This window comes from Chiloscyllium punctatum, chromosome 15 (assembly GCF_047496795.1).
Source record: "Chiloscyllium punctatum isolate Juve2018m chromosome 15, sChiPun1.3, whole genome shotgun sequence".
Lineage (NCBI taxonomy): Eukaryota > Metazoa > Chordata > Chondrichthyes > Orectolobiformes > Hemiscylliidae > Chiloscyllium > Chiloscyllium punctatum.
Genome location: NC_092753.1, coordinates 69,197,368 through 69,480,894, shown reverse-complemented (window position 1 = coordinate 69,480,894; position 283,527 = coordinate 69,197,368). Strand labels below are relative to the sequence as shown.

Genomic DNA, 283,527 nt, shown 5'->3' with positions numbered 1-283,527 from the left:
GCAATGTCAGATTTTGCAGAAGGATCCAGTCCTGACAAAACTGAAACAGCTGGTGGTGATGGGGGAGACCAAAGGGTCACCACAACCAGAATTGAAACGTTTTTGGACCTGGCAAGACCAGATTACCATAAAGGATGGCATATTACAATGGAGAGCAAGTGTGACTGACCTGAACAAAGGTGGTCACCAGAAACTGGCTGAACTCTACCAGGTTCTGAATTAGAGGTGCTGGAAAAGCACAGCAGTTCAGGCAGCATGTGAGGAGCAGTAAAATCGACGTTTCGGGCAAAAGCCTGGGGTCGACAAAGTGAAAAATCACGCAACACTAGGTTATAGTCCAACAGGTTTATTTGGAAGCTCTGGCTTTTGGAGCACTGCTCCTTCAGCTACCTGATGAAGGAGCAGCGCTCTGAAAGCTAGTGTTACCAAATAAACCTGTTGGTCGATAACCTGGTGTTATGATTTTTAACTATAAATCTTGGTGGGAGGTGTGTGCAATGAGTGAGTAATGGTGGATCTGTGAGTATGAGGTAGCATAAAGAATATAGTGGCACCTTCCATGCAGAGTGTAGAATGTCATTATCCTTTTTCTGGGTGTTGCATTTAAACCCAGAAATTGCTTGCTATTTCATCTGGCTTGGCTGGAACTGAAGGCATGGCCTCCTTTGGTGGTCCATCAGTGAAGAACAGATCTTCTTTCAACCATCCTGTCCACAAACACCACCAGGTACCTATCAGCAAAGTGAGAAGATACCTTCGCTTTTGTACTCACTCCTTAATGATGAAAGTCAAACAGTACCTGGCTTGCAACATCAGAAGTGCTGTGGAGCTGGGTTTTAAAATATGGTGTCAGAGATGGGAATGTTTCAACAAATACTTTCACTTTCCTGCTGCATGATTCCTTCAACTGAACACTGTAAAGGTCAGTTACATAATCAACGGACTGAAAAGACATTAGTTTTGTGAGAAAAGGTTACATGAACCATGATAGACTACCTAACAAGAATTTTACTGAGGAAAATATAGAACAAAATAGTGGGAAAATTCTGCATCATACATGATTTAATCACATTAAACTTGGAATCTACTGAAACCCTCATTCATTTCAAGTCCAGAAAATGTCCTGCAGTCAGCATCGCAGTGATGAATTTTGGGAAGAGTGTCCTGCAGTCAGGTGACTTTTCCCTGATTGGTTGACCTAGTAATTGAATTGATGGATACTTTAGCAGCTTTTGGGGAATAGCTTCACACATTGATCCCATGATCTTCAGGACCTCCAACTTGTTTTGTTTAGTGATGACAAAGGTGTCATCCACGTAGCGGACCCAGAGTTTGGGTTGGATAGTTGGCAGAGCTGTTTGCTCAAGTCTTTGCATTACTGCCTCTGCATAGTTCCTCCACAGAGAAGGCTATAGTTTGCAAAAACAAATAAGACAAAGTTAAAGGCCCTTTATCTGAATGTACATTGCTTGCTCAAGAAGGCAGATGAATTGGCCTCACAAATAGAGGGAAGCAGGTATGATCAAATTGCCATGATCAAGACATGGCTTCAGGTGCCAAGGCAAAGAGTATTCAACGTTTTGGAAGGAGATGTCAAAAAGAAAGGAGCAGCGATAAAGCTACTGAAAAATGATGAGATCAGTACATGGTGAGAGGCAATCTTGAATAAAAAAATGAAGGTGTACAATTGGTTAAGGTGGGGGTGAAGAAACAGCAAGAGACAGCAAACATTGAGAGGAGTTGCTTCTTGGCCACCAAACAGTAATTGTGATGTTGGGAAGTAAGGAATGTGTGGAACAAATGCAATGCAGAAATCTGCGGGATCTTGATTGACATAGAATCTGGGGAAACCTATACTCACCTGTGTTGGCCAAGAAAACCATTTAGCCTTCCTCCCACTGCAAGTTACATGCTAGCCCACAGCACACGTTCCAAACCTTGGTGCTGGGAAAGTAACAAAACACTTTGGATTCCTGTTTTTGGCTGATGAGAAATGTGTCTATCCCCTGTCTACACTCTCTCCTAATACCACTGTTGTCCTATTAATTTCCCTGCTTGAATGGCATCCTGCTCTAATGTCATGAATGACAAATACGTGGAATGTACACATGAAGGCTTTCTCAAACAGGGTATTAAGGAATCAAACAGACAACAGGTTATTTTGATGTAGCATTATGCAATGACAAAAGCCTAATTCACACTCCACTGGAAACAAAGTCACCTCCTGACTACCTGTATTAGTTGCAATATTATTTATTTTAAATTAATAAGGCACAAGGTAGAGGACTGAAGGCACAAATGACATTTGAACTTTCAAATGGGATGTCTCCATCCAGCTCAGTAATCCTGGAAGTATCTGCTGTCCTCTGGGGCTCTTCAGTCCATTGACCTTTGGTCTCCTCCTTGATGTTTCTCCTGGGCCACAACAGATTCCTCACCCTCATCACTTTCCTCAGGTATTACCTGTCTTTTTCTGCAATTCTTCCTGTCATTTTGGTGACTCAGAATGTGGAGGGCACAGCACAGCACTATGATGCTGGCCTGTACTCACTTGAGAATGCAACTTGTGAAAAAAGTTTTTGTGATTTACACGATTCAAGCAGATGAAAGACTCAACAGACAATCAATTTTTCAATGTATAATTTCAGTTACATCACACTGTAAATTTTTTGTTATAAATTCTTTGTGTTAGGATTGAGCCCTCCACTATCACCTGATGAAAGAGCGTCGCTCGGAAAGCTCGTGTGCTTCCAATTAAACCTGTTGGATTGTAACCTGGTGTTGCGTGATTTTTAACTTTATATAAATTGGGGAAGCTTTGGTGTTCTGGAATCTATTCAGATCCAGGAGACTGTTGGTAAAGGCTGATTAATATGATAATGTTTCGTGGAGACATGACGGCGGGGATAATGTTGCTCTGAACGCTACACTTATTCAGAGATAGCAAGGGCTGATAAGGTGTGAAAATGCAGTGATAAATTTGAAAGATTAGATTAGATTGCTTACTGTGTGGAAACAGGCCTTTCGGCCCAACAAGTCCACACTGACCCTCTGAAGAGCAACCCACCCAGATCCATTCCCCTGCATTTACCCCAAACTAATGCACCAAATTTATTCATCCCTGAACAATACGAGCAATTTAGCACGGCCAATTCACCTAACCTGCACATTTTGTGGACTGTCACTGTAAGGCAGCAGTGCTAACCGCTGTGCGAGCAGATTTAGAAGGAGCTTCTTTACCCAGAGGGTTGTAAATCTATGGAATTCCTTGCTCAGTGAAGTCATTAACACGAGATTAGATTCCCTTCAGTGTGGAAACAGGCCACTCGGCCCAACAAGTCCACACTGACCCTTTGAAGAGTAACCCACCCATACCCATTTCCCTCTGACTAATGCACCAAACACTATGGGCAATTTAGATTACTTATAACATGGAAACAGGCCCTTCAGCCCAACAAGTCCACACTGACCTGCCGAAGGGCAACCCACCCAGACCCATTCCCCTACAATTACCTCTTCACCTAACACTACGGGCTATTTAGCATGGCCAATTCACCTAACCTGCACATTTTTGGATTGTGGGAGGAAACCAGAGCACCCGGAGGAAACCTGCGCAGACACGGGAAAAATGTGCAAACGCCACACAGAGAATCACCTGAGGCAGGAATTGAACCCAGGTCTCTGGGGCTGTGAGGCAGTAGTGCTAACCACTGTGCCACCATGTCACCCACACATGGCCAATTCACCTGACCTGGATTGTTCTGATTTAAAAAGAGTTGTTTTAAATTTTATTTGCTATCTTATATTTATTTTAGTATATTTTACTATACTACAGAACCATGGTTTTGTGAATGAATGAATTAAACCATGTTATAGTAGGGAGTTTTGAATTAAAGAAACGGGAATGCAGTGTTTGTTTGTGAGTGGGTTAAGAAGAGTGTTATGAATGAATAGACATAAAGCACTTGTGAGTGGGTTAGTGAAGGGACATAGAATACAATATCTCACAACAGTCACATTGACGTGAGTCATCTCTCAGGGGAAGGTGGTTCTCAGAAGACCATCTCTTCATCTCAGGAACATTTTCTAGTGGGGTCTCCCAGGCATCTAGAGGTTCTTGGTGTTCTACAGATACATCTCTCTCTGACTGTTGTTGCCCTTGATGTTGCTGTTGTCTCCTCTCTGAGCGTGGCCAACTCTGGCTTGGAGACACGTGGCTAAATGGACACTCCTGGCTCTGAGGGACACCCCTTATTGAATAAGGTGCAGTGACCAGCTGGTCCACATGTCTCCTCCAGCCCAGTTCATCCCTAATCTGTACCATCTGTGACCAATGGTCCTGTTTGAACCACCACCATCACTCAGATCTGTTTTTCCCGAGAAGTATAATCTGAGCCGATACGGTCTCTCCTCTTTGGGATACTCTCACCCTTGAGCTTCCTGCCTTCCTGGCCATCCTTCCTTCTTGATTTTGCTCTACAACCTCACTGTTCTCTTCTGTCTACAGTAAATCAAACAGAGTTTTCAGCGAGTAGCTGCATTGTTGAAGAACAATTGATGGAAGTCTCATGACCACCATTACTCAAAGTAGCTTTGTGTTCCAGGTTTGATTGATTAAATTTAAAGTCCTCCAGTCTTTGTTGAGGGCTTGGCTACGAGAACATTAACCGGACACCGTGAATTAAGAAAAAGAAGGAAGCATATGTCAGATATAGACAGAATAGATCGAGGGAATCCTTAGAAGAGTAGAAAGAAAGTAGGAGTATACTTAAGAGGGAAATCATGAGGGCAAAATGGGGTCATGAGATAGCTTTGGCAAATAGAATTAAGGAGAATCCAAAGGAATTTTACAAATATATTAAGGACAAAAGGATAACTAGGGAGAGAATATGGCCCCTCAAAGATCAGCAAGGCAGCCTTTGTGTGGAGCCACAGAAAATGGGGGAGATACTAAATGAGTATTTTGCATCAGTATTTACTGTGGAAAAGGATATGGAAGATACAGACTGTGGGGAAATAGATGGTGACATCATGCAGAGTGTCCATATTACAGAGGGGGAAATGCTGGATGTCTTGAAACGGTTAAAGGTGGATAAATGTGGCTGTATGAGAAGTTTTAAACAAGCTTTATTTTAAACTTAGGGACTTTTAATGACTTTATGTTCTCAGGTTTGGAACATTATTGATGGGAATTTTGCCTGAAATGGTGTTGGCAGCTGCTTTGTCCCATTTTCCATTCAATAACATGAATGGATAGAGTGCAGGGCAGGCTCATTGTTTCCCTGATTTAATGCCCATGGAGTTAATGGGAGTAAAATATGGTTTTTTGGATCTTTAAATGTCTATTCACACTTAAAAAATTGTGAATTGGGCAAGTTACGGCTTTTTTTAAGAAAGATTGAAATGAGCTCCAAAATCATTAAATCATATCAGATGATTTCAGTCCCAGGGGTAAAAAAAAGGTGCGACCCTCTATCAAGTAACAATTTTTTAACAAGCATATTTCAAAGTTCAAAAATACAGACAGTCAGAAAGTAAGTTTTCAGCTCTAGTATAAATATATGTGAATAGCTGTTGGTTGTGAGAACAGGACGAACCAGTCATATCACCAAGCCTGTTCAATTGAAATATTTTAGATTTGTATCTGTACCAGGAGCTACAAAAATCATTCAACACCATTAGAAAAACATGGTTGAGCATTTCCTGTTGAAAAGGTAAGGATTTTAATACCTTTCATGTGTGCACCCAAAATGTAGCTGGTGTGGGGACTGAACGTCCTGATTTAGCCAAAGACGTCAGTGTGACCCCTGGAAAGTCAATCGATGGATGAAAGAACACTTAATCTGGGTAATATTCAGTTCAGTTTATTTAAGACAGTGTTAGTTTCTTAAGACAATCTTTAAATCAGTGAACAAATTGTGCATTGGCTTCTGAGCATTGCAATCACTCACTGTTGAAATTTAAAGAGAAAGCCAGAACTTGACTTACCTGGATTTGAAATCAACCTCAAATTCTTTGTACGGAGGGCATTTCATTTATCAAAGTCTGGGTGTGTGTAGTTGAAGTCTAATAAAGCAGTGTTTTCAAACATTTCTTTCTGGGATTTTCCTCCAGATATTAACAATTGCTGGGATCCCTTCGTAGGTTAGTGAAAGGAAGATGGTACAATTTCTGTGGAGATATATTTTACTATCGCTGTTCTGCTTGTTGCACCTTCCACTGGGAAATCTTTTATCACAATATGTCAGGCGTGTCTGCATTGTGCTATCCCCCCAAACCATCGTCTCTCATCTGAAACTGCTCTGACGTCTCCATCATCCAACTCCACCAAGCTCCTTCCCACTTTCTGCTGCCTACTTTACCATGTGGAAACAAGTTTTTTTGTAGCTTTACAATTTTGATCAATTGGCCAGGATCCTGACATTTTCTTTCCTAGATGCTACTTCTTAAATTACTTTTTTACCTTATCCTTTCACCCACCCCCTCACTTATCTTACGGTTCACATGTGGAATTTCAAACACATATTTCACCAACCACATTTCGATGCCCTTTTTTTAATGCACAGATTCCTAATCATTGTCCATGTTTCTGAGACATACTGGACGCTAACATCTAATTATTTTTTTTCCTTATTTCAAGCTTCAGTTTTCTTGTCATTTTCACATCCTTCATTTTCACAAAATTATGTTGGTCTTTCTCCTTCTTCTGCCTTTAGTAGGTTTTACAGGGATGCATATACAGTTAAATATGGAACTTGTCAGTCAACAAATGAGCTATTCACCCAAATCTAAGAATATCCTCTGGGTTCAGACCATATATTCAAATGTACATGAATTCAAATTCAGGAGAAGAGGAAAAGGCCAAGCAGAATTGTCATAACTCAGCATTTTATTGTGGTTTTAAATAAAAATTCCAGCACATTATAATTGAAAATATCAATTCAAGGATGTATGTGAATCAGGTAAGATACTGGTTACCAGTAATTTAAAAAAAAACATAAAATACGATACTATAATGTTGTGCTTCTGCACTTGTTTCCACAAATTGACAAATTTCACAGCAAACTTATTAAACTGGGTTTAGGCCTTGTTTTCTTTTGAAGATTAGTTACAGTATCGCTCATCGAAATGATTAGTTACAGTACAAGGTCTGGGGTTTCCAATTCAGCTTTAATTGTGACACTTAAATCACGTAGAATTATGGACTGAGATTGACAGCAGCCATCAAAAAGCTCTTCTGGTCCCCATTTCACTACAATACCAGTCTAGTTATTGTGACAAAAGTAGAAATTGCTGGAAAAGCTCAGTAAGTCTGGCAGCATCTCTGGAGAGAAATCAGAGTTAATGTTTTGGCTCCCTACCTCAGAACACTGGACCTGAAATGTGAACTCTGATTTCTCTCCACAACTGCTGCTAGACCTACTGAGTATTTACAGCAATTTTTATTTTTGTCTCTGATTTACACGTCTGCAGTTTGTTCATTTACTTACAGCATTTATTAACTTCATTACAATAAGTACAAAAGGATAATATTTAATGAAGGCAATGAATTCGTCCATCTTGGGACACCAGCTTGTGAATTCTAGCTGATTGGGTCTGTGTTTAATGTTCTGTTAACTGAAGTTCTGCTTCTTCTGTTTTCTCTCCTTTCTGTGTATCAAACTGCTGATTAATTCCAAATTCCCTTGTGCTGAGCCAGTGATCTCCCTGAGCTCTGATTTGCTTGACAATGCACGAATGACAATGTATCAGTAATGGATTGGTATGTGCCCAAGTTCCGATTGGGTTCCTTAAGTTGATAGCCATCTCACTGACATAACTTGCTGCTATTTCCAGACTGGTTTCCGAAGATATGCTTCATTTGTGTAATCATATTTTTTGTCATTACATTGCAGCTGAATCAAATTTTGAATGACCAACATTGGCACAATGCCATATGAACATAAACTGCAAACAAGTGGTTGGCTAGATTGCTGCTACCATCTGCTGTTATGACTGTGTTTACAGGCCGAGATTTTTTATTCATTCATTCATGGGACACAGGTATCAGGGGCTGGGCCAGCATTTATTTCTCATTCCCAGTTGCCCTTGAGAAGGTGGAGGTGGTGAGCTGCCTTCTTGAACCACTGCAGTCCATTTGCTCTATGTCGACCCTTAATACTATTAGGGAGGGAGTTCCAGCAATTTAACCCAGAGACACTGAACAATGGCAAAAAGTTTCCAAGTCAGGATGGTGAATGGCTTCCTCACAGCAGTGCTTAACTACTGGTTGTAGTTAAAGATACAATTTGATCCAAAGTATTATCCTTTTGCAGCTCCTTTGTTCAGACTCAGTCTTTTAAATCCGAACAAGTCCCCTTAGGCTCCTTTGCAACATTTAGCAGCAAGAGCAAGGCGTACCACTCTATTATAGAGCATATACAGTTCCTACCCACTGGGGTAGCAAGCTCATGAATTGTACCCTGCTATTTCTGGAGTTGTACCAAATATTAAAGTTTTGTTTCATAGTACATATTGTATCCCAATTAACTGATTTTCAGATTAAGCTGATAGAAAACACAGATAATTGTTTTATACTAAACAAGAGTTCTTATTCATTGCAAGTAATTAGACAATTGCTGGAGGTAAACAGATTAAAAAATGGGAATATAATACTGCAAATTAAAATTCTGATCCCCTTATAAACTTGGGAGTTGATTCCAGCACCAAGCTGGTCAGCTCGCAGAAAACCAATCACATTGTTGTTGGCAAGGAAAAGATCTTTCATTGATAACTGTATTTAGTGAACAGGCTAATCAACTTGTTGTTACCAACAGGCAGTGTATTAATATATACCCTCCATTCCACATTTGTTGGTAATCTGAATTCAATTCCTGTTTGTTTATACAGTTCTTTATAATGCCGACCGTGGGTAAGGGGTTATCTATTTTCAATACTGCAGTTACTCTTTTTCATACACTTTTTAAAAACAGTTCTCTTCATTCAAGTTTCCAGTTTTTAAAAGCCTAATAATAATAAAGACACAGCCCTTACAGATTTAGGCATTTGATTTTCACCTCCATCCTCAGTACCTTCCTTTCTGATCTGAGGACCTTGGAGCTGTCCCAGCTATCTTTCTTTTTAATGGTGGCTCCTCACCTTTGTTACACTCTCTCACACTCTATCGTTCTTGAGTTAATGGGGGTGACAGAAACATAGTGTTCGAGAGGGATTTTAAAGAGGATTCTGAGTCCCGTGTTCAGCAGCAAAAATCAATTTTTGTTTGGAGCTCCTTAACAGCGCAGCACGAGAGAGGTCTCTAGGACACTCTCCCTTTCCCAATAAAGTACAGGATATTTGTACATACTGCATCACAATGGTTACGTGCAACACTGACATCAGTACTTGCCACATCCCCTCTGACCTACAAATCCAATCCTATGAATCCACATTCAATGATGCACAGCTTCATGGTCAACTCTAGGTCCTCCCAACATCTCATGTGTTTGCCAGACTCCCATCACCTGTTTGTGGCCTCTACAATCTATTTTATTGACCATATTCTAATACTGACTGTTATGTCCCTTCCCAGACATTTTTCAGCTGTAATGTTCATTTGCCTATTACTAATGCTTTTTTCAAATTCTGTTTGGCAAAGTATGTTCCTTGCTAACCTTCGTGCAGAAGATTAGAAAGGATATTAATTTCTACCAATTGTTATAAAATTTGTAATAATATCAGCTCTAATATAAAATTATTTATGAAGTTATACGTAGTTGTTCACTTCTGTGACAAAGCTGACAATTTTGGGGGTTGGAAGAACACAGCAAGCCAGGCAGCATCAGAAGATGGAAAAGTGAATGTTTCAGTGTAATCCTGCTTCAAGACATTGGGAGCAGCCTCCCTGTTATTCAACTCTGAAAGGTCAAACAAACAGTCTCTCTGTCTTGCAGCTGCCATTGACAACTTCTATTTGCGTGCTGTAAGACCGTTTAAACCAGAAGTTTGATTCTCGGATGGACCTTACTTGTCATTGCTTTAAATATTTTCCATATTAGTTTTCTCTCTCAAATACGGTAGCAGCACCTAATCAAATTCCATTGATAGGATTGAATTCAATCACTTTTACTGCTATATCAAGTCAATAAAATAAGTTGATTTGAATTCTTTAATGTTCTACTGGACCTGACCTCTTGCTCATCCTTGTCTTATAATTTTGCCCTGTCATTCTTCACTTATTCTTTAGGCTGTTCTTTAGATTGTGAGCCAGCAATTGTTTATCTTCTTAAGATGATAATGACTCTGTTTTGCGATTGTTCTGTCCCCTTTTCTATGTTATCTGGCTTTTGCTACTCTTTTGCAGGATTATGTTGATTATACTTTTCTCATCGTTCCAATCTCCTTACTGATGGAGTGAAAGTTTTTCTCAATGGCCAACAACTATTTATTTAAAGGAAATTCAGTTGAATCCCTTAATGTTATTTCATCGAATACATTTATAATTTTAACATACCCATGCAGGTGTATTTAATGTGTAATAACAACGACCTATTGTGGGGTCAGGCTTTTCTTCTAACTGTGTTAAATAATCAACTTCAAACTAACTGGAGCCAAGGTCTTTATTAAGATTTACCAAGTGTGCTTATCAAAAGCCAGTTTCTGCATCCAGCTGGCTGCCTGGAGAAATCTAAGTAAATTTCCCAATGTGTAATACATTAAAACTACTATCATTGTACAACTATATGTGCCGACTCTATTAAGCAATTATAATTGTTTAAAAGACGTCATCGAAGGTGGATTAGTGGTGCTGGAACAGCACAGCAGTTCAGGCAGCATCCAACGAACCGTGAAATCGACGTTTCGGACAAAAGCCCTTCATCAGGAATAAAGGCAGTGAGCCTGAAGCGTGGAGAGATAAGGTAGAGGAGGGTGGGGGTGGGGAGAGAGTAGCATAGAGTACAATGGGTGAGTGGGGGAGGAGAGGAAGGTGATAGGCCAAGGAGGAGAGGGTGGAGTGGATAGGTGGAAAAGAAGATAGGCAGGTCGGACAAGTCCGGACAAGTCAAGGAGACAGTGCTGAGCTGGAAGGTTGAAACTAGGATGAGGTGGGGGAAGGGGAAATGAGGAAGCTGTTGAAGTCCACATTGATGGCCTGGGGTTGAAGTGTTCCGAGGCGGAAGATGAGGCGTTCTTCCTCCAGGCGTCTGGTGGTGAGGGAGCGGCGGTGAAGGAGGCCCAGGACCTCCATGTCCTCGGCAGAGTGGGAGGGGGAGTTGAAATGTTGGACCACGGGGCGGTTTGGTTGATTGGTGCGGGTATCTCGGAGATGTTCCCTAAAGCGCTCTGCTAGGAGACGCCCAGTCTCCCCAATGTAGAGGAGACCACATCGGGAGCAACGGATACAATAAATGATATTAGTGGATGTGCAGGTAAAACTTTGATGGATGTGGAAGGCTCCTTTAGGGCCTTGGATCGAGGTGAGGGAGGAGGTGTGGGCACAGGTTTTACAGTTCCTGCGGTGGCAGGGGAAAGTGCTAGAATGGGAGGGTGGGCCATCGGGGGGTGTGGACCTGACCAGGTAGTCACGGAGGGAATGGTATTTGCGGAAGGCGGAAAGGGGTGGGGAGGGATATATATCCCTGGTTGTGGGGTCTTTTTGGAGGTGGCAGAAATGTCGGTGGATGATTTGGTTTATGCGAAGGTTTGTAGGGTGGAAGGTGAGCACCAGGGGCGTTCTGTCCTTGTTATGGTTTTAGGGGTGGGGTCTGAGGGCGGAGGTGCGGAATGTGGGTGAGATGCATTGGAGGGCATCTTTAACCACGTGGGAAGGGAAATTGCGGTCTCTAAAGAAAGAGGCCATCTGGTGTGTTCTATGGTGGAACTGGTCCTCCTGGGAGCAGATACGGTGGAGGCGGAGAAATTGGGAATACGGGATGGCATTTTTACAAGATATAGGGTGGGAAGAGGTGTAATCCAGGTAGCTATGGGAGTAGGTGGGTTTGTAAAAAATGTCAGTGTCAAGTCGATCGTCACTAATGGAGATGGAGAGGTCCAGGAAGGGGAGCGAGGTGTCAGAGATGGTCCAGGTAAATTTAAGGTCAGGGTGGAATGTGTTGGTGAAGTTGATGAATTGCTCAACTCCTCGCGGGAGCATGAGGTGGCGCCAATGCAGTCATCAATGTAGCGGTGAGGACCAGTTCGGCCAAACGAATGAGAGTGTCAGTGGAAGGGTACTGTTGGGGATGTCTGGAGAGGAAAAAAATGGAGTGCTTGGAGGCCCTGGTCATGGCGGATGGAGGTGTAGGGGGATTAGATATCCATGGTGAAGATGAGGCGTTGGGGGCCGGGGAAACGGAATTCTTGGAGGAGGTGGAGAGTGTGGGTGGTGTCTCGTCTGGCCACCCTTCCACTGACACTCTCATTCGTTTGACCGAACTGGTCCTCACCCTTAACAATTTCTCCTTTGAATCCTCCCACTTCCCCCAGACCAAAGTGGTTGCCATGGGCACACGTATGGGCCCCAGCTATGCCTGTTCTTTGTTGGCTATGTAGAACAGTTGATCTTCCGTAATGACACCAGCACCACTCCCCACCTCTTCCTCCACTACATTGATGACTGCATTGGCGCCAGCTCGTGCTCCCGCGAGGAGGTTGAGCAATTCATCAACTTCACCAACACATTCCACCCTGACCTTAAATTTACCTGGACCATCTCTGACACCTCGCTCCCCTTCCTGGACCTCTCCATCTCCATTAGTGACGACCGACTTGACACTGACATTTTTAAAAAACCCACCTACTCCCATAGCTACCTGGATTACACCTCTTCCCACCCTATCTCTTGCAAAAATGTCATCCCGTATTCCCAATTTCTCCGCCTCCGCCGTATCTGCTCCCAGGAGGACCAGTTCCACCACAGAGCACACCAGATGGCCTCCTTCTTTAGTGACCGCAATTTCCCTTCCCACGTGGTTAGAGATGCCCTCCAACACATCTCGTCCACATCCCGCACCTCCGCCCTCAGACCCCACCCCTCCAACCATAACAAGGACAGAACGCCCCTGGTGCTCACCTTCCACCCCACAAACCTTCGCATAAACCAAATCATCCACCGTCATTTCCGCCACCTCCAAAAAGACCCCACCACCAGGGATATATTTCCCTCCCCACCCCTTTCCGCCTTCCGTAAAGACCGTTCCCACCGTGACTACCTGGTCAGGTCCACATTCCCCTATGACCCACCCTCCCATTCTGGCACTTTCCCCTGCCACCGCAGGAACTGTAAAACCTGTGTCCACACCTCCTCCCTCACCTCTATCCAAGGCCCTAAAGGAGCCTTCCACATCCATCAAAGTTTTACCTGCACATCCACTAATATCATTTATTATATCCGTTGCTCCCGATGTGGTCTCCTCTACATTGGGGAGACTGGGCGCCTCCTAGTAGAGCGCTTTAGGGAACATCTCCGAGATACCCGCACCAATCAACCAAACCGCCCCGTGGCCCAACATTTCAACTCCCCCTCCCACTCTGCCGAGGACATGGAGTTCCTGGGCCTCGTTCACCGCCGCTCCCTCACCACCAGACGCCTGGAGGAAGAACGCCTCACCTTCCGCCTCGGAACACTTCAACCCAGGGCATCAATGTGGACTTCAACAGCTTCCTTATTTCCCATCCCCCACCTCATCCTAGTTTCAAACTTCCAGCTCAGCACTGTCTCCTTGACTTGTCCGGATTTGTCCGACCTGCCTATCTTCTTTTCCACCTATCCACTCCACCCTCTCCTCCTTGGCCTATCACCTTCCTCTCCTCCCCCACTCACCCATTGTACTCTATGCTACTCTCTCCCCACCCCCACCCTCCTCTAGCTTGTCTCTCCACGCTTCAGGCTCACTGCCTTTATTCCTGATGAAGGGCTTTTGTCCGAAACGTCGATTTCGCTGCTCGTTGGATGCTGCCTGAACTGCTGTGCTCTTCCAGCACCACTAATCCAGTCCTTGGTTTTCAGCATCTGCATTCATTGTTTTTACCGTCATCGAAGGTGGGCCAAGCTTACCCTTTCTATTTCACATTAAAATAGGAAATTTCAAATCAGAAGGTTTCCATCTGAACTACCCCTATCAGAAAAGAGAAGGCTTACTCTCTGCATTCTAACCTCATCTTGCTCAAACTCTTTTAAGAATCTCAGAGGCATTTTGTGATCTGTCTGTGAAGGCTATGACTTGAGCTACATAAAATACTGCATCAGATACAATTCTCTTCAACCGTTTTATGTCAGATATGAAAAAAACTACAAGCAGCCATTTTATGTCACATTCAGCCATGGACAGCATTAACACATGGTTTTGTTGTATAGATCAGATATTTCTGTCAGTCATTTCTACTGCTTGACTAGCAGTTCCAACCTTCTGGAAACTAACCAATACAATTGAAAATAGTTTTTCCACTTCAATAAATACTCCTTAGATGCCGCCTCTGACAGTGCATTGTGTGCTGGAGAAAAAATGCTGTCTCAGAGACTTCAAGGAAAAATCAATTTGGCTGAGCAACAAACCAGTATTATTACATTGCTAGATGTAGCCTATAGACCATAAATTAGTGGAAAGGATGCAGAGGAATAAATCTGCTGGGGAATTACAGAGGGAGGCCAGCATTATTGAATATGATAGTAGGGGATTTTAGTTAGCCAAATATAGACTGGTAGTGTAGGGAACAATGAGGAGCAAGTGCTCCGAGATTGTCTTTAAGAGAGTTTCCAACAGCAGTGTGTGAATGATTGAATGATTTAGTGTCACATGTATTATACAGTGAGAACAGCAATAAAGTACACTGAAAAGTTATTTTCAATTTGGTGTACCCCAGAACTCTGTGGGAAGCTAGGGAAGTAATCGCTGGGCCCCTTGCTGGGATATTTGTATCATGGATAGTGACAGGTGAGGTGCTGGAAGACTGGAGGTTGGCTAACGTGGTGCCACTGTTTAAGAAAAGGTGGTAAGGACAAGCCAGGGAACTATAGACCAGTGAGCCTGACCTCGGTGGTGGGCAGGTTGTTGGAGGGAATCCTGAGAGACAGGATATACATATATTTGGAAAGACAACGACTGATTAGGGATAGTCAACATGGCTTTATGTATGGGAAATCATGTCTCACAAACCTGATTGAGTTTTTTGAAGAAATAACAAAGAGGATTGATGAGGGCAGAGTGGTGGACGTGATCTATCTGGATTTCAGTCAGGCGTTCGACAAGGTTCCCCATGGGAGACTCGTTAGCAAAGTTAGATCTCATGGAGTACAGAGTGAACTAGCCATTTGGATACAGAACTGGCTCAAAGGTAGAAGACAGAGTGTGGTGGTGGAGGATTGTTTTTCAGACTGGAGGCCTGTGATCAAGGGAGTGGCACAAGGATCGGTGCTGGTTTCAATACTTTTTGTCATTCATACAAATGATTTGGGTATGAGCATAAGAGGTATCGTTAGTAAGTTTGCAGATGACACCAAAATTGGAGATGTAGTGGACAGCGAAAAAGGTTACCTCAGAATGTGGTGCACGTCCAGAATGTACTGCCAGAGGAAGTGGTGGAGGTCGGTACAACTGCAACGTTTAAAGTCACCTGGGTAGGTTTATGAATAGGCAGGGTTTGGAGGGATGTGGGGAAGGTGTTGACAAATGGGACTAGGTTAGTTGGGATATCTGGTCGGCATGCATGAGTTGGATCGAAGGGTCTGTCTCCTGTACATCTCTATGACTCTAATTTTGCCAAATTCCAGTGCCATTTTGAATCATTTAGGAGTAAGGAATAGAAAGATAATGTTTAAAGCTTTGGTAGTATTTTAGTATTTTAGCTTAAAGTATGTATCCATTGCCACAACAAAGAACGCACTGTTGGGAGCTGTTTCTCAGAAATCCAGTGAGCCAAATGGTGTGTTAGTTCGGGAACATTTAGGACACAGTGAACATCGAATCATCAGGTTCCACCTGGTGACGGAGAATAACAAGCATGAATCCAGAGGAAGAAGATTCAATTGGCAGAGAGTGGCCTTCAATATAGCAAGGTCAGAGCTGGGCAGGCTTTATTGGAATGAGAAATTGGCGTGAACAATTGTAACTGAAGAGTGGGATTGCTTCAAAGTGGAAATGGTTTGGGTATAGTTCAGATATATCCCCTCAAGTGAGAAATGTATTATAAACAATTCCAGAGCTCCCTGGATGATGAAGGAGATAGAAATTAAGTAAAGAAGAAAAGTTATGCAGTGATAAGTGACAAGTAGAAAATATAATACATTTGCTGATTCCCCTTTATCTTGCCTGTGTGGTACCTCCTCAAAGAATTCCAATAAATTAATCAGGAATACTTTCCGCTCCATGGAGCCATGCTGACTCTGCTTGATTTTATGATGTACTTCTAAATGTTCTGTTATATTCCTCCTTTATAATAGACTCTTAATGTTTTCCCAATGACAGATGTTTATATTAAATTCAGGTTTTCTTCGCTTACACAGTACGAGTGCACATTGACCTTTCATTTATGGATGAACAAGACACAAAAAATACCATTCTTTCTTTCTCAACACGTCGGTGCCATTTGACAATGATAATGTTGATAGCTCTGTTGCTGCTGATTCTGAATTTATATTTTCTCAAGGTATGTAGAATGGAGTAATCAACATTTTGAAAGTACAGTTAATCCTCTGTGTCTGCAAGATAACTACTTGCAAATTCTCCTATTTGTGGGAAAGAGTGAGTAACAACAAAATTCAACATCTGCAAACAAAACTCACATATCCATGATTTTTAACCCATTTTTAACCCGTATTTTTAATGGGTTCTGCACTTATGAATTTCATCATTCGTGGGGCTTCTCAGCAATGGACCTCTCACTCGTGCCAGGGAATGACTATAAATGAATTGTGTTCACTGAGTTTCAAAGTCATATTGTCTGATTCTTGAGTTGCAAATCTTTGGGCTGATGGGCAGGGCATCCAATGAGGTATTGAGATCCAGAGTTCAGGGTTTATTTACTTTCCTATCCTTTTCTTTTGCTGCCTCTGACTCTTAGGGACACAAACCATATGCAACTTGTTGGAAAAGTAGTCACCATAATGAATAAGTAGTGGAACGCTTCTCACAGACATTATTGTCAATGCGTCAGTAGAACTTCAGAGTGCATTGTGTTTCCTGCATTCTTCTTACAATGTCGGTCATGTGTAAGTTGCCAAATCAGGACCAGGCCGAGAAGCGAGTTTTTGACAGTTGGGAGAGATGACCTGAGAAAAAAGGAGGAGACTTCTAGGTTCCAAAATGTGCTTGTCTCCAGCACTTTGTTCAAACATTACAAGAAAATAATTAAATATAAAATAATCCTCCAGCCCTTGCCCTTCCATCCCTCGCATCCTCACACACGTCCTGAATCCCATTCATGCTCTCTACACATCATTCATTGCCCCTTATACATCCTGTGATGGCCTATGCCCTTCTATCAATTGCTTTGGCCACTCATTCCCTCTGTGTCAGCCTCTGTCCCAACCGATTCCCAGGCGCTCTCATGTTCCTTATGCCACCATGTGCCCCTTTACTCATCTCTGGCCCTTCATACTAGGTGGTGGCAAACCATAATTCCACACTTTCCATCTTAACCTCCAAAGCCAACTCTCCTCATCGTTACTGAAGCACATAGGAGAAAAGTGCTATATTGCAGGCTGTAGTTTATTAAGAAAAGCACTCTCATTGATCAAGAAACACACTTTGACAGCTGTGAACAGAAGTAAAGTGCTTGGAAAACTCTTGACAACTCTCAACAAGTTTCTTGACAGATCTTCTCACATCTTGATGGAGCCAAGAGATAGGCCTCTAGATATTGGCCCAGTGACATTACCACTGTGCCATCCATCAACTGCATCAGGTCGGGAAGATGGATTGTTGTGGATCTTACATCAGCACCCACATCCTGTCATTGAATTAAAGAGATTTGGTTGATTTGTCTCCACAGCAACCAGTAACATTAAATTCAGTTAATAAAACTAGATTTTTAAAAAAATTGTTAATGGGATGTGGGTGTTGTTGACTAGGTCAGAATTTATTGCCCACCCAGATTTACCCAGAAGGCAGTTAAGCATTCATCATGTTGTTGTGGACCAAGTAAGTCTGGCAGATTTCCTTCCCTCAGCGACACAACTGAACCATTTGGGCTTTTACAACAATCAACTGTGGTCACTAGCTTTCCATTCCAGATTTTTATTTTCACCATCTGCCACAGTGGGATTTGATTCCATGTCTTCCGAACATTAGCTTGGTGTACTGGATAACTAGATTCACCTTAGCACGACATCATCACCTCGCCATTATGTGCTCCTGACACATCCTCGTTGTGACCTTGTCCTGTGCCGGAGTCTCTCAGCCTCCATAGCATCTTGTTGCAGCTCCTGAGCTTGCTGATGCTCTGCTGTGCTTCCATCTACAAGGTCGCGTGTGGCTGGATCCATCATTCTTGTGAGCATTTAACTGTGTTGTGTTGTGAAGTAAAGGAAGTGAACATATCCTGTGTGGGCATATCCTGCAGATAATGACTACACAGACTCTCCCACACAATGAGAAATGCAACGCTCCTATACAGAGGACCTTTAGACCGTATTATCATGGCTCTTTGTGATCGATACTTACTTGGCAGAGGAGCTGTACTGACTAAGTGACAAACACACCGTTCTATATTGGGAGGGCTCCATGCATTCTTCATCCCTTCCATTTCATCCCCATACCAACCATGAAAGATATCATTCCATACAGTAATGTACATCATAATGCTTACAGTGTATGTAGAGAGGGATCCAGTTCTGTATCCTACAGTACCCTTGCAGGTCACATAAATACTGTGTTTGTTGTGGCCAGCAATAACTTCTGCTTCATTGAGATGTCTGTGCAATTTTGCAGATGAACCATATGGTGGAAATTGTTGTGACCAGCACTTGCAGCCCAAATATTTGTACCCCAACCCTAACCCACATCGAAATGGGTAGCACTGGAAAAACAGAGCAGGTCAGGTTGTAACCCAGGAGCAGGAGGATTGACATTTTGGGCATAAGTCGTTCATATTCCTGATGAAGGGCTTATACCCGGAATGTTGACTCTCCTGCTCCTTGGATGCCGAATGACCTGCTGTGTTTTTCCAGTGCCACCCTTTTCAACTCTGACTCTCCAGTATCTGCAGTCCTCACTTTCTCTGAACACTAACCCTATCGCATTTCAAAGCACACCAATATGTCTGATAGGGTTGGTGACGATTCGCCACGGCACATTCGCCGCCGCTGATTAGCCACTGCCGGTTCGCCACCAGCGTTTCTCCACTGGGGTCATATGACCTCTGGGGACTATTCACCACCGGAAATATATACATGTACTGATTGTTTTCCCTCCTGCCTGTGCTTTCATACTTCTCAGTCCCCTTTATTTATACAACAACATAGTACATATTGATAAAAAGAGGTGAAATAAATATCATTTTATTAGCTTATACATAAAAATGAGTTCCAAACACTTGTGGTGGTGAATTGTCCTCAGCGGCCAATGGGTGGTGGCGAAGCGTCCTCGGCGGTGAAAGGCAGTGGCTAATCGGCGGCGCCGAATGGTCCCATCCCAGTCTGATACGATGCACATTTTATGAGGCTGCAATCTACCGATGTGATTGCTCCCTTCAATGTCTACCCAATCAGTGTAAGTCAAGCTCACTCCTGTGCCTGTCAAAGTGACTCTGACTCTGCCCACCCTGGGTGCTAACTTAGGCGTTTTCGAATTGCAGGTCTCTTCTCACAAACAGCAAGTGATTGTGGGGAATACAGATCATTGTGGACATCCCCATCATTGAACTCAGTCTTATCATCAGGCAGCCTGCCCAGATCTTCCATTTGTCCTTTTACCTTGCCCTTCCTGAACAGTCCATTTCCACTCATGTCCCTAAGTGCACACTCCCCACCTTGAACTCTATCTCCAACTTCCTACCTTCCCCCTGAGTTTGATGAGGCCCACTGTGAGACTGTACGCTCCCTTTTTCAGAAGAAGTATCATACTGGACACGAAGTGTTAAATCTCTTTATGTTTTCATTGATGCTGCTTGACCTGCTGAGTATCTCCAGCATTCTGTGTTTGTTTCAGATTTCCAGCATCTGCTGTATTTTTCTTTTAGTCTCCCAGCTCCTTGCTTGTAACTGTTAATGGACGAGATGGGCTACAACACCTTGCCTGAAGCCTCACTCAGGGAGGTCGTGGCTGATTTTCAAACGTACTTTGGGGAAGGGAACAGTGACTTTGTCCTGGATGATGGTAAACACCTTAATTGTCGGAGTTGCACTCATCCAACAAGCGGAGATCATTCCAGCACATCCCAGGCTAATGCCTGATGAATGGCAGAAAGACTTTCAGGAGACTGAAAGTGAGTTACTCGCTGCAGAATTCCCAACCTCTGATTTGTTCCTGTAGCCCCTGATATTGAAGTTATTTGATCCACTGAGTCCATGCCGGCTCCCGATACAACAATCCAATCCATCCTGTTCTCTGTTCAATCTCTGGAAAAGGATTTCCCCAAAGTCTCCACCAAATTGCATTTTAAAATTATTGATTGTCTCTGTTTCCACCATCCTCTGAGACAGCAAGTTGAAAGTCATTTCCACCTGCTGAGTAAAACAGTTCATGCATTTCTTGCCCAAATCCTAAATCCACTTCCATAAATCTTTGTGCCGTCAGTGAATGAAAAAAGCTGTTCTTTGTCTACTTTCTCTAAATTAGTCAGTAATTTGCTTGATCTCTATCAAATTTCGTCTCAATCTGCTTTGCTCCAAGAAAATCAACTTCGGCTTCTCCAACTTGATCTTAAAACTGAATTTTCTCATCGCTATAGGTATCCCGGCCAATCTTCCCGGCACCCTCTCAAGGACACGCACCCACGTAGCCTGTCCCATCCATTCATGAATGGTGGTAAACAGTTAAATATCTAACACACTCCAGAATTATTCCTCAATAGGAGCATCCCGCACGTTGATACAAAAAACAACTCTGAAGCATTGGCATTCATCTTCAGCTGGAAGAGTCGAGTGAATGATGCATCTCAGCCTCCTCTGTAGGTCCTGAGTATCACAAATACCAGTACAAATGACTGAAGGCATTGAATATTGCACATAATCCAACAATGGTACTGAAGAATTGTGCTCCAAACCAAGGTGCTGCAATATATCTACAACAGTGACATCTAGTCAACAATGTGGAAATTGTCTGGAGTGTCCTGTCCACTCAAAGCAGGAAAACTCCAATCTGATTAATCACCACCCCATTAGTGGACTCTCAATCATCAGTAAATTAGAAAGTATCTTTAATAGTGTTATACCCAGCAAAACCTGCTCACTGGCACTGAGCTTGGATTCCATCAGGGCCACTTAACTCCTCATCTAATTATAAACTTAGCCCAAACATAGTGTTGTGCAGCACAGAAACAGACTCTTTTGTCCATCTCATCCATGCTGATCAGATATCCTAAGTTAATCTTGTTCCATTTGCCAGCACGTGGCCCATATCCCTCGAAACACTTCCTATTCATTTACCTGTCCAGATGTCTTTTAAATGTTCTTATTGTACCAGCTTCCAACAATCCCTCTAGCAGCTCATTCCACTCTTGCACCACTCTCTGCATGAAAAAATTACCCCTTAGGTCCCCTTTAAATTTTTCTCCTTGCACCTTAAGCCAATGTCCTCTAGTTTTGGACTCTCCAAACTCGGGAAAAGACCTTGGCTTTTCACCTTATACATGCTCCTCATGAGTTTATTCATCTCGATAAGGGCACCCCTCAGCTTTCCACGCTCCAAGGAAATAGCCCCACCTATTCAGTCTCTCCCTATAGCTCAAACCCTCCAACCCTGGCAACATCCTTGTAAATCCTTTCTGAATCCTTTCAAGTCTCACAACATCCATCTTATAGCAGAGAGACCAATCTTGCATGCAATATTCCAAAAGTGGCCTAACCAATATCCTATTGGTACAGCTACAACATGTCCTCTCGATTCCTATACTCAACATTGCCCGAAACATCGATTTCGAAGCTCCTTGGATGCTGCCTGAACTGCTGTGCTCTTCCAGCACCACTAATCCAGAATCTGGTTTCCAGCATCTGCAGTCATTGTTTTTACCATACTGAACTATAAAGCTGAAAATGTGTTGCTGGAAAAACGCAGCAGGTCAGGCAGCATCCAAGGAGCAGGAGAATCGATGCTTCGGGCATGAGCCCTTCTTCAGGATGCTGCCTGACCTGCTGCGCTTTTCCAGCAACACATTTTCAGCTCTGATCTCCAGCATCTGCAGTCCTCACTTTCTCCATACTGAACAATAAAGGCAAGCATACCCAATGCCTTCTTCATTATTCTATCAACCTGCGACTCCACTTTCAAGGAGCTATGAACTTTTACACCTGAACATGCTTAAATGAAATGAATTACAGAGGTGAGGTGAGAGTGCCTCCCTTTGACAATAAGGGAGTATTCAAATATGGCATCAGAGGCCCCCAAAACTGAGTCACTGGCAAGTAGGTGTAATTTCTCAGTTGTTTGGAATCATTTCTAGAACAAAGGAGGATGGTTTGCGGGTCAATCAATCAGCATAGCCAAAGAACATGTTTGCAAGGATTCTTCAAGATATTGTTCAAGGCCAAACCATCCTCAGTTACCTTATCAGTGACCTTCCATTCAACGTAAGATCTGAAATGGAGATGTTCACTGATGGTTGCACAATGTTTAGCATCATCACTGACTTGTCATATATTGAAGCAGTTTGTGTGTCTACATAACAAAACACAGATAATACCCAGGCTTGGGCTGATGAGTTGTATGTAACATTCTCACCACACAAATGCTGGACCATGATCATTTCCAGCTAATAAAATCTGTTTTCCCTGGATGTTCAATGGGTTTACTCTTGCTGAATCTTGCACTTTCAGTCTCCTAGGTATTACCATTGACCAGAAGCTGAATTGGAATTCTCTGAATTCCCACTGAGGTTGTCTAAAACTTTACCCACACCTGATGTTAAACTGACTGGCTTGTTGTTTTTGGGAATGTCCTGAGACCCTTTTTTAAATTGTGGTGTCACATTTGCCACTTTCCAATCCTCTGCTACCTTCCCCATATCTAGGAGGTTTGCAGGGAGCCTTTCCTATATATCTACCCGAACATTCTGTAACAATCTGAAGTACGCGGCTTCTGGACCTTATAACCTAATTACTAGCAGCATTTCAATATTTGCCGTCCATCCACCCTTTCAATTTTCACCCCATCCATTGGCTTCACCTCAACTTCAACTGATATGTTGCAAGTTTTGTCTTCCTTGGAAAATGTAATAACATTGTAGTTTTATCCAAATGTAACACAAATGAGGCACAAATGGCTTCCACTTGCTTGAAAACATCTGGTGCGTGTATTTAAAGCTAAACTAATATATATATATTATTATTTATAACATTATTATAATGACTTAACCTTATAAATATCTACAGCGGTGTCAACATCAAGAAGCCCATATTGCCTGGATCATCAATGTACATAATGGTCGAGCCTTTGCCCCAGACAGGGAAGACAATTAAAAACCATTGGATTAGTGGTGCTGGAAGAGCACAGCAGTTCAGGCAGCATCCAACGAGCAGCGAAATCGACGTTTCAGGCAAAAGCCCTTCATCATTGACAATTACCCTGAAGATTTGGTAAATCAGAGAAAACATGAATAAGGAGGATTGTAGAATAATCTATTACTGTAAATCAGCGGAAGTTTGTAGATTTTTCAAAATAAAATGTAATTTAATTCCTTTGCAATTCTTCAACAAAGTGAAACATTTTAGACTTTTTGCTTATATACAGCAAGTAGGACAGGACATATTCAGCACAAATGCGTTCTTTGTGAATTCAGGTCTGACTACTCCTGATCCAGTCAATTAAACATTAAACACGTCTTACTGTAAATGAGATTTTGCATTATGTAGAAAACTGAAGTCTTGATTATTTTGGTGGATTTTATATCTTTCAATTTGTGGCTTGCAAATTTGATCTAACAGAGAATCCCATGAGTACTCAGCATATTCTGAAATATAGCATTTCAATATTTTCTAATGAACCTCTTCAGAGATGTTATTCCATTCAGGTGGGACTTGAACCGAGGCCTCCTGGGTCAGAAGTAGGGACACTACCACTGCACCATGAGAGACCCTAAATTGATATTTGCTGATCAGCCTGCTTAGGTATGTTATTACACATTCTGCAGCACGTGGGACTTGAACCTGAGCCTCCTGGGTTAGAGGTAGGGACACTACCACTGAACCCCAGGAACTCCCTAAGCTGCATCATTTGACTTCTTTTCTGTATCCAGAAGTGTTGTTATGCACAACCAAATGTTTCTTTTCTTATCCCCAAACTATTCCAGTTTTTCCCCTCATCTATCCTTAAATAAATCTAAACAAATCTATTAACCATCATCTGTATATCACTCATATTTGCTAATTGAATAATTTAGGAGTAAACTCTGTTAAGGCTAATACAAAACATCAAAGGTGAGGGAGAAGGATGGAGAATGGGAGGAGACTAAATTAAAATGGAGTTTGAAACCACAACATTTGATTCTATGTTGTCAGATTTGGAACAGCTGAACTCTCATTCCGACTTCAGAGGGAGCGTAATAAAGGAGCCAAAGCTAACCAGTCATTCATTATAATTTCAGCTCAAGCTTACCTTCCAATGAATTTATCAAATCAGATTTCTGTGATGAGAGATAAGTGTCTGACATTTATGTCTGTATTTTTATAAGCAGTTCCATTTTAAGGTGGAGAATGCAGTTTGTATTTGTGAAAGGATAGTTTTACCAGCCTGAATCAAATAAAAACTAAAATGTCTGTTGTGCTGAAAAAATCATTTTAATCAGTAAACAAGTAACCAGACAGCAACAAGTGATTACATTGACTTTTAACCTTTCTGTAAATCCAGGAAACCATATCAACAATTATAATCAGTATGTAAATTTCTTTGCAACTTGGTGCTCTGGAGACAGTTAAAAGTCTGGTCTGTATACAGATGCAGTGCAACATTGTCTGATAATTAGTCAGCCTTTGTATTCGGGGCTTCACCTCCTCATAAATTTACAATATACTTACAATTGTTTCTTCGTTTTCTGGATCTGGATCTTACAACCAGTTGAAAATTTAATGTTACACTGACATGACAGCCTGAATGTGATTGCATGTGCACAGACAGATCATTACGGCCATATTGCATTGGGAACAGACACTCCATATACTAATATAGCCCTTTTCATAATCACTGAATACCTCAAAATACCTTATAGACAATGATATGCTTTTATAGAAACAACAGCACTTAAATCCAAGTGCTGTGTTCAATTGGAAATGAAATGAAATGAAGAGCACTATAGAATTGTAGAATCCCTGCAGTGGAATCAGGCCCTTTGGCCCAACAAGTCAATACTGACGCTCTGAAGATCAACCTACCCAGACCCATTTCCCCACCATATTTTTCCTATATTTACCCCTGACAAATGCACCTAACCTACACATCCCTGAACACTATGGGCGATTAGCATGGCTAATTCACCTATCTTACACATCCTTGGATTGTGGGAGGAAACCTACCCAGACACAGGAGAATGTGCAAACTCCACACAGACAGTCGTCCGAGGCTGGAATTGAACCCAGGTCACTGGCGGGTATAACTGGTTGTCTACCCATCACCTCAGATTTTACACTCTCACTGAAGATGAATGTTCAGGTGAAAATCCAGCAGGCATGAGGTAATCCGACAGCACAGACATTTACACCTGAGTTTTTATTCATCCTGACAGATTTCACAAACATAACGCTGTTTCTCATGTTGTGGAGCATTGTCTATAGCATTTGATATTGAAATTATGGTGCTGACAATAGAGGGTGGGTGTTCGTTGATTGATAAATATGGGATCAATCTTTGCATAAAAAGCACTCCAAAATTCAGCATTTGTTTCAATTCTGGGTTTATCTGTACATTTGCTTCCAGTGTGTGTTCTTTGATACCAAATAAAGAATCTGATACAATAAGAGAAAATGCTGGAAAAACTCATCATTTCTGACAGCATCTGTGTAGAGTGACAAGCAGAGTTAACTTTTCATGTCCAACGTGACCCTTCTTTTGAGTGAGATCAAGATGTAAAAAAAATCCAGTGAATAAAAATAGTGTACAATGGGCAGGTCACCCACGAGCATTGTTCCTGCACCTGTGCTGTAAATGAAAATATCCAGAAGGAATCTGTGCTGGTGGAAAGGAATACAGGATATCAGCAGAACAACAACAAAGTCACTGCCAAGGACAGAGCTACAGTAAAAATTAGACTGCCATTTCAGTTCATTTTATTTTACTAATATTTGGAATCTGTTTCTACTCTTCTCATTCAATATATTTACATCACGAGAATGCTGAATGCAGCTTTAGTTGTCAAAGACACTGAGGTTACTCAAAACAGTCACAAAGTGTCCATTCTGAAATTTTGGTTTAAAAATATAATCTTAAAGTAAATAATATTTTGTGCAACAAAGACTTACAGATGCTGGACATCTGAAGCAAAAACAGGAATTGCTGGTGAAACTCAGCAGGTTTGGTACCATCAATGGAAGAAAGCAGAGTTAATGTTTTGTGTCTGGTGACACTTCATCAGAACTCAGAACCAGCTCTGATGAAAAGTCATCAAAAACTATTAACACTTTGTTCTTCCCTCGCATGCTGCCAGAACAAGCTGAGTTTCACCAGCAGTTTGTATGAGAACATTAAATATTTTCTTTAGTCTATATCACTTGGGTAGTCCAAGATGCTTGGACTCAGAACTAATTCAAAAGAGCCAATAATTAGGCATTGGCAGTGAGTTCTCCGTTTCACATGTAATTTGTTTTTTCTGTCAAATTTTCCGCTGGTAGTTCAATCATCTAGTTGATAGCCATGCATACTAAACACAATATTTAATGGAAGATGGTTGTGTTCTTTAAATGTATCCTATTTAGTGGTTCCGCTATAATGATTACAGACCCAATTTTAAAGGTGGAGTCTGTGATCATGATAGCTCAGTGACACCCCAGCTGGTGCATTGACCCATTGACACAGACTTATTCACAATATAATTTTGATTATTTTTCTTCTTGTACTTATGTACTTCCTGTGGCAACAGCTCATGTCCCTGGGGGAATTGTCATCGCCTTGCAAACAGGTGTGAAATGTGTTGATAATTGAAGATATAGCACATCACCATACCTGCACCTTCCTCTTTCTTTACTTTCAGCTCCTGCATTTTGAGAATGTGTCCAGGGACAGTCCCTGGTATCACCATCTGGCTTTTATTATAAAGACAGGTGGATGTCAATGACCTGCAATATTCACCCCTTTGACATTCCTGCAAAGATTAAAGAATGCCTCTGCAGAAACATTGTCTATCTGCTTGGAGATTCCACCATGCGACTGTGGTGTGAATATTTGATTCAGTTTGTGCAAGGTTAGGCCATGTGTCTCTTCTGTTTTCTGTGTAAAGATAGTATCCAAAATCTAGCATTATTGGGATTGAAACTATGCTGCTTTTCACATTCTCCCAGATTTTGATCAGATAATCAGTAAAATCAGACCAGTAATTAGGAATTAGGAGTTTGCTATTACTGTCATGTTTTATTCCTTTTTTCTTCATTTTTTCTGGAGAAAGTTAAATTACAGAGTTGACAGCCATGCTTAGTAACCCGTGTGACCATTTGTGAGGTATTTGATGTTATCTCTTCTCATTATTTCAATTGTTTGACAGTTAGACTAGTTGATTCGCAATGCTTTGTGCCGAATTAATGCATTTCTGTTCCTTTTGAATGTGTCCATTGGAATCTGAATGATGTGAAATAATGTAAACTGTTTTGATTTTCTGAGGACTGTACCTTCTGTTTTCCTATCTCTGATCCAAACTTCAGACTTGGAACCAAAGCTGATAAATTCTATGCTCTATGCGTGGAATTATATCAACTCTTTTGATTCCACTTGTCTCTTGGTCTTGACTTGTGGTGTTTGGTCTGAGGTCTTGCTGTAATACTGGGAATTCTGCGTTCACCCTTCTACTCATAAGGAACTCTGATGAACATCCATTCATTTAAAACGTTGACCTATGATTCAATAAAAGATGTGTGGGGTAGGCTAGAAGTTATTAAGGTGTACAAATCCCCAGGACTGGATGGGATCTATCCCAGGTTGCTGAGGGAGATGAGAGAGGAAATAGCTGGGGACCTGACAGATATCTTTGTGGCATTCTTAAACACAGGTGGGTGCCAGAGGACTGGAGGGTTGCTCATGTTGTCCCCCTGTACAAGAAGGGTAACAGGGATATTCCAGGTGACTACAGAGCAGTGAGACTAACGTCAGTGGTGGGAGAAAGTACTGAGGGATAGGATCTATTTATATTTCAAAAAGACTGGGCTTATCAGTGATAGGCAACATGGTTTTGTGCCGGAGAGATCGTGCCTTACCAAGTTAATAGAGTTCTTTGAGGAAGTGACCAAGTTGATAGATGAAGGAAGGGCTGTAGATGTCATATACATGGACTTTAGTAAAGCGTTTGATAAGGTTCCTCATGGTAAACTAACAGTGAAGTCACATGGTGTGCAGGGTGTTCTAGCTAGATGGATAAAGAACTGGTTGAACAACAGAAGGCACAGAATAGTTAAAGGGCGTTTTTCAAAATGGAGAATGGTGACCAGTGTTGTTCCACAGGGATCAGTGCTGGGTCCACTATTGTTTGTGATATACATAAATGATCTGGAAGAGGGCACTATTGGTATGATCAGCAAGTTTGCAGATAACACAAAAATTGGTGGAGTAGCAGAAAGCATTAGGGACTGTCAAAGAGTACAGGAGAATATGGATAAACTGGAGAGTTGGGTGGAGAAGTGGCAGATCGAGTTCAATCCAGGCAAATGTGAGGTGATACATTTTGGGAAGTCTAATTCTAGAGCGAATTATACAGTAAACAGAAGAGCTTTGGGAAAAGTTGATGAACAGAGAGATCTGAGAGTTCGGGTATTGTATCCTGAAGGTGGCTGCACAGGTGGATAGCATGGTAAAGAAGGCATATGGTATGCTTGCCTTCATTGGACGGGGTATTGAGTATAAGAGCTGGCAGGTCATGTTAAAATTGTACAAGACTTTGCTTCAGCCACATTTAGAATACAGTGTACAGTTCTGATTGTCACATTGCCAAAAGGATGTGGATGCTTTGGAGAGGGTGCAGAGAAAGTTTACAAGGATGTTGCCTGGTATGGAAGGTGCTAGCTATAAAGAGACGTTGAGTAGGTTAGGTTTGTTTTCAAAAGAAAAAAGGAGATGGGGGGGGGACCTGATTTAGGTCTACAAAATCATGAAAGGTATTGACAGGGTGGATAGAGATAAGCTTTTTCCCAGGGTGAAGGATTTAATAACGAGAGGTCACACTTTCAAGATGAGAAGTGAAATGTTTAAGGAGGATGCACGCGGCAAGCACTTTACTCAGAGGTTGGTGGGTGTCTGGAACACGTTTCCAGCAGAGGTAGTAGAGGCAGGCATGTTGGATTCAATCAAAATGCGTCTGGACAGACGCATGAGTAGGTGGGGAGCAGAGGGATACAGATGCTTAGGAACTGGGCGACAGGTTTAGACAGTAGATTTCAATCGGCTCAGGCTTGGACGGCTGAAGGGCCTGTTCCTGGGCTATAAATTTTCTTTGTTCTTTGTTCTTTGTAAAATTAAATTTGAATCACTGTCTTTAATCAGGAACAACATTCACTACTCTCTCTATTTGTCCATTGCCCTGTGTATGAAGACGTGAACCCTTTAGTGACATGATTGGTTCCTAATTTTGCTGTGAACCTCTTAAACCCTGTATTCACAAATTGCACACTCTTGTCTGATACAATCTCATTTGGAAAAGATTGTCTTCAGTGCTTTGATCACAGTCTCCATTGTGGTGGAGTTAAGTGTAAAAACGTCTACCCACATGGAATAGTGACCTAACCTGGTCAAACCTGTACCTCCTGAAAGTCAAATATGTCTAGTCCCAATCTTCACCATGGCTTGACTGGGAGACTAGTAGATACTAGGCACCGTTGGTGTCTGTCTATTGATTGCACATGTATTGCAGAATGATATAGAATTCTCATATTTTAGCAAAAAGCCAGGTCACCATGCAGACAGTTGTGCATAAGCCTGACACTTGGATATTCCTAAGAGCCCTTTGTTCAATTGACAAAGAAATCCTTCCCTCATGCACTCTTGTATTACCAGCATGTGATTGAAAACAAGGCCAAAATCTTACTCTGTTATTGATATTGGTGAACATCAAAGGAAGCACTAGAGATAAGTTTGCCCCTTATCTCTTTTTTTTAAATTTACTCCTGTATGTAGTATTTTTCATCTGTTAACTACCACCTGTATGATTTGATTTTGTTTTCTCATTCAGCATTTCTATAGCAATTTGATATATGTGAATGTTTGTTAAATCATTATAATGGGCATTTAAAAGTCAATATTACAGTAGATATGGTGTCACAAATAGACCAGAGCAGGCAATGAACTTTTCCTCCTCTTCCTTCCTGACATTGACATAGTTGACCATACCATCCTTCTCCAATGCCTCTCCGCTGTTATTTAGTGGGTGATTGCTCCCACCTGATTCCATTCTTATCTCTCTAGTTGTAGGTAAAGGATAATTTGCAATGGCTTCTGTTTCTGCTCTCAAACTGTTACCTTTTGTGGTACCTTGGGATCAATCCTTAGCTCCCTCCTATTTGTCATTGACCTGCTGGCCCTCTACATCTAAGTGCATGTCATGTGTGTCCACATATATACTGATTATGCCCATGTCCGGTTCACCACCATTCTCAAATCCTTCACCAGTTTTGAATTGGTGCCTATTTAACATACACTGCACAAGAAGCAAAACTTTCCTTCAGTTAAATATTAGGAACATGGAAGATATTTCTTTTCCAGTTCCAAACTCCTCTTTTCCCCCTGCAACTACCTGCAATTAAACCTATCCATTCACAACCTTTGAGTCTTACTAAATCCTTTTACATATCCATGGTGTCATTAACATGAAATAAAAACCAAACAAATTGCAGATTCTGTAAATTTGAAACAAAAGCAGAAATTGCTGGAAAAGCTCAGCAACTCTGGCAGCATCTATGAAGAGAAATCAGGGTTAATGTTTTGGCTCAAGTGACCCTTCCTCAAAACTGCTGGAGTTTGATAGATTCTGAAGAGATACAAAAGGTAACAGTTTGGGATCAGAAACAGAAGCCATTGCAAATGATTCTCTGGCTACAATTTGAGAGATATGCATGGAACCAAGTGACAGCAATCACGCACTAGAAAATAGTTGAGGAAGGGTCACTTGGCCTGAAATGTTAACTATGATTTCTTTCTACAGAATCTGCCAGACCTACTGAGCCTTCCCAGCAATTTTTGTTTTTGTTTGTCATTAACATGGTCTATTTTCACCCCCACATTTTAATTGCTCCACTATGAGTGGCTGTGCCTTTAGTTATCTGGGCACGAAGCCCAGGACTACACTCTTAGTTACAATATGTCACATTCTGTCACTATGTGTCACTTTCTGCCTTTAAGATGTACTAAAGACCTTCATCTTTATCAAGGTCTTGACCGTATGTACTGAAACAGTCTTATCAGCACATTGACAAATTTTACTTAAACTGTTACTTGGGATGTTTCACTACTTTGAAGGTTCTATATAACTTGTTCGTTGCTACTTTAGTTTGACGGTAGACAGGCAGGAGGCTGGAAGAACACAGCAAGCCAGGCAGCATCAGGAGGTGGATAAGTCAATGTTTCAGTTGTAACCGAACATCCTGAAGAAGGGTTATGTCGAAGGGTTTGTCTCAAATGTAGACAAATGGCAAGTAGTGTGGATGGTCAGCCACAAGATGGAAAGAAATTGGAACCTCGCACATTGTTATCTGTCACTCTAAGTTGTAACATTCATGTTAAAAAGAACATCGCCACAGCAATTCCTGGAACCACTTGGGGCATCATTTGCTAAATTAGCTGGATGGCCCATGTGGGTCAAATTGATGCCAACAACCCAAGATTTCAGTCCCCATTCAGGTTGAAGTGGATTCAGGATTTGCTACCCTGTCCGAGCCATAGTGGTGAGGCACTGTGGATCAGGTGTAACTTCAGGCAGAGAATTCAAGGAGGAGGAGAAAGCTAGGCAGTGGCAATATTTGGTGCAGAGGACAGGAAGATGGGTCAGTATTTGTTTTGGTCAAATTGGGCATTTTAATTGCTTTGGGATTTCTGAGCTTCCCAGCTGAGCGGTATTAGCCCTGTCACTGCAGTAATTCACAACTTCAGTGCATCTGCTAATGAAATAGGAGAGAAAATTCCAGACTCTCCTTCAATATCCTGGAGAAATATTCAGTGGACATCCACGAAACATGGAGCTATGTTCTGTTCCCTGGCCCTGACAACTGGAAAGTGAGCTGTTGTCAATAGGATAGAGGTCAAATACACTCAGCTAAGTTCATTTTCTTCAGGTTTGAATACCCCTTGATGTTATGGGGATTTGACAGTGAGAAAGCCAGGGACATGAGGTGCTGCTGCAAGCCTGAGTTATGGGATTGTCTGGGGATCATATTAATGCCACAGGACGGTAAATATATGCCAGTCCTCAACACCGAATGACTTTTCAGAAGTTACAATATTTGCTGAATGACAAACAGAGTTGTGGAGTTCATTCCAAGACCATTAGCCACATAATAAAAATACAGTTTGACTTTCCAAGTTTCTATCAAGGGACAGGTGTGATGATATATTGTGTTGAAGAAACGACTATTCATGACCTTTTAATGTTGGCATCAACGTACAAACTGCATCTTCTGAGCTTGTGAATTTCCACAAGTTGCTGAATGGTTTGCTCTCCTGCATTGTTAGACTATAAGACCAGATCCAAAAAGAACAGAAACAGGCTATTCAGCCCCTCAAGCCTGCTCTGCTGTTCAATAGTATCATGGTTATAGAACATGGAACATAGAAAAATACAGCGCAGTACAGGCCCTTTGGCCCTCGATGTTGCGCCGATCCAAGCCCACCTAACCTACACTATCCTCCATATGCCTATCCAATGCCTGTTTAAATGCCCATAAAGAGAGAGAGCCCACCACTGCTACTGGCAGGGCATTCCATGAACTCACGACTCGCTGAGTAAAGAATCTACCCCTAACATCTGTCCTATACCTACCACCCCTTAATTTAAAGCTGTGCCCCCTCGTAATAGCTGATCCCATACGTGGAAAAAGGTTCTCAAGGTAAACCCCTAATCATCTTGTACACCTCTATCAAGTCACCCCTAAACCTTCTTTTCTCCAATGAAAACAGCCCCAAGTGCCTCAGCCTTTCCTCATACGATCTTCCTACCATGCCAGGCAACATCCTGGTAAACTTCCTCTGCACCCGTTCCAGTGCCTCCACATCCTTCCTATAGTATGGTGACCAAAACTGCACACAATACTCCAGATGCGGCCGCACCAGAGTCTTATACAACTGCAACATGACCTCAGGACTCCGGAACTCAATTCCTCTACCAATAAAAGCCAGTACGCCATATGCCTTCTTCACTGCACTATTTACCTGGGTGGCAACTTTCAGGGATCTGTGTACATGGACACCAAGATCCCTCTTCTCATCCACACGACCAAGTATCCGACCATTAGCTCAGTACCCCATCTTTTTGTTACTCATACCAAAGTGAATCACCTCACACTTACCCACATTGAACTCCATTTGCCACCTTTCTGCCCAGCTCTGCAGCTTATCTATATCCCGCTGTAACCTGACACATCCTTCCTCACTGTCAACAACTCCACCGCCTTTTGTATCATCCGCAAACTTGCTCACCCAACCTTCTAGCCCTTTCTCCAGGTCATTTATAAAAATGACAAACAGCAATGGTCCCAAAACAGATCCTTGCGGAATACCGTTAGTAACTGCACTCCAAGATGAACTGACATTCCTCATATCCACTTTACTGTTTTTCCTGTAACCCTCGATTCCTCTCTATGGAATCAAGAATCTATCTATCATATCCATACATATACACAAGGACTATTCCCCGACAACTCTTTGGGACAAGGAGATCCAAAGACTCTCAGAGGAAATGCCGCCTCATCTCTTAAATTGGCTCCTGTTTTTTCTGGGATGATGCCCTCAGGTCCTAGAATCTGTCATGAGCGAGACATCCTCTCAGCAATTACCTTGACAAGCCCCTTAAGAATCCTATATGTTTCAATGGGATCACTTCTCATTTTTCTCAACTCCAGTGAGGAGAGCCCCAGCTTGCTTGGCCTTTAATAGCTCCATACCAGGGAGTCACCATCCTAGTGAACCTTTTGCTGGTTCAGTGGTTAACACTGCTGCCTGCCAGCCCCAGGGACCTGGATTCAATTGTACCCTCAGGCAAATGGTGATGTGCAGTTTGCACATTCTATGCATCTCTGTGTGGGTTTACTCCAGGTGCTCTGGTTTCCTCCAACAGTCCAACGATGTGCAGATTAAGTGGATTGGCCGTGCTAAATTGCCCTTAGTGTCCAAGGATGTGCAGGCTAGGTGGATTAGCCATGGGAAATGCATTCGTGATAAGTTGCTCTTCAGAGGGTTAGAGTGGACTTGATGGGCTGTATGGCCTGCTTCCACACTATAGGGATTCTTAATGCAGTTTTTCTCCATTTCTTTTCTCCATCAAAAGAGACAGCAAGACAAATAGATCAACAGAACGAGAGAACAAAGGGATCATGTCATGGAAGAGAAACAGAGTGATATTTGCAGAGGAAATTTGTTTCTGTCCAAAGCAATTGGGTAGAATTGGTAAACAAAAAATTGCCTGGAGATCAATATTTCGTTGACTCTGAATAAATTATTTTGAATATCAGACAATGAACATTGATGTTCACCGGGACGTACTTCCTCTGCATTGCCACAGAGTGATTTTCAGTCTATGTTCACTCAGTCAGACTGAAGTATTCCTCACAGGGGGGACTGCAAAATCTGTCACAGTTCATTCTCCCCAGTCTCACCTGTTACTTTGAGATCAGACAGACCAGCATTGGCAGAGCACCAGGAACAGGTCAACAGTCTGGCTGCCTCTTTATTGGAGAATTGTCCATAAATTTAAGGTGGTGATAGGTCAAAGAAAAGAAATTGTTGACAGAATAAGTGAACGTATATTAATGGGACATAATTAATGTGTTTACTGCAAGGTGCCTATGTATGATTTATGTCCTACTCAACAATCACAAAAATCTGTGGCTTTGTCTTGAACGTTGCTGATGAAAATGATGTTTTCTCCAAGTTTCATATCTTTTAACATTAGAAATATTATAGTTGAGCAGCTTGTATCTTTTGTTTTCTATTTTAGACATCAAAAGATTGGACCTTGGCAATCCTATCAATGTGGGTCCTCTTCTTGCTGTGAACTTGGAGAACAACATCGTGGTAGAATATCGCCCTCATGGCCCTCCGATCCAGTTCAGTACCATTACAAGTCAGCACCTACAACTCATTTCAAATAAACTGGATGAGATTACAGGAGGGAGAAACATAGTTATAGCCATTACCTTAGTGGCCCATTTCACCCTTTTTCCTGTTGAAGTCTATATTCGAAGAATACAGAATATCAGGAGATCAATTCTCCAGTTACTCGACAGGAGTCCGGATACACTGGTTGTAATAAAGACGGCCAATGTCCGGGAAAACCCCCCACAGATCGTTACCTATTACAGTGACTGGTACGCTTATCAGATTGATTCAGTGATGAGGAAGATATTCACAGGTGTCAACGTGGTATTTGTAGATGCCTGTGAGATGACCATAGCACATTACCTTCCTCACAATATACATCCTGGGAGAATTATTATAAAGAATGAAATAGATGTGTTTCTTTCATATGTGTGCCTTTCTACACAAAGATAAACACTGTCTTCTTCCACTTCTGGCAGTCCTTTGAAGTGAGGAGGACACTTGCCCATGACAAAGATCTGTGTATGGAATTTTAAAATGGGAATACTGGATTAGTGGTGCTGGAAGATCACAGCAGTTCAGGCAGCATCCAACGAGCAGCGAAATCGACGTTTCGGGCAAAAGCCCTTCATCAGGAATAAAGGCAGTGAGCCTGAAGCGTGGAGAGATAAGCTAGAGGAGGGTGGGGGTGGGGAGAAAGTAGCATAGAGTACAATGGGTGAGTGGGGGAGGAGATGAAGGTGATAGGTCAAGGAGGAGAGGGTGGTGTGGATCGGTGGAAAAGAAGGTAGGCAGGTCGGATAAATCCGGACAAGTCAAGGAGACAGTTACTGAGCTGGAAGGTTGAAACTAGGATGAGGTGGCGGAAGGGGAAATTAGGAAGCTGTTGAAGTCCACATTGATGCCCTGGGGTTGAAGTATTCCGAGGCGGAAGATGAGGCGTTCTTCCTCCAGGCGTCTGGTGGTGAGGGTGCAGCGGTGAAGGAGGCCCAGGACCTCCATGTCCTCGGCAGAGTGGGAGGGGGAGTTGAAATGTTGGGCCACGAGGCGATTTGGTTGATTGGTGCGGGTGTCTCGGAGATGTTCCCTAAAGTGCTCTGCGAGGAGGCGCCCAGTCTCCCCAATGTAGAGGAGACCACATCGGGAGCAACGGATACAATAAATGATATTAGTGGATGTGCAGGTGAAACTTTGATGGATGTGGAAGGCTCCTTTAGGGCCTTGGATAGAGGTGAGGGAAGAGGTGTGGGCACAGGTTTTACAGTTCCTGCGGTGGCAGGGGAAAGTGCCAGAATGGGAGGGTGGGTCGTAGGGGGGTGTGGACCTGACCAGGTAGTCACAGAGGGAACGGTCTTTGCGGAAGGCGGAAAGGGGTGGGGAGGGAAATATATCCCTGGTGGTGGGGTCTTTTTGGAGGTGGCGGAAATATCGGCGGATGATCTGGTTGATGCGAAGGTTGGTAGGGTGGAAGGTGAGCACCAGGGGCGTTCTGTCCTTATTACGGTTGGAAGGGTGGGGTCTGAGGGCGGAGGTGCGCGATATGGACGAGATGCGTAGGAGGGCATCTTTAACCACGTGGGAAGGGAAATTGCGATCTCTAAAGAAGGAGGCCATCTGGTGTGTTCTATGGTGGAACTGGTCCTCCTGGAAGCAGATACGGCGGAGGCGGAGAAATTGGGAATACGGGATGGCATTTTTACAAGAGATAGGGTGGGAAGAGGTGTAATCCAGGTAGCTATGGGAGTAGGTGGGTTTGTAAAAAATGTCAGTGTCAAGTCGATCGTCACTAATGGAGATGGAGATGTCCAGGAAGGGGAGCGAGGTGTCAGAGATAGTCCAGGTAAATTTAAGGTCAGGGTGGAATGTGTTGGTGAAGTTAATGAATTGCTCAACCTCCTCGCGGGAGCACGAGGTGGCGCCAATGCAGTCATCAATGTAGCAGAGGAAGAGGTGGGGAGTGGTGCCGCTGTAATTACGGAAGATCAACTGTTCTACATAGCCAACAAAGAGACAGGCATAGCTGGGGCCCATACATGTGCCCATGGCTACCACTTTGGTCTGGAGGAAGTGGAGGATTCAAAGGAGAAATTGTTAAGGGTGAGGACCAGTTCGGCCAAACGAATGAGAGTGTCGGTGGAAGGGTACTGTTGGGGACGTCTGGAGAGGAAAAAGCAGAGGGCTTGGAGGCCCTGGTCATGGCGAATGGAGGTGTAGAGGGATTAGATATCCATGGTGAAGATAAGGCGTTTGGGGGCCGGGGAAACGGAAGTCTTACAGGAGGTGGATGGCGTGGATGGTGTCTCGAACGTATGTGGGGTGTTCCTGGAGTAGGGGGGATAGGACAGTGTCAAGGTAGGTAGAGATGAGTTCAGTGGGGCAAGAGCATGCTGAGACAATGGGTCGGTCAGGGTGGTCAGGCTTGTGGATCTTGGGAAGGAGGTAAAACCGGGCGGTGCGGGGTTCCCGGACTATGAGGTTGGAAGCTGTGGGTGGGAGATCTCCTGAGGTGATGAGGTTCTGTATGGTATGGGAGATGATGGTTTGGTGATGGGGGGTCGGGTCATGGTCGAGGGAACAGTAGGAAGAGGTGTCCTCGAGTTGGCGTTTGGCTTCAGCGGTGTAGAGGTCTGTATGCCAGACTACCACTGCGCCCCCTTTATCCGCTGGCTTAATGGTAAGGTTGGGATTGGAGCAGAGGGATTGGAGGGCTGCGCGTTGTGAGGGTGAGAGTTTGGAGTGGGGGAGGGGGGACGACAGGTTGAGGCGGTTAATGTCCCGGCGGCAGTTGGAAATGAAGAGGTGGAGGGCAGGTAATAGGCGAGCGCGGGATGTCCAGGTGGATGCAGTGTGTTGGAGGTGGGCGAAGGGGTCCTCGGAAGGTGGGCGGGAGTCCTGATTGTGAAAGTAAGCTCGGAGGCGGAGGCGACGGAAGAATTGTTCGATGTCACGTCGTGTATTAAATTTATTGATGCGTGGACGGAGTGGGATGAAGGTGAGTCCTTTGCTGAGGACTGATCGTTCGCCCTCAGTGAGTGGGAAGTTCTGGAGGGATAGTGTTAACTCAGCAGGGCCGGGACCTGGGATCTGGTGGGAAGGCTGTTGAAATCTTGTGTTAGATTTCTTCCAACCAGGTTTGGATTATCATAAGATGCAAAACTTAAAAACACCATTAGTTGACTTTGACCACACTTTTGGTGTCCATGGAGTTGCTGCTCCTGCTGACACGATGAAGCCTGAATGACATGCAGTGGCATGACAACTTTATGTGCTGTGAAGCATGTTGGGAAGGCCGCATGTGCTTGGTCTGCACTGGAAGTCTTGGGAGTTGCCATGGTGATGACAGTCAATCAGATTGGATGCTGAAGGCATATAGTATGCTTGCCTTCATTGGACGGGGTGTTGAGTATAAGAGATGGCAAATCATGTTAAAATTGTTCAAGACATTGGTTTGGCCGCATTTAGAATATTGTGTACTGTTCTGGTCGCAACATTACCAAAAGGATGTGGACGCTTTGGAGAGGATGCAGAGAAGGTTGACGAGGATGTTGCCTGGTATGGAAGGTGCTAGCTGTGAAGAGAGGTTGAGTAGGTTAGGTTTATTTTCACTAGAAAAAAGGAGATTATGGGGGGGACCTGATTGAGGTTTACAAAATCATGAAGGGTATAGACAGGGTGGATAGAGACAAGTTTTTTACCAGGGTGACGGATTTAATAATGAGAGGTCATGCCTTCAAGGTGAGAGACGGAAAGTTTAAGGGGGATACACGCAGCAAGTACTTCACACAGAGGGTGCTGGGCATTTGGAACACGGTGCCAGCAGAGGTGGTAGAGGCAGGCATGGTAGGTTCACTTAAATTGCGTCTGGACAGATGCATGAGTAGGTGGGGAGCAGAGGGACACAAATGCTTAGGAATTGACCGACAGGTTTAGACAGTACATTTGGATTGGCTCAGGTTTGGAGGGCCAAAGGGCCTGTTCCTGGGCTGTAAATTCTCTTTGTTCTTTGTTCTGATTGGATTCTTGTTTCAGAAACCTACTCCACAGTTTCAGAGGCATTCAGCAACAATGGGAGAAGACAGAGAGGCAACAGTGTTCTCCAAAGGTCATTTCATCAGCATTTCTCCTGCCTTCATTTCAACCAGAAACAATGTCTGAAGTGGCTTCAGGTCAACAAGGAACGAGTTACAGGACAGTGCCAACCTGGACCCTGGGATCAGTGGGAAGATGGTACTGTCAGTGACTGTAAAAATCACAGTGGCATTTCTGGATGAGAATGGATGCTATTTTCAATACTTGCTGTTAAGCTCCAAGTTGTGTCTGTGCAGCCAGCTATTCATCAAATGTGGGGGCAGCCCACTGCTTCCCTGCACTGAAAAAAACACATCCCTACAAATTATTGATTTTAACAAAACTGATCAGAAATTGGGGGTACACTACCTGCCAGTCACAATTGGTTTTGATCTGTTGATGCACAATGTAGCCAAACATGATAGTGCATGAGATCACAGATAATCAGGCCAATCAAAATTGAGTTTGATCTATTCTTGCACTACTTACCAATCATGTTTGATAATGGTCTGTTCTTGCAATACCTAGCCAATCATGTATTGACCATGATCTCCTCATCATGTAAACATTTGGTCGTGCCATGCGTGGAAATATCAGGGTTCAGAGGCATGTCTGTTCACACTAGGTGCAGTGACTTGGAAAGGCTTATTCAGGTTTTCTTTTCAAGTATTGGTGTACAGGAAGGAGGATGAAGAAGAGACAGCAGTCCAGCCGACTGCGGATCAGTATACAAATATGGAGCAGCTGAGTCCACTGCCTAGTTAGTTGTCATTTCTGTTACACTTTGTTTGATAGATTAATAAATTGGTGAACTTTGTCTCAATATACTTGTACATGGAATGGTCACATGCTCATTCAGATCCTGAGTCTTGTGATGAAAGTTACATTTGATTTTGAAATCTATCACTATCATGTTTTTCAAAAAACCCCAAATTAAATGCAAGCAGTAAGACCAACTCCAAACATTCTTTCATCAGCTGGCCAGGCCAGGATGAATCATCTGGATTCATCAGAATCCTTCAACAAGGTGTTTTTTTTCTTCTCACATTTCTGCTTGGTTTGGGTACGTTCCTTTTCAGGAAGAACCTGTACTGGGGGAAAATTTAAAATCATGGCGGGGTTTCTCAGGCCTAGTTTCAGTTTGAGCACATTCCTTTCAGGAACCAACAGCCACCCACTCTGGGGAAGCATCCTTATGATGTCATAGGGGACAAGGTTTTGATTGGTCAGTGTCAGTCAGGTGCTAGTTTGTATTAACTGGTGCATTCCCTTGGTGCTCCAGATAAAGGAATCTCACAGCAGTACAGGGCAAATGTGCCTCAGTGTTTGTAAAGTGTTAGTACAGTCAGCTCATCTTCTGGGTAGTACAGGGAATTCAGATAGTGAGTAAGTTCTTGGTGCTATTTGTTAGAAAGTAAGAGCTGTAATTTTTACGAAGCTAATTAAAATTTAAATTGAAAACTAACAGCCAATAGTGTGTTAGTCATATCAATGGGTGGGGTGATCTAACTCCAAGTAGCTCTTCATTTGCATGTGCACTGTACACGGACTCTGACTAGCTTGCTCAGTGACAGTGCCTAGAATGAGGAGACTCTCTGAATCTCCTGTTTATTTTTAGTGACAGGATGTCTGACCTTCCTGTTTCTTTTTTTCCCCCACACTACTGCCTGACAGCGGTAATGCTTATTTTTCCCCAGCATCCATGTGATCTCCTGTTTATGTCTGTCAGCCGGGGCTCCCTGATTGGAGCTGTTAATCAGGGACCTCATACTTGATGAGATCCACCTAACCTCGTTCCAATTACTACAGCAGGGTTTTGTGTTGCACCTGTGAGATGTGGTCAGTGACAGATGTTGAGAGCATCCCAGATAGTTACATCTGCAGGAAATGTACCCAGCTTCAGCTGCACACTGAACAAATAGATCAGCTTGAGCAGTACTTGATGACACTAAGGAGCAGACAAATAGTGGAGAGCATCATAGACAGAAGTTATAGAAATCCAAGATAGAGGAAGATAGATGGGTAACCGTGAGACGGAGCAGGCAATCAGTGCAGGAGTCCCATGTAGTTGTCTCCCTGTCAAACAAGCATTCTGTTTTGGATACTGATGAGGGTGATGGCCCTTCAGGTGAAAGCAGCAACATCAGTAGCAGCTACAACAATGGCACCAAAGCTGGTCCTGCTGTACAGAAGGAAGGGACAAAGTGTAGCAGAGAAGATTTATTATTTCAATTAGGGGCACAGCTGGGCACATCTGTGGTCACGTGAGAGACTCCAGGATGGTATGTTTCCACCCTGTGCCAGGGTGATGGGTGGGTACAGCTCATCCTGAAATGGAGGGTAAACAGTCAGAAGTCATTATCCATATTGGCAAAACTGACATTGGTCGGAAGAGTGACTAGCTTCTGCAACAGCGAATCAGGGAGTGAGGTAGTAAATTCAAAAGTAAGACTTCTAAGATCGTATTGTAAGGATTACTCCCCATTGCACGTGCTTCTGTGTCTAGGAACAGAGACAGAGTACAGCTGAACATGTGGCTGAAGAGTTGCTGTAAGAAGGGAGAGCTCCAGATATGTGGATTATTGAGATGTCTTCCAGGGAAGATGAGACCTGAACAAGATAGATGGGTTGTATCTAAACCAGACGGATACCAATATCCTGGCAGGGAGGTTAGATAGTGTAACTCGGGAGGGGTTAAACTAGTGCAGGATGGAGGTGGGAACCGGAGTAGAAGCTCATTAAGTATAATGACTGGAGAAGAGTTTGCGACTAAAGCAAATATAGCGAAGAGGAAGCGAGTCAGAGCAAGGTTGCTGAGCTCAGCAGAACTGGAAGCTTGGACTATATTTGCTTCAATGCAAGAAGTGTAACAGGTAAGACAGATGAACTTAGAGCTTAGATTAATGCATGCAGTTATGATGTTGTACCACAGAGACCTGTTTGAAAGATGGACATGATTGCCAATTTAATGTCTAGATTAGAGTGGTGCTGGAAAAGCACAGCAGGTCAGGCAGCATCTGAGGAGCAGGAAAATTGACGCTTTGGGCAAGAGCCCTTCATCAGGAATGGCTTTTGCCTGAAATGTCGATTTTCCTGCTCCTCGGATGCTGCCTGACCTGCTGTGCTTTTCCAGCGCCACTCTCAGCTAGACTCTGATTTCCAGCATCTTCAGTACCCACTTCTGCCTTGCCAGTTTAATGTCTGGGATATCCATGGTTTAGACAAGACCAAAGATGAAGCAAAAGAGGTGGGGGAGTCGCGTTACTGATTAGGGAGCTTATTGCAGCTGTGTTGAGGGAGGACACCCTGGAGGGATCTTGCAGCAAGGCATTATGGGTAGAGCTCAGGAATAGGAAGGGTGCAATCACAATGCTGGGATTGAACAATAGATCTCTCAGCTGCCAGTGGGAGATAAAAGAAGAGAGATGTACTGAGATTCTGGAAAGATGTGAAATTAATAGAGTTATTATGGTGAGTGATTTTAACTTCCCCCATATTGACTGTCACTCCTTTAAGTACTAAAGGTTTGGATGAGGAGCAATTTTATAGATGGGTCTAGGAGGTTTTTATGATACAGTATGTGGATAGTCCAGCAGAATGGGGGTGGGTGGGGGGTGGGGTTTCAGGGTCCAGGGGGTATGGCTTCCACACTGGACCTGGTATGAGGAAATGAGCCAGACCGAGTGATGGAAGTGTCAGTGGGGGAGCATTCTGGCAATGGTAACCATAATTCCATAAGTTTTCAGATCCTTATGGATAAGGACAACAGTAAACTTTGGCTGAATATGTTAAACTGGGGAAATGGCCAAACTATCACACAACAGAGAGGACACCACAACACACACCTCGGTTAGAAACCTTTCCCACAGACAGCTCACAGACATGGAAAGAACAATACTGGCCAAGGGACTCAACTACAACCACAGGGACGCCAAGACAGCAGACTTCCTAGCAGCACTAGAATGCACACTCAGGCACGATAGACTGACAGAAGAGACACAACAAACAGTGAGACAAAGTATCATACCCCCGATAACAAGGAAAAGACAAACACATAACCTCAACACCAAGGAGAGGGAAGCACTAAAATCACTAAGAAACGATAAGAACATAATCATACTACCAGCAGACAAAGGCAGAATGACGGTCATCCTGGACAAAGCAGACTACATCCAAAAAGCGCAACAACTACTTGCAGATACCAACACCTTCCAAAAGAGGGAGTTTGACCCCACCCCACAGCTCACCAATAGGATAAACAACACACCGAGGAACCTACAAAAAAGACAGGTAACTAGGTTTGACCTACAAAGAATGAAACCTGAAAGCAACAACACCCCCAGATTCTATGGACTACCTAAAGTGCACAGACCAGACATCCCACTCAGACCCATAGTATCACTACCAGGGACACCATCACACAAACTGGCCAAAGAACTACAGCAGAAACTGAAACATCTGATCAGCGGATCCAGACACTCTATACAGTCAACACAGGAATTCTTGGACATCATCAGAAATATACACATGGACAAGAGAGAAACTATGGTCTCATTCGATGTAACGGCACTGTTCACCTCTATCGACAACACCCTAGCCAGAGAAACAATAGCCAACCTGCTGGCCATATAGAACAGACAACAGGACGTTGAACCTATCAACAAAGATGGCATACTCAAACTACTGGACCTGTGCCTCACAACATACTTCACATTCAACAACCAAATATGTGAACAAATCAACGGCACACCCATGGGCTCACCCATCTCTGGAATCATAGCAGAAGCGGTAATGCAAAGGTTAGAACAAACAGTCTTACTGCAAATTCAACCCAAACTCTGGGTCAGATATGTGGATGATACCTTTGTAATCATTAAAAACACAGAAATAGAGAACACACACCGGATCATCAACGCCACACTCACAGGAATCCGATGCACTAGAGAGGAAGAAAAGTTCAACCAACTCCCATTCCTAGACGTGATGGTACAGAGAACACCGAATGGAGAATTCACCACAAAGGTATACCAGAAAAGCCACTCACATAGACCAAGTCCTGAACTATGAAAGCAACGACCCCAACACACACAAAGGAAGTTGCATCAAGACACTGTTCAAAAGAACCACAACACACTGCAGTACACCAGAACTGCAAAAAGAGGAAGAAGAACACCTATACAATGTATTCGTCAAAAATGGATACCCCCGCAATTTCATCAACAGATGCCTAAGGGAAAGACAACGGAATGAGGACATGCCACAACCCAAAGGACTAGCCACGTTACCATACATCAAGAGCATTTCCGAACTGACAGCCAGACTACTGCGACCACTAGGACTCATAACAGCACACAAACCAACAGCCACGCTCAGACAACAACTCACCAGAACGAAGGACCCAAAACCCAGCATGAGCAAAACCAACGTAGTGGACAAAATCCCATACAAGGACTGCACAAAACACTACATAGGACAAACAGGAAGACAGCTAACGATCCGCATCTATGAACACCAACTAGCCACGAAACGATACAACTAGCTATCCTTAGTAGCCACACATGCAGATGACAAGCAACATGAATTCGACTGGGACAACACTACTATTATAGGACAAGCCAAACAGAGAACAGCCAGGGAATTCCTAGAGGCATGGCACTCATCCACAGATTCAATCAATAAGCACATCGATCTGGACCCAATATACCGGCCACTGCAGCGGACAGCTGGAACTGACAACCAGAAGCGACAGATTCAAACCACTACAAATGCCGGAGGAAAGATCACAGAAGCGCTTCACAGGAGGCTCCCAAGCACTGAGGATGTCACCTAGACAGGGGATGAAACATCTGCAACACAAATTCCCAGCTCGGCGAACAGAACCACAACAATGTAGCATTTCTAAATACGGATTAGGTATTGGCACAGGCTTGGTTGGCCAATAGGCCAATAGACCACAATTTCCCCCCAGACGTGATCGAAGATGTCCTCCACCGCATCTCCTCCACTTCCCGCTCCTCCGCCCTTGAGCCCCGCCCCTCCAACCGCCACCAGGACAGAACCCCACTGGTCCTCACCTACCACCCCACCAACCTCCATGTCCAACGTATCATCCGCCGTCATTTCCGCCACCTCCAAACGACCCCACCACCAGAGATATATTTCCCTCCCGTTCACTATCAGTGTTCTGAAAAGACCACTCCCTCTGTGACTCCCTCGTCAGGTCCACACCCCCACCAACCCAATCTCCACTCCCGGCACCTTCCCCTGCAACCGCAAGAAATGCAAAATTTGCGCCCACACCTCCCCCCTTACTTCCCTCCAAGGCCCCAAGGGATCCTTCCATATCCGCCACAAATTCACCTGCACCTCCACACAGATCATTTATTGCATCCACTGCACCCGATGTGGCCTCCTCTATATTGGGGAGACAGGCCGCCTACTTGCGGAACGTTTCAGAGAACACCTCTGGGACACCCGGACCAACCAACCCAACCACCCCGTGGCTCAACACTTCAACTCCTCCTCCTACTCCACCAAGGACATGCAGGTCCTTGGAGTCCTCCACGCCATACCATAGCAACACGATGGTTGGAGGAAGAACACCTCATCTTCCGCCTGGGAACCCTCCAACCACAAGGTATGAACTCAGATTTCTCCAGTTTCCTCATTTCCCCTCCCCCCACCTTGTCTCAGTCAAGTCCCTCGAACTCAACACCGCCTTCCTAACCTGCAATCTTCTTTCTGACCTCTCCGCCCCCACCCCCACTCCGGCCTATCACCCTCACCTTGACCTCCTTCCACCTATCGCATTTCCAACGCCCCTCCCCCAAGTCCCTCCTCCCTACCTTTTATCTTAGCCTGCTGGACACACTTCCCTCATTCCTGAAGAAGGCTCATGCCCGAAACATCGATTCTCCTTCTCCTTGGATGCTGCCTGACCTGCTGCGCTTTTCCAGCAACACATTTTCAGCTCTGATCTCCAGCATCTGCAGTCCTCACTTTCTCCTAGAAAACTCTAGTGAGGCCTTGTTTGGAACACAGACCATTCTGTTATAACATGCTTTTTGTCAACACAAATTCACCGTAATGCAATTGACGAATAGGGAACCCTGTTTCGACAGCACAAACTTTTAAAACGTATTGGCTGTAATACAACTACATTGTCAAAACTTTAATCACTGTTTCTAAAGCATGATTTTTCTACAATGTAGGGTTAGACAAGAACGCAACCATCGTGTTGAAGAAGATCTGGTTATATTGTGTACAACTGTAGTCACCACACCACCAGAAGGATGTGGAGTCTTTGGAGAGGGTACAGAAATAGCTTCCCAGGATGTTGCCTGGTTTGGAGGGATTGGCTGCAAGGAGACATTGGAACAACTTGATTTGTTTTCTCTTGAACATCAAAGGATGAGGGGCATCTTGATAGAAGTTTACAAAATACAAGAGAGGCATGGATAAAATGGATAGTCAGAGTCTTTTCCCCAGGGTAGAAATGTCAATTATTGTGGGATATCAGTTTAAAGGAAAAGGGGGTAAGTTTGAAGGAGATGTGAGAGGCACATTTTTTACACAGAGGATGGTAAGTGCCAGAGGAGGTGATGGTGGTGGAAATAATAGTAATACGTAAGAGATATATTGACAAATATATACACAGGCAGGGAATGCAGGGATTCATAGTGCACAGAGACAAAACTTCGAAAGGGATCATGTGTCAGCACAGTCTTGGTGGGCTGAAGGGCCTCTTCCTGTGCTGTACTTTGTTCCTGACAGGAGCTTACTCTGAGGAATTTAACATCTGATTTCAATCATGTAGCAATGGGACAGGGCATTGCCATAACCTATCATTTCCTGGTATAATCAAGAAATTGATCACCTAACACAACAGTATAGGAACCTGACCCTTGTTACTGGGATGGGTTCCCACACAGGAAGGATAATTCAAACATTTGTCCACTCTGGGCCCCACTAAGATTGCTATGTCACTCCAAACAAAAAAACAACTCCAAACAGAGATCATTGGAACTGTTGTGAAATGAGCATATTTTCTGTGGAATATTTACTGCATAGATATTATTTTACTCATCCTATCACATGAAAGAAGGGTGTGAGAGTGGTGTAACCAGTTTGTGTGAAGTGGTGATGGGTTTGAATAACCAGTGACCGAGGCAGTCCATGTGTGGGTGCACATTATAGCATGTGCTGAAGCAATTAATATAGAAGCCAGACAAGTTTGACAATGATAGCTGCTGGGTGTGTAATGATGACGAGCTGAATTGATCGAGGTGGGTGGTGTAATTAGAGTGATATGACACTTGAGAAAGCATTTACTGACCTTGATCTTTCGATGTGATTATTAAACTTATGGCATTACATCCAGCTATTTGAGGATAAGTTCCATGTATTTCTCTTCTTTATTTGATCACTCTCTATGGCTGACTGTTTCCATTACCCTTGTTTTTACATGCCTTGTTATCCTGCTGTTCTGCTGTGAACAATGTGCACCTTTCCTCAGCTCGAGCTCTCGTACAGCATTGAAAAGCTGGGAGTTTGTTCTTTATCGTGGTCAATCTTGCTCCTCTCTTTCTTGGGTCAGATCCAATTGTGGAATGACAGCCCCCACACTCACTTCCTCCACAAGCACAGTCATTATAGAGGAGGTGGGAGAGCCTGTCTTTCAGCAATGGTTTAGATTAGATTACTTACAGAGTGGAAACAGGCCCTTCGGCCCAACAAGTCCACACCGCCCCGCCGAAGCGCAACCCACCCATACCCCTACATTTACCCCTTACCTAACACTACGGGCAATTTAGATTGGCCAATTCACCTGACCTGCACATCTTTGGACTGTGGGAGGAAACCGGAGCACCCGGAGGAAACCCACGCAGACACGGGGAGAATGTGCAAACTCCACACAGTCAGTCGCCTGAGGTGGGAATTGAACCCAGGTCTCTGGCGCTGTGAGGCAGCAGTGCTAACCACTGTGCCACCGTGCCGCCCAGGACGGGCAGATTGAATGACGGGCTAATTACTGCACAGAATGACAACACTCCCAAAGTTTAGACTACCAGCTAAACCATTCTGAATTTAGGAAAGTGATATCAGGAATACAACCTGATTTACAATTTCCAAATCAATCCTGCCTGTTAACTCTACTCTCAACACAGATGCTTCCAGATCTCCTGAGTATTTCTAGCTTTTTCTGTTTTTATTGGATCTTACTCAATGCACTTCAGTCATACCTGTGTTCATTCACAAAGGGTGTGTCAGATCAAACCTGGTAATGTGGGACTCATTTCATATCGCTCATGCGTTTACAGATTCTAAATATTCTACAGAAGTATTTGAATTGACTGCATTACTAAGCTGTAAATTTCCCTAGGCCTCAGGCAAGGTTCTAGAGGCCTGCAGAATGGCCAGTACTCCTTTTGTTAAGAAGGGAAACAGAGTTAAGCAAGGTAATTACAGGCCAGTAAGTTTGACGTCAATAGTGGGGAGGCTGTTGGAGAACATATTGAGAGACAGAATCTCTTCACATTTGGTGGCGAATGGACTTGTTAGTGATAGGCAGCATGCATTTGTGCAGCGAAGGTCACGTCTCACCAATTTGATTGAGTTTTTTGAGGAGGTGACAAGGATAATTAATGTGGGAAGGGCAGTGGATGTTATCTACATGGACTTCAATATGGCATTTGATAAGGCACTCATGTCAAGCTGATGCAAAATGTAACATTTCATGGGATCCACAGAGAGCTGGCTGGATGAACACAAAACTGCCTTGGCCATAAGAGATAGAGACTAGCAGTGGAACGGTGCTTTTTTGAATACGGATAATTCACTGGTGCTTCTTTGTAATAAATATAAATGATCTGGAGGAAAATGTAGATGGTCTGATTTGTAAGTTTGCAAATAGCACCAAAATTGGACAGTTGCAGGTAGTGAGGAGGATTGTCAAAGGATACTGCAGGATATCGATGGATTACAGATTTGCCTTGAAACATGACTGAAACTACTGGTTTCTGAATAGTATTTGAAGTATGCATCTTTGAACTGATTCCTCACAATGCTTTTTTAAACCAGAACAGACAATAAATCGCTCCAGGCTCAGCTAAATTCCTGCTACCAGTCTCAACTTCTCTCAAAACCTTGGTTTGTAGAAAAAATTCGATACTCCGCCTGTAAATTGAACAAGAATTTTATAGTATCTTCTTCAATCGCATCCATCTACAATGGAAAATATCGTATACAGAACAACCTCGGTTATCCAAACATCAATTATCCAAATTTCAAATTATCTAAACAAGATGGCATGGTCCCTGTGCATGAATTTCAAGTAAAGTAGGAAGATTCTATTCCTCATCCATTTAATGCAACATATTGTAAATTTGAACAGGAATATTGATGCAAGCATGCTTTAATAAATACTTAACTTGAAATATATACTCGAGACATGACATTAGAGTTAAGTCTTACACTTTTTATAAAAAGGCTCTTCCCGAATTCAATGGTTTGTGATTGTGAACACACAAGAACAACATATATGCAAACACAATCTGTGCGCTCTAACAGCAAGATTTTTTGATGGGAGAGAGCAAATCGTAGAGAATTAGCACACGTGAATATAAACAGGACGAAACATATGGGTGGCACAGTGGTTAGCACTGCTGCCTCACAGCACGAGAGACCCGGGTTCAATTCCTGCCTCAGGTGACTAACTGTGTGGAGTTTGCACGTTCTCCCCATGTCTGTGTGGGTTTCCTCCTACAGTCCAAAAACGTGCAGGTTAGGTGAATTGGCCATGCTAAATTGCCCGCATGTTAGATGTAGGGGAATGGGTCGGTGTGGACTTGTTGGGCCGAAGGGCCTGTTTCCACACTGTAAGCAATCTTATTAAGAAGATAGTATTACCCCGCTAAAATGAAAGGATGGAAACTGAAGTCAGCAAAAATATCTTCTCTCTCTCTCATGTTCCCCCAACATTTTGCACCTCTCTCTCTCTAAGGGCTCAGCGGTCGCTGAGTAAGGAGCAACAACATTTCGTTAGTCTGGATGGCAGGACAAAACCAAACAGAAAGATGCCAGCTGCTGTCGTGGGCCAGGATAAAATGGAGGAATGTGCCAACAAAAAGTTCGCAGACTTCTGTCAAACTGTAGCCAAAAAGTGATATTATTTGTAAATTACCATGAATCTTTAAGCAATATCCAGTGTTTGTACACATTTTATCGATTGAATGAAATAGAAATTCTGGAAACTTTTTTCACGTAATTATGTTCAGCATGGCTTCCTTTGTTTCCGATCAGATCAGTTATCTGAACAATTAGTTATCCAAACAAAATACTCCCTGTCCGTCTTGCTTAGATAATAGAGGTTGTTCTGTAAATGGAAAATGAAAAATGGACAGATCAGATTCTGACACAACATCTGTGCAAAACATAAGGCTGAAACATTTGTCACAATCTTCAACTCGAAGTGCCAAGTAAATGAGCTATCAGTGGTCCCCAGCATCACAGAAACCAGTCTTCAACCAATTTGATTCACTCCATGTGATATAAAGAAATGGTTGGATGCACTGGATACTATAAAGGTTATGGCTCCTGACAATATTATAGCAATTGTCACCTCCCTAGCCAAGCTCTTCCAGCACATTTACAACACTGGCATTACCTGAAAATGTAGAAAATTGCCCAGGTGTGTCCTGGACACAAAACAGGACAATCCAACCTGAACAATTTCTAGATTAGAGTGGTGCTGGAAAAGCACAGCAGTTCAGGCAGACATCCAAGGACCAGTAAAATTGACGTTTCGGGCAAAAGCCTTTCATCAGGAATACAGGCAAAGAGCCTGAAGGGTGGAGAGATAAGTAAGAGGAGGGTGGGGTTGGGGAGAAAGTAGCATAGAGTACAATAGGTGAGTGGGGGAGTGGACTCAGTGACTTCTGCTCCCCCCCCCCCCCACTGCCATGTTTGCCACAACTTCAACCCCCACCAACGCCACTCACCTGCATTCTGCTGACACGCTCCCCACAGATCCCACTGTCACTATCCCCACCCTCCCAGAACCCTGAGGGGAACACCACCCCTGCTCATGACTCCACCCCCATTCCTCCACCACCACACGCACTCCAATTACAGGCTCCTCCCCCACTCCCAGCTCCACACCCACACCAGATCTCAGCTCCCAGCTCTGCCGAGTTTTCATCATCCCTCCAGACCTCCCCCTCACTGAGGACAAATGATCAGTCCTCAGCAAAGGACTCACCTTCATCCCCTTCCATCCACGCATCAATGAATTTAATACATACCGTCACGTCGAACGCTTCTTCTGCCGCCTCCGCCTCCGAGTTTACTTTCACAATCAGGACTTCTGCCAACCTTTCGAGGACCCCTTCACCCACCTCCAACACACTGCATCCACCTGGACACCCCGTGCTGGCCTATTACCCACCCTCGACCTCTTCATTTCCAGCTGCCGCCGGGACATTAACTGCCTCAACCTGTCAACCCCCCTCCCCCACTCCAACCTCTCACCCTCACAACGCGCAGCCCTCCAATCCCTCTGTTCCAATCCTGACCTCACCATCAAGCCAGTAGATAAAGGGTGCGCAGTGGTAGTCTGGTACACTGACCTCTACACCGCTGAAGCCAAACGCCAACTCGAGGACACCTCTTCCTACCGTCCCCTCGACCATGACCCCACCCCCCCATCACAAACTTCCAGACAATACAGAACCTCATGACCTCAGGAGATCTCCCACCCACAACTTCCAACCTCATAGTCCGGGAACATCGCACTGCCCGGTTCTACCTCCTTCCCAAGAGCCACAAGCCTGACCACCCTGGCCGACCCATTGTCTCAGTATGCTCCTGCCCCACTGAACTTATTTCTACCTACCTTGACACTGTCCTATCTCCCCTAGTCCAGGAACACCCCACTACGTTCGAGACACCACCTACGCCCTCCACCTCCTCCAAGACCTCCGTTTCCCTGGCCCCCCAATGCCTCATCTTCACCATGGATATCCAATCCCTCTGCACCTCCATCTGCCATGACCAGGGCCTTCAAGCCCTCTGTTTCTTCCTCTCCCGATGTCCCCAGCAGTATTCTTCCACTGACAATCTCATTCGTTTGGTCGAACTGGTCCTCAACCTTAACAACTTCTCCTTCGAATCTTCCCACTTCCTCCAGACCAAAAGGGTAGCCATGGGCACCCATATGGGCCCCAGCTATGCCTGTCTCTTTGTTGGCTATGTAGAACAGTCGATCTTCCATAATTACACCGGCACCACTCCCCACCTCTTCCTCTGCTACATTGATGACTGCATTGGCGCCAACTCGTGCTCCCATGAGGAGGTTGAGCAATTCATCAACTGCACCAACACATTCCACCATGACGTTAAATTTACCTGGACCATCTCTGACACCTCCCTCCCCTTCCTGGATCTCTCCATCTCCATTAATGATGACCGACTTGACACCGACATTTTTTACAAACCCACCGTCTCCCACAGCTACCTGGATTACACCTTTTCCCACCCTACGTCCTGCAAAATGCCAACCCGTATTTCCAATTCCTCCGCCTCTACCGTATCTGCTCCCAGTAGAACCAGTTCCACCACAGAACACAGCAGATGGCCTCCTTCTTTAGAGATCGCAATTTCCCTTCCCATGTGGTTAAAAATGCCCTCCAACGCATTTCGTCCATATCCTACACCTCCGCCCTCAGACTCCACCCCTCCAACCGTAACAAGGTCAGAGCGCCACTGGTGCTCACCTTCCACCCTACTAACCTTCACATAAACCAAATCATCTGCTGACATTTCTGCCACCTCCAAACAGACCTCACCACCAGGGATATATTTCCCTCCCCACCCCTTTCCGCCTTCCGCAAAGACCGTTCCCTCTGTGACTACCTGGTCAGGTCCACACCCTCCAACAACCCACCCTCCCATCTTGGCACCTTCCCCTGCCACCACAGAATTGCAAAACCTGCGCCCACACCTCCTCCCTCACCTCCATCCAAGGCCCTAACGGAGCCTTCCACATCCATCAAAGTTTTACCTGCACATCCACCAATATCTTTTATTGTATCCATTGCTCACAATGCCGTCTCCTCTACGTTGGGGAGACTGGACGCCTCCTAGCAGAGCGCTTTAAGGAACATCTCTGGGACACCAGCACCAATCAACCACATCGCCCTGTGGCCCAACATTTCAACTCCCCCTCCCACTCTGCCGAGGACATGGAGGTCCTGGGCCTCCTTCACCATCGTTCCCTCACCACCAGACGCCTGGAGGAAGAATGCCTCATCTTCTGCCTCGGAACACTTCAACACCAGGGCATCAATGTGGACTTTAACAGTTTCCTCATTTCCCCTTCCCCCACCTCACCCCAGTTCCAAACTTCCAGCTCAGCACTGTCCCCATGACTTGTCCTACCTGCCTATCTTCTTTTTCACCTATCCATTCACCCCTCCCCCCCCCGACCTATCACCTTCATCCCCTCCCCCACTCACCTATTGTACTCTATGCTACTTTCTCCCCACCCCCACCCTCCTCTCACTTATCTCTCCACCCTTCAGGCTCTCAACCTGTATTCCTGATGAAGGGCTTTTGCCCTAAACATCGATTTTACTGCTCCTTGGATGTCTGCCTAAACTTCTGTGCTTTTCCAGCACTACTCTAATCTAAACTCTGGTTTCCAGCGTCTGCAGACATTGTTTTTACCTGACCAATTTCTGTCCCATCTGTCTACTCTTAATCAGATATAAAGTGATGGAAGGTGTCAACAAGAATACTATCAAGCAAGATCTGCTCAGCAATAGCCTGCTCAGTGATTTCCAGTTTGGATTCTGCCAGGGCCATTCAGATCCTGATCATGTTGCAGCCTTGGTTCAAACATTGACAAAAGAATTGCACATCAGAGGTGAGGTGAGAGTACCAGTTATGACAATGCTGCCCATTTAACAAAGTTATTTGGTCTTGGTTTCTTTCAAGAGGTATCATAAAGGCAGAGGTGCCGTTATGTCTGGAAATGGTTACTTTAACAATGGCAGGGGATTGACCAATTCTCCCAGTTCTGATTTTTTTTCTAGTTTGGTTTGTTTTAGCAGTCAGTCAGAAGCTGTAGGCAGGTCAGAAGCTGCTACTGTGAAAGTAGTTCCATGCTTCAACAGATGTTTCTTGCTTGACTTTTCTCTCTGAAATTCCTCCTGCCTGTAAGAACCTATGTCTGAATTTATCTTCTGCCAAGATGGTGTTTATGGGATGTTGCGAGGATTGGAACAGCTCTTTCATTGAGTTGCGGCATCATGTTGTTTGGTTTTCAAGTAGTTATGTTATTGTAAATTCTGTTTTTATTTGTTTGTGCTTCAAATGTGGTGTTTAAGTACATTCTGTTTTGCTTAAAGCCGGTTGGTTTGACCAGCTGCATCACTCCTCGAATATCCACCTCACATCTACATTTAAAATAAGAAAAGTTGGGGTCTGACTTCCCTTTTTAAAATATTTTGAGGTGTTCTGGCCTGGTCCATTACACAGCCATTGACATAAAGGTCACATTCAACCAGATGTTTCATTAAGGAGCAAGACTGCCATTAATAGGAATCAGAGTGCAGACTCTCTGCTTGTTGCAGTCATGCCTGGCACACAGGGAAATGTTGTGTTGTTGGAGGTAAGTCATCTCAGCTCCAGGCTATCTCTGCAGGAATTACTCAGTATAGTGTCCTGGACCCAACCATATTCAGCTGCTTCATCAATCACCTCCCCTCCATCATAAAATTAGAATCTTCAGCAATATCTGCCCAATATTCAGCATCATTCACGACTTCTGAAATTCTGAAACCTTCCATGTTGAAATGTGACAAGATCTGGACAATATCCAGGCTTGGGCTGACACGTGGCAAGTCACATTTGCACCAAACAAATGCCAAGTAATGACGATGTGGAATAAGAGACAGTCTAATCACTGCCTCTAGACATTTAATGGTGTTACCATCATTGAATCCCCCACTGTCAACATCTTGGGAGTTTAATATTGACCAGAATTTCACCTGGACTCATCATGTAAATACAGTGGCATTGTGGGTCTACCTGCAGGACAGGGACTGCAGCAGTTCAAGAAGGCAGGACATCGTCACCTTCTCAAGAGCAACTAGAGACAGGCAATAAATGCTGGTACCGCCAGCAATGATCACATCCCATGAGTGAATAAATGAAAAGAAACCTCACAAAGGAGGTAGACCTATTATCTCGTATCTTCCAAAGGACTTAGTAAAAAAGAACAGAATGTTATCAGGGCCTGAACAAGGTGGGCTATGGCAGGGAAAGTGGCAAAATCACTTGAGGAGCCTGGCAAGGCTAATGTCAACATCATCAGCAACTCACTGCATGTATCCACAACTTTTCAGGTGAAGTGTTTGGATTCTTGCTGGGAAACAGCAAGTTCATTTAGAATGGCCAAGTTGCACATCCAAGACTGAAACTAATAGGTCTGGCAGGATCTGTGGACAGAGAAACAGTTAATATTGGAGTCCAGTATGATTGCTCTGTAATCGAGTCTCTGCTTTTATGACAAGAAAAATTACTTAGGCATTACTTAATTACTTGGTTTCACCCAGTCACCAGAAAATCAAGTCCATTAGTGAATTTTCACCATCAAGATACATGAACAGGCTTCAGAGGTTCTTTGAAATAATAGGGAAAATTTACACCACTCGGCCAGGATCAACAATGGTGTTGCAATGTCAACTATGAAAGGGCATTAACAAAATCAAACAATTCTTGAGTTCAACAAAAATCAAGCCCATCATGATCCACATCTCCCAACCATAATAGCAGCTAGTGGGTCTTGAGCTCGATGGTGCGGGTGCAGTAGTATATCAGATGCAGGAAGAGGAAAAGTTATAGACTCACTGCCTTTATTCCTGATGAAGGGCTTTTGCCCGAAACGTCGATTTCGCTGCTCGTTGGATGCTGCCTGAACTGCTGTGCTCTTCCAGCACCACTAATCCAGTATTTGGTTTTCAGCATCTGCAGCCATTGTTTTTACCAAAGTTATAGACCAGTCTACTGTGCTTCTGGATCACTCACTGAGGTGGACAATGGGATGCAATAATCAAAAAATAGACTTAGCAGGAATGTGGGCACGTAAAGAATATTTAGATTGTATAATGGGCCTACAACTTAAAATAGAAACAGCTTATAAACGATAGGTCACCATTCTGAAATAGAAAAGAGAAACAAACAGCTGTTTGACAGGACAGAAGCTGAGTATTACTGAATGAAGATACATTTAGTGAAACCTTTCTTTTCCATTCACTCGTCAGGACAATGCACCAGAAATATCAAAGTGAAGGGAAAAAAGTACATTTATTCCGTCTGAAATTTGGGAGTTCCTTTGTTAAAACTTGGACTCTGATTGGGTGATGTGGTGCCATGAATAATGTACCAGTTAATGACGACTGACCACTAACAGCCAAGATTTGTTGAAATTTTGAAGCAGCCAGGTTGACTCTGACTGGTCAAGCCATTCTACCGAGAAATGAAACAAAGGATTACTGCCACTTTTTTTAATTTGCATCAGGTCTAATGTGTGTGCATGTTCTTTCTAGAACAGGTCAGTCTGCAAAAATATATGCTGCTTCCAGTAATCACAAGTATGCCACTCTACACAGCTGACTGACAATCCTCAATGGGTTGTTCACATGATTCCTCACACACTCAGCATTATTTACCAAATACAGACCAGCCATGGACTGATATCTAATGTTGGACACTGTGTTGGGAATTGGGGAAGTCTGGGACAGACAGCCAACATGCGTAATATCACACCAGCATTGAAATTCATATACCACATGGTTATAAACAGCCAAACCAGAGTCTTTCTACCTCTGTATCCACAACACAGTGAAATTAAAACTGTCACAGACTCCCAATAATAACTCCAATGTGTAGGCATCTTTAACAGACACTCAAATGTTTATTAAATACATTATTACTTTTGCAGAGAAAAATTAAATAATAAAGGAATCTAATTAATATCTACATGACAAATGCAGAACATTTGTTTTCAGTTCCATCCACACAAATGACAGAGAGACATACAAACACATTTAAGGGATAAAGTGAGGAAAATAACAAAATTAGCGAGATTTGAAAATGGCTTTCCTGATATGCTGTTTCATAGGCAGAAATTTGAACTCCTTGGTTCCTTTTCTGGAAATGTTGATCAAGCTCACCTTTTCAATTCACTCATGTAAAGGTCGTATAATAATTCATGTTTAGCTCTCTACTCATTTGACTTCCAAACGCTGGAGGGGGAGATTAAGCAGGGAGCTGTCAGGTCTTCATGCTGTGTCACCAGCAGGCAAACTCATCTCCTCAGAAACCATTCTTCAAAAACCCAATCTCAACTATGGTACTGCCCTCACCACCTTTTCCTGTGGCCTCAATTACTATTCAACATCTGCCGTCTGCTTGAATACCTGGTCTTTTCCAAACTTGCCTGAACCAATTCCCAGATACTGACCTCATTAGGAATATCTTCTTCTATCTATGAACATAACTATGTATTATAACTGATATGTGTTTATATTGATATTGTGGATAAAATTTGTTTTTCTTTTGTCATTCCCCAGTTGATGTTACCTTCCACTCTAATCTAAGCTTCTACCCACCACTTTACCTTTGAGTGGACAAATTAATGTTTTTCCTGTCTTTTGCATTTGTACTGTAGCTATTGTGTCAGCATGTTAGCTGTCACTAATAACTCTCTCTTCTACTTTGAGATAAATCATCCTTTTAATTCCTCTGAGAATGTCTTCATTAATCAGGGAAAGACAATCCATTAAGAGAATATAGTTTTGCTTAGCACTTCAGCACTGGTTTGGAATTTCCTAGAAATTTTCTCTGAAATCAGAATGTAAGTGGTGCATAATTCCAGCAATCAGTGAATTCGATCATAGAGAACTATTTCCATGTTTCCATGACTTAGCTAAACTTGTCCTAATTTCTGTGATATTTAGGTGGATTTTACGCTGCACAGAAATTATACCAGTAAAAGCATTGCCATCACTTTAAATCTTTACTGACAGTGGGAAAGAAATTAAAATCAAATGATTGTTTATCGACAATATTGACATCAACACTGCAATGTGGAAGATTGCCAGGTATTTGGTGTAAAAAAAAAGCAGGATAAATCTAAAGTGGCCATTTATTATCCCACCGGCCTATTCCCAATTATTAGCAAACTGATAGTGCATCTCATCGATATTGCTGTCAAATTTCAGGAACAGGGAATTTAATTCTGTTAACTTTTAAGTTACTTATGGAGAAGAGTATGAATAGTCTCAGGTAAAGTACTAACCAGGGAGAAGTCTAGCGACCACAATATGAGACCACAATATTAGAACTGGGGAATGTAGATTGGGGACAGCTGTTGGAAGGTAAATCCACATCTGTCATGTGGGAGTCTTTTAAAGGTCATGTGGTTAGAGTACAGGTCCAGAATGTTCCTGTCAAAATGAAAGATAAGGATGGTAAGATTTGGGAATCATGAATGACAGCGGAAATTGAGAGCTCAGTCAAAAAGCATCCACAAGGTTTAGGACACTGAAGATGGACAGAATCCTTGAACAATAAAAGATAGCAGGAAAGAACATAAACAAGGAATTATGAGGGCGAAATAGGGGCCATGAAATGTCTTTGGCAAACAAGAATAAGGAAAATTCCAAGGCATTTTATACATACATAAGGAACAAAAGAGTAGCTAGTGAAAGGTAGATCCCCTCAAAGAGTAAAGAGAGAATTTATCCATGGAGTTGGAGTAAGTGAGTTAGATCTAGCAATGGCTCAATAGTCTAGGGGTATGATTCTCACTTTGGGAAGTGTATATTGTAGATATGTGAGAGGTCCTTGAGTTCCAAACCTAGACGAGTCCAGATTTCTATATAGGCAGCACGTTGGCTCAATTATTAACACTGCCGCCTCACATCACCAGGGACCTGGGTTCAATTCCAGTCTTGGGCAACTGTGTATGCTTTAGGTATGCAATATAAGTGGATTAGCCTTGGTAAGTACAAAGTTACAGGGATCGGGTACATCTGGGTGGGATGCTGTTTGGAAGGTCAGTGTGGACTTGATTGGCTGAATGGCTGCTTCCACACTGTAGGGATTCCATGAAATATTTTGCATTAGTATTCAGAAAGGAGAAGGACATGGTGGAGGTTGAGGTTCAGGAGGTGGGTGTTGATTTTATGAGGTATGCCAATATAAAAAAGCAGGATGTGTTGGTGATTTAAAAAGCATTCATGTAGACAAGTCTCAATGATCTGATGGGATCTATCACAGAATAGTGAGGGAGGTTGGTGAGGAAATTGTTGGGACCTTGCACAAAATCTTTGCATTCTGCCAGTCACAGGAGAAGTCCCAGAGGACTGGAGAGTGGCCAATGTTGTTCCTTTGTTTAAGGAGGGCAATAGGGATAATGCAGGAAATTACAGGCTGGTGAACCCAACATCAGTGATAAGGAAATTATTGGAGAAGATTCTTCGGGATAGGATTTACTCACACTTGAGAAAATATAGACTGATTAGTGTGGGGTTGTGTCTCACAAACTTGAATTAAGTTTTTGAGGAAGCAACAAAGATGATTGATGTGGGCAGAGTGGTAGTTGTTGTCTATAAGGAATGTAGAAATGAGTAGAAATGTCAATTACTGTGGGATATCAGTTTAAGGAAAAAGAGGATAAGTTTAAGGGAGATGTGAGAGGCATGTTTTTACGCAGAGGATGGTAAGTACCTGGAATGCACTGCCAGAGGAGGTGATGGTGGTGGAAATAATAGCAATACGTAAGAGATATATTGACAAATATATACACAAGCAGAGAAGGCAGGGATTCATAGAGCACAGAGACAAAACTTCGAAAGGGATCATGTGTCAACACAGTCTTGGTGGGCTGAAGGGCCTCTTCCTGTGCTGTACTGTGTTCTTGACAGGAGCTCAGTATGAGGAATTTAACATCTGATTTCTATCATGGAGCAATGGGACAGGGAATTGCCACAACCTGTCATTTCCTGGTATAATCAAGATACTGATCACCTAACACAACAGTATAGGAACCTGGCCCTTGTTACTGGGATGGGTTCAAACACATGAAGGATAATTCAAACATTTGTCTACTCTGGGCCAAGCTACGATTGCTATGTCACTCCAAACATAAAGCAACTCCAAACAGCTGGAGAGATCATTGGAACCATTGTGAAATGTGCATTTGCCTGTGGTATGGTTTTTCCATTGGTCTGCTCTGCATTGTTTCACTCATTGCATCACATGAGAGAAGGACGTGAGAGAGGTGCAACCTGTTTGTGTGAAGTGGAGATGGGTTTGAATAACCAGCGACCTATGCAGGCCGTGTGGGTGTGCTGAAACAATTAATACAGATGTGAGTCAAGATTGATTATGATTCCTGGGTGTATAATGGTGATGAGCTGAATTGAGGAATGACCGAGGTGGCTGGTGTAATTAGAGGGATATGGCATTTGAGGAAACATTCACTGGCCTCCATCGTTCTATGTGGTGATTAAACTTACGGAAATACATCCAGCTATTTGAGGATATGTTCCATGTATTTCTCTTCTTTCTTTGATCACTCTCTGTGGCTGACTGTTTCCATTACCCTTGTTTTTACATGCCTTGTTATCCTGCTGTTCTGCTGTGAACAATGTGCACCTTTCCTCAGCTCGAGCTCTCGTGCAGCATTGAAAAGCTGGGAGTTTGTTCTGTCCCATCGTCGACCTTTATAATCTCTTTCTCAGTTCAGATTCATTTGTAGAATGGCAGCTCCCCACACCAGCTCCTTCCACAAGCATTGTTATTATGGAGGATGTAGCAAAATCTGTCTTTCAGCAATGGTTTAGAAGGGGGAGATTAAAAGAAGGGCTCGTTCCAATTATTGCACTCAATGACAACAGCTCAAAGTTTATACTGTCAGCTAAATCATTCTGAATTTAGGAAAGTCATGTCAGGAAAACAACTTGACTTACAGCTCCCATGTCAATCCTACCCATTAACTCTACTTCTCTCAACACAGATGCTTCCAGACCGCCTGAGAATTTCCAACATTTCCTGTTTTTATTGGATCTTACTCAATGCATTTCGGTCATCACCCGTGATCATTCACAAAGAGTGTATCAGGTCACATTGAGTAAGTGTGAGACTCATTTCATGGTTTAAAGATGAGCAATCTAAACATAGGGACCGAGGGGTGGAGAGTCATAGCTGCTTGAAGGTGGAGTTGCAGGTAGACAGGGTAGTGAAGTGACAGTGCTTGCATTCATTAGTTAGAGCATTAAGTATAGAAGTTGTGAACATCATGTTGCGGCTGTTGAAGACATTGGTGAGACCAGTTTTGGAATACTGCATTCAATTTCTGGTCACCCTGCTGTAGGAAGGATGTTGTTAAACTGGAAAGAGTGCTGAATAAATTTACTACCACGTTACAGTGACTGGAGGGATTGAGTTATAAAAACAGGCTGAATAGGTTAGGACATCAGAGTCTGAGGGATGACTGTATAGAGGTTGATAAAATCATGAGGGGCATTGATAAAGTGAATATGCAAGGTATTTTGCTCAGGGTTCAGGAATTCAAATCTGGAGGGTGTACGTTGAAGGTGAAGGGGGAAAAGTTTTAAAGAGGATCTGAGGGGCAACTTTTTCACAGAGAAGGAGGTGTGGGAATGGAATGAGATGGCAGAAAAAGTGGTAGAGGCAGGTACAATTGCAACATTCAAAAGGCATTTGGACAGGTCTGTGAATAGTATTATGGACCAGATCAGAAACCCCACCCCCCAAATATTTTAAGAAGGTTGCCTTTTCATATTTTAAAGGCAACTATAAAGTATCATGTTCTAGAAGCAATATGACTGGTCGAACTCTCAAAATTAAGCAAAACACAATTTATTTAAACATTATAGTTAAAATGCAATTAAAGGAACAGGAATTTAGAATAACTTAAGTCTATTGGAAAACTTAACAGAGTAACAGTTACAGTAGCTATTTCTAATTAACTGTTCCAATATACTAATATCCCATAACCATGTCCTGTGGCTAAATGACAAATTTAGAAAAACAGATTATGTCTCACATGCAATCGAGCAGCCTAGAAAAAGAACCCTCAGCTTTTGACTGTAATTGAGAGAGGGAAAAATTGCTTCAATTTCTTTGAGATCCACACAGCAACTGCTTAAAGCTAAAAAACTGAAATTTATAAATCCTGGTCTGAGAGAGCTGGTCACACCCATCCAGGCTGCTTCTATTGTTGCAACATTGAAAAACACCTCATGGACTCACAAGCTGCTTACTCTTGTGGTTTTGGTAGATTGGTAGGCTGCTCGTCTCCTCTGCCTTACAACCTCTCTTCAAAATAACCAGAACAAAATAACCTGTTAAAGCCACAGCATTGTCACACCTCGCCCATTTTAAAAAAAAGAATGATCAATATACAAAGATGGCATCATTTTTAAAATCCCTTAATCTTACACTATTAGTACACTAAAAGCAATAATAAAGCTCCAGTGAAACAGTCTGGAATTTTAAATTTCTCCAAAAACTTTAATGGGCCTTGATTAGAATGTACAAATGTCTCAGAGACTTTACTGGCAATATCAATGTTGAAATGTTGTACCACCAACACCAAGGTCAAAATTGTTGGATATTTTCATTGACGATCATTCAATTTTCTGGAAAAATACCACTAGGTCTTTTTATCTTCTCATCATCATCTTGCAAGAGAGTTCAGCACTGACACCCACATTATAACATCAATAGCCACCTTGAATGGCATTATGTAATTGGTTGTGGTGAACACTTGGGCAGTGGTTAACACAGCTTTCAGGCTGTCAAATGCCTTCTGACAGTCCTCCTTCCACTGAAATTTTCTGCATTTCTTCAATAAGTCAGTCAACGGACCAACCACACCGTAAAGATTTTGTATGAACTACCGATAAAACCCACTAAATGCAAGGAATCATCCCACCACCCTCTTCATAACTCATAAGACAAAATAAAACTGCAGATACTGGACTCCAAGGTAGACAGTCAGGAGTTTGAAAGTACACAGCAAGCCAGGCAGCATCAGGAGGTGGAGAAAGATGACATTCCGGGTGTAATCCTTCTTCAGGACTGGGGTTGGGTGTGGGGGGAGTTGCAACTAAAGGGAGAGACAGGGGCAGGGTGGTGAAGTGGGGACTGGACTACACCTCCTCCCACCCAGTATCCTGCATGAACTCCATCCCATTCTCCCAGTTCCTCCACCTCCGCTACATCTGCTCGGACGAGGAGACATTCCACTCGCGACTATCCCAGATGTCCACCCAGTTTGAACAACGCACTTTTCCTCCCTCCATCATCCAGACGGCCCTCTGCCACGCACCTCTATTCCCAGTTCCACTGCTCAAAGCATCCCCTCAGCGCACTACGGAGAGAGACCCCTTATCCTCACCGACTCTCCACATCCAACACATCATCTTCAAAGACTTCTGCCAACTCCAAATAGAGCCCACCTCCAAGAACATCTTCCTCTCCTCACCCCTCTCAGCCTTCCACAAGGACCGTTCCCTCCAAACGTCCTTGGTTCACACCGCCCCCGCCACTGAAGCCCCAGGTGCCTTCCCCTGCAAGCAGAAATATGCCAAACCTACAAGTACACCACCTCCCTCCCCTCCATCCAGGGCACCAAACAGTCCTTCCAGGTGAATCACTTGCTTCTCTTCCAACCTAGTTTACTGCATCAGGTTCTCCCAATGTGCACTGGGGAGACCAAACGTAAACTTAGGGAACAGCTCACTGAATATCGCAGTCGGGGCCAACCAGACCTCCCAGTCACTGCCCATTTCAATTCCCCCAAATACTCCCTTTCCGACATGACCATCCTTGGCCTCCTCCATTGCCAAAACAAACCACTGTGCCTATTGGAGGAACCATATCTTATCTTCCGCCTGGGCACTCTACAGCACAGAGGACTCAATATTGAGTTCTCCAATTTCAAATTATCTCCCTCCCCATCCCTGACTCCCTTCTGAGCCCCTCCTCCTCACTGCCACTGCTCCCTGCCACCAACCAGATTCATTCATCCCATTGACCAACCAGGTCATACTTCTGTCTTCAACTATGCCCACTTCACCACCCTACCCCTGTCACCCCCATATCTGCAGCTCCCCCCACATCCACCCCAGTCCTGAAGAAAGATTACACCCAAACTCTCGACTTCCACACCTCCTGATGCTGCCTGGCTTGCTGTGTTCTTCCAGTCTCCTGCCTGTTTACTGTTCATTGTAATGGTACCATTACTACGGGTAAGCTCCATTCACTGTAACTCACTTCAAGTATGCTGTCTTTGAGCGTGTGTTCAATCTCTATTTGAACCTGTGTCAACCTTAGAGGATTAAGTCAGTAAGGATGTTGCTTAATTGGAACAACATTTCCTATATCTACACCATCCGTAGTTGGTTAAGTACTTCACAGCGTATTCCCATAAATCCCATGACTGTAATAAACATATCAGATCATTTTGATTTTCCTCTGGATGGGAACCCAATAATTTTTCCCATGTTTTGACAACTGTCTCACTGTCTAATCTAATTTGAGGAAAGAGCAATTTGGAATCATCTGAAGATTCTTCACTCTGTGTTGTAACCAGTAACGCATTCTCCTTTTACTTTCCTTCCCTATCAAAGTATCTTTTGAGCATATTCACAAGGCACACTCTATGAGGTTTCTTTCTATCTGACATTCGTATTAAATAATTCACCTCAATCAATTTCCTTTTGATTTGATAAGGCCCACTAAATATTGTTCTTAAAGGTTCACCTACCCCTGGAAGTAACACTAACACTTTATATGTGCAAGCAAAATTATGGATTTTTGATTTCTTGTCTGCTTCCTGTTTCATCACGTGTTATTTTTAAATGCTGTCTGGCCAACTTCCCCACTCTATTTAATCTCTCCTTTAAAATTTGACACACAGTCCAAATATGTGGTCCCTGACCTCTGTCTCACCAATTTCTCCTTAATTAATTTCAGTGGTCCTCTCGCTTCATGCCCAAAATCTAATTCAAATTCACTGAATGAGGTAGATTTATTGGTACACCTGTAATTGTGAAAAGTACAAATGGAATTCCTTTATCCCAATCTTCTGGATCATCTTAGCTATAAGCCCTCAACATAGTTTTTAAAGTCTGATGCCACCATTCTCATGCTCCCTGCGATTCTGGATGGTACGCAATGGATTTGAATTGTTTTATTTTCAGCTATCCATAACTTTCTTGAATAAGTTTGATGTAAAGTTTGACCCTTGATCAGATTGTATCTCCATAGGTAGTCTGTACCTTGTGCAAAAATTTAGAAACTCGTCTAAAGCCTTTGAGCTGTAATGCTGCATAATGGAATGGCTTCTGAGTGGACACATTAATCATTGTCAACAAATACTGATTCCCACTTTTTGTTTTAGGTAGGTATCCTACGCAATCAATTCACACCCTTGTCAAAGGTTCCACAAATGCGGAGATTGGTATTATCATTGGAATACTACGTCCAGTTCTGGTCGCCCTATTATAAGAAAGATGTGGATGCTTTGGAGTGGGTTCAGAGGAGGTTTACCAGGATGCTGCCTGGACTGAAGGGTTATCTTATGAGGAGAGGTTGACTGAGCTTGGACTTTTTTCATTGGAGAAAAGGAGGAGAAGAGGGGACCTAATTGAGGTATACAAGATAGTGAGAGGCATAGATAGAGTCGATAGCCAGAGACTATTTCCCAGGGCAGAAATGACTAACACGAGGGGTCATAGTTTTAAGCTGGTTGGAGGAAAGTATAGAGGGGAAGTCAGAAGCGGGTTCTTTACACAGAGAGTTGTGAGAGCATGGAATGCGTTGCCAGCAGCAGTTATGGAGGCAGGGTCATTGGGGACATTTAAGAGACTCCTGGACATGCATATGGTCACAGAAATTTGAGGGTGCATACATGAAGATCAGTGGTCGGCACAACATCGTGGGCTGAAGGGCCTGTTCTGTGCTGTACTGTTCTATGTTCTATGAAAGTCAATGAGTTCCTTGGTTTTGCCGGCATTGAGAGCAAGGTTGTTCGCAGTGCACCATTTTTCCAGGTCTTCCACTTCCCGTCTGTTTTGTTGCCATCTGAGATTCAACCGACTGTGGTGATGTCATCAGCAAACTTGTAAATGACATTAGTCTGGGGCAATGGCGACGCAGTAGGGGGCTGAGTACACACCCCTGTGGGGCTCCAGTGTTGAGTGTTAGTGAGGATGAAGTATTGTTCCCAATCTTCACTGATTGTGGCCTGTGGGTCAGGAAACTGAGGGTCCAGTTGCAGAGAGTGGGGCTTAGTCTGAGATGACTGACTTTAGTAATCAATCTCGAGGGGATAATAGTGTTCAAGGCTGAACAGTAGTCGACGAGTAGGATTCTTACATAGCTGCTCTTGGTATCAAGACGTTCTAGAGAGGAGTGAAGGGCAAGTGATATGTCATCTGACATGGATATTGGACCGATAGGCAAATTGGATTGGGTCAAGAGTAGTGGGGAGGCTGGAGTTGAATAATGCCATGACCAACCTTTCAAAGCCCTACGTGACCACTGAAGTTAGGGCCACTGGGCTGTAGTCATTGAGACATGCTGCATAAGCCTTCTCAGGCACAGGGATGATGCTGGCCCTCTTGAAACAGGCAGGGTCAGTGGCCTGCTGCAGGGAGAGGTTGCAGATGTCCAAGAAGACCTCTGCCAGTTGATCTGCACATGCTCTGAGTGCACGGCCTGGTACTCTGTCTGGTCCCATCGCTTTACTTGGATTCACATGAAGGAAAACCAATCTGACCTCTGATGCAGTGACTGTCGGAATAGGTGTTGCCTCTCCACCAAAATACTGCTCAAAGCAAGTATGGAAGGCGTTGAAACAATATGGAAGGGATGTGTCATTATCTGCTATCTTGTACTGTCTCTTTTTAGAACCTGTGGTATCATTCAGTCCTTGCCATAGTCACCGGGTGTCTGTCTGGGTCTCAAGTTTGGATCTGTATTGGTCCTTGTCTGTCTTCATGGCTCTGCTGCTTGGATTCCTTATATTTGAGTGGGTCTCCTGACCTGAAGGCCTCACGTCTGGTTTTTAGCAGGTTCTGTATGTCCTGATTCATCCAGGGGAACACCTGGATTGACTCCCTCGGTATGCAGTCCTCCACACACTTGCTGATAAAATCTGTGACGGTGGTGGCGTACTCGTCCAAGGTACCTGCGGACTGTTTGGACATGGCCCAACCAGCCGATTCCAGACAGCACTGGATTGGATCGGAGGGCCATGAGGGTGATATTCTCCCACAATGTCATTCTCCAAGTTCACAGCAAGATTAGGACTCACCTTGATAGGATTGCCAAGGTACAATATATTGAGATCTAAAATAGCAAACAATAGAACCAAGATGCATACCACAATATTTCAAATGTAAAGAGATAGGAAACTGGAAGGAAACATCATTTTCATCAGCAAAACGCAAAACATAGCCACAGATTTTTATGATTGTTGAGTAGGATAAAAATCATACATACACAGGCACCTTGCAGTAATCACAGTCGGACTGATCAATCCTATATCACATTAATTTACCTACACTTATTGTGTGAACAACTTGTTCTTTGACCTTTCTTCACCTTACATTTTTGGATCATTCTCCAATAAAGAGGCAGCCAGACTGTTGACCTGTTCCCGGTGTTCTGCCAATGCTGGTCTGTCTGATCTCAAAGTAACAGGTGAGACTGGGGAGAATGAACTGTGACAGATTTTGCAGTCCCCCCTGTGAGGAATACTTCAGTCTGACTGAGTGAACATAGACTGAAAATCACTCTGTGGCAATGCGGAGGAAATACATAATGAAATCATTATGTGATATTCAAAATAATTTACTCAGAGGCAACCAAACAAATGAATTAGTTATTGATCTCATAGTAGAATTTTTTCACCAATTCAACCCAATGGCTTTGGACAGAAAAATAATTCTTCTGCAAACATCACTCTGTTTCTTTTCCATTACATCATTCCTTTGTTCTCTCTCTCTCTCTCTCTCTCTCCCCCTCCCTCTGTCGATCTATTTGGCTTGCTCTCCTCTTTGGTGGAGAAATGATGTGGAGAAAAACTCCCAAAAGCTGCAATGTACAGGGACCTGGGATCACTTGTAGATGAAACACATAAGGTTTGCACACAGGAGCAGCAGGTAGGCAGGATGGCTAACAGAATTTTGAACCTTATTTCAAGCAGGTTGAAGTAAAGAGTTGGGAAGTCTTACCACAAGGTGCTGGTGAGATCACATCTGGAATATTGTGAGCAATTTTCTTCTTATATCAGGAAAGATATTGTTTCATTGGAGGCAGTTCAGAGAACGTTCACTCGGATGATCCCTGGCATGGAGCTATTGTCTTATGAACAAAAGCCAGGCAAGCTGGGGCTTTACACTCTGAAGTTTAGAAAAATGAGAAGTGATTACATTGAAACAACCCAAATTGTTTCGACTCGGAGACAGCGTGTGGTCGGTGTTAGTGTCTTTATTGCTGACGTTGATTTGGTTGGGTAAACACAGCTTGTGATAGCAATGGCACTTTCAGTTACCAGGAGATTTCTGCAGGCAGAAGAAGTGACCTTGGGGGTTTTTACAAAAGGTGCGGGAATTAGCAGAGAAGCTGGAGTTGGAGCTACCTCCATCCGTGAGGAAAGATGAGATGATTGCAACAATAGCTCAGCATTTAAACTTGCTGGAAACACCAAACATTCAAATGCAAATGAAACAGCTTGAGCTCATGAGCAATTTTGTCAGTAAGCTGGATAGCCTTTAATCAACTGCCTCTGCTGTCTTTAAGCTAGGTCACTGGTTCAAACTTATCGTAAAGGTTTCTACTTTCCTGGCCCTGAACGAGTGACTTCCTCAATTCTTTCCTCCAACCTTCCCGCATACCAACTCTGAACTCTGTTGACATTATTCTGACTTAACTGCTTACCATTGCTTTTCATGCTAGCCAGTTTTAGATGTTGACTCTTCATCTCCTTGGTATCTGATAGCATCACTTATTTCCTCAAAAAACCCTCGATTCCACCACTTGCAAACTATGACAATCCCCCATCTCCATATTCCTCTCCTGTCCAATGTCCATGAACTTACTGATTCTTCCCAAATTCATGCCTACCTTTCTCAGAACTCTAAGTTTGAATTTGTCCAATCAGGTTTCCACACCTGCCATAGTATTGAAATGACTCTTACCAACATTCTAGGCTGCAGCAAAGGATTCATTCTTATCTATCTTATCATTGCTCAAGTATCACTTGTCATGTCTTCTCTGCTCCCTGCTCTGTTTTTGCGAAATATCACTACCAAAAATGCTTTATAAGAGTGTTACAAAACAAAATATCACCACCTTCTCAAGGACAATGAGAGATGGGCAGTAAATGCTGGCTTAACTAGTGATGAGCACATCACATTAACAAATTAAAAATATATGGCCCCCAAGCTACAGATGGAAATATTAGTCAGATGGCCAAAACTTGACATAAGTTAAGAGTTCAACAATATTTTAAAGAATAAATGAAATGTCAAGAAGTAGAATAGTTTGGAGAAGGAGATCCAGTTGCTGGTCCAGACACAGCTAACTGTGCGGTCAGCAATGTTAGAACAGTTAAAAATGGGGATATTCTTGAGGTTGTAATTGGACAGGTTAGATTTTCCCGGGGTGGAGTGACTGGATGAGAGTACAGAGTTAGGAAGTTGTGAGGCCATGATAGGATCTGGAAAAGAAGATGGCAACTTGAAAATCAAGACATTGCCTGACCTGGAACCAATATAGGTCAACTCTAGAAATGAGTGAGCAATGAGCAAAGTTGTCTAGTTTCTGCTTCTGCTTTAGTTGTGTTATGGCAGACTACTATCCATGTTCTACTAACATTAATATAGATTATATTAGCTAAACCAGATGCATTCTGCTGAAATGGTGGTAATGTTGATGATGAAAGCCTTCAAATAGAAACAATCTAATGATGGATCTTGAAGATTAGAAGTGATGGGGCTGTGACAATTTCCTTTGTCAGCTTGTTCCACTGCTGTGAAAATAAACCATTGCAGATGTTGGAAATCTGAAGTAAATGCATAGAATGCCAGACAAACTCAGCTAATCTCATCTGTGGAGAGAGAAATAGAGTTAATATTTCGAATCCATCCAGCTGTCTCCACAGATGCTGCCAGACCTGCTGAGTTTCTTCAGTACTACGTTATTGTTACACTGTGGGATTGTTCTTGGGAAGAAAGATTGTTGATGCATGGTCTTGGAAACAAATTACCTTTGTAGATTGTATGAATGGCTACTTCATGTTTTGTCATTGCTGGAGGGTACTAAGTACTTGTGTTTCTCAATTCCCACCAGTCTATTCCATGTTTTATTGATCATGATACTTTACTACCTCCAATGTTATAGTGACTTCCATTTCATAACTCTAATCAAGAATGCCAGAGGAAGTGGTAGAGGCCAGTACAGTTGCAACATTTAAAAGACATTTGGACAAGTACGTGGATAGGAAATGTTTAGAAGGATATGGACTAAATGCAGGAAAACCCAAAATAGTTCAGTTTGGTAAACTTGGTTGGCATGGACAAGTTGGACCAAAGGGTTTGTTTCCATGCTGTATGACTCTACAAATGAAACAGTTTGAGTTACGATTAAAAGCAAACGAGAAAGAAAACGTATGAAGGGCTTTAGCAGAAGAGAAAGAAAAAGAGAGAGTCTGATCTTCAGAAAATGATACTTAGAAAGGAAAGTCAGCTTAAAGGATGGAGATAAAGACCAAAGTCCAGTGAGGATAGAGAGTGAGGATGAGCAAGCCCCTGGTAGTCAGACATCTATTGAGAAACTGTTTAAGTATGTTCAAGCATTGCCGAAATTTGATGAGAAGGATGTGGAAGCCTTTTTCATCTCAATTGAAAAAATGGCTCAACAAATGCAGTGGCCAGTGACCATGTGAGTTTTGGTGATTCAAACAAAACTTGTAGTTAGAGCTTGTGAGGTATTCACATCACTATCGAAGAAGATATCTGGGCATATGAGAAGGTGAAGAAAGCCATTTTAAGTGCATATGAGCTTGTGTCAGAGCTTATAGACAACGTTTCAGGAATCTGAGGAGGGACCCTGGTCAAACCTATACTGAGCTTGAAAGGATCAAACAAGGTAATTTTGACAGGCGGATAAAAGCATTAAAAATAGAGCAAACCTACAATGGTCTTAGAGACATAATTATTTTGGAGGAATTCAAAAATTCACTTCCTGATGTAGTGCAAACTCATGTGGATGAGCAGAGAGTTAAATGGCAAGGTCAGGAGCTGAAGTGGCTGATGATTATGAGTTGATCTATAAAACACCGTTTGGCTTCCAGAATCAATTTCAGTCCATGAGGGATAGAAATTGAGGCAAAGAGAAATCCTCATGAGGAAAGGGAAAGGTAGATCTCAGTGAAGATCATAAGGATAACTTACCACAGGGTAAAAAGGAAATCCTTGAAGGGGACAAAGAAGTTAAAAAAACTCTGGTATTTTCATTGCAATAAAGTAGGGCACACAAAATCACAGTGTTGGTGGGCTAGGAGAAGCACTGGAAAGCCAGATGTAGGAAAACAGGACAAGCTTGGGAGTTATGTTGGAGTGGTAACAGAAAGTCCTGTGGAGGTGAGAAAGCTGCACCAGAATGTACAAGCTGATTCGGAGATTGGTTAAGGAGGAAGTGCCAGATCTGCTTAAAAGGTATACCTACAAAGGCAGTTTATTCACATCGGCCAGCAGTAGCACGGAAAGAGGTTACAATATCAAGGGACACAGGATCCTCTCAACCTGTGATTCTGAAAGATGAGGAGGTAAGCACTTCTGAAGGACTATTGCCAGAAAAGGTATTAGTAACAGGAACTCATGGTGAGACAAAAAGCCTCAATTATGTTAAGTGAGGTTAGAGTGTCCAGAAAAGAGTGGAGAATTTGTGGTAGGAGGATTGGACAAACTCTCAGCTCTAGAAATATAATTTGTCCTTCCTAATGATATATTTGGTTCACTGGTAAGAGTGCTTGCTACTGTGGTTGAAAAGCCAGTGGAAACTCAGGCAACTGAAATAATGCAGGACACACATCCTGGAAATGTTCCTGTCTGTGTGGTAACGAGATCACAAAGTCTTCAGTTGAAACAGGAGAGATCAAAGAGTGCAGATAAGGCAGTTGAAGTAACATTAGCTGAGACTCTGTTTGATCAGATGGTTGAGACAAAACAGAAGCAAATAGAAAACCATACAGATATCTTTAGCTCAGCTAAATTAATTGAGTTACAGCAGAAAGATGAAAATATATAGCAGTTATATCAAAAGGCATATACAGAGAAAGAATCAGCATGTATACCCGAATGTTATTACCTTAAAAATGGTAATTTGATGAAGAAATGGAGACTATCGCATATTCAGGCAGATGAGAAATGGGCAGAAATTCATCAAATCGTATTGCCAGTGGGGTATCGAAAGGACGTGCTGTGAGTGGCACATGAGCAACCACTTGGAGGTAATTTAAGGTGAGGATAACACAGGCTAAAATACAGAGGCCTTTTATACTGGCTTGGCCTGCACAAGAATGTAATTGAATTTTGCCAGACATGTCATACATATCAGGTAATTGTAAAACCACAGGCAGTAATAAAACCTGAATCATTAATATCTATTCCAGCATTTATGGAACCTTTTACAAGAGTCTTAATTGATTGCATTGGTCCACTACCTCAAACAAAAAAAAGGGAATCAGTATTTGTTAACAATAATGGATGTATTGACTAGATTTCCAGAGGCTGTTCCATTCTGCAATATCACAGCTAAAAGGATTGTAGAGGAATTACACAAATCTTTCAGCAGATAAGGACTACCAATAAAGATACAGCCAGATCAAGGGTCAAACATCACATTAAAACTATTCAAGGAAGGTATGGACAGCTGAGGCATAAAACAATTCAAATCTACTGCGTACAATCCAGAATCGCAGGGAGCACTAGAAATGTGGCATCAGACATTAAAGAGTATGTTGAGGGCTTATAGTCAAGACTATCCAGATGATTGGGATAAGAAAATTCCATTTGTGCTTTTTGCAATCAGCGATGCACCAAATGAATACACCAAATTCAATCCTTTTGAATTAGTTTTTGGGCATGAAGTGAAAGGACCATTAAAATGATTAAGGAGCAATGAATAAGTCAGAGTTCAGAAACCACACATTTGGACTATGTGTCAAACTGTAGGGAACAATTAAATAGAGCTGTGGAATTGGCTAGACAGCATTTAAAAGTATCGCAGCATATAATAAAACAGGAAGTGGACAAGAAATCAAAAATTCGCAATTTTGCTATTAGGGATAAGATATTAGTGTTACTTCCAGTGATTGGTGAACCTTTAAAAGCAAGATTTTGTGGACCTTATCAAATTGAAAGGAAATTGAATGAGGTCAACCACTTGATAGGGACTTCAGACAGGAAGAAATCTCACAGAGTGTGACATGTGAATATGCTCAAAAGGTATTTTGATAGGGAAGGAAAGCCAGAGGAAAAGGTATTAATGATTACAACACAGAGGGAAGAACCAAGTTCAGAAGATTCTGAATTAGACATTCCTCAAATTAAATTGGACAATGAGGAAGTTGTCAAAAATTGGGATAAATTATTGAGTTACTTTCCTGAGCAAAATTGAAATGATCTGAAAGAGTTATTACGATCACATGGGAGATATGTGGAAAAAAACTGGGAAGTACTATCCTAATTGTGCATGATGTCGATATAGGAGATGCTGTTCCAATTAAGTAACATCCTTACAGGCATAACCCTTTAATGTTGGCACACATTCAAAAGGAGATTGAATATATGCTCCAAGACAACATAATCAAAGTGGGTTACAGTGACTGGAGCTCACTTAGAGTAATGGTGCCAAAGCCAGATGGTACCCAAAGGTTATGTGTGAACTATCACAAAGTCAATGCAGTTGCAAAGATTGATGCATATCCAAATCCGCGGTTGGAAGACTGTATTGTAAATGTGGGACAAGAAAACTTCTATTTGTAGGTTGGACTTGTTCAGAGGATACTGGCAGGTATATTTCTCAGAAAGAGCAAAGGCAATTTTGGCTTTTATAACAGCGAATGGACTACATCAGTTTATAGTCATGCCATCTGGTATGAAAATGCGCCAGCCGTATTTCAAAGACTCACCAATAAGGTCATTTCTGGATTACCCAATACTTTATATTGATGACCTGGTGATTTTGTAGTCACACATGGAAGGAACATTTACAGAATTTTTCAGACTTGCTTAATCGACTTAGGAAGGCAGGTTTGGTGATAAACCTGGCTAAAAGTGAATTTGCCAAAGCCCAAGTCACCTCGCTAGGCCATGTTAGTGGACATGGATAAATGACCCCACGGTATGCGAAAACAAAGGCGACTGGGGAGTTTCCCATACCACCGACAAAAACAGCAGTACAATGGTTCCTGGGATTAAATGGATTTTATCGAAACTTTGTGCCAAATTTTAGCAGTTTGGCTGCTCCACTCATTGAATTGCCAAAGTAAGGCAAGAAGTTTCAGTGGACAGAGGACTGTCAGAAGGAGTTTGATAGCCTGAAGACTGTGTTAACCACAGCCCCGGTATTAGCTACGCCTAATTTCCCAAAGCCTATTGATGCAAGTGATGTAGGTGTTGGTGCTGTGCTCCTGCAGGAAGATGATGAGAAGAGAGAAAGACCTATCGGGCATTTCTCCAAGAAGCTGAACATTCATCAGCAGAAATATTCAACAGTTAAGAAGGAGAATTTGAGCTCGGTGTTGGCATTATCTATAAGGTATAAACAAAAAGGGCTCCATTAAACCATCCAAACCATTACAACATTTCACTGTTTATGTTACCAGTAACACATCTGAGACAACCGTATACACTGATCATAACCCATTGAAATTTGTGAAGAAATTTAAGGACGAAAATGCCAGTCTGTTTAGGTGCGGCTTGTTGTTAGAGCCATTCAATTTGAAAATTCTGCTTGTGGCAGGTTGAGAAAACATGATTGCCAATGCATTGTTGAGACTTGAATGAGATACAAAGGTATTCGGTGGTGAGAGTGTCATGTTAGCACGCTTACAGTCAATGAATGTAGATGTGTATTTTAGGGAAATATGAAAAATGAAGCCATCTTTGGATAATGATGGTTAATTTGTTTTAAGGGGGAAGGTGTGACAAAGTTGGTCCTTTCTCAAGGATTACTCAGCCCTTGAGTTTTTTTTTCAGAGAGGGGGTAATTGGCCACACTTTAACTCGACTGGGTTTGGATGGTTTAATGGAGCCCTTTTTGTTTATACCTTATAGATAATGCCTCTGGCAGAAGCCTTAAAAAAATGGTATAATCAAATGGAAATGGCGGGCTATCTGCGTAGTTGTTTAGATTAGTCAGGGTAAGTTCAGCTGCAGTCTCTGTGAGAAGCTGCCACTCTGTCTTCTCTTCTGACTTTGAAGCTGTGAAAAGTTGTTTCATTTTTTTTCTTAAGTGCCAAGGGTTGTTTATTGGGATTGGTGCAAGTTTATTGGAACACCATCATTAAGTCGGGATAGCTGTCATGTTCAGATAGGAGAAGTTATTTCAGTAGTCTATTTTTTGTTTTTTGTCTTTCATTCCATAATCTTGTAAATAAATTCTGATTTGTTTAATCACTAAGTAGGCTGACCAGCTAATTCTCTCTGGGAAAATCCACTATACACTGACATAAATCAAATAGCAAAGTTAGGGTCTGGGACACCTGCTAAAAATGCTTTGAGGTGTCGGGCCTGGTCCATAACAAGTCAGAGCAAGTTAAACTTGTTGTTTGCTCCAAAGGAACTCTGTGTTGGACACCAGACACCAACATCTGAGAGCACACAATATTCTGACCACTGATCACTAGACTATGGTGACCAGGGAGGTAAAAACAATGACTGCAGATGCTGGAATAAAGATTCTGGATTAGTGATGCTGGAAGAGCACAGCAGTTCAGGCAGCATCCAAGATTCTTCGAAATCGACGTTTCGGGCAAAAGCCCTTCATTAGGAATAAAGTCAGTGAGCCTTAAGCGTGGAGAGATAAGCTAGAGGAGGGTGGGGGTGAGGAGAAAGTAGCATAGAGTACAATGGGTGAGTGGGGGATGGGATGAAGGTGATAGGTCAGGGAGGAGAGGGTGGAGTGGATAGGTGGAAAAGGAGATAGGCAGGTAGGACAAGTCCGGACAAGTCATGGGGACAGTTACTGAGCTGGAAGTTTAGAACTAGGGTGAGGTGGGGGAAGGGGAAATGAGGAAACTGTTGAAGTCCACATTGATGCCCTGGGGTTCAAGTGTTCCGAGGCGGAAGATGAGGCGTTCTTCCTCCAGGCGTCTGGTTGTGAGGAAGCACTATGGTGACCAGGGCACTGGCCCCACTTTCATGAACGTTGATATCTGAAAATGTCCATCTCTAAGAACCCTCATGACATATTTCCAATCCATTTACAGTATATTTTGATACTTGATACTTCCCCTCCTAATGCACTGGCAACTATCATTATAATCCTGCAGCAAAGACTCTGTACACTCAGGTACATACACCCAGCTCCTGGACATGACCAGACCACATCTCTGGGGTGTTTCCTTGCTGGCTCATACTCACTCAGCCTTCCTGGATGTTCACAGTATCCCTGCATTGCATTGCCTGGCCTTGCCTTTCTGTGTTCTGCCCCCCTCAACCTGAACTAAATGGTTGAGTACTTCTGTATTGCCTGGTCAATTTATTCAGACACAAAGTCAGGAAGCTTGGTCATGGCTGTCAGCAGTCTTCAGTCAAATCAATCAAAGGTAGCCTTCGGTCATGGGGTCCTGGCACAGTAAGTCATGGGCAAACTCCAATAACAATTCCGCGACTTGGAGACAGTCAGTCTGCTCTCAGAGTAGACAAGAGCCAGCGTGCTGTCAGCATGACGGGTGAGGAGCTGAATGTCTGGCAACACATGATGAGTCTTAACTTTTTCGATCCCATCATCAGCTGTTCACTTCCTGGAATAAGAGAAGCAGGTTACTGAGGAGGTGAAAATGGGTGGCACAGCTTTTTGCTTATTCATTCACAAGATGAGGACATCACTGCTAAGCAAGTATTTATTGCCCATCCCTGTTTGAATTAGCTTTCCTGTCACATGTAGTCACATGAATACAGTGAAAATTTTAAAAGTCCTGACTTATGGCTCCATCTTAGGTGCTGAGGCAACTAGTACAGATTCTTCAAAAAAAGGAGTAGAAAAATAAAAAAAAATAAGAAGTTCAGATTAACAGTCCTTCCACAATAGTATATATTAAACAAAAAGAGAAATTAATCCATTTCACAGCTCTGGGCTCGCGGTCCTGATCCACACCACACATGCCCCCACATGAAGGCCAGACCAGGGGAGCTTGGCAGTCTTCCAAACTCTGAAGGACATTTGTGAGCCAGAGGTGCTTTTCCAACAATTGACAATGGTTTCAGTGGCTCCTTAATTTCAAGTATTTTTTATGAAATTCAAATTCCACTATCTGCCACGGCAGGATTTGAACATTAGCTGAGTTCCTGGATTAATAATCTGACAATAATGCCAGTCCCCTTGGAGTTCATGTTGATTCAGGTGGAAGGTGACCTGGGTGGGTGAGTAAGCAGCACTGAGGACATGCAGCATTAGTGGGATAGGGAGAGTTGTTCTGGGGTGGTAATGAGAGAAGGGCAGATATTTCAGGAAATAGAACAGTAGAACATTGGTAGGAGGTGGATAGAGTGAGTGTGAAATATCAGAAAGAAGATGATGACATGTTGAGGTGTGAAAAACCGACTTTTTCCCACAGTTCTATACATCCCTCTTGATCACTGAGACTGTACTGATCCAGGTGGCAACCTCAGCTGAGGCTGGCATAGTCTGGTATTGTAACCTCCTTTGCTTGTTCTGGGGTAAGGTCTACAGTTCATTTCTGCAAAGCCTGGTTCCAAACTTTCCTCTCTGTCCAGACAAATATCAGGAACTGTTGAGGTCACATCCGGACTAACAGTGCTTGTCTGGGTGCAGAGCCACCTTTTAAAGAGATGCCACAGATGCCAGTCTGTTCCAGGATATCTTAGCAATGATAAGCTCTCCCAGAACAATAGGTGTTGGAATGGGGATGGTATCAGGTGAAAGGGGTGTCATAGCGGTGGGATAGGTAGGTAATGAGGCAATTTTGAAAATATTTGGCAACAGACCTTGCCAGGCCTCATACACAGAAACCCTTCATGAAACCTGACAAAACTGACAGACAAAAATAAAATCGACTTGATCTTATTGACTCTATTATGGATACAACTTTCCTGAAATCCTGGAGTGTCGCTTAAACCCATAGCTTCTGGCTCAGAGCCTGGGATCTTGCCCTTGTACTGTAGTATATCCATTTCCCAGGGTTAAATAGCATAAAATAATCCATTATATTAAATTCAATCTGAGACATGAGCTTCAAATTACAGTTAGAGACAAAAAAACCCTGCAGATGCTGTTTATTGTTACATTAGTTTGGAGGTAGACAGGCAGGAGGCTGGAAGACCACAGCAAGCCAGGCAGCATCAGGAGGTGGAGAGGTCGAGGCTCTGGGTGTAACCAAAAGTCCTGAAGAAGGGTTACATCTGAAACATCAACTTCTCCACCTCTTGATACCGCCTGGCTTGCTGTGTTCTTCCAGCCTTCTGCCTGTCTACCTTCAAACTAAAGTAGCAATAAACAATTTATATAGAACTTTCAAAGTAGTGGAACATTCCAAGTAACAGTTCAAGTAAAATCTGTCAATGTGCTGATAAGACTATTTCAGTACATATGGTAAAGATGAAGGTCTTTAATACATCTTCAAGGCTGAAAGTGACACATAATTTCAGAAAGTGACATATCGTAACTAAAAGTGTAGCCCTGGGCTTTGTGCCCAGGCAGCTAAAGGCACAGCCACTCATAGTGGAGCAATTAAAATCAGGATCCCCAATTGACCACTGTTTGATGACGTAATAAATCACAGAGGATTGTGAAACCAGAGAAAATGACTGAAATAGAGAAGGATAATGCCTTAAAGGAGCTTGAAAACAAAGATCAGCATTTTTAAAGATCAATGCTTTGCAAAAACACCAATCAATGCAGGTCAGTGATCACAGGGGTGACTGGTGAACAGGCTTGGTATGAGTAAAGACATCAGCAGCAGTTGACAGCCTTAAGTTTGGGAAGGGTATAATTATGAGAGGCCAGCTAGGAGCATGTTGAAATAGTCAAGTCTAGAGGTAACATTATAACTGAGGGTTTCTGCAGCAAATGTCTAAGGCAGGGACAAAGTCAGGAGGTGCTGTGGAGGTGAAAATTGACCGTGTTAATAACAAACAAAAACAAAAATTGCTGGAAAAGCTCAGCAGGTCTGGCAGTATCTGTGGAAAGAAATCAGAGTTAACAGTTCAGGTCAAGTGACCTTTTCTCAGAACTATTTTCTAGTGGGTGATTGTTGTCATTTGGTTCCATTCATATCTCTTTAATTGTAGCCAGAGAATCATTTGTTTCTGCTCCCAAACTTTTGCCTTTTGCGTCTCTTCAGAATCTATCAAACTCCAGCAGTTTTGAGGAAGGGTCACTCAATCCAAAACACTAACCCGGATTTCTCTTCACACATGTTGCCAGAGCTGCTGAGCTTTTCCAGCAATTGCTGTTTTTGTTTCTGACTTACAGCTTCTGCAGTTCATTTGGTTTTTACTTAGTGTTAATGACACCATGGATATGTAAAAGGAAGGTGTCCTCAGGTTTAGTAAGACACAAAGATTATGAATAGATAGGTTTAGTTGCAGGAAGAAGAGAGGAGTTTGGAACTGGGACCAAAATGAATGCCTTCAATCTTCCCAACATTTAACTGAAGGAATTTTTTTTGCTTCTTGAGCACTGTATGTTAAACAGGCAGTCTGTCAATTCAAAACTGGTGAAGGATTTGAGAATGGTGGTGAACCGGACATGGGCATAATCAGTATATATGTGGACACACATGACGTACACTTAGATGTAGTCACTGAGGGCCAGTAGGTCAATGACAAATAGGATGGAGCCAAGGATAGATCCCAAGGTACCACAAAAGGTAACAGTTTGGGAGCAGAAACAGAAGCAATCGCAAATGATTCTCTGCTTACAATTAAAGGGATAAGGATGGAACCAAGTGAGAGCAATCACCCACTAAATAACAGTGGAGAGGCATTGGAGAAGGATGATATGGTCAACTATGTCAATGTCAGGAAGGAAGAGGAGGCATATTTCAGGGAAGGACATCTGCCTTTATTGCCTACTCTGGTCAATTTGTGACACTTGACCTTGTTATGGACTAGGCCAGATACCCAAAACATTCTTATTCAGGCAGCCCAGACCGTAACTTTGCAATTTATTTCAGTAAGTGTACAGTGAAAATTACCCAGGATAAGTTAGCTAGGTTGACTACCAGGTTTCAAAACAGACAAAAATTTATTCACAAAATTATGGAGTTAAAATCAAAGGACAGAATATAGTATACCCACAGAACTCAGACTATCCCAAATTAGACTTAGTTATGCTGTTCCAAATATATATAACAGTCCAACAAATAAACCCCTTCAACACAGAGCAAAAAATGTAACAAAGGCTTACAGGTCGAAGTTAGAAGGGCAGAAGGAGAGAGAGTCTAGCAGCCTGTTTCCACCCAGCCCTCTGCTGAACTGACTCTAACTTAACTTTAGTTTTCAGGACTGACCACTCCCTTTTCATTATACAGGTCACTTCTAAAACATAAAAGCTTTGGCCTAAAGTCTCATCTGTTTACATATAAACAAAAGGCCTCCCAATACCCTTTCATCTTTATACTAAATCAGTCACTTTGGAGCTTGGAGTGTTTTACGATCCCTCTGAAAAAAATCAAGGACACAGTATCCTTGAGAAAAAGAACAGCGTACAGAAAAAAGGACTAGCTTTGTGACAATCTACAGTAATGTTGACTCTTAAACGCCCTTTAAAATGGTTTAACAAAGCATTCACATACATCAAATTGCGACAGAAATGCTGAATGAGAAAAAAAAATCAAATCATACTGATGGTGGTTCACAGATGAAAAATACCACAGGTGATTTGGTGATAAGGAAGAATACATTCAATTGTGTGTAAGAGCTCTTCTGGATATTAAAAAAAAAGAAAAAGAGAAAAAGGGAAAACGTATCCCTAATGGTTCCTTTGATCTTCTTGGTGTGAGAGGTTAAGGGTTTGGAAGATGTTATTCATGTATATTTAATAACTAAGGGTTGTATCTGTACTGGTACATCAATCCATGATAACTGCTAAAAACATTGAAGTCTACCTAGGAGCTACTAATGTCAGGATGACCTACAGACTGAAATCCATGTGGAGAAAAGCAAATGTATACAGGGAGAAAAAAAATAGAAAATATCTGCAAACATGGAAAGAACAGTCAGAAAACTAACATGGGTTAGAATTGTGCTGGAGCTGTGGGGATTATAGCATTGGATGAATCAAACATTCAAATTTTTCTTTAGGATCCAGGCCAGCAAGCCATTTTAGTTGCTGTAGATATGCAGACTTGAGTCAGCAAAAGAGTCCCACTGGACCTAAGCTGAACAAGAGAATTCTTTGGCTGGTATCTAAGAGATACCCTCGAAAGTCCACTTACACCTGGCTTGGTGAAACTGCTTAACAACATCCAAATCAGAACAATCAAAATAAATGTCTGGATAAATGTCATCCATTTCTAATGGATTTTAATACCAGCACAGCTGTATTAGTGAACCAGTCTGTAACAAAATTCATTCTGGACTCCAACCCTTAAGTTCATGTAAGGCCTTGGCTAGAATAACAGCCTATATGAGGGACCAATACAGATTTAGGGTACAGGTTGGTTCTGGTCTCATAATAGAAGCAACTGGTTCAGTTACCACTGATTGTACTCAAAAGCTTAGACTCAAGCCTGATGAGGCAAAATTAGTTGAGAAAGATTCACTGAGGTTGGTTCAACATTTTTCGATTAGAAAATGGCTGCCTGAGTAAAGTCCTAATTAAATATCTGGAAGTTTTTCAGGAAGGTCTAGGGACTACCAACGGAGCCAAGGTCACCTTGCGTGTTGACTAGGAAGCAATTCCATGATTCTGCAAGACCCACCCAATGCCATTTGCCTTACAGGCAAAGGTAGAGGCAGAAATCAGGAGGGTGGAAAGGGAAGGAATCATCAAACCATTTCACTTTGTGGAATGGGAAGTATCGGTGGTACAATTGTGAAGCCTGATTGGGGGGGGGGAGTTGTTCCCCTTTGTGGGGAATTTAAACAAACAGTAAACCACTTCTCACAGCTGGACAAATACCAATCCCCTGCTGGGAGGATTTCTATGCTAAGCTGGCAAGGGAGGGGGTGGTGGGGGGGAGGTGTGGGTGGGGGTGGGGGGCAGTGGTTGGTGGAGGTGCTGTCTTCATGATACTGAACATGATCTATCTGGACCTGCAATTGCAGTTGGATGAGGATTCCCACAATTATGCTACAACTAATACCCATAAAGGGTTTGTACCAATATACAGGACTGCCATTTGGTTAAAATACAGTCTAACAAACCAGCCCTTACACCAATATCAATAACAGAGGAGGCTTTTGGCCATAGTAAATGGTCTTCTCATTTTCAATCACATGCTGGTAATACAAGAGTGCATGAGGGAAGGATTTCTTTGTAAATTGCTCAAAAGGCTCTGAGGAATATCCAAGTGTCAGGCTTATCCACAACAGTCTGCATGGTGACCTGGCTTTTTGCTAAAGGTTGAGAATTTTATATCAGTCTGCTACACATGTGCAATCAATAGTCAGATACCAACGGTGCCCTAGTATCTTCTAGTCTCCCAGTCAGGCCGTGGCAAAGATTGGGACTAGACATATTTGACTTTCAAGAAGTACAGGTTTGACCAGGTTAGGTCACTATTCGAGGTGGACAGGAGTTTTTACACTTATCTCCACCACAGAGGAGAATGTGATCAAAGCACTGAAGACAACCCTTTCCAAATTAGATTGTATCAGACAACAGTCTGCAGTTTGTGATTACAGAGTTTAAGAGATTCACAGCAAAATTAGGAACGAATCATGTCACTAAGGGTTCACTGGTCCAGCCAAAGGAGAATTAGAGAAAGCAGTGAATGTTGTTCCTGATTAAAGAGAGTGATTCAAATTTAATTTTATTGAATCACAGACAACTTGAATTAAAAGAGTTGACATAATTCCACGCATAGTGCACAGAATTTATCAGCTTTGGTTTCAAGTCTGAAGCTTGGATCAGAGATAGGAAAACAGAAGGTACAGTCCACATGAAATCAAAACAGTTTATATTATATCACATCATTCAGACTCCAGTGAACACATTCAAAAGGAACAGAAATGCATTAATTCTGCATAAAGCATTGAGAATCAATTAGTCTGACTGACAAAGAGTTGGCTAATGAGAAGAGATAACATCAAATACCTCACAAATGGTTACATGGGTTACTGAACATGGCTGTCAACTAAATGGTTTAACCTTCTCCAGAAAAAAAAGGAAAAAGGAATAAAACATGACAGTAATAGCAAGCACCTAACTCCTAATTACTGGCCTGTTTTTACTGATTATCTGATCAAAATCTGGGAGATTGTGAAAAGCAGCACAGTTTCAATCCCAATAAGTTTACAGCACAGAATCAGATAAGTTAATTGTTGTTTTAAGTGTGGCCTACAGAGAATCTGCAGCAGTGAGTAGAGTGGGTTCTTTCTTGATTATTTGTTTTTGGAGATATGTCTCTTGATTAAACTTAAAATATAAGCCATAACTATTAATTTGACCTGGGGCAGTGTTTGTAGAGGAATAAGACGGTGTTACTTACTGAGTCTATAGATTGTGAAGGAGCAAAAATGGCCTATAATAGAGTGATATGTACTTCTTGTCATATGTGGGAGTTTAAAGAGAGTTTAAGGGTTATTGTGGATTATATCTGCCATAAATGCTGCTGGCTGCAAATCTTATCAGATCGAATGAATCGGTTGGAGAGACAGTTGGAAGCAATGAGGAATTTGCAACAGCAACAGTCTGTGATGGATGGCACTTATAGGAAGGGGGGCGGGGGGGGGGAGTCTCAGGTGCAGTCACAAAGATGAGTTAACTCCAGGAAAGGTAAGAGAGGTAGGCAGTGAGTGTAGGTGTCTTGTATGGATATATCCACTTCAAACAGGTATGCTGTTTTGGAAAATGTAAGGGGTGATGGATTCTCAGGGGAACGTAGCACGAACAGCCAGGTTTCTGGTATGGAGACTGGCTCTAATGCACCGAGGGGTACGTCAGATTCCAAGAGATCAATTGTGTTAGGAGATTCTCTAGTTCGAGGTACAGACAGATGTTTCTGTGGCCAGCAGCGACAAAGCAGAATGGTGCGTTGCTTCCCTGGTGCCAGGATCAAGGATGTCTCAGAGAGGGTGCAGAATGTTCTCAAGGGGGAGAGAGACCAGCAGGAGGTCATTTTCCACATTGGAACCAACAACATAGGAAGGGAAAAGGTTGAGATTCTGAAGGGAGATGACAGAGAGCTAGGCAGAAATTTTAAAAGGAAGTCCTCGAGGGTAGTAATATCTGGATTACTCCCAGTGCTACGAGCTAGTGAGGGCAGGAATAGGAGAGTAGAGCAGATGAATACTCTAGTAAGGTCAGGGTGGTATCCAGGGAGATAGTGAGGGAAGATTTCAATTTGAGACTGGTACAGTTGAGAACAGAAGTGAATCAAACAGTCAGGGCAGGCAGGGACAAGGCAGGACTAATAAATTAAAAACTGCATTTATTTCAATGCAAGGGGCCTAACAGGGAAGGCAGATGAACTCAGGGCATGGTTAGGAACATGGGACTGGGATATCATAGTAATTACAGAAACATGGCTCAGGGATGGGCAGGACTGACAGCTTAATGTTGCAGGATAAAAATGCTACAGGAAGGATAGAAAAGAAGACAAGAGAGTAGGGAGGGTGGCATTTTTGATAAGGGATAGCATTGCAGCTGTGCTGAGGGAGGATATTCCTGGAAATACATCCAGGAAAGTTATTTGGGTAGAACTGAGAAATAAGAAAGGGATGATAACCTTATTGGGATTTTATTATAGACCCCCTAATAGTCAGAGGGAAATTGAGAAACAAACTTGTAGGGTGATCTCCGCTATCTGTAAGAAAAATAGGGTGGTTATGGTAGGGGATTTTAACTTTCCAAACATAGACTGGAACTGCCATAGTGTTAAGGGTTTAGATGGAGAGGAATTTCTTAAGTGTGTACGAGACAATTTTCTGATTCAGTATGTGGATGTACCTATTAGAGAAGGTGCAAAACTTGACCTACTCTTGGGAAATAAGGCAAGGCAGGTGACTGAGGTGTCAGTGGGGGAGCAGTTTGGTGCCAGCGACCATAATTCTATTAGATTTAAAATAGTGATGGAAAAGGATAGACCAGATCTAAAAGTTGAAGTTCTAAATTGGAGAAAGGCCTATTTTGACGGTATTAGGCAAGAACTTTTGAAAGCTGATTGGGGGCAGATGTTCACAGGTAAAGGGATGGCTGGAAAATGGGAAGCCTTCAGAAATGAGATAACGAGAATCCAGAGAAAGTATATTCCTGTCAGGAAGAAAGGAAAGGCTGGTAGGTATAGGGAATGCTGAATGACTAAAGAAATTGAGGGTTTGGTTAAGAAAAAGAAGGAAGCATATGTAAGGTATAGACAGGATAAATCGAGTGAATCGTTAGAAGATTATAAAGGAAGTAGGAATACACTTAAGAGGGAAATCAGGAAGGCAAAAAGGGGACATGAGATAGCTTTGGCAAATAGAATTAAGGAGAATCCAAAGAATTTTTACAAATACACTACAGGACAAATGCGTAACAAGGGAGAGAATAGGGCCCCTCAAAGATCAGCAAGGCAGACTTTGTGTGGAGCCGCAGAAAATGTTAGAGATACTAAATGAGTATTTTGCATCAGTATTTATTGTGGAAAAGGATGTGGAAGATATAGATTGTAGGGAAATAGATGGTGGCATCTTGCAAAATGTCCATATTACAGAGGAGGAAGTACTGGATGGCTTGAAAAAGGTAAAGGTTAAATCCCCAGGACCTGATCAAGGTGATTTGATTAGATTACTTACAGTGTGAAAACAGGCCCTTTGGCCAAACAAGTCCACACCAACCCTCTGAAGAGCAACCCACCCAGACCCATTCCCCTACATTTATCCCTTCACCTAACACTACAGGCAATTTAGCATGGCCAAATCACCTAACCTACACATTTTTGGACCGTGGGAGGAAACCCACGCAGACACGGGGAGGATGTGCAAACTCCACACAGTCGCCTGAGGCGGGAATTGAACCCGGGTCTCCGGCGCTGTGAGGCAGCAGTGCCACCGTGCCGCCCTGAGTGTACCCTAGAACTCTGTGTGAAGCTAGAGAAGTGATTGCTGGACATCTTGCTGAGATATTTGTACCATTGATAGTCACAGGTGAGGTGCCGGAAGACTGGAGGTTGGCTAACATGGGGCCATTGTTTAAGAAGGGTGGTAAGGAGAAGCCAGGGAACTATCGATCAGTGAGCCTGACGTCGGTGGTGGGCAAGTTGTTGGAGGGAATCCTGAGGGACAGGATGTACATGTATTTGGAAAGGCAAGGACTGCTTAGGGATAGTCAACATGGCTTTGTGCGTGATTGAATTTTTTGAGGAAGTAATAAAAAGGATTGACAAGGGCAGAGCAGTCGATGTGATCTATATGGACTTCAGTAAGGTGTTCGACAAGGTTCCCCATGGGAGACTGATTAGCAAGGTTAGATCTGATGGAATACAGGGAGAACTAGCCATTTGGATACAGAACTGGCTCAAAGGTAGAAGACAGAGGATGGTGGTGGAAGGTTGTTTTTCAGACTGGAGGCCTGTGACCAGTGGAGTGCACAAGGACCGGTGCTGCGTCCTCTATTTTTTGTCATTTACATAAATGATTTGGATGTGAGCATAACAGGTACAGTTAGTAAGTTTGCAGATGACACCAAAATTGGAGGTGTAGTGGACAGCAAAGAGGGTTACCTCAGATTACAACAGGATCTTGACCAGATGGGCCAATGGGCTGAGAGATGGCAGATGGAGTTTAATTCAGATAAATGCGAGGTGCTGCATTTTGGGAAAGCAAATGTTAGCAGGATTTATACACTTAATGGTAAGATCCTTGGGAGTGTTGCTGAACAAAGAGACCTTGGAATGCTGATTCATAGCTCCTTGAAAGTAGAGTCGCAGGTAGATAGGATAGTGAAGAAGGCATTTGGTATGCCTTCCTTTATTGGTCAGAGTATTGAGTACAGGAGTTGGGAGGTCATGTTGCGGCTGTACAGGACATTGGTTAGGCCACTGTTGGAATATTGCGTGCAATTCTGGCTCCTTCCTATCAGAAAGATGTTGTGAAACTTGAAAGGGTTCCGAAAAGATCGACAAGCATGTTGCCCGGGTTGGAGGATTTGAGCTCTAGGGAGAGGCTGAACAGGCTGGGGCTGTTTTCCCTGGAGCGTCGGAGGCTGAGGGGTGACCTTATAGAGGTTTACAAAATTATGAGGGGCATGGATAGGGTAAATAGGCAAAATCTTTTTCCTGGGGTGGGGGAGTCCAGAACGAGAGGGCGTAGGTTTAGAGTGAGGGGGGAAAGATATAAAAGAGACCTAAGGGGCAACCTTTTCACACAGAGAGTGGTACGTGTATGGAATAAGCTGCCAGAGGAAGTGGTGGAGGCTGATACAATTGCATCATTTAAGAGGCATTTGGATAGGTATATGAATCGGAAAGTTTGGAGGGATATGGGCCGGGTGCTGGCAGGTGGGACTAGATTGGGTTGGGATACCTGGTCGGCATGGACCAAAGGGTCTGTTTCCGTGCTGTATATCTCTATGACTCTATGACTCTCTAATGTTCAGGGATGTGTAGGTTGGCTGCATTAGTCAGGGGAAAATATCAGAAAAATGTGATTGGGATTGGGTCTAGGTGAGTTGCTTTGCAGAGGGTCAGTGTGGGCTTGTTGAGCCGAAGGACCTGCTTCCACATTGTAGGGATTCTATGATATTGTTCATTTCATTTCACCTCCAATTGAAGACAGCACTTGGATTTCAGTGCTGTTGTTTCTATTAATGTGTGTCATTGATTATAAGGTATTTTGAGGTATTCAATGATGATGAAAAGGGCTATGTTAACATATGGAGTGTCTGTTCCCAATGCAATAATGGCCGCAGTGATCTGTCTGTGCATGCACAATCTCAGCTAGGCTGTCATGTCAGCATAACATTAAATTTTAAACTGGTTGTCAGATCCAGATCTAGAAAACAAAGTAACAATTGTAAGTAGTTTGTAAATTTATTAGGAGGTGAAGCCCCGAATACAAAGGCTGACTAATTATCAGACAATGTTGCACTGCATCTGCATACAGGCCGGACTTTTAACTGTCCTCAGAGCACCAAGTTGCAAAGAAATGTACATACTGATCATAATTGTTGATGTGCTTTCCTGGATTTACAAAAGTTAATGCGATCACTTATTGCTGTCTGGTTGCTTGTTTTCTGATTGCAATTTTTTTAGCACAACAGAAATGTTAGTTTTTACTTGATTCAGGCTCTCCTTTCACAAATACAAACTGTATGTTCCACCTTACACTGGAATTGCTTATAAAAATACAGCCATAAATGTCAGACACTTTTCTCTCACTATAGATATCTAATTTGGTGAAGTCATTGGAAGGTAAGCTTGAGCTGAAACTATAATGAATGACTGGTTAGCTTTGGCTCTTTTCTTTTACGCTCCCTCTGAAGTAGGAATGAGAGTTCAGCTGTTCCAAATCTGACAACATAGAATCAAATGTTGTGGCTTCCAACTTTATTTTAATTTAGCCTCCTCCCGTTTTCCATCCGTCTTCCTCACCTTTGTAGTTTTGCATTGCCCTCAACAGAGTTTGCTCCTAAACTATTTAATTGGAAAATATTTTTGATTTACTGATAATGGTTAATAGTTAGGAAAACGAAACAGGGATGGTTTGGGGATGGGAAAAGAAACATTCGGTTGTGCATAACAGCACTTCTGAATACAGAAAAGAAGTGAAATGGTGCAGCTTATGGAGTTCCTGGGGTTCAGTGGCAGTGTCCCTACCTCTAACTCAGGAGGATCAGGTTCAAGTCCCACTTGCTCCAGAGCGGTGTAATAACATACCTGAGCAGGCTGATCAGCAAATATCAATTTAAGGTCACTTGTGGTGCAGTGGTATTGTCCCTATCTCTAACCCAGGAAGCTCAGGTTCAAGTCTCACCTGACTGGAACAACATCTCTGAAGAGGTGAATCAGAAAATATTGAAATGCTATAGTTCAGAATATTTTGAGTACTAATGGGATTCTCTTTTAGATTGAAATTTCAAATGACAAATTGAAATATAAAAAATCCACCAAAATAATCGAGACTTCAATTTTCTACGTAATGTAAAATCTCATTTACAGTAAGATGTGTTTAATGTTTAATTTACTGGATCAGGATTAGTCAGACCTGAATCCACCAAGATCACTCATTTGTGCTGGATATGCCCTGTCCTACTTGCTGTGTATAAGCAAAAAGATCAAAATGTTACACTTTGTTGAAGAATTGCACAAGAATTAAATTACATTTTATTTGAAAAACCTACAAACTTCTGCTTATTTATAGTAATGGATATTCCACCATCCTCTTTATTTATGTTTTCCCTAATTTACCAAATCTGCAATGTTATTGTCAATGGTTTTTAATTGTCTTACTTGTCTGGGGGTGGGGGGGAAGGCTTGACCATTACATACATTGATGATCTGGGCAATATGGGCTTCTTGATGTTGACACCACTGGTAAATGATGGGTAAATGAATAGGAATGATTTCGAGGGATATAGGTCAAATGCTGGCAAATGGGACAAGAATAATTTAGGATATCTGATCAGCATGGATGAGTTGGACGGAAGGGTCCGTTTCTGTGCTGTACATCTCGATGTTTGGACTAAGTTTGTCATTAGATGAGGAGCTAAGTGGCCCTGATGGAATCCAAGCTCAGTGCCAGTGAGCAGATTTTCCTGGGTATAACACTATTAAAGATACTTTCTAATTTACTGATGATTGAGAGTACACTAATGGGGTGGTGACTAATCAGATTGGAGTTTTCCTGCTTTGAGTGGACAGGACACTCCAGACAATTTTCCACATTGTTGACTAGATGCCAGTGTTGTAGCTAGCAGTTTAGCTGTGACTTGGCTAGCTTGGAGCACAATTCTTCAGTCCTGTTGTTGGATTATGTGCAATATTCAATGCCTTCAATATTGTGATACTCAGGACCTAAGGAAGATGCATCATTCACTCGGCACTTCTGGCTGGAGATGAATGCCAATGCTTCAGAGTTATTTTTGTATCAACGTGCGGGATGCTCCCACTATTGAGGAATAATTCTGGAGTGTGTTAGATATTTAACTGTTTACCACCATTCATGAATGGATGGGACAGGCTACGTGGGTGCGTGTCCTTGAGGGGGTGCCGGGAAGATTGGCCGGGATACCTATAGCGATGAGAAAACTCAGTTTTAAGATCAAGTTGGAGAAGCCGAAGTTGATTTTCTTGGAGCAAAGCAGATTGAGACGAAATTTGATAGAGATCAAGGAAATTACTGACTAATTTAGAGAAAGTAGACAAAGAACAGCTTTTTTCATTCACTGAAGGCACAAAGATTTATGGAAGTGGATTTAGGATTTGGGCAAGAAATGCATGAACTGTTTTACTCAGCAGGTGGAAATGACTTACAACTTGCTGTCTCAGAGGATGGTGGAAACAGAGACAATCAATAATTTTAAAATGCAATTTGGTGGCGACTTTGGGGAAATCCTTTTCCAGAGATTGAACAGAGAACAGGACTGATTGGATTGTTTTATCGGGAGCCGGCATGGACTCGATGGGTCGAATAACTTCAATATCACGGGCTACAGGAACAAGTCAGGGTTGGGAATTTTGCAGCGAGTAACTCACTTTCAGGCTCCTCAAAGTCTTTCTGCCATTCACCAGGCATAAGCCAAGCTGGAACGATCTCCACTTGAGTGCAACACCTACACGTAAGATGCTAAACATCATTCAGGACAAAGCAGTCCACTTGATCAGGACCTATTCATCATATTTAACAATCCCTCCCTCTGCCACAGTGCGCACTGTGTAATTATACAGAATGCCCTGCAGTAACTTGCCAAGACTTCAATGACAGCACCTTCCAAAGTTGTGATCTCTGTCACGTTTGAGCAGATACAAATTCAAGTCACGTACCCTTCTGACTTGGAACCACATCCCTGTTCCCTCATCATCACTGGGTCAAAATCTTAGAATTTCATCTCTAAAAACACAAGTGTAATTAGGGATTGTCAATAAATGTTGGACATGACAGAAATGCCAACATCCCATGGATGTATCATCGGCAATTAACGCTCTAAGACTGAGATGTTAGTCCATTTTACAGCCACTGCTAAGACCATAATTCAGAATGTCCTAACATTCTCAGAGCATACACTATGATAGCTTGTTATTCAATTTCCAACTTTTTGCAGTAAACGTGCATCTGTTTCTTAAATTAATGAGAGCTCCCAATTGATGTACCAACAGACATTGTAAATATGGTTATGTTTCATAAGGTCAGCTTTTTAAATGATTTTCCAATGTTGGGAAGTTTCATTCTATACTTGGTGTCTTCGTTATCAGAGCTGAAAATGTGTTGCTGGAAAAGCGCAGCAGGGTCAGGCAGCATCCAAGGAGCAGGAGAATCGATGTTTCGGGCATGAGGAAGAAGGGCTCATGCCCAAAATGTCGATTCTCCTGCTCCTTGGATGCTGCCTGACCTGCTGCGCTTTTCCAGCAACACATTTTTCAGCTCTGATCCCCAGCATCTGCAGTCCTCACTTTCTCCTGTCTTCATTATCATCTGAGTCAGAAAGAAAATTGGGTACACAAATATAAATAAAAGAACATTAATTGACATACCTTTGGAAATAATGTTTCTCTTCTCCAATTAAGAGATTTTTCTCATAACCTCCTTTAAAATGGTTGATACGAGCAGAGCAGGGAGGTTTCTTCGGTTTGTAACAGAACCAGGGCTCCCCAGTCCTGGGATCAGTGAAGTTACAGAGTGGCTCAGTTTGAGGCTTAAACCTTACACACGGTGGTCTCTGAATCACCCTGATATTTGAAGGTACTTTTTAAATACACTCTTTCTGGCTGTTCCTCATGTAGTCTTTTAAGTACTTGGATCCCTTCACTGGGATGAACCAACAAAACAGAAACTTCGACTTTCCCTGGCCAAGATAATTTAAGTTTATATAGTAAAATCCATGTTGGTTATCTATAACTGTTTCTGCTGAACCAGCTTTTAAAGCTGGGGTGTGGATCTGGGGTTGGAGATAGTCACCCCCATATCGCTTTGGGTGACCATCAAAATCATACATCTGCAGCATCACTTGTAACTGATCTCCCACATAGAAAGTCTTTACAGAATTTAAAATTACAAATTGACTGTGTGCTGGGTCGCTGCTTTTCCGAAAGGCCACAGCAGAAGTGGGTGGTTTTGGCCATTCGATCATTTTCAGAAGGAACATTTCCTCTGATCTTTCTTCCGGAGTGAAGCTGTGATTCTGGTAACCACATTGCACCAGCTTGTCTGTGGGACCAATGGAGATTCCTGGTTTCCACTTTGTGCCTCATGGTGTGATTAAATTTTGGAACTGGATGTCCCCTCCATTTGGATTCAGATCCAATCACCTGAAGTTTATCATGCTGTGAAGGGAAAAAAAGCATTTTCAATGAATATCTTTTCCATTGCCGTGTCACACATGTTAATTCCCAGCAAAACACCCTCCTTCAGTCATACGTTCATTGAGATGTACAGCATGGATACAGACCCTTTGGCCCAACTAGTCTATCCACACTTGATATCGTAAATTAATTTAGTCCCAATTGCCAGCATTTGGCCCATATTCCTCTGAACCCCTCCTGTTCATAGACCCATCCAGATGCCTTTTAAATGTTGTCATGTAAATACTATCCTTAAACAATCGTCTCAAATCATTTCCAGCCCACTGATGTAAGGCTCAGTGGACAACTACTTCCTGGATTATCCCTGCTGCATTTATAGAGTCATAGAGATATATCATACGGAATAATTCAGTTCACATCACAAGATTCTTCAGAATTGTGGCATCGTAATTAGAGGGTTATATACTTCAATGAAACAGTGAGCACTGAGTAAGTTATATACCCAAACTGCAGCTCACAGCAAGAGAGAAAACAAATCATTAGAAAGTCTGTCCAATGACTTCTGAACAGAACAGTTAGTCGGGGACATTTCCAGTTTAATTCCCAGTTTGTACAGAGTTAGTCTCAGCATCTCAGCACCTGAAAGTTGGCTCAGTGGTTAGAACTGCAGCCTCGCAGCTCCCCAGAGACGGGATTCAATTCCACCCTCAGGCAACTGTCTGTATAGAGATTGTACATTCCTCCCGTGTCTATGTGGGTTTTCTCCCATAGTCCAAAGATGTGCAGATTAGGTGGAGTCTGTGCTAAATAGCCCATAGGGTCTAGGGATGTGCAGTTTAAGTGAATTAGCCATGGGAAATGCAGGGTTACAGGGACAGTGTAGGGGTTTAGGTCTGGGTGGGATGCTCTTCAGAGAGTCAGTGTGGACTTGATGGGCTGAATCACCTGCTTTCACTTTGCAGGGATCCCATGAAATAAGTAGGGTGGCTAAAAATTATATCTGCAAAGTTGTTCAGAATATTTTCTTCAGGGAACACTAATAAATTATACTTTTCAAAATAAATACAGATTTCTTATGGCATTGAAATAAAAAAAAGACAGATGACAGAAAGCTGAAGAACAGTCCTTTTGGACTCAAATGCTAACTCAGTTTCTCTCTCCACAGATGCTGCCAGACCAGATACTGCAATGACCTTGTGCTGAGTTTCTCCAGCACTTTCTGTTTTAAATTCTTATTGTATTCCTGGGAACAGCATAATGTCACCTCAGCTGAGAAACTGTTTCCTTTCTTTCTCTCGGAGAAACACAGAACACGTAAACAGTCCCTCGAAATGTTGAGGTCTCTGGACTTCAGGTGAGTTGATGCTCTGCATGATGTAGATGTACGACTCTGCATGATGTAGATACACTGAAGCCATGCTGTGTATGCTGTATGAGGCTAATGCTGTATGAGGTCAGGTGAATGTGCCGCGGTGAATCGTCACCAACCCTAGCAGACATATTGGTGTGCTTTGAAGTGCGATAAGGTTAGTGTTCAGAGAAAGTGAGGACTGCAGATGCTGGAGAGTCAGAGTTGAAAAGGGTGGCACTAGAAAAGTACAGCAGGTCAGGCAGCATCTGAGGAGCAGGAGAGTCAACATTTCGGGTATAAGCCCTTCATCAAGAATGTGAAGGACTTATGCCCGAAACATCAATCCTCCTGCTCCTGGGTTGCTGCCTGACCACCTAGCAGGTGGTGCAAGTGGTACGTCTCAAATGGAATGCTTTGTCCTGGATGGTGTTGCGTTTCTTAATTGTTATTGGAGCTGCATCCAGGCAAGTGCAGGGAATTCCATCATCCTCCTAATCTGTGCCTTGAAGATGTTGGACAAGCTTTGGTGAATCAGAAGGTGAATTATTTGCCATCAGTAACTATCATGGTACCTGTTTACACACTTGGCTTGTTAGAGAAGGTCTGATGATGCTGACCAAGCTGCTGAAAGTCACTGTTCCCTTCCCCAAAGTACGTTTGAAAACCAGCCACGACCTCCCTGAGTGAGGCTTCAGGCAAGGTGTTGTAGCCCATCTCATCCATTAACAGTTACAAGCAAGGAGCTGGGAGACTAAAAGAAAAATACAGCAGATACTGGAAATCTGAAACAAACACAGAATGCTGGAGATACTCAGCAGGTCAAGCAGCATCAATGAAAACATAAAGAGATTTAACACTTCGTGTCCAGTATGATTCTTCTTCTGAAAAAGGGAGCATACAATCTCACAGTGGGCCTCATCAGACTCAGGGGGAAGGTGGAAAGTTGGAGATAGAGTTCAAGGTGGGGAGTGTGCACTTAGGGACATGAGTGGAAAGGGACTGTTCAGGAAGGGCAAGGTAAAAGGACAAATGGAGGATCTGGGCAGGCTGCCTGATGATAAGACCGAGTTCAATGATGGGGATGTCCACAATGATCTGTATTCTCCACAATCACTTACTGTTTGTGAGAAGAGACCTGCAATTCGAAAACGCCTAAGTTAGCACCAGGGTGGGCAGAGTCAGAGTCACTTTGACAGGCACAGGAGTGAGCTTGACTTACACTGATTGGGAAGACATTGAAGGGAGCAATCACATCGGTAGATTGCAGCCTCATAAAATGTGCATCGTATCAGACTGGGATGGGACCATTCGGCGCCGCCGATTAGCCACTGCCTTTCACCGCCGAGGACGCTTCGCCACCGCCCATTGGCCGCTGAGGACAATTCACCACCACAAGTGTTTGGAACTCATTTTTATGTATAAGCCAATAAAATGATATTTATTTCATCTTTTTTTTATCAATATGTACTATGTAGTTGTATAAATAAAGGGGACTGAGAAGTATGAAAGAACAGGCGGGAGGGAAAACAATCAGTACATGTATATATTTCAGGTGGTGAATATTCTCCAGAGGTCAAAAGACCCCAGTGGAGAAACGCTGGTGGCAAACCGGCAGTGGCTAATCGGCAGCGGCGAATGTGCCGCGCCGAATCGTCACCAACCGTATCAGACATATTGGTGTGCTTTGAAATGCGATAGGGTTAGTGTTCAGAGAAAGTGAGGACTGCAGATACTGGAGAGTCAGAGTTGAAAAGGGTGGCACTGGAAAAGCACAGCAGGTCATTCGGCATCCAAGGGGAGCAGGGGAATCAACATTTTGGGTATAAGCCCTTCATCAGGAATATGACGGACTTATGCCCGAAACATTACTCCTCCTGCTCCTGGGTTGCTGCCTGACCTGCTCTGCTTTTTCGACATGGGTTAGGGTTGGGGTACAAATATTTGGGCTGCAAGTGCTGGTCACAACAATTTCCACTATATGGTTTATCTGGAAAATTGCAGAGACATCTCAACGAAGCAGAAGTTATTGCTGGCCACAACAAACACAGTATTTACATGATCTGCAAGGGTACTGTAGGATACAGAACTGGATCCCTCTCTACATACACTGTAAGCATTATGATGTACATTACTGTATGGAATGATATCTTTCATGGTTGGTATGGGGCTGAAATGGAAGGGATGAAGAATGCATGGAGCCCTCCCAATATAGAACGATGTGTTTGACACTTAGTCAGTACAGCTCCTCTGCCAAGTAAGTACCTATCACAAAGAGCCATGATAATACGGTCTAAAAGTCCTCTGTATAGAAGCGCTGCATTTCTCATTGTGTGGGAGAGTCTGGGTAGTCATTATCTGCAGGATATGCCAGCACAGGATATGTTCACTTCCTTTACTTCGACAACACAACGCAGTTAAATGCTCACAAGAATGATGGATCCAGCCACACGCGACCTTGTAGATGGAAGCACAGCAGAGCACCAGCAAGCTCAGGAGCAGCAACAAGATGCTACGGAGGCTGAGAGACTCCGGCACAGGACAAGGTCACAACGAGGATGTGTCAGGAAACCATTATGGCGAGGTGATGATGTCGTGCTAAGGTGAATCTAGTAATCCAGTACACCAAGCTAATGTTCTGAAGACATGGAATCAAATCCCACTGTGGCAGATGGTGAAAAATAAAAATCTGGAATGGAAAGCTAATGAAGTGGGTGATCGCACAGGGCAGCATTACACTTGGCACATGGACACACAAGATGGCCCCTGAGCCATATTGGGCTGCTTGACACACAAGATGGCTGCTGGACCACAATATGGAGAGAGACAACAGAACAAACACAGATACTGCCTGGGGCCACCAGAATGCCAGCACAATGCACTCACAACCCAGTTGATTAGTTTACGCTGGGTGGGGGAAAGAATACACATGTGTAGCATATACTGCCCACTGAAGTCTCTGGGTCCAGCGAACACCTTTGACAGAAATGCTAACTGTTTGATACAGACTCAATACAAAGTGCTAAAAGCCAGGGCTGCAGTAATCGTCCTTCTCAGGAAGAGCAATTAACACCCATTACCACAACAATGGACTTTCGCACAGACATTAAAACTGACAATGTCTGCGCTGAAACTGACAACGCTCGCCATGAAATTAACAAAGGCTGTGCTGGAACTGACAATGACTGCATCGAAACGATCAACGATTCTGCAATTTTTGCAGCAAATAAACAATGTTACAGAAACAATAACCTCATCACTGACCTTTTGTATTATAAAATGTATCAAAATATCCTGACATGTGCTCTGGGTGGAGAAAAGACTCACAGCTGACCACTGTGCAGCTGGTGTCCGTCTCTCCCCAGAGCTCCTGTATTTCCTTGTACAATAAATTCTATTATTGAACCCCGACTCTGACTCCAAGGCTGGTAATTTTCCCCACCACACTAGTAACCACAGTTGATTGTTGTAAAAACCCAATGGTTCCCTCTCCAAGGGAAGGAAATCTGCCTGACATACTTGATCTGGCCTACTTTTGATCCACAGCATCATGATGGATGCTTAACTGGGTAATTCTGGGTGGACAATAAATTCTGACCTCGCCAACAACACCCACATCCCATGAACAAAGTTTTTAAAAATCCAGTTTTATTAACTGAATTTAATGTTGCTGGTGGCTGTGGAGACAAATCAACCAAATCTCTTTAATTCAATCATGGAATGGGGGTGCTGATGCAAGGTCCGCAACAATCCATCTTCCCGACCTGATGCAGTTGATGGGTGGCACAGTGGTAATGTCACTGGGCCAATATCTAGAGGCCTATCTCTTGGCTCCGTCAAGATGTGAGAAGAAGCTGTTAAGATATGTCAAAAAACCTGATGTGAGTTGTCAAGGGTTGTCAAAGCATGTTCTGTTCACAGCTGTCAAAGTGTGTTTCTTGATCACTAAGAGTGCTTTTTTTAAATAAACTATAGTCGGCAATGTTGCACTTTTCTCCCAAGTGTTTCAGGAACAATGGGAAGGAGAGTTGGCATGGGAAGTTAAGTAGGAAAGTGTGGAAATATGGTTTGCCACCACCTGGTATGAAGGGCCAGAGGGGAATATGTTGGCAGAGGGAACATGAGGTGCCCTGGGAATGGGTAGGGGCAGATGCTGGTATAGAGGGAATATGGCGGGGTTGGAGGGGTGGGGGGGACAAAGGGATTGATGGAAGAGCATAGCGTGTCATAGGATGCATAAGGAGCAATGTACGATGTGTAGAGAGCATGAATGGGACTCGGGACATCTGTGGGGATGGGAGGGAGTGAAGAGCAAGGGCTGGGGGGTTATTTTATGTTTAATTATTTTCTTGTAATGTTTGAACAAAGTACTGGAGACAAGCACATTTTGGAACGTAGAAGTCTCCTCCTTTTTTCTCAGGTCATCTGTCCCAACTGTCAAAAACTCTCTTCTCGGCCTGGTCCTGATTTTGCAACTTACACATGACCGACATTGTTATGGACCAGGCCAGACCTCTCAAAACATTTCAAGAAGGTAGACCAGAACCTAACATTTCTAGTTGTTTTCAGGAGGTGTAGAGTGGATACTCTAGGTGAGAGTCAACTGATCAAACCACTTCATTTTAAACAAAACAGATTTATTTACAAGATTACTAAATGAAACATAAGGAACAGCGAACAGAATAATGAGAGAGAGAGAGAATGAGAGAGAAAGAGAGAGAAAGAGAGAGAAAGGGAGAGAGAAAGAGAGAGAGAAAGAGAGAGAAAGAGAGAGAAAGGGAAAGAGAAAGCGAGAGAAAGAGAGAGAAAGGGAAAGAGAAAGAGAGGGAAAACCAGTCTGGGCCTGCTTCTGGGTGCAGCAGCTTTTCTGTGTTACTGCTAACAAAAAAACCAAACCAGAGAAAAGCTGAGCTGGGAGAGCTGACCACACCTCTTTCATTGTACATGTCTTGTTTTTAAACTTGAAAGCCTTCTGCTTGAGGCAGTATCAGTTAGCTATTATCAAATTGGCCCTTCAACCTCCAGACCTTTTGGAGTCTGTCATTTACCAACTTCTCTGAAAAAAAAAGCTTGCATAACCTCGTTAAAGGAGCAGCTTCGTGACACCTCCCCCCTTACAAAAAAAATGAACCATCAATGTCCAAAGATAGCTTCATTTTAAAACCCCTTTTAAATTTTGTTAATACTCTAAAAGACACAAATAAATTGCATTGACTGCAAACACGTAAACATACACAACTACATTCCATTTCAGTCTGTTGTACTCCTGCCACCGAATGCCTCCGTTTGTCATTTGAGTCTTGACAATGTGTCCTGCCATATGCACGATTTTCAAACTGAATATCTGTAACACCAAGCTCCATCTAAACAGTCTGGCATTTTTGTCCTTAAATTTCTCCACAAGCTTCAATGGTTTATCATCAGTATATATGATTGTTAGCAATAAGGTCTCTGAGACAACAACTGAAATGTTGTCATGCCAACACCAAGCTTTAGGACTCCTTCTCAACCATCGAATATTTCTGCTGATCAACGTCCAACTATCTGGAGAAATACACGCTAAGTCTTTCTTTCTTCTTGTTATCTTCTTGCAACAGCACAGCACTGACACCCACATCACTTACATCGATAGCCACCTTGAATGACTTTGTGTAATTCGGTGTGGCTAATACTGGGGCAATGATTAACACACCTTACAGGCTATCAAATGTCTTCGGACAGTCTACTATTCACTGAAACTTCTTGCCTTTATTTATCAATCAGTAAGTGGAGCAGCTACACTGCTAAAATTTGGTACAAATTGTCAAGAAAATCCATTCCATCCCAGGGACTACAGCATGGGAAACTCCCCAGTTACCTTGGTTTTTGCATCCCCAGGGCCATTTGTACATGTCCAATAACATGGCCCAGGAAAGTGACTTGGGCTTTGGCAAATTCACTTTAAGCCAGGTTTATCACCAAACCTGCCTTCCAAAGTCGACTAAACAAGTCTGATAAATGTTGTAAATGTTCCTTCCATTTGTGACTACAAAATCACCAGGTCATCAATATAAACTACACAGTTGGGTAATCCAGAAATGGCCTTATTGGTGAGTCTCTGAAAAGTGGCTGGCACATTTTTCATACCAAATGTCATGACTTTAAACTGATATAGTCCATTTGGCATTACAAACGCCAAAATTGCTTTTGCTCTTTCTGACAAAGGTATCTGCCAGTATCCTCTGGACAAGTCCAACTTAGAAATATAAGTTGCTTGTCCCACAGTCACAACACAGTCTCCCAAGTGCGGAATTGGATATACATCAGTCTTTGTAATTGCATTGACTTTGCGATGATCCACACATAAACGTTGGATACCACCTGGTTTTGGCACCATTACTATAGGTGTGCTCCAGTTACTGTAACTCACTTCGATTATGTCATCTTGGAGCATGTGTTCAATGTCCTTTGGAACTTGTGCCAAATTTAGAGGGTAATGCTTATAAGGATGTTGCTTAATTGGAACAGTATCTCCTATATCCAGATCATGCATAATTAGGTTAGTACTTCCCAGCTTATTTCCACTTATCTCTCCATGTGATAGTAATAACTCTTCCAAGTCATTTCAATTTTCCTCAGGAAGGTAACTCAATAGTTTATCCCAAATTTTCCTCATTTTCCAATTTAATTTGAGGAATCTCCAGTTCAGAATCCTCTGAACTTGGTTACAACACAGACGGAAGAATCAGTAACACATTCTTCTTTTGGTTTCCTTCCCTGCCAAAATACCTGTTGAGCACATTCACATGACACACTCTGAGACTTCTTTCTGTCTGGAGTACCTATCAAATAGTTCACCTCACTCAATTTCCTTTCAAATTGATAAGGTCCACTAAACCTTGCTTTTAAAGGTACACCTATCACTGGAAGTAACACTAATATCTTATCCCCAATGGCAAAATTGTTGATTTCTTGGCTGCTTCCTGTTTCATTGTATGCTGTGATACTTTTACATACTGTCTGCCCAACTCGCCAGCACTATTTAATCATTTCTTAAAAATTCCACACTTTTTAAATATGGTCTCTGAACTCTGACTAACCAATTTCTCTTAAGTCATTTTTAATGGTCCTCTCACTTCATGCCTGAAAACAATTTCAAATGGACTGAACTCGGTTGTTTCGTTTCGTGCATCTCTGATTGCAAAAACACAAATAGAATTCCCTTATCCCAATCATCTGGATAGTCTTGACTATAAGCCCTCAACATGGTCGTTAATGTCTGATGCCACCTTTCTAGCACTTCCTGTGATTCTGGATGGTAGAGAATAGATTTGAAGCTGTCCATAACTTCCTGGAATAATTTTGATGAGAAGTTTGACCCTTGATCAGATTGTATTTCTGTCAGTAGGCCATATCTAGTGTACAATTTAAGTAATTTATCTACAAAGAGGTGGTTTTAGCAATTTTTGGAAGATCTGGAAATAGATAAGAGTCCTGGGCCAGATGGGATTTATCCTCAGATTCTCTGGGAAGCCAGGGAGAAGATTGTAAAGCCTTTGGCTTTGATCTTTATGTCATCAGGAGTAGTGCCAGAAGACTGGAGGATAACAAATGTTGTTCCCTTATTTAAGAAAGGGAGTCAGAACAGAACACCCCTGGAAATTATAGGCCAGTGAGCTTGCCTTTGGTTGTGGGTAAGGTGTTGGAAAAGGTTATAAGAAATAGGATTTATAATCCTCTGGAAAGGAAAAATTTGATTTGGGATAGTCAGCACGGTTTTGTGAAGGGTATGTCATGCCTAACTACCCTCATTGTGCTCTTTGAGAAGGTGACCAGACAGGTGGATGAAGGTAAAGCATTTGGTGTGATGTACATGGACTTCAGTAAGGTGTTTGATAAGGTTCCACATGGTAGGCTATTGCACAAAATACAGAGTTTCGGGATTGAAGGTGATTCACTGGTTTGGATCAGAAATTGGTTAGCTGAAAGAAGACAGAGGGTGAGGGTTGATGGGAAATGTTTATCCTGGAGCTCAGTTACCAGTGGTGTGCCACAAGGATCTGTTTTGGGCCATTGCTGTTTGTCATTTTTATAAATGATCTGGTTGTGGGTGGAGAAGGATAGATTAGTAAATTTGCAGATGACACCAAGGATAGTGCTGAAAGATGTTGTGGGTTACAGAGGGACATAGCTGGGTTGAGAAGTGGCAAATGGAGTTTAATGCGAAAAAGTGTGAGGTAATTCACTTCAGAAGAAGTAACAGGAATGCAGAGTACTGGGCTAATGGTAAAATCCTTGGCACTGTAGATGAACAGAGAGATCTCAGTGTCTGGGTGCATAATTCACTGAAAGTTGCCACCGATGTTGATCGGGTTGTTAAGAAGACGTATGGTGTGTTGGCATTTATTGGTAGGGGATTGGGTTTTGGAGCCACAAGGTCATGCTTCAGCTGTACAAGACAGTGGTAAGGCCACACCTGGAATACAGTTCTGGTCACCGTATTATAGGAAGGATGTGGAAGCTTTGGAAAGCATTCAGAGGAGATTTACTAGGATGTTGCCTGGTATCGAAGGAAGGTCTTAGGAAAGGCTGAGAGAACTGAGGCTGTTTTTGCTGGAGAAAAGAAGGTTGAGAGGTGACTTAAATCGAGACATATAAGATAATCAGAGGGTTAGATAGGGTGGGCAGTGTGAGCCTTTTTCCTCGGATGGTGAAGGCTAACACGAGGGGACATATTTTTAAATTGAGGGGTGATAGATTTAGGATAGATATCAGGGGTAGTTTCTTTACTCAGAGAATAGTAGGGGTATGGAACAGCCTGCCTGCAGCAGTAGTAGACTCGCTGACGTTAAGGGCATTTAAATGGGCATTGGACATACATATGAATAATAATGGAACAGTGGAGGTTAGATGGGCATCACATTAATTTCACAGGTCAGCGCAACATCGAGGGCTGAAGGTCGTGTACTGCACTATAACATTCCATGTTCTATGTTCTAATCCTTTTAGCTGTGATATTGCATAATGGGATGGCATCTGGAAATCCAGGTGACAGATCTATTAATGTTAACAAATACTGATTCCCACTTTTTGTTTGAGGTAGGGTACCTATGCAATCAAATAAGACACTTGTAAAAGGTTCCTCAAATGCAGGAATAGGTAGTTCAGGAGAAGGATAGAAAAGTAAGTAAATATTGAGCTCTGGATCTCAGAGCTCATTGGATGCCCTGCCCATGAGCCCAAAGATTTGCAACTCGAGAATCAGACAATATGACTTGGAAACTCAGTGAACACAATTCATTTATAGTCATTCCTCCTCATGATCGAGAGGTCCATTGCAGAGAACCCCCACGAATGATGAAATTCGCAAGTGCGGAGCCCATTCAAAAGACGGGTTAAAATGGGTTAAAAATCATGAATGTGTGAGTTTTGCCTGCAGATGTTGAATTTTGTTGTTACTCACTCTTTGCCACAAATAGGAGAATTTGCAAGTAGTTATCTAGCAGATACAGAGGATTTACTGTACTTTCAAAATGTTGATTACTCCATTCTACATACCTTGAGAAAATATACATTCAGAATCAGCAGCAACAGAACTATCAACTTTAGCAATGTGAAATGGCACTGACGTGTTGAGAAAGGAAGAATGGTATTTTTTGTGTCTTGTTCATCCATAAATGAAAGGTCAATGTGCACTCGTACTGTGTAAATCTGCAGCAAAGAAAACCTTAATTTAATGTAAACATCTGTCATTGGGAAAACATTAAGAGTCTATTATAAAAGGAGGAATATAACAGAACATTTAGAAGTACATCATATAATCAAGCAGAGTCAGCATGGCTTCATGGAGCGGAAAGTATTCCTGATTAATTTGTTGGAATTCTTTGAGGAGGTACCACACAGGCAAGATAAAGGGGAATCAGCAAATGTATTATATTTTCTGCTTGTCACTTATCACTGCATAACTTTACTTCTTTACTTAATTTCTATCTCCTCCATCGTCCGGGGAGATCTGGAATTGTTTATTATACATTTCTCACTTGAGGGGATATATCTGAACTGAACCCAAACCATTTCCACTTTGAAGCAATCCCACTGTTCAGTTACAATTGCTCACGCCAATTTCTCATTCCAATAAAGCCTGCCCAGCTCTGACCTTGCTATATTGAAGGCCACTCTCTGCCAATTGGATCTTCTTCCTCTGGATTCATGCTTATTATTCTCCGTCACCAGGTGGAACCTGATGATTCGATTCTTATTATCTATTAATTCCTCATTTACTCTCTCTTGAGGGCCAAAGCTCAATTTATTTAATCTTTTCCTTTCCAAGTACCTGTAGAAACTCTTGCTAGCTTTGTCTTATATGCTAAGTTATTCCTCTTAATTAACTTGTTCATCATTCTCTGGTATTCTTTATATTTTGACCAATTGCAGATCTGCCTCTCATCTTCATACACTTTTAGCTAACTTACATGCTTCCCTAACTACTTTAGTCCTCCCTTCAGTTTTTTTTATGGTAGGAATATTCTTTTTTGGAGTATTCTGAAATAAATCCTCAAATGTCTGCCCTGTGTCTCTATTAGTCTATGCCTGAGTGCAGTATGCTAGTACACCTTGGCTCACCAACCTGTGTGGTTCCAACCAAGGTAGAGAACTCAGGACTCTGAGCACTCCTGCGATGAGATCCAGTTTTTCATCATAGCAAGTCATGTACAAGGACCTGTGGGCCTGAACATTGCCACATAGTGTAAACACCTGCTACTCTGCCCGTGGTTCAACAATTCCGGGGTCCATAATGAACCCATCACAGATACAGTACAGTACAACCACCTCAATGATATGCTTTTAATGCTCCACATGAATGGACAGCACTGACCCATGTACCTCTTCCTCTCCTGTGTCAGTGTCACTGCCACATGAGGCATTCACATGCAGGAGAGTTGATACATGCTTGTGCCAATGTGTCAGACCACGACCTGGGCATCCTTGTTGAAGAACAATATGCCAGGTGGGATGTCCTCTTGCCATTAGGCCTCCATCATCCCTCCATCACAAAGATGGCATGGTGTAAATTTTACATTACAATTTAAATTCAAATTTGAATATTTACATGTTCATTTGAGACATTGAGGCAACAGGAACCTACTTAATTCATGGTAGACCAATGATGTTATGGTGTAATTCAGACCCTTCTTCCTAGATTTAGGTCAACACTGAGTCTCTGGTCTGTTTTCAACAGATCTCGGGTCTTCTGCTTCTGACTAGATAACAGAGTAATGTCTATTTCAAACTTGATGCAGACCTTGGTCATGGAAAGGTGCTGTTTATTTTAAACCTAGAGGTGCAGTCAGACAAAACTGAGCAACTTGCCCACCACCAAAATCACTGTGACGATTTTTTGTTTTCTTTTTAAACACCAACTACAACCAATAAGAACACCCATGTCGCTAATTAAATATTGACACGCAAAGCCAGTTGAAAGCAATGTAAACCATCAAATGTGAGTGTGAGGTAGGGAGACAGGGAGAGGACTAAGTCAAAATGGAATTGGAGGAGAAAATAAAGCAATGTATCCCGCATGGTACCCATCTCTGTCTAAAGGCATGGAAAGCATTAATGGACACCGCATGCTCCTTGTCCCATGTCACCCTTGTACAAATGTAACCATGGGAGAGGGGCAGACAGCTGGCAGCAATGACCCCATCCTAGCCAGGCCAGGTCCAGGAGCAGACCCATGAACAGGTCCTCCAATTTGCCCACCCTCCACACCGGGTACCCAAAGATCAGGAGCATTGGGCTGAAATGCAACCAAAAACACTACAAAAGGTTTTTCAAATAACTCTAAAGGGGGTGCAATCGACAACAACCAACACACACATGATCCACAGTGTCCACAGCACTTCAAGTTAAGTTGGGCTGAGAGTCCACTAACCACTGCAAACTGCAATTATAAAGGACTGCTCTATACAACACCCTCCACCTCAGGGTCCCCCATGGAAAATGCGAAGACTCCTGTGTACAGAATCCTCCACCAGCGATCCCTGTTGCCTGGAACAAATAAGGACAGTAAGGAACCTGGTGTTTATTCATTCTTTCCAAGTCACAGCCATGATCAATCATATTGTCATATTCTGATTGGTCTAGGTGAGGTGAGGCTCACTACTTATTGGTTTAAGATATGAATGATCATCGAATCATAGAGCTAATTTGGCAAAGCAGGCCATTTGGCCAATTGAGTCCATACTGACCCTCTGTAGACCATCCTACCCACACCCACCCACTCCCCCCCTCCATCTAATCCTAGTTACCACACATTTCCCACGACTAATCCACTCAGCCTACAAATACCTGGACACTATGGGGCAAATCAGCATGGCCATCCACCTAATATGCACATCTTTGGACTCTGATGATGCTGCTCCTTTGACAAGGTTATTCTGTCCTTGTTTTTTTTTGAGAGGGGTTATAAATGCAGAAGTTCTGATGTGCCTGGTTTGCTTGGGTTTTAGGGCCAATTTGATCTGACTAACAGATACTCCTCAGGCAAAGGCTTTCAAGTTTATAAAAAAAACTTGTACAATGAAAGGGGAATGGCTAGTTCTCCCAGCTCAGCTTTTCTCTGGTTTGGTTTGGCTTGGTGTTAGCAAGCAGTCAATTTTTTGAGACTGCTGGTCAAAGAAACAGCTTCATGGAAAAAGATGTTCCATGCTGAATCCCTCTGCCATCTCTCTCTCTCTCTCTCTATCTCTGTTCTGGAACACCCTGTGTTTGATTTTACCTTTTTTTTAATGAAGGAGTGTTTATGGGGATTGAAACAGCATCATTAAATTGGGATAATCTGTTGTGTTTTCCGATAGGTTAAGTTATTCTATATTCTATTCTCTTTTGTTTGTGTTTCATTTGATAATCCTGCAAATAAATTCAGTTTGTTTAAAACGAAGTGGTTCGGCCAGCTACATCACTCCTGGAATATCCATGTTCCACCTGCTTAAAACAAAGAGCAACGTTAGGATCTGGGATACTATCTTGAAATGCTTTGAGGGGGTCTGGCTTGATCCATAACAGGACTATGGGAAGAATCCCACAGACACAGGGAGAATGTGCAAACTCCACAGACAGTCACCCGAGGTGACCCATAAGGATGGTGGCAATTCACTGACGTCACCACACCCCCTCCCCCATCCCTTGAATGATCTCTGACATTGTCAGTTCTGAGTTTCAACTCTCATGCTGCAACGGTAGTGTTCCTTCTTCTGGGCCAGGAGATAAAGGTCAAAGTCTCACCCGCACCACAACTGTTTTGTCACGTATTTGAACTGGTTAATTAAAAATATCGGCATTATTGAATATCCAGGGGCCTATCCTGTTCATCATGTTTTGTTATGTAATATTATCACTCTTTCTTAAGTTAAGAGGGAATTTTATGCGGTTCATTTTACCTACTTGTCTAAGATATATGTAGATATATGTAGTCAGAATCCAATAATGATTGAGCTCATTATCTTAATTTTTGCTCAATGGCTCAATTTCCCATCAAACTAGATGCTTAACACTGATAATTTGTACTTTCTTAAAGCCACTTGTTATGTCAATCCATGCATAGTCCTAAATGCTAAAGTTCTAAAGGCTATACTGTTACAAACTGAAACATACACTGTTAATACAAAGTATATTTAGTCAAATCTAGTTGCTTCTCTACTACTGTAATTTAAAACAATGCCTGTTCAGAGCACTTTTTAAAATCATTTTCCTCCTGCAGTAACTCCCTCTCTGCATTATCTGCTGCCCAAAATCGCAAGCTTTCAGAGTGCTGCTCTTCCATCACTTGATGAAGGAGCAGTGCTACAAAAACTTGCGATTTCAAATAAACAAATGGACTGTAACCTGGTATCATGTGACTTCTGACTTTGCCCACCCCAGACCAACACAGGCACTTCCATATCGAAAAGAACATAATGAGCTTTGAGGCAAATCATGGTTAATTATTTCCAAAGTTCAGCTTGATGCAGGAAGCAATTCGGTCACCTCTTACATTCCACCAAAGTCTGTGAGAAATCATGATTCACTCTTTACCTCAACTAATTGCAAAAGACATCCCTAGCATCTGATGAGTACAGGGTGCATGTTAGCCCCCAGCATTGGAGTGGTCTGTGCTCAGGCCGCATGTGCAGCAGCCACTATTAATGTGTGAGAACGCTAAAGAGGGAATGCTTTTACAGAGCAGGGAGCGAGGTCTCCCATCTCCGTGCAGCATGGATCTGCCTCTGCACACAATCAATGAGAGCTTCAAAGCCAGGATCCCATTGCTTTGAAGCATATGACCTGTGGAAGAGAGGGCTATACAGCTGGCGAGGATGTCATCAACCATTTGGGTAACAACAAATCCCTCTTATCCTGGGTTGTTGAGGTGCTAGTACCGGGAATCCTGCTCTGATGGCTCCCATAGTTGGAGCATCCTGGGAAATGAATTTTTCAGTGTGCAGTGTGAGTTGTAACTGGCGTTGGGATAATAACCTCTGACAGTTTGTGCTCAGCTAGTTTGCTGTCACACATGGTCTGTAGTTTGGAAGGTGCTTTCTAAGGATTTTTGGCGATTTCTGCTGAGCATCTAGTACGTAGCTAGTTGATTCTCCTTATGCTGTTTGGCATACAAGTAGTCCTGTTTTGTATCTCCACCTCATTTTTAGGTATGCCTTGCTGCACTGTCCATTGAACCAGGGGTGATCTCCTGTCTGGATGATCATGGTACAGCAGGGAATGTGTGATGCCAGGAGGTTGTAGGTTGTGGAGCAATACAATGCTGCTGATGGCCAACAGTACCTTGTGTCTTGAGTTGCCTGATCTGTTCGAAGTCTATCCTATTTAGCACGGTGATGGAATTATTCTCAATGTGAAGCTAGGACATAGTCTCCACCAGGACTGTACGGTAGTGACACTTGCTTAGACTCTCATGGACAGATACATCTGCAGCTGGCAGTTTATAAGGATAACATTTTTCCCGCTTGTTGACCCCTTCACCACCTGCCTCCCGAGCAATTATGCCCTTTGCCAATATTTTACCAGTGGTAGGTGGGTGTCTATTGTAGTGAGGAAGTCTGGCAGCTTTGCTGCACATCCTGCTGTCAGGAATATGCAGGGACTTCCTTTGGGTATCCCCTGTGCCCACGGAAAGCACCCCACCCCCACAAAAGTAATTCTTCACTTTTGAAGAAGCATCATATTTGGACTCAAAAAGTTCATTCTGTTTCTCTCTCCACAGATGCCCCTGGATCTGTTGAGTTTTTCCAGCATTCTGTGTTTTTACTTCTATTAAAAGTGTTTTAGCTGACTTTGAGCTGTTGTCATTGTGTGTAGTAATTGAACAAGCCCTTCTTTTAATCTTCCCATTGGATCTGACCCAAGGAAGAGATGAGAAAGGTTGACCATGGACAAGAGCAAATTTCCAGCTTTTCAATGTTACAGAAGAGGTTTAGATGAGGAGGTGGAAAGGAGGATGGGTGTCTATTGTCCTTCACAGTACAGCAGGGTAACAAAGCATGTGAAGACAAGGGTCATGGAAACGGTCAGACATACAATGGTCAAATAAAGAAAAACAACTTGAGGAACTTACCCTCAAAAAGCTGGATGTAATACCATAAGTTTAATAACCACATAGAATGATTGAGGTCAGTGAATGCTTCCTCAAAAGCCATATCCCTCGAATTACACCACCCTCCTCAGTCATTCCTCAATTCAGCTCGTCACCATTATATATCCAGCAGCAATCATTATCAATCTTCACTCACTTCTATATTAATTGCTTCAGCATATACTATGACACACACCCACACGGTCTGCATAGATTGCTGGTTATTCAAACCCATCTCCACTTCACACAAACAAATTGCACCAATCTCACAGCATTCTTTCATGTGTTTGAGATACCAGAATTGGACTCAGGTGGACAAGGTAAAAGAATTAAACAATGCCAGGTTATAGTTCAACAGGTTTATTGGAAATTGCAATCTTTCACAGCTCAGCTCCTTGTCTTATACCTCTCTATCATACCATGCCTGAGGAAGGAGAAGAACTCCGAAACCTTGCAATTTCGAAAAAAACAGTTGGACTATAACCTGGTGTCGTTTGATTTTTGACCTTCTTTAATGTGATAAGGTGAAACAATCCAGGGTTTGAGGAACAGCCCACCACCCCCCACCGCCTCCCCCACCCCCCCGTCCTTACTTTCCACCCCACCAACCTCCAGATACAATGCATTAACCTCCACTATTTCCACCACTTACAATCAGACGTATTTCCCTCCCCATCTCTATCTGCATTCCGCAGAAACCATTCCCTCCTCGACTCCCACGTTATATCCATGTCCCCCACCAACCCACCCTCCAGTCCTGACACCTTCCCTTGCCACCGCAAGAGGTGTAAAACCTGTCCGCACAACGTCCTCTCACCTCCATCCAAGACCTCAAAGGCTCCTTCCATATCCAACAGTGGATTTGCAGGAAAATCTATCACTTCATCTACTGCATCCATTGTTGTCAATGTGGTCTGCTCTACACCGGGGAGACAGGACGCCAACTCGCGGAACATTTCAGGGAACATCTCTGGGACACATGCACCAAGCAGCCCCACCAACCTGTGCCTGACCACTTCATTTCCCCCTCGCACTCTGCCAAGGACATGCAAGTCCTGGGCCTCGTCCATAGCCAAATCGAAGCCACCAGATGATTAGAGGAGGAACACCTCATCTTCTGCATTGGGACCCTCCAATTAAATGGCATCAAAGTTGACTTCACCAGTTTCCTTATCTCCCCTCCCCCACCTCATCCAGATCCAACCCTCTAACTCGGCAATGCCCTCTTGAACTGTCCTACCTGTCCATCTTCCTTCCCACCTATCTGCTCCACCCTCCACTCTAACCTATCAACATTACCTCCCACCTGCATCTACCTATCGCCTTCCCAGCTACCGTCCTCCCACCCCAATCCCACCCCACCCTCCTATTTATCTCTCAGCTCCCTTCCAACTACCTTCCCACCCCCCCCAAAAATCTGGATGAAGGGCTTATACCCAAAACGTCAACTCTCCTCCTCCTTAGGTGCTGCCTGACCTGCTGTGTTTTTCCAGTGCCACACTTTTCGACTGTTGTCTCCAGCATCTGCAGCCCTCACTTTCTCCTGATCATCATTGGAGGCTACGAATCATCATTGTTAAATTCCTCATACTGAGCCACTGTCAAAAATAAAGTACATTACAGGAAGAGGCCCTTCGGCCCATCAAGAATGTGATGACACTTGATACCTTTGCTTCTATGCAGTCCAAATCCTTCTAGTTCCTGCCTATTCACATATGCGTTAAGATGCTTCTTAAACATTACTACGGTACCCATCTCCAATGGCAGCACATTCCAAGCAGGTAGCATCCTCTGTGTGAAAAACGTGCCTCTCACATCTCCTTTAGACTTGCCCCTTCCACCTTAAACTTGTGTCCCTGAGTAATTGCAATCTCTACCCGCAGAAAAAGACTCTGACTATCCATTCTAACCATGCCTGTCACAATTTTCTAAATATCAATCACATTACTCCTCAACTTTCAATGTTCAAGCGAAAGCAAACCGAGTTGATTGTTTGATGCTACACAGATGCTACTAAGGGTTCCACCATTTACTGTATACTTCCCACTTGCATTCGATCTTCCAAAATGCATCACCTCGCATTTTTACGGATTAAACTCCATTTTTCTGCCCGAGTCTCTGGCCTTTCTATAGCCAGTTGATCCGCTGGCAATCCTCCTCACTATCTGCAGCTCTCCAATCTTTGTGTCATCTGCAAACTTATTAATCAGGCCACCCTCATTCCAGTCCACATCATTCATATAATTTACAAACAACAGGGTCCCAGCACTGATTCTTATGGAACACCAGTGATCACAGATCACCAGTCAGTAAAACACCCTTCCATCACCACTGTCTGTCTTCTATGACTAAACCAGTTCTGTATCCACCCTACCAGTTCAACACACATCCCATGTGACTTCATTTTTGGTTCAGCCTGCTATGAGGGACCATGTCAAAGGCCTTGCTTAAGTCCATACAGACAATACCTCATTAATCATCTTTGTTACTTCCTCAAAAAACTCAATCAAATTTGTAAGACATATCCTTCCCTGCACAAAGCCACACTACCTATCAGTAATAAGTCCACATTTTTCCAAATGTAAGTAAATCCTTTTCGTAAGAGTCTTCTGCAATAACTTCCCTACTAATGACATATGGCCTATAATTTCCTGGATTATCCCCATTGCCCTTCTTAAATGAAGGAACATAGTTGGCTATTCTCCAGTCCTCTGGGACTTCTCCTGTGACTGAAGTGGACGCAAAAAATTCGGACAAGACCTCAATAATTTCCTCACCTGCCTGCTTCAGCGTTCTGGGACAGATCCCATCAGGTCCTGGGGGCTTGTCTACTTTAGTGTTTTTTAAAACACCCAACACCGCCTACGTTTTTCTATTGACATGTCCCAGAATATCAACATATCCCTCCCGAGGCTCACCACCCACCATGTCCTTCTCCATTGTGAATACCAATACAAAGTTTTGATTAAGGACCTCACTCACTTCCTCCAGCTCCATGCATATATTTCCTCCTTTGTCCTTTGACCTACCCTTTCCCAGCTATCCTAATGCCCCTTACATATGTAGAAAACAACATGGGATTTTTCTTCATCCTGTTTGCCAAAGGTATTTCATGGCCCCTTTTAGCCTTCCTAATTCCTTCTTTTAAGTTTCCTTCTTGCTACCTTTGTGTTCTTCAAGTGCCTTTTCTGTCTTCAGTTTCCTGAACTTTACATGCGCTTTCTTTTTCTTTAATGGATAGTGTTGTATAAGAGGGGCCTAGGGGTGCAGGTACATAATTCTTTGAAGTTTGTATCACATGTAGACAGGGTGGTTAAAAAGACATTTTGTACGCTTGTCTTCATTGCTCAGTCCTTTGAGTATCGGGCTTGGGAAGTCATTTTGAGGTTATAGAGGATATTGGTGTCACCTCTTCAGGGATACTGTGTCCAGTTTTGGTCACCCCGTTTTAGGAAGGACATGATTAAGTTGGAGAGGGTTCAGAAGAGATTTACCAGGATGTTGCCAGGTATGGAATGTTCGAGTTATAAAGAAAGGCTGGATAGGCTGGGACTCTTTTTCACTGTTGTGTAGGAGCTTGAGAAGTAACCTTATCGCAGTTCACATCATAATGAAGGTTATAGATAGAGTTAATGGTAGTTGTCTTTTCCCTATGATAGGGATTTCAAGACTAGGAGGCACATTTTTAAAGTGAGAGGAGAGAGAGATTTAAAAAAGACATAAGGGCAATTTTTTTTACACAGAGATTGGTTCGCGTTGGATGAACTTCCTGAGGAAGTGGCTACCATTGCAATGTTTAAAAGACATTTGGGTAACTGCATTAATAGGAAAGGTTTGGGGGGGATATGGGGAAGAAGCGGGCAGGTGGGACTTGTTTAATTTGGGATTATGTTGGGTAGGGACTGGTTGGCCTGAAGGGTCTGCTTCCAAGGGTCTGTGACTGAGCTCTCAATTTCTCTTATTTGAGGTTCCTGAATCTTGCCATCCTTACCTTTCGTTTTCACAGGAACATATAGGTCCTGAACTCTAATCAACCAACCTGTAAAAGATTCCTATATGCCAGACGTAGATTTACCCTCAAACAGCTGCCCTCAATATTAAAAAGTTAAATCAGCTAATAAGTAGAGATAACAATGTACCTTTTGATTGCTAAGGAGGTTGCTATGGTAAGTAAGATTAAAAAGATATTTAATTACCTCTGTTATTCCACATAATCACTTATGTAAAATATGAAATGGCTTAGCAATTTGGAACTGGCCTGGTCTCACTAATTGCTTAAGTCCATCTTCAGAGCAATTGAAGAAGGGCATGTGTGAAAAATATAACATCCAGTTCTGTTCCTGAGGAGACATGGTGTTATATCATTCAGGCTATTCAGTGCTATGAGGTGAAAGTATCGTATAATGCAATGATAATCATTACGTAGCACAGGCACATTCCTGAATGTAAGCTACTTAGACTGCTTACAGACAGGCTCAGTATTACTGTGAGAAAGAATAATCTCAGAAGAACATGAAAGAATCTATCATGAAAGAATATCCAATGCAGAGGCAAATTCATAACAGAATAAAATAACTGTTTCTCTTTATTCATTACAGTTGGTGAAATTTAGATTTTGTAACCATAAAAGTTGAATCTGGATCATTGAAAATTCTGAAGGTGGAAAATATTCCAGTGAAATTCATTGTATGATTGTGGCATGCAGAAGCAAGTCCCGTGGGTTATAATCGGATTTAAATTTATTCCATAACAGCCGTCCACTTGATTTCAATCATTTATACAAAATAATTCAAGAAAGCTAGTTTGAGAAATTATGCAAGACCCTGCTGAATACACAAGATACACAGACATTGTAACAGTATCACAGCCTGTTATATTGTGAAAATTGTATGTTCTGAATAAGTTTGAACATTCTAACTATGAAATTGGGCAAAGTCCAAATACTGACGGGAGCAAGCTGGTGCAGGATTAGCCTACCCAGATTGTTTTCTGATGTTGGCAACATGTAAATCTCATGGTGCCTCCTAAAAGGATTGTAGCTTGCTGTCAGCTATCGGCTTATTCTTGATTGGTTGCGTGCCTGAACAAGAAACACAAATTCATGGCTTCAAGCTGCGATCGATTAAAGGTAGCTCATTCTGCTCACTGCCATCCTGCACTTCTTAAAGGAGGTGCATTGCAGCTAAAGGAAGTTTGGGAAATCTTTTGAAAGGGGTTTTTACCATAGTGAATACTCAAAATTGGCTGGCACTGTGCTCCATGATCTTCCAACTGCTTGTCGGCCTTGGTGTTGAAGCTGGTGAAGAAGAAAGCTGTCATCTATCCATAGGTGGACTGGAGTTACTCCAGATAAACTTTGTGAAGTTTGTAGTTCCGCGCAATACCAGCAGTTTGGCCCCAGCGACCTGGGTGCAGTGCTGCAATAGGCTGAATTACCTCACAACAGCCATCTAGTTCAGTGAATGTAACTTCAAATACCAGATCCTTGTCCCTTCACTTCTAGCTTCCCACGCTGTAAAATGCATCACATTACCATCATTCACCGATCAATGACTTCTATCAATCACAACGTTTGGCTCACATTTATAGTTCTACTTCACCCTCACATCCTCAACACTGCTGCAAGCCTCACACTACACAGCATGTGCAGACTGCCAGCTAATCAACCATGACAGCCACAACATACGAGCACATTGCACCTCTCCCATTGCCGCACTTCCCTCTCTGTTGCAGGACGGGGGAGTTCATAACCTGAAACAGCAGCCCATACGTTGGAAGTGCAGGTATGGCTGCCTGTCCTCACCACAATGGAGGAGATGGAAGCTGTTATCATTGGAAAGGCCAAGGCTATGGCACGTTGTGGAGCATAGGAGGCGGAGGGCTGACCTTATAGAAAGTTATAAAATCATGACAGGCACAGATAAGGTGCCTAGCCAAGGTATTTCCCCCTGGATAGAGGAGACCAAAACTAGAGGGCATAAGTTTAAGCTAAGAGAGGAAAGGTTTACATGAGCAACAGCGTGAGCAGTGGTTACTACTAACAGGATGCTGCTGTCTGCTAATTGACATGCTGCCCACCACACAAATGAATAATGTGTGTGTTAGAACCCCCATTGATTACACATTATTTTGTTTTTATTATTTTATCAATATAGGCTTTGAGCTGTGAACAGGGAGTTGTGAGCTGAAGATGACTTGTGAACTGAAGATGACTTGTGAACTTTGTGCATCAGCTTCTGGTAAATGGAAAATAACTGACCAAACAAGTTTTTGGACAATGTTTTCTATGGACATCTGGACCTGGCTGTACCCCTGGAACATCTGGATAGCAAGGATACCTACGGAAAGCTCCTCCTTCAACACTATAATGTCCAACCCAACTAATCTCCAAACTCAGAGCCGAGGTCTCTGCTCCACCTTCTGCAACTGGATCCTTGACCTCCTGTCCCACGGACTGCAATCAGTGAGGACAGTCAACAGCACCTTCTCACAACAACCCTCAACGCCATCTCCCCACAAAGGCTGATACTCAGCCCCTTATTGAAGTTCCTATAGACTCACGAGTGTGTCGCCAAATTCTGTCCGAACTCCATTTGCAAGTTCACTGATGACACCATTGTTGTAGACCGGATCTGAAACAATGACAAGACAGAAGACAGGAAAGTGATACAGTACTTGGTGGCATGGTGTAAAGATAGCAATCTCTGTCTCAGTGTCAGCAAAATGAAAGAGCTGGTCATTGTCTTTGGGAAGCAAGATGGAGGGCATGCCTCTATATACATCAATGGAGCTGAGGTGGAGATGTTTGAGCGTGTCAAATGTCTAGGAGTGGCAATCACCAACAATCATAATATAGTATATGGGAAATCCATAACATATTACACCAGCTCTGAAATTCATATGAGGCATGTTGGCTGTATGCCCCTCACTTCAAAAACTCCCAAAGTGTCCAACATCAGATGTAACTTGTGGCTGCTCTTTACTTGCTAAATAATCCTGAGTGCGTGAAGAATCATGTGGACAACCAATTGAAGATCGTCAGTCAGCTGTGCAAACGACAATGTCTCTACTTGCTCAGGAGGCTAAGGAAATTCAGCATGTCCAGAAAGATTCTTACCACTTTTTAAAAGATTTTAGAGAGCATTCCATCTGATGCATCACTGCTTGGTATGACAACTGCTTAGCACAAGTCCATCAGAAACTACAGAGAGTTGTGACCACAGACCAGTCCATCATGCAAGCCAACGTTCCATCCATTGATTCCATCTATACTTACAGCTGCCTCAGAAAGGCAGCCAATAGAATCAAAGACTTGTTCCACCCTGATTATAATCTCTTCCAACCTCTTCTATCAGGCAGAGCTTAACAAAATTTAAACACAGGTACCAACAGATTCAAGAACAGCTTCTTCCTCACTGTTATGTAGACTTCTGAATGGACCTCTCAAATTTCATATTTAATGTTGAGATCGCTCTTTATGCGCCTTCTCTGCAGCTATAACATTGTATTCCTCGCTCTGTTCTATTACTTTTACACATTTTATATGGTGTGACCTGCCTGTACTGCACGCAAAACAAAATGTTTCACTGTAACTAGGTACATGTGACAATAATGAATCAAATGAAATAAAGTCAGGAGATGAGTTTGACTGCTGGTGACATAGCACGAAGATTTGAAAGCTCCTTGCCTAATTTCCCACATCAGCATTTTGGGGACAAATTAATGGAATGCTAAATTAGAATTATTACAACCATTACCTGAGTGAAAAGGTGACCCTGATCAACATTTCCAGAAAATCAACCAAGGAATCCACATTTATGTCTGCGAAACAACATATCATGAAACCTTTTAATTGATCTGAACAACTTTGTTACTTTTTTTTATCTATCCCTTAACCACGTTGGTTTGTCTGTCTGTCTGAGGTTGAAAGCAAATATTTCAAGTTTAAAGTGTCTACATTAATTACATTACCTTTTTTTTCTCTCTGTGCTAAAGTTATGACGCACTTAATAAATCATTAAGTCTTTGTCAATCTTACAAAACTGGTGTCTGAAATTAACCAATCACAAAGTCTGGGACTGGTTATTCAAAAGTCTGGTTAGGAACCATTGGAGTAACCATTGGGGTCTGTGACAGTTTTAATTTCACCGTGTGGCAAATAAAGGGGGAAAGGCTAATTTGTTTCTGCTGTCTGTATCATATGGTACAGATGTATAGTATATGTGAAATCTATAACATCTCAATTTCAGAGCTGGTGTGATATTATGCATGTTGGCTGTGTGCCCCTCAATTTGAAAACTCCCAACACAAGTGTCCAACATCAGATGTAATTCTGTAGTTGCTCTGTATTTGCTTAATAATCCTGAGTGTGTGAAGAAGCATGTGGACAACCCATTGAGGATTGTCACTCAGCTGTGCAGACTGGGATACTTGTGATTACTGGTAGCTACATATATTACTTCACAGTGACCTGTTCTTGCCAGACAGAAGGAACACACACATTAGGCCTGTTTCAAATAAATAAAAAGTAGCAGTGATTCTCTGTTTCATTTCTCAGGACAATGGCGTGACCAGAGCGAACCTGACTGGTTTAAAATTTCAACAATTTTTGACTATTAACGGTTAGTCATCATAACCTTCATGGACACACATCAACCAATCAGAGTCCACTTTCCAACCAAGGAGCACTCTAATTTAATGCAGTATAAATGTTGCTTTTCTTTTACTTTGATATTTCTGGTGTGTACAGTGAGTGTAAGACAAAAAGCTTCAACTAACTGGGGTTTTTTCAGTAATATGCAGGCTCTGTCTTACTAAGCAACTACTTTAATCTCTTTTGTATTCTGGACAGTGACCAAGGGTTTATGAGCTGTTTCTATTTTAAACGATAGGCCCATTAAACAATCTGAACATTTTTTACATATCTATATTACTGCTAAAGTTTATCTTTTGGTTATTATATCCCAATGCTCCACCTCAGAGAATGATCTGGAACCATTGTTGACTGGTCTATAGCTTTCCATCTTCTTGCACCCCCACCATCCTGCTAAAGATGCATCAGCTGCTGTTATGGTTGGCAGTTATGGATCATAATGTGTTCGGAATTTTGATGAGGTCACAAGTTATTTGAGTTTGTTCATGCTCTTTCCTGGTTGACATTGCAACACTGCTGTTGATCCTGGCCTAAATGTTCCCCACCATTTCAAGGAACATCTGAAATTCATTGATGTGGACATTCACTAATGGACTTGATTTTCTGGTGCCTGGGTAAAGCAATAGCTCGGATTATGTGCCCAAGTAAATTTTCTTGCAATAAAAGCAGAGATGCTTCTACAGAGCAGTCATACTAGCCTCAAAATGTTAACTGTTTCTCTTTCCACAAATGCTACCAGACCTACACATCACCCAGACCTTAGCTAATACATACTGCGAGTTGCTGGTGATGTTGACATTGGCCTTACCAGACTTCTCAAGTGATTCTGCCACTTTTCTTGCCATAGCTCACTTTCTTCAGGTCCCTGTAAGTCTCTGCCCCTTGATACCAAGTCCATTGGCAGACCCAAGGTATCAGGTCTGTCTCCTTTGGGAGGTTTATTTTTATTTTATTCGCCAAAGAGACATGAGCATTCCTGCTCTACCAACATTTATTGCCAGTCCTAGTAGCTCTTGGGATGGTGGTGGTGAGCTGCCTTCTTGTACCGCTACAGTTCATGTACAGCTGTTAGACTCACAATTCCTTTGGAGAGGGAATTCCAAGATTTTACCCAATGACAGTGAAGGAATGATGATATGTTTCCACCTCAGCAGTGACTTGGAAGGGAATTTGCAGATGATGTCCCCATATATCTGCTGCTCTTGTCCTCCAAGATGGAAGTGGTTATGGATTTGGGAGGTGTTATGTACAATTCTTTAGTGAGCTTTTGTAATGCATCTTGTACGTCATACACACTGCTGTTTTTGAGTATCATGTCGACAAAATGGATGCATGAGGAAAAAGTGGATGTCCAAAGGGATTTGGGAGTTCAAGTACATAACTCTTTAAAGCCCGTGAAGAGACGCAGAAAATGGTCAAGAAGCTTAATGGAAAGCTGGCTTTCAAATCTAAAGGGCTGGAGAAAGAGGATTCAGATGTTATGCTGCAATTATACAATAGCCGAGTTAGGTCACACTCAGTACTGTGAGCAGATCTGTGACCACACCTTTGGTCCCCACATTAAACTCCAGTCTTTCACCTCCCAATTTTATTCCAATCCCTGCCAAAAAACTGAAGTTGAGCTCACCTGCTTACTCCCCTAGTTTTGTGTTTGGTCCCAAGATGAACATTAACCACAGAGTGGCACCATCATTAAAAGTGTCCATTTCTCACTCCCATTCATCACTCAACCTTGTTCCAGCCTCAGTTCATCCTCTACTTGTCATTCATACATGTATTATCTCTAAGTATAAGTATTTAAACAGACTCCTGACCAATCTCATATTCTGCCCTCCATAAACCTGACTTTAATCTAATATTCTGCTTGCTGTGTTTTAATATGAATCATGTTCCTTTCACCCATTGTACTTGGGTTTCCTGACTCACATCGGTTACAATAACGTTACTCCTCAATTTTAAAATTCTCATCCTTGCTTTCAGATTCCACCCAGGTTTCACCCTTTCCATATCGATAATTTCCTCCAGTGCTACAAATTTCAGAAATCCCTCCAGTCCTCTATTTCTGGCCTTTCAGGAGTCCTGCGCTATTCACTCAACCTTTGGTAGCTATAGCATCAGTTGTCAAGGCTGTGAGCTCTGGTATTTCCTCCCTAATCCATATCCTCTCTTTGTTCCTTTAAGACACTCCTTTATATTTACAAATTTGTTATGTTGCTGGATATGATAGGATGTATCTGAAACAGTTAGCGAACATAATGAGATCATATACATCCATCATGTTAAGGATATAGATGTCTCTTCCTGGGAGTTGCAGATGTCTCTAAATTTGTGTTCAAGAATGTTTCAGTCGCATTTATATGTACTTTTCAATTGAACATGGTATCTCACAAGTGGCTAGCATTTATCTCAGATGTGATATAACTAGTCAATAAGGACTACATTATAAACCTTTACTTTTCACAGTAAATCTTTCAGCTACTGATGATTTTATGTGGTCTTTCTTTTCCTCATGTTGTCAGTAACATAAACTGATGCCAAAATGAAAGATTGTTGGCAATGAATCTACTTGAGGCTTCTCAATCACACCATTGTAACTTGCTGGAGATTTGGTCTCCTGACATGAGAAGATGGTAACAGCAAATAGCACAAGCTGAAAGAAAAGTCTTTTGTTCTACAAAATATCCAACTATCTGAGAAGATGCACAAATGAAAATGTTAATTGAGGACACAATGAGTATGTCTTTATTCAACAGCTCAAATACACACAGATCCAATCAGCTTCAGTGAGAGCAGGAGCCAACAGTTAGGAATTGAATTAGGTTTATTTCACATCTATTCATATGAATCAATGAAAAGTTTACAAGTTATCATGTATGTTGCCATCTTAGTTTCAGAATCTTAAGTACAAAGTAGAAAAATAAGAAAAGTGAAGTTTAAGAAGCTGAACATTACAGTACTAGAGTCATAGAGTAATACAGCTTGGAAACAGGCCCTTCAGCCCAAAACTGGTCCATGCTGACACTGTGCCCACTCAGCTAGGTCCAATTGCCTACATTTGGACCACATCCCCCTAAATCCTTCCTATCTGTGTACCTTTACAAATGTTTTTTACATGTTGTTATTGTATCTGTCTCAACCACTTCCTACGGGAGCCCATTCCATATACACCACTCTCTGCATGAAATAGTTTCCCCTCAGGTCCTCTTTAAATCTTTCCCCTCTCACCTTAAATGTATGCTCTCTAGTTTTCAGTTCCCCATTCCTAGGAAAAAGACTATATGCATTCATCCTATCTATGCCCTCTCATGATTTTATACACCTCAATAAGGTCACCCCTCATTCTCCTCCATTCCAAGGAATAAAGTCCTATCCTGGCCAACCTCTCCCTGTAACTCAGGCCTACTAGTCTTGGCAACATCCTTGTAAATCTTCTTATTAATCCTTCTTACTAAAAAGTAAACAAACAAAGAAATATAGTTAACAATTCAACACCACAGCCCATAAATGTCTGGCACTCCTCATAAGGGCTCAACCTCCATCACATGTTAACTTTCGTAAATCATGCATTTCAAGGGGATATAGACGGTTTGATGGAACAGTTGAAAAAAGTGGCAGATGAAAATTAATGTAGAGAAGTGTAAGGTAATATGTTTTATTAAGAAGAATGAAAGACAACATAAAATAAAGGATATCTTTATGACAATGTAAGAGGTACCTGGGTGTAGCTAAAGAACAAAGAACAGTACCACACAGGAACAGACCTTCAGCGCCAAGCCTGCACCAACACATGACGCCTTTCTAAACTAAAGTACCCTTGTCACCAAGTGGTCCCTATCTCTCTATTGCCTGCCTATTCATGTATCTGTCAACATGCCTCTTGCTATTGTATCTGCTTCTACCACCTCCATTGGCAGTGCATTCCAGGTAAATACTACCCTCTCCCAACTCTCCACATCTGTACCAGAGCTTAGGTCCTTCCTTGGGTTGGTTAATTATGACAGAAAGTGTGTACGTAATCTGGCCTCCATCCTGTCACATCTGCAACAACTCTTAAAGAAAGGCCAGCCTTGGAAATGGTCTTGTAGCCAAGCCAGATCTTTCAGGGAAATGAAGAAACAGCTACCATCCACTTAAGGGGCTGGCAGACTATAATCTCAAGCTACATTGGGTATTGATATATGATGCCTCCCCGTACAGCAACAGAGCAGCATTAGCTCCCAGGTGGTCCAATGGAGAGGGACGCTGAATAGCATATGCATTGAGGACTTTGGCTATTGCAGAGTGTGAATACACTCAGATGGAGAAGGAAGATTTGGAGGTCACATTTGGAGTCAGAATGTTCCTCCAATACCTTTTCTAAAGTAAATTTGTAGTAATTTCAGACCACAATCTCCTGCTAGGTCTACTCAAAGAGGAGGTGGCAATGCTGCCCATTGCTTCAGGCAAGGTTCAGCAGTAGCCTCCAATAATCAGTGTGTATAATTACAAGTTGGAAAACTGTGCAGGAGGGCAAGTAATGGCATTGACCCACCTCCTGCTGGCAGGTACACCACCTGTGACCTGCCACTGGAAGAATCCATAATGGGTTTAAATTTTCTGGTCACACTTCCAGAAACATCTGGCAATGTCAGATTTTGCAGAAGGATCCAGTCCTGACAAAACTGAAACAGCTGGTGGTGATGGGGGAGACCAAAGGGTCACCACAACCAGAATTGAAACGTTTTTGGACCTGGCAAGACCAGATTACCATAAAGGATGGCATATTACAATGGAGAGCAAGTGTGACTGACCTGAACAAAGGTGGTCACCAGAAACTGGCTGAACTCTACCAGGTTCTGAATTAGAGGTGCTGGAAAAGCACAGCAGTTCAGGCAGCATGTGAGGAGCAGTAAAATTGACGTTTCGGGCAAAAGCCTGGGGTCGACAAAGTGAAAAATCACGCAACACTAGGTTATAGTCCAACAGGTTTATTTGGAAGCACTGGCTTTTGGACACTGCTCCTTCAGCTACCTGATGAATGAGCAGCACTCTGAAAGCTAGTGTTTCCAAATAAACCTGTTGGTCGATAAGCTGGTGTTATGATTTTTAACTATAAATCTTGGTGGGAGGTGTGTGCAATGAGTGGATCTGTGAGTATGAGGTAGCATAAAGAATATAGTGGCACTTTCCATGCAGAGTGTAGAATGTCATTAACCTTTTTCTGGGTGTTGCATTTAAACCCAGAAATTGCTTGCTATTTCATCTGGCTTGGCTGGAACTGAAGGCATGGCCTCCTTTGGTGGTCCATCAGTGAAGAACAGATCTTCTTTCAACCATCCTGTCCACAAACACCACCAGGTACCTATCAGCAAAGTGAGAAGGTACCTTCGCTTTTGTACTCATTCTTTAATGATGAAAGTCAAACAGTACCTGGCTTGCAACATCAGAAGTGCTGTGGAGCTGGGTTTTAAAATATGGTGTCAGAGATGGGAATGTTTCAACAAATACTTTCACTTTCCTGCTGCATGATTCCTTCAACTGAACACTGTAAAGGTCAGTTACATAATCAACGGACTGAAAAGACATTAGTTTTGTGAGAAAAGGTTACATGAACCATGATAGACTACCTAACAAGAATTTTACTGAGGAAAATATAGAACAAAATAGTGGGAAAATTCTGCATCATACATGATTTAATCACATTAAACTTGGAATCTACTGAAACCCTCATTCATTTCAAGTCCAGAAAATGTCCTGTAGTCAGCATCGCAGTGATGAATTTTGGGAAGAGTGTCCTGCAGTCAGGTGACTTTTCCCTGATTGGTTGACCTAGTAATTGAATTGATGGATACTTTAGCAGCTTTTGGGGAATAGCTTCACACATTGATTCCATGAATTTCAGGACCTCTAACTTGTTTTGTTTAGTGATGACATTGGTGTCATCCACATAGCGGACCCAGAGTTTGGGTTGGATAGTTGGCAGAGCAGTTTGCTCAAGTCTTTGCATTACTGCCTCTGCATAGTTCCTCCACAGAGAAGGCTATAGTTTGCAAAAACAAATAAGTCAAAGTTAAAGGCCCTTTATCTGAATGTACATTGCTTGCTCAAGAAGGCAGATGAATTGACCTCACAAATAGAGGGACGCAGGTATGATCAAATTGCCATGATCAAGACATGGCTTCAGGTGCCAAGGCAAAGAGTATTCAACGTTTTGGAAGGAGATGTCAAAAAGAAAGGAGCAGCGATAAAGCTACTGAAAAATGATGAGATCAGTACATGGTGAGAGGCAATCTTGAATAAAAAATGAAGGTGTACAATTGGTTTAGGTGGGGATGAAGAAACAGCAAGAAACAGCAAACATTGAGAGGAGTTGCTTCTTGGCCACCAAACAGTAATTGTGATGTTGGGAACTAAGAAATGTGTGTAACAAATGCAATGCAAAAATCTGCGGGATCTGGATTGACATAGAATCTGGGTAAACCTATACTCACCTGTGTTGGCCAAGAAAACCATTTGGCCTTCCTCCCACTGCAAGTTACATGCTAGCCCACAGCACACGTTCCAAACCTTGGTGCTGGGAAAGTAACAAAACACTTTGGATTCCTGTTTTTGGCTGATGAGAAATGTGTCTATCCCCTGTCTACACTATCTCCGAATAACACTGTTTTCCTATTAATTTCCCTGCTTGAATGGCATCCTGCACTAATGTCATGGATGACAAATACGTGGAGTGTACACATGAAGGCTTTCTCAAACATGGTATGAAGGAATCAAACAGACAACAGGTTATTTTGATGTAGCATTATGCAATGACAAAAGCCTAATTCACACTGCACTGGAAACAAAGTCACCTCCTGACTATCTGTATTAGTTGTAATATTATTCATTTTAAATTAATAAGGCACAAGGTAGAGGACTGAAGGCACAAATGACATTTGAACTTTCAAATGGGATGTCTCCATCCAACTCAGTAATCCTGGAAGTATCTGCTGTCCTCTGGGGCTCTTCAGTCCATTGACCTCTTCTCTCCTCAATGATGTTTCTCCTGGGCCATAACAGATTCCTCACTCTCATCACTTTCCTCAGATATTACCGTCTTCTTCTGCAATTCTTCCTGTCATTTTGGTGACTCAGAATGTGGAGGGCACAGCACAGCACTATGATGCTGGCCTATACTCACTTGAGAATGCAACTTGTAAAAAAGGTTTTTGTGATTTACACAATTCAAACAGATGAAAGACTCAACAGACAATCAATTTTTCAATGTATAATTTCAGTTACATCACACTGTAAATTTTTTGTTATAAATTCTTTGTGTTAGGATTGAGCCCTCCACTATCACCTGATGAAAGAGCGTCGCTCGGAAAGCTCGTGTGCTTCCAATTAAACCTGTTGGATTGTAACCTGGTGTTGCGTGATTTTTAACTTTATATAAATTGGGGAAGCTTTGGTGTTCAGAAATCTATTCAGATCCAGGAGTCTGTTGGTAAAGGCTGATTAACATGATAATGTTTCGTGAAGACATGACGGCGGGGATAATGTTGATCTGAACGCTACACTTATTCAGAGATAGCAAGGGCTGATAAGGTGTGAAAATGCAGTGATAAATTTGAAAGATTAGATTAGATTGATTACAGTGTGGAAACAGGCCTTTCGGCCCAACAAGTCCACACCGACCCTCCGAAGAGCAACCCACCCAGATCCATTCCCCTACATTTACCCCAAACTAATGCACCTAATTTATTCATTCCTGAGTAATACGGGCAACTTAGCACGGCCAATTCACCTAACCTGCACATTTTGTGGACTGTGGGAGGAAACCGGAGCACCCGGAGGAAACCTACGCAGGCACGGAGAGAATGTGCACACTCCACACAGACAGTTGCCTGAGGTGGGAATTGAACCCCGGTCTCTGTCACTGTAAGGCAGCAGTGCTCAGCGCTGTGTGAGCAGATTTAGAAGGAACATCTTTACCCAGAGGGTTGTAAATCTATGGAATTCCTTGCTCAGTGAAGTCATTAACACGAGATTAGATTCCCTTCAGTGTGGAAACAGGCCACTCGGCCCAACAAGTCCACACTGACCCTTTGAAGAGTAACCCACCCAGACCCATTTCCCTGTGACTAATGCACCAAACACTGTGGGCAATTTAGATTACTTATAACATGGAAACAGGCCCTTCAGCCCAACAAGTCCACACTGACCCGCCGAAGCGCAACCCACCCAGACCCATTCCCCTCCATTTACCTCTTCACCTAACACTGTGGGCAATTTAGCATGGCCAATTCACCTAACCTGCACATTTTTGGATTGTGGGAGGAAACCAGAGCATCCGGAGGAAATGTACGCAGACACGGGAAAAATGTGCAAACTCCACACAGAGAGTCACCTGAGGCAGGAATTGAACCCAGGTCTCTGGGGCTGTGAGGCAGTAGTGCTAACCACTGTGCCACCATGTCACCCACATATGGCCTATTCACCTGACCTGGATTGTTCTGATTTAAAAAGAGTTGTTTTAAATTTTATTTGCTATCTTATATTTATTTTAGTATATTTTACTATACTACAGAACCATGGTTTTGTGAATGAATGAATTAAACCATGTTATAGTAGGGAGTTATGAATTAAAGAAACGGGAATGCAGTGTTTGTTTGTGAGTGGGTTAAGAAGAATGTTATGAATGAATAGACATAAAGCACTTGTGAGTGGGTTAGTGAAGGGACATAGAATACAATATCTCACAACAGTCACATTGACGTGAGTCATCTCTCAGGGGAAGGTGGTTCTCAGAAGACCATCTCTTCATCTCAGGAACATTTTCTAGTGGGGTCTCCCAGGCATCTAGAGGTTCTTGGTGTTCTACAGATACGTCCCTCTCTTTCTGTTGTTGCCCTTGATGTTGCTGTTGTCTCCTCTCTGAGCGTGGCCAACTCTGGCTTGGCTAAATGGACACCCCTGATTCTGAGGGACACCCCTTATTGAATAAGGTGCAGTGACCAGCTGGTCCACATGTCTCCTCCAGCCCAATTCATCCCTAATCTGTACCATCTGTGACCAATGGTCCTGTTTGAACCACCACCATCACTCAGATCTGTTTTTCCCGAGAAGTATAATCTGAGCCGATACGGTCTCTCCTCTTTGGGATACTCTCAACCTTGAGCTTCCTGCCTTCCTGGCCATCCTTCCTTCTTGATTTTGCTCTACAACCTCACTGTTCTCTTCTGTCTACAGTAAATCAAACAGAGTTTTCAGCTCGGAGCTGCATTGTTGAAGAACAATTGATGGAAGTCTCATGACCACCATTACTCAAAGTAGCTTTGTGTTCCAGGTTTGATTGATTAAATTTAAAGTCCTCCAGTCTTTGTTGAGGGCTTAGCCACGAGAACATTAACCGGACTCCATGAATTAAGAAAAAGAAGGAAGCATATGTCTGGTATAGACAGAATAGATCGAGGGAATCCTTAGAAGAGTAGAAAGAAAGTAGGAGTATACTTAAGAGGGAAATCACGAGGGCAAAATGGGGTCATGAGATAGCTTTGGCAAATAGAATTAAGGAGAATCCAAAGGAATTTTACAAATATATTAAGGACAAAAGGATAACTAGGGAGAGAATAGGACCCCTCAAAGATCAGCAAGGCAGCCTTTGTGTGGAGCCACAGAAAATGGGGGAGATACTAAATGAGTATTTTGCATCAGTATTTACTGTGGAAAAGGATATGGAAGATACAGACTGTGGGGAAATAGATGGTGACATCATGCAGAGTGTCCATATTACAGAGGGGGAAATGCTGGATGTCTTGAAACGGGTAAAGGTGGATAAATGTGGCTGTATGAGAAGTTTTAAACAAGCTTTATTTTAAACTTAGGGACTTTTAATGACTTTATGTTCTCAGGTTTGGAACATTATTGATGGGAATTTTGCCTGAAATGGTGTTGGCAGCTGCTTTGTCCCATTTTCCATTCAATAACATGAATGGATCGAGTGCAGGGCAGGCTCATTGTTTCCCTGATTTAATGCCCATGGAGTTAATGGGAGTAAAATATGTTTTTTTGGATCTTTAAATGACGAGTCACACTTAAAAAATTGTGAATTGGGCAAGTTACGGCTTTTTTTAAGAAAGATTGAAATGAGCTCCAAAATCATTAAATCATATCAGATGATTTCAGTCCCAGGGGTAAAAAAAAGGTGCGACCCTCTATCAAGTAACAATTTTTTAACAAGCATATTTCAAAGTTCAAAAATACAGACAGTCAGAAAGTAAGTTTTCAGCTCTAGTATAAATATATGTGAATAGCTGTTGGTTGTGAGAACAGGACGAACCAGTCATATCACCAAGCCTGTTCAATTGAAATATTTTAGATTTGTATCTGTACCAGGAGCTACAAAAATCATTCAACACCATTAGAAAAACATGGTTGAGCATTTCCTGTTGAAAAGGTAAGGATTTTAATACCTTTCATGTGTGCACCCAAAATGTAGCTGGTGTGGGGACTGAACGTCCTGATTTAGCCAAAGACATCAGTGTGACCCCTGGAAAGTCAACCGATGGATGAAAGAACACTTAATCTGGGTAATATTCAGTTCAGTTTATTTAAGACAGTGTTAGTTTCTTAAGACAATCTTTAAATCAGTGAACAAATTGTGCATTGGCTTCTGAGCATTGCAATCACTCACTGTTGAAATTTAAAGAGAAAGCCAGAACTTGACTTACCTGGATTTGAAATCAACCTCAAATTCTTTGTACGGAGGGCATTTCATTTATCAAAGTCTGGGTGTGTGTAGTTGAAGTCTAATAAAGCAGTGTTTTCAAACATTTCTTTCTGGGATTTTCCTCCAGATATTAACAATTGCTGGGATCCCTTCGTAGGTTAGTGAAAGGAAGATGGTACAATTTCTGTGGAGATATATTTTACTATCGCTGTTCTGCTTGTTGCACCTTCCACTGGGAAATCTTTTATCACAATATGTCAGGCGTGTCTGCATTGTGCTATCCTCACAAACCATCGTCTCTCATCTGAAACTGCTCTGACGTCTCCATCATCCAACTCCACCAAGCTCCTTCCCACTTTCTGCTGCCTACTTTACCATGTGGAAACAAGTTTTTTTGTAGCTTTACAATTTTGATCAATTGGCCAGGATCCTGACATTTTCTTTCCTAGATGCTACTTCTTAAATTACTTTTTTACCTTATCCTTTCACCCACCCCCTCACTTATCTTACGGTTCACATGTGGAATTTTAAACACATATTTCACCAACCACATTTCGATGCCCTATTTTTTAATGCACAGATTCTTATTCATTGTCCAGGTTTCTGAGACGTATTGGACGCTAACATCTAATTATTTTTTTTCCTTATTTCAAGCTTCAGTTTTCTTGTCATTTTCACATCCTTCATTTTCACAAAATTACATTTGTCTTTATCCTTCTTCTGCCTTTAGTAGGTTTTACAGGGATGCATATACAGTTAAATACGGAACTTGTCAGTCAACAAATGAGCTATTCACCCAAATCTAAGAATATCCTCTGGGTTCAGACCATATATTCAAATGTACGTGAATTCAAATTCAGGAGAAGAGGAAAAGGCCAAGCAGAATTGTCATAACTCAGCATTTTATTGTGGTTTTAAATAAAAATTCCAGCACATTATAATTGAAAATATCAATTCAAGGATGTATGTGAATCAGGTAAGATACTGGTTACCAGTAATTTTAAAAAAAACATAAAATACGAGACTATAATGTTGTGCTTCTGCACTTGTTTCCACAAATTGACAAATTTCACAGCAAACTTATTAAACTGGGTTTAGGCCTTGTTTTCTTTTGAAAATTAGTTACAGTATCGCTCATCGAAATGATTAGTTACAGTACAAGGTCTGGGGTTTCCAATTCAGCTTTAATTGTGACACTTAAATCACGTAGAATTATGGACTGAGATTGACAGCAGCCATCAAAAAGCTCTTCTGGTCCCCATTTCACTACAATACCAGTCTAGTTATTGTGACAAAAGTAGAAATTGCTGGAAAAGCTCAGTAAGTCTGGCAGCATCTCTGGAGAGAAATCAGAGTTAATGTTTTGGCTCCCTACCTCAGAACACTGGACCTGAAATGTGAACTCTGATTTCTCTCCACAACTGCTGCTAGACCTACTGAGTATTTACAGCAATTTTTATTTTTGTCTCTGATTTACACATCTGCAGTTTGTTCATTTACTTACAGCATTTATTAACTTCATTACAATAAGTACAAAAGGATAACATTTAATGAAGGCAATGAATTCGTCCATCTTGGGACACCAGCTTGTGAATTCTAGCTGATTGGGCCTGTGTTTAATGTTCTGTTAACTGAAGTTCTGCTTCTTCTGTTTCTCTCCTTTCTGTGTATCAAACTGCTGATTAATTCCAAATTCCCTTGTGCTGAGCCAGTGATCTCCCTGAGCTCTGATTTGCTTGACAATGCACGAATGACAATGTATCAGTAATGGATTGGTATGTGCCCAAGTTCCGATTGGGTTCCTTAAGTTGATAGCCATCTCACTGACATAACTTGCTGCTATTTCCAGACTGGTTTCCGAAGATATGCTTCATTTGTGTAATCATATTTTTTGTCATTACATTGCAGCTGAATCAAATTTTGAATGACCAACATTGGCACAATGCCATATGAACATAAACTGCAAACAAGTGGTTGGCTAGATTGCTGCTACCATCTGCTGTTATGACTGTGTTTACAGGCCGAAATTTTTTATTCATTCATTCATGGGACACAGGTATCAGTGGCTGGGCCAGCATTTATTTCTCATTCCCAGTTGCCCTTGAGAAGGTGGAGGTGGTGAGCTGCCTTCTTGAACCACTGCAGTCCATTTGCTCTATGTCGACCCTTAATACTATTAGGGAGGGAGTTCCAGCAATTTAACCCAGAGACACTGAACAATGGCAAAAAGTTTCCAAGTCAGGATGGTGAATGGCTTCCTCACAGCAGTGCTTAACTACTGGTTGTAGTTAAAGATACAATTTGATCCAAAGTATTATCCTTTTGCAGCTCCTTTGTTCAGACTCAGTCTTTTAAATCCGAACAAGTCCCCTTAGGCTCCTTTGCAACATTTAGCAGCAAGAGCAAGGCGTACCACTCTATTATAGAGCATATACAGTTCCTACCCACTGGGGTAGCAAGCTCATGAATTGTACCCTGCTATTTCTGGAGTTGTATCAAATATTAAAGTTTTGTTTCATAGTACATATTGTATCCCAATTAACTGATTTTCAGATTAAGCTGATAGAAAACACAGATAATTGTTTTATACTAAACAAGAGTTCTTATTCATTGCAAGTAATTAGACAATTGCTGGAGGTAAACAGATTAAAAAATGGGAATATAATACTGCAAATTAAAATTCTGATCCCCTTATAAACTTGGGATTTGATTCCAGCACCAAGCTGGTCAGCTCGCAGAAAACCAATCACATTGTTGTTGGCAAGGAAAAGATCTTTCATTGATAACTGTATTTAGTGAACAGGCTAATCAACTTGTTGTTGCCAACAGGCAGTGTATTAATATATACCCTCCATTCCACATTTGTTGGTAATCTGAATTCAATTCCTGTTTGTTTATACAGTTCTTTATAATGCCGACCGTGGGTAAGGGGTTATCTATTTTCAATACTGCAGTTACTCTTTTTCATACACTTTTTAAAAACAGTTCTCTTCATTCAAGTTTCCAGTTTTTAAAAGCCTAATAATAATAAAGACACAGCCCTTACAGATTTAGGCATTTGATTTTCACCTCCATCCTCAGTACCTTCCTTTCTGATCTGAGGACCTTGGAGCTGTCCCAGCTATCTTTCTTTTTAATGGTGGCTCCTCACCTTTGTTACACTCTCTCACACTCTATCGTTCTTGAGTTAATGGGGGTGACAGAAACATAGTGTTCGAGAGGGATTTTAAAGAGGATTCTGAGTCCCGTGTTCAGCAGCAAAAATCAATTTTTGTTTGGAGCTCCTTAACAGCGCAGCACGAGAGAGGTCTCTAGGACACTCTCCCTTTCCCAATAAAGTACAGGATATTTGTACATACTGCATCACAATGGTTACGTGCAACACTGACATCAGTACTTGCCACATCCCCTCTGACCTACAAATCCAATCCTATGAATCCACATTCAATGATGCACAGCTTCATGGTCAACTCTAGGTCCTCCCAACATCTCATATGTTTGCCAGACTCCCATCACCTGTTTGTGGCCTCTACAATCTATTTTATTGACCATATTCTAATACTGACTGTTATGTCCCTTCCCAGACATTTTTCAGCTGTAATGTTCATTTGCCTATTACTAATGCTTTTTTCAAATTCTGTTTGGCAAAGTATGTTCCTTGCTAACCTTCGTGCAGAAGATTAGAAAGGATATTAATTTCTACCAATTGTTATAAAATTTGTAATAATATCAGCTCTAATATAAAATTATTTATGAAGTTATACATAGTTGTTCACTTCTGTGACAAAGCTGACAATTTTGGGGGTTGGAAGAACACAGCAAGCCAGGCAGCATCAGAAGATGGAAAAGTGAATGTTTCAGTGTAATCCTTCTTCAAGACATTGGGAGCAGCCTCCCTGTTATTCAACTCTGAAAGTTCAAACAAACAGTCTCTCTGTCTTGCAGCTGCCATTGACAACTTCTATTTGCGTGCTGTAAGACCGTTTAAACCAGAAGTTTGATTCTCGGATGGACCTTACTTGTCATTGCTTTAAATATTTTCCATATTAGTTTTCTCTCTCAAATACGGTAGCAGCACCTAATCAAATTCCATTGATAGGATTGAATTCAATCACTTTTACTGCTATATCAAGTCAATAAAATAAGTTGATTTGAATTCTTTAATGTTCTACTGGACCTGACCTCTTGCTCATCCTTGTCTTATAATTTTGCCCTGTCATTCTTCACTTATTCTTTAGGCTGTTCTTTAGATTGTGAGCCAGCAATTGTTTATCTTCTCAAGATGATAATGACTCTGTTTTGCGATTGTTCTGTCCCCTTTTCTATGTTATCTGGCTTTTGCTACTCTTTTGCAGGATTATGTTGATTATACTTTTCTCATCGTTCCAATCTCCTTACTGATGGAGTGAAAGTTTTTCTCAATGGCCAACAACTATTTATTTAAAGGAAATTCAGTTGAATCCCTTAATGTTATTTCATCGAATACATTTATAATTTCAACATACCCATGCAGGTGTATTTAATGTGTAATAACAACGACCTATTGTGGGGTCAGGCTTTTCTTCTAACTGTGTTAAATAATCAACTTCAAACTAACTGGAGCCAAGGTCTTTATTAAGATTTACCAAGTGTGCTTATCAAAAGCCAGTTTCTGCATCCAGCTGGCTGCCTGGAGAAATCTAAGTAAATTTCCCAATGTGTAATACATTAAAACTACTATCATTGTACAACTATATGTGCCGACTCTATTAAGCAATTATAATTGTTTAAAAGACGTCATCGAAGGTGGATTAGTGGTGCTGGAACAGCACAGCAGTTCAGGCAGCATCCAACGAGCCGTGAAATCGACGTTTCGGACAAAAGCCCTTCATCAGGAATAAAGGCAGTGAGCCTGAAGCGTGGAGAGATAAGGTAGAGGAGGGTGGGGGTGGGGAGAGAGTAGCATAGAGTACAATGGGTGAGTGGGGGAGGAGAGGAAGGTGATAGGCCAAGGAGGAGAGGGTGGAGTGGATAGGTGGAAAAGAAGATAGGCAGGTCGGACAAGTCCGGACAAGTCAAGGAGACAGTGCTGAGCTGGAAGTTTGAAACTAGGATGAGGTGGGGGAAGGGGAAATGAGGAAGCTGTTGAAGTCCACATTGATGGCCTGGGGTTGAAGTGTTCCGAGGCGGAAGATGAGGCGTTCTTCCTCCAGGCGTCTGGTGGTGAGGGAGCGGCGGTGAAGGAGGCCCAGGACCTCCATGTCCTCGGCAGAGTGGGAGGGGGAGTTGAAATGTTGGACCACGGGGCGGTTTGGTTGATTGGTGCGGGTATCTCGGAGATGTTCCCTAAAGCGCTCTGCTAGGAGACGCCCAGTCTCCCCAATGTAGAGGAGACCACATCGGGAGCAACGGATATAATAAATGATATTAGTGGATGTGCAGGTAAAACTTTGATGGATGTGGAAGGCTCCTTTAGGGCCTTGGATCGAGGTGAGGGAGGAGGTGTGGACACAGGTTTTACAGTTCCTGCGGTGGCAGGGGAAAGTGCTAGAATGGGAGGGTGGGCCATCGGGGGGTGTGGACCTGACCAGGTAGTCACGGAGGGAATGGTATTTGCGGAAGGCGGAAAGGGGTGGGGAGGGATATATATCCCTGGTTGTGGGGTCTTTTTGGAGGTGGCAGAAATGTCGGTGGATGATTTGGTTTATGCGAAGGTTTGTAGGGTGGAAGGTGAGCACCAGGGGCGTTCTGTCCTTGTTATGGTTTTAGGGGTGGGGTCTGAGGGCGGAGGTGCGGAATGTGGGTGAGATGCATTGGAGGGCATCTTTAACCACGTGGGAAGGGAAATTGCGGTCTCTAAAGAAAGAGGCCATCTGGTGTGTTCTATGGTGGAACTGGTCCTCCTGGGAGCAGATACGGTGGAGGCGGAGAAATTGGGAATACGGGATGGCATTTTTACAAGAGATAGGGTGGGAAGAGGTGTAATCCAGGTAGCTATGGGAGTAGGTGGGTTTGTAAAAAATGTCAGTGTCAAGTTGATCGTCACTAATGGAGATGGAGAGGTCCAGGAAGGGGAGCGAGGTGTCAGAGATGGTCCAGGTAAATTTAAGGTCAGGGTGGAATGTGTTGGTGAAGTTGATGAATTGCTCAACTCCTCGCGGGAGCACGAGGTGGCGCCAATGCAGTCATCAATGTAGCGGTGAGGACCAGTTCGGCCAAACGAATGAGAGTGTCAGTGGAAGGGTACTGTTGGGGATGTCTGGAGAGGAAAAAAATGGAATGCTTGGAGGCCCTGGTCATGGCGGATGGAGGTGTAGGGGGATTAGATATCCATGGTGAAGATGAGGCGTTGGGGGCCGGGGAAACGGAATTCTTGGAGGAGGTGGAGGGTGTGGGTGGTGTCTCGTCTGGCCACCCTTCCACTGACACTCTCATTCGTTTGACCGAACTGGTCCTCACCCTTAACAATTTCTCCTTTGAATCCTCCCACTTCCCCCAGACCAAAGTGGTTGCCATGGGCACACGTATGGGCCCCAGCTATGCCTGTTCTTTGTTGGCTATGTAGAACAGTTGATCTTCCGTAATGACACCAGCACCACTCCCCACCTCTTCCTCCACTACATTGATGACTGCATTGGCGCCAGCTCGTGCTCCCGCGAGGAGGTTGAGCAATTCATCAACTTCACCAACACATTCCACCCTGACCTTAAATTTACCTGGACCATCTCTGACACCTCGCTCCCCTTCCTGGACCTCTCCATCTCCATTAGTGACGACCGACTTGACACTGACATTTTTAAAAAACCCACCTACTCCCATAGCTACCTGGATTACACCTCTTCCCACCCTATCTCTTGCAAAAATGTCATCCCGTATTCCCAATTTCTCCGCCTCCGCCGTATCTGCTCCCAGGAGGACCAGTTCCACCACAGAGCACACCAGATGGCCTCCTTCTTTAGTGACCGCAATTTCCCTTCCCACGTGGTTAGAGATGCCCTCCAACACATCTCGTCCACATCCCGCACCTCCGCCCTCAGACCCCACCCCTCCAACCATAACAAGGACAGAACGCCCCTGGTGCTCACCTTCCACCCCACAAACCTTCGCATAAACCAAATCATCCACCGTCATTTCCGCCACCTCCAAAAAGACCCCACCACCAGGGATATATTTCCCTCCCCACCCCTTTCCGCCTTCCGTAAAGACCGTTCCCACCGTGACTACCTGGTCAGGTCCACATCCCCCTATGACCCACCCTCCCATTCTGGCACTTTCCCCTGCCACCGCAGGAACTGTAAAACCTGTGTCCACACCTCCTCCCTCACCTCTATCCAAGGCCCTAAAGGAGCCTTCCACATCCATCAAAGTTTTACCTGCACATCCACTAATATCATTTATTATATCCGTTGCTCCCGATGTGGTCTCCTCTACATTGGGGAGACTGGGCGCCTCCTAGTAGAGCGCTTTAGGGAACATCTCCGAGATACCCGCACCAATCAACCAAACCGCCCCGTGGCCCAACATTTCAACTCCCCCTCCCACTCTGCCGAGGACATGGAGTTCCTGGGCCTCGTTCACCGCCGCTCCCTCACCACCAGACGCCTGGAGGAAGAACGCCTCACCTTCCGCCTCGGAACACTTCAACCCAGGGCATCAATGTGGACTTCAACAGCTTCCTTATTTCCCATCCCCCACCTCATCCTAGTTTCAAACTTCCAGCTCAGCACTGTCTCCTTGACTTGTCCGGATTTGTCCGACCTGCCTATCTTCTTTTCCACCTATCCACTCCACCCTCTCCTCCTTGGCCTATCACCTTCCTCTCCTCCCCCACTCACCCATTGTACTCTATGCTACTCTCTCCCCACCCCCACCCTCCTCTAGCTTGTCTCTCCATGCTTCAGGCTCACTGCCTTTATTCCTGATGAAGGGCTTTTGTCCGAAACGTCGATTTCGCTGCTCGTTGGATGCTGCCTGAACTGCTGTGCTCTTCCAGCACCACTAATCCAGTCCTTGGTTTTCAGCATCTGCATTCATTGTTTTTACCGTCATCGAAGGTGGGCCAAGCTTACCCTTTCTATTTCACATTAAAATAGGAAATTTCAAATCAGAAGGTTTCCATCTGAACTACCCCTATCAGAAAAGAGAAGGCTTACTCTCTGCATTCTAACCTCATCTTGCTCAATCTCTTTTAAGAATCTCAGAGGCATTTTGTGATCTGTCTGTGAAGGCTATGACTTGAGCTACATAAAATACTGCATCAGCTACAATTCTCTTCAACCGTTTTATGTCAGATATGAAAAAAACTACAAGCAGCCATTTTATGTCACATTCAGCCATGGACAGCATTAACACATGGTTTTGTTGTATAGATCAGATATTTCTGTCAGTCATTTCTACTGCTTGACTAGCAGTTCCAACCTTCTGGAAACTAACCAATACAATTGAAAATAGTTTTTCCACTTCAATAAATACTCCTTAGATGCCGCTTCTGACAGTGCATTGTGTGCTGGAGAAAAAATGCTGTCTCAGAGACTTCAAGGAAAAATCAATTTGGCTGAGCAACAAACCAGTATTATTACATTGCTAGATGTAGCCTATAGACCATAAATTAGTGGAAAGGATGCAGAGGAATAAATCTGCTGGGGAATTACAGAGGGAGGCCAGCATTATTGAATATGATAGTAGGGGATTTTAGTTAGCCAAATATAGACTGGTAGTGTAGGGAACAATGAGGAGCAAGTGCTCCGAGATTGTCTTTAAGAGAGTTTCCAACAGCAGTGTGTGAATGATTGAATGATTTAGTGTCACATGTATTATACAGTGAGAACAGCAATAAAGTACACTGAAAAGTTATTTTCAATTTGGTGTACCCCAGAACTCTGTGGGAAGCTAGGGAAGTAATCGCTGGGCCCCTTGCTGGGATATTTGTATCATGGATAGTGACAGGTGAGGTGCTGGAAGACTGGAGGTTGGCTAACGTGGTGCCACTGTTTAAGAAAAGGTGGTAAGGACAAGCCAGGGAACTATAGACCAGTGAGCCTGACCTCGGTGGTGGGCAGGTTGTTGGAGGGAATCCTGAGAGACAGGATATACATATATTTGGAAAGACAACGACTGATTAGGGATAGTCAACATGGCTTTATGTATGGGAAATCATGTCTCACAAACCTGATTGAGTTTTTTGAAGAAATAACAAAGAGGATTGATGAGGGCAGAGTGGTGGACGTGATCTATCTGGATTTCAGTCAGGCGTTCGACAAGGTTCCCCATGGGAGACTCGTTAGCAAAGTTAGATCTCATGGAGTACAGAGTGAACTAGCCATTTGGATACAGAACTGGCTCAAAGGTAGAAGACAGAGTGTGGTGGTGGAGGATTGTTTTTCAGACTGGAGGCCTGTGATCAAGGGAGTGGCACAAGGATCGGTGCTGGTTTCAATACTTTTTGTCATTCATACAAATGATTTGGGTATGAGCATAAGAGGTATCGTTAGTAAGTTTGCAGATGACACCAAAATTGGAGATGTAGTGGACAGCGAAAAAGGTTACCTCAGAATGTGGTGCACGTCCAGAATGTACTGCCAGAGGAAGTGGTGGAGGTCGGTACAACTGCAACGTTTAAAGGCACCTGGGTAGGTTTATGAATAGGCAGGGTTTGGAGGGATGTGGGGAAGGTGTTGACAAATGGGACTAGGTTAGTTGGGATATCTGGTCGGCATGCATGAGTTGGATCGAAGGGTCTGTCTCCTGTACATCTCTATGACTCTAATTTTGCCAAATTCCGGTGCCATTTTGAATCATTTAGGAGTAAGGAATAGAAAGATAATGTTTAAAGCTTTGGTAGTATTTTAGTATTTTAGCTTAAAGTATGTATCCATTGCCACAACAAAGAACGCACTGTTGGGAGCTGTTTCTCAGAAATCCAGTGAGCCAAATGGTGTGTTAGTTCGGGAACATTTAGGACACAGTGAACATCGAATCATCAGGTTTCACCTGGTGACGGAGAATAACAAGCATGAATCCAGAGGAAGAAGATTCAATTGGCAGAGAGTGGCCTTCAATATAGCAAGGTCAGAGCTGGGCAGGCTTTATTGGAATGAGAAATTGGCGTGAACAATTGTAACTGAAGAGTGGGATTGCTTCAAAGTGGAAATGGTTTGGGTATAGTTCAGATATATCCCCTCAAGTGAGAAATGTATTATAAACAATTCCAGAGCTCCCTGGATGATGAAGGAGATAGAAATTAAGTAAAGAAGAAAAGTTATGCAGTGATAAGTGACAAGTAGAAAATATAATACATTTGCTGATTCCCCTTTATCTTGCCTGTGTGGTACCTCCTCAAAGAATTCCAATAAATTAATCAGGAATACTTTCCGCTCCATGGAGCCATGCTGACTCTGCTTGATTTTATGATGTACTTCTAAATGTTCTGTTATATTCCTCCTTTATAATAGACTCTTAATGTTTTCCCAATGACAGATGTTTATATTAAATTCAGGTTTTCTTCGCTTACACAGTACGAGTGCACATTGACCTTTCATTTATGGATGAACAAGACACAAAAAATACCATTCTTTCTTTCTCAACACGTCGGTGCCATTTGACAATGATAATGTTGATAGCTCTGTTGCTGCTGATTCTGAATTTATATTTTCTCAAGGTATGTAGAATGGAGTAATCAACATTTTGAAAGTACAGTAAATCCTCTGTGTCTGCAAGATAACTACTTGCAAATTCTCCTATTTGTGGGAAAGAGTGAGTAACAACAAAATTCAACATCTGCAAACAAAACTCACATATCCATGATTTTTAACCCATTTTTAACCCGTATTTTTAATGGGTTCTGCACTTATGAATTTCATCATTCGTGGGGCTTCTCAGCAATGGACCTCTCACTCGTGCCAGGGAATGACTATAAATGAATTGTGTTCACTGAGTTTCAAAGTCATATTGTCTGATTCTTGAGTTGCAAATCTTTGGGCTGATGGGCAGGGCATCCAATGAGGTATTGAGATCCAGAGTTCAGGGTTTATTTACTTTCCTATCCTTTTCTTTTGCTGCCTCTGACTCTTAGGGACACAAACCATATGCAACTTGTTGGAAAAGTAGTCACCATAATGAATAAGTAGTGGAACGCTTCTCACAGACATTATTGTCAATGCGTCAGTAGAACTTCAGAGTGCATTGTGTTTCCTGCATTCTTCTTACAATGTCGGTCATGTGTAAGTTGCCAAATCAGGACCAGGCCGAGAAGCGAGTTTTTGACAGTTGGGAGAGATGACCTGAGAAAAAAGGAGGAGACTTCTAGGTTCCAAAATGTGCTTGTCTCCAGCACTTTGTTCAAACATTACAAGAAAATAATTAAATATAAAATAATCCTCCAGCCCTTGCCCTTCCATCCCTCGCATCCTCACACACGTCCTGAATCCCATTCATGCTCTCTACACATCATTCATTGCCCCTTATACATCCTGTGATGGCCTATGCCCTTCTATCAATTGCTTTGGCCACTCATTCCCTCTGTGTCAGCCTCTGTCCCAACCGATTCCCAGGCGCTCTCATGTTCCTTATGCCACCATGTGCCCCTTTACTCATCTCTGGCCCTTCAAACCATAATTCCACACTTTCCATCTTAACCTCCAAAGCCAACTCTCCTCATCGTTACTGAAGCACATAGGAGAAAAGTGCTATATTGCAGGCTGTAGTTTATTAAGAAAAGCACTCTCATTGATCAAGAAACACACTTTGACAGCTGTGAACAGAAGTAAAGTGCTTGGAAAACTCTTGACAACTCTCAACAAGTTTCTTGACAGATCTTCTCACATCTTGACGGAGCCAAGAGATAGGCCTCTAGATATTGGCCCAGTGACATTACCACTGTGCCATCCATCAACTGCATCAGGTCGGGAAGATGGATTGTTGTGGATCTTACATCAGCACCCACATCCTGTCATTGAATTAAAGAGATTTGGTTGATTTGTCTCCACAGCAACCAGTAACATTAAATTCAGTTAATAAAACTAGATTTTTAAAAAAATTGTTAATGGGATGTGGGTGTTGTTGACTAGGTCAGAATTTATTGCCCACCCAGATTTACCCAGAAGGCAGTTAAGCATTCATCATGTTGTTGTGGATCTAAAGTAGGTCAGACCAAGTAAGTCTGGCAGATTTCCTTCCCTCAGCGACACAACTGAACCATTTGGGCTTTTACAACAATCAACTGTGGTCACTAGCTTTCCATTCCAGATTTTTATTTTCACCATCTGCCACAGTGGGATTTGATTCCATGTCTTCCGAACATTAGCTTGGTGTACTGGATAACTAGATTCACCTTAGCACGACATCATCACCTCGCCATTATGTGCTCCTGACACATCCTCGTTGTGACCTTGTCCTGTGCCGGAGTCTCTCAGCCTCCATAGCATCTTGTTGCTGCTCCTGAGCTTGCTGATGCTCTGCTGTGCTTCCATCTACAAGGTCGCGTGTGGCTGGATCCATCATTCTTGTGAGCATTTAACTGTGTTGTGTTGTGAAGTAAAGGAAGTGAACATATCCTGTGTGGGCATATCCTGCAGATAATGACTACACAGACTCTCCCACACAATGAGAAATGCAACGCTCCTATACAGAGGACCTTTAGACCGTATTATCATGGCTCTTTGTGATCGATACTTACTTGGCAGAGGAGCTGTACTGACTAAGTGACAAACACACCGTTCTATATTGGGAGGGCTCCATGCATTCTTCATCCCTTCCATTTCAGCCCCATACCAACCATGAAAGATATCATTCCATACAGTAATGTACATCATAATGCTTACAGTGTATGTAGAGAGGGATCCAGTTCTGTATCCTACAGTACCCTTGCAGGTCACATAAATACTGTGTTTGTTGTGGCCAGCAATAACTTCTGCTTCATTGAGATGTCTGTGCAATTTTGCAGATGAACCATATGGTGGAAATTGTTGTGACCAGCACTTGCAGCCCAAATATTTGTACCCCAACCCTAACCCACATCGAAATGGGTAGCACTGGAAAAACAGAGCAGGTCAGGTTGTAACCCAGGAGCAGGAGGATTGACATTTTGGGCATAAGTCGTTCATATTCCTGATGAAGGGCTTATACCCGGAATGTTGACTCTCCTGCTCCTTGGATGCCGAATGACCTGCTGTGTTTTTCCAGTGCCACCCTTTTCAACTCTGACTCTCCAGTATCTGCAGTCCTCACTTTCTCTGAACACTAACCCTATCGCATTTCAAAGCACACCAATATGTCTGATAGGGTTGGTGACGATTCGCCACGGCACATTCGCCGCCGCTGATTAGCCACTGCCGGTTCGCCACCAGCGTTTCTCCACTGGGGTCATATGACCTCTGGAGACTATTCACCACCGGAAATATATACATGTACTGATTGTTTTCCCTCCTGCCTGTGCTTTCATACTTCTCAGTCCCCTTTATTTATACAACAACATAGTACATATTGATAAAAAGAGGTGAAATAAATATCATTTTATTGGCTTATACATAAAAATGAGTTCCAAACACTTGTGGTGGTGAATTGTCCTCAGCGGCCAATGGGTGGTGGCGAAGCGTCCTCGGCGGTGAAAGGCAGTGGCTAATCGGCGGCGCCGAATGGTCCCATCCCAGTCTGATACGATGCACATTTTATGAGGCTGCAATCTACCGATGTGATTGCTCCCTTCAATGTCTACCCAATCAGTGTAAGTCAAGCTCACTCCTGTGCCTGTCAAAGTGACTCTGACTCTGCCCACCCTGGGTGCTAACTTAGGCGTTTTCGAATTGCAGGTCTCTTCTCACAAACAGCAAGTGATTGTGGGGAATACAGATCATTGTGGACATCCCCATCATTGAACTCAGTCTTATCATCAGGCAGCCTGCCCAGATCCTCCATTTGTCCTTTTACCTTGCCCTTCCTGAACAGTCCATTTCCACTCATGTCCCTAAGTGCACACTCCCCACCTTGAACTCTATCTCCAACTTCCTACCTTCCCCCTGAGTTTGATGAGGCCCACTGTGAGACTGTACGCTCCCTTTTTCAGAAGAAGTATCATACTGGACACGAAGTGTTAAATCTCTTTATGTTTTCATTGATGCTGCTTGACCTGCTGAGTATCTCCAGCATTCTGTGTTTGTTTCAGATTTCCAGCATCTGCTGTATTTTTCTTTTAGTCTCCCAGCTCCTTGCTTGTAACTGTTAATGGACGAGATGGGCTACAACACCTTGCCTGAAGCCTCACTCAGGGAGGTCGTGGCTGATTTTCAAACGTACTTTGGGGAAGGGAACAGTGACTTTGTCCTGGATGATGGTAAACACCTTAATTGTCGGAGTTGCACTCATCCAACAAGCGGAGATCATTCCAGCACATCCCAGGCTAATGCCTGATGAATGGCAGAAAGACTTTCAGGAGACTGAAAGTGAGTTACTCGCTGCAGAATTCCCAACCTCTGATTTGTTCCTGTAGCCCCTGATATTGAAGTTATTTGATCCACTGAGTCCATGCCGGCTCCCGATACAACAATCCAATCCATCCTGTTCTCTGTTCAATCTCTGGAAAAGGATTTCCCCAAAGTCTCCACCAAATTGCATTTTAAAATTATTGATTGTCTCTGTTTCCACCATCCTCTGAGACAGCAAGTTGAAAGTCATTTCCACCTGCTGAGTAAAACAGTTCATGCATTTCTTGCCCAAATCCTAAATCCACTTCCATAAATCTTTGTGCCGTCAGTGAATGAAAAAAGCTGTTCTTTGTCTACTTTCTCTAAATTAGTCAGTAATTTGCTTGATCTCTATCAAATTTCGTCTCAATCTGCTTTGCTCCAAGAAAATCAACTTCGGCTTCTCCAACTTGATCTTAAAACTGAATTTTCTCATCGCTATAGGTATCCCGGCCAATCTTCCCGGCAACCTCTCAAGGACACGCACCCACGTAGCCTGTCCCATCCATTCATGAATGGTGGTAAACAGTTAAATATCTAACACACTCCAGAATTATTCCTCAATAGGAGCATCCCGCACGTTGATACAAAAAACAACTCTGAAGCATTGGCATTCATCTTCAGCTGGAAGAGTCGAGTGAATGATGCATCTCAGCCTCCTCTGTAGGTCCTGAGTATCACAAATACCAGTACAAATGACTGAAGGCATTGAATATTGCACATAATCCAACAATGGTACTGAAGAATTGTGCTCCAAACCAAGGTGCTGCAATATATCTACAACAGTGACATCTAGTCAACAATGTGGAAATTGTCTGGAGTGTCCTGTCCACTCAAAGCAGGAAAACTCCAATCTGATTAATCACCACCCCATTAGTGGACTCTCAATCATCAGTAAATTAGAAAGTATCTTTAATAGTGTTATACCCAGCAAAACCTGCTCACTGGCACTGAGCTTGGATTCCATCAGGGCCACTTAACTCCTCATCTAATTATAAACTTAGCCCAAACATAGTGTTGTGCAGCACAGAAACAGACTCTTTTGTCCATCTCATCCATGCTGATCAGATATCTTAAGTTAATCTTGTTCCATTTGCCAGCACGTGGCCCATATCCCTCGAAACACTTCCTATTCATTTACCTGTCCAGATGTCTTTTAAATGTTCTTATTGTACCAGCTTCCAACAATCCCTCTAGCAGCTCATTCCACTCTTGCACCACTCTCTGCATGAAAAAATTACCCCTTAGGTCCCCTTTAAATTTTTCTCCTTGCACCTTAAGCCAATGTCCTCTAGTTTTGGACTCTCCAAACTCGGGAAAAGACCTTGGCTTTTCACCTCATACATGCTCCTCATGAGTTTATTCATCTCGATAAGGGCACCCCTCAGCTTTCCACGCTCCAAGGAAATAGCCCCACCTATTCAGTCTCTCCCTATAGCTCAAACCCTCCAACCCTGGCAACATCCTTGTAAATCCTTTCTGAATCCTTTCAAGTCTCACAACATCCATCTTATAGCAGAGAGACCAATGTTGCATGCAATATTCCAAAAGTGGCCTAACCAATATCCTATTGGTACAGCTACAACATGTCCTCTCGATTCCTATACTCAACATTGCCCGAAACATCGATTTCGAAGCTCCTTGGATGCTGCCTGAACTGCTGTGCTCTTCCAGCACCACTAATCCAGAATCTGGTTTCCAGCATCTGCAGTCATTGTTTTTACCATACTGAACTATAAAGCTGAAAATGTGTTGCTGGAAAAACGCAGCAGGTCAGGCAGCATCCAAGGAGCAGGAGAATCGATGCTTCGGGCATGAGCCCTTCTTCAGGATGCTGCCTGACCTGCTGCGCTTTTCCAGCAACACATTTTCAGCTCTGATCTCCAGCATCTGCAGTCCTCACTTTCTCCATACTGAACAATAAAGGCAAGCATACCCAATGCCTTCTTCATTATTCTATCAACCTGCGACTCCACTTTCAAGGAGCTATGAACTTTTACACCTGAACATGCTTAAATGAAATGAATTACAGAGGTGAGGTGAGAGTGCCTCCCTTTGACAATAAGGGAGTATTCAAATATGGCATCAGAGGCCCCCAAAACTGAGTCACTGGCAAGTAGGTGTAATTTCTCAGTTGTTTGGAATCATTTCTAGAACAAAGGAGGATGGTTTGCGGGTCAATCAATCAGCATAGCCAAAGAACATGTTTGCAAGGATTCTTCAAGATATTGTTCAAGGCCAAACCATCCTCAGTTACCTTATCAGTGACCTTCCATTCAACGTAAGATCTGAAATGGAGATGTTCACTGATGGTTGCACAATGTTTAGCATCATTACTGACTTGTCATATATTGAAGCAGTTTGTGTGCATACATAACAAAACACAGATAATACCCAGGATTGGGCTGATGAGTTGTATGTAACATTCTCACCACACAAATGCTGGACCATGATCATTTCCAGCTAATAAAATCTGTTTTCCCTGGATGTTCAATGGGTTTACTCTTGCTGAATCTTGCACTTTCAGTCTCCTAGGTATTACCATTGACCAGAAGCTGAATTGGAATTCTCTGAATTCCCACTGAGGTTGTCTAAAACTTTACCCACACCTGATGTTAAACTGACTGGCTTGTTGTTATTGGGAATGTCCCGAGACCCTTTTTTAAATTGTGGTGTCACATTTGCCACTTTCCAATCCTCTGCTACCTTCCCCATATCTAGGAGGTTTGCAGGGAGCCTTTCCTATATATCTACCCGAACATTCTGTAACAACCTGAAGTACGCGGCTTCTGGACCTTATAACCTAATTACTAGCAGCATTTCAATATTTGCCGTCCATCCACCCTTTCAATTTTCACCCCATCCATTGGCTTCACCTCAACTTCAACTGATATGTTGCAAGTTTTGTCTTCCTTGGAAAATGTAATAACATTGTAGTTTTATCCAAATGTAACACAAATGAGGCACAAATGGCTTCCACTTGCTTGAAAACATCTGGTGCGTGTATTTAAAGCTAAACTAATATATATATTATTATTATTTATAACATTATTATAATGACTTAACCTTATAAATATCTACAGCGGTGTCAACATCAAGAAGCCCATATTGCCTGGATCATCAATGTACATAATGGTCGAGCCTTTGCCCCAGACAGGGAATACAATTAAAAACCATTGGATTAATGGTGCTGGAAGAGCACAGCAGTTCAGGCAGCATCCAACGAGCAGCGAAATCGACGTTTCAGGCAAAAGCCCTTCATCATTGACAATTACCCTGAAGATTTGGTAAATCAGAGAAAACATGAATAAGGAGGATTGTAGAATAAGCTATTACTGTAAATCAGCGGAAGTTTGTAGATTTTTCAAAATAAAATGTAATTTAATTCCTTTGCAATTCTTCAACAAAGTGAAACACTTTAGACTTTTTGCTTATATACAGCAAGTAGGACAGGACATATTCAGCACAAATGCGTTCTTTGTGAATTCAGGTCTGACTACTCCTGATCCAGTCAATTAAACATTAAACACGTCTTACTGTAAATGAGATTTTGCATTATGTAGAAAACTGAAGTCTTGATTATTTTGGTGGATTTTATATCTTTCAATTTGTGGCTTGCAAATTTGATCTAACAGAGAATCCCATGAGTACTCAGAATATTCTGAAATATAGCATTTCAATATTTTCTAATGAACCTCTTCAGAGATGTTATTCCATTCAGGTGGGACTTGAACCGAGGCCTCCTGGGTCAGAAGTAGGGACACTACCACTGCACCATGAGAGACCCTAAATTGATATTTGCTGATCAGCCTGCTTAGGTATGTTATTACACACCTCTGCAGCACGTGGGACTTGAACCTGAGCCTCCTGGGTTAGAGGTAGGGACACTACCACTGAACCCCAGGAACTCCCTAAGCTGCATCATTTGACTTCTTTTCTGTATCCAGAAGTGTTGTTATGCACAACCAAATGTTTCTTTTCTTATCCCCAAACTATTCCAGTTTTTCCCCTCATCTATCCTTAAATAAATCTAAACAAATCTATTAACCATCATCTGTATATCACTCATATTTGCTAATTGAATAATTTAGGAGTAAACTCTGTTAAGGCTAATACAAAACATCAAAGGTGAGGGAGAAGGATGGAGAATGGGAGGAGACTAAATTAAAATGGAGTTTGAAACCACAACATTTGATTCTATGTTGTCAGATTTGGAACAGCTGAACTCTCATTCCGACTTCAGAGGGAGCGTAATAAAGGAGCCAAAGCTAACCAGTCATTCATTATAATTTCAGCTCAAGCTTACCTTCCAATGACTTTATCAAATCAGATTTCTGTGGTGAGAGATAAGTGTCTGACATTTATGTCTGTATTTTTATAAGCAGTTCCATTTTAAGGTGGAGAATGCAGTTTGTATTTGTGAAAGGATAGTTTTACCAGCCTGAATCAAATAAAAACTAAAATGTCTGTTGTGCTGAAAAAATCATTTTAATCAGTAAACAAGTAACCAGACAGCAACAAGTGATTACATTGACTTTTAACCTTTCTGTAAATCCAGGAAACCATATCAACAATTATAATCAGTATGTAAATTTCTTTGCAACTTGGTGCTCTGGAGACAGTTAAAAGTCTGGTCTGTACACAGATGCAGTGCAACATTGTCTGATAATTAGTCAGCCTTTGTATTCGGGGCTTCACCTCCTCATAAATTTACAATATACTTACAATTGTTTCTTCGTTTTCTGGATCTGGATCTTACAACCAGTTGAAAATTTAATGTTACACTGACATGACAGCCTGAATGTGATTGCATGTGCACAGACAGATCATTGAGGCCATATTGCATTGGGAACAGACACTCCATATACTAATATAGCCTTTTTCATAATCACTGAATACCTCAAAATACCTTATAGACAATGATATGCTTTTATCGAAACAACAGCACTTAAATCCAAGTGCTGTCTTCAATTGGAAATGAAATGAAATGAAGAGCACTATAGAATTGTAGAATCCCTGCAGTGGAATCAGGCCCTTTGGTCCAACAAGTCAATGCTGACGCTCTGAAGATCAACCTACCCAGACCCATTTCCCCACCATATTTTTCCTATATTTACCCCTGACAAATGCACCTAACCTACACATCCCTGAACACTATGGGCGATTAGCATGGCTAATTCACCTAACTTACACATGCTTGGATTGTGGGAGGAAACCTACCCAGACACAGGAGAATGTGCAAACTCCACACAGACAGTCGTCCGAGGCTGGAATTGAACCCAGGTCACTGGCGGGTATAACTGGTTGTCTACCCATCACCTCAGATTTTACACTCTCACTGAAGATGAATGTTCAGGTGAAAATCCAGCAGGCATGAGGTAATCCGACAGCACAGACATTTACACCTGAGTTTTTATTCATCCTGACAGATTTCACAAACATAACGCTGTTTCTCATGTTGTGGAGCATTGTCTATAGCATTTGATATTGAAATTATGGTGCTGACAATAGAGGGTGGGTGTTCGTTGATTGATAAATATGGGATCAATCTTTGCATAAAAAGCACTCCAAAATTCAGCATTTGTTTCAATTCTGGGTTTATCTGTACATTTGCTTCCAGTGTGTGTTCTTTGATACCAAATAAAGAATCTGATACAATAAGAGAAAATGCTGGAAAAACTCATCATTTCTGACAGCATCTGTGTAGAGTGACAAGCAGAGTTAACTTTTCATGTCCAACGTGACCCTTCTTTTGAGTGAGATCAAGATGTAAAAAAAATCCAGTGAATAAAAATAGTGTACAATGGGCAGGTCACCCACGAGCATTGTTCCTGCACCTGTGCTGTAAATGAAAATATCCAGAAGGAATCTGTGCTGGTGGAAAGGAATACAGGATATCAGCAGAACAACAACAAAGTCACTGCCAAGGACAGAGCTACAGTAAAAATTAGACTGCCATTTCAGTTCATTTTATTTTACTAATATTTGGAATCTGTTTCTACTCTTCTCATTCAATATATTTACATCACGAGAATGCTGAATGCAGCTTTAGTTGTCAAAGACACTGAGGTTACTCAAAACAGTCACAAAGTGTCCATTCTGAAATTTTGGTTTAAAAATATAATCTTAAAGTAAATAATATTTAGTGCAACAAAGACTTACAGATGCTGGACATCTGAAGCAAAAACAGGAATTGCTGGTGAAACTCAGCAGGTTTGGTACCATCAATGGAAGAAAGCAGAGTTAATGTTTTGTGTCTGGTGACACTTCATCAGAACTCAGAACCAGCTCTGATGAAAAGTCATCAAAAACTATTAACACTTTGTTCTTCCCTCGCATGCTGCCAGAACAAGCTGAGTTTCACCAGCAGTTTCTATGAGAACATTAAATATTTTCTTTAGTCTATATCACTTGGGTAGTCCAAGATGCTTGGACTCAGAACTAATTCAAAAGAGCCAATAATTAGGCATTGGCAGTGAGTTCTCCGTTTCACATGTAATTTGTTTTTTCTGTCAAATTTTCCGCTGGTAGTTCAATCATCTAGTTGATAGCCATGCATACTAAACACAATATTTAATGGAAGATGGTTGTGTTCTTTAAATGTATCCTATTTAGTGGTTCCGCTATAATGATTACAGACCCAATTTTAAAGGTGGAGTCTGTGATCATGATAGCTCAGTGACACCCCAGCTGGTGCATTGACCCATTGACACAGACTTATTCACAATATAATTTTGATTATTTTTCTTCTTGTACTTATGTACTTCCTGTGGCAACAGCTAATGTCCCTGGGGGAATTGTCATTGCCTTGCAAACAGGTGTGAAATGTGTTGATAATTGAAGATATCGCACATCACCATACCTGCACCTTCCTCTTTCTTTACTTTCAGCTCCTGCATTTCGAGAATGTGTCCGGGGACAGTCCCTGGTATCACCATCTGGCTTTTATTATAAAGACAGGTGGATGTCAATGACCTGCAATATTCACCCCTTTGACATTCCTGCAAAGATTAAAGAATGCCTCTGCAGAAAAATTGTCTATCTGCTTGGAGATTCCACCATGCGACTGTGGTGTGAATATTTGATTCAGTTTGTGCAAGGTTAGGCCATGTGTCTCTTCTGTTTTCTGTGTAAAGATAGTATCCAAAATCTAGCATTATTGGGATTGAAACTATGCTGCTTTTCACATTCTCCCAGACTTTGATCAGATAATCAGTAAAATCAGACCAGTAATTAGGAATTAGGAGTTTGCTATTACTGACATGTTTTATTCCTTTTTTCTTCATTTTTTCTGGAGAAAGTTAAATCACAGAGTTGACAGCCATGCTTAGTAACCCGTGTGACCATTTGTGAGGTATTTGATGTTATCTCTTCTCATTATTTCAATTGTTTGACAGTTAGACTAGTTGATTCTCAATGCTTTGTGCCGAATTAATGCATTTCTGTTCCTTTTGAATGTGTCCATTGGAATCTGAATGATGTGAAATAATGTAAACTGTTTTGATTTTCTGAGGACTGTACCTTCTGTTTTCCTATCTCTGATCCAAACTTCAGACTTGGAACCAAAGCTGATAAATTCTATGCTCTATGCGTGGAATTATATCAACTCTTTTGATTCCACTTGTCTCTTGGTCTTGACCTGTGGTGTTTGGTCTGAGGTCTTGCTGTAATATTGGGAATTCTGCGTTCACCCTTCTACTCATAAGGAACTCTGATGAACATCCATTCATTTAAAACGTTGACCTATGATTCAATAAAAGATGTGTGGGGTAGGCTAGAAGTTATTAAGGTGTACAAATCCCCAGGACTGGATGGGATCTATCCCAGGTTGCTGAGGGAGATGAGAGAGGAAATAGCTGAGGCCCTGACAGATATCTTTGTGGCATTCTTAAACACAGGTGGGTGTCAGAGGACTGGAGGGTTGCTCATGTTATCCCCCTGTACAAGAAGGGTAACAGGGATATTCCAGGTGACTACAGAGCAGTGAGCCTAACGTCAGTGGTGGGAGAAAGTACTGAGGGATAGGATCTATTTATATTTCAAAAAGACTGGGCTTATCAGTGATAGGCAACATGGTTTTGTGCCGGAGAGATCGTGCCTTACCAAGTTAATAGAGTTCTTTGAGGAAGTGACCAAGTTGATAGATGAAGGAAGGGCTGTAGATGTCATATACATGGACTTTAGTAAAGCGTTTGATAAGGTTCCTCATGGTAAACTAACAGTGAAGTCACATGGTGTGCAGGGTGTTCTAGCTAGATGGATAAAGAACTGGTTGAACAACAGAAGGCACAGAATAGTTAAAGGGCGTTTTTCAAAATGGAGAATGGTGACCAGTGTTGTTCCACAGGGATCAGTGCTGGGTCCACTATTGTTTGTGATATACATAAATGATCTGGAAGAGGGCACTATTGGTATGATCAGCAAGTTTGCAGATAACACAAAAATTGGTGGAGTAGCAGAAAGCATTAGGGACTGTCAAAGAGTACAGGAGAATATGGATAAACTGGAGAGTTGGGTGGAGAAGTGGCAGATCGAGTTCAATCCAGGCAAATGTGAGGTGATACATTTTGGGAAGTCTAATTCTAGAGCGAATTATACAATAAACAGAAGAGCCTTGGGAAAAGTTGATGAGCAGAGAGATCTGAGAGTTCGGGTTTTGTATCCTGAAGGTGGCTGCACAGGTGGATAGCATGGTAAAGAAGGCATATGGTATGCTTGCCTTCATTGGACGGGGTATTGAGTATAAGAGCTGGCAGGTCATGTTAAAATTGTACAAGACTTTGCTTCAGCCACATTTAGAATACAGTGTACAGTTCTGATTGTCACATTGCCAAAAGGATGTGGATGCTTTGGAGAGGGTGCAGAGAAAGTTTACAAGGATGTTGCCTGGTATGGAAGGTGCTAGCTATAAAGAGACGTTGAGTAGGTTAGGTTTGTTTTCAAAAGAAAAAAGGAGATGGGGGGGGGGACCTGATTTAGGTCTACAAAATCATGAAAGGTTTTGACAGGGTGGATAGAGATAAGCTTTTTCCCAGGGTGAAGGATTTAATAACGAGAGGTCACGCTTTCAAGATGAGAAGTGAAATGTTTAAGGGGGATGCACGCGGCAAGCACTTTACTCAGAGGTTGGTGGGTGTCTGGAACACGTTTCCAGCAGAGGTAGTAGAGGCAGGCACGTTGGATTCAATCAAAATGCGTCTGGACAGACGCATGAGTAGGTGGGGAGCAGAGGGATACAGATGCTTAGGAACTGGGCGACAGGTTTACACAGTAGATTTCAATCGGCTCAGGCTTGGACGGCTGAAGGGCCTGTTCCTGGGCTATAAATTTTCTTTGTTCTTTGTTCTTTGTCAAATTAAATTTGAATCACTGTCTTTAATCAAGATCAACATTCACTACTCTCTCTATTTCTCCATTGCCCTGTGTATGAAGACGTGAACCCTTTAGTGACATGATTGGTTCCTAATTTTGCTGTGAACCTCTTAAACCCTGTATTCACAAATTGCACACTCTTGTCTGATACAATCTCATTTGGAAAAGATTGTCTTCAGTGCTTTGATCACAGTCTCCATTGTGGTGGAGTTAAGTGTAAAAACGTCTACCCACATGGAATAGTGACCTAACCTGGTCAAACCTGTACCTCCTGAAAGTCAAATAAGTCACCATGGCTTGACTGGGAGACTAGTAGATACTAGGCACCGTTGGTGTCTGTCTATTGATTGCACATGGATTGCAGAATGATATAGAATTCTCAAATTTTAGCAAAAAGCCAGGTCACCATGCAGACTGTTGTGCATAAGCCTGACACTTGGATATTCCTAAGAGCCCTTTGTGCAATTGACAAAGAAATCCTTCCCTCATGCACTCTTGTATTACCAGCATGTGATTGAAAACAAGGCCAAAGTCTTACTCTGTTATTGATATTGGTGAACATCAAAGGAAGCACTAGAGATAAGTTTGCCCCTTATCTCTTTTTTTTAAATTTACTCCTGTATGTAGTATTTTTCATCTGTTAACTACCACCTGTATGATTTGATTTTTTTTCTCATTCAGCATTTCTATAGCAATTTGATATATGTGAATGTTTGTTAAATCATTATAATGGGCATTTAAGAGTCAATATTACAGTAGATATGGTGTCACAAATAGACCAGAGCAGGCAATGAACTTTTCCTCCTCTTCCTTCCTGACATTGACATAGTTGACCATACCATCCTTCTCCAATGCCTCTCCACTGTTATTTAGTGGGTGATTGCTCCTACCTGATTCCATTCTTATCTCACTAGTTGTAGGTAAAGGATAATTTGCAATGGCTTCTGTTTCTGCTCTCAAACTGTTACCTTTTGTGGTACCTTGGGATCTATCCTTAGCTCCCTCCTATTTGTCATTGACCTGCTGGCCCTCTACATCTAAGTGTACGTCATGTGTGTCCACATATATACTGATTATGTCCATGTCCGGTTCACCACCATTCTCAAATCCTTCACCAGTTTTGAATTGACAGACTGCCTGTTTAACATACACTGCACAAGAAGCAAAACTTTCCTTCAGTTAAATATTAGGAACATGGAAGATATTTCTTTTCCAGTTCCAAACTCCTCTTTTCCCCCTGCAACTACCTGCAGTTGAACCTATCCATTCACAACCTTTGAGTCTTACTAAATCCTTTTACATATCCATGGTGTCATTAACATGAAATAAAAACCAAACAAATTGCAGATTCTGTAAATTTGAAACAAAAGCAGAAATTGCTGGAAAAGCTCAGCAACTCTGGCAGCATCTGTGAAGAGAAATCAGGGTTAATGTTTTGGCTCAAGTGACCCTTCCTCAAAACTGCTGGAGTTTGATAGATTCTGAAGAGATACAAAAGGTAACAGTTTGGGATCAGAACAGAAGCCATTGCAAATGATTCTCTGGCTACAATTTGAGAGATATGCATGGAACCAAGTGACAGCAATCACGCACTAGAAAATAGTTGAGGAAGGGTCACTTGGCCTGAAATGTTAACTATGATTTCTTTCTACAGAATCTGCCAGACCTACTGAGCCTTCCCAGCAATTTTTGTTTTTGTTTGTCATTAACATGGTCTATTTTCACCCCAACATTTTAATTGCTCCACTATGAGTGGCTGTGCCTTTAGTTGCCTGGGCACGAAGCCCAGGACTACACTCTTAGTTACAATATGTCACATTCTGTCACTATGTGTCACTTTCTGCCTTTAAGATGGACTAAAGACCTTCATCTTTATCATGGTCTTGACCGTATGTACTGAAACAGTCTTATCAGCACATTGACAAATTTTACTTAAACTGTTACTTGGGATGTTTCACTACTTTGAAGGTTCTATATAACTTGTTCGTTGCTACTTTAGTTTGACGGTAGACAGGCAGGAGGCTGGAAGAACACAGCAAGCCAGGCAGCATCAGGAGGTGGATAAGTCAATGTTTCAGTTGTAACCGAACATCCTGAAGAAGGGTTATGTCGAAGGGTTTGTCTCAAATGTAGACATATGGCAAGTAGTGTGGATGGTCAGCCACAAGATGGAAAGAAATTGGAACCTCGCACATTGTTATCTGTCACACTAAGTTGTAACATTCATGTTAAAAAGAACATCGCCACAGCAATTCCTGGAACCACTTGGGGCATCATTTGCTAAATTAGCTGGATGGCCCATGTGGGTCAAATTGATGCCAACAACCCAAGATTTCAGTCCCATTCAGGTTGAAGTGGATTCAGGATTTGCTACCCTGTCCTAGCCATAGTGGTGAGGCACTGTGGATCAGGTGTAACTTCAGGCTGAGAATTCAAGGAGGAGGAGAAAGCTAGGCAGTGGCAATATTTGGTGCAGAGGACAGGAAGATGGGTCAGTATTTGTTTTGGTCAAATTGGGCATTTTAATTGCTTTGGGATTTCTGAGCTTCCCAGCTGAGCGGTATTAGCCCTGTCACTGCAGTAATTCACAACTTCAGTGCATCTGCTAATGAAATAGGAGAGAAAATTCCAGACTCTCCTTCAATATCCTGGAGAAATATTCAGTGGACATCCACGAAACATGGAGCTATGCTCTGTTCCCTGGCCCTGACAACTGGAAAGTGAGCTGTTGTCAACAGGATAGAGGTCAAATACACTCAGCTAAGTTCATTTTCTTCAGGTTTGAATACCCCTTGATGTTATGGGGATTTGACAGTGAGAAAGCCAGGGTCATGAGGTGCTGCTGCAAGCCTGAGTTATGGGATTGTCTGGGGATCATATTAATGCCACAGGACGGTAAATATATGCCAGTCCTCAACACCGAATGACTTTTCAGAAGTTACAATATTTGCTGAATGACAAACAGAGTTGTGGAGTTCATTCCAAGACCATTAGCCACATAATAAAAATACAGTTTGACTTTCCAAGTTTCTATCAAGGGACAGGTGTGATGATATATTGTGTTGAAGAAACGACTATTCATGACCTTTTAATGTTGGCATCAACGTACAAACTGCATCTTCTGAGCTTGTGAATTTCCACAAGTTGCTGAATGGTTTGCTCTCCTGCATTGTTAGACTATAAGACCAGATCCAATAAGAACAGTAACAGGCTATTCAGCCCTTCAAGCCTGCTCTGCTGTTCAATAGTATCATGGTTATAGAACATAGAACGTAGAAAAATACAGCGCAGTACAGGCCCTTTGGCCCTCGATGTTGCGCCGATCCAAGCCCACCTAACCTACACTATCCTCCATATGCCTATCCAATGCCCGTTTAAATGCCCATAAAGAGGGAGAGTCCACCACTGCTACTGGCAGGGCATTCCATGAACTCATGACTCGCTGAGTAAAGAATCTACCCCTAACATCTGTCCTATACCTACCACCCCTTAATTTAAAGCTATGCCCCCTCATAATAGCTGATCCCATATGTGGAAAAAGGTTCTCAAGGTAAACCCCTAATCATCTTGTACACCTCTATCAAGTCACCCCTAAACCTTCTTTTCTCCAATGAAAACAGCCCCAAGTGCCTCAGCCTTTCCTCATACGATCTTCCTACCATGCCAGGCAACATCCTGGTAAACCTCCTCTGCACCCGTTCCAGTGCCTCCACATCCTTCCTATAGTATGGCGACCAAAACTGCACACAATACTCCAGATGCGGCCGCACCAGAGTCTTATACAACTGCAACATGACCTCGGGACTCCGGAACTCAATTCCTCTACTAATAAAGCCATATGCCTTCTTCACTGCACTATTTACCTGGGTGGCAACTTTCAGGGATCTGTGTACATGGACACCAAGAACCCTCTGCTCATCTACACTACCAAGTATCCGACCATTAGCCCAGTACCCCATCTTTTTGTTACTCATACCAAAGTGAATCACCTCACACTTACCCACATTGAACTCCATTTGCCACCTTTCTGCCCAGCTCTGCAGCTTATCTATATCCCGCTGTAACCTGACACATCCTTCCTCACTATCAACAACTCCACCGACTTTTGTATCATCCGCAAACTTGCTCACCCAACCTTCTAGCCCTTCCTCCAGGTCATTTATAAAAATGACAAACAGGAATGATCCCAAAACAGATCCTTGCGGCACACCGTTAGTAACTGCACTCCAAGATGAACTGACATTCCTCATATCCACTTTACTGTTTTTTCTGTAACCCTCGATTCCTCTCCATGGAATCAAGAATCTATCTATCATATCCATACATATACACAAGGACTATTCCCCGACAATTCTTTGGGACAAGGAGATCCAAAGACTCTCAGAGGAAATGCCTCCTCATCTCTTAAACTGGCTCCTGTTTTTTCTGGGATGATGCCCTCAGGTCCTAGAATCTGTCATGAGTGAGACATCCTCTCAGCAATTACCTTGACAAGCCCCTTAAGAATCCTATATGTTTCAATGGGATCACTTCTCATTTTTCTCAACTCCAGTGAGGAGAGCCCCAGCTTGCTTGGCCTTTAATAGCTCCATACCAGGGATCATCCTGGTGAACCTTTTGCTGGCTCAGTGGTTAACACTGCTGCCTGCCAGCCCCAGGGACCTGGATTCAATTGTACCCTCAGGCAACTGGTGATGTGCAGTTTGCACATTCTATGCATCTCTGTGTGGGTTTACTCCAGGTGCTCTGGTTTCCTCCAACAGTCCAAAGATGTGCAGATTAAGTGGATTGGCCGTGCTAAATTGCCCTTAGTGTCCAAGGATGTGCAGGCTAGATGGATTAGCCATGGGAAATGCATTTGTGATAAGTTGCTCTTCAGAGGGTTAGAGTGGACTTGATGGGCTGTATGGCCTGCTTCCACACTATAGGGATTCTTAATGCAGTTTTTCTCCATTTCTTTTCTCCATCAAAAGAAACAGCAAGACAAATAGATCAACAGAACGAGAGAACAAAGGGATCATGTCATGGAAGAGAAACAGAGTGATATTTGCCAAGGAAATTTGTTTCTGTCCAAAGCAATTGGGTAGAATTGGTAAACAAAAAAATGCCTGGAGATCAATATTTCGTTGACTCTGAATAAATTATTTTGAATATCAGACAATGAACATTGATGTTCACCGGGACGTACTTCCTCTGCATTGCCACAGAGTGATTTTCAGTCTATGTTCACTCAGTCAGACTGAAGTATTCCTCACAGAGGGCCTGCAAAATCTGTCACAGTTCATTCTCCCCAGTCTCACCTGTTACTTTGAGATCAGACAGACCAGCATTGGCAGAGCACCAGGAACAGGTCAACAGTCTGGCTGCCTCTTTATTGGAGAATTGTCCATAAACTTTAGGTGGAGATAGGTCAAAGAAAAGAAATTGTTGACAGAATAAGTGAACGTATATTAATGGGACATAATTAATGTGTTTACTGCAAGGTGCCTATGTATGATTTATGTCCTACTCAACAATCACAAAAATCCGTGGCTTTGTCTTGAACGTTGCTGATGTAAATGATGCTTTCTCCCAGTTTCTTATCTCTTAACATTAGAAATATTATAGTTGAGCATCTTGTATCTTTTGTTTTCTATTTTAGACATCAAGAGATTGGACCTTGGCAATCCTATCAAGGTGGGTCCTCATCTTGCTGTGAACTTGGAGAACAACATTGTGTTAGAATATCGCCCTCATGGCCCTCCGATCCAGTTCAGTACCATTACAAGTCAGCACCTACAACTCATTTCAAATAAACTGGACGAGATTACAGGAGGGAGAAACATAGTTATAGCCATTACCCTAACGGCCCATTTCCCCCCTTTTCCTGTTGAAGTCTATATTTGAAGAATACAGAATATCAGGAGGTCAATTCTCCAGTTACTCGACAGGAGTCCAGATACACTGGTTGTAATAAAGACGGCCAACGTCCGGGAAAACCCCCCACAGATCGTTACCTATTACAGTGACTGGTACGCTTATCAGATTGATTCAGTGATGAGGAAGATGTTCACAGGTGTCAATGTGGTATTTGTAGATGCCTGGGAGATGGCAATAGCACATTACCTTCCTCACAATATAATCCCGGGAGAATTATTATAAAGAATGAAATAGATGTGTTTCTTTCATATGTGTGCCCTTCTACACAAAGATAAACACTGTCTTCTTCCACGTCTGGCAGTCCTTTGAAGTTAGGAGGACACTTGCCCATGGCAAAGATCTGTGTATGGAATTTTAAAATGGGAATACTGGATTAGTGGTGCTGGAAGAGCACAGCAGTTCAGGCAGCATCCAACGAGCAGCGAAATCGACGTTTCGGGCAAAAGCCCTTCATCAGGAATAAAGGCAGTGAGTCTGAAGCGTGGAGAGATAAGCTAGAGGAGGGTGGGGGTGGGGAGAAAGTAGCATAGAGTACAATGGGTGAGTGGGGGAGGAGATGAAGGTGATAGGTCAAGGAGGAGAGGGTGGAGTGGATAGGTGGAAAAGAAGATAGGCAGGTCGGATAAGTCCGGACAAGTCAAGGAGACAGTTACTGAGCTGGAAGTTTGAAACTAGGATGAGGTGGGGGAAGGGGAAATGATGAAGCTGTTGAAGTCCACATTGATGCCCTGGGGTTGAAGTATTCCGAGGCGGAAGATGAGGCGTTCTTCCTCCAGGCGTCTGGTGGTGAGGAAGCAGTGGTGAAGGAGGCCCAGGACCTCCATGTCCTCGGCAGAGTGGGAGGGGGAGTTGAAATGTTGGGCCACGGGGCGATTTGGTTGATTGGTGCGGGTGTCTCGGAGATGTTCCCTAAAGCGCTCTGCTAGGAGGCGCCCAGTCTCCCCAATGTAGAGGAGACCACATCGGGAGCAACGGATACAATAAATGATATTAGTGGATGTGCAGGTGAAACTTTGATGGATGTGGAAGGCTCCTTTAGGGCCTTGGATAGAGGTGAGGGAGGAGGTGTGGGCACAGGTTTTACAGTTCCTGCGGTGGCAGGGGAAAGTGCCAGAATGGGAGGGTGGGTCGTAGGGGGGTGTGGACCTGACTAGGTAGTCACGGAGGGAACGGTCTTTGCGGAAGGCGGAAAGGGGTGGGGAGTGAAATATATCCCTGGTGGTGGGGTCTTTTTGGAGGTGGCGGAAATGTCGGCGGATGATCTGGTTGATGCGAAGGTTGGTAGGGTGGAAGGTGAGCACCAGGGGCGTTCTGTCCTTGTTACGGTTGGAGGGGTGGGGTCTGAGGGCGGAGGTGCGGGATATGGACGAGATGCGTTGGAGGGCATCTTTAACCACATGGGAAGGGAAATTGCGATCTCGAAAGAAGGAGGCCATCTGGTGTGTTCTATGGTGGAACTGGTCCTCCTGGGAGCAGATACGGCGGAGGTGGAGAAATTGGGAATACGGGATGGCATTTTTGCAAGAGATAGGGTGGGAAGAGGTGTAATCCAGGTAGCTATGGGAGTCGGTGGGTTTGTAAAAAATATCAGTGTCAAGTCGATCGTCACTAATGGAGATGGAGAGGTCCAGGAAGGGGAGCGAAGTGTCAGAGATAGTCCAGGTAAATTTAAGGTCAGGGTGGAATGTGTTGGTGAAGTTAATGAATTGCTCAACCTCCTCGCGGGAGCACGAGGTGGCGCCAATGCAGTCATCAATGTAGCGGAGGAAGAGGTGGGGAGTGGTGCCGGTGTAATTACGGAAGATCAACTGTTCTACATAGCCAACAAAGAGACAGGCATAGCTGGGGCCCATACGTGTGCCCATGGCTACGCCTTTGGTCTGGAGGAAGTGGGAGGATTCAAAGGAAAAATTGTTAAGGGTGAGGACCAGTTCGGCCAAACGAATGAGAGTGTCAGTGGAAGGGTACTGTTGGGGACGTCTGGAGAGGAAAAAACGGAGGGCTTGGAGGCCCTGGTCATGGCGAATGGAGCTGTAGAGGGATTGGATATCCATGGTGAAGATAAGGCGTTGGGGGCCGGGGAAACGGAAGTCTTGGAGGAGGTGGAGGGCGTGGGTGGTGTCTCGAACGTATGTGGGGAGTTCCTGGAGTAGGGGGGATAGGACAGTGTCAAGGTAGGTAGAGATGAGTTCAGTGGGGCAGGAGCATGCTGAGACAATGCGTCAGCCAGGGTGGTCAGACTTGTGGATCTTGGGAAGGAGGTAAAACCGGGCAGTGCGGGGTTCCCGGACTATGAGGTTGGAAGCTGTGGGTGGGAGATCTCCTGAGGTGATGAGGTTCTGTGTGGTCTGGGAGATGATGGTTTGGTGATGGAGGGGGTGGGGTCATGGTCGAGGGAGCAGTAGGAAGAGGTGTCCTCGAGTTGGCGTTTGGCTTCAGCGGTGGAGAGGTCAGTGCGCCAGACTACCACTGCGCCCCCTTTATCCGCTGGCTTAATGGGTGAGGTTGGGATTGGAGCAGAGGGATTGGAGGGCTGCGCGTTGTGAGGGTGAGAGGTTGGAGTGGGGGAGGGGGGACGACAGGTTGAGGCAGTTAATGTCCCGGCGGCAGTTGGAAATGAAGAGGTCGAGGGCAGGTAATAGGCCAGCGCGGGGTGTCCAGGTGGATGCAGTGTGTTGGAGGTGGGCGAAGAGGTCCTCGGAAGGTGGGCGGGAGTCCTGATTGTGAAAGTAAGCTCGGAGGCGGAGGCGACGGAAGAATTGTTCGATATCACGTCGTGTATTAAATTCATTGATGCGTGGACGGAGGGGGATGAAGGTGAGTCCTTTGCTGAGGACTGATCGTTCGTCCTCAGTGAGTGGGAGGTTCTGGAGGGATAGTGAAAACCCGGCAGGGCCGGGAGCTGGGATCTGGTGGGAAGGCTGTTGAAATCTTGTGTTAGATTTCTTCCAACCAGGTTTGGATTATCATAAAATGCAAAATTTAAAAACACCATTAGTTGACTTTGACCACACTTTTGGTGTCCATGGAGTTGCTGCTCCTGCTGACACGATGAAGCCTGAATGACATGCAGTGGCATGACAACTTTATGTGCTGTGAAGCATGTTGGGAAGGCCGCATGTGCTTGGTCTGCACTGGAAGTCTTGGGAGTTGCCATGGTGATGACAGTCAATCAGATTGGATGCTGAAGGCATATAGTATGCTTGCCTTCATTGAACGGGGTGTTGAGTATAAGAGATGGCAAATCATGTTAAAATTGTTCAAGACATTGGTTTGGCCGCATTTAGAATATTGTGTACTGTTCTGGTCGCAACATTACCAAAAGGATGTGGACGCTTTGGAGAGGATGCAGAGAAGGTTGACGAGGATGTTGCCTGGTATGGAAGGTGCTAGCTGTGAAGAGAGGTTGAGTAGGTTAGGTTTATTTTCACTAGAAAAAAGGAGATTATGGGGGGGACCTGATTGAGATTTACAAAATCATGAAGGGTATAGACAGGGTGGATAGAGACAAGCTTTTTACCAGGGTGAAGGATTCAATAACGAGAGGTCATGCTTTCAAGGTGAGAGACGGAAAGTTTAAGGGGGATACACGCAGCAAGTACTTCACACAGAGGGTGCTGGGCATTTGGAACACGGTGCCAGCAGAGGTGGTAGAGGCAGGCATGGTAGGTTCATTTAAATTGCGTCTGGACAGATGCATGAGTAGGTGGGGAGCAGAGGGACACAAATGCTTAGGAATTGACCGACAGGTTTAGACAGTTCATTTGGATCGGCCCAGGTTTGGAGGGCCAAAGGGCCTGTTCCTGGGCTGTAAATTTTCTTTGTTCTTTGTTCTGATTGGATTCTTGTTTCAGAAACCTACTCCACAGTTTCAGAGGCATTCAGCAACAATGGGAGAAGACAGAGAGGCAACAGTGTTCTCCAAAGGTCATTTCATCAGCATTTCTCCTGCCTTCATTTCAACCAGAAACAATGTCTGAAGTGGCTTCAGGTCAACAAGGAACGAGTTACAGGACAGTGCCAACCTGGACCCTGGGATCAGTGGGAAGATGGTACTGTCAGTGACTGTAAAAATCACAGTGGCATTTCTGGATGAGAATGGATGCTATTTTCAATACTTGCTGTTAAGCTCCAAGTTGTGTCGGTGCAGCCAGCTATTCATCAAATGTGGGGGCAGCCCTCTGCTTCCCTGCACTGAAAAAACACATTCCTACAAATTATTGATTTTAACAAAACTGATCAGAAATTGGGGGTACACTACCTGCCAGTCACAATTGGTTTTGATCTGTTGATGCACAATGTAGCCAAACATGATAGTGCATGAGATCACAGATAATCAGGCCAATCAAAATTGAGTTTGATCTATTCATGCACTACTTACCAATCATGTTTGATAATGGTCTGTTCTTGCAATACCTAGCCAATCATGTATTGACCATGATCTCCTCATCATGTAAACATTTGGTCGTGCCATGCGTGGAAATATCAGGGTTCAGAGGCATGTCTGTTCACACTAGGTGCAATGACTTGGAAAGGCTTATTCAGGTTTACTTTTCAAGTATTGGTGTATAGGAAGGAGGATGAAGAAGAGACAGCAGTCCAGCCGACTGCGGATCAGTATACAAATATAGAGCAGCTGAGTCCACTGCCTAGTTAGTTGTCATTTCTGTTACACTTTGTTTGATAGATTAATAAATTGGTGAACTTTGTCTCAATATACTCGTACATGGAATGGTCACATGCTCATTCAGATCCTGAGTCTTGTGATGAAAGTTAAATTTGATTTTGAAATCTATCACTATCATGTTTTTCAAAAAACCCCAAATTAAATGCAAGCAGTAAGACCAACTCCAAACATTCTTTCATCAGCTGGCCAAACCAGGATGAATCTTCTGGATTCATCAGAATGCTTCAACAAGGTGATTTTTTTCTTCTCACATTTCTCCTTGGTTTGGGTACGTTCCTTTTCAGGAGGAGCCTGTACTGGGGGAAAATTTAAAATCATGGCGGGGTTTCTCAGGCCTAGTTTCAGTTTGAGCACATTCCTTTCAGGAACCAACAGCCACCCACTCTGGGGAAGCATCCTTATGACATCACAGGGGACAAGGTTTTGATTGGTCAGTGTCAGTCAGGTGCTAGTTTGTATCAACTGGTGCATTCCCTTGGTGCTCCAGATAAAGGAATCTCACAGCAGTACAGGGCAAATGTGCCTCAGTGTTTGTAAAGTGTTAGTATAGTCAGCTCATCTTCTGGGTAGTACAGGGAATTCAGATAGTGAGTAAGTTCTTGGTGCTATTTGTTAGAAAGTAAGAACTGTAATTTTTACGTAGCTAATTAAAATTTAAATTGAAAACTAACAGCCAATAGTGTGTTAGTCATATCAATGGGTGGGGTGATCTAACTCCAAGTAGCTCTTCATTTGCATGTGCTCTGTACACGGACTCTGACTAGCTTGCTCAGTGACAGTGCCTAGAATGAGGAGACTCTCTGAATCTCCTGTTTATTTTTAGTGACAGGATGTCTGACCTTCCTGTTTCTTTGTTTCCCCCACACTACCGCCTGACAGCAGTAATGCTTATTTTTCCCCAGCATCCATGTGATCTCCTGTTTATGTCTGTCAGCCAGGGCTCCCTGATTGGAGTTGTTAATCAGGGACCTCATACTTGACGAGATCCACCTAACCTCGTCCCAATGACTACTACAGCAGGGTTTTGTGTTGCACCTGTGAGATGTGGTCAGTGACAGATGTTGAGAGCATCCCTGATAGTTACATCTGCAGGAAGTGTACCCAGCTTCAGCTGCACACTGAACAAATAGATCAGCTTGAGCAGTACTTGATGACACTAAGGAGCAGACAAATAGTGGAGAGCATCATAGACAGAAGTTATAGAAATCCAAGATAGAGGAAGATAGATGGGTAACCGTGAGACGGAGCAGGCAATCAGTGCAGGAGTCCCATGTAGTTGTCTCCCTGTCAAACAAGCATTCTGTTTTGGATACTGATGAGGGTGATGGCCCTTCAGGTGAAAGCAGCAACATCAGTAGCAGCTACAACAATGGCACCAAAGCTGGTCCTGCTGTACAGAAGGAAGGGACAAAGTGTAGCAGAGAAGATTTATTATTTCAATTAGGGGCACAGCTGGACACATCTGTGGTCACGTGAGAGACTCCAGGATGATATGTTTCCACCCTGTGCCAGGGTGATGGGTGGGTACAGCTCATCCTGAAATGGAGGGTAAACAGTCAGCAGTCATTGTCCATATTGGCAAAACTGACATTGGTTGGAAGAGTGACTAGCTCCTGCAACAGCGAATCAGGGAGTGAGGTAGTAAATTCAAAAGTAAGACTTCTAAGATCGTATTGTAAGGATTAATCCCCATTGCACGTGCTTCTGTGTCTAGGAACAGAGACAGAGTACAGCTGAACATGTGGCTGAAGAGTTGCTGTAAGAAGGGAGAGCTCCAGATATGTGGATTATTGAGATGTCTTCCAGGGAAGATGAGACCTGAACAAGATAGATGGGTTGTATCTAAACCAGAGGGATACCAATATGCTGGCAGGGAGGTTAGATAGTGTAACTCGGGAGGGGTTAAACTAGTGCAGGATGGAGGTGGGAACTGGAGTAGAAGCTCATTAAGTATAATGACTGGAGAAGAGTTTGAGACTAAAGCAAATATAGCGAAGAGGAAGCGAGTCAGAGCAAGGTTGCTGAGCTCAGCAGAACTGGAAGAATGGACTATATTTGCTTCAATGCAAGAAGTGTAACAGGTAAGACAGATGAACTTAGAGCTTAGATTAATGCATGCAGTTATGATGTTGTACCACAGAGACCTGTTTGAAAGATGGACATGATTGCCAATTTAATGTCTAGATTAGAGTGGTGCTGGAAAAGCACAGCAGATCAGGAAGCATCTGAGGAGCAGGAAAATTGACGCTTTGGGCAAGAGCCCTTCATCAGGAATGGCTTTTGCCTGAAATGTCGATTTTCCTGCTCCTCGGATGCTGCCTGACCTGCTGTGCTTTTCCAGCGCCACTCTCAGCTAGACTCTGATTTCCAGCATCTTCAGTACCCACTTCTGCCTTGCCAGTTTAATGTCTGAGATATCCATGGTTTAGACAAGACCAAAGATGAAGCAAAAGAGGTGGGGGAGTCGTGTTACTGATTAGGGAGCTTATTGCAGCTGTGTTGAGGGAGGATACCCTGGAGGGATCTTGCAGCAAGGCATTATGGGGAGAGCTCAGGAATAGGAAGGGTGCAATCACAATGCTGGCATTGAACAACAGATCTCTCAGCTGCCAGTGGGAGATAAAAGAAGAGAGATGTACTGAGATTCTGGAAAGATGTGAAAATAACAGAGTTATTATGGTGAGTGATTTTAACTTCCCCCATATTGACTGTCACTCCTTTAGTACTAAAGGTTTGGATGAGGAGCAATTTTATAGATGGGTCTAGGAGGGTTTTATGATACAGTATGTGGATAGTCCAGCAGAATGGGGGTGGGTGGGGGGTGGGGTTTCAGGGTCCAGGGGGTATGGCTTCCACACTGGACCTGGTATGAGGAAATGAGCCAGACCGAGTGATGGAAGTGTCAGTGGGGGAGCATTCTGGCAATGGTAACCATAATTCCATAAGTTTTCAGATCCTTATGGATAAGGACAACAGTAAACTTTGGCTGAATATGTTAAACTGGGGAAATGGCCAAACTATCACACAACAGAGAGGACACCACAACACACACCTCGGTTAGAAACCTTTCCCACAGACAGCTCACAGACATGGAAAGAACAATACTGGCCAAGGGACTCAACTACAACCACAGGGACGCCAAGACAGCAGACTTCCTAGCAGCACTAGAATGCACACTCAGGCACGATAGACTGACAGAAGAGACACAACAAACAGTGAGACAAAGTATCATACCCCCAATAACAAGGAAAAGACAAACACATAACCTCAACACCAAGGAGAGGGAAGCACTAAAATCACTAAGAAACGATAAAAACATAATCATACTACCAGCAGACAAAGGCAGAATGACGGTCATCCTGGACAAAGCGGACTACATCCAAAAAGCGCAACAACTACTTGCAGATACCAACACCTACCAAAAGAGGAAGTTTGACCCCACCCCACAGCTCACCAATAGGATAAGCAACACACTGAGGAACCTACAAAAAAAACAGGTAACTAGGTTTGACCTACAAAGAATGAAACCTGAAAGCAACAACACCCCCAGATTCTATGGACTACCTAAAGTGCACAGACCAGACATCCCATCAGACCCATAGTATCACTACCAGGGACACCATCACACAAACTGGCTAAAGAACTACAGCAGAAACTGAAACATCTGATCAGCGGATCCAGACACTCTATACAGCCAACACAGGAATTCTTGGACATCATCAGAAATATACACATAGACAAGAAAGAAACTATGGTCTCATTCGATGTAACGGCACTGTTCACCTCTATCGACAAAACCCTAGCCAGAGAAACAATAGCCAACCTGCTGGCCATATAGAACAGACAACAGGACGTTGAACCTATCAACAAAGACGGCATACTCAAACTACTGGACCTGTGCCTCACAACACACTTCACATTCAACAACCAAATATGTGAACAAATCAACGGCACACCCATGGGCTCACCCATCTCTGGAATCATAGCAGAAGCGGTAATGCAAAGGTTAGAACAAACAGTCTTACTGCAAATTCAACCCAAACTCTGGGTCAGATATGTGGATGACACCTTTGTAATCATTAAAAACACAGAAATAGAGAACACACACTGGATCATCAACGCCACACTCACAGGAATCCGATTCACTAGAGAGGAAGAAAAGTTCAACCAACTCCCATTCCTAGACGTGATGGTACAGAGAACACTGAACGGAGAATTCACCACAAAGGTATACAGAAAAGCCACTCACATAGACCAAGTCCTGACCTATGAAAGCAACGACCCCAACACACACAAAGGAAGTTGCATCAAGACACTGTTCAAAAGAACCACAACACACTGCAGTACACCAGAACTGCAAAAATAGGAAGAAGAACACCGAAACAATGTATTCGTCAAAAATGGATACCCCCGCAATTTCATCAACAGATGCCTAAGGGAAAGACAACGGAATGAGGACATGCCACAACCCAAAGGACTAGTCACGTTAGCATACATCAAGAGCATTTCCGAACTGACAGCCAGACTACTGCGACCACTAGGACTCATAACAGCACACAAACCAACAGCCACGCTCAGACAACAACTCACCAGAACGAAGGACCCGATACCCAGCATGAGCAAAACCAATGTAGTGTACAAAATCCCATGCAAGGACTGCACAAAACACTACATAGGACAAACAGGAAGACAGCTAACGATCCGCATCTATGAACACCAACTAGCCACGAAACGATACAACTAGCTATCCTTAGTAGCCACACATGCAGATGACAAGCAACATGAATTCGACTGGGACAACACTACTATTATAGGACAAGCCAAACAGAGAACAGCCAGGGAATTCCTAGAGGCATGGCACTCATCCACAGATTCAATCAATAAGCACATCGACCTGGACCCAATATACCGTCCACTGCAGCGGACAGCTGGAACTGAAACCAGAAGCGACAGATTCAAACCACTACAAATGCCGGAGGAAAGATCACAGAAGCGCTTCACAGGAGGCTCCCAAGCACTGAGGATGTCACCTAGACAGGGGACGAAACATCTGCAACACAAATTCCCAGCTCGGTGAACAGAACCACAACAATGTAGCATTTCTAAATACGGATTAGGTATTGGCACAGGCTTGGTTGGCCAATAGGCCAATAGACCGCAATTTCCCCCCAGACGTGATCGAAGATGTCCTCCACCGCATCTCCTCCACTTCCCGCTCCTCCGCCCTTGAACCCTGCCCCTCCAACCGCCACCAGGACAGAACCTACCACCCCACCAACCTCCATGTCCAACGTATCATCCGCCGTCATTTCCGCCACCTCCAAACGACCCCACCACCAGAGATATATTTCCCTCCTGTTCACTATCAGTGTTCTGAAAAGACCACTCCCTCTGTGACTCCCTCGTCAGGTCCACACCCCCACCAACCCAATCTCCACTCCCGGCACCTTCCCCTGCAACCGCAAGAAATGCAAAATTTGCGCCCACACCTCCCCCCTTACTTCCCTCCAAGGCCCCAAGGGATCCTTCCATATCTGCCACAAATTCACCTGCACCTCCACACAGATCATTTATTGCATCCGCTGCACCCGATGTGGCCTCCTCTATATTGGGGAGACAGGCCGCCTACTTGCGGAACGTTTCAGAGAACACCTCTGGGACACCCGGACCAACCAACCCAACCACCCCGTGGCTCAACACTTCAACTCCTCTTCCCACTCCACCAAGGACATGCAGGTCCTTGGAGTCCTCCACGCCAGACCATAGCAACACGATGGTTGGAGGAAGAACGCCTCATCTTCTGCCTAGGAACCCTCCAACCACAAGGTATGAACTCAGATTTCTCCAGTTTCCTCATTTCCCCTCCCCCCACCTTGTCTCAGTCAAATCCCTCGAACTCAGCACCGCCTTCCTAACCTGCAATCTTCTTTCTGACCTCTCCGTCCCCACCTCCACACCGGCCTATCACCCTCACCTTGATCTCCTTCCACCTATCGCATTTCCAACGCCCCTCCCCCAAGTCCCTCCTCCCTACCTTTATCTTAGCCTGCTGGACACACTTCCCTCATTCCTGAAGAAGGCTCATGCCCGAAACGTCGATTCTCCTGCTCCTTGGATGCTGCCTGACCTGCTGCGCTTTTCCAGCAACACCTTTTCAGCTCTGATCTCCAGCATCTGCAGTCCTCACTTTCTCCTAGAAAACTCTAGTGAGGCCTCGTTTGGAACACAGACCATTCTGTTATAACATGCTTTTTGTCAACACAAATTCACCGTAATGCAATTGACGAATAGGGAACCCTGTTTCAACAGCACAAACTTTTAAAACGTATTGGCTATAATACAACTACACTGTCAAAACTTTAATCACTGTTTCTAAAGCATGATTTTTCTACAATGTAGGGTTAGACAAGAACGCAACCATTGTGTTGAAGAAGATCTGGTTATATTGTGTACAACTGTAGTCACCACACCACCAGAAGGATGCGGAGTCTTTGGAGAGGGTACAGAAATAGCTTCCCAGGATGTTGCCTGGTTTGGAGGGATTGGCTGCAAGGAGAGATTGGAACAACTTGATTTGTTTTCTCTTGAACATCAAAGGATGAGGGGCATCTTGATAGAAGTTTACAAAATTCAGAGAGGCATGGATAAAAGTCTTTTCCCCAGGGTAGAAATGTCAATTATTGTGGGATATCAGTTTAAGGGAAAAGGGGGTATGTTTGAAGGAGATGTGAGGGGCACGTTTTGTACACAGAGAATGGTAAGTGCCTGGAATGCACTGCCAGAGGGGGTGATGGTGGTGGAAATAATAGCAATACGTAAGAGATATATTGACAAATATATACACAAGCAGGGAATGCAGGGATTCATAGAGCACAGAGACAAAGCTTCGAAAGGGATCATGTGTCAGCACAGTCTTGGTGGGCTGAAGGGCCTCTTCCTGTGCTGTACTTTCTTCTTGACAGTAGCTTACTATGAGGAATTTAACATCTGATTTCAATCATGCAGCAATGTGACAGGGCATTGCCATAACCTATCATTTCCTGGTATAATCAAGAAATTGATCATCTAACACAACAGTATAGAAACCTGGCCCTTGTTACTGGGATGGGTTCCCACACAGGAAGGATAATTCAAACATTTGTCCACTCTGGGTCCCACTAAGATTGCTATGTCACTCCAAACAAAAAACCAACTCCAAACAGAGATCATTGGAACTGTTGTGAAATGAGCATATTTTCTGCGTGGATATTGTTTCACTCATCCTATGAAGGGTGTGAGAGAGGTGTAACCAGTTTGTGTGAAGTGGTGATGGGTTTGAATAACCAGTGACCGAGGCAGGCCGTGTGTGGGTGCACATTAAAGCATGTGCTGAAGCAATTAATATAGAAGCAAGTCAAAATTGACAATGATAGCTGCTGGGTGTGTAATGATGACGAGCTGAATTGAGGAATGATCGAGGTGGGTGGTGTAATTAGAGCGATATGACACTTGAGAAAGCATTTACTGACCTTGATCTTTCGATGTGGTTATGAAACTCATGGTATTACATCCAGCCGTTTGATGGTAAGTTCCTCATATTGTTTTTCTTTCTTTGATCCCTCTCTGTGGCTGACTGTTTCCATTACCCTTGTTTTTACATGCCTTGTTATCCTGCTGTTCTGCTGTGAACAATGTGCACCTTTCCTCAGCTCGAGCTCTCGTACAGCATTGAAAAGCTGGGAGTTTGTTCTTTATCGTGGTCAATCTTACTCCTCTCTTTCTTGGGTCAGATGCAATTGTGGAATGACAGCCCCCATACCCACTCCCTCCACAAGCACAGTCATTATAGAGGAGGTGGGAGAGCCTGTCTTTCAGCAACGGTTTAGGACGGGCAGATTGAATGATGGGCTAATTACTGCACAGAATGACAACACGCCCAAAGTTTAGACTACCAGCTAAACCATTCTGAATTTAGGAAAGTGATATCAGGAATACAGCCTGATTTACAATTTCCAAATCAATCCTGCCTGTTAACTCTACTCTCAACACAGATGCTTCCAGATCTCCTGAGTATTTCTAGCTTTTTCTGTTTTTATTGGATCTTACTCACTGCACTTCAGTCATACCTGTGTTCATTCACAAAGGGTGTGTCAGATCAAACCTGGTAATGTGGGACTCATTTCATATCGCTCATGCGTTTACAGATTCTAAATATTCTACAGAAGTATTTGAATTGACTGCATTCCTAAGCTGTAAATTTCCCTAGGCCTCAGGCAACGTTCTAGAGGCCTGCAGAATGGCCAGTACTCCTTTTGTTAAGAAGGGAAACAGAGTTAAGCAAGGTAATTACAGGCCAGTAAGTTTGACGTCAATAGTGGGGAGGCTGTTGGAGAACATATTGAGAGACAGAATCTCTTCACATTTGGTGGCGAATGGACTTGTTAGTGATAGGCAGCATGCATTTGTGCAGCGAAGGTCACGTCTCGCCAATTTGATTGAGTCTTTTGAGGAGGTGACAAGGATAATTAATGTGGGAAGGGCAGTGGATGTTATCTACATGGACTTCAGTATGGCATTTGATAAGGTACTCAGGTCAAGCTGATGCAAAATGTAACATTTCATGGGATCCACAGAGAGCTGGCTGGATGAACACAAAACTGCCTTGGCCATAGGAGATAGAGACTAGCAGTGGAACGGTGCTTTTTTGAATACGGATAATTCACTGGTGCTTCTTTGTAATAAATATAAATGATCTGGAGGAAAATGTAGATGGTCTGATTTGTAAGTTTGCAAATAGCACCAAAATTGGACAGTTGCAGGTAGTGAGGAGGATTGTCAAAGGATACTGCAGGATATAGATAGATTACAGATTTGCCTTGAAACATGACTGAAACTACTGGTTTCTGAATAGTATTTGAAGTATGCATCTTTGAACTGATTCCTCACAATGCTTTTTTAAACCAGAACAGACAATAAATCGCTCCAGGCTCAGCTAAATTCCTGCTACCACTCTCTACTTCTCTCAAAACCTTGGTTTGTAGAAAAAATTCGATACTCCACCTGTAAATTGAACAAGAATTTTATAGTTTCTTCGTCAATCGCATCCATCTACAATGGAAAATATGGTATACAGAACAACCTCGGTTATCCAAACAGCAATTATCCAAATTTCGAATTATCCAAACAAGATGTCATGGTCCCTGTGCATGAATTTCAAGTTAAGTAGGAAGATTCTATTCCTCATCCATTTAATGCAACATATTGTAAATTTGAACAGGAATATTGATGCAAGCATGCTTTAATAAATACTTAACTTGAAATATATACTCGAGACATGACATTAGAGTTAAGTCTTACACTTTTTATAAAAAAGCACTTCCCGAAGACAATGGTTTGTGATTGTGAACACACAAGAACAACATATGTGCAAACACAATCTGTGCGCTCTAACAGCAAGATTTTTTGATGGGAGAGAGCAAATCGTAGAGAATTAGCACACGTGAATATAAACAGGACGAAACATATGGGTGGCACAGTGGTTAGCACTGCTGCCTCACAGCACTAGAGACCCAGGTTCAATTCCTGCCTCAGGTGACTAACTGTGTGGAGTTTGCACGTTCTCCCCGTGTCTGTGTGGGTTTCCTCCTACAGTCCAAAAACGTGCAGGTTAGGTGAATTGGCCATGCTAAATTGCCCGCAGTGTTAGATGTAGGGGAATGGGTCGGTGTGGACTTGTTGGGCCGAAGGGCCTGTTTCCACACTGTAAGCAATCTAATTAAGAAGATATTACCCCGCTAAAATGAAAGGATGGAAACTGAAGTCAGCAAAAATATCTTCCCTCTCTCTCATGTTCCCCCAACATTTTGCACCTCTCTCTCTAAGGGCTCAGCGGTCGCTGAGTAAGGAGCAACAACATTTCGTTAGTCTGGATGGCAGGACAAAACCAAACAGAAAGATACCAGCTGCTGTCGTGGGCCAGGATAAAATCGAGGAATGTGCCAACAAAAAGTTCGCAGACTTCTGTCAAACTGTAGCCAAAAAGTGATATTATTTGTAAATTACCATGAATCTTTAAGCAATATCCAGTGTTTGTACACATTTTATCGATTGAATGAAATAAAAATTCTGGAAACTTTTTTCACGTAATTATGTTCAGCATGGCTTCCTTTGTTTCCGATCAGATCAGTTATCTGAACAATTAGTTATCCAAACAAAATACTCCCTGTCCGTCTTGCTTAGATAATAGAGGTTGTTCTGTAAATGGAAAATGAAAAATGGACAGATCAGATTCTGACACAACATCTGTGCAAAACATAAGGCTGAAACATTTGTCACAATCTTCAACTCGAAGTGCCAAGTGAATGAGCTATCAGTGGTCCCCAGCATCACAGAAACCAGTCTTCAACCAATTTGATTCACTCCATGTGATATAAAGAAATGGTTGGATGCACTGGATACTATAAAGGTTATGGCTCCTGACAATATTATAGCAATTGTACTGAAGACTTGTGCTCCAGAAGTTGTCACCTCCCTAGCCAAGCTCTTCCAGCACATTTACAACACTGGCATTACCTGAAAATGTAGAAAATTGCCCAGGTGTGTCCTGGACACAAAACAGGACAATCCAACCTGAACAATTTCTAGATGAGAGTGGTGCTGGAAAAGCACAGCAGTTCAGGCAGACATCCAAGGAGCAGTAAAATTGACGTTTCGGGCAAAAGCCCTTCATCAGGAATACAGGCAAAGAGCCTGAAGGGTGGAGAGATAAGTGAGAGGAGGGTGGGGTTAGGGAGAAAGTAGCATAGAGTACAATAGGTGAGTGGGGGAGTGGACTCAGTGACCTCCGCGCCCCCCCCCCCCCCCCCCCCACTGCCATGTTTGCCACTTCAACCCCCACCAACGCCACTCACCTGCATTCTGCTGACACGCTCCCCACAGATCCCACTGTCACTATCCCCACCCCCCCAGAACCCTGAGGAGAAAACCACCCCAGCTCATGACTCCACCCCCATTCCTCCACCACCACACGCACTCCAATTACAGGCTCCTGCCCCACTCCCAGCTCCACACCCACACCAGATCTCAGCTCCCAGCTCTGCCGAGTTTTCATCATCCCTCCAGACCTCCCCCTCACTGAGGACAAATGATCAGTCCTCAGCAAAGGAGTCACCTTCATCCCCTTCCATCCACGCATCAATGAATTTAATACATACCGTCACGTCAAACGCTTCTTCTGCCGCCTCCGCCTCCGAGTTTACTTTCACAATCAGGACTTCTGCCAACCTTCTGAGGATCCCTTCGCCCACCTCCAACACACTGCATCCACCTGGACACCCCGCGCTGGCCTATTACCCGCCCTCGACCTCTTCATTTCCAACTGCCGCCGGGACATTAACCGCCTCAACCTGTCGTCCCCCCTCCCCCACTCCAACCTCTCACCGTCACAACGCGCAGCCCTCCAATCCATCTGCTCCAATCCTGACCTCACCATCAAGCCAGCGGATAAAGGGCGCGCAGTGGTAGTCTGGTACACTGACCTCTGCACCGCTGAAGCCAAATGCCAACTCGAGGACACCTCTTCCTACCGTTCCCTCGACCATGACCCCACCCCCCCATCACAAACTTCCGGACAATACAGAACCTCATGACCTCAGGAGATCTCCCACCCACAGCTTCCAACCTCATAGTCCGGGAACATCGCACTGCCCAGTTCTACCTCCTTCCCAAGACCCACAAGCCTGACCACCCTGGCTGACCCATTGTCTCAGTATGCTCCTGCCCCACTGAACCTATTTCTACCTACCTTGACACTGTCCTATCCCCCCTAGTCCAGGAACACCCCACTACGTTCGAGAGACCACCTACGCCCTCCACCTCCTCCAAGACCTCCATTTCCTTGGCCACCCAATGCCTCATCTTCACCATGGATATCCAATCCCTCTACTCCTCCATCCGCCATGACCAGGGCCTTCAAGCCCTCTGTTTCTTCCTCTCCCGATGTCCCCAGCAGTATTCTTCCACTGACACTCTCATTCGTTTGGTCGAACTGGTCCTCAACCTTAACATTTTCTCCTTCGAATCCTCCCACTTCCTCCAGGGTAGCCATGGGCACCCATATTGGCCCCAGTATGCCTGTCTCTTTGTTGGCTATGTAGAACAGTCGATCTTCTGTAATTACACCGACACCACTCCCCACCTCTTCCTCTGCTACAGTGATGACTGCATTGGCACCAACTCGTGCTCCCGTGAGGAGGTTGAGCAATTCATCAACTGCACCAACACATTCCACCATGACCTTAAATTTACCTGGACCATCTCTGACACCTCTCTCCCCTTCCTGGATCTCTCCATCTCCATTAATGATGACAAACTTGACACCGACATTTTTTACAAACCCGTCTCCCACAGCTACCTGGATTACACCTTTTCCCACCCTACGTCCTGCAAAAATGCCAACCCATATTTCCAATTCCTCTGCCTCCACCGTATCTGCTCCCAGTAGGACCAGTTCCACCACAGAACACACCAGATGGCCTCCTTCTTTAGAGATCGCAATTTCCCTTCCCATGTGGTTAAAAATGCCCTCCAACGCATTTCGTCCATATCTTACACCTCCGCCCTCAGACTCCACCCCTCCAACCGTAACAAGGTCAGAGCGCCACTGGTGCTCACCTTCCACCCTACTAACCTTCACATAAACCAAATCATCCGCCGACATTTCTGCCACCTCCAAACAGACTCCACCACCAGGGATATATTTCCCTCCCCACCCATTTCTGCCTTCCGCAAAGACCGTTCCCTCTGTGACTACCTGGTCAGGTCCACGCCCTCCAACAACCCACCCTCCCATCTTGGCACCTTCCCCTGCCACCACAGGAATTGCAAAACCTGCGCCCACACCTCCTCCCTCACCTCCATCCAAGGCCCTAAAGGAGCCTTCCACATCCATCAAAGTTTTACCTGCACATCCTAATTTCTGTGATATTTAGGTGGATTTTACCCTGCACAGAAATTATACCAGTAAAAGCATTGCCATCACTTTAAATCTTTACTGACAGTGGGAAAGAAATTAAAATCAAATGATTGTTTATCGACAATATTGACATCAACACTGCAATGTGGAAGATTGCCAGGTATTTGGTGTAAAAAAAAGCAGGATAAATCTAAAGTGGCCATTTATTATCCCACCGGCCTATTCCTAATTATTAGCAAACTGATAGTGCATCTCATCGATATTGCTGTCAAATTTCAGGAACAGGGAATTTAATTCTGTTAACTTTTAAGTTACTTATGGAGAAGAGTATGAATAGTCTCAGGTAAAGTACTAACCAGGGAGAAGTCTAGCGACCACAATATGAGACCACAATATTAGAACTGGGGAATGTAGATTGGGGACAGCTGTTGGAAGGTAAATCCACATCTGTCATGTGGGAGTCTTTTAAAGGTCATGTGGTTAGAGTACAGGTCCAGAATGTTCCTGTCAAAATGAAAGATAAGGATGGTAAGATTTGGGAATCATGAATGACAGCGGAAATTGAGAGCTCAGTCAAAAAGCATCCACAAGGTTTAGGACACTGAAGATGGACAGAATCCTTGAACAATAAAAGATAGCAGGAAAGAACATAAACAAGGAATTATGAGGGCGAAAAAGGGGCCATGAAATGTCTTTGACAAACAAGAATAAGGAAAATTCCAAGGCATTTTATACATACATAAGGCACAAAAGAGTAGCTAGTGAAAGGTAGATCCCCTCAAAGAGTAAAGAGAGAATTTATCCATGGAGTTGGAGTAAGTCAGTGAGATCTAGCAATGGCTCAATAGCCTAGGGGTATGATTCTCACTTTGGGGAGTGTATATTGTAGATATGTGAGAGGTCCTTGAGTTCCAAACCTAGACGAGTCCTGATTTCTATATAGGCAGCACGTTGGCTCAATTATTAACACTGCCGCCTCACATCACCAGGGACCTGGGTTCAATTCCAGTCTTGGGCAACTGTGTATGCTTTAGGTATGCAATATAAGTGGATTAGCCTTGGTAAGTACAAAGTTACAGGGATCGGGTACATCTGGGTGGGATGCTGTTTGGAAGGTCAGTGTGGACTTGATTGGCTGAATGGCTGCTTCCACACTGTAGGGATTCCATGAAATATTTTGCATTAGTATTCAGAAAGGAGAAGGACATGGTGGAGGTTGAGGTTGAGGAGGTGGGTGTTGATTTTATGAGGTATGCCAATATAAAAAAGCAGGATGGGTTGGTGATTTAAAAAGCATTCATGTAGACAAGTCTCAATGATCTGATGGGATCTATCACAGAATAGTGAGGGAGGTTGGTGAGGAAATTGTTGGGACCTTGCACAAAATCTTTGCATTCTGCCAGTCACAGGAGAAGTCCCAGAGGACTGGAGAGTGGCCAATGTTGTTCCTTTGTTTAAGGAGGGCAATAGGGATAATACAGGAAATTACAGGCTGGTGAACCCGACATCAGTGATAAGGAAATTATTGGAGAGGATTCTTCGGGATAGGATTTACTCACACTTGAGAAAATATAGACTGATTAGTGTGGGGTTGTGTCTCACAAACTTGAATTAAGTTTTTGAGGAAGCAACAACGATGATTGATGTGGGCAGAGTGGTAGTTGTTGTCTATATGGAATGTAGAAATGAGTAGAAATGTCAATTACTGTGGGATATCAGTTTAAGGAAAAAGAGGATAAGTTTAAGGGAGATGTGAGAGGCATGTTTTTACACAGAGGATGGTAATTACCTGGAATGCACTGCCAGAGGAGGTGATGGTGGTGGAAATAATAGCAATACGTAAGAGATATATTGACAAATATATACACAGGCAGGGAATGCAGGGATTCATAGAGCACAGAGACAAAACTTCGAAAGGGATCATGTGTCAACACAGTTTTGGTGGGCTGAAGGGTCTCTTCCTGTGTTGTACTGCGTTCTTGACAGGAGCTCAGTATGAGGAATTTAACATCAGATTTCTATCATGGAGCAATGGGACAGGGAATTGCCACACCCTGTCATTTCCTGGTATAATCAAGATACTGATCACCTAACACAACGGCACTTTAAAACAGAGGAAGACAGACAAAGCAGTGACCACATGATCAGAGAAAGAAATCTACAATGCTGTCTAACATAGCAGTGAATCTGCACAGCTACTGCCTTTGCTGTTTGAGTTCAAGTATCTCTGGGCATTGGAGTGCATCTGGGAAGAATTAACAGACAGCGTAGCATACAGATGACCTTGGAGAAACCTGTGTGGGAGAGCTCACAGCATAGGAACAGGTTAGTGCATAGTTGTTAAGTGAAACCCTGCTGTAAATCTATGGTACTGAGTAGAGTGGGTTCTTTCTTGCTTCTATTTTTTATCGAGATCTGCCGCTTGAATAAATTTTAAATTTACACAGCATTAGTAATAAGATGGCTTGGACCAGTATTTTTTGAGAGCAATAAGATGGTACTATCTTCTGGTCTGTAGATTGTGAAGGAGCAAAGATAGCCTTCAGTAGAGTTTTATGCTCTTCATATCAGATGTGGGAGTTTAGGGAGAGTTTCCATGTTACTGATGATTATGCCTGCAGGCAGTATCTTTGGTTGCAAATCCAATCAGATCACATGGATCTGTTGGAGCAGCAGTTAGAGGCAATAAGGAATTTACCGGAGCTGGGGTATGATGGAAGGCAGTTTTAGGAAAAGAGAAAAACTGCAGATTCAGTCAAGTATATGGGTTAACTCCAGGAAAGGTAGGAGAGGGAGGTAGACAGTGCAGAATTCTCATATGGCTATCCCCATCTCAAACAAGTATGCTGTTTGGAAAATGTAGGGGGTGAAAGACTCTCAGGGGAACGTAGCACGAACAACCAAGTTTCTGGTACCAAAAATGGCTCTAATGTAATGAGGGGTACATCAGGTTCCAAGCGATCGATTGTGATAGGGAACTCTCTAGTCAGAGACATAGACAGATGTTTCTGTGACTGGCAGCAAAAAATCAGAATGGTGTGTTGCCTCCCTGGAGCCAGGATCAAGGATGTCTCAGAGAGGGTGCAGTATGTTCTCAAAGGGGAGAGGGACCAGCAGGAGGTCATTGTCCACATTGGAACTAATAACATAGGAAGGGAAAAGGATGAGATTCTGAATGGAGAATATAGGAAGTTAGGCAGGAATTTAAAAAGTAGGTCCTCCAGGATAGTAACATCTGGATTAATCTCAGTATTACAAGCTAATGAGGATAGCAGTTGGAGAATAGAGCTGATGAATGTGTGGCTGAGGAGCTGGCGCAGGGGAGAAGGGTTCATATTTTTGGATCATTGGAATCTCTTTGTGGGTAGAAGTGACTTGTACAAGGATGGATTGCACCTGAATTGGAAGGGGACCATGAGGATTTGCGAAAGCTGCTTGGGAGGCTTTAAACTAGCAAGGAGGGTAATAGTGAGAAAAGAGATCAATCTGTGACTGGTACAGTTGGGAAAAGGAGCAAGTTAAATAGTCACAGCAGGCAGGGACAAAGCAGAGAACAAGGTAGGACTGATGAATTAAACGGCATTTATTTCAATGCAAGAGGTTTAAAAGGGAAGGCAGATGAATTCAGGGCATGGTTAGGAACATGGGATATCCTACTGATTATGGAGATGTTATTCAGGGATGGACAGGACGGGCAGCTTAATGTTTCAGTATACAAATGCCATAGAAAGGATACAAAGCGAGGCAAGAGAAGACATGGAGTGGCATTTTGATAAGGGATAATACTACAGCTGTACTTGGGGAGGATATTCCTGGGAATACTTCCAGGGAAGATATTTGAGTGGAACTGAGAACTAAGAAAGGGATGATCATGTTATGGGGATTGTACTATAGACCTTGCAACAGTCAGTGGGAAATTGAGAAACAAATTTGCAAGGAGATCTTAGTTGTCTGTACGAAAAATAGGGTGGTTAATAATAACTTTCCAAACATAGACGAGGACTGCCATAGTATTAAGGGTTTAGATGGAGAGGATTTTGTTAAGTGTGTACAAGATAATTTTCTGATTCAGTATGTGGATGTATCTACTAGAGAAGGTGCAAAGCTTGACCTTGGGAAATAAGACAGGGCAGGTGACTGAGGTGTCAGTGGGGGAGCACTTTGGGACCAGCGACCATAATTCTGTTAGTTTTATAATAGTGGTGGAAAAGGATAGACTGGATCGAAAAGTTAAAGATCTAAATAGGAGGAAAGCCAATTTTGATGGTATTAGGCAAGAACGTTCAAAAATTGATTTGAGGTGGAGGTTCAAAGGTAAAGGGACGGCTGGAAAATGGGAAGTCTTCGGAAATGGATTAACGAGAAATCAGAGAGAGTATATTCCTTTTAAGAAGAAAGGCAAAGCTGGTAGGTATAGGAAATGCTAAATGACTAGAGAAATTGAGGTTTTGGTTAAGAAAAAGAAGAAAGCATATCTCAGGTATAGACAGGATAGATTGAGTGAATCCTGAGAAGAGTATAAAGGCAGTAGGAGTATACTTAAGAGGGAAATCAGGAGGGACATGAGATAGCTTTGGCAAATAGAGTTAAGGAGAACGCAAAGGGATTCTACAAATACATTAAGGACAAAAAGATAACTTGGCAGCTGCACCAAAAGGCTACATAATCTTTATATTTACCTTTAGAAACTGGTTGTGGTTGGCAGAGGTCAATTATCTCAGTCCAAGAACATCACTGCAGGTGTACCTCAGGGTAGTATGTCATAAGGTAGCAGGCCTGGCCAATATCAGACTTTCTCTCCATCCAAAGTCAGTTAATCATGATTTCACCATTCATGACTCCTCAGCCATTGACATTCAATGAGAACTGGACAATATCCAGACTCAGGCTGAAAATTAGCAAGTAACATTCATGACACACATTTTCCAGGCAATGACCATATTCAATGGAAGTTTCTCATGACCTTCATTTGGTCGGATCCTGAGCTACCCACAAAACCCAATAGTCAGCCAGAATGAACCCTCCCCACACTCTCACTGATAAGACCCACAGTTCTCCAATGTCTCTGCCACCTGCACCTCATTCCCTCCTCATTCTTCCCTTTGATCTTTGCACCTGTCACATTGTCTTTTCTCTCCCTGTAATCAGTGTTTACTGGCCCTGAGAGTTTGTTTTTCACTGCAATTCTAGTTTGATTTTTAGTGACAGCTGAAATAATTGTGACTCGTCTGTAATTATCTCCCTTGTCCCTGCCTCCATTTTGGTGCCTCATTTCACAGTCTCCAGTTCTCCAGCATGGCTTTCCTTTCTGGGGCATTTTGTGAAATTAAACTCCCTCAGGATTCTTCAATGAGAATATCAAATTTAGTCATAAATTGATACTAACTTGTTTTATATTGAAGACTTACAACATGTGATTGCAATGTGAACTTTCAATATGGGTGAACAAAGTAAAAGAAAATCTAATCTTCTCTTCTAGATCCATCTCTCCCACTTCACATTTCTGGTATTGATGGCTCTACTGCTCCTGATTCTGAATTTGTATGGCATAATGGTATGTAGAATGATATCGTCAGTATGTTTTCAGGAAACTGATTATGTTTGTCAAGTTCAAGGTCATAGTATTTAAACATGGGATAGTTTGCTTCTCAGGACCAAGTGTTTCAATTGACAAATACCATTTTAATTATTTTATATTCTGCCTCTCGAATCAAAGACTGAGGTTTCTCTTAGCTTGACTCCTGTGGGCATATATTTCCTCACTGCAGAGTGAGAGTGTTCCAGACCTCTGGCCATTCCCTCATTGACCACATGCTGAGCAGTGCCTGGCATTGATCTGACAAAGATATTTTGTTTTTCAGTCTCCACTCCTCCCATTGCTTCCCCCACCCTTTTTTCAGGTCATTGTCATTGGCTGCTTCGAGACTCTAGGATGTCCTGTGCTCCAGATTGCACGTTTTTGTTGTGGGTCTTGTTATGACATATCAGTGATCCCCTCCGTTAGTTACACTGAACACTCAGAAAAGCTCACCTCGTCTCATAATCTGTTAAAATATGAGTGACAGAGAACTCCCCAATTCCACTATTTAAAGAAAATGACATCAATTTATTTTTTTAACCTCTAAAAGTAAACATGAAACAACAACTATTCACAACTCTAAGCACATCCCCACCTTTCTCTTAACAGTTATTACCTGCCTCCAACTCTTAAACAATATGCTGTTCCAATAAGATGCTTGTTAAAATTACACCAACTTAATTTCAAAACTACACAGTCACTGTCGTCTTCTGTGACTTCAGTCTTCTGGCTGCTGAATTCCCTAGTTTATCTTCTTTCTGTTCACTGTGAATACATTTCATATGAAAAGGTAACTTTGAGAGCTTTTCCTTATTTCGTGGGTCTCTCTCAATGGCAGTTGCTCTTTCTCCAATTTTCAAATTGCCTGCATTTCTAGACTCCCAACATTGGATTATCTCATTGGTTTGATGTTGACAAAACAAGGAATTCAAACTCAATTGGGTTTTAGTATCCTGGGGAATAATTTAAACTGATTGGTTACATTTCAATTGTTGTCAAAACAGCAACCAACTCAGATATCCATTTCATAGCCAAGCATTACCATTTTCCAATATACTCTGGGACTGCCATCTAGTCATATACACAGCTGCTTGTAATTTCTCAGCTCAGAACAACATTCACTCTCTCTTAAAGGTATAGTACATGCTTTCAACTTCACAACACCAACCACTACAAGAAAAAGGATGTTTTTTTTTCTAATTTCTACTCGCACTGCAATGGACTACACAGGTCATTAATCTAAGTTATACACTCATATTAATTTCTACGTGCATATATATAACATTGGAATCTGTCCAATCTTATCTGTACTTTTCCCTTTGAATCCCCAGTAATGCATCTGCAATCAGAGTTTTACAAAGCACAACATGCACAATTTGTAAATTAGAAGTCTGTAACATGAGATTCCAATGAGATATGTTTGTCTTTATATCTTTCCAAGAATGTAAGGGGATTGTGGTCAGTGTACACAACTGTCTCCGACACATTGTTTGTCACATAAACATTAAAATGTTGCAAAGCCAGTACCAAACTCACTAATTCTTTTTCGATGGTAGAGTATTTTCTCGGGTGGGTGTTGAATTTCTTTGAAAAGTCACCAATTGATCATTCAATTCCACCATCTTCCTGGAGCAGCTCTTATATCGTGAGCATCGATTGCAACTTTGAAGGATTTTTAAAAAAATTGGTGTCGCTAAAACTGGTGTGGTGATTAATAGTGCTTTCAAACACTCAAATGCCTCCTGGCATTGTTCCGTACACCAACATTTTGTGTTTTTCAGTAAATCTGTTAATGGTGCCACCATACTGCTGAAGTTTGAATAATCTCCTGGTTGAATCCACTTATTCCCAAAAATGGAAGCAACTCCTTCTTCGAAGGAAATGGAAATTTCTCGATGGCCTTCGTCTTCACGTTCATTGGGGTCAACTTTCCATGACCAATGTTATGTCCCAAGAACAAATCTCTACCTTTGCGAATTCTGTTTTCTTTAAGTTTATTACCAGTTTTGCTTCTTGTAATCATTCAAAGAACTCTGCCAACTGTCCCATGTGATCTTTCCATGGCTCGCTAAAGATCACTATATCATCCAGATAAACTGCACAATTGGTTAACCCGGTCACAACTCTGTTAATGAGTCTTTGGAATGTGGCTGGTGTGTTCTTCATTCCAAACGGCATCACTTTGAATTGATATAGCCCATTTAGGGTTACAAATGCAGAAACTTTTTTCACTTTCTCTGATAAAGGTATCTGCCAATAACCACACAGTAAGTCCAACTTTGTGATGTAACGCCTTGTCCAAATTTCTCAAAACAGTTCTCTAATCTTGGGATCAGATATGAGTCTGATATCTTTATGACGTTAACCTTCCAATAGTCCAGACAAAACAGTTGAATCCCACCAGGTTTGGGAACTGACATGATAAGCAAACTCCACAACATCTGGATTTGATTCCTCACTCTGTGGGACAGTAACTAATACCTGTTTCTCCAGTTCCCTGTCTCTATTACAGTAAGGTTTCAACATAATCACATGACATTCTCAATAAAGTTTATTTCTATCCAGCAACTTTACCAGATAGTTTCCTTGGCTCAATTTGAAAGGAACCACTAAACCTGGCTTTGAAGGGATCTCCTACCACTGATAACAATACTAATATGTTATCGCCATGGGTAAATTTCTAAATTTTAGAGTTTTTATCTGCCAGTTGCATCATTCTATATTGTGCCCTCTTAATCTCTCATTTAATCTCTCCCTCACCTCCACTACATAATCCAAGTGTGAGATCTCCGACTTCAGTCCTGTCAACTTCTGTTTAATTAATTTCAAAGGCCCTTTTACTTCAGGTCTGACTACTAACTCAAAGGGAGTAAACTAAGTGGATCCATTTGGGGCATCTCTAAGGGCAAACAATATGAACGGGATGCCTTAATCCCAATCATTCGGGTAATCCTGATAGTATGTTCTTAACATGATCTTCAGGGTCTGATGCCACCTTTCCAAAGTTCCTTCGGATTCAGGATGGTACGTACATGATTTGAAGTGCTGTATGTCTAAGCTATCCATGACTTTCTTAAACAGCCTACCAATAAAATTAGACCCTTGTCTGACTGAATCTCTGAGTAGCCCATACCATTTGAAGAAAGCGACTAACTCCTCTACCACCTTTTTTGCCTTAACACTCCATAATAGAATTGCCTCCAGAAATCTGGTAGACACATCCACTATGGTTAGCAAATACTAGTTTTAGGAAGACGACCTACACAATCAACCTGTGTGAAAGGTTCTTTGAATGCGGGAATTGGCAATGAAGGTGCTGGTTTTATTATTGCTTGTGGCTAACCTACCATTTGGCACATATGACATTTAACCATATCCTTGTGCAGTTCAGGCCAATAGAAGTGCATTTGTACCTTAGCCTGAGACTTCCGTACACCTAGGTGACCTCCTATTGGTAATTCGTGTGGTACCCGCAACACTTCCTGTCTGCGTGCTACTAGCAACTCAGTCTGGTGCACTTTCTGCCCATTTTTCCTCTGCACTAACCTGCCGTGGTCTCCATTTTCATCATGGGATTTTATTCTTAAGATAATAACCCTCAGGAATATATTCTGACTCATTTTCTGAGTATGTATGTTATTGTCTTATGCATTTTATTGTCTTATCTTTCTGTTGTAAGTCCATTAGCCTTTCAGGACTAAACGCTGCTGCCTGACCCTCTGCATGTTCAGGTTTTTCCTGCAACATTACGTCAACTAATTGAACCTCAACTTCTTTGTAATTCTCTCTATTTTTTGCTCTTGCTGTGACTTTTGACAGTGGGATCGTGTTAATACACAGTCTGGAAAAATTCCAGGATATTTTTCTTTTAACTCCCCCATTCCCTGGTCTTCCTGTGACTTCTCCACAACAAGAGGTGTCACTCCCACCTTGGATCTTGCTAAATAATTCCCAACAACAACTGTATTCCTTAAACTGACACTCTGTCAATCACTCCCACTGTTACTTCCCCAGGCTTGATTTGGCTCTGCAACCTGATCTTACATCAGGAAATGCTAAATTTTTGTCCATCTACGGAAGAACCTTTGATTATCCGAATAATACCGTCTGGGAGTATTTTGTTCAGATAATCGAGTGTTCGGAAAATTGAATGTTCGGATAATCCAGTTACCCGAGGATCGGGAACTTGAGATCTAGTTCGGATACTCTGACGTTTGTATAATCGACATTCGGATAATCATGGTTCCTTTGTATTCCACAAATTATCACTCTCTCGGGTAACAGGTCAGAAAGAGCGCAAATACATCCATCTCTTACTATTAGATACTGATTAGATCCTGTATCTCTCTCAAAGCTTTAACTTCTTTCCTTTCTCCCCCTGTTCTTCCTGAGTAAACTTTACCCACAGAGGTGAAGTTTTATAGAGATCGGGCACTAAATCAATACCCAGCCCCTGCCCAGGCTGTGCACTCTCCTGCAGCTCCTCGTCATTTCTTCTGGTTTCTTTTACTACTTTCTCTAATCCTACTGGCTTAGCCTCTTTTACCACATTTTTTCCCACAGTGCCTTTCTTCAATGACCAGCACTCTGACTTTACTTGTCCCACCTTCTGGCAATGAACTAACCTTTTCTCAGTGCCCTTCTTAAACAATCGGCACTGTAATTTTATGTGTTCCACTCCATTACAGTGAAAACCTAGAACATAGAACAGTACAGTGCAGTACAGGTCCTTCAGCCCTTGATGTTGTGCTGGCCTTTTATCCTACTCTAAAATCAGATTAACCTACATACCCTTTATTGTAATATTTTCCATGTGTCTATCCAACAGTCACTTCAATGTCCCTAATGTATCTGACTCTACTACCACTATGTCAGTGCATTCCACACACCCACCACTCTCTGAGTAAAGAACCTACCTTTGACATCTCCCCTAAACCTTCCTCCAATTACCTTAAAATTATGCCCCCTCATGATAGATATTTCTGCAATTGGAAAAAGTCTCTGGCTATCCACTCTATCTATGCCTCTCAACATCTTTGTACATCTCTACCAAGTCACCTCTCATCGTTCTTCACTCTCATGAGAAAGGTCCTAGTTCCCTCAATTTTTCTTCATAAGTCATGCCCCCCAGCCCAGGCAGGATCCTGGTAAATTTCCTTTGCATCCTCTCTAAAGCTTCCACATCTTTCGTACAATGAGGAGACCGGAGCTCAACACAGTATTTCAAATGTGATCTAACCAGGGATTTAGAGAGCTGCAGCATAACCTCACAGCTCTTAAACTCACTCCCTTGCTAATGAAAGCCAGCACACCATACTCCTTCTTAACAACCATATCAACTTGGGTGGCAACTTCGAAAGATCTATGGACATGGACCCCAAGATCCCTCTGTTTCTTCACACTGCCAAGAATCCTGTCTTTAACCCTGAATAATGCATTCAAATTTGACCTTCCAAAGTGAATCACTTCACACTTTTTCAGTCTAACTACATCTGCCACTTATCAGCCTGGTTCTGCATCCTGTCAATGTCCCATTGCAACCTACAACAGCCATCCACACTATCCACAAATCCATGAACCATCGTGTCATCGGCAAACTTGCTACTTCCTCATCCAGGTCATTTATAAAAATCACAAACAGCAGATGTCCCAGAACTAATTCCTGCAAGAACACCACTGGTCACGGGGCTCGAGGCTGAATATTTTCAAGTTACCACCACTCCTTGTCTTCTATGGCCCAGCGAATTCTGTATCCAGACAGGTTTCCCTGAATCCCATGCCTCCTTACTTTCTGAATGAGACTACCATGGGGAACCTTGTTAAAATTCATGTACACCACATCCACCGTTCTACCTTCAACAATGTATTTTGCCACATCCTCAAAGAATTCAATAAGGTTTGTAAGGCATGCTCCTCACAAGCCATGCTGGCGATCTTTAATCAAACTATGGTTTTCCAAGTAATCATAAATGCTGTGTCTCAGAATCCTCTCCAATACTTTTCCCACCACTGACCATAAGATTGACTTAAGATTCCCAAGATTATCCCTATTCCTTTTCTTGAACAAGGGAATAACATTTGCCACCCTCCAATCATCTGGCACTTCTCCAGTGGACAGTGAGGATGGAAAGATCATTGCCAAAGACGCAGAAATCTCTTCTCTCACTTCCTGTAGTAACCTAGAGTATATCCCATCTGGCCCAGGGGATTTATCTATCCTGATGTTTCTCAAAATTTTCAGCACATCCTCTTTCTTAACACGAACCTGTTCTAGCTTATCCATCTATTTCACACTGTTCTCAGAAATGTCAAGATCCCTCTCAGTCATGAATACTGAAGCAAAGTATTCATTAAGGACCTCTCCTACTTTCTCCGACTCCAGGTGCAAGCTCCCTCCACTATCCCTGATCAACTCTATCCTCATGCTGACCATCCTTTTGTTCCTCACATAAGTGTAGAACACCTTAGAATTTTCCTTAATCCTACCCACTAAAGCTTTTTCATACTCCCTTCTAGCTCTGCTAGGTTCATTCTTCAGTTCCTTCCTGGCTGCCTTGTAACCCTCCATAGCCCTGTCTTATCTTTGTCTCCTCAACCTTAAGTAAGCTTCCTCCTTCCTCTTGACTAGATGTTCCACATCCCTCGTCACCCAAGGTTCTTTCAACCTACCATCCTGTCCTTGCCTCATTGGGACAAATCTGTCCAGCTCTATCAGCAAGTGCTTCCAAAGCAAACTCCAACGTAGTGTTGTGCATTTTCCTGAGAACATCCAGTCCCAATTTAGGTGCCCCATATTCCTGCCTAATAGGATTGTCATGCCACCTCCCCCAGTTAGAATTAGCAAATAGGTTAGAATTGGGTATAACCAGGGACAAAAGGAAAGCTGAAATTGTACTGTCTGCTCCTATCCCTCTCCATGAGTATAGTAAAGGTCAGGGAGTTGTGATCACTATCACCAAAATCTCCCACCGAAAGATCTGATACCTGGCATGGTTCATTGCCAAGCACCAAATCCAACATGGCCTCCACTCCAGTTTTCCTATTTACACATTGCATCAGTAACCCTTCCTGGACATACCTGACAAAAACTGCTCTATCCAAACTATTTGAACTAAGTAGGTTCTAATCAATATTAAGAATATTGAAGTCACCCATGACAACAACCCTGTTACTTGTGCACATTTCCAAAATCTGCCTCCTAATCTGCTCCTCCGTGTCTCTGTTGCTATTGGGAAGCCTGTAGAAATCTCCCAGTAAAGTGACTGTTCCTTTCCTGTTTCTGACTTGCACCCTTACTGACTCTGTCGACAAACCCTCCTCGATGACTTTCCTTTCTGTAGCTATGATACTATTCCTGATTAGCAATGCCACTCCTCCACCTCTTTTACCTTCCCCTCCTATTTCTTATGAAACATCTTAACCCTGGAATATCCAACAACCATTCCTGCCCCTGTGATATGCTAATCTCTGTAATAGCCATAACATTATAGTTCTAAGTATTGATCTAAGCTCTGAATTTGTCACCCTTATTCCTGATATTTCTTGCATTAAAATAGACACATGTCAACCCAGCACACTGACTGCACCTTTGCCTTCTCAAGTGCCTATACTTCCTCACAGATTCTCTGCACACTGTATCTGACTGTTCTCTACCTACTCCATCATCTGGTCCATAGCTACAGTTCCCAACCACCCTGTCAATCTCATGTAAACCCTCCCAAAGAGCACTAGCAAACCTCCCATCTAGAATACTGGTGCCCCTCCAGTTCAGGAGCAACCCATCCTTATTGTGCAGGTCCCACCTTCCCCAGAAGATATCCAAATTACCCACACGTCTGATGCCCTCCCTCCTAAACTAGGTCTGCAGCCACATGTTCATCAGTACTCGCTCTCTGTTCCTAGCCGAACTAGCTGCTGGCACTGGTAGCAATCCTGAGACTACTACTCTGCTCACCCTGCCTTTTACCTTCCAACCTAACTCTCTATATTCCCTTTTCAGATTCTCCTCCCTACATTGGGTACTGATGTGTACCACAGCTTCAAGTGGCTGTCCCTCCTCCTTAAGAATCCTGTAGACTCAATCTGAGACGTCCCTGAACCTGGCACCTGGGAGGCAACATACCGTCTGGGAGTCTCACTTGCAACCACAGAATCTCCTGTATGTTCCTCTCAGGATTGAATTTCTTATCATTATCAATCTCCTATTCTCCCCACTTCCCTTCTGAGCCACAGAGCCAGGCTCAGTGCCAGAGACCTGACCACTGTGGCTTTCTCCTGGTAGGTCAATCCCCCCCCCTAACAGTATCCAAAATGGTATACTTATTATTGAGGGGAAGGGCCACAGGGGCTCCCTGCACTCTCTTCCCATTCCCTTTCCCTCTCCTGATGGCCACCCAGCTACTTTTATCCTGTATCTTAGGTGTGACTACCTCCCTTTCACTCCTCCCTATCACCCCCTCAGCCTCCCAAATGATCCAAAGTTCATCCAGCTCGAGCTCCAGTTCCTTACTGCGGGTCAGTGAGGAGCTGGAGTTGGATGCACTTCTTGCAGGTGAAGTCAGCAGAGACACCAGTGGTAACCCTTCCCCTCCACATCCTGCAAGAGGAGCATGCAACTGCCCTAGCCTCCATCCCCTCTGCTCTAAATTACCAAGAGAGATTGAATAAATGGGAAAAAATCAAAAAAGCCTTACCTTACCAATCCTCCATACACGGGTTGTTTTTTTTTGGTGAGAGAAGGAGAATAGGTGGGAGACACTACATGTGTACTATCTTGGGTTTAGCCACAGTCCGAATATATCAGTTCATGCGCCCAGCAATTCCCGTGTCCCTTTCTGCTCCTGTTGAGCCTTCACTCCATCTATTCATGGGATAAATCATTAAGAGGCAAATGTACCTTCCCGGCAGCTGCCTGGTCCTCGCTCTCACTGCTCCCACTGCTGCTGAAAATGGAGGTCTTTCTCCTGAGGTCTTTCATCTCTTCTCCACCCGCTTGGGCTTCATGTTTCATCTGTGGTAAATTATTCCCTCTGTGCTGTACTCTTTGTTTTGTAGTGAAAGATCTCCCCTTCTCCCAATTTCTATCCATCACAGAATGAAATTCTTGCCAGAAGCTAAATTTTGCCTCATGCACTAATGCATACTCATCTGCCATTTCTGCCACTCTTCTCACTTCTGTTCATTCACATGCATTCTTATCATATCCGGAAGTGAGTTTTTAAACTCCTCCAGCAGAATAAACTCTTTTAGAACCTTATCGGTCTTGTCTATTTTCAAGACCTGCACATATCAATAAACACATAGATGTAGATCCTATTTACCTTCCCTTAAAAAAAAGAACCGGAAATGACATCACCCAGCTTAAGAAACCAAGACCTATAAATAGAGAGGGGAGACATACCATCAACGCTTCACCGGAGACTCTCACTGATAATATTACCAAATATGGTGACAAAATATCTGAAAACAAACCTTGCAGCTCAGCGAGCTAACTTACATACTTATGTGTAATTCTTTCGAATTCAACATAAGTCTGACTTGGTTCTTTCTTTATATTTCTGAACTGCTGTCTAGATACTTCTTGTACCAATTCATAAGCACTTAAAATAGCCTGTTTGATATCTGCATAATCTCTTTACCACTCATCTGACAGCACTGCTAATACCTCAACAACTCTTCCTACAGCTTAGTCTGAACGAGCATTACCCACAAGTTCTCCGACCACTCCATCTGCCTAGCCAGTTTGTCAAATGAAATAAAGACGGCCCCGACATCTTTCTCATCAAAACATGGCAATGTTTTGACATATTTCTATAAATCACCACCTTCTCTCTTCAACTCCATTCTGTTAGTTTGACTTTCCTGACTAATTTACAACTTCTGAAGTTCAAATTCTCTGTCCCTTTCTCTTTCTCTTCTCTCTCTCTCTCTCTCTTTGCTCATTCAAGAACCTTATCTCCCTTTCTTTTCCCCCTGTCTCTCTCTGTCTTCTCCATCTTTCTCTTTCTTCTCTCATGGCTTTTCTTCTCCTTTCTTTACTTTCTCACTCTATTTGCCTCAATTGCAATTTACATTTTTTCTAACTCTCGTGCACTTATCTGTTTCTTTGATACACCTAAGTGCTTGCCCAACTCCATTACAATTTCAGCTTTACTTTTGTCCCTGGTTACACCCAATCCTAACCTATTTGCTAATTCTAAAAGTATGTCCTTCCTTTGTTTCTCTACACTTTCTTGGCAAATTTGGGAAGCATCTTCAAACCCCTTGAGCAATCTGAAAAGCATTTCTCTCACCACAAGTAACCAAAGTTAAACAATCTTTGTCATTTATCTTTTATCGAAAGATCTAGAACACTAGTTGGCAAGTGTTTAAATCAGCTGGAATATTTTGTACCCTTAAATCTGTTCAAATCTGTGTAAATCCCACACAAGCAATCAAACTGTTACGACACAGTGAACCCCTCTGTTAATAAAACCAAACACCCAGAAAAGCTCACTTCATCTTGTAATCTTTTAAAATACGAGTGGCAGAGAACTCTCCAATTCCACTATTGAACAAAAATAAGATCAATTTATTTTTTAAACTCTAAAAGTGAACATGAAACAACAACTATTCACAACTCTAAGCCTCCCTTATCTTAACTGCTTATTACCTGCCTCCAACTCTCCAACAATATGCTGTTCCAATAAGACGCTTATTAAAATTACACCAACGTAATTTCAAAACCACACTGTCACTGTCATCTTCTGTCACTTCACTCTTCCGGCTGCTGAATTCCCTGGGTCATTTTCTTTCCATGCATTACAAGTATGTTCCATATGAGAAGATACCTTTGATTGAGAATGTTTCATAATTTCTCGGGTCTCTTTCAATGGCAGTTGCTCTCTCTTCAATTTTCAAAATGCCTGCATTTTAATATGCCAAGCATCGGATCACCTCATTGGTTCAATGTTGGCAAAAGAATGAATTCAAATGCGATTGCGTTTCAGTATCTTGGGGCATAATATAAAGTGATTAGTTCAATTTGAATTTTTGTCAAAACAACAACCAACTCAGGTATCCATTTCACAAACAAATGTTGCATATTTTCAATTTTCCAGTACACTCTGGGATTGCACTCTAGTTGTATACATAGATGTTTGTAAGCTGTCAGTGCAGAAGAGCATTTACTCTCTCTCTCTTAAAGGTACAGTACATGCATTCAACTTCATAACCATCTTCACATGATCAGTAAGGCTGATTCTTGATGACAGATGTATGGTCACATGAGACAGGATGTCTAATGAGATATTGGGATCCGGAGTGCAGGATTTGCTTCCTTTTCTTTCCTTCTCTGCTGCCATTCTGCCTTTCTGTTGTGATATGTCAACCAAAATGCAGAGAGGTGAACGTGAACAATTTGAATAATCAGAACAAGCTCCTTCCAATCCATTAAAGACAATGATTCCACATTGCAAACAGGCTTCAGGGAGTCTTGGGCGTATTTTCTGTGTCAGTTCCCCTGGAACATTGGTCATGCGTGAGTTTAGGAAATAGGACCTGGAGAGGGAGATAGTTTTTATCCTTCCTGGCAAACAGGCCAGTCCATCATAGTGTGCGGACGTTTAGACTCAATGCTGATGGAGCCTAAATTGACAAATGCACGAGTACATTTTTCATCATCTCCTGTTGAGTCTGATGGATGCAGTTGAGAGATTTGTGACAGAATTTATCTTACAGTTTGTAAGTAACACTGATATGTAGGCTAGGTCTCACTGCAGCATAGGGGCTGTTGGCAACAGCTACTCTGCACACTTGCATTTTCTTCAGCTTGTGGTAGTCTTTACATTCAAACAGTCATTATGATATCTTGTAGAATGCTGAGCTGGTACAATTTTTCAGATGTTCGACCTCCTCACCTGTGACTTGAATTACATATATGGCAGCAAAGGTAAGGGAAGTGCTCAGCACATTCTCCTTCGATATGTAAAGGAAGTGAAACATTTAACTAACCAGCATAGCTTGATATGAGTTCAATATTGGCAACGCTCAAGGAGAGATAAAGTTATATGTAGAATTGAAAAGATTGTGTGTGGATACCTATAGAATCCATGATGTGGAGCCAGTGGATGTGGTTTATTTGGCCTTTCAAAAGGTTTTTGACAGAGATTAGCATGCAAAATGAGAACACATCAGATTAGGGATAGTGTATTGAGATAGATAGAAACTGGTTGGCAGACAGGAAACAAAGAGTAGGAATAAATGGGACTTTTTCTGAATGGCAGACAGTGTGGTAACTCAGTGCTGGGTTCTAGCTGTTCACAGATGAGGGAACTAAATGCAATATCACCAAGGTGGCAATGACACAAAGCTGATTAGGAAGGTGAGTTGTGAGGAGGATGAGAGAAGCTTCACTTTGATTTGGACAAGATGAAGGAATGGGCAAATGTGTGGCAGATGTGGTGTATTGTGGATAAATGTGAAGTTATCCACTTCGGGAGCAAAACTATGAAGGCACGTTGTTATCTGAATGGCCTTAAGTTGAGAGAGGGGAATGTGCAATGAGACCTGGGCAATAGGAATTGGGTGTCCTCATGTAGCAGTTCCTGAGGGTAAGTATGCAGGTGCAGTAGGCAGTAAAATTGCAAATGATATTGGTCTTCATAGCGCAATGATTTGCAGGTATGTCATGCTGCAATTATACAGTACATTGGTGAGACCACACCTGGACTTTTGTGAACAGTTTTAGTCTCCTTAGCTGAGGAAGAATGTTCTTGCGATAGAGGAGTGCAGTGAAGTCTATGCAAGCTGCTTCCTGGGATGGCAGGACTGACATATGGGGAGAATGAATTGTTTAGGATTATATTCACTGGAGTTCAGAACAATGAGGTGGACCTCATGGAAACCTTTAACATTCTAACTGGACTAAACAGGACTGGTGCAGGAAGGATGTCATTGTTGATGGAGCCCAAACCACAGTCCATGGATGTGGGTAGATCATTTAGGATAAAGATGAAATCTTTCTTCACCTGGAGAATGGTTACTAAAATGTTACTATAACAAAATCATAAAATGCAACGTTTAACTTTTTAACTCTTGTTTGTCTTACAAACTTGTACCGAAGCTTTTTTTGGACTTGTCATTGAAGATGTGTGGGATGATGTTCAAATAATGACCAAAATTGGTGAGTAGCAAAAACAGCTTGTTTATTCAGCAATCACAGCACAGGGCAGCAATAGAATCCCAAAATACAGTTCGTACAAGGGCCCCTTTGTACACAGTTCTTACAAATGGTAAAATCTCATTTCTATAGTGTTATTTTTTTATCTGTAGTACACAAAGCTTTGAAGGGCTTTTGTGCTGGGAGACAGGAGATGGTTTAAAACATGCTAACTGCTGGCTGCTACTTCTGATGGGATGTCCATCCAGTCTACTTGCCTAATTAGGAGGTGTTAGCCTTTTTGTCTTTTAAATTGGCAAGTGTCAGTAAAAATATTAGGTGTCTTTGCATATAAGTTAGAAATCGTAATAAAACAAATTAAACTGATTACTGCAGCTGGATGCGAGATTTATTTAGCATTTGCCGGTATGAGTTGCATTCATCATGTTATTTCACGCAAGTGCTGTTTTGTTAATTTTCTTAAAAGGGCAATGGCCCATTTCAAAGGTATTGAACGGGTTCTTTAATCTATTCCGGTCCAGGAGATGGTTGGTAAGAGCTGACTAATATTATATTGCTTCATGGAGACTTGATGGGGATGATATTGTCTGTATGCTGAGGTAAACACGGCTTGTAGCAGGGGCTGATAAGGTGTGGGAATACAGTGATGGGTTTGAAAGGGTTTGATTGTAAATTTGCATACGATAGAACCGCGGTTTTATGAATGAATGAATGAGACTGTGTTATATTAAATAATGGATTAGGAAAGGGTTATGAATGAATGAACGGGAACGCGGTATTAATGAATATTGCGAGCTGGTGAGTGAATTAATAAAGAGAGCCTATAACAATATTTCATCATACAATATATCACAGATGGCAACATATATGGTGGCATTATACACTTTTCACTACACTATACTTGAGTACATGTGACAATAAAAATCGAAAATCTAAAAACAATCTAAATCTGAAAGAACATTAGTGCAATGTATAAAACAGGAAAACCTTTATGATTGTCTAAAAAGGAAAAGCGTAGCTGGTCCCTTGCTAGTGAATAGTGGGGAGCACAGAAATAATGGAGCCAGTAAATCAATATTTTACTTCAGTTTTCACAGTGAAGGACACAAGTACCTCCTAATAGTAACAGGTAATGCAGAGTCGATAGGAAGGGAGGAGCTTAGACCGATCATCATCACTAGGGGAAAACGTACAGAGCAAACTATTGGAATTAAAGGAGGCAAGTTCTCAGGGCCTGATGAACAACATATTGGTCTTCAAGGAAGTGGCAACAGAGATTAATGATCCATTGTTTACAAAACTCCAAAATTTCCTGGACGTGGGCAAGATTTCTGTGGGTTGGAAGAATGCTAATATAACACCTTCATTCAGAAGGCAAGGGCAGCTGCGGAATAGGAAGACAATCTATTATGCAAATACAGAGAAACTTCAAAGTGCTTTAGTGCAGCGGGATCTGGGTGTCCTTGTACATGAATCACAGTAAACTAGTATGCAAGTTTAGCAGATAATAAGGCAAATGGAATCTTGGCATTTATTGGTAAAAAGTCAAGAGTGTGGTGCTGGAAAAGCACAACAGGTCAGGCAGCATCCGAGGAACAGGAGAATCGACGTTTTGGACATAAGCCCTTCATCAGGAATGAGGCCGCCTACTATGCTACTGTGCTACTGTGCCTACTGTGCTTTTCCAGCACCACACTCTCAACACTGGTCTCTTGCAGCTGCAGTCTTCACTTTCTCCCATTTATTGGTAAAGACAAGGAGTGTGAAAGTAGGGAAGTGTTGCTGCAACTGGAGAAGGCATTAGTGAACTCACACCTAGAGTAGTGAGTACAATTTCTGTCCTCTCACTTAAGGAATGATGTAGTGGATGTAGGAGACATTTCAGAGGAGATTCACTAGATTGATTCCAGACATGAGGGGTTTGGTATCATGGAGATGGATTGAGCAGTTTGGGCCTATACTTTTTGGACTGTATAAGAGTGAAATGAGATCTAATTGATGTATGTAAGTTGCTGAAGGGAATTGACACCCTCACAGGAGTATGCTGGTCTTGAATTCCAGTCAACACGCCTTTAAAAGACTCCTACATATCGGATATAGATCTACCTTCAAATCTCTGTCCCCAGTCCAATTTTTGCAGTTCCTGCCGAATACCTTCTTCCAGTTGAACACTTTCACCCAATGACTAGTCTTATCCATTTTCATAACCATCTTAAAACTTATGGGATAATAATTACTTTTCCCAAAATGCCCCCTCAGTGAAACTTTGATCACCTGCTCAGGCTCATTCCCCAATACAAGGTCTAACAGCCACTTCTCTGGTTGGACAGCTTCATATTTAATGATGGGATGGCATCAGTGTTGGATTGGGGTGGACTAAGTTAGAAACCACCCAACACCAGATTATAGTCTAACAGGTTTATTTGGAAGCACTAGCTTTTGGAGTGCTGCTCCTTCATCAGGTAGCTGATCCTTCCAAATAAACCTGTTTGACTATAGCCTGAGGTTGTGTGATTTTTAAATTCATGTTTAATGTTGATCTCACTGTCTGTGCACCTTCTCTGCAGCTGTAACATTGTATTCCTTGCTCTGTCCTATTACCCCTGATGCACTTTGCATCGTATTATCTGCCCATACTGCACACAAAACACTGCACCTAGGTTCCTGTGACAATAATAAATCAATTCAAATATTGGCTCAAGCAACCCTCCTGGATGTACCTGATCAATTCTGTCCCATCTAAGCTTCTGAAACTTAGGGACTTCCAGTCAATATTGGGAAAATTAAATCACCAACTACCACAACTCTATTATTCTCAAATCTTTCCATGATCTGCTTACATATCTGTTCCTCTAATTCCTGCTGGCTCTTGGGGGCCGATTAAATAACCTCATCATAGTGATTGCAGCTTTCTTTTTCCTGAGTTCTACCCATCTAGTCTCGCTGGGTGAGTCCTCCAAGATGTCCTCTCATGGTGCAGCTGTGAGGTTCTCTGTACTGAGCAATGCAATTCCCCCTCTCCTTTTACATCTTGCTCTACCATGCTAAAAACATCAAAAGCATGGAATGTTGAGCTGTCAGTCCTGTCTTTCTCTCAACCAGGTTTTTCTGTACTGGCTGCACATCAAAGTCCCATGTACTAATCCAGGCTCAAAGCTCATCTGCCTTATTTGTTATTCTCCGAGGATTAAAATAATTACACTTCACACTTAGTCTTGATGTGTTCATTAACCTGGCCTGCTTGTTCTTCCTACAAGACTTACTTGACTTAGTCCCTCTCTTCCCTTCAAACACTACATACACTGACCGATTGGTCTGGTTCCCACCGTCCCTGCCACACGAGTTTAAGTTCTTCCGAGTGGCATCAGCAAATCTCCCTGCACGGATACTGGTACCCCTTCAGTTAAGGTTCAGTCCATCCTTCTTGAACAGTCCATCTTGCCCTGGAAGAGGTCCCAATGATCCAGATATCTGAACCCCTCCGTCCGACACCAGCCCTTTAGCCACACATTCAACTGTATTATCTTCCTATTTCTGCCTCACCAGCAAGTGGCCACAATAATGCTAAGAGTCCCACTGTTTAATTCATAGAGTCATAGAGTCATACATGAAAACAGACCCTTCAGTCCAACTCGTGCATGCTGACCAAGTTTCCCAAAAACTTGTCCCAATTGCATGTGTTTGGACCATATCATTCTCAACCTTTCCTATTCATGTGTCTGTCCATTTACCTTTTAAATGCTGTAACTATACCTGCAGTTACCACTTCCTCTGCCAGTTCATTCTATATATGAACCATCCTCTGTGTGAAGAAGTTGCCCCTTAGGACCCTTTGGAATATTTCTCCTTTCGCAACCACTTCCCCGATCCCAAGAGAAAGGATCTTTGATATTTACCTTATCGATGCCTCTCATGATTTTCTCAAGGTGATGCCACTATTTTGGAAAGGGGGTAAGAAAAAGCCAGGGAACTATAGACCGGTGAGCAATACATCGGTGGTGGGCAAGTTGTTGGAGGGAATCCTGAGGGACAGGATTTACTTAATTTGGAAAGCCAACAAGTGATTAGGGATAGTCAACGTGCCTTTGTGTGTGGGAAATCATGTTTCACTAATGATTGAGCTTTTTTTGAAAAAGCAATGAAGAAGTAATGAAGAGGGTTGATGAGGGCAGAGCAATGATGTTTATGGACCTCAGTAAAGTGTTCGACAAAGTTCCTCATGGTAAACCGGTTAGCAAGGTTAGAGTCAAGATTAGAGTGGTCCTGAAAAAGCACAGCAGGTCAGGAAGCATCTGAGGAGCAGGAAGACTGATGCCCCAGGCAAAAGCCCTTGGGCAAGAACACTATCAAGCAACACCTGCTCAGAAATAACTTGCTCAGTGATGTCCAGTTTGGATTCTGCCAAGGCCACTTAGCTCCTTATCTCATTACAGCCTTGGTTCAAACATCGACAAAAAAGCTAAATTTCAGAGATGTGGTGAAAGTGACAGCCATTGACACGAAGGACACATTTGGCTGGGGCGCGACATCAAGGTGCAATACTATCATCAAAGGGAATCAGAGCGCAGACTCTCTCCTTGTTACAGTCATGCCTGGTACATTGAGAAATGTTGTGTTATTGGAGGCAAACCATCCCAGCTCCAGGACATCTCTGCAGGAATTCCTCACTATAGTGTCCTAGACCCAGACATATTCAGCTGCTTTATCCGTCACCTTCCTTCCAACATAAGCTCAGAATCTTCAGCAATACCTGCACAATATTAAGCATCATTTGTGACTTCTCAGATACTGAAGGAGTCCATGTTCAAATGTCTGGAAAGAACAGGTCTGTCTTAATATATGTAGCTTCCAATAATCACACGTATCCCACTTTTGCACAGCTGACTGACAATTCTCAATGGGTTGTCCACATGATTCTTCACACTTTGAGGATTATTTAGCAAAAACAGACTAGCAATGTTGGACACTGTGTTGTGAGTCGTGGAAGTGAGGGACATACAGTCAATGTACCTAATATCGCATCAGCACTGAAATTCATACACCACATGTAAAGACATGGATACAAACAGCCAAATCAAATCAGCCTTTCTACATCTGTATTCACAACACAGTGAAATTAATACTGTCACAGACCCAATGGTTTGGATCTTTAACAAACATTTAACATTTCATTAAATGCATTATCGCTTTTGCAGGGGAAAATTAAACAAGGTAATGTAATTAATGTGCACATGATTAACCGAGAATATATAGTTTCAGCCCCACCCACACAAAAAACAGACAGACACACAAACACAGTTAAGGAATAAAGGAAATAACAAGATTGCCCAGATTTCTTAAATGGTTTTCACAAATTGTTGTTTCATAGGCAGAAATTTGAACCCCTTGGTTCCTTTTCTGGAAATGTCGATCAATCTCACCTTTATGTTCACTCATGTAAAGGTTGTATAATAATTCTAATTTAGCTTTCTACTCATTCGACTTCCAAACGCGGGAGGGGTAGATTAGGCAGGGAGCTGTCAGATCTTCATGCTGTTTCACCAGCAGGCAAACTCATCTCCATAGAAATCATTGTTCAAAAACCCAACTTCAACTCCAGTCCTGCCCTGATATACTCACCACCTGTTCCTGTGGTCTCAATTACTATTCAACATCTGCCATCTGCTTGAATTCATGGTGCCTTCCAGACTTATTGGAACCAATTCCCTGATACTGACCTCATTAACAACCACCTCCTGCTATCTATGAATATAATTGAGTGTTATAACTTAACATGTGTTTATTTTAATATTGCAGATAGAATTTGTTTTTCTTTTGTCATTCCCCAGTTGATATTTGCTTACACTCGAGTCTAAGCTGAGAACTGCTACTTTTGTTATGGACAGACAAATTCCTTTTTTCCCTGTCTTTTTCATTTGTGCTGTAAATATTGTGTCAGCACAGCAATTATCTCTCTCCTACATTGATATGAATCATCTTTTTAATTCCTCTGAGAATGCAATCAGTAATGAGGGAACGATAAGCCACTGAGAGAATATCGCGTTGCTAACAACCTCAGCATTGCTTTGGAATTCCATGGATATTTCCTCTGAAACTACCATGTAAGTGATATTTAATGCCAGGAACCAGTGAATTGGATCATACATAACTAGCTGACACACTTTGCCTGATTGAGCCAAACTTGTCCTGATTCCTGTGACAGTTGGGTGGATTTTACCCTGCAGAAAAATGATATCAGTGAAGGCTTTACCACTATTTTAAATCTTCACTGACAGCGAGTAAGAAACTAAAGTCAAGCTATTACTTAGCAACAATATTGACATCTCTACAGCAAGGAGGAAAATTGCCAGGGACATACTTGGAACAAAAGGCAGGACAAATCTAAACTGCCCATTCATTATCCCAACTGCCTACTCCCAATCATCTGCAAAGTGATAGAGTCTGTCATCGATATTGCTCTCAAATGACACTTACCCAATAATAACCTTTCCACAGAATCTCCGTTTGCGTGATGCCAGGGAGCCAAATGAGCCAAATTCCAGTGGTGAGGTGAGAGTGACTGTCTTGATGTCCAGGTCACATTTTTTTAGGTTAGATTACTTACAGTGTGGAAACAGGCCCTTCAGCCCAACAAGTCCACACTGACCCTCCGAAGAGCAACCCACCCAGACCCATTCCTCTACATTTAACCCTTCACGCAACACTAGGGGCAATTTAGCATGGCCAATTCACCTAACCTGCTTGTTTTTGGACTGTGGGAGGAAACCGGAGCACCCAGAGGAAACCCACATAGACACAGGGAGAGTGTGCAAACCCCACACAGACAGTTGCCTGAGGCGGGAATTGAACCCGGGTCTCTGGCGCTCTGAGGTAGCAGTGCTAATCACTGAGCCATTGTGCCGCCCACTGACTGAGTGTGGCTTCGAGGAGCCCTCACAAAAGTGGAATCAATGGTTGTCAGGAGAAAAACTTTCTTTGAGATGAAGACAGACTGACCAAAGAAGGCAGAAGATTTTTGGAGATCAATTACCTCTGCTCCAGGGTATCATCAAAGGAGTTCCCCAGGGTAATGACCTAGACTCAACCAACTTCATCAATGAACTATGTCCAGCAAGTCAAAAATGGTGATGTTTTCTGATCATTGCATAATCTTCAGCACTGTTTGTGACTCCTCTAACATTGAAGTAGCTCGTGGCCATACACAGGAAGACCTGGACTCTCTCCAAGCTTGGATTGATAAGTGATAAGCAACACCTTTGCCAGACAAGTGCCAGGCAATGACCATGTTCAACAAGAGAGAATCCAAACATTGCTCCTTTGACAATTAAGGGCTTTTATCATAGCTGAACTACCCCCAGTCAAGACTTCCACTACCATCTTTAGCTGCAATGCAGCTCTCCTTGAAGAGGCGAGGAAGCAGGATGAGCTACCGTGAAGCCATTGTAATTTGAATCCATGACTTTGTGCTTCTTGTTCAGACATGCAACCAGTAAAGATTGAGCCAAGAGTTGGCAGCAAGTGACAATTATTTAATTTAGGAGGCAGCATTAGATTTGCATGTTGCTAAATCAGAAGCAATCCTGCATCAGGGTGCTACTGCAGGTATTCAAGCTCTGCCCAATTTCATAGTCAGAATGTTCAAACTTATTCAGAACATACAGTTCTCACAATATAGCAGGCTATCATACTGTTACAATGTCTGCGTATCTTGTGTATTCAGCAGGGTCTTGCATAATCTCTCATACTGGCTTTCTTGTTTTATTTTGTGCAATTGCTGAAATTAACTGGACTATCTGCAGCACATGAATTGCATTGTTTCAAGAAGGCAGCTCACCAGCACCTTCTCATAGTCAATGACGGACATGGAATAAATACTGGCTGGTGCCAATAATACCTATACACCAATGGGAGGAAAAAAAAAGTATTTTGGAGTTCTATGAGGAATTAACAAGCGCTGTAGATAATGGGGAGCTGGTGGATGTACTGCACTTCAACTTCCTGAAGTGACAACATGCCACATCACAAGTGTGGGATCAGAAATTTTTCCGACTGGATGTTATGAAAGTTGAAAAAAAAAGATCCGATATATAAATGCTGCAAAGAAAATCCAGCTTTAAGCACAAACACACAAAGGCAGGCTATGCAGTCAGGGGTTAAATTCAGAAATTAACTCAAAGACAGGCATGATACAGAGCGATGTAAAAGAAGTGGGGAGTTGTGTTGCTAATTTGGGAAAACATCCCAGCTATGCTGAGGGAGGACATCTTAGAGGACACTTCCAGTGAAGCCAAATGGGTACATATCAGGAACAGGAAAGTACAATCACTTTGATGCACTACAGGCCTCCCAACAGCCGACGGGTGGTAGAGGATCAAATATTTGGTCAGATTAAGGAAAAATGTGAAAACTTCCCCCATACTGTCTGGGACTCGCTGAGTGCCAGGGAATTTGATGGGGGAGAAAATGTTCAGTGCGTCCTGGGACACTTTGTGAAACTTTTCAAAATATTCCAACGAGGGAAGGGACCATACTGGGCCTGATATTGGGGAATGTGCACGGCCGGGTGATCCTTGTTTCAGTGGGGGAAAAATTTCAGGAACGGGGATCATAATTCCATTATGTTTTAAGTTACTTATGGAGAGGGATAAGAATAGTCTCGTGGGAAGAGTAATTACCACAATATTAAGCCAGAACTAGGGAACGGAGATTGGGGGGTAAATCCACATCTGTCATGTGGGAATCATTTTAAGACAATTAGAGTTCAGTACCAGCATGTGTGAAGTGGATTTGGGTTGCGATAACCAATGATCTATGCAAGCTGCACAGGTGTGTCATACAGCCTGTACTGAAGCATTTAAATATATGTGAGTCAAGATTGATAATGATTGCTGCAGGGTATATAATGGTGACGAGTTGTATTGAGGAATGACTGAGGAGGGTGATGTAATTAGAGGGATATGGCATTTGAGAAAGCATTCACTGATCCCGATCATTCTATGTGGTTATGAGACTCATGGTATTACATCCAGCCATTTGATGGTAAGTTCCTCATATTGTTTTTCTTTATTTGATCACTCTCTGTGGCTGACTGTTTCCATTACCCTTGTTTTTACATGCCTTGTTATCCTGCTGTTCTGCTGTGAACAATGTGCACCTTTCCTCAGCTCGAGCTCTCGTACAGCATTGAAAAGCTGGGAGTTTGTTCTTTATCGTGGTCAATCTTGCTCCTCTCTTTCTTGGGTCAGATGCAATTGTGGAATGACAGCCCCCATACCCACTCCCTCCACAAGCACAGTCATTATAGAGGAGGTGGGAGAGCCTGTCTTTCAGCAATGGTTTAGGACGGGCAGATTGAAAGAAGTCACTGCACACAATAACAACAGCTCAAAGTTTATACTGTCAGCTAAACCATTCTGAGTTTCGGAATGTAATATCAAGAATATAACCTGACTTACAATTTCCAAATCAATCCTGTCTGTTAACTCGACTCTCAACACAGATGCTTCCAGACCTCCTGATTATTTCCAACATTTTCTGTTTTCATTGGATCTTACTCATTGCATTTCATCATACCTGTGTTCATTCACAAAGGGTGTGTCAGATCAAACTTGGTAATTTTGGGACTCATGGCTTCAAAACAAGTAACCAAATTCTAAATATTCTACAGAGGTATTTGAAATGACTGCATTTCTGTCCTTTGATGTGGGCATTCTACGGATTGTACCAATGTAAAATTAATTTTATATCAAGATAGAGTCTACAAAGACATATACTTGTACTTCATTATATTTTAAATGATGATTCCAGGCGAAAGGACTTCACGTGAATGTACTTTGCTTTCTTTATCCACTCACTGTTCTTCTTCGGAATCAGTGACAATCCCATTATCAATAACAATATCCTGTTCATCATTCATTTCAACTGAGGTAAATGTAATTTAGGCAATTATAAATTCAGAAAATTCACAATGTTTTAAGCAAATTAAATGTATGAATCTCACAGATTCCAGTGGAGTTTAGAATAGAACTAGATTTGCAACCTCTAACATGTCAGTAATATCCAGAAGTTACTGAAGAGGATATGAGTGATTAATATGTGGGGATGACAGAATGAATACAGGAATGCATTCATCAAGGTCCGATAAAAACAGAAAATGCTGGAAAGCTCACTTGGCAAACTGCGATAAAAGAGTGTCAACCCGATCCTAGATCAGTGTGCCCAACTTACATTATGATCCTGAATGCAATGAGAAAAGTATGGTATTATTTGGTTAAGAACCAGAAAGCTTTCTTTTTAAAAGTAGAAAGACTGAAGTTTGGGTCAAATGGAATAAAGGCACAAGATTACATGGTTTGAGCCAACACTACATTGCGAGAAAACCTGGAATTGGTCTACAATCTGCAATCTATATACAAACTAATTCTAATATCTAAAGGTGACATCTGGTAAACGTGGATAATACGTTGCGACTAATGACCACACAGTCCACATCAAATAGCAACTGTGACCAAGACAGACTCTATTCATTATTCAGTAAGGCAGAAGATGAGAATGTTCTTCCTCCAGGCGTCAGGTGGTTAGGGTTTGGTGATGGAGATGGCCCAGGGTGTGCATGTTCTTGGGCCAGGGACTTTCATGCTGGAGAAAATATTCAGTTTGTCCAGGGAAGCTTTTTGAAACCACATGTAAATATTCCAATGAGGGAAGGGACCGTATTGGGTCTTATACTGGAGAATGAGCCCGGCCAGATGATCCATGTTTCAGTGGGGGAAAATTTCAGGAACAGGGATCATAATTCCATTACATTTTAAGTTACTTATGGAAAGGGTTAAGAAAAGTCTGGTGGGAAGACTAACTACCACAATATTTGGCCAGAGCTAGGGAATGTAGAATGGTGGCAGCTGTTGGAGGGTAAATCCACATCTGTCATGTGTGAATCTTTTAAAGACCATGTGATTAGAGTTCAGGACCAGCATGTCCCTCTGAATATGATGTATAAGGATGGCAAGTTTTGGGAAACTTGAATGACAGGAGAAATTGAGAGCACAGCCAAAACAAAAGGAAGCATCTGTAAGGTTTCGGAAACTGAAGATGGACAGAGCCCTTGAACAATAAAAGATAGCAGGAAAGAACGTAAACAAAGAATTAAGCAGGTGAAAAGGGGCCAAGAAATGTCTTTGGCAAACAAGAACAAGGAAAATTCCAAGGCATTTTATACATACGTAAGGAACAAGAAGGTAGCTAGTGAAAGGATAGTTCCCTTGAGGAGTAAAGAGAGAATGTATCCATGGAGTTGGGGAAGTATGAGAGATTCTGCAATGGCTTGTTGGTCAAGGAGTATGATTCACACTTTGGGGACTGTACATTGCAGACATGTGAGAGATCCTTGGGTCTCAATTCCAGTCGAGTCCAGATTTCTACGGGCAGCAGTTTGGCTCAGTGGCAAGCACTGATGCCTCATATCGTCAGGCACCAAGTTCAATTCTAGGCTCGGGCAACTGTGTGAGCTTCAGATACGCAAGCTAAATCGATTAGCCATGGTAAATGCAAAGTTACAAGAATGGTGTGTCTCTGGGTGGGATGCTGTTGGGAAGGTCAGTGTGGACTTGTTGAGATAAATGGCCTGCTTCCACATTGTAGAGATAGAATGAAATATTTTGCATCAGTATTCACAAAGGAAAAGGACATGGTGGAGGTTGAGGTTTAAGAGGTGTATGTTGACTTAATGAGGTATGTCAACAGAAAAAAGCAGGAGGTGTTGGGTGCTTTACAAAGCATTTGGGCAAATATGTCCCAACAATGTGATGGGATGTATCACAGAATGCTGAGGAAAGTTGGTGAGGAAATTGTTGGGATGTTGGATGAAACCTTTGCATTCTCCAGGTCACAGGAAATGTCCCAGAGGACTTTGAGACGAGCCAATGTTGTTCCTTTGCTTAAGGAAGGCAACAGGGATAATCCAGGCGGCACAGTGGTTAGCACTGCTGCCTCACAGCACCAGAGACCTGGGTTCAATTCCAGCCTCAGGTGACTGACTGTGTGGAGTTTCCATATTCTCCCCATGGGTTTCGTCCGGGCGCTCTGGTTTCCTTCCACAGTCCAAAAATGTGCAGGTTAGGTGAATTGGCCATGCTTAATTGCTTGTAGTGTTCGTAGACAGGGTAAATGTAGGGGAATGGGTCTGGGTCAGTTGCGCTTTGGCGGGTCTGTGTGGACTTGTTGGGCTGAAGGGCCTGTTTCCACACTAAGTAATCTAATAACCTCTAACATGTCAGTGATATCCAGAGGTTGCTGAAGGGCATATGAGTTATTATTATGTGGGAATGAGAGAATGAACATAGGTATGCATTCATCAAGGTCCGATTTAAAACAGAAAATGCTGGAAAGCTCACTTGGCAAACTGCAATAAAAACGTGTCGACTTGATCCTATATCAGTGTGCCCAACTTACTTTTCTCATTGCATTCAGGATCATAATGTATGTTATGATTTGGTTAAGAACCAGAAAGCTTTCTTTTTAAAGTAGAAAGACTGAAGTTTGGATCCAAAGGGAATAAAGGCACAAAATTACATGGTTTGAACCAACACTACATAGCTAGAAAACTTGGAATTGGTCTACAATATGCAATCCATGTACAAATTAAGTTTCATATCCAAAGGTGACATCTGGTAAACATGGATAATACATTGTGACTATTGACCACACATTCCTCATCAAATAGCATCTATGACCAAAACAGACTCCACTGATTATTCAGTAAGGCAGAAGTTGAGGCATTCTTCCTTCAGGCATCGGGTGATTAGTATTTGGCAATGGAGGCGGCCCAGGTCCTGCATGGCCTTGTGGAGTGGAAGTTGGCATAATAGTGTTCAGCCACGGAGTGGTGGGGTTGGTTAGTGTGGGTGTCCCAGAGATGTTCTCTGATATGTTCTATAAGTTGGCATCCTGTCTCCCCAATGTACAGAAAACCACATCGGGTGCAACGGATGTAGTAGATGACATTTGTGGACTTACTGATAAATTTCTGTCAGATGTGGAAGGATCCTTTGGGGCCTTGGATACAGGTGAGGGAGGATGTGTGGCCACAGGTTTTACACTTCTTGCAGTGGCAGGGGAAGGTGCCAAAGATGGGTTGTGGGCAGGTGGGGGGTGTGGTTCTGATAAGGAAGTTGAATAAAGAATTATCTTTCTGACCATAGAGCATCCCAGAAGGCCTCCTTCTTCAAAGACCGCAATTTTCCCTCCCACATGGTCAACAATGCCCTCCAGCGCATCTCCTCCACTTCCCGCACCTCCGACTCCACCCCTTCCAATGCATCCTCTCATGCCATCCCAACCAGTACCCTTCCACTGACACCCTCATTCACCTGGCTGAACTGGTCCTCACCCTCAACACCTTCTCCTTCCAATCCTCTCACTTCCTCTGAACCAAAGAGGTAGCCATGGCCATCCACATGGGCCCTAGCTATGCCTGCCTCTTCATCAGGTATATGGAACAGTCCATCTTCCACAGCTACACCAGCACCATCCCCCACCTTTTCCCCCGTTACATCGATGACTGTATCAGTGCTACCTCATGCTCCCACAAAGAGATTGAACAGGTCATCTACTTCACTATTGCCTTTCATCCCAATCTCAAATTCACCTGGACCACCTCAGACACCTCCTTCCCCTTCCTGGTGACCATCTCTGTGACCGACCAGCATGGACATCTACTACAAACCTACCCACTCCCACAGTTATCTGAATTACACTGTGAATAATGTGAAGTGAGTAGTCATGCAGTTCTTGAATTTCCAGAAGGTATTTGATATGGTACCAAAAGAAAAGTTATTCTGCAAAATAGAAGCTCTGAGTATCTAGCATGGATAGAAGACTGGCTGGCTGGCAGAAAACAGAGAGAATGCGTAAATGAGTCATTGTCCAATGGGCAGGATGTGATGAGTGATGCCCTGCATGGGTCGAGGCTGGACCTCAACCTTTTACAATTTACATCAATGACTCAGAGGAGAGGAGCAAAATCATGGCACCTAAATTCTCAGACAACGCCGTGATAAGTAGGAAGGTATATTGTGAAGAAGGCATACGAAGTTGCAAATGGGAATGGGTTGAATGAACAGGCAAACATCTGGCATGTAAAATATTATGTGGGAAAATGGGAAGTTGTTTTCTTTTACGGTAAGAATTAAAAAATAAAAGTATTTTACTGAATGGAGAACAACAGAGATTTTCGAGTTGCAGAATAAATTACGCGTTCTGGTGCATGAGTTTGGAGGGAAGAAGTGAGGACTGCAGATGCTGGAGATTAGAGTTGACAGTGTGGTGCTGGAAAAGCATAGCAGGTCAGGCAGCATCCAAGGAGCAGGAGAATCAACATTCCAGGCATAAGCGCTTCATCAGGATTGGCTCATTAAAGTTTACGATAAAGGTACAGTACAAAATCACTAAATGCTATTCTTTACTACAAGAGGAATTGAACATTTTGATTTGATGTGATTTATTGCTGTCACGTGTATGTAAGTACAGTGAAAAATGTTGTTTTGCTCGCTGTGCAGGCAGATCACAGCATTAGAGTCTGTTCTGGAGATTTTAATCTAACTTCTCCTGAGTCCTGCAATCTTACCTCCTCCTCTAATTCAGGTTTTCTATTTTTTCCCTCTAACTATCCAACCACACACCATTTAATTTAAAGCTCTGTCTACAGCTCCAGTTACGCAATTCATTAGGTCTCTGGTCCTAGCACAGCTCAGATGAAGACTATCCCATCAGAACAGATGCCTTCTTCCCCAGTGTCCCATGAATTCATGAATTCAAACACATTTCTCACAATCTTTGAGCCACGCATTGACCTGCTTAATTTTATTGACCCTGTGCATTGGAAGTGGTTGAAAGCAGGTTGACTAGGTTGTTACCTGGAATTAGTGGGTTGTTTTTGTGAGAACAGCTTTAACAGGCTGCAGTTGTTTCCATTTGAGTTCAGAAGAGTGAGGGTTGACTTAGTTGAAGCATATAAGATCCTGAATTTAATATAAGATTTGACAGGGTGAGCATGGATATTTCTTTCCCCTCGGGGTGAATCTAGTGCTCACGGTCTGTTATAACCAGTCATATGCTTTCTCTACATTAGGCTTAAAACAAAAAGATCCATCAATCAGGTTTGTTTTAACACATAGAAGATTATTGATTTATTATACGGTGAAACATGTACAATGAAAATGTCTAACTGTTCATTCTAAATACTTACCTCTCTAAATCACCCAAACCAGATATCAAGCTATTGTCTCATCCCAACAACTTATCCATTAAACAAAGGAGGGCCCAGACAGAAAGGCACTATGTCCTGCTCACACAAAGAAACTAACAGTCGTGCACCATCCAAATGACTGACAATGTTCCAAACTATCAAGTGAGCCTTCCTCATTGGCTAAAACTAAAGTACCAGAAAACCATCTGTAAAAGTACAAAAACAAGGTTCACCTTCAGACTGAACTCTTACATCTTCTGGCAAGCCTTGGAAGGTCTCCAAAGAGCAGAGACCAACTAATAGACAAAGCAGCTTCACAGTTCTACAGACAGAGACAGAGGGAGTGTAAGCGATTGCAAGATACTCGGGAAGGAATATAATCTTAAGGGGCCAAATAGGATAAAAAATATATGGTTTATTATTAAACGTTATTGTAATTTTGTTCCTAATAAAAATATGACTGATTTGCGTTGTTACTGGCTTGTATTCATATTGATTTGAAGGCTTTGCTGTTTTGGGATACCTTGGCAAACAGTTTATAGCATTCTGGTTGGAGTTGTTTAATTTATTTAAGGTGAAATTAGACAACACTGGTAAATATCATGACAACATGGTGAAACTAGGTTGTCCATAGAAATATCCATTTTTCACCATGTGTTTACAGGATTGGACATATAAATTGGGAGGATATGACTAACATGTAATTAAATTTGATTGAAAATGCATATAAATGCTGTACGTGACGAGGAACACCAAAATGTTCAATGAACACTGTTCCAGGAACCTTTCCCATGTTGCAATATAAAGAGCTCTGAACAAAAATCAATTCTCTTGCTAAATATTGAACTCAATTCTTCCCTTTGACAACTTTCCCCATCAATTGGCACTGTGAGCAAGGTACTGCACCGGTCCATTCCTGACTACGTGGGTCCTAATTGGGTGAGTATGTTTAATATGACCACCCTTTAGTAACAGGGCAAATGCTGTAGTTAATCCCGGCTGAAATTTGCAGCATAAAAAGGACAATGAGGGAGAAAAGAGTTGTGCTGTATTGGTCCACAATCCATAGGTCTAGTCTGCACCATGGAGTTGTTCAACCCCACAGCAGCTCACCTCAACAGAAAAGTGTGCTCAGGGAGGCACAAGACCCTGGTAGCAGGAAATGGTCTGGAAGGGATCATGTCTAAGGACAAAGGTAAAATAAAATGGAGTCCAGAAAGGGCATTGGTACAAAGTGCACTAGATTGCAATCAGAGGCTTTTCACGGAGATGTTCAGGAGGGGGTGTGATTAGACACCCTGATACCAGAGCAGAAAGCTTGATGGAACGGACAAGGAAATGTGAAATGTGAGAAGGCAGTTGTAATTCTGACAGCCCTCATTAGAAATATGGCCAATGAGAGCCAGGAACCGAGAGGGTGGCAGCTCTCAGATGTGAGAGTTTAAAGTCAAAAGGCTGGACAGTGGTCACAGTCAGGGAGGCACTCAGTACTCTGTTCTACTCAGAGGGCAGTGAGGGCAATGACATTGACTGGACTGGATTAGAGGACAAGGCGTATGTGTATCAACAAAGGGTGGGATGACCTACCACCCTGTGAACCAGAAAGACCTGCACCTACAGCTGCAGTCTGGACTGTAGTTAAAAAAATTGAAATGATAGGCAGGGAATTCACAGGATAGGAAGCATGTTATCCTCGAACTTTTTACCCCAGCAGAGAGGCAAGTGAATTGACCAAATGGTTAAAGCTAATTGGAACTCCAAAAAGCCACTTGGGCTGCAAAGTGAGTGGTAAAACAAAGATAAGGCCTGAAAATGAATTTAATTAGCACTTTGAGCTCATGTGTAATTAAAAGAGAAATTCATTGATCAGCAGATATTTATCACAGCTGAGATTTATGAAAGTACATTATTGTGATTGTGTGTTAAATAACTACTGGTTCTAGAAAGGGAAACAATTATATGTTTCATTCTCATTACAAGCAAAGAGTAAACAAAGAGTTAAAAACTGAGATTGGAAATACATGTGTGAGAGAGAGAGATTCTCGTATAACATGTTTGTTTTTGTTCCCCAGAACTCGTGATCGGGGAAAACATTGAGTTTAGTTTGCATTTTGGGAATGTATAGTGATTGAAAGTTGCTTTGAAATGTTGATTTAGAATTTGTTTCTTAAGCATAGTAAAAATTTATCTCTTGGAAGTGGTTACAGTTGATTAAAGTTATTTGAAGAAGAAAACAATTAAGTCAAAAGACATAACTTATTACCTCCTTCCTCAAAATAATGTGCTATCTGTAAAACTTATAAAATGAAGGTATCAGGACTAGACAGGGTAGATGCAGAGAGATTGTTCCCAATGGTGTCCAGAATCAGGGGTCACAGTCTGAGGGTCCAGGGTGGATCATTTAGGACAGAGATGAGGAGACATTACTTCACCCAAAGAGTACTGAACCTATGGAATTCATTGCCACAGGGAGTAGTTGATCCCAAAACATTGAATGTATTGAAGAGATAGCACTTCAGGCGAATGGCATCAAAGTTAAGGGGAGAAAGCAGAATTAGGCTAATGAGTTGAACGCTGAAAATGTGTTGCTGGAAAAGCGCAGCAGGTCAGGCAGCATCCAAGGAACAGGAGAATCGACATTTCGGGCATAAGCCCTTCTTCAGCTCTGATCTCCAGCACTTGCAGTCCTCACTTTCTCCTCCTTAATGAGTTGAACGATCAATCATGATCATGATGAATTGTGGAGCAGGCTCAAAGGGCTGAATGGTCTCTTCCTGCTCCAATCTTTGTTATTTCTATGTGTTGTGTTTAGGTTGAAGAAAGTCCTGGATAAATGTTTAAGCTCAGAACCTCTATGTAAAAGCTATCATGTTACGAATTTCATTTTCTGGACAAAATAACTTCCAAATATTGCTTTAACACATGGGTGAATCTTTAATTCCAGATGATAAGATTTGCTTATCTTAAATGCTGATTGGTGTGAATGTACTCAAATAATAGGTAAATTAGAAATTTTGGACATGCAGTTCTCTTTGATGGAAATTACCTCCTGACATGGTCCAAAATCTTAGAAAATTGATATCAAAGAGTTAACAAAGGAGAGAGTAGAGTGAAACAAATGAGGGAGGCTTTTCCTTCATTCACAAATGAATTCTAACAAATGGCTTTATTTCCTGTACAGAAGGAGGAGAGGCTTTTGACGCAGGATTTTTTTTGCCCTACACCCTTTGAATCAGCAGTAAATCACGCCTAATCAACCCCTTCTGCTTGAAGTGGAATGGTTGGATACTGTGTTGTCTCAGAAAATAGAACAGAACATTTTGTGGGTTCACTATTCCTCTTTTACTGCCTGGGGAGTTAACGCAGCAAAATAAACCTTTAAATGTTCCAAAACACCAAACTTTTGAGTTTGATGAAATGATAGGTATTTTTCTAAGTAACATATTAGAAGGAAGTATAGTTGCAAAATGTTTAAATCATTTAACATTCTGGAATGCCACAACAGCAGGGTAGGGGTGACACTCCTGTCAGCCCTTTGGCAATTCCCAATGTGGGAGACCTCAATGTTCAGAACCACAAGAGTTTTGCTGTGCACAGAACCAGAACAGTATACGTTCATGGCTGATCATTATTAGTCCAGGGAAAATGTGTACAAGTCAAAGCTGTACAAGTCAAAGAAAAGGCTCTACTTATTTCTGATATAGTTGAAATAAATTAATTTTGGTCCCTTGGGAAATGATTGTGAATGGGTTACCATATATACTCGTATATAGGTTGAATTTTAAAGTCTTTTTAAAAGTTGAAATTAGGGGGTCGATTTAGGCATGAGGCGTTTTTTGGGGGCTGAAATTCATGCTGCTTTTTGAAATATCGTATTTTTAGCAGAAGTCGATTTGATTGCACAACTAATCCAGGGTAAAGAAGAAATCTAAATACTTACTGAATCCTAATCTTCTACTGGCTGTGTAAAGGGTGGTGTGCCAAACTACTACCAAATCCTCATCTTCTATTGTCCACCTTCCTGCCGGGTCTGAGTCAGAAACACAAACTTTCCTCAATTTACAATGTTCTCTATCACAGTACATGGAGTTCCAATCTCTCTGTGACATTTCCTTGCCCACAGACTGCAGTTCTGATTAGCTTTCAGCTTGCCCATCAAGTAGGCAGATGTTCTGATTGGTAGTCAGCGATGACATTGGAGACAGGTGACAGGCACTGCCTCCCGCTGTGTGCTGTGCTGATGGAAAGTGCTGGCGGTTCGTAGCCTAGCATCAAATGGGGGCAAAGGCGCAGGGGTGAGGAGGAGAAGATGAGATGGGAGGGTAGCCACAAGTGGGATGGGGGCAAGGCCCTGTTACACAGCGGCTCGCTCAACCGCTGATTAATGAGTGATGGTTGTCAATGCCTCACATCCTCCAACAAGTTACACTTTCACCTGCAGAAAGGGAACAAGGTGTCACAATCTGCCTCTCACTCTCATTCCCCCTCCCCCACTCTGTGTGGGGAGAACTGTCATTTTCCCCCAATAATGTTCCTTTCAAATAGTTTGACGTTTTATTCCATTAAAGGTGGAATATAGTCGGTTCATCATGGTTAGAGACAATAAAGCACAGCCTTTCTCACTGCCTTCCAGGCTCTAAACCACAATAACTATACTTCCCTTTAATTTCATATGATAATGTAGTAACTTGCTATTTTTAAAGGTGAGAAGTCATGATAGACCTAGTACCAGTCTGAATGAATGAATGAGTCAAAACATGCTGTAGCAAACCAGTGTGTTTAATAGCCTTATGATGAATGGAGATGTGATATAATAAGTAAAGAACGATGAGTAGAGTTACCAGTACGAATGGATGAATGTGATTCCATTTAAGTGGATTAAAGGGAACATTGTCTTATTTTCTTCATTAAGCAGATATTTTCTGAAAGTTCTATGAAATTTCAGCAAAATAAGTTAATGGGAACTCTTCCTTTGGAAGAGTTTTACAATGTGTTCTAGTAGGGTCGACTGAACCATGAGATGTATAGAAAATACAAGATTTTTGGCCAAAAAATGAGGGACTAACTTATACATGAGATCGACTTATATATGAGTATATATGGTCATTCTACAGTGCTGCTAACACGCCATTCAGCCTTCCTGTCCTCTACTCTTGTTAAAATCATGGATGTTTTGGACAGGGTGCAGAGAAGGTTCACCAGGATGTTGCTTGGACTGAAGGATTTTAGAATTGAGGAGAAGTTGCATGAACTTCGATTGTTTTCAATGGAAAGATGGAGGCTGAGGGCCAATCTGATTGAGGTCAATAAATTTCTGACAGGGTGGATAATTGAAGGCTTTTTCCCATGGTGGAAAGGGCAACTTTTTCCCAGGATGGAAAGGGCGGCACGGTGGCTCAGTGGTAAGCACTGCTGTCTCACAGCACTAGAGACCCGGGTTCAATTCCCGCCTCAAGTGACTGACTGTGTGGAGTTTGCATATTCTCCCTGTGTCTGTGTGGGTTTCCTCTGGGTGCTCTGGTTTCCTCCCACAATCCAAAGATATGCAGGTCAGGTGAATTGGCCATGCTAAATTGTCCATAGTGTTAGGTGCATTAGTCACTCTTCAGAGGGTTGGTGTGGACTTGTTGATCCGAAGGGCCTGTTTCCACACTGTAGGTAATCTAACTACAAAAGGGCACAGGTACAAAGTGTGAGCTGAAACATTTAGGGGGAAAAAGTTTCACACAGAGAGTGTGGGTGCCTGGAACACACTGCCAGTGGAGGTGGTTGAAGCAGGAAAGTTAGAAATGCTTAAGGTGTATCTTCTTAGATACATCATCGGGATGTGAACAAAGGGATAATTGACAGGTGTGTGCAATAAGTGGTGGGTCTAAATAAGGGCTAGGAATTGGCACAAGCTTAGTGGGATAAAGGGCCTGTTTCTGTGTTGTACTATATCGTGTTTTATCGTAATGTATTGAAAAGGTAAGGATTATTTTTCATGTGTATCACTCAGTATATGTTATCTGACGAAGAACACAATTTCATGCAAAGAAGTCCAATTCATCAAAACACGTCAGTTTGATCTCCAGAAAATCAACCAGTGATGGAAGCACGGTTCATCCGAATATTAGATATTACGTTGTTGTGAAGGTGTAGGTGTATTGTACCTTTGCAAGAGGGAGGAAGCTAGCAAGGACTGACTAAAAGCACAGTGTGCTGAACAATGTAAACATATAACACTTTTGGAAACAAATAGGCGGATTTGCGTTGCCATTGAAAAAAAAAACAAATTCAAATTCAGCCAATCAGTTTAAATTATGCCCCAGATACCAAAGTTCAATCGAATTTGAATTTAGTGTTTTGATGACATCAAACCAATGAAATGATCCCATGATTTGGGGTATAAAACTAGACATTTTGAACAGTTACGGAGAGAACAGCAACAAGCACTAACAAACAGACTGCCAGCCAAATAGCTCTCGGAAAGGTAGCTGTCTATAAGTCATTTGTACAGCAGAACACCAAAGTTGACCTAGAAGAACCTACAGAGAAAGTTTATCATCCGTAGACTATACCAGGTTTGAAATTGGTTTTGCCATGCATGTAAGAGGGAATTTATTGGACCAGTATTGGAGAGGGACAGGTAAAGATAGATTTAAGGGAAAGGAGGTGTAAATAGTTGTTAGTTTTAATATTCCCTATTGGACTTAAAGAATAAAACTGTCAATTTTTGCTTTAAATAGTGACCTCTGGGTTAGTTCTTTGTCTCTCAAAACTGAACAGATTACAGCGAGAGGTGAGCTTCTCTGTGTGTTGGGTTTAAATTAGCAGAGGGGTTTATCCCGTGTTGTAACAATGTTCAAAACAACTTTTGTTATTGAAGACAATCTTTAAACTGATCATTAAACATTAACCTTTGAGTATTCTACACACTCATTGTTAACATTTTAAGATGAGACATGAAACAAAGTACCCGATTGTTCAAAAGAAATCTGAACTTCCTTATAGGTCACACCATACAAAGATTAAACTCTGTGAGCATGCAATTACATTCAACTGAAGCAACAGGTTATAAAATTTGAGTATTTTCTTGCCAATATCAACACACTTGTTCAGATTTTTTGCAATTATTCTGCAAGGAGAATGGGACAGTTTCTGTGGAAAACGTGTTTGATTCCGAGTCACTGCCCCTACTTGCAGATTCTCTTCCCAGAAGACTTGGTGTCATTGCATATCCAGTTCCTCCACCTTGTGTCACCTTCACACATCCCCAGTAGCTCATGTGTAATTCCTCTGTGGCATCCGTCACCCAACTACACCCACTTCCTGCTTTTCTCCAGTCTGTCCTCAGGAAGAGATTTCTGTTGTTCTGCAGCTTTGATCAAACAGCGGGAACATTGGCATTTTGGTATCAGTATACAACTCCTTGGAGTTTGTTGTATTATCTGAGAAAGACCTGATGTCCTTCAGACAGCTAGGTGATATCACGCTGCATGGTGCTTCAGTGGAAAAAGCCTCCACCTCACTCTCTGTACATACAGTTGGTGGTCAGCCTGCTAGTCAGTCATTTCGTAAGCCAGTCAAATACGTACATCAATTGACAAGACTCAGAGTGAGCTTATAAACCAGATTATGTATTTAAACCTGGAATATCATATTAAGATACCAGTTGGTTGCTGATAAACTTCTAGATGTGTGATTCAATACAACTGTGACTCTGTCGTAAACATTACCTGGGATAATATTAGAAAACCACATCACACATCACAGCTCTTTTGCTCTTTGGGTTGTGTATGAGATTTTAGGCGTATGTCTTAGTATTTGCATTTTCAATGTTTCTATTTCATACCACAGATCTTTAGTTATTCTGAGTTATCTGGGATGTAGGAAGCGGATAGAATGTCATCTCTTTTGAATTTTTCAATTCTTACAAGTTTAAGTTATTTAATTGTAAACACATCCTTAATCTTCACAAAGTTCATTCTAGTTATCTCCATCCTTCTGACTGTGGTGTGTATTGGTTGTGTACAGATACAAAAGGTATTTACAATAATTCACCAAGCCTGACAGCAGGTGGACATATGAGGAGCCTGGCATCTACAGGGATTCCTTTGCAGGTCTCAGCTTGTTTAGGATGTCCAGTTTAACTATGTATTAAAATGTATAAGACTTGCAAGACAGGAAAGGAGCAAGAGGGCAAACTGATGCTGAAAGATGGGTGAGGTAATGTACCTAGGCAGGAAGTCAATGTTCAGCTTTTTGATAGCAGGTTGAAATTTGGACATTAAGTCAGCAGGAAGTTGCAGGTGGGTTAGCCTTCCTGACAATGATGGTTCACTACCTCTGGAAAAGAGAGCATGGATACCCCAGAAGCAACACAGGCAAGGCTGCATCCTGCCTGCCTCCAGCTCAGACACTGACACCTCAGGTTAAGGGTGGGGGTGGGTAGGGGAATGTCTTTTATCAAGATTAGAGATGGGAGCACCAGCTGCTGGACACTTTTACTGTCACACCTCAGCCAAGGAAGGAATGCCCCAGGTTTGTGGCACTTGGAGGACGCTGGGGAGCAGGCCCCCACTCGGTCTCAGGCAGGACGGGAGCACATAGTGCCATGCAACAACTAGAGATAGGGGCAGCAGGCAGGTTGGTGGGGCATCAATGCCCTCCCTCCACCCCTGCCCCCATAGCCCAGTGGCTGCAGGAATGTAGTATCATCATGGAGACATTGCTTCCTCGAGCATGTGATTTTCTGGACAGGTTGGTGGATACCATGGAGAGCCTGATCCAGCCCTGTCACAGCCTGTTCGATGTGCAAACAGAGCTGCACACCATCGCCCCAGTCATTGCCACCCTGCACCCCAGCAAGGTGATGGGGGTATAAGATACCCTGAGCTTATTCCACGTGCCCCTTCCCTACAAGGAGACAGGGCAGTGCCAGTAGGCACCTGCCAGAGGAGGAACCAAGACAGGTCCCCCCAGAGAACCCTTCTCTCTCAACACTCCAGAGGTGACAGGCCTTCCAACCCCACCTTGCCTACCAGTGTCAGACAGTGTCTGGTCAATACCAGAAGGGAGCTTTTGCCCCTGGTGAGGACACCCTCAGCATGTCTGATCCCTTTAGGCACAAACACTCCTATCCCAAAGCTCTGGAGGCCAACACATCCTGCTGTACGGCAGGGTCCCTCCACTCCAACTGCTGACTGACCGAGGCACTGCACCGAGACATGGTGGGAAGGATGGATAGAAGGAAGAAGACTCTCTGAGGGCACGTTGGTGACCCTGCATTGTAAATACATGCTCACATTTGTAAATCTCTGTTTCACATTCACTGTACAGGTGTGTGTGTTTATTGGTGTTGCCTTTTGATGGGTCCCATGTCACCTGAAGTTCCAGACTGCCCCTCACAGTTGGCAACACTCACCCTGCCCACTCCCAGTGAAGTCACAGCCATTTTCAGTTCCATGTGGTTTACAAGATGATGGAAGACAGCAATGTGGTGAGAAATGCTGTTAATGAGTCTGACTCCAGGTAATAATTTCCTTTAAATAGGAATGTCACTGCTGCCTGGCAAGTATCTCAACTTGACTCCTGGGACTCCATTTAAAAATGCCAATTGTTGCCCCTGATGTCAAGGAAGGCCTCATTGGGCACTTCACATGATTCTTCCAGATTTCTGTAAGCTGCTTGAATATGAATCTATACAAAGTTGAGTAAGTTGACTACTTAGAGTAAGCAAGTAACATTTAACATTTAGAGCATTAAAATCTAAACTTCCCTAATAGTACTCACTTTTGGCCCTTGGCCTAAGAAAACCAATAGTGTGATGTCATCCTTGTCCTTTATGTTCCATCACACATTGATAGTTGCCACGTGTCCAGCTTAGGTTCGTAAAGGCAAAGGGTTAAACCATCTGTACCATTAGGTCCTTCATTCAAGGTCTCTGACCTAATTGTTCCTGGTTTCTGAATCATCACCATCTCCCAGTGTGAAATCTATAACAATTGGATGCCAACCAAGACAGGGGAGAGAATTGTAATCCTTGGATGAATTTGTGCAATTGTTCCACGATTCCATAAAAGGGTAGGTCTGATCTGAAAGTTGCAGTTCTAAATTAGAGCAAGACCAATTTTGATGGTATCAGACACCAATGTTCAAAAGTTGATTGGAGAAAGCTATTTGCAGTTAAAGGGACATCTGGCATATGGGAGGCTTTCAAAAATGAGATAGTGGGAGTTCAGAGACAGTGTGTTCCTGTTAATGTGAAGGGGAAGTCTGGAAGGTGAAGGGAACACTGGACAACTAGAGATATTGAGGCTCTGCTCAAGATAAAGAAAGGTGCAAATATCAGGTCTAGACACTGGGATGATGTGAATCCCTGTAGGAGTATAGGGGGAGTAGGAGTGTACAGAAGTGGGAAATCAGGAGGGCAAAAAGGGGTATGTGATAGCTTTGTCGCATGAAGTTAAGAAAAATCCTAATAAATTCTCCATGTCCACTAATAGCAGAAGAGTTACCGGGGAGGGAATAGGGTCCATTCAAGATCAATGAGGCTGTCTATGTGTGGAACCACAGGAGATGGGTGAGATACGAAACAAATATTGAACACCACTATTTAGTATGGAGAAAGACATGGAAGCAAGGGAAATTGAAGAAATGAATAGTGATGTCTTGAAAAGGTGCTTGAGGTCTTAAAATGCATAAAGACAGATAAATCTCCAAGACCTGATCAGGTGTCTCCATAACATTATGGGAATCTAGGGAAGAGATTGCAAGGTCCCTTGTAAAGATATTAGTTTCACCAACAGCCATGGGTGAAATGTCAGAGGTTTGGAGGTGGCTAATGTTGTTCCACTGTTTAAGAAAAGCTGCAAGGAAAAGCCAGGACACAACAGACCAAGTCAGCTGGATGTTGGCATTGGGTGGTGGAGGGATTCTGAGAGACAGGATTTACATGCATTTGGAAAGGCAAAGACTGATTAGGAATAGTCAGTTTGGCATTGGTTGTGAGAGACTGCGTTTTACAAATTGAATTAAGTTTGATGCAGGTACAGTTACGACATTTCAAGGACATGAAACTATAGGAGGTATGGTTTGTAAGTTTGCAGATGATACCAAACTGATAGTAGGCAGTGAAGAAGGTTCTCTCTCAGAGTGATCTCTTGATCAGATAGGTCAATGGGCCGAGAAGTGGCAGATGATGTTTAATTTTGATCAATGTGAGATGTTGTATTTTGGTAAGGCAAACCAGGGCAGGGTTTATCCAGTTAATGGAGACCACTGGGGAATGTTATTAAACATAGGGACCGAGGGGTGGAGAATCATAGCTCTTTGAAGGTGGAGTTGCAGGTAGATAGGGTAGTGAAGTGACAGTGATTGCATTCATTAGTTAGAGCATTAAGTATAGAAGTTGTGAACATCATGTTGCGGCTGTTGAAGACATTGATGAGACCGGTTTTGGAATACTGCATTCAATTTCTGGTCACCCTGCTGTAGGAAGGATGTTGTTAAACTGGAAAGAGTGCTGAATAAATTTACTACCATGTTACAGTGACTGGAGGGATTGAGTTATAAAAACAGGCTGAATAGGTTAGGACATCAGAGTCTGAGGGATGACTGTATAGAGGTTGATAAAATCATGAGGGGCATTGATAAAGTGAATATGCAAGGTATCTTGCTCAGGGTTCAGGAATTCAAATCTGGAGAGTGTACGTTGAAGGTGAAGGGGGAAAAGTTTTAAAGAGGATCTGAGGGGCAACTTTTTCACAGAGAAGGAGGTGTGGGAATGGAATGAGATGGCAGAAAAAGTGGTAGAGGCAGGTACAATTGCAACATTCAAAAGGCATTTGGACAGGTCTGTGAATAGTATTATGGACCAGATCAGAAACCGCCCCCCCCCCCCAAAATATTTTAAGAAGGTCGCCTTTTCATATTTTAAAGGCAACTATAAAGTATCATGTTCCAGAAGCAATATGACTGGTCGAACTCTCAAAATTAAGCAAAACATAATTTATTTAAACATTATAGTTAAAATGCAATTAAAGGAACAGGAATTTAGAATAACTTAAGTCTATTGGAAAACTTAACAGAGTAACAGTTACAGTAGCTATTTCTAATTAACTGTTCCAATATACTAATATCCCATAACCATGTCCTTTGGCTAAATGACAAATTTAGAAAAACAGATTATGTCTCACATGCAATCGAGCAGCCTAGAAAAAGAACCCTCAGCTTTTGAGTGTAATTGAGAGAGGGAAAAATTGCTTCAATTTCTTTGAGATCCACACAGCAACTGCTTAAAGCTAAAAAACTGAAATTTATAAATCCTGGTCTGAGAGAGCTGGTCACACCCATCCAGGCTGCTTCTATTGTTGCAACATTGAAAAACATCTCATGGACTCACAAGCTGCCTACTCTTGTGGTTTTGGTAGGTTGGTAGGCTGCTCATCTCCTCTGCCTTACAACCTCTCTTCAAAATAACCAGAACAAAATAACCTGTTAAAGCCACAGCATCATCACACCTCGCCCATTTAAAAAAAAAAGAATGATCAATATACAAAGATGGCATCATTTTTAAAATCCCTTAATCTTACACTATTAGTACACTACTAGCAATAATAAAGCTCCAGCGAAACAGTCTGGAATTTTAAATTTCTCCAAAAACTTTAATGGGTCTTGATTAGAATGTACAAATGTCTCAGAGACTTTACTGGCAATATCAATGTTGAAATGTTGTACCACCAACACCAAGGTCAAAATTGTTGGATATTTTCATTGACGATCATTCAATTTTCTGGAAAAATACCACTAGGTCTTTTTATCTTCTCATCATCATCTTGCAAGAGAGTTCAGCACTGACACCCACATTATAACATCAATAGCCACCTTGAATGGCATTATGTAATTGGTTGTGGTGAACACTTGGACAGTGGTTAACACAGCTTTCAGGCTGTCAAATGCCTTCTGACAGTCCTCCTTCCACTGAAACTTTCTGCATTTCTTCAATAAGTCAGTCAATGGACCAACCACACCGTGAAGATTTTGTATGAACTACCGATAAAACCCACTAAATGCAAGGAATCGTTCCACCACCCTCTTCATAACTCATAAGACAAAATAAAACTGCAGATACTGGACTCCAAGGTAGACAGTCAGGAGTTTGGAAGCACACAGCAAGCCAGGCAGCATCAGGAGGTGGAGAAAGATGACATTCCGGGTGTAATCCTTCTTCAGGACTGGGGTTGGGTGTGGGGGGAGTTGCAACTAAAGGGAGAGACAGGGGCAGGGTGGTGAAGTGGGGACTGGACTACACCACCTCCCACCCAGTCTCCTGCATGAACTCCATCCCATTCTCCCAATTCCTCCACCTCCGCTACATCTGCTCGGACGAGGAGACATTCCACTCGCGACTATCCCAGATGTCCACCCAGTTTGAACAACGCACTTTTCCTCCCTCCATCATCCAGATGGCCCTCCACCGTGCGCCTCTATTCCCAGTTCCATTGCTCAAAGCATCCCCTCAGCGCACTACGGAGAGAGACCCCTTATCCTCACCGACTCTCCACATCCAACATATCATCTTCAAAAACTTCCGCCAACTCCAAATAGAGCCCACCTCCAAGAACATCTTCCTCTCCTCACCCCTCTCAGCCTTCCACAAGAACCGTTCCCTCCAAACGTCCTTGGTTCACACCGCCCCCGCCACTGAAGCCCCAGGTGCCTTTCCCTGCAAGCAGAAAAATGCCAAACCTACAAGTACACCACCTCCCTCCCCTCCATCCAGGGCACCAAACAGTCCTTCCAGGTGAATCAGAGGTTCACCTGCTTCTCTTCCAACCTAGTTTACTGCATCAGATTCTCCCAATGTGCACTGGGGAGACCAAACGTAAACTTAGGGAACGGCTCACTGAATATCGCAGTCAGGGCCAACCGGACCTCCCAGTCACTGCCCATTTCAATTCCCCCAAATACTCCCTTTCTGACATGACCATCCTTGGCCTCCTCCATTGCCAAAACAAACCACTGTGCCTATTGGAGGAACCATATCTTATCTTCCGCCTGGGCACTCTACAGCACAGAGGACTCAATATTGAGTTCTCCAATTTCAAATTATCTCCCTCCCCATCCCTGACTCCCTTCTGAGCCCCTCCTCCTCACTGCCACTGCTCCCTGCCACCAACCAGATTCATTCATCCCATTGACCAACCAGGTCATACTTCTGTCTTCAACTATGCCCACTTCACCACCCTACCCCTGTCACCCCCATATCTGCAGCTCCCCCCACATCCACCCCAGTCCTGTAGAAAGGTTATACCCAAACTCTCGACTTCCATACCTCCTGATGCTGCCTGGCTTGCTGTGTTCTTCCAGTCTCCTGCCTGTTTACTCTTCATTGTAATGGTACCATTACTACGGGTAAGCTCCATTCACTGTAACTCACTTCAAGTATGCTGTCTTTGAATATGTGTTCAATCTCTATTTGAACCTGTGTCAACCTTAGAGGATTAAGTCAGTAAGGATGTTGCTTAATTGGAACAGCATATCCTATATCTACACCATTCATAGTTGGTTAAGTACTTCACAGCATATTCCCATAAATCCCATGACTGTAATAACCATATCAGATCATTTTGATTTTCCTCTGGATGGGAACTCAATAATTTTTCCCATGTTTTGACAACTGTCTCACTGTCTAATCTAATTTGAGGAAAGAGCAATTTGGAATCATCTGAAGATTCTTCACTCTGTGTTGTAACCAGTATCGCATTCTCCTTTTACTTTCCTTCCCTATCAAAGTATCTTTTGAGCATATTCACAAGGCACACTCTATGAGGTTTCTTTTTATCTGACATTCGTATTAAATAATTCACCTCAATCAATTTCCTTTTGATTTGATAAGGCCCACTAAATATTGTTCTTAAAGGTTCACCTACCCCTGGAAGTAACACTAACACTTTATATGTGCAAGCAAAATTATGGATTTTTGATTTCTTGTCTGCTTCCTGTTTCATCACGTGTTATTTTTAAATGCTGTCTGGCCAACTTCCCCACTCTATTTAATCTCTCCTTTAAAATTTGACACACAGTCCAAATATGTGGTCCCTGACCTCTGTCTCACCAATTTCTCCTTAATTAATTTCAGTGGTCCTCTCGCTTCATGCCCAAAATCTAATTCAAATTCACTGAATGAGGTAGATTTATTGGTACACCTGTAATTGTGAAAAGTACAAATGGAATTCCTTTATCCCAATCTTCTGGATCATCTTAGCTATAAGCCCTCAACATAGTTTTTAAAGTCTGATGCCACCATTCTCATGCTCCCTGCGATTCTGGATGGTACGCAATGGATTTGAATTGTTTTATTTTCAGCTATCCATAACTTTCTTGAATAAGTTTGATGTAAAGTTTGACCCTTGATCAGATTGTATCTCCATAGGTAGTCTGTACCTTGTGCAAAAATTTAGAAACTCGTCTAAAGCCCTTGAGCTGTAATGCTGCATAATGGAATGGCTTCTGAAAAATCGAGTGGACACATTAATCATTGTCAACAAATACTGATTCCCACTTTTTGTTTTAGGTAGGTATCCTACGCAATCAATTCACACCCTTGTCAAAGGTTCCACAAATGCGGAGATTGGTATTATCATTGGAATACTACGTCCAGTTCTGGTCACCCTATTATAAGAAAGATGTGGATGCTTTGGAGCGGGTTCAGAGGAGGTTTACCACGATGCTGCCTGGACTGAAGGGTTATCTTATGAGGAGAGGTTGACTGAGCTCGGACTTTTTTCATTGGAGAAAAGGAGGAGAAGAGGGGACCTAATTGAGGTATACAAGATAGTGAGAGGCATAGATAGAGTCGATAGCCAGAGACTATTTCCCAAGGCAGAAATGACTAACACGAGGGGTCATAGTTTTAAGCTGGTTTGAGGAAAGTATAGAGGGGAAGTCAGAAGCGGGTTCTTTACACAGAGAGTTGTGAGAGCATGGAATGCGTTGCCAGCAGCAGTTATGGAGGCAGGGTCATTGGGAACATTTAAGAGACTCCTGGACATGCATATGGTCACAGAAATTTGAGGGTGCATACATGAAGATCAGTGGTCGGCACAACATCGTGGGCTGAAGGGCCTGTTCTGTGCTGTACTGTTCTATGTTCTATGAAAGTCAATGAGTTCCTTGGTTTCGCCGGCATTGAGAGCAAGGTTGTTTGCAGTGCACCATTTTTCCAGGTCTTCCACTTCCCGTCTGTTTTGTTGCCATCTGAGATTCAACCGACTGTGGTGATGTCATCAGCAAACTTGTAAATGACATTAGTCTGGGGCATTGGCGATGCAGAGGGGGCTGAGTACATACCCCTGTGGGGCTCCAGTGTTGAGTGTAAGTGAGGATGAAGTATTGTTCCCAATCTTCACTGATTGTGGCCTGTGGGTCAGGAAACTGAGGATCCAGTTGCAGAGAGTGGGGCTTAGTCTGAGATGACTGAGTTTAGTAATCAATCTCAAGGGGATAATAGTGTTCAAGGCTGAACAGTAGTCAACGAGTAGGATTCTTGCATAGCTGCTCTTGGTATCAAGATGTTCTAGAGAGGAGTGAAGGGCAAGTGATATGGCATCTGACATGGATGTTGGACCGATAGGCACATTGGATTGGGTCAAGAGTAGTGGGGAGGCTGGAGTTGAATAATGCCATGACCAGCCTTTCAAAGCCCTACGTGACCACTGAAGTTAGGGCCACTGGGCTGTAGTCATTGGGACATGCTGCATAAGCCTTCTCAGGCACAGGGATGATGCTGGCCCTCTTGAAACAGGCAGGGACAGTGGCCTGTTGCAGGGAGAGGTTGCAGATGTCCAAGGAGACCTCTGCCAGTTGATCTGCACATGCTCTGAGTGCACGGCCTGGTACTCTGTCTGGTCCCATCGCTTTACTTGGATTCACATGAAGGAAAACCAATCTGACCTCTGATGCAGTGACTGTCGGAATAGATGTTACCTCTCCACCAAAATTCTGCTCAAAGCAAGCATGGAAGGCATTGAAACAATATGGAAGGGATGTGTCATTGTCTGCTATCTTGTACTGTCTCTTTTTAGAACCTGTGGTATCATTCAGTCCTTGCCATAGTCTCCGGGTGTCTGTCTGGGTCTCAAGTTTGGATCTGTATTGGTCCTTGTCTGTCTTCATGGCTCTGCAAAGGTCATGCTTGGATTTCTTATATTTGAGTGGGTCTCCTGCTCTGAAGGCCTCACGTCTGGTTTTTAGCAGGTTCTGTATGTCCTGATTCATCCAGGGGAACACCTGGATTGACTCCCTTGGTACGCAGTCCTCCACACACTTGCTGATAAAATCTGTGACGGTGGTGGCGTACTTATCCAAGGTACCTGCGGATTGTTTGGAGATGGCCCAACCAGCCGATTCCAGACAGCACTGGATTGGATCGGAGGGCCATGAGGGTGATATTCTCCCACAATGTCATTCTCCAAGTTCACAGCAAGATTAGGAATCACCTTGATAGGATTGCCAAGGTACAATATATTGAGATCTAAAATAGCAAACAATAGAACCAAGATGCATACCACAATATTTCAAATGTAAAGAGATAGGAAACTGGAAGGAAACATCATTTTCATCAGCAAAACACAAAACATAGCCACAGATTTTTATGATTGTTGAGTAGGATAAAAATCGTACATACACAGGCACCTTGCAGTAATCACAGACGGACTGATCAATCCTATATCACATTAATTTACCTACACTTATTGTGTGAACAACTTGTTGTTCTTTGACCTTTCTTCACCTTACATTTATGGATCATTCTCCAATAAAGAGGCAACCAGACTGTGCTGGTGTTCTGCCAATGCTGGTCTGTCTGATCTCAAAGTAACAGGTGAGACTGGGGAGAATGAACTGTGACAGATTTTGCAGTCCCCCCTGTGAGGAATACTTCAGTCTGACTGAGTGAACATAGACTGAAAATCACTCTGTGGCAATGCGGAGGAAATACATAATGAAATCATTATGTGATATTCAAAATAATTTACTCAGAGGCAACCAAACAAATTAATTAGTTATTGATCTCATAGTAGAATTTTTTCACCAATTCTACCCAATGGCTTTGGACAGAAAAATAATTCTTCTGCAAACATCACTCTGTTTCTTTTCCATTACATCATTCCTTTGTTCTCTCTCTCTCCCTCCCTCTGTTAATCTATTTGGCTTGCTCTCCTCTTTGGTGGAGAAATGATTTGGAGAAAAACTCCCAAATGCTGCAATGTACAGGGACCTGGGATCACTTGTAGATAAAACACATAAGGTTTGCACACAGGAGCAGTAGGTAGGCAGGATGGCTAACAGAATTTTGAACCTTATTTCAAGCAGGTTGAAGTAAAGAGTTGGGAAGTCTTACCACAAGGTGCTGGTGAGATCACATCTGGAATATTGTGAGCAATTTTCTTCTTATATCAGGAAAGATATTGTTTCATTGGAGGCAGTTCAGAGAACGTTCACTCGGATGATCCCTGGCATGGAGCTATTGTCTTATGAACAAAATCCAGGCAAGCTGGGGCTCTACACTCTGAAGTTTAGAAAAATGAGAAGTGATTACATTGAAACAACCCAAATTGTTTCGACTCGGAGGCAGCGTGTGATTGGTGTTAGTGCCTTTATTCCTGACGTTGATTTGGTTGGGTAAACACAGCTTGTGATAGCAATGGCACTTTCAGTTACCAGGAGATTTCTGCAGGCAGAAGAAGTGACCTTGGGGGTTTTTACAAAAGGTGCGGGAATTAGCAGAGAAGCTGGAGTTGGAGCTACCTCCATCCGTGAGGAAAGATGAGATGATTGTAACAATAGCTCAGCATTTAAACTTGCTGGAAACACCAAACTTTCAAATGCAAATGAAACAGCTTGAGCTCATGAGCAATTTTGTTAGTAAGCTGGATAGCCTTTAATCAACTGCCTCTGCTGTCTTTAAGCTAGGTCACTGGTTCAAACTTATCATAAAGGTTTCTACTTTCCTGGCCCTGAACTTGTGACTTCCTCAATTCTTTCCTCCAACCTTCCCGCATACCAACTCTGAACTCTGTTGACATTATTCTGACTTAACTGCTTACCATTGCTTTTCATGCTAGCCAGTTTTAGATGTTGACTCTTCATCTCCTTGGTATTTGATAGCATCACTTATTTCCTCAAAAAACCCTCGATTCCACCACTTGCAAACTATGACAATCCCCCATCTCCATATTCCTCTCCTGTCCAATGTCCATAAACTTACTGATTCTTCCCAAATTCATGCCTACCTTTCTCAGAACTCTAAGTTTGAATTTGTCCAATCAGGTTTCCACACCTGCCATAGTATTGAAATGACTCTTACCAACATTCTAGGCTGCAGCAAAGGATTCATTCTTATCTATCTTATCATTGCTCAAGTATCACTTGTCATGTCTTCTCTGCTCCCTGCTCTGTTTTTGCGAAATATCACTACCAAAAATGCTTTATAAGAGTGTTACAAAACAAAATATCACCACCTTCTCAAGGACAATGAGAGATGGGCAGTAAATGCTGGCTTAACTAGTGATGAGCACATCACATTAACAAATTAAAAATATATGGCCCCCAAGCTACAGATGGAAATATTAGTCAGATGGCCAAAACTTGACATAAGTTAAGAGTTCAACAATATTTTAAAGAGTAAATGAAATGTCAATAAGAAGAATAGTTTGGAGAAGGAGATCCAGTTGCTGGTCCAGACACAGCTAACTGTGCGGTCAGCAATGTTAGAACAGTTAAAAATGGGGATATTCTTGAGGTTATAATTGGACACGTTAGATTTTCCCGGGTGGAGTGACTGGATGAGAGTACAGTTAGGAAGTTGTGAGGCCATGATAGGATCTGGAAAAGAAGATGGCAACTTGAAAATCAAGACATTGCCTGACCTGGAACCAATATAGGTCAACTCTAGAAATGAGTGAGCAATGAGCAAAGTTGTCTAGTTTCTGCTTCTGCTTTAGTTGTGTTATGGCAGACTACTATCCATGTTCTACTAACATTAATATAGATTATATTAGCTAAACCAGATGCATTCTGCTGAAATGGTGGTAATGTTGATGATGAAAGCCTTCAAATAGAAACAATCTAATGATGGATCTTGAAGATTAGAAGTGATGGGGCTGTGACAATTTCCTTTGTCAGCTTGTTCCACTGCTGTGAAAATAAACCATTGCAGATGTTGGAAATCTGAAGTAAATGCATAGAATGCCAGACAAACTCAGCTAATCTCATCTGTGGAGAGAGAAATAGAGTTAATATTTCGAATCCATCCAGCTGTCTCCACAGATGCTGCCAGACCTGCTGAGTTTCTTCAGTACTACGTTATTGTTACACTGTGGGATTGTTCTTGGGAAGAAAGATTGTTGATGCATGGTCTTGGAAACAAATTACCTTTGTAGATTGTATGAATGGCTACTTCATGTTTTGTCATTGCTGGAGGGTACTAAGTACTTGTGTTTCTCAATTCCCACCAGTCTATTCCATGTTTTATTGATCATGATACTTTACTACCTCCAATGTTATAGTGACTTCCATTTCATAACTCTAATCAAGAATGCCAGAGGAAGTGGTAGAGGCCAGTACAGTTGCAACATTTAAAAGACATTTGGACAAGTACGTGGATAGGAAATGTTTAGAAGGATATGGACTAAATGCAGGAAAACCCAAAATAGTTCAGTTTGGTAAACTTGGTTGGCATGGACAAGTTGGACCAAAGGGTTTGTTTCCATGCTGTATGACTCTACAAATGAAACAGTTTGAGTTACGATTAAAAGCAAACGAGAAAGAAAACGTATGAAGGGCTTTAGCAGAAGAGAAAGAAAAAGAGAGAGTCTGATCTTCAGAAAATGATACTTAGAAAGGAAAGTCAGCTTAAAGGATGGAGATAAAGACCAAAGTCCAGTGAGGATAGAGAGTGAGGATGAGCAAGCCCCTGGTAGTCAGACATCTATTGAGAAACTGTTTAAGTATGTTCAAGCATTGCCGAAATTTGATGAGAAGGATGTGGAAGCCTTTTTCATCTCATTTTTAAAAATGGCTAAACAAATGCAGTGGCCAGTGACCATGTGAGTTTTGGTGATTCAAACAAAACTTGTAGTTAGAGCTTGTGAGGTATTCACATCACTATCGAAGAAGATATCTGGGCATATGAGAAGGTGAAGAAAGCCATTTTAAGTGCATATGAGCTTGTATCAGAGCTTATAGACAACGTTTCAGGAATCTGAGGAGGGACCCTGGTCAAACCTATACTGAGCTTGAAAGGATCAAACAAGGTAATTTTGACAGGCGGATAAAAGCATTAAAAATAAGCAAACCTACAATGGTCTTAGAGACATAATTATTTTGGAGGAATTCAAAAATTCACTTCCTGACGTAGTGCAAACTCATGTGGATGAGCAGAGAGTTAAATGGCAAGGTCAGGAGCTGAAGTGGCTGATGATTATGAGTTGATCTATAAAACACCGTTTGGCTTCCAGAATCAATTTCAGTCCATGAAGGATAGAAATTGAGGCAAAGAGAAATCCTCACGAGGAAAGGGAAAGGTAGATCTGAGTGAAGATCATGAGGATAACTTACCACAGGGTAAAAAGGAAATCCTTGAAGGGGACAAAGAAGTTAAAAAACTCTGGTGTTTTCATTGCAATAAAGTAGGGCACACAAAATCACAGTGTTGGTGGGCTAGGAGAAGCACTGGAAAGCCAGATGTAGGAAAACAGGACAAGCTTGGGAGTTATGTTGGAGTGGTAACAGAAAGTCCTGTGGAGGTGAGAAAGCTGCACCAGAATGTACAAGCTGATTCGGAGATTGGTTAAGGAGGAAGTGCCAGATCTGCTTAAAAGGTATACCTACAAAGGTAGTTTATTCACATCGGCCAGCAGTAGCACGGAAAGAGGTTACCTGTGATTCTGAAAGATGAGGAGGTAAGCACTTCTGAAGGACTATTGCCAGAAAAGGTATTAGTAACAGGAACTCATGGTGAGACAAAAAGCCTCAATTATGTTAAGTGAGGTTAGAGTGTCCAGAAAAGAGTGGAGAATTTGTGGTAGGAGGATTGGACAAACTCTCAGCTCCAGAAATATAATTTGTCCTTCCTAATTATATATTTGGTTCACTGGTAAGAGTGCTTGCTACTGTGGTTGAAAAGCCAGTGGAAACTCAGGCAACTGAAATAATGCAGGACACACATCCTGGAAATGTTCCTGTCTGTGTGGTAACGAGATCACAAAGTCATCAGTTGAAACAGGAGAGATCAAAGAGTGCAGATAAGGCAGTTGAAGTAACATTAGCTGAGACTCTGTTTGATCAGATGGTTGAGACAAAACAGAAGCAAATAGAAAACCATACAGACATCTTTAGCTCAGCTAAATTAATTGAGTTACAGCAGAAAGATGAAAATATATAGCAGTTATATCAAAAGGCATATACAGAGAAAGAATCAGCATGTATCCCTGAATGTTATTACCTTAAAAGTGGTAATTTGATGAAGAAATGGAGACTATCGCATATTCAGGCAGATGAGAAATGGGCAGAAATTCATCAAATCGTATTGCCAGTGGGGTATAGAAAGGACGTGCTGTGAGTGGCACATGAACAACCACTTGGAGGTAATTTAAGGTGAGGATAACACAGGCTAAAATACAGAGGCCTTTTATACTGGCTTGGCCTGCACAAGAATGTAATTGAATTTTGCCAGACATGTCATACATATCAGGTAATTGTAAAACCACAGGCAGTAATAAAACCTGAATCATTAATATCTATTCCAGCATTTGTGGAACCTTTTACAAGAGTCTTAATTAATTGCATTGGTCCACTACCTCAAACAAGAAAAAGGGAATCAGTATTTGTTAACAATAATGGATGTATTGACTAGATTTCCAGAGGCTGTTCCATTCTGCAATATCACAGCTAAAAGGATTGTAGAGGAATTACACAAATCTTTCAGCAGATAAGGACTACCAATAAAGATACAGCCAGATCAAGGGTCAAACATCACATTAAAACTATTCAAGGAAGGTATGGACAGCTGAGGCATAAAACAATTCAAATCTACTGCGTACAATCCAGAATCGCAGGGAGCACTAGAAATGTGGCATCAGACATTAAAGAGTTTGTTGAGGGCTTATAGTCAAGACTATCCAGATGATTGGGATAAGAAAATTCCATTTGTGCTTTTTGCAATCAGCGATGCACCAAATGAATACACCAAATTCAATCCTTTTGAATTAGTTTTTGGGCATGAAGTGAAAGGACCATTAAAATGATTAAGGAACAATGAATAAGTCAGAGTTCAGAAACCACACATTTGGACTATGTGTCAAACTGTAGGGAACAATTAAATAGAGCTGTGGAATTGTCTAGACAGCATTTAAAAGTATCGCAGCATATAATAAAACAGGAAGTGGACAAGAAATCAAAAATTCGCAATTTTGCTATTAGGGATAAGATATTAGTGTTACTTCCAGTGATTGGTGAACCTTTAAAAGCAAGATTTTGTGGACCTTATCAAATTGAAAGGAAATTGAATGAGGTCAACCACTTGATAGGGACTTCAGACAGGAAGAAATCTCACAGAGTGTGACATGTGAATATGCTCAAAAGGTATTTTGATAGGGAAGGAAAGCCAGAGGAAAAGGTATTAATGATTACAACACAGGGAAGAACCAAGTTCAGAAGATTCTGAATTGGACATTCCTCAAATTAAATTGGACAATGAGGAAGTTGTCAAAAATTGGGATAAATTATTGAGTTACTTTCCTGAGCAAAATTGAAATGATCTGAAAGAGTTATTACGATCACATGGGAGATATGTGGAAAAAAACTGGGAAGTACTATCCTAATTGTGCATGATGTCGATATAGGAGATGCTGTTCCAATTAAACAACATCCTTACAGGCATAACCCTTTAATGTTGGCACACATTCAAAAGGAGATTGAATATATGCTCCAAGACAACATAATCAAAGTGGGTTACAGTGACTGGAGCTCACTTAGAGTAATGGTGCCAAAGCCAGATGGTACCCAATGGTTATGTGTGAACTATCACAAAGTCAATGCAGTTGCAAAGATTGATGCATATCCAAATCCGCGGTTGGAAGACTGTATTGTAAATGTGGGACAAGAAAACTTCTATTTGTAGGTTGGACTTGTTCAGAGGATACTGGCAGGTATATTTCTCAGAAAGAGCAAAGGCAATTTTGGCTTTTATAACAGCGAATGGACTATATCAGTTTATAGTCATGCCATCTGGTATGAAAATGCGCCAGCCGTATTTCAAAGACTCACCAATAAGGTCATTTCTGGATTACCCAACTGTGTACTTTATATTGATGACCTGGTGATTTTGACGTCACACATGGAAGGAACATTTACAGAATTTTTCAGACTTGCTTAATTGACTTAGGAAGGCACGTTTGGTGATAAACCTGGCTAAAAGTGAATTTGCCAAAGCCCAAGTCACCTCGCTAGGCCATGTTAGTGGACATGGATAAATGACCCCACGGTATGCGAAAACAAAGGCGACTGGGGAGTTTCCTATACCACCGACAAAACAGCAGTACAATGGTTCCTGGGATTAAATGGATTTTATCGAAACTTTGTGCCAAATTTTAGCAGTTTGGCTGCTCCACTCATTGAATTGCCAAAGTAAGGCAAGAAGTTTCAGTGGACAGAGGACTGTCAGAAGGAGTTTAATAGCCTGAAGACTGTGTTAACCACTGCCCCGGTATTAGCTACGCCTAATTTCCCAAAGCCTATTGATGCAAATGATGTAGGTGTTGGTGCTGTGCTCCTGCAGGAAGATGATGAGAAGAGAGAAAGACCGATCGGGCATTTCTCCAAGAAGCTGTACATTCATCAGCAGAAATATTCAACAGTTAAGAAGGAGAATTTGAGCTCGGTGTTGGCATTATCTATAAGGTATAAACAAAAAGGGCTCCATTAAGCCACCAAACCATTACAACATTTCACTGTTTATGTTACCAGTAACACATCTGAGACAACCGTATACACTGATCATAACCCATTGAAATTTGTGAAGAAATTTAAGGACGAAAATGCCAGTCTGTTTAGGTGCGGCTTGTTGTTAGAGCCATTCAATTTGAAAATTCTGCTTGTGGCAGGTTGAGAAAACATGATTGCCAATGCATTGTTGAGACTTGAATGAGATACAAAGGTATTTGGTGGTGAGAATGTCATGTTAGCACGCTTACAGTCAATGAATGTAGATGTGTATTTTAGGGAAATATGAAAAATGAAGCCATCTTTGGATAATGATGGTTCATTTGTTTAAGGGGGAAGGTGTGACAAAGTTGGTCCTTTCTCAAGGATTACTCAGCCCTTGAGTTTTTTTTTCAGAGAGGGGGTAATTGGCCACACTTTAACTAGACTGGGTTTGGATGGTTTAATGGAGCCCTTTTTGTTTATACCTTATAGATAATGCCTCTGGCAGAAGCCTTAAAAAAATGGTATAATCAAATGGCGGGCTATCTGCGTAGTTGTTTAGATTAGTCAGGGTAAGTTCAGCTGCAGTCTCTGTGAGAAGCTGCCACTCTGTCTTCTCTTCTGACTTTGAAGCTGTGAAACGTTGTTTCATTTTTTTTCTTAAGTGCCAAGGGGTGTTTATTGGGATTGGTGCAAGTTTATTGGAACACCATCATTAAGTCGGGATAGCTGTCATGTTCAGATAGGAGAAGTTATTTCAGTCGTCTATTTTTTGTTTTTTGTCTTTCATTCCATAATCTTGTAAATAAATTCTGATTTGTTTAATCACTAGGTAGGCTGACCAGCTAATTCTCTCTGGGAAAATCCACTATACACTGACATAAATCAAATAGCAAAGTTAGGGTCTGGGATACCTGCTAAAAATGCTTTGAGGTGTCGGGCCTGGTCCATAACAAGTCAGAGCAAGTTAAACTTGTTGTTTGCTCCAAAGGAACTCTGTGTTGGACACCAGACACCAACATCTGAGAGCACACAATATTCTGACCACTGATCACTAGACTATGGTGACCAGGGAGGTAAAAACAATGACTGCAGATGCTGGAAAAAAGATTCTGGATTAGTGATGCTGGAAGAGCACAGCAGTTCAGGCAGCATCCAAGGTGCATCGAAATCGACGTTTCGGGCAAAAGCCCTTCATTAGGAAAAAAGGCAGTGAGCCTTAAGCATGGAGAGATAAGCTAGAGGAGGGTGGGGGTGAGGAGAAAGTGGCATAGAGTACAATGGGTGAGTGGGGGATGGGATGAAGGTGATAGGTCAGGGAGGAGAGGGTGGAGTGGATAGGTGGAAAAGGAGATAGGCAGGTAGGACAAGTCCGGACAAGTCATGGGGACAGTGCTGAGCTGGCATTTTAGAACTCGGGTGAGGTGGGGGAAGGGGAAATGAGGAAACTGTTGAAGTCCACATTGATGCCCTGGGGTTGAAGTGTTCCGAGGCGGAAGATGAGGCGTTCTTCCTCCAGGCGTCTGGTTGTGAGGGAGCACTATGATGACCAGGGCACTGGCCCCACTTTCATGAACGTTGATATCTGAAAATGTCCATCTCTAAGAATCCTCATGACATATTTCCAATCCATTTACGCTATATTTTGATACTTGATACTTCCCCTCCTAATGCACTGGCAACTATCATTAAAATCCTGCAGCAAAGATTCTGTACACTCAGGTACATACACCCAACTCCTGGACATGACCAGGCCACATCTCTGGGGTGTTTCCTTGCTGGCTCATACTCACTCAGCCTTCCTGAATGTTCACAGTATCCCTGCATTGTATTTCCTGGCCTTGCCTTTCTGTGTTCTGCCCCCCCTCAACCTGAACTAAATGGTTGAGTACTTCTGTATTGCCTGGTCAATCTATTCAGACACAAAGTCAGGAAGCTTGGTCATGGCTGTCAGCAGTCCTCAGTCAAATCAATCAAAGGTAGCCTTCGGTCATGGGGACCTGGCACAGTAAGTCATGGGCAAACTCCAATAACAATTCCGCGACTTGGAGACAGTCAGTCTGCTCTCAGAGTAGACAAGAGCCAGCGTGCTGTCAGCATGGCGGGTGAGGAGCTGAATGTCTGGCAACACATGACGAGTCTTAACTTTTTCGATCCCATCATCAGCTGTTCACTTCCTGGAATAAGAGAAGCAGGTTACTGAGAGGTGAAAATGGGTGGCACAGCTTTTTGCTTATTCATTCACAAGATGAGGACATCACTGCTAAGCAAGTATTTATTGCCAATCCCTGTTTGAATTAGTTTTCCTGTCACATGTAGTCACATGAATACAGTGAAAATTTTACAAGTCCCGACTTATGGCTCCATCTTAGGTGCTGAGGCAACTAGTACAGATTCTTCAAAAAAAGGAGTAGAAAAATAAAAAAAAATAAAAAGTTCAGATTAACAGTCCTTCCACAATAGTATATATTAAACAAAAAGACACTTTTTTAAAAAAAACAAGAAGTTAATCTATTTCACAGCTCTGGGCTCGTGGTCCTGATCCACACCACACATGCCCCCACATGAAGGCCAGACCAGGGGAGCTTGGCAGTCTTCCAAACTCTGAAGGACATTTGTGAGCCAGAGGTGCTTTCCCAACAATTGACAATGGTTTCATGGTCATCAGTGGATTCTTAATTTCAAGTTTTTTTAAAATGAAATTCAAATTCCACTATCTGCCATGGCAGGATTTGAACATTAGCTGAGTTCCTGGATTAATAATCTGACAATAATGCCAGTCCCCTTGGAGTTCATGTTGGTTCAGGTGGAAGGTGACCTGGGTGGGTGAGTAAGCAGCACTGAGGACATGCAGCATTAGTGGGATAGGGAGAGTTGTTGTGGGGTGGTAATGAGAGAAGGGCAGATATTTCAGGAAATAGAACAGTAGAACATTGGTAGGAGGTGGATAGAGTGAGTGTGAAATATCAGAAAGAAGATGATGACATGTTGAGGTGTGAAAAACCGACTTTTTCCCACAGTTCTATACATCCCTCTTGATCACTGAGACTGTACTGATCCAGGTGGCAACCTCAGCTGAGGCTGGCATAGTCTGGTATTGTAACCTCCTTTGCTTGTTCTGGGGTAACAGGACATTTCACCCCGACACCACCCCACCCATTGGAACCTACAGTTCATTTCTGCAAAGCCTGGTTCCAAACTTTCCTCTCTGTCCAGACAAATATCAGGAACTGTTGAGGTCACATCCGGACTAACAGTGCTTGTCTGGGTGCAGAGCCACCTTTTAAAGAGATGCCACAGATGCCAGTCTGTTCCAGGATATTTTAGCAATGATAAGCTCTCCCAGAACAATAGGTGTTGGAATGGGGATGGTATCAGGTGAAAGGGGTGTCATAGCGGTGGGATAGGTAGGTAATGAGGCAATTTTGAAAATATTTGGCAACAGACCTTGCCAGGCCTCATACACAGAAACCCTTCATGAAACCTGACAAAACTGACAGACAAAAATAAAATCAGCTTGATCTTATTGACTCTATTATGGATACAACTTTTCTGAAATCCTGGAGTGTCGCTTAAACCCATAGCTTCTGGCTCAGAGCCAGGGATCTTGCCCTTGTACTCAGTATATTCATTTCCCAGGGTTAAATAGCATAAAATAATTCATTACATCAAATTCAATCTGAGACATGAACTTCAAACTAGAAGCAAAGATACTGCAGATGCTGGAATCCAAAGTAGACGAGCAGCAGACTGAAAGAAACACAGCAAGCCAGGCAGCATCAGGAGGTGGAGAGGTCGAGGCTCTGGGTGTAACCGAAAGTCCTGAAGAAGGGTTACATCTGAAACATCAACTTCTCCACCTCTTGATACCGCCTGGCTTGCTGTGTTCTTCCAGCCGCCTGCTTGTCTACCTTCAAACTAAAGTAGGAATAAACAATTTATATAGAAGTTTCTAAGTAGTGAAAAATCCCAAGTAACAGATTAAGTAAAATCTGTCAATGTGCTGATAAGACTATTTCAGTACATATGGTCAAAACCTTGGTCAAGATGAAGGTCTTTAGTACATCTTAAAGGCAGAAAGTGACACATAGTGACAGAAAGTGACATATCGTAACTAAAAGTGTAGCCCTGGGCTTTGTGCCCAGGCAGCTAAAGGCACAGCCACTCATAGTGGAGCAATTAAAATCAGGATTCCCAGTTGACCACTGTTTGATGAGGTCATAAATCACAGAGGATTGTGAAACCAGAGAAAATTACTGAAATAGAGAAGGATAATGCCTTAAAGGAACTTGAAAACAAAGATCAGCATTTTTAAAGATCAATGCTTTGCAAAAACACCAATCAATGCAGGTCAGTGATCACAGGGGTGACTGGTGAACAGGCTTGGTATGAGTAAAGACATCAGCAGCAGTTGACAGCCTTAAGTTTGGGAAGGGTATAATTACGAGAGGCCAGCTAGGAGCATGTTGAAATAGTCAAGTCTAGAGGTAACATTATAACTGAGGGTTTCTGCAGCAAATGTCTAAGGCAGGGGCAAAGTCAGGAGGTGCTGTGGAGGTGAAAATTGACCGTGTTAATAACAAACAAAAACAAAAATTGCTGGAAAAGCTCAGCAGGTCTGGCAGTATCTGTGGAAAGAAATCAGAGTTAACAGTTCAGGTCAAGTGACCTTTTCTCAGACTATTTTCTAGTGGGTGATTGCTGTCATTTGGTTCCATTCATATCTCTTTAATTGTAACCAGAGAATCATTTGCAATAACTTCTGTTTCTGCTCCCAAACTTTTGCCGTTTGCATCTCTTCAGAATCTATCAAACTCCAGCAGTTTTGAGGAAGGGTCACTCAATCCAAAACACTAACCCTGATTTCTCTTCACACATGTTGCCAGAGCTGCTGAGCTTTTCGAGCAATTGCTGTTTTTGTTTCTGACTTACAGCTTCTGCAGTTCATTTGGTTTTTACTTAGTGTTAATGACACCATGGATATGTAAAGGGAAGGTGTCCTCAGGTTTAGTAAGACACAAAGATTATGAATAGGTAGGTTTAGTTGTGGGAAGAAGAGAGGAGTTTGGAACTGGGACCAAAAGGAATGCCTCCAATCTTCCCAACATTTAATTGAAGAAACTTTTTTTTGCTTCTTGAGCACTGTATGTTAAACAGGCAGTCTGTCAATTCAAAACTGGTGAAGGATTTGAGAATGGTGGTGGTGATCTGGACATAGGCATAATCAGTATATATGTGGACACACATGACGTGCACTTAGATGTAGTCACTGAGGGCCAGCAGGTCAATGACAAATAGGATGGAGCCAAGGATAGATCCCAAGGTACCACAAAAGGTAACAGTTTGGGAGCAGAAACAGAAGCCATCGCAAATGATTCTCTGCCTACAATTAAAGGGATAAGAATGGAACCAAGTGAGAGCAATCACCCACTAAATAACAGTGGAGAGGCATTGGAGAAGGATGATATGGTCAACTATGTCAATGTCAGGAAGGAAGAGGAGGCATATTTCAGGGAAGGACATCTGTCTTTATTGCCTACTCTGGTCTATTTGTGACACTTGACCTTGTTATGGACTAGGTCAGATACCCAAAACATTCTTATTCAGGCAGCCCAGACCGTAACTTTGCAATTTATTTCAGTAAGTGTACAGTGAAAATTACCCAGGATAATTTAGCTAGGTTGACTACCAGGTTTTAAAACAGACAAAAATTTATTCACGAAATTATGGAATTAAAATCAAAGGATAGAATATAGAATACCCACAGAACTCAGACTATCCCAAATTAGACTTAGTTATGCTGTTCCAAATATATATAACAGTCCAACAAATAAACCCCTTCAACACAGAGCATAAAATGTAACAAAGGCTTACAGGTCGAAGTTAGAAGGGCAGAAGGAAGAGAGAGTCTAGCAGCCTGTTTCCACCCAGCCCACTGCTGAACTGACTCTAACTTCACTTTAGTTTTCAGGACTGACCACTCCCTTTTCATTATACAGGTCATTTCTAAAACATAAAAGCTTTGCCCTAAAGTCTCATCTGTTTACATATAAACAAAAGGCCTCCCAATACCCTTTCATCTTTGTACTAAATCAGTCACATTAGAGCTTGGAGTGTTTTATGACCCCTCTGAAAAAAATCAGGGACACAGTATCCTTGAGCAAAGGAACAGCATATAGAAAAAAGGACTAGCTTTGTGAAAATCTACAGTAATACTGACTCTTAAATGCCCTTTAAAATGGTTTAACAAAGCATTCACATACATCAAATTTCTACAGAAATGCTGAATGAGAGAAAAAAAATCAAATCATACCGATGGTGATTAACAGATGAAAAATACCACAGGTGATTTGGTGATAGGGAAAAAAATACATTCAATTGTGTGTAAGAGCTCTTCTGGATATTAAAAAAAAAGAAAAAGAGAGAAAAAGGGAAAACTTATCCCTAATGCGTTCTTTGAGAGGTTAAGGATTTGGAAGATGTTATTCATGTAGATTTAAAAACTAGGGGTTGTATCTGTGCTGGTACATCAATCCATTTTAACTGTTGAAAACATTAGTAGCATCTACATAGACCTCAATGTCAGGATGAGTGACAGACTAAAATCCATGTGGAGAAAAGCAAATGCATACAGGGAGAAAAAAAATTAGAAAATATCTGCAAACATGGAAGGGACAGTCAGAAAACTAACATGGGTTAGAATTGTGCTGGAGCTGTCAGGATGATAACATTGGATGAATCAAACATTTAAAATTTTCTTCAGGATCTCGGCCAGCAAGCCATTTTAGTTGCTGTAGATATGCAGACTTGAGTCAGCAAAAGAGTCCCACTGGATCTAAACTGAACAAGAGAGCTCTTTGGCTGGCAGCTAGGAGAGTGTACACCCTAGAAAGTCCACTTACACCTGGCTTGGTGAAACTGCTTAACAACATCCAAATCAGAACAATCAAAATAAATATCTGGATAAATGTCATCCATTTCTAATGGAGGTTAATACCAGCACAGCTGTATTAGTGAACCAGTCTGTAACAAAATTCACTCTGGACTACAACCCTTAAGTTCATGTAAGGCGTTGGCTAGAATAACAGCCTATATGAGGAACCAATACAGATTTAGGGTACAGGTTGGTTCTGGTCTCATAAGAGAAGCAACTGGTTCAGTTACCACTGATTGTACTAAAAGGCGTAGACTCAAGCCTGATGAGGCAAAATTAGTTGAGAAAGATTCACTGAGGTTGGTTCAACATTTTTCGATTAGAAAATGGCTGCCTGAGTAAAGTCCTAATTAAATACCTGGAAGTTTTTCAGGAAGGTCTAGGGACAACCAAAGGAGCCAAGGTCACCTTGCGTGTTGACTAGAATCAATTCCACAATTCTGCAAGACCCACCCAATGCCATATGCCTTACAGGCAAAGGTAGAGGCAGAAATCAGGAGGGTGGAAAGGGAAGGAATCATCAAACTAGTTCACTTTGTGGAATGGGAAGTACCAGTGGCACCAATTGTGATGTCCGACGGGTGGGTTCCCCTTGTGGGGAATTTAAACAAACAGTAAACCGCTTCTCACAGCTGGATAAATACCAGTCCCCTGCTGGGAGGATTTCTATGCTAAGCTGGCAAGGCAGGGGGTTGGGGGGGAGTGGGGAGGGTGGAGGTGCTGTCTTCATGACACTGAACATGATCTATGTAGACATCCAATTGCCGTTGGCTGATGATTCCCAGAATAATGCTACAACTAATACCCGTAAAGGGTTTGTACCAATATACAAGACTGCCATTTGGTTAAAATACAGTCCAACAAACCAGCCCTTACACCAATACCAATAACAGAGGAGGCTTTTGGCCATAGTAAATGGTCTTCTCATTTTCAATCACATGCTGGTAATACAAGAGTGCATGAGGGAAGGATTTCTTTGTAAATTGCACAAAGGGCTCTTAGGAATATCCAAATGTCAGACTTATGCACAACAGTCTGCATGGTGACCTGGCTTTTTGCTAAAAGTTGAGAATTTTATATCATTCTCTACACATGTGCAATCAATAGTCAGATACCAACGGTGCCCTAGTATCTTCTAGTCTCCCAGGAGAAAGTGAGGACTGCAGATGCTGGAGATCAGAGCTGAAAATGTGTTGCTGGAAAAGCGCAGCAGGTCAGGCAGCATCCAAGGAACAGGAGAATCGACGTTTCCTGAGGAAGGGGCTGATGCCCGAAACGTCGATTCTCCTGTTCCTTGGATGCTGCCTGACCTGCTGCGCTTTTCCAGCAACACATTTTCAGCTCTTCTAGTCTCCCAGTCAGGCCGTGGCAAAGATTGGGACTAGACATATTTGACTTTCAAGAAGTACAGGTTTGACCAGGTTAGGTCACTATTCCAGGTGGACAGGAGTTTTTACACTTATCTCCACCACAGAGGAGAATGTGATCAAAGCACTGAAGACAACCCTTTCCAAATTAGATTGTATCAGACAACAGTCTGCAGTTTGTGATTACAGAGTTTAAGAGATTCACAGCAAAATTAGGAACGAATCATGTCACTAAGGGTTCACTGGTCCAGCCAAAGGAGAATTAGAGAAAGCAGTGAATGTTGTTCCTGATTAAAGAGAGTGATTCAAATTTAATTTTATTGAATCACAGGCTAACAGTTTGAACAAATGAATATTCATCAGCAGGTTCCCTTATGAGCAGAAGGTTGAAAGCAGAAATCCCAATACAACAGCAGGATCTCAGACCAAACACCACAGCTCAGGACCATGAGACAACTTGAATTAAAAAAGTTGATATAATTCCATGCATAGAGCACAGAATTTTTCAGCTTTGGTTCCAAGTCTGAAATTTGGATCAAAGATAGAAAATCAGAAGCTTCAGTCCTCAGAAAATCAAAACAGTTTACATTATTTCACATCATTCAGATTCCAGTGGACACTTTCTAAAGGAACAGAAATGCATTAATTCTGCACAAAGCATTGAGAATCAACTAGTCTGACTGTGAAACAATTGGGATAATGAGAAGAGATAACATCAAATACCTTGCAAATGGTCATACAGGTTACTAAACGTGGCTGTCAACTAAGTGGTTTAACTTTCTCCAGAAAAAATGAAGAAAAAAGGAATAAAATGTGACAGTAATAGCAGACTCCTAACTCTTAATTTCTGGCCTGGTTTTACTGATTATCTGATCAAAATCTGGAACAATGTGAAAAGCAGCACAGTTTCAATCCCAATAATGCTAGATTTTGGACACTGTCTGTACACAGCAAACAGATAAGAGGCACCTGGCCTAACCTGGCGCAAACTGAGTCAAATATTCAAACCACTGTCGAATGGTGGAATCTCCAAGTGATGAACATTGCAGGTTGTTGACATCCACCAGTCCTTATAATAAAAGCCAAATGGTGACACCATGGTCTATCCCCGGACAAATTCTCGAAGAGCAGGAGCTGAAAGTAAAGGGAAAGGTGCAGAATGGTGATGTGCTATATGTTCAATTTACAACACAATCTTGTTATCAAGGCAATGACAATCCCCTCAGAGCAATCAGCTGTTGCTGCAGGAAATACATAAATACAAGAAGAAAAATAATCTAAATTATATTGTGAATAAGTCTGTGTCAATGGGTAAATGCGCTAGCTGGGGTGTCACTGAGCTATCATGATTTCCTTTAAAATTTGGTCTGTAATCATTATAGTGGAACTGCTAAATAGGATGCATTTAAAGAACATAACTGTGTTCCATTAAATATTGCATCCAGTCTGCATGGCTGTCAACGAAATGATTTAACTACCACCGGAAAATTTGACAGAAAGAACAAATTACATGTGAAACTAAGAACTCTGCCGACACCTAATTACTGGCTCTTCTGAATTAGTTCTGAGTCCAAGCATCTTGGACTATCAGAGCAATATAGACTGAGCAAAACACTACATATTCCCATACAAATTGCTGGTGAAACTCAGCATGTTCTGGCAGCATGTGTGGGAAGAGAGCAGTGTTAATAGTTTTTGATGACTTTTCACCAAAGCTGGTTCTGAGTTCTGATGAAGACACAAAAGATTAACTCTGCTTTCTTCCATTAATGGTACCAAACCTGCTGAGTTAAACCAGCAATTCCTGTTTTTGTTTCAGAACTCAAACATCAGCAGTTTTTTGTTGCACTGCATATTACAGGTACACAACCCTTTATCCGAAATCCGAAGGTTTCTTCGTGAAGATTTTTTTCTCATTAACAAGGTTGCTTGGCATGCAAACAGTTAACTCAAGTCCACACCCACTCGGCCCATGTCATGCAAGGGGTGTGGCCCAGCACTGGCAGGCATCAATTCTGTCTCAAGGCTTGTAGTAGTCACAGGTGCATCTGCTGTTCGGTAAGATTTAAAAAGTTTCAGCGTTAAACTGTCACTTATTTCGAAATCCGAAAAATTCCAATTTCTGAAAGCCAGCTGGTTCCCAGTTTTTCAGATAAAGGATTGTGTACTTATATTTATAGTAAGATTATGTTTTTAAACTAAAATTCCAGAATGGACACTTTGTGACTGTTTTGAGTAACTTCAATGTCTTTGACAACTAAAGCTGCATTCAGCATTCTCGTGATGTAAATATGTTGAACGAGAAGAGTAGAAATAGATTCCAAATGTTCAGTAAAATAAAATGAACTGAAATGATAGTCTAATTTTTACCGTAGCTCTGTTCTTGTCAGCGTCTTTGTTGTTGTTCTGCTGATATTCTGTATTCCTTTCCGCCAGCACAGATTCCTTCTGGATATTTTCATTTCTAACACTGTTGCAGAAACAATGCTCGTGGATGACCTGCCCATTGTACACTTTTTTTATTCACCGGATATTTTTTACATCTTGATCTCACTCAAAAGAAGGGTCACACTGGACTTGAAAAGTTAACTCTGCTTGTCACTACACAGATGCTATCAGAAATGATGAGTTTTTCCAGCATTTTCTCTTTTTATATCAGGTTCTTTATTTGGCAAACAACATACACTGGAAACAAATGTACAGACAAACCCAGAACTGAAACAAATGCTGAATTTTGAAGTGCTTTTTATGCAAAGATTGATGCCTTGTTTATCAGTCAACAAACACCCACCCTCTATTCCCAGCATCACAATTTCAATATCAAATGCTGTAGACAATTCTCCACAACATGAGAAACAGCATTATTGTTTGTGAAATCTGTCAGCGTGAACAAAAAACAGGTGTAAATGTTTGTGCTGTCGGATTACCTCATGCCTGCTGGATTTTCACCTGAACATTCATCTTCAGTGAGAGTGTTAAATCTGAGGTGACAGATGTGTATGTTCCCAATTCAATAATGACCGTGGTGATCTGTCTGTGCACGTACAATCTCATCCAGGCCGTCATGTCAGTATAACATTAAATTTTAAATTGGTAAGATCCAGATCCATAAAACAAAGTAACAATTATAAGTAGTTTGTAAATTTATTAGGAGATGAGGCCTCTAATAAAAAGGCTGATGATTTATCAGACAATGTAGCACTGCATCTGTATACAGACCTGACTTTTAACTGTTCTCAGAGCACCAAGTCATAAAACATTTATATACTGATTATAATTGTTGATGTGCTTTCCTGGATTTTCAAAAAGGTTAAAAGTCAATGCAATCACTTGTTGCTGTCTGGTTAATTGTTTCCTGGTTGAAATGTTTTTTAAGCACAACAGACATTTTAGTTTTTACTTGATTCAAACTGGTAAAACTCTCCTTTCACAAATACAAACTGCATTCTCCACCTTAAAATGGAATTGCTTAAAAAAATACAGCCATAAATGTCAGACACTTTTCTCTCATCACAGAAATCTGATTTGATAAAGTCATTGGAAGGTAAGCTTGAGCTGAAATTATAATGAATGACTGGTTAGCTTTGGCTCTTTTATTACGCTCCCTCTGAAGTAGGAATGAAAGTTCAGCCGTTCCAAATCTGACAACATAGAATCAAACATTGTAGTTTCTAACGCCATTTTAATTTAGCCTCCTGCCATCCTCCATTCCTCTCTCTCACTTTTGATGTTATGCATTGCCCTTAACAGAATTTGCTCCGAAATTATTTAATTAGAAGATGTTTATGATTTACTGATGATGGTTAATATTACGAAAAAAACAGGGATAGTTTGGGGATAGGAAAAGAAACATTTGGTTGTGCATAACAACACTTCTGGATACAGAAAAGAAGTGAAATGGTGCAGCTTCGGGAGTTCCTGGGGTTCAGTGGTAATGACCCTACCTCGAACCCAGGAGGATCAGTTCAAGTGCCACTTGCTCCGCAGCTGTATAATAACATACCTGAGCAGGCTAATCAGCAAATATCAATTTAGGGTCTCTTGTGGTGCAGTGGTAGTGTCCCTATCTTTGAGCCAGGGGGCCTAGGTTCAAGTCCCACCTGACTGGAACATCAGAAAATATTGAAATGCTCTAGTACTAATGGGATTCTCTTTTAGATTGAAATTTCAAACCACAAATTGAAAGATATAAAATCCACCAAAATAATCGAGACTTCAGTTTTCTACATAATGTAAAATCTCATTTACAGTAAGATGTGTTTAATGTTTAATTTACTGGATCAGGATTAGTCAGACCTGAATCCACCAAGGTCACACATTTGTGCTGGATATGTCCTGTCCTACTTGCTGTGTATAAACAAAAAGACCAAAATGTTACACTTTGTTGAAGAATTGCACAAGAATTAAATTACATTTTACTTGAAAAACCTACAAACTTCTGCTTATTTATAGTAATCATCCTCCTTATTCATGTTTTCTCTAATTTACCAAATCTTCAGTGTAAATGTCAATGGTTTTTAATTATCTTACTTGTCTGGGGAGAAGGTTCGACCATACTGCACCTTGATGATCTGGGCAATATGGGCTTATTGATGTTGACACCACTGTAGATGTATATATATCAAAGGTTAAGTCATTATAATAATGCACACTAATACACACAAATTTTCATCCAAAAATATATGTATTAGTTTAGTTTTAAATACACACACCAGACATTTTCAAGTAAGTGGAAGCCATTTGTGCCTCATTTGCACTACATTTGGACAAATATTACTATGTTTTCCAAGGAAGCGAAAACTTACAACATATCAGTTGAAGTTGAGGTGAAGCTAATGGATGGGATGAAAATTGAAAGGATGAATGGACGGCAAATATTGAAGTACTGAGAGTTAATAGGTTATAAGGTACAGAAGCCTCATTTTCCAGGTTGTTAAAGAATGTCAGGATAGATATATAGAAAAGGTTCCCCATAAACTTCCGAGATATAGGGAAGGTAGCCGAGGAATAGAAAGTGGCAAATGTGACACCTCTATTTAAATAAAGGGTCTTGGGACATTCCCAATAACTACAGGTCAGTCAGTTTAACATCAGTAGTGGGTCAGGTTTCAGACAACTTCAGTGGGAATTCAGAGAATTTCAATTCAGCCTCTGGTCAATAGTAACACCTAGGATACTGAAAGTGCAAGTTTCAGCAAGAGTAAACCCATTGAACATCCAGGGAAAACAGATTTTATTAACTGGAAATGGTCAAAAGCCGGCACATGTTTGGTGAGAATATGGATGTGCAGGTGAAGCTTTGAAACACACCAGATGGCCTCCTTCTTTACAGACCGCAATTTCCCTTCCCACATGGTTGAAGATGCCCTCCAATGCATCTCATCCACATCCCGCTCCTCCGCCCTCAAACTCCACCCCTCCAATCATAACCGGTCCTCACTTTCCACCCTACCAACCTTTGCATAAACCACATCATCCGCCGACATTTCCGCCACCTCCAAACGTACCCCACCACCAGGGATATATTTCCCTCCCCACCCATTTCCGCTTTCCATAAAGACCCTTCCCTCCGTGACTACCTGGTCAGGTCCAGGACCCCCAACAACCCACCCTCCTGTCCTGGCACTCTCCCCTGCCACCGCAGGAATTGCAAAACCTGCGCCCACACCTCCTCCCTCACCTCCATCCAAATCCCCAAAAGAGCCTTCCACATCCAAAGTTTCACCTGCACATCCACCAATGTCATTTATTCATCCGTTGCTCCTGATGCGGTCTCCTCTACATTGGGGAGACTGGACGCCTTCTCGCACAGCTTTAGGGAAAATCTCTGGGACACCCACACCAATTAGGTCCCTGGTTCAATTCTAGCCTCGGCAACTGTCTGTGTGGAGTTTGCACATTCTCCCCGTGTCTGCGTAGGTTTCCTCCGGTTTCCTCCCACGGTCCAAAAATGTGCAGGTCAGGTGAATTAGCCATGGTAAATTGCCCATAGTGTTAAGTGCATTAATCAGAGGGAAATGGGTTTGGGTGGGTTACTCTTTGGAGGGATGGTGTGGACTGGTTGGGCTGAAGGACCTGTTTCCACACTGTAGGTAATCTAATCTAATCTAATCTAAGCAACCCACTGCCCCATGGCCCAACTTTTGAGCTCCCCCTCCCACTCTGCCGAGGACATGCAGGTCCTGGGCCTCCTCCACCACCACTCCCTCACCACCCGACGCCTGGAGGAAGAACGCCTCATCTTCTGCCATGGAACACTTCAACCTCAGGGCATCAATGTGGACTTCAACAGTTTCCTCATTTCCACTCCCCCCACCTTACACCAGTTCAAACCTTCCAGCTCAGCACTGTCCTCATGACATGTCCTACCTGCCAGTCTCCCTTCCCACCTATCTGCTTCACCCTCCCCTCTGACCTATCACCTCCATCCTTATCCACCTATTGTACTCTTGGCTACTTTCTCTCCAGCCCCACCCCCTTCCATTTATCTCTCCACCCTGGAGGCTCCCTGCCTCTATTCCTGATGAAGGGCTTTTGCCCGAAACGTCGATTTTCCTGCGCCTCGGATGCTGCCTGACCTGCTGTGCTTTTCCAGCACCACTCTTATCTAAACTCCACCTTCAGGCAACTGTCTGTATGGACATTGCACATTCCTCCCGTATTTATGTGGGTTTCCTCCCATAGTTCAAAGATGTGCAGGTAGGTGGACGGTCCATGCTAAATGGCCCATACTGTGTAGGGATGTGCAAGTTAAGTGATTAGCCATGGGAAATGCAGGGTTACAGGGATAGTGTAGGGGTTTAGGACTGGGTGGGATGCTTTTCAGAGGGTCGGTGTGGACTTGTTGGGCCGAAACACCTGCTTTCACTTTGCAGGGATCCTATGAAATAAGCAGAGTGGCTAAAAATTATATCTGCAAAGTTTTTCAGGATATTTCCTTTTGGGAATACGAATAAATTATACTTTTCAAAAGAAATACAGATTCCTTAAGGCACTGAAAGCAAACTAACGTACCTCAGATGAAAGAAAGCTGAAGAACAGACCTTTTGGCCTCAAATGCTAACTCAGTTTCTCTCTCCACAGATGCTGCCAAACCAGATACTGCAATAACCTGTGCTGAGTTTCTTCAGCACTTTCTGTTTTAAATTCTTATGGTATTCTTGGGCACAGCATAATGTCACATCAGCTGAGAAACTGTTTCCTTTCTCTCTCTCTCTCTCTGAGAAACATACAACACATAAACAATCCCTCGAAATGTTGAGGGCTCTGGACTTCAAGTGAGTTGGTGCACTGCATGATGTCGATGTATGACTCTGCATGATGTCTACACACTGAAGCCATGCTGTGTATGGTGTATGAGGTTAATGCTGAAGGATGTGCAAGTGGTACGTCTCAAATGGAATGCTTTGTCCTGGATGGTATTGCGTTTCTTAATTGTTATTGGAGCTGCATCCAGGCAAGTGCAGGGAATTCCATCCTCCTCCTAATCTGTGCCTTGAAGATGGTGGACAAGCTTTGGCGAATCAGAAGGTGAATTATTTGCCATCAGTAACTATCATGGTACCTGTTTACACAATTGGCTTGTTAGAGAAGGCCTGATGATGCTGACCAAGCTGCTGAAAGTCACTGTTCCTTTCCCCAAAGTACGTTTGAAAACCAGCCACGACCTCCCTGAGTGAGGCTTCAGGCAAGGTGTTGTAGCCCATCTCATCCATTAACAGTTACAAGCAAGCAGCTGGGAGACTAAAAAAAATACAGCAGATGCTGGAAATCTGAAACAAACACAGAATGCTGGAGATACTCAGCAGGTCAAGCAGCATCAATGAAAACATAAAGAGATTTAACACTTTGTGTCCAGTATGATTCTTCTTCTGAAAAAGGGAGCATACAATCTCACAGTGGGCCTCATCAAACTCAGGGGGAAGGTAGAACGTTGGAGATAGAGTTCAAGGTGGTGAGTGTGCACCTGGGGGCATGAGTGGAAATGGACTGTTCAGGAAGGACAAGGTAAAAGGACAGATGGAGGGATCTGGGCAGGCTGCCTGATGATAAGACTGAGTTCAATGATGGGGATGGGTCTAGATTAGAGTGGTGCTGGAAAAGCACAGCAGGTCAGGCAGTATCCAAGGAGCAGGAAAATCGACGTTTTGGGCAAAAGTCCCTCATTTAGGAATCTATTCCTGATGAAGGGCTTTTGCCCAAAACGTCAATTTTCCTACTCCTCGGATGCTGCCAGAACTGCTGTGCTTTTCCAGAACCACTCTAATCTAGACTCTGGTATCCAGCATCTGCAGTCCTTGTTTTTACCTCAATGATGAGGATGTCCACAGTGATCTGTATTTCTTGCAATCACTTACTGTTTGCAAGAAGATATCTGCAATTGGAAATTGCCTAAGTCAGCACCCAGGGTGGGCAGAGTCAGAGTCACTTTGACAGGCACAGGAGTGAGCTTGACTTACAATGATTGGGAAGACATTGAAGGGAGCAATCACATCGGTAGATTGCAGCCTCATAAAATGTGCATCATATCAGACATATTCGTGTGCTTTGAAATGCGATAAGGTTAGGGTTAGGAGAAAGTGAGGACTGCAGATGCTGGAGAGTCAGAGTTGAAAAGGGTGGCACTGGAAAAGCACAGCAGGTCAGGCAGCATCCGAGGAGCAGGAGAGTCAACCTTGCGGGTGTAAGCCCTTCATCAGGAATATGAAGGACCTATGCCCGAAATTTCAATCCTCCTGCTCCTGGGATGCTGCCTGAGCTGTTGTGCTTTTCCAGTGTTACCCACTTCACCTAGGGTTAGGGTTGGGGTACAAATATTTGGCTGTAAATGCTGGTCACAGTAATTTCCACCATGTGATTCATCTGGAAAATTGAACACAGTATTTATGTGACCTGCAAGGGTACTGTAGGATACAGAACTGGATCCCTCTCCACATACACTGTAAGCATTATGATGTACATTACTGTATGGAATGATAACTTTCATGGTTGGTATGGGGCTGAAATGGAAGGGATGAAGCATGCACGGAACACTTCCAATAAAGAACTATGTGTTTGACACTTAGTATTGCTACTCTACTAAGTAAGTGTCTCTCACAAAGAGCCATGATAATATAATCCAAAAGTCCTCTGTACAGGGGCACTGCATTTCTCATTGTGTGGGAGAGTCTGGGTAGTCATTATCTGCAGGATATGCCCACACAGGATACGTTCACTTCCTTTACTTCTCAACACAGTTAAATGCTCACAAGAATGAATAGATACCTACAGTGTGGAAACAGGCCCTTCAGCCCAACAAATCCACACCGACCCTCCGAAGAGAAACCCACCTCCACTATATTTCCCCCTGACTAATCCACCTAATACTATGGGCAATTTAGCATGGCCAATTCACCCAACCGGCACATCTTTGGACTGTGGAGGAAACCGGAACACTGGGAGGAAACTCACACAGACATGGGGAGATTGTGCAAACTCCACACAGACAGGTGCCCGAGTTGGGAATTGAACCCAGGTCCCTGGCGCTGTGAGGCATCAGTGCTAACCACTGAGCCACCGTGCTGCCCGTGATGATGGATCCAGCCACACGCTACCTTGCAGGTGGAGGCACAGCAGAGCACCAGCAAGCTCAGGAGCAGCAACAAGATGCTATGGAGGCTGAGACCCTCTGGCACAGGACGAGGTCACAACTGCAGGGCTCCTTAGGATGTGTTAGCAGCACTTTATGGCAAGGTTGTGATGTGAATCTAGCAATCCAGTAGAGCAAGCTAATGTTCTGAAATGATGGATTTAAATCCCACCGTAGCAGATGGTGAAAATAAAAATCTGGAATAAAAAACTAGTGAAGTGGGTGATGGCACAGGGCAGCGTTACACTTGGCACATGGACACAAAGATGGCTGCTGAGACATAAGTAGACAACTTGACACACAAGGTGGCCACTGGACCACAATATGGAGAGAAATAGCAGAGCAGATACAGACACTGCGTGGGGCCATCAGAATGCCAGCACAATGTACTCACAACCTGGTTGATTAGTTTATGGCAGGTGGGGGAGAGAATACACATGAGGAGTGCATACTGCCTGCCGCAGTCTCTGGGTCCGCAAACTCCTTTGATAGAAGTGCTAATTGTTTGATATGGACTCAATACAAAGTGCTAATAGCCAGGGCTGCAGTGATTGGTCTTCTTAGGAAGAGCGATTAGCGCCCTTAACTGCAGCAATCTACTTCCAAGCAAACATTGTCAGTTTTAATGTCTACGCTGAAACTGACAACGCCCACCCTGAAATTAACAAAGTATGTGTTGGAACTGACAATGACTGCATCAAAACTATCAATGATTTTACAATGTTTACAACAAACAAACTATGTTACAGAGACAATAACCTCATCACTAACCTATTGTATCACAACATGTATAAAAGTATCCTGACATGTGCTCCAGGTTGAGAGAAGAATCACAGCTGACCACTGTGCTGCTGGTGTCCGTCTCTCCCCAGAGCTCCTGTATTTCCTTGTACAATAAGTTCTATCGTTGAACCCCGGTTCTGACTCCAAGGCTGCTGATTTTCCCCACCACACTAGTAACCACAGTTAATTGTTGTCAAAGTCCAACTCGTTAAGTAATGTCTCTGAGGGAAGGAAATCTGCCAGACTTTATTGATCTGGCCTCCTTTAGATCCAGAGCAACATGATGGATGCTTAACTGCCTTCTGGGTAATTCTGGGTGGACAATCACAGGATGTGGGTGTTGATGCAAGGTCCACAATGATCCATCTTCCTGACCTGATGTAGTTGATGGGTGGCACAGTGGTAATGTCACTGGACCAAAATCTAGAGGCCTATGTCTTGGCTCTGTCATGATGTGAGAAGAAATGTTAAAAAGTGGCAATCTGCTAAGACCTGTCAAGAAACTTGATGAGAATTGTCAAGGGTTGTCAAAGCACGTTCCTTCTGTTCAAAGCTGTCAAAGTGTGTTTCTTGATCAATGAGAGTGTTTTTCTTCATAAACTATAGTCTGCAATGTAGCACTTTTCTCCCATGTGCCTCAGTAACAATGGGAAGGAGAGTTGGCATGGGAGGTTAAGTAGGAAAGTGTGGAAGTATGGTTTGCCTGGAATAAAGGGCCAGAGACGGGCAAAGGGCCATATAGTGGCAGTGGGAAGGTGAAGTGCCCTGGGAATGGGTATGGACAGAGGCTGGTAAAGAGGGAATGGGGGGGGGGGGGCTGTAAAGGGATTGATAGAAGGGCATAGGGTGTCATAGGATGCATAAGGAGCAATGTACAATGTGTAGAGAGCATGAATGGGACTCGGGACTTCTGTGGGGATGGGAGGGAGTGAAGAGCAAGGGCTGGGGGGTTACTTTATGTTTAATTATTTTCTTGTGATGTTTGAACAAAGTGCTAGAGACAAACACATTTTGGAACGTAGAAGTCTCCTCCTTTTTTCTCAGGTCATCTGTCCCAACTGTCAAAAACTCTCTTCTTGGCCTGGTCCTGACTTTGCAACTTACACATGACCGACATTGTTATGGACCAGGCCAGACCTCTCAAAACATTTCAAGAAGGTAGACCAGAGCCTAACTTTTCTAGTTGTTTTCAGGAGGTGTAGAGTGGATACTCTCGGTGAGAGTCAACTGATCAAACCACTTCATTTTAAACAAAACAGATTTATTTACAAGATTACTGAATGAAACATAAAGAACAGCAAACAGAATAGCGAATAACCTATTTTATCCGAAAACCCAACAGATTAAGCCAACTTAATGATGCTGTTCCAAATATTTGCAACAATCCTCATAAACACCCCTTGGCACAAAAGGTAAAATCAACCACAAGTTCTTCCAGGATAGAAGTCAGATAGAGAGAGAGAGATAGAGAGAGAGAACCAGCCTGGGCCTGCTTCTGGGTGCAGCAGCTTTTCCATGTTACTGCTAAAAAAAACCAAACCAGAGAAAAGCTGAACTGGGAGAGCTGACCACACCTCTTTCATTGTACATGTCTTGTTTTTAAACTTGAAAGCCTTCTGCTTGAGGCAGTATCAGTTAGCTATTATCAAATTGGCCCTTCAACCTCCAGACCTTTTGGAGTCTGTCATTTAAAACTTCTCTGAAAAAAAGGATTGCTTAACCTCGTTAAAAGGAGCAGCTTCGTGACACCTCCTCCCTTACAAAAAATGAACCATCAATGTCCAAAGAGAGCTGCATTTTAAAACCCCTTTTAAATTTTATTAATACTCTAAAAGACACAAATACATTGCATTGCCTGCAAACACGTAAACATACACAACTACATTCCATTTCAGTCTGTTGTACTCCTGCCACCGAACGCCTCCATTTGTCATTTGAGTCTCGACAATGTGTCCTGCCACATGCACGATTTTCAAATTGAATGGCTGTAACACCAAGCTCCATCTAAACAGTCTGGCATTCTTGTCCTTAAATTTCTCCACAAGCTTCAATGGTTTATCATCAGTATATATGATTGTTAGCAGTAAGGTCTCTGAGACAAACACTGAAATGTTGTCATGCCAACACCAAGCTTTAGAATCCTTCTCAACCATTGAATATTTCTGCTGATCAATGTCCAACTACCTGGATAAATACACGCTAAGTCTTTCTTTCTTCTTGTTATCTTCTTGCAACAGCACAGCATCTTAAATAGCCACCTTAAATGGCTTTGCATAATTTAATGTGACTAATACTGGGGCAGTGATTAACACACCTTTCAGGGTCTAGATTAGAGTGGTGCTGGAAAAGCACAGCAGGTCAGGCAGCATCCAAGGGGCAGGAGAATCGACGTTTCGGGCATGAGCCCTTCTTCAGGAATTTCTTCTTCAGGAACCTAAAGAAGGGCTCATGCCCGAAACGTCGATTCTCCTGCCCCTTGGATGCTGCCTGACCTGCTGCGCTTTTCCAGCAACACATTTTCAGCTCTGATCTCCAGCATCTGCAGTCCTCACTTTCTTCTATTTTCTGGCAAAAGCCCTTCATCAGGGATAGATGACAACCTTTCAGGCTGTTGAATGTTTTTTGATAGTTCGCTATCCACTGAAATTTCTTGTCTTTCGTTCTCAATTCAGTGAGTGGAGCAGCCATACTGCTAAAATTTGGTACAAATTGTCAAGGAAATCCATTCCATCCCAGAAACCACAGTACTTTCCCTTTTGTTGATGGCATGGGAACCTCTCCAAGTACCTTGGTTTTTCCATCCCCAGGGCCATTTGTCCATGTCAAATAACATGGCCCAGGAAGGTGACTTGGCCTTTGGCAAATTCACTTTTAGCCAGGTTTATCACCAAACCTGCCTTCCAAAGTCGACTAAACAAGTCTGATAAACGTTGTAAATGTTCCTTCCATTTGTGACTACAAAATCACCAGGTCATCAATATAAACTACACAGTTGGGCAATACAGAAATGACCATATTGGTGAGTCTTCGAAATATGGCTGGCGCATTTTTCATAACAAATGGCATGACTTTTAACTGATACAGTCCAGTTGGCATTACAAACGCCAAAATTTCCTTTGCTCTTTCTGACAAAGGTACCTGCAAGTATCCTCTGAGCAAGTCCAACTTAGAAACAGAATTTGCTTGTCCCACCTTTTCAACACAGTCTTGCAAGTGCGGAATCAGATATGCATCAGTCTTTGTAATTGCATTGACTTTGCCATGGTCCACACATAACCACTGGATACCATCTGGTTTTGGCACCATTACTATGGATGAGCTCCAGTCACTGTAACTCACTTTAATTATGTCATCTTGGAGCATGCGTTCAAACATCCTTTGGAACTTGTGCCAAATTTAGTGGGTTATGCCTATAAGGACGTTGCTTAATCAGAACAGTATCTCCTATATCCAGATCATGCATAATTAGGTTAGTACTTCCCAGCTTATTTCCACTTATCTCTCCATGTGATAGTAATAACTCTTTCAGGTCATTTCGATTTTCTGCGGGAAGGTAAATCAATAGTTTATCCCAAATTTTCCTCATTTTCCAATTTAATTTGAGGAATCTCCAGTTCAGAATCCTCTGAACTTGGTTACAACACAGACGGAAGAATCAGTAACACATTCCTTCCCTGCCAAAATACCTGTTGAACACATTCACAGGACACACTCTGAGACTTCTTTCTGTCTGGAGTACCTATCAAATAGTTCACCTCACTCAATTTCCTTTCAAATTGATAAGGTCCACTAAACCTTGCTTTTAAAGATTCACCTATCACTGGAAGTAACACTAATACCTTATCCCCGATGGCAAAATTGTTGATTTCTTGGCTGCTTCCTGTTTCATTGTATGCTGTCTGGCCAACTCCCCAGCACTATTTAATCATTCCTTAAAAATTTGACATAGTCCAAATATGGTCTCTGAACTCTGACTTATCAATTTCTCCTTAGTTTTTGGACATAAAGTGAGAGGACCATTAAAAATGGCTATTTCAAATGGATTGAATTTGATCGCTTCATTTGGTGCATTTCTGATCACAAAAAGCACAAATGGAATTCTCTTATCCAATCATCTGGATAGTCTTGACTATAAACCCTCAACATGGTCTTTAAAGTCTGATGCCACCTTTCCATCACTCCCTGTGATTCTGGATGGTACAGAGTAGATTTGAATTGTTTTTTTCCTAAGCTCTCCATTACTTCTTGGAATAATTTTGATGTGAAGTTTGACCCTTGATCAGATTGTATCTCTGTCAGTGGGCCATATCTGGTGTAAAATTTGGGTAATTCCTCTACAAAGAGGTGGTTTTAGCTATTTTTGGAAGATCTGGAAATAGATAAGAGCACTGGGCCAGATGGGATTTATCCTCAAATTCTCTGGGAAGCCAGAGAGGAGATTGTAAAGCGTTTGGCTTTGATCTTTATGTCAACATTGTCGACAGGAGTAGTGCCAGAAGACTGGAGGATAGCAAATGTTGTTCGCTTGTTTAAGATGGGGAGTCAGAACACCCCTGGCAATTATAGGCCAGTGAGTCTTACTTCGGTTGTGGGTAAGATGTTGAAAAAGGTTGTAAGAGATAGGATTTATAATCATCTAGAAGGGAGTAATTTGTTTCAGGATAGTCAACACAGTTTGTGAAGGGTAGGTCGAGCCTAACTAACCTCATTGCATTCTTCAAGAAGGTGACCAGAAAGGTGGATGAAGGTAAAGCATTTGGTGTGATCAATATAGACTTTAGTAAGGGATTTGATAAGGTTCTACATGGTAGGCCATTGCACAAAATATGGAGTTTCGGGATTGGAAGGTGATTTACTGGTTTGGATCAGAAATTGGTTAGCTGAAAGAAGATAGAGGGTGGTGGTTGATGGGAAATGTTTATCCTGGAGCTCAGTTACCAGTGGTGTGCCACAAGGATCTGTTCTGGGGCCACTGCCGTTTGTCATTTTTATAAATGATCTGGTTGTGGACGGAGAAGGATAGGTTAGTAAATTTGCAGATGAAACCAAGGCAGGCAGAGTTGTGGATATTGCCGAAGGATGTTGTGGGTTACAGATGGGCATAGCTAGGCTGAGAAGTGGCAAATGGAGTTTAATGCGGAAAAGTGTGAGGTAATTCACTTCAGAAGAAGTACCAGGAATGCAGAGTAAAATTCTTGGCAGTGTAGATGAACAGAGAGATCTCAGTGTCTGGGTGCATAAATCACTGAAAGATGCCACCCAGTTTGATAGGGTTGTTAAGAAGACATATGGTGTGTTGGCATTTATTGGTAGGGGGATTGGGTTTTGGAGCCACAAGGTCATGCTTCAGCTGTACAAGACAGTGGTAAGGCCACACCTGGAATACAGTTCTGGTCACCGCATTATAGGAAGGATGTGGAAGCTTTGGTAAGCATTCAAAGGAGATTTACTGGGATGTTGCCTGGTATGGAAGGAAGGTCTTAGGAAAGGCTAAGGGAACTGAGGCAGTTTTTGCTGGAGAAAAGAAGGTTGAGAGGTGACTTAATCATGACATATAAGATAATCAGAGGGTTAGATAGGGTGGGCAGCGTGAGCCTTTTTCCTCGGATGGAAAAGGCTAACACAAGGGGATATATTTTTAAATTGAGGGGTGATAGATTTAGGATAGATATCAGGGGTAGTTTCTTTAGTCAGAGAATGGTAGGGGCATGGAATGGCCTGCTTGCAGTGGTAGTAGACTCGCTGACGTTATGGGCATTTAAATGGGCATTGGATATACATATGAATAATAATGGAATGGTGTAGGTTAGTTGGGCATCAGATTAATTTCACAGATCAGCGCAACATCAAGGGCTGAAGAGTCTGTACTGCGCTATAACATTCTATGTTCTATGTTCTAATCCTTTTAGCTGTGATATTGCATAATGGGATGGCATCTGGAAATCCAAGTGACACTTCCATTATTGTTAACAGATACTGATTCCTACTTTTTTTTGACATAGGGGATCTATGCAATCAATTAAGACACTTGTAAAAGGTTCCTTAAGTGCAGGAATAGGTATTAAAGGAGTGGGTTTTATTACTGCCTGTGGTTTTCCAATTACTTGACATGCCTGGCAAAATTCAACTACGTCCTCATGCAGTCCAGGCCAGTAAAAATGTTTATGTATTTTAGCTTATATTTTCCTCACTCCTAAATAACCCCCAAGTGGTAGCTCATGCGCTACTCACAACATCATCTTTCTATGCCCCGCTGGAAATACAACTTGATGAATTTCTGCCCATTTCTCATCTGCCTAAATATGCAATAGTCTCCATTTTCTCATTAAGATGTCATTTTTAATGTAATAACATTTAGGGATAAATTTGGATTCCTTTTCTGTGTATGCCTTTTGATATAATTGCTTTAAATTTTCATCTTTCAGCTATAACTCAATTAACTAATCTGAGCTAAAGATGTCTGCATTGTCATCTATCTGCTCCTGGTTTGTGCCAATCATCTGATGAAACAGAATCTCTGCTAATTCCACTTCAACTTTCTTATTTGTACTCTTTGATCTCTCCTGTTTCAACTGGTGACCTTATGACCTCAGTACCACACAGTCAGGAAAATTCCAGTTGCCTGGGTTTCCACTGGCTTTTCAACCACAGTAGGCTGCACTCCTACTGGAGAATCAGCTATATCATTTGCAAGGACAAATTGTATTCCTGTAGCTGAGAGGTGTCCAGTACTGCTACCAAAAATTCTCCAGTCTTCTCTGGACACTCGAAACTCACTTTACATAATTGTGCGCTTCTTGATTCACCGTGAATTCCCATTACCAGAACTTTTTCTGGCAATAGTTCTTCAGATATACATACATCTTTCAGCATCACAGACTGAGAGAATCCTGTGCCCCTTAATATTGTAACCTCTTTACCTGCGAGTGCTGGCCAATGTGAAAAAACTTTACCTTTGCAGGTATATGGTTTAAGAAGATCTGGTACTTCCTCCCTAACCAACCTCCGATCAGCTTGTACATTCTGGTGCAGATTTCTATCCTTCACTGTGCTTTCTGTTACCACTCTAACAAAATTCACAGGCATATCATGCTTTCCTACATCTGGCTTCCCAGTACTTCTCCCAATCCATCAGTGTGAATTCATGTGGCCTATTTTGTGCAGAGAAAACACCAGAGCTTTTTAACTTCTGTCCCCTTCAATGGTTCCTTTTTACACTCTGTGGTAAGTTATCCTAAAGATCTTCACCGAGATCTACCTTTCCCATTCCATGCAAGGATTTCTCTTTTTCCCAATTTCTATCCCTCACGGATTGAAATTCATGCTGGAAGCCAAACTCTGCTTGATAGACCAACTCATAATCATCAGCCATTTCAGCTGCTAATCTTGCCGTTTTAACTCTCTGCTCTTCCACATAAGTTCTCACTACTTCAGGAAGTGAATTTTTGAACTCCTGTCTAAGTGCCAAATTCTGAAGTTCAAACTCCCTTCTTTCTTTCTTTCCTCTACTTTTAATTGTAATTCCTTCTCCTTTGCCTCTCACTCAAGCTGCTTCATTTTCAAATGAATTTTAGCCATCTTTAATGATTCTGGTGATGTTTCCAACAAACTTAAATGCTGAGCTCCTGCTGTGATTATCTCTCATTTCCTTACAGAAGGAGGCAGCTCCAACTCCAGCTTGTCTGCTAATTCTAGCAGCTTGACCTTCATCAACTTGTGTAAAACCGCCAATGTCACTTCTTCCACCCCCACAAAACTTTTGGTGATTGAAAGATCCATTGCTATCCCAAGCACTCTTTAAACCAACCAAAAATTAGCACACAGAACAAAAGACACTAATACCTATCACTCACTGCCCTAGAGTCCAACAGCTCTAATCATTGGCCAAAGAGAGAAATGTGCGAGAATTCCTAGAAGCATGGCATTCCAACCGGAACTCGATCAACAAAACCCCTGAGAAAAAGAACAGAAAATGGCATCACCACAAGAAATGACATCACCACAGGAAATTACATCACCAACCAAGTAAACATAAACACATAAATTAAAAAATGGGCCATACCATCCGTGCTTCATCTGGAGGCTAAACGAAGATGTTACCTAGTATGATGACGAAACGTCTGAAAACGAACATTCCAGCTCAGCAGGCAAGCCTACATCCAGAAAAGAAAATAGCGCATAACTTATCCTATCCAAAAACCCAACAGATTATCCCAACTTAATTATGCTGTTCCAAATACGTGCAACAATCCCCATAAACACACCTCGGCACAAAAGGTAAAGTCAACCACAAGTTCTTCCAGGATAGAAGTCAGAGTGAGAGTGAGAGAGAGAGAGAGAGAGAGAAAGAAAGAGAACCAGCCTGGACCTGCTTCTGGGTCCAGCAGCTTTTCCACATTACTGCTTTAAAAAAACAAACCAGAGAAAAGATGCACTGGGAGAGCTGACCACACCATTTTCATTGTACATGTGTTTTTTTAAAACTTGAAAACCTTCTGCCTGAGGCAGTCTCTGTTCGCTATTATCAAATTAGCACTAAAACTCTTCAACCTGCAGTCTTTTCAGAGTCTGTCATTATAACTTCTCTGAAAAACAAATAATTGCTGCATAACCTCGTTAAAGGAGCAGCTTTGTGACAACATTGTAGGAAGAATGCAGGAAACACAACACACTCTGAAGTTGTACTGAAGAATTGACATTCATGACTGGGAGGAGCTATCCACTATTTGTTCACTATGGTGACAACTTTTCAAACAAGTTGCATATGGTCTGAGTCCCAATGTCTCAATAATGAGACAGAAGCAGTGAAATAGAAGGATAGGAAAGTAAATAAACCCTGAACTCTGGATCTCAATACTTCATTGGATGCCCAAATATTTGCAACTCGAGAATCAGACAGACAATATGACTTTGAAACTCAGTGAACACAATTCATTTATAGTCATTCCTCTGCACGAATGAGACTTCCATTACTGAGAACCCCCACAAATGATGAAATTCACAATGCAGGACCCATTAAAAATACAGGTTAAAATGTGTTAAAATCACGGACATGTAAGTTTTGCCCACAGATATTGAATTTTGCTGTTGGTCACTCTTTGCCACAAATAGGAGAATTTGCAAGTAGTTATCTAGCAGATACAGAGGATTTAGTATACTTTCAAAATGTTGATTACTCCATTCTACATACCTTGATATAATATAAATTCAGAATCAGCAGCAACAGAGCTATCAACTTTAGCATTGTCAAATGGCACCGACGCGTTGAGAAAGGAAGAATGGTATTTCTTGTGTCTTGTTCATCCATAAATGAAAGGTCAATGTGCACTCATACTGTGTAAATCTGCAGCAAAGAAAACCTTAATTTAATATAAACATCTGTCACTGGGAAAATATTAAGAGTGTATTATAAAAGGAGGAATATAACAGAACATTTAGAATGACATCATATAATCAAGCAGAGTCAGCATGGCTTCATGAAGCGGAAAGTATTCCTGATTAAATTATTAGATTTCTTTGAGGAGGTATCACACATGCAAGATAAAGGGGAATCAGCAAATGTATTATATTTTCTACTTGTCACTTATCACTGCATAACTTATCTTCTTTACTTATTTTCTATCTCCTCCATCATCCATGGAGCTCTGGAATTGTTTATAATACATTTCTCACTTGAGGGGATATATCTGAACTGAACCCAAACCATTTCCACTTTGAAGCAATCCCACTGTTCAGTTACAATTGTTCACGCCAATTTCTCATTCCAGTCAAACCTGCCCAGCTCTGACCTTGCTATATTGAAGGCCACTCTCTGCCAATTGAATCTTCTTACTCTGGATCCATGCTTGTTATTCTCCGTCACCAGGTGGAACCTGATGATTCGATGTTCACTGTTTCCTCAATGTTCCCAAACTGACACTCCATTTGGCTCACTGGATTTCCAACAGTGCGTTCTTTGTTGTGGGAATGGACACATACTTTAAGCTAAAATACTTAAATACAATTAAAGCTTTAAACATTATCTTTTTATTCCTTCCTCTTAATCAAAATGGCACCGGATCGTGGCAAAATTGAAAAAATACTTTTCAGTGTACTTTACTGTTCTTCTCACTGTATGATACATGTGACAATAAATAATCCATTCATTCACACACTGCTGTTGGAAACTCTCTTGAAGACAATCTAGGAGCACTTGAGCCTCATTGTTCCCGACAGTACCAGTCTATATTTGGCTAACTAAAGTCCCCCACTACTGTACTCAAAAATGCTGGCTTCTCTCTGTAATTCCCCAGCAGATTTATTCCTCTGCATCCTTTCCACGAATTTATGGTCTACAGGTTACATCTATCAATGTAATAATACTAGTTTGTTGCTCAGCCAAATTGATTTTTCCCTACCTTCTCCGAGATAGCATTTTTCTCCAGCGCATAGTGCACTGTCAGAGGAGGCTGCTAAGGATTATGGATTGAAATGGAAAAGCTATTTTCAGTTGTATTGGTTAGTTTTCTGAAGCACACAGGCAAACATTTCTAAATTTGAGAAACTAGCCTGAGCTAACCTATATTGAATTTGAAAGGGTGGAGCAAAGTAATTTTGAAAGATCAATATGAACATGAGGAGAAAATATCATGTATAAAGCTCCCTGAGAAATTGCTCTCTTGAAAAAATTCAAAAACTTACTTCTATTTACAGTAAGAACCCATATCGACAACCAGTTGGTTGGAATTGCTAATCAGGCAGCAGCAATGACTGACAATTATCTGATCTGTACAACAAAACCATGTGTTAATGCTGCTTCTGGCTGAATGTGATACAAAATGGCTGCTTGTAGTTTTTTTGAATCTGACACAAAATGGTTGAAGAGAATTGTAGCTGAAGCTGCATTTCATGTAGCTCAAGTCATGGCCTTCACAGATAGATCACAAAGTTCCTCTGAGAATCATAAGAGTTTTAGAGAGATGAGGCTAGAATGCAGAGAGTAAGCCTTCTCTTTTCTGGTAGGGGTAGTTCAGATGGAAACCTACAAATTTGCAATTTCCTATTTTAATGTGAAATACAAAGGGAAAGCTTGATCCAACTTAGATGATGCCCTTCAAATAATTATAATTTCATAATAGAGTAGGCACATATAGTTGTACAATGATAGTAGTTTTAATGTATTACACATTGGGAAATTCAATTAGATTTCTACAGGCAGCCAGCTGGATGCAGAAACTGGTTTTTGATAAGCACACTTGGTAAATCTTAATAAAGACCTTGGCTCCAGTTAGTTTGAAGTTGATTATTTAACACAGTTAGAAGAAAAGCCTGACCCCACAATAATCAATTCTCAGGTAGTTGTTATTACACATTAAATACACCTGCATGGGTATGGTGAAATTATAAATGTAATCGATGAATTAACATTAAGGGATTCAACTGAATTTCCTTTAAATAAATAACTTTAGGCCACTGAGAGAAGCTTTCACTCCATCAGCAAGGAAATTGGAACAACAAAAAAGTATAGCACGGCAGCACAGTGGTTCAGTGGTTAGCACTGCTACCTCACAGCGCCAGGGACCCGGTGTGGAGTTATCACATTCTCCCCGAATCTGCCTGCGTTTCCTCTCACAATTCAAAGATGTGCAGGTTAAGTGAATTGGCCATGCTAAATAGCCCATAGTCAGGGGTAAATGTAGGGGAGGGGAATGGGTCTGGGTGGGTTACTATTCGGAGGGTCAGTGTGGACTTATTGGACTGAAGGGCCTGTTGGGAATCTAATCTAAAAAAAATCAACATAATCCTGTAAAAGAATAGCAAAAGACAAATAACATAGCAAAGGGTACAGGAACAATTGCAAAACAGGGTCATTATGATCTTGAGAAGATAAACAATTGCTGGCTCACAATCTAAAGAACAGCTTAAAGAATAGGTGAAGAATGACAGAGAAAAATTATAAGACACAGGTGAGAAAGAGGTCCTATCCAGTAGAACCTTAAAGAATTCAAATAAACTTATTTTATTGACTTTGTAAAGCAGTAAAAGTGATTGAATTTCATTCTTAACACTGGAATTTGAATAGGTGCTACTGTATTTAGTAAAGAAAACTAATATGGAAAGTATTTAAAGCAGTGATAATAAAGATCCATTTGAGAATTAAACTTCTGGTTTAAACTGTCTTACAACATGCAAACACAAGTCGTCAATGGCAGCTGCAGGACAGAGAGACTATTTGTTTGACCTTTCAAAGTTGAATAACAGGGAGGTCGGTCGCAAAGTCTTGAGGAAGGGTTACATCCAAAATGTTCACTTTTCCATCTTCTGATGCTGCCTGGCTTGCTGTGTTCTTCCAGCCACCCTGCGTGTCTACCCAAAATTGTCACTTTGTCACAAAATTGAACAACTATGTATAACTTCATAAGTAACTTTATGTTAGAGCCAATATTACAAATTTTATAACAACTGGTAGAAATTAATATCCTTTCTAATCTTCTGCATGAAGGTTAGCAAGGATCATAGTTAAAAATCACACAACACCAGGTTATAGTCCAACAGGTTTAATTGGAAGCACACTAGCTTTCGAAGCGATGCTCCTTCATCAGGTGCTAGTGGAGGGCTCAATCCGAACACAGAATTTATAGCAAAAATTTACAGTGTGATGTAACTGAAATTATACATTGAAAAATTGATTGTCTGTTAAGCCTTTCATCTCTTAGAATACAGTGATAGTTTCACTTCTTTCATGTGTAAATCACAAAATCTTTTTTTAAAAACGTTGCATTCTCGGGTTAGCTGTTAACAATGGTGATAGCTAGACGATATGTTGAAGGTGTTGGCCCCCTGTGTTCTCTGTCTATGCCATGATGTTTAGATTGATTCTAATCTAAAAAGTGAGATAACAGAGTTTTACATAAATTCATGCAGTTTTTGAGCTCAGAGTTCTACATGAATGGATCATAGTTTGCAAAACAGAATTTGAAAAATCATTATTAATGAGCAAATGAACATTACAGCTGAATAATGTCTGGAAAGGGACATAACAATCAGTATTGGAATATGGTCAATAAAATATATTGTAGAGACCAAGAACAGGTGATAGGGGGTCTGGCAAACATCACGAGGTGATGGGAGGACCTAGGAATGACTATGAAATTGTCCATCATTGAATGTATATTCACAGGATTGGATGTGTAGATCAGAGGTGATGTGGCAAGCACTGATGTCAGTCTTGCACATAACCATTGTAAGACGGTACATAGAAATATTCTGTACTTTATTGGGAAAGGGAGAGTGTCCTAGAGACCTTGCTCGTGCCACATTGTGCCAAACCTATATTGAATTTGAAAGGGTGGAGCAAAGTAATTTTGAAAGATCAATATGAACATGAGGAGAAAATATCATGTATAAAGCTCCCTGAGAAATTGCTCTCTTGGAAGAATTCAAAAACTTACTTCTATTTACAGTAAGAACCCATATCGACAACCAATCGGTTGGAATTGCTAATCAGGCAGCAGAAATTACTGACAATTATCTGATCTGTACAACAAAACCATGTGTTAATGCTGCTTATGGCTGAATGTGATATAAAATGGCTGCTTGTAGTTTTTTTGAATCTGACACAAAATGGTTGAAGAGAATTGTAGCTGAAGCAGCATTTCATGTAGCTCAAGTCATAGCCTTCACAGATAGATCACAAAGTTCCTCTGAGAATCATAAGAGTTTTAGAGAGATGAGGCTAGAATGCAGAGAGTAAGTCTTCTCTTTTCTGGTAGGGGTAGTTCAGATGGAAACCTACAAATTTGCAATTTCCTATTTTAATGTGAAATACAAAGGGAAAGCTTGATCCAACTTAGATGACGCCCTTTAAATAATTATAATTTCATAATAGAGTAGGCACATATAGTTGTATAATGATAGTAGTTTTAATGTATTACACATTGGGAAATTCAATTAGATTTCTACAGGCAGCCAGCTGGATGCAGAAACTGGTTTTTGATAAGCACACTTGGTAAATCTTAATAAAGACCTTGGCTCCAGTTAGTTTGAAGTTGATTATTTAACACAGTTAGAAGAAAAGCCTGACCCCACAATAATCAATTCTCAGGTAGTTGTTATTACACATTAAATACACCTGCATGGGTATGTTGAAATTATAAATGTAATCGATGAATTAACATTAAGGGATTCAACTGAATTTCCTTTAAATAAATAACTTTAGGCCACTGAGAGAAGCTTTCACTCCATCAGCAAGGAAATTGGAACAACAAAAAAGTATAGCACGGCAGCACAGTGGTTCAGTGGTTAGCACTGCTACCTCATAGCGCCAGGGACCCGGGTTTGATTCTTGCCTCAGGTGACTGTCTGTGTGGAGTTATCACATTCTCCCCGAATCTGCCTGCGTTTCCTCTCACAATTCAAAGATGTGCAGGTGAAGTGAATTGGCCATGCTAAATAGCCCATAGTCAGGGGTAAATGTATGGGAGGGGAATGGGTCTGGGTAGGTTACTATTCGGAGGGTCAGTGTGGACTTATTAGACTGAAGGGCCTGTTGGGAATCTAATAAAAAAAAATCAACATAATCCTGTAAAAGAATAGCAAAGGTCATTCACAATTTGATTCAGCTGCAAAGTAATGACAAAAAATATGATTACACAAATTAAGAACCTCTTAGGAAACCAGTCTGGAAATAGCAGCAGGTTATATCAGTGAGATGGCCACCAACTTAAAGAAACTAATCGGAACTTGGGCACATTCCAAACCATGACTGAAATATTGGCTTGGCAATGCATGAATGGCAATCAGAGCTCAAGGAGACCACTGGTCCAGCACAAGGGAATTTGTTAGTAAGAATGAATTAGCAGTTTGATACACAGAAAGGAGAGAAGGCAGAAGAAGCAGAACTTCAGGAACAATAAACACAGGCCCAGTCAGCTGGAAGTCACAAGCTGGTGTCCCAAGCTGGACTAATTCATTGCCTTCATTAAATATTATCCTTGTGTACTTATTGTAATAAAGTTAATAAATACTGTTTAAAAATTAACAAACTCAGATGCTTGTAAATCAGAGACAAAAATAAAAATTGCTGTAAATACTCAGCAGGTCTAGCAGCAGTTGTGGAGAGAAATCAGAGTTCACATTTCAGGTCCAGTGTTCTGAGGTAGGGAGCCAAAACATTAACTCTGATTTCTCTCCAGAGATGCTGCCAGACTTGCTGAGCTTTTCCAGCAATTTCTACTTTTGTCACAATAACTAGACTGGTATTGTAGTGAAATGGGGACCAAAAGAGCTTTTTGATGGCTGCTGTAAATCTCAGTACATAATTCTATGTGGCCTAAGTGTCACAATTAAAGCTGAATTGGAAACCCCAGACTTTGTACAGTAACTAATCATTTTGTGAGCAATACTGTAACTAATCTTCAAAAGAAAACAAGGCCTAAACCCAGTTTAATAAGTTTGCTGTGCAATTGGTCAATTCGTGGAAACAAATGCAGAAGCAAAACATTATAGTCTCGTATTTTATGTTTTTTAAATTTCAGGTAACTAGTATTTTACCTGATTCACATACATCCTTGAATTGATATTTTCATTATATTGTGCTGGAATTTTTATTTAAAACCACAAATAAATGCCGAGTTATAACATTTCTGCTTGGCCTTTTCCTCTTCTCCTGAATTTGAATTCACGTACATTTGAATATATGGTCTGAACCCAGAGGATATTCTTAGATTTGTGTCAATAGCTCGTTTGTTGACTGACAAGTTCCATATTTAACTGTATATGCATCCCTGTAAAACCTACTAAAGGCAGAAGAAGGATAAAGAAAAATGTAATTTTGTGAAAATGAAGGATGTGTTAATGACAAGAAAACTGAAGCTTGAAATAAGGAAAAAAATAATTAGATGTTAGCGTCCAATACGTCTCAGAAACATGGACAATGAATAAGAATCTGTGCATTAAGAGAGAGGTAATTGAAATGTGGTTGCTGAAATATGTGCTTAAAATTCCACATGCGAACATTAAGATAAATGAGGGGGTGGGTGAAAGGATAAGGTAAAAAAGCAATCTAAAAAGTAGCATCCAGGAAAGAAAATGTCAGGATTCCGACCAATGGATCAAAGTTGTAAAGCTACAAAAATCAAATTGCCTCCACATGGTAAAGTGGACAGCAGAAAGTGGGAAGGAGCTTGGTGGAGTTGGATGATGGAGACGTCAGAGCAGTTTCAGATGAGAGACGATGGTTTGTGAGGATAGCACAATGCAGACACGCCTGATATATTGTGATAATAGATTTCCCAGTGGAAGGTGCAACAAACAGAACAGCGATAGGAAAATATATCTCCACAGAAATTGTACCATTTTCCTTTCACTAACCTAGGAAAGGATCCCAGCAACTGTTAATATGTTTGAAGACACCTATTTTATTAGAATTCAACTACACACACCCAGACTTTGATAAATGAAATGCCCATACAAAGAATTTGAGGTTGATTTCAAATCCAGGTGAGTCAAGTTCTGGCTTTCTCTTTAAATTTCAACAGTGAGTGATTGCAATGCTTAGAAGCCAATGCACAATTTGTTCACTGATTTAAAGATTGTCTAAAGAAACTAACACTGTCTTAAATAAACTGAACTGAATATTACCCAGATTAAATGTTACTTCATCCATCGGTTGACTTTCCAGGGGTCATACTGATGTCTTTGGCTAAATCGGGACTTTCAGTCCCACACCAGCTACATTATAGGTACACACATGAAGGGTAATTAAATCCTTACCTTTTCAACAGGAAAAGCTCAACAGTGTTGAATGATTTTTATAGTTCCTAGTACAGATACAAATCTAAAATATCTCCATTAATAGGCTTGGTGATATGCCCCAAACAACCAACCCTCCAATCCTGGCACTTACCCCTGCCACCGCAGGAACTGTAAAACCTGCGCTCACACCTCTTCCCTCACCTCTATCCAAGGCCCTAAAGGAGCCTTCCACATCCAAAGTTTTACTTGCACATCCACGAATATCATTTATTGTATCCGTTGCTCCCGATGCGGTCTCCTCTACATTGGGGACACTGGGCGCCTCCTAGCAGAGCGCTTTAGGGAACATCTCCAGGACACCCGTACCAATCAACCACAACGCCCCGTGGCCCAACATTTCAACTCCCCCTCCCACTCTGCCGAGGACATGGAAGTCCTGGGCCTCGTTCACCGCTGCTCCCTCACCACCAGACGCCTGGAGGAAGAACGCCTCATCTTCCGCCTCGGAACACTTCAACCCCAGGGCATCAATGTGGACTTCAACAGTTTCCTCATTTCCCCTTCCCCCACCTCACCCTAGTTCTAAACTTCCAGCTCAGTAACTGTCTCCAAAACTTGTCCGGACTTGTCCTACCTGCCTATCTTCTTTTCCACCTATCCACTCCACCCTCTCCTCCTTGACCTATCACCTTCATCCCCTCCCCCACTCACCCATTGTACTCTATGCTACTTTCTCCCCACCCCCACCCTCCTCTAGCTTATCTCTCCACGCTTCAGGCTCATTGCCTTTATTCCTGACGAAGGGCTTTTGCCCGAAACGTCGATTTCGAAGCTACTTGGATGCTGCCTGAACTGCTGTGCTCTTCCAGCACCACTAATCCAGAATCTGGTTTCCAGCATCTGCAGTAATTGTTTTTACCTACCTGACTGCTGACCTGACAGGGGACACAATAAAGGGATCCCTGTTCTAGTTTACCCTTTGTCTACCTCATGTTCTATTAATTGTTCTAGTGAACCATAATCAGAACAGGAGGCATTAAGTTCTGGTGCAGATACACATCTGCAAAGTTTGTTTAAGTTACCTGCAAATTAAAAAGATCCAAAGCCAAATGACATTCAGGACATCAATAGCGGTTACGTACACTGACCCTCACTGACCGATGTGCTCAGAAACATTGTGTGCTTAATGCGTCCCAGTAGCTCTGAAGGTTATTGCTGCCCTGAATCTATTTATCTGTCACTCATTTGATGGAGCAGCTGGGGATCTCTGTGGTATTTCACAAGTGTCCTTTCACAAGTGCATCAGGAGAGCAAATGGACACAATGGTTGCCAAAGACCGCCACTTTGTCTGATTTCTCCTTGATGCAGTCATTCTGATAGCTAGGGCATCAGGATCCTCATTCGTTACTGCCTTTTCTTAGCTGCAGAATGCGAGTGATTATTTCCACAAAACTTTGGGAGCATCCTGACATCAACCAACAGTTTTCATGAACAGAATTGGTTTCCGTTCCTTTAATGTTAAAATGATTTGTGAGCATAGTAGATACATTTTGTTGCTTGACATTTCATATCCCGTGGGATAACATAGCTTTGTTCTATTGGAACATTCGGCTTCTTTCCAATGTCACATGCCTGTGTGAGGATGACTGGTAGGCAAATGTGCTTCCAAGAAATAATCAGACTTCTGCTGTACAAATATTCAATATTCACTGTGGCCACACCCAGAGCAGACACAGCAGCAGCGTCACAGGGCAACAACAGCCAGTTAGAGAGGGACATATCTGTAGAACAACAGGAGCTTCTAGAAGCCTACAAGACTCTACTGTGGAAGGCAACAGTGAAACAGACCTCATGCTTCCTGAAGATAAGGCTCCAATCCATGGTATGGTCAGGCAGAACTATGCAATATAGGTGAGTATAGGCCAGCATCATAGTGCTGTGCTGTGCCCTCCACATTCTGAGTCACCAAAATGACAGGAAGAATTACAGAAGAAGACGGTAATATCTGAGGAAAGTGATGAGGGTGAGGAATCTGTTATGGCCCAGGAGAAACATCATTGAGGAGAGAAGAGGTCAATGGACTGAAGAGCCCCAGAGGACAGCAGATACTTCCAGGATTACTGAGCTGGATGGAGACATCCCATTTGAAAGTTCAAATGTCATTTGTGCCTTCAGTCCTCTACCTTGTGCCTTATTAATTTAAAATAAATAATATTGCAACTAATACAGGTAGTCAGGCGGTGACTTTGTTTCCAATGCAGTATGAATTAGGCTTTTGTCATTGCATATTGCTACATCAAAATAACCTGTTTTCTGGTTGATTCCTTAATACCCTTTGAGAAATCCTTCATGTATGCATTCCAGATATTTGTCATCCACGACATTTGTGCAACTCGCTTTACTCAGATTTTTATGTAAATCAAGATCCTGCAGATTTCTACATTGCATTTGTTACATACGTTTCTTACTTCCCAACATCACAATTAGTGTTTGGTGGCCAAGAAGCAACTCCTCTCAATGTTTGCTGCCTCCTGCAGTTTCTTCACCCCCATCTAAACCAATTGTACACCTTCATTTTTTATTCAAGATTGCCTCTCACCATGTACTGATCTCATCATATATTAGTAGCTTTATCGCTGCTCCTTTCCTTTTGATGTCTTCTTCCAAAATGTTGAATACTCATTGCCTTGGCACCTGAAGCCATGTCTGATCATGGCAATTGATCATACCTGCTTCCCTCTATTTGTGAGGTCAATTCATCTGCCTTCTTGAGCATGCAATGTACATTCAGATAAAGGGATTTTAATTTTGTTGTTTTTTAATTTATTTTGCAATCTATAACCTTGTCTGCTCTAAGGTTTATACTCTGTTCATTCCTTATTGCTCTTTACTTGTCTTCTGTCTTCAATTGAGCACATCTTCCCTCACATATTACTTTGCCCCCATGACTTAGTTTGAAATCCTGTCAGCCTAGTTAAACAACTCAACAGTACACTAGTCCTTGTGCTGTTCAGATGAAGACGATCCCAATGGTTACAGTTCCCACTTTCTTCAATGCTGGAAACAGTGCCATACTATCAAACCCATTTCTTCAACACCAAATGTTGAGTTACACATTCAGCTTTAACCTTGTTTACCCTAATCCAATTTGCTCACCTTTGAAAATCTACATCTTTAATTTAGCTCCTAGCTGCTCACACATTCCTAACCATGCCAATGTTGTCAGTACCTACATTGGCCAATAAAACCACATAGCCTTCTTCCCATTGCAAGTTACATGCTAGTCGACAGCAGATGTTCCAAACCTTGGTGTAGGAAAAGTAACAAAACACTTTGGAATATTATCTTTGCCTACACTGTCTCCTAATACCACTGTTTTCTTATTAATTTCCCTGCTTGAATGGCCGCCTGCATGACAATGCCATAGCCAATTTGTTCATCCTTTCTATAGCCTTTGCTTTCATTCAAAAAGGCTTCAGCATCCTAAACCCATTGAAACAAATGTGAGGGTTGATGCCCCTTTCCTTCTCGATCAACATATCTAATCACCTTCTAAAAGGACAATTAAGGATTGCCAAAAAGTGTTGGATCAGCTCCCACACACACATCCCGTGGATGAATATTTTTTTAAAATGGCCTCACTCACAGTCAGACCCTGCTGTTGCTGACCACGGACCAAACCAGACCACTCTAAGACTAAGAGATGTGGCCATCTCTGGGTGTCCAGTAACTTTCCCACTCCCTGATGGGTCATGGCATCTGCTGCTCAGCCTCCAGCTCAATGACTCTGAACCAAAGTTCCTCAGCCAGAAATAATTACAGCAGATCTGCTTGCCTTAGGGTCATACTGGTGCCCACAAACTCTCATAATATGCAGCCTCCAGACATCACCTCCCTCTCATCAGAATAGCATTTAATTAATTATTTCCATTCATATCTCTAGTCTGACCTGTGTTTATACTGTTGTCTTTTCAATAAATATTCTATGAATTCAATTGAAATTTTTCAGTTAATGTAAAAAGAAAATGCTCACCAGTCAATCTTAGTGCTAGTGAACCTTACTACCACCAATGAAACCTCAGAGTTATTCATCAATATCACCGTTTGAAAAGAAAAATGAAAAAGTAAAATGAAAAATGCCAACTATTCCCTAAGTGTATAACTTATGTCTTACATCGTTAGTGAAGGCTCAAAAAAAGTTGAAATAACATCTTACTCCCACTGCATTGAACACTAATGTGAACTAAACTCCAGACAAATTCAACAGATCAAACTCAGCAGTAGTTGTTTGGAATGGTAAAGCAAGCTCAGCAGGAAATATGGTCCATCTCCATTCCTATTCCTGAAAGCCAAAATATTATTTGCCTCTCTGAATTTTTTGCTGGATCACATTCGCAGTCCTGAAGATCATGGAATCAATGTGTGAAGCTATTCCCCAAAAACTGCCAAAATATCCATCAATTCAATTACTAGGCCAACCAATCAGAGAAAAGTCACCTGACTGCAGAACACTCTTCCCAGAATTTATCACTGCAATGTTGACTGCAGGACATTTGCTGGACTTAAAATGAATGAGGATTTCCGTAGATTCCAAGTTTGATGCGATTTAATGTAGAATTTTCCCATTCTTTATTTCTATATTTTTCTCAGTGATATTCTTGTTAGATTGTCTGCATTGGTCCATGTAATCTTTTGTCACAAAACAATTGGCTTTTCAGTTTGTTGATTATGTAACTGTCCATTACAGTGTTCAGTTGAAGGAATCATGCAGCAGGAGAGTGAAAGTATTTGTTGAAACATTCATATCTCTGACACCATCTTTAAATCCCAGCTCCTGAGCACTTCAGATGTTGCAAGCCAGGAACTGCCCATCAAAGTTTGCTGTTTAAATTTCACCATTAAGGAATGAGTACAAAAGGGAAGGTATCTTCTCACTTTGCTGACAGGCACCTGGTGGTGTTTGTGGACATGATGGTTGAAAGATGATCTGTTCTTTACCTGATGGACCACCAAAGGAGGCCATGCCTTCAGTTCCAGCCAAGACAGATGAAATAGCAAGCAATTTCTGGTTTTAAATGCAACACCCAGAAAAAGGTAAAAGACATTCAACACTCTGCATGGAAAGTGCCACTATATTCTTCATGCCACCTCATGCTCACAGATCCACCATCACAATTAGTGGAACTTTTGTTCCTCCAGGCGTCAGGTGGTTAGGGTTTGGTGATGGAGATGGCCCAGGGTGTGCATGTTCTTGGGCCAGGGACTTTCATGCTGGAGAAAATGTTCAGTTTGTCCAGGGAAGCTTTTTGAAACCACATGTAAATATTCCAATGAGTGAAGGGGCCGTATTGGGTCTTATACTAGAGAATGAGACCGGCCAGATGATCCATGTTTCAGTGAGGGAGAATTTCATGAACAGGGATCATAATTCTATTACATTTTAAGTTACTTATGGAAAGGGTTAAGAAAGGTCTGGTGGGAAGACTAACGACCACAATGTTTGGCCAGAGCTAGGGAATGTAGATTGGGGGTGGCTGTTGGAGGGTAAATCCACATCTGTCATGTGTGAATCTTTTAAAGACCATGTGATTAGAGTTCAGGACCAACATGTCCCTCTGAAAATGACGTATAAGGATGGCAAGTTTCGGGAAACTTGAATGACAGGAGAAATTGAGAGCTCAGCCAAAACAAAAGGAAGCATCTGTAAGGTTTCGGAAACTGAAGATGGACAGAGCCCTTGAACATTAAAAGATAGCAGGAAAGAACTTAAACAAAGAACTAAGCGGGTGAAAAGGGGCCAAGAAATGTCTTTGGCAAACAAGAACAAGGAAAATTCCAAGGCATTTTATACATACCTAAGGAACAAGAAGGTAGCTAGTGAAAGGATAGATCCCTCGAGGAGTAAAGAGAGAATTTATCCATGGAGTTGGGGAAGTGCGAGAGATTCTGCAATGGCTTGTTGATCAAGGAGTATGATTCACACTTTGGGGACTGTACATTGCAGACATGTGAGAGATCCTTGGGTCTCAATTCCAGTCGAGTCCAGATTTCTATGGGCAGCAGGTTGGCTCAGTGGCAAGCACTGATGCCTCATATCGTCAGGCACCAAGTTCAATTTTAGGTTCGGGCAACTGTGTGTGCTTCAGATACGCAAGCTAAATCGATTAGCCATGGTAAATGCAAAATTACAGGAACGGTGTGTCTCTGGGTGGGATGCTGTTGGGAAGGTCAGTGTGGACTTGTTGAGATAAATGGCCTGCTTCCACATTGTAGAGATAGAATGAAATATTTTGCATCAGTATTCACAAAGGAGAAGGACATGGTGGAGGTTGAGGTTTAAGAGGTGTATGTTGATTTTATGAGGTATGTCAACAGCTAAAAGCAGAAGGTGTTGGGTGCTTTACAAAGCATTCGGGTAGATATGTCCCAATAATGTGATGGGATGTATCACAGAATGCTGAGGGAGGTTAGTGAGGAAATTATTGGGATGTTGGATGAAACCTTTGCATTCTCCTAGTCACAGGGCATGTCCCAGAGGACTTGGAGAGGAGCCAATGTTGTTCCTTTGCTTAAGGAAGGCAACAGGGATAATCCAGGAAGTTACAGGCTCAGTGGGAAGGGGGAGGTTCTTCGGGATAGGATTTACTCAAACTTGGAAAGATGTAGAGTTGTGTGCGATTATATCTCACAAACCTGACTGAATTTTTTTCATGAAGTGACAAAGATGGTTGTTGAGGCCAGGGCGGTAGATATTGTCTATTTGGACTTTAGCAAGGACTTCAATAAAGTCTTTCTTGGCAGGCTGATCCAAAAGGTGAAGTGGATCTTTGGTGAGCTGTTAAAATGAATACAGAACTGGCTTAGCCATAGAACACAGAGAATAGAGATCTGACTGGACATCTGTGATCGCTGGTTTTCCTCAGAGATTAGTGCTAAGATCATTGTTGTTTGTAATGCACATAAATAAATGTCTTGGAGAGAATGTTGGTGACCTGACGAGTAAGTTTGCGGATGATAAAAAAGATTAGGAACTGCGGATAGTGAGGAGAATTGCCAGAGGACACAGCGAGACACAGACAGGCTGGAGACATGGACAGAGAAATAGCAGACGGAGTTTATTCTGGACAAATGTGAACTGATGCATTTTGGAAGATCGAATGCAGGAGGGAAATTTACAGTAAATGGCAGAATCCTCATAAGCATCAATAAAAATAAGGATCTGGGGAACACAAGTGGATAAAGTAGTCAAGAAAGTAGACAGCATGCTTGCCTTCATCTGATGGGGCATAGAGTATAAAAACTGGCAAGTCTTGTTGCAGTTGTATAGAATTTTAGTTAGGCCTCATTTAGAATGTTGCATGCAGTTCAGAAACAGCTTCCCAGGATGTTGCCTGGTTTGGAGGGAATAACCGTGAGGAGAGATTGGACAATCCTAATTTGTTTTCTCTTGAACATCAAAGGCTGACGGGTGGCCCTGATAGAATATTACAAAATTATGAGAGGCATGGATAGAATGGACAGTCAGAGTCATTTTCCCTGCATAGAATGTAAATTACGAGGGGACATGCGGGTTTAAGGTAAAAAGCGGGTAATTTTAAAGGAGATGGGAGGGGCAGATGCGAGTGGGTGGCAAACTGTTGGAATGAGCTGCTGGAGGGGATGGTGGTGGATGATGAAATAGCAATTTTTCAGAGACCTTTTGACAAATATATGAATCAGCAGAGAATACAGGGATTCATACTGCAAAGAGGCAAAGGTATTTAGCTTAGAAAGGCATGTGTCAGCACAGTCCTGGTGGGCTTAAGGGCCTCTTCTTGTGCTGTACTTTGTTCTTTACAGTAGCTCACTATGAGGAATTTAACATCTGATATCTATCATGGGGTAATGGGACAGGGACTTGCCACAACCTGCCATTTTCTGGTACAATCAAGATACTGATCACCTCACACAACAGTATCCCTTGTTACTGGGATGGTTTCCCACACAGGAAGGATAATTCAAACATTTGTCCACCGTGGGCCCAGCTAAGATTGCTACAACACTCCAAACAAAAAAACAACTCCAAACAGCTGGAGATATCATTGGAACCATTGTGAAATGAGCATATTCTCTGTGGAATGTTTACTGCATGGATATTATTTTACTCATTCTATCACATGACAGAAAAGTGTGAGAGTGGTGCAACCTGTTTGTGTGAAGTGGAGATGGGTTTGAATAATCAGCGATCTATGCAAAATGTATGAGTGCGTATTACAGCATGTGCTGAATCTATTAATATAGAAGCGAGTCAAGATTGATAATGAATACTGCAGGGTATATAATGGTGATGAGCTGAATTGAGGGATGACTGAGGCGAGTGGTGCAATTAGGGGGATATGGCATTTGAGGAAGCATTCACTGATCCCGATCATTCTATGTGGTGATTAAACTCATGGTATTACATCCAGCTGTTTGAGGTAAGTTCCTCATATTGCTTTTCTTTCTTTGATCACTCTCTGTGGCTGACTGTTTCCATTACCCTTGTTTTTACATGCCTTGTTATCCTGCTGTTCTGCTGTGAACAATGTGCACCTTTCCTCAGCTCGAGCTCTCGTACAGCATTGAAAAGCTGGGAGTTTGTTCTTTATCGTGGTCAATCTTGCTCTTCTCTTTCTTGGGTCAGATCCAATTGTGGAATGACAGCCCCCATACCCACTCCCTCCACAAGCACAGTCATTATAGAGGAGGTGGGAGAGCCTGTTTTTCAGCAATGGTTTAGAACAGGCAGATTGAAAGAAGTCACTGCACACAATGAGAACAGCTCAAAGTTTATACGGTCAGCTAAACCATTCTGAGTTTGGAAAGTAATATCAGGAATACAACCTGACTTACAATTTCCAAATCAATCCTGTCTGTTAACTCGACTCTCAACACAGATGCTTCCAGACCTCCTGATTATTTCCAACATTTTCTGTTTTCATTGGATCTTACTCATTGCATTTCATCATACCTGTGTTCATTCACAAAGGGTGTGTCAGATCAAACTTGGTAATTTTGGGACTCATGGCTTCAAAACAAGTAACCAAATTCTAAATATTCTACAGAGCTATTTGAAATGACTGCATTTCTGTCCTTTAATGTGGGCATTCTATGGATTGTACCAATGTAAAATTAATTTTATATCAAGATAGAGTCTACAAAGACATATACTTGTACTTCATTATATTTTAAACGATGATTCCAGGCGAAAGGACTTCACGTGAATGTACTTTGCTTTCTTTATCCACTCACTGTTCTTCTTCGGAATCAGTGACAATCCCATCATCAATAACAATATCCTGTTCATCATTCATTTCATCTGAGGTAAATGTAATTTAGACAATTATAAATTCAGAAAATTCACAATGTTTTAAGCAAATTAAATGTATGAATCTCACAGATTCCAGTGGAGTTTAGAATAGAACTAGATTTGCAACCTCTAACATGTCAGTGATATCCAGAAGTTACTGAAGAGGATATGAGTGATTAATATGTGGGGATGACGGAATGAACACAGGAATGCATTCATCAAGGTCCGATAAAAACAGAAAATGCTGGAAAGCTTACTTGGCAAACTGCGATAAAATGTGTCCCCTGATTCTAGATCATTATGATCCTAAATGAAATGAGAAAAGTATGGTATTATTTGGTTAAGAACCAGAAAGCTTTCTTTTTAAAAGTAGAAAGACTGAAGTTTGGGTCAAATGGAATAAAGGCACAAGATTACATGGTTTGAGCCAACATTACATTGCGAGAAAACTTGGAATTGGTCTACAATCTGCAATCCATGTACAAATTAATTCTTCAGATCTAAAGGTGACATCTGGAAAAAGTGGATAATACGTTGCGACTAATGACCACACAGTCCACAGCAAATAGCAACTGTGACCAAGACAGACTCCATTCATTATTCAGTAAGGCAGAAGATGAGATGTTCTTCCTCCAGGCGTCAGGTGGTTAGGGTTTGGTGATGGAGATGGCCCAGGATGTGCATGTTCTTGGGCCAGGGACTTTCATGCTGGAGAAAATGTTCAGTTTGTCCAGGGAAGCTTTTTGAAACCACATGTAAATATTCCAATGAAGGAAGGGACCATATTGGGTCTTATACTAGAGAATGAGACCGGCCAGATGATCCATGTTTCAGTGGGGGAGAATTTCATGAACAGGGATCATAATTCCATTACATTTTAAGTTACTTATGGAAAGGGTTAAGAAAAGTCTGGTGGGAAGACTAACGACCACAATATTTGGCCAGAGCTAGGGAATGTAGATTGGGGCGGCTGTTGGAGGGTAAATCCACATCTGTCATGTGTGAATCTTTTAAAGACCATGTGATTAGAGTTCAGGACCAGCATGTCCCTCTGAATATGACGTATAAGGATGGCAAGGTTTGGGAAACTTGAATGACAGGAGAAATTGAGAGCTCAGCCAAAACAAAAGGAAGCATCTGTAAGGTTTCGGAAACTGAAGATGGACAGAGCCCTTGAACAATAAAAGATAGCAGGAAAGAACGTAAACAAAGAATTAAGCAGGTGAAAAGGGGCCATGAAATGTCTTTGGCAAACAAGAACAAGGAAAATTCCAAGGCATTTTATACATACCTAAGGAACAAGAAGGTAGCTAGTGAAAGGATAGATCCCTCGAGGAGTAAAGAGAGAATTTATCCATGGAGTTGGGGAAGTGCAAGAGATTCTGCAATGGCTTGTTGATCAAGGAGTATGATTCACACTTTGGGGACTGTACATTGCAGGCATGTGAGAGATCCTTGGGTCTCAATTCCAGTCGAGTCCAGATTTCTACGGGCAGCAGGTTGGCTCAGTGGCAAGCACTGATGCCTCATATCGTCAGGCACCAAGTTCAATTTTAGGTTCGGGCAACTGTGTGTGCTTCAGATACGCAAGCTAAATCGATTAGCCATGGTAAATGCAAAGTTACAGGAATGGTGTGTCTCTGGGTGGGATGCTGTTGGGAAGGTCAGTGTGGACTTGTTGAGATAAATGGCCTGCTTCCACATTGTAGAGATAGAATGAAATATTTTGCATCAGTATTCACAAAGGAGAAGGACATGGTGGAGGTTGAGGTTTAAGAGGTGTATGTTGATTTTATAAGGTATGTGAACAGAAAAAAAGCAGAAGGTGTTGGGTGCTTTACAAAGCATTTGGGCAGATATGTCCCAACGATGTGATGGGATGTATCACAGAATGCTGAGGGAGGTTAGTGAGGAAATTATTGGGATGTTGGATGAAACCTTTGCATTCTCCTAGTCACAGGGCATGTCCCAGAGGACTTGGAGAGGAGCCAATGTTGTTCCTTTGCTTAAGGAAGGCAACAGGGATAATCCAGGAAGTTACAGGCTCAGTGGGAAGGGGGAGGTTCTTCGGGATAGGATTTACTCAAACTTGGAAAGATGTAGAGTTGTGTGCGATTATATCTCACAAACCTGACTGAATTTTTTTCATGAAGTGACAAAGATGGTTGTTGAGGCCAGGGCGGTAGATATTGTCTATTTGGTCTTTAGCAAGGACTTCAATAAAGTCTTTCTTGGCAGGCTGATCCAAAAGGTGAAGTGGATCTTTGGTGAGCTGTTAAAATGAATACAAAACTGGATTAGCCACAGAACAGGGATAATCCAGGCGGCACAGTGGTTAGCACTGCTGCCTCACAGCACCAGAGACCCGGGTTCAATTCCCGCCTCAGGTGACTGACTGTGTGGAGTTTCCACATTCTGCCCGTGTCTGCGTGGGTTTCCTCTGGGTGCTCTGGTTTCCTTCCACAGTCCAAAAATGTGCAGGTAAGGGAATTGGCCATGCTAAATTGCCTGTAGTGTTACGTGAAGGGGTAAATGTAGGGAAATGGGT

The 283,527-nt window shown here is 42.4% G+C and overlaps 2 pseudogenes; one reads left to right on the top strand and one right to left on the bottom strand.

Moving 5' to 3' along the window:
• The first annotated feature begins 25,914 nt into the window (after nucleotides 1–25,914).
• On the top strand, nucleotides 25,915–36,011 carry LOC140485859 (NXPE family member 3-like; annotated as a pseudogene).
• A 53,083-nt stretch (nucleotides 36,012–89,094) lies between these two features.
• LOC140485858 (NXPE family member 3-like) lies at nucleotides 89,095–267,252 on the bottom strand (annotated as a pseudogene).
• Between the last annotated feature and the right edge of the window lie 16,275 nt (nucleotides 267,253–283,527).